Source organism: Bos taurus, chromosome 5 (genome assembly GCF_002263795.3).
Source record: "Bos taurus isolate L1 Dominette 01449 registration number 42190680 breed Hereford chromosome 5, ARS-UCD2.0, whole genome shotgun sequence".
NCBI classification, from domain to species: domain Eukaryota; kingdom Metazoa; phylum Chordata; class Mammalia; order Artiodactyla; family Bovidae; genus Bos; species Bos taurus.
The window spans coordinates 25,092,241-25,380,598 of NC_037332.1; the positions used below are offsets into that span (position 1 = coordinate 25,092,241).

The window sequence follows — 288,358 nt, forward strand, 5'->3', positions numbered from 1 at the left end:
AGTGGCTACCACGCTACTATATACATCTGATGTTTTTCACGATCTTACTTCTTAGCAGCACTCAACGCAGTTAGTCACTCCCTCCTTGAGACGCTGTCTTCCTTTAGCTTCTCTGTGAATAAACGTCTTCTTATCTCTGACTGCTTCAGTCAGGGCCTTTGTAGGTACATCTTCTTAACAACCTGGACAGCCTCGCCGTGAGCTGTAATAGTGAATAAAAACGCAGTCCTTTCGAGTTATAAAAAAGACTGGTGCGCAGTATAAAACCACGAATCTAAAAGTTTTCGGTTTCAGTCGAGGGGCCTCTCTCCCGCGGGAGGAATATCTGTCCACAAGTCAGGCGCGGGCTTTCAACCTGACACTAAGCAGGCAAGTTTGCCCGAAGCGAGGGAAGAGGGAAAAGTCTGGTTTCGCCAGGTGTTCCGCGTCTCCTTGCCGCTTGCGCCGGCTTGCGGTGAGCCCGGCCCCTCCCCGCGGGTTGCCCTTACAGTCGAGTCCTCCGTAGTCCCAGCATTCCCCGCGCCTCTACCATAGAGAGCAACTTCCGGCGTCGCTGGTGTAGGTGGGTGAAGAAGGAGCGGGCCCTCGCTCTTCTGTTTCAGTGCCTCGCGCTCTCTCGGGCAACATGGCGGGTGTGGAGGAGGCAGCGTCCTGCGGGAGCCACCTGAATGGCGACCTGGATCCAGACGAAAGAGAGGAGGGAGCTGCCTCTACGGCTGAGGAAGCGGCCAAGAAAAAAAAACGGAAGAAGAAGAAGAGTAAAGGGGCTGCCACAGGTAAGGGGAGTTTTATGTTTTCCTAGTCTCCGCCGGGATGGCCGAACCGCTCGACTCGGGCTTGGCGTTGGTGACAGGGCCCGGGGACTGAGCACCCTGGACTGGTTCCTAGGACTGAACGTGTGTCCCGGGAGAGCTACAGATTCCCAGTCCCGGGAAGAGGTGACTTCTTCCAGGCGTCTTCTGGGCGTGGGATGGCGGAGAAGAGGGTGCCACGGTTTCTGTGCGGTTGCTGGGGCAGAGCTTCTAAATTGCCGGAACTTCGCTCCCACGCAGACGATGCGACGGACTTGAAGCCATGCACGGGGCCCAGCCCTTCCACCTTGCGGGTTGGCCTCCTCCTTGAAAATCTGGTTCTGACCACACTGCCGCCTCTGTGCTGGAGAGACGTGGGACATCTTTTCGTCGAGAGTGGGGGTGAAGTGGGCAAGTCTTAGTGCCTGGACCGCACCAGCCCCTATCATCCTAGTTTACGGAGGGATTTTTGTGGCGCGCTGCACTTTGGGGTTGGGTGTGTGTATGAGTTTGGGGTGTGTGTGTGAGAGAATGCCCACGCGCTCTTGTCACTGTTTGGGTGGGTAGGTGTGGGTGTGTGTGATTTTGTGGCGCGCTGCACTTTTGGCGTGTGTGTGTCTGAGAATGTGCTCTTGTAGTAATAGCAGGATGTGTGGCTGCGGTGCGAATCCTCACCGCCTAATCCTACAGTATCATCAAGCTTTGGGGCTTTTAGGCCTGAATTATGATGCCACTTGTAGGCAGTCTGGGTAGAATATTCTTGAGTCCGAATGAAGCTACTCTAAATCTACTGGTAAGGCAAAGAAAACAGCTGAAAGTTTACAGTTAGATTATAAGTTAGAAACTTAAATATTTGAATATGAGAAGTCATTGTTTTTGATGCATCAAGGCCTTCGTTTTAGGAAAATTATTTGTACTGTTAAAGTCAGCCGCAAAAAGAATGAGAGAAAAATGGAGAGGCCAGAAGTGATGAAGTGGAATTGAGAGAGGTTGAAGAGGGTTAACCTGTATCTTTCTGAAATTTTGATTATTTGAGAGTTGAAGAAGGAGAGTTGTAGGTGCTGGGACACTTTCAAAGCAAAATTTAATTTCAGGACATACTCTGGTGGCTGTTCTGGCTTTCAGATGAAAACCAAACTCTTCAGTTTGTCTTTTAAGTTGTTTAGCAGACCGACCCTAATATGTTTTTAACAGTTGTGTATTTCAGTATGAATTCTCTACGGTAGCTAGCATGTCACCTCATTATGTACTACTTGGTAATACTACCTCTTTTTACATATTACTCCTATCAGATCAGATCAGATCAGTCGCTCAGTCGTGTCCAACTCTTTTCGACCCATGAATCGCAGCACGCTAGGCCTCCCTGTCTAGCACCAACTCCCGGAGTTCACTCAGACTCACACCCATCGAGTCCGTGATGCCATCCAGCCATCTCATCCTCTGTCGGCCCCTTCTCCTCCTGCCCCCAATCCCTCCCAGCATCAGAGTCTTTTCCAATGAGTCAACTCTTCACATGAGGTGGCCAAAGTACTGAAGTTTCAGCTTTAGCATCATTCCTTCCAAAGAAATCCCAGGGCTGATCTCCTTCAGAATGGACTGGTTGGATCTCCTTACAGTCCAAGGGACTCTCAAGAGTCTTCTCCAACACCACAGTTCAAAAGCACCAATTCTTCGGTGCTCAGCCTTCTTCACAGTCCAGCTCTCACATCCATACGTGACCACAGGAAAAACCATAGCCTTGACTAGCCGGATCTTTGTTGGCAAAGTAATGTCTCTGCTTTTCAATATGCTGTCTAGGTTGGTCATAACTTTCCTTCCAAGGAGTAAGCGTCTTTTAATTTCATGGCTGCAGTCACCATCTGTAGTGATTTTGCAGCCCAGAAAAATAAAGTCTGACACTGTTTCCACTGTTTCCCCATCTATTTCCCATGAAGTGGTGGGACCGGATTCCATGATCTTCGTTTTCTGAATGCTGAGCTTTAAGCCAACTTTTTCACTCTCCACTTTCACTTTCATCAAGAGGCTATTGAGTTCCTCTTCACTTTCTGCCATAAGGGTGGTGTCATCTGCATATCTGAGGTTATTGATATTTCTCCCGGCAATCTTGATTCCAGCTTGTGTTTCTTCCAGTCCAGCGTTTCTCATGATGTACTCTGCATAGAAGTTAAATAAACAGAGTGACAATATACCTCCTTGACAAACTCCTTTTCCTATTTGGAACCAGTCTGTTGTTCTATGTCCAGTTCTAACTGTTGCTTCCTGATCTGCATACAAATTTCTCAAGAGGCAGGTCAGGTGGTCTGGTATTGCCATCTCTTTCAGAATTTTCCACAGTTTATTGTGATCCACACAGGCAAAGGCTTTGGCATGGTCAATAAAGCAAAAATAGATGTTTTTCTGGAACTCTCTTGCTTTTTCCATGATTCAGCGGATGTTGGCAATTTGATCTCTAGTTCCTCTGCCTTTTCTAAAACCAGCTTGAACATCAGGAACACAGCTAGATTGTAATCCCTTCTAGAGCAGGGCCTGGTCTTGTGTTTAGCTGTTGGGAAATTTTGTTTTTTAGTAATGGAATAACTTTTCCTATATATTTTGATTTTACCCTGCTCGGCTTGACAGGTTCTTTCTATCTGAACCCCTGAAACTTCCAGGATTTCCAACAGACATCTTCTTACTAAGGCCTTCAGCATTTATTGCCCATCTTAAGTTCCTGCTTGGTTAATAAAGTATTTGCTGTAGATTAATTGTTAAATACTTTAGAAAGTTAAGCTACTTAAGGGTAGGGACCAACTAACCATTTAGCTCCTAGCAGAGAATGCCTAAATGAGTGTCTTTTAAATGGGCAGTACCACTTAGATATGGAAGATTTTTCTGTCATCACATAAATTCTATTCTCCTTACTGTGGTGTTGGAGAAGACTCTTGAGAGTCCCTTGGACTGCAAGGAGATCCAACCAGTCCATTCTGAAGGAGATCAGCCCTGGGATTTCTTTGGAAGGAATGATGCTAAAGCTGAAACTTCAGTACTTTGGCCACTTCATGTGAAGAGTTGACTCATTGGAAAAGACTCTGATGCTGGGAGGGATTGGGGGCAGGAGGAGAAGGGGCCGACAGAGGATGAGATGGCTGGATGGCATCACTGACTCGATGGACGTGAGTCTCAGTGAACTCCAGGAGTTGGTGATGGACAGGGAGGCCTAGCGTGCTGCAATTCATGGGGCCGCAAAGAGTGGGACAGGACTGAGTGACTGAACTGAACTGATTCTCCTTACAATGTTTCTGTTTTTGTTTCCTGAGCCTTGTCAGGAAGAGTTATGTGTTTTTTAGGATCCTTAGAACATATTGTAGTGGGAAGATACATTTGTCAGATTTGATTTAGTTGTTACATTTGATCAACAGGGCAACAGGAACCTGATAAAGAAGCAGGAGCCTCAGTTGATGAGGTGACAAGACAATTGGAAAGACAAGCATTGGAAGAGAAAGAAAAAGATGATGATGATGAAGGTAAATTGTTAATTTTAATTTTATGGTTAGGCGGGCAAGAAAATATGACATTCTTTAACCAAAGCTGCTTATTTGTCAATATAATCCAATATTCTGTGATATTTTACTTAATTCATGTTAAAGCCTCAATGTCACAGGTAAAAACAAAAAGGTATTTATTAATAACTCTTTAAAAAGTTGGATATGTTGAATGCTGAAGTAACACAGATCTCAGCTTTTTAAAACATATTTGGCAGAAAGCCGAATAGTAGATGAGTATTAATAAGATAAAATTGAATGAATGTTGATCTTACTTTTATTGAACAACTAATATGTACTAGGCACTATCTTAGGATACTTCCGTCCATTTTTATTTTACCCTCACAAGAACCTAGCAAACAGGAAATGACAGTTATGTGATTTGCCCAATCTGACACAGCTAGTATGTGTAAATAAAGTCAGTTTCAAATCTAGCACCTGTGCATGTTAAGTCACTTCAATCATGTCTGACTCTCTGTGACCATATGGACCGTAATTTGCCAGTCTCCTCTGTCCATAGGGTTCTCCAGGCAAGAATACTGGAGTGAGTTGCCATGCCCTCCTCCAGGGGATCTTCCTGATTCCAAGTCTGTTCCTTGTACTCTATCAAAGGTACTTTTATTTATTTTCAAAGGAGCACGTTGGAGTGCTTCTAAATCCTACTATGAATTCACTGGCCCCAAATCCTTATATTTTGGAGCTTTTGCCAAAGGTTTCTATAAAGACAACATTTCTTGGAATTGTAGGGGTTGATGCTATCAATAAGACAGTGGAGGGAGTGATTAGTTGGGAGAACTATTATTCTGTAGCCTCTTTAGGCAGAAGAGGAGATGGGGCTTCCCATTCTTAATTATATACTGCTGTGAGCTCTTCTTCCTCAAGCACTGCCAGCTAGGGCTTATGCCTTCCAATCTTTAGCAACAAATACCTGCTGTACTCTTCTTGTATTAGGATAATGCAAAGCAGTTGTACTTCCTTTAGGAAGATAAGTTCTGTAAGCCTTCAAGGAGATTATGGTCAAATTTAGTAAAAAAAAAAAAATGCCAAGAATTGATACTGAACATGGACACTGGGTTTTAGCAAAGAAAAGTACAGTGCTTAATTGCAAAATACCAAGCAGGGAGAATGGGCATCTCATGCTCAAAAGCCCTGAAGGCTTTTTGTTGTTCAGTCACTCAATCATGTCTGCCTCCTTGCAACCACGTGGCTTGCGGCACTCCAGGCTTCCCTTTCCTTTACTATGTCTTGGCATTTGCTCAAACTCATGTTATTGAGTCAGTGATGCCATCCAACCATCTCATCCTCCGTAACCCCCTTCCCCTCCTACCTCAGTCTTTCCCAGCATCAGGGTCTTTTCCAGTAAGTCGGCTCTTCCCATCAGGTGGCCAAAGTATTGAAGCTTCAGTTTCAGCATCAATCCTTCCAGTATAATAATCAGGAATGATTTCCTTTAGGATTGACTGGTTTGATTTCCTTTCTGTTCATGGGACCCTCAAGAGTCTTCTCCAGAACCACAATTTGAAAGCATCAATTCTTTGGCACACAGCCTTCTTTATGGCTGTGCATGACTATTGGAAAAACCATAACTTTGACTGTACAGACCTTTGTCGGCAAAATGGTGTTTTTGCTTTTCTAAGGAGCAAGCATCTTTTAATTTCATGGCTGCAGTCACCATCTGCAGTGATTTTGGAGCCCAAGAAAATAAAGTCTGTCACTGTTGCCATTTTTTCCCCCATCTATTTGCCATGAAGTGATGGGACTGGATGCCATGATGTTGATTTTTTGAATGCTGAGTTTTAAGCCAGCTTTTTCACTCTCTTCTTTCACCTTCATCAAGAAGCTTTTTAGTTCCTCTTCATTTTCTGCCATTAGAGTAGTGTCATCTGTGTAGCTGAGGATATTGATATTTCTCCCGGCAGTCTTGATTCCAGTCTGTGCTTCATCCAGCCTGGCATTTCACATGATGTACTTTGCATATAAGTTAAATAAGCAGGGTGACAGTATACAGCCTTGACGTTCTCCTTTCCCAATTTGGAACCAGTTTGTTGTTGCATGTCCGTTTCTAACTGTTGCTTCTTGACCAGCATACAGGTTTCTCAGGAGGCAGGTAAGGTGGTCAGGTATTCCCCTCTTAAAGAATTTTCCCAGTTTGTTGTGATCTACACAGTCAAAGGCTTTAGTGTAGTCAGTGAAGCAGAGGTACATGTTTTTCTGGAATTCCTATGCCTTTTCTATGATCCACCGGATGTTGGCAATTTGATCTCTGGTTCCTCTGCATTTTCTAATCCAGCTTGTACATCTAGAAGTTCTCGGTTCACATACTGCTGAAGCCTAGCTTGAAGGATTTTGAACATTACTTCACTAGCATGTGAAATGAGTGTAATTGTATTGTAGTTTGAACACTTTTTGGCATTGTCCTTCTTTGGGATTGAAATGAAAACTGACCATTTCCAGTCCTGTGGCCACTGCTGAGTTTTCCAAATTTGCTGGCATATTGAATGCAGCACTTTCACAGCATCATTTAGGATTTGAAATAGCTCAGCTGGAATTCCATCACCTCCACTAGCTTTGTTCGTAGTGATGCTTCCTAAGGCCCACTTGACTTTACACTCCAGGATGTATGGGTCTAGGTGAGTGGTGACAGCATTGTGGTTATCTGGGTCATTAAGATCTTTTTGTGCAATTCTTCTGTGTATTCTTCCCACCTGTTCTTAATATCTTCTGCTTCTGTTAGGTCCATACCATTTCTGTCCTTTATTGAGCCCATCTTTGCATGAAATGTTCCCTTGGTATCTAATTTTCTTGAAGAGATCGCTAGTCTTTCCCATTCTATTGTTTTCCTTTTCATTGTTCTCTTAAGGTTTTCTTTTTTTCCTTGCTATTCTTTGGAACTTCTAAAACAAGGCTTTTAGGAAAGGATTTTTAAAGGCAGCATTAGGGGTGAGGGTTGCCATGTGTCTGATCAGCTGGTGGACATCTTCTGATCGGGTGGTTGTGCACTATCAGGGTGACTTTTTGGGAATCTCAGTTATCAGTTTTCTGGTTTCAACTTATCTGGAGTCAGCCTACAGTCTGGTGGTCAACATACAGCTAACTTTTCTGCCTGGTAGGGGGTTTAGTATCTGCAAACCGACTCAAGAATGTGGCTCGGTATTATCTATAGCCCTTGAGGAGAAACTAAAGGTCCTTTACTCTGCATGGCTAAACTGTTATGATTTTGTGTTGTTGGACTGTTTTCCTTTGTTTCTGGATTTTTCTCATGTCTCTAATTAAATTTGTTCTTTGGAACTCAGGGAAAGCCCAAGAGTTTAAAGCTCTTTTACCACCAAGAGGCAGGATCTGTCCCACAGAGTCCTGCTTGGTTTCAGACTCAATGAAAAGGAAAATAGTTAGATTTTTGTTTTCTTTAAGTAGACCTCTTGTTCATTCTGCCTTGGTTTATACTTCAGATTATGAACATATTTTGAACTCTTAACAACAGTAATTGTAAATTCCAGGTTGCTCTTGACTCACTATGTGTAGAGTATCAGCTGCTTTGAAGATAATGCTTGTTTCATCGCACTTCTACAGAGTTATGTGAATCTCTAGACATTGAAGGAGGAAACTTTGCTTTTCAGAATGGAAATCTTTAATGTATTAAAGAAGATTTTAGGAATATTAGTATTTTTCTCCAGTTTGGTTCATCATATTCCTAATTCATTTTGATGATGAGGATCAGCCAATACTGTTTAACTGTTGTGAGAAGTCTCTGAGTGGATGGAAAGCTAATGGTTCAGTATCTTTGTTCTTAAGGAAAATTAATCATTGTGGAGGACAAAACATAGAGCTGGTAAGGTATACTGGTGCGTGCAGTAAAAGTTACTGAAATTTGGAGGTGGAATTGTGAGCTGAATGCTGAAGGAAAGCTCCTTTGAAGGAATGGAACTTAAATAAAAGCCAAGCAAACAGGACCATTTTGGGGCAGGACAATGCTGAGAAAGTATTTAAAGTATAGTAAACAGTGCATACTGGCCTCATTATGAGGTGATTCATTGAGGGAGTCTTTGAGCAGTTCCTTTATTCTTTTTTCCTCCCAGTTTATAATTGGCATACAGTTCTGTGTATGTTTAAGGTATACAGCACAATGATTTGACTTATGTACATCGTAAAATGATTACCATGTAAGCTTTGTGAATATCCCTCATATAGATACAAAATAAAAGAAAAAAATTTTTTTTCTTGTGAGAACTCTTAGGATTTACTATTTTAAGAATTTTCATATATAACATAAAGCAATATCAATTATGTTAATCATGTACCTTAACATCTCTCAAAGACAGAGATTCACTCAGTTGTGTCTGACTCTTTGCAACCCCACAGAGCCTGCCAGGCTCTCTGTCCATGGAATTCTCCAGGCAGGAATACTGGAATTGGTTGCCATTCCCTTCTCCAGGGATCTTCCTGACCCAGGGATCAAACCTGGGTCCCCCGCATTGCAGGCAAGTTCTTTACTGTCTGAGCCACCAGGGAAGCCCTTGTAGTAATTTATCTCCTAACTGGAAGTTGTACTTTTTGACCACCTTCATCTGCCCACCCCGTCTCTGGTAACCTCAAATCTGATCTCTCTTTCTATGAGTTTGAGCATTCTTAAAAGAAAAATGTTATGGAAAGATAATATAGTCTTCATGTACAAGCAGGGTTGTTAGAAACGAGGAAATAGAGGCATGGAGATCATTTTGGCGGCCAGTTGACAGTAGCCTCAGGCATGTGGTAATGAGAATGGAAAGGAAGGGTCCACTGGAACAGTGATCGAGGAAGCAAAATTCAGAGGATTTAGAGGCTTTCAGTCTGGATAGAGGGCTTTCCATGGGGTCATGAAAGAATCGACACAACTTAATGACTAAACAGCAACAAAATCTGGAGACAAGAGAGGACAAACTAGCAGACTATAGGGTCTAGGTTTCGAATTTGGGTGACAGGATGTTGGTACCGTTGATTGAAATAGTGAGGTAAAGAGGGAAATTTGGATAAAAAATTAGAAGGGGGTGCTACAGGCCAAAAAGGTTACGCTGAGTTTAATTTTAGATTTGTTTATTTGCAAATGGGGGTATTGATGTGGAAAGTTAATCCTGTGGGTGTTTGGTGATGTGCTAACCCTGGTGGCTCAGACGATAAAGAATCTGCCTGCAGTGCAGGAGACTAGGGTTTGATCCCTGGGTGAGGAAGATCCGCTCCAGTATTCTTGGCTGGGAAACTCCCTGGAGAGAGAAGCCTGGCAGGCTACAGTCTGTGGGGTCTCAAATAGTCTGACACAACTGAGCACCACACCCAACATATAGACTGTATCCATTTAACATTTCATGCCCACAAAAAATGTTCCCTTTGCCCTTTTGTACTCAGTTCTCTTGCTCTATTTGCTGACTCCTGGTAACTTTTGGTATATTTTCTTTTGGTAACGTTTGATATATTTTCTGTTCCTATAGTTTTTTCTACAATACTGTATGAATGGAATTTTTATAGTATGCAGCTGTTTTGGTGTTTGGCTTGTTTCACTTAGCATAATATTTTTGAGAGTTATCCAGTTGCATATGTATCAGTAGTTCATTACTTTTTATTGCTCAGGAATATTCCAAATTTGTTTGTCCATTTACTAGTTAATGACTATTTGGATTGTTTCCAGATTTTGTCTCTTATGGATAAAGTTACTGTGATCATTTGCATATGTGTAGGCTTATGTTTTCGTTTCTTCTGAGTAAATACCTAAGAGTATAGTTGCTGGTAATGTGGTAAGTGTATGTTGAACCTCACAAGAAACTTATCAAGCTGTTTTGCATTCCTGTCAGGAGTGTTTGAAAGTTCTGGTCCCTTTGTATCCTCATAAGCGCTGGTACTATTTAATTTGAGCCCAGTAGGTGTATAGTGGTATGTCATCTTTTCATATCTTTATTTGTCTTTCATTTATCTTTGAAGCGTATGTTCAATACCATTTGTCTATTTTTCATTTGGGGTATTTGTTGTCTTACTGAGGTGTAAGTAGTTCTTTGTGCAAGTTCTTCATCAGTTCTTCATCAAGCAAAACAGCTTGGTAAGTTTCTTATGAGGTTAAACATATTTTATAGCTCTTTTCCCACATGCTTGTATTGTTTGTAGCAGAAAAGATTTTAATTTTGATGAAGTCCAGTTTATCAGCTTTTTTCCTTTTTGGGTCATATTTTTTGTGTCCTGTCCAAAAGTTAAATAATTGATGTCTTTAAAGTCATGAAGATTTTTCTCTTGTCTTCTTTTCAGTAAGTTTTATTTGTGTCATAAATGTTAAAAGGAAGAACTGCTTTATATATATAATAAATGTTTTATATGCTTTGGTCTATGTCCATTTAGAATTAATTTTTATATGTAGTGCAAGTTGTAAGGATTGAGTTTTTGTGGGTTTTTTTTTTTGGCATATAGATGTCCAGTTGTCATATCAAGTATTGGTTTGGGCATAGTGCTAATGCAGAAAAGAACGGTCTCTGTCTATTTAGAGTATCCTGAGATGCTCTGAAAGACAGACATGTAAAAATATAAATTGTAGCATGGTATGATAGGCGAAAGCATGAGCATATGGTATTAAAATTTAGATCCATCATTCTAGCACAAGTGGCCATTTTTCTGTGCTGAATAGCAACCTTGGACGTTGGATAAAATAATTAACCTTAGAAGGATGATCAAGTATCTGAGGAGGAGCTTCATCTTACCCATTTTAAAGATGAAGATACCATGGTGGTGGAGGCTAATTAACTTGCTCAAGGTCACAGCACTGGTAGGATTTTGAATGTGTTTAAAACTCGTTACACATCATGAAGCATGTGTTTCAGGTTCTGTCTAAGGTAAATTGCAGTGTGCTATGTTGAATATTTGTCCAGAACAAAGACTGTCATATTTACTGTTCTGTCTCTGCTGCCTGTCACTGAAGAACTTAGCAAACATTTATTGGATGAATGAAGAAGGCTGCTGTTAAAACTGTGAAGTACAATATGCGAATTAGATTATATGACACACGAGGATGTTGAAAGTTGTGTTTTCCAAAATTTTTAGTGTTGTTTTTGTTAAAGCTTTGACTTGAGAAACCACTAATGAGTAAATCAGTAGTATTTGTTTTCTCTACTGTGTTTCTGTTGCTATTATAAGATTGAATATAAGAAATGTAATTTTGTTGGTCAAAAATTGTCAAACAGTTGTAGTTTCCTATCACTCAGCCCATTAAGGCCTTAGATTATGTTACCTCCCTCCTTGCTAAGCTGCTGTTTCCTATTTCTCAATTGGGTGAAAATAAATATAAGCAGGATAAACTAAATGCTCATTTTGAATAGATTGAATATTTATCACATGCTTGGCACTGTGCTTAATGGTGTCTAATCCTTAAGGAGCTCACAGACAAGTAGAGGTCAGTATAAATCAGTGATTGAGTGATAATTAGAATATGTAGTTAGTGTGGTAAGATTTCTTTTATGGCTTGTATCAGTCTAGCAGTTAAAAGGGAGCACTTTGAACAGAAAATGTAAGCACTCATTTGACATTTTTTGGTGAGCGTGGATTTTACTAAAATTATTAATGTTATTAATACAGCCAGGAGTTACTACCACTAGGTGAAACATTTAAAAAAATACTATATGCTAGGCATACTATTAAACTATCAACTTCTAATTATCGGGAACAGTGTCCCATTCATCCCTTTTTCATAGTTATGTTATTTGTGGGTAGAATAGCATACTTTAGAAATGGTTGTTAAAATGTATTGAGCAGCATTTTTAGAAATTCAAACACTTAGGTCTGTTTTTGATACCTTTATTTAAAATACTTTAACCCCCTATTTAATCTTGGTCATAATTATATTCTTTATTTTTTTCTCTGAGTTTATGGGCATTGGGTTGCATAGAAAGTTGTCATAAAAACTGACAAGCAGATTGTGTCTGTTTTGGATAGTCTTTTGCCAACTGTTTTTGGAAATAGTTCTCAGTTTTGGTCATCAGGTTCTTTTGAGAATCTGAGAACTATGAACCTAGGAAAAGTAAGATTTTTTTTTTTGTATACAATTTGATGCATAAAGAGAACTCTTTGATAACAACTAGGTAGGAAAAGGTATTTTAAAATACGAGACCCCAATTACCTCTCACTGGATTAGGAATCAAGTGATATTCTTGGTCCAATTCTACTATTTACCTATTAGGATTATCTTGGGCATGTCCCTTAAACATTTCTTGTTCAAGATTGTTTTGAGAGTCACATGAGGTTGTGAAATACAAGTGTTTAACTGCAAAGCATACATCAACTTGAGACTAGTATCCTTTCAGATGAAGTCATATAGTCATTATTATACTAGTATTTAAGTAACACTAGTTACTTTTCTTAGCTTTAAAAAAATGTTATTTAATACATTGTTTATTCTTAAAGTATCTTATTCAACAATTCTTGTATTTAGAATAAATCAAAGTAAAGTTTATTAGTGCCTTTGATTGCACAAGTCAAATTCTGATACTTGAAGCTAACAATATACAAAATTCTAAGAGTATTGGATCAACTTTGTCATACGCTATTTAAGATGCACTCTATGTACTTGTGTGCTTGTTTTGTCGCTCTGCTTATGAGATTTAAATGAATTTGACATGTCTTCTCTTAGATGGAGATGGTGACGGAGATGGAGCAACTGGAAAGAAGAAGAAAAAGAAGAAGAAGAAGAGAGGACGTTAGTGTCTTTAGTTGATTCTACTTGCCAAATTACAAGTGGTTATTAATCAGCAGGCTTGAAGAGTAGGTTAGAGGTTGCTTAGGATCCTGGTATGTTAGGGAAATAAATGATGGCCTAATAGAATTTAGTGAAACTTACTAGTATTTGGCAAGTAGTTTTTGCAGTCTTATTATTTTATTTTATTCAGTTGTTATTTAGTCAAAGGATATTAATAATAAGTTTGTTGCATTTTACTGCAAGTTAGGGATGAATTCATAAAAAACTTTATAATTTAAAATTTGAATAATTCAGATAATTTTGTCAGTGATGACTTAAATAATGCCACCATGTGGTAATAGAATAAACAGTTTGCAGTTCACCTACCAGTTTGATATTAAAGAGATTCTTGACATATTTAATGAGGAATCCCATTATTTAAAATTTGTGAATATGGTGAATTTTTATTAGTAATATTTGTATTGTGCTATTTCAGATTCACTTAAAATATAATCCTACTTGTATTTTGTTTCTATAAATAATACAGCCAAACATCTTAAGGGACCTGAAACTCTTAGGGAGAATAAAGGGTGACTGTGTGGTATTGGGGAACAAAGATTGGGTTGGGAATCAGAATGAGTTCTAATCTTGGATGCCCTTTGGCATCAGGGACCATTGATTGTCTGGCTAAATCTTCAGGATAAAATTTTATGAATGAGAATATTGAGGGTTTGACTTTCATTTTTATCTCTGTGTTGAAAATACTCAAATTATTATTTTTTTAAAGCTGTCAGCTCTGCTAGATATTTCCCTGATACATTTCAGGGGTAGATGGGATTGCTTTCTTTCTTGTCAGGAATCTATTCTGGTTAGATCCTTCTACTCAGGATATCATTTCTGCCTCTAGCATAATCTGTATTTAATGAGCATAGGTTACTTGCTTTCTAGGAATCTCTAGGAATTATAATGTCATATTCCTTCCATTCAAAAATTGTTCATAGAGTGCTTTTAAGACATAATGTTACCTGAAAATGGCTTGAGAGAGATCAATTTCTCCAGATACTCTAAAATTGCTTCCTAATGAAGGTAGATAAGCAGGGAGGAGTGTTAGAGGCTGCTTTGTATTTGCCCTTGGTAGACTCTTCCACTGAGGGCATTTTAGTATGATACCATCAGCGCTTATTGTGCCTCCTCTAAGGAGGTTGTTGAACTTGCTGTTTGTTATATTTCTTTATGAGCACTCTTGAAAGACCTCTCTTTGTCTGATCTTAGTATCAAGAATAATTGTGCTTTTCCTGAGTAGTTAATGTGTTTTGTTGCAGAAATATGAACTATGCAAATAATCTAAACCCCCCCGCCCCTTTTTGTTTTTTATTGACTGCTAGAGGATTTAGGGCCAAAGCTAGTTTTGTATTGGCCTTATTTCAGGTTCTATTTTAGGTTCTCTCTGTGTTTTGATTTGTTGCTTTCTAATTTGCTTTGAATATGTCTTGTTTGTGTCATAAATCACTTCTGAAATAATCCAAATAATATAATCAGGAGCAGTTTACTGCCTTCATGTTCCTCATCTATAAAGTGAGAGAATTTGTAAGTGATAGTTAATAATTAAGTGCAGTACAGATACTTAAAATTGTTCATAGTTTTAGATAATAACTTGGACATAGTAGATTATAATTTTCAAAGGTTATCCAAGATTTCATCTAGTCCTTCGTTTTGTAGATGAGGAATCTGAGGCTTAGCACATTTAGCCATTTGTCCAAGTCACAGCTAATAAGTGGTAAAGGTTAGGCTTCAATTTATTTTGATTACAAATTCTTTGCTTTTTCTCTGATGATCTCTTTGAGTCCTTTATCTTGTCTTAGTAATTTGTGGACAATATAAAAGGCATCTTTATTAGATTTGTAGATGAAATAAATTTCAGGATTATGAGATAATCCTTTGATTGACAAAAAAACAAGATTTCAAAAGGAAACTGAATTATTAACAATCTGAAATTTAAATAGACATATATAAAATTAGTATAAGGTGTTAGTTAGGATCCTAAGGATTTTGGATGCTTGTACAATGTGAAGGAAAATGCTAGGAATCCAGACCTTTCAGTAGCAGCAGGATTTTTAGAATCAAGTGTAGTCTTATACTGATTATACCTTATTTGAACTATTAGTAGAAGTAAAATCTAGTACCAGATTAAACACTGAGAAGGCTGGTGAGTATGAGTGCAAGTGTTAAGAACCGTATCCCTTAAAGTGCCTTCTCGTCATAGAGAGGAAGGAAGCAGTAGAAAAGAAGAGTAAAGTAGAGCTAACAGATGAAAGTAATGGGGATATTACTTTATAGCAGCTACAGTTCTCCCAGAATGAATGGATTTTAGCTGGGGAGATAATGACTGCCTTCATTGTCAGGCATGTAGTACCATCTGTCAGGGATGTTAGAGGATTCCTGGATTTGAATGTGAAGCTTAATTAGGTGACATCTAAGGTCATTTTTATTTCAAAATTCTAAATGTTCCCTCTTAGGAGGAACCTAAAATGGTGTTTCCCAAGTTTACTTGCCCATAGAACAATTCTAAACATTACTCAAAAAGAGGAAAATAGTGTTTGTGAAATACTGAGTATTCCATTAAAAGAAGGAACCAAAAAGTGGTTCTGTAGATAAATGATTTGGCTCAATTGTCATAAAATATGTGTTAAAATTTCAGATTAAAAACCTGTAACATAAGTCAGGTTATAATCAAAAGATAACCACACACTTCAACTTGGTAGTTGGTAAATGCTGCAGGTATACATTGAAAGCCATGTATTATTGTATAAATCACTTAACTTCCTGACATTCCTTGGATACAGCATTGTTCTTCATAGAGTAAGAAGTATATAACTAGGTCTTATGCAGACTTTTAGAAGACACATCTCTAAACATTTTTTAAAAAGCATTTTGAAACAGTGGTGTCTTAGAATATAGTTTGGGAAATAACGTATCCTTAAAAAATATGCTAAGTACTGAAACTTTCCAAGTATTTGGAAATTTGTATGTGGTTCCTAAAGTCTTTTAGCACTGAGAATGTATATTCTTTAACTTTTATATGTAATATACCCTTCTAAGAATTTTTTTACCTGTTTTATTAATACATAATGGCTTTATATTTTATTTTATTGCTGTAGGATTTCTTTCTTATTTTCTTGTCGCTTCTTTGATTTTTATTTGTGAAGGCTTCTTCTGTATGCTATTCCATTTCCAGTATAGTAAATGAAGACAAAAACATTAGAAGTGTTCTTTGTGCCAAAGCATATACTGTTTAAATACATAATGGAATTATGAGGAGTTGAATATTTTTATTCCCAAATAACTGTAAATAAGAGAAGGTGGCCACTGTGGTGAAATATCTTCTGTTTTTGACTGTAAAAGTGATAACAAGGAGGTTCCTTAGTCAGGACATGTAATACCAATTAGGAACTGAGAAAAACTGTAATGATAACTGCTTAATTTTGTTTTTAACTACAGAAGTTAATGCTTTATTTGTATCTCACAGCAAAAGTTCAAACAGACCCTCCCTCAGTTCCAATATGTGACCTGTATCCTAATGGTGTATTTCCCAAAGGACAAGAATGCGAATACCCACCCACACAAGATGGGTAAGGATCACAAAATAACTTCCAGTATGACCTTCAAAAATTGTAGCTTAGCAATAAAGCAGATTTAATTTTTCTTGGAACTTTGCTCTACTACCTAAATAAAAAAACTTAGGAATTTGTTTCAGAGAAAATACAGTAGAAGCCCTCTTATCCAAAATGATTGGGACCAGTAGTTGGTTAATCGTTACTGATAAGAGTTAACTTAAAACAAGCATTGGTTTTTCATCATTGTTGATCCTTAAGTGTAGATTGCATTGGACTCCACTTTTTTTTTTCCTGTGAGCTATATCCATAATGCACTGAGTCCATTTCATTTTGAGTTTCTGTGGACAGCAAAAATTAAGTAATCTGAGGACTGATGGCTGTATCTTTACATCTTTTTTCTGAAATCATTTCCATTTGACAGAAGTATTTTTTGAAAACTTCTCTGAGTAGTCAATTTAGTTTTCATAGAAACAATTCTTTTTAGTAATGTATAATTAAATTGTGTCATTGCAGTAACAAGTACAGATGATTTATACTGGTTTGGGCACAGATCACTTGATTTTTGGAAGTGTTCTGAAAGAGTAAATTTTTTCTGGTTAGCAGACTAGTTAAGAGTCTGGATGCTGGGACCAAACTATCTACATTTGAATCCCAGTTCTAACACTTATTAGCTTTGTGACTTGGGCAAGTAATTTATCATGTTGTGCTTTCATATCCTAATCCATAACATGGGCACTTCATAGCGTTGTTGAGAGGAATAATATTTAGTGTATTTATTTAGTAGAGTGATAGACATATAGTAAGCATTAAGTAAGTGTTAGCTACTGTTATTCAGAATAGAAACCCAGTCACTAATACTCAGAATATAGTGGGCATTGGTCCATATAATTTATAGGGATAATCAGGAGCATTGGTTAATCCAGTGGTTGCAATAGTTGGTTAAGAAAGCTTCTACTGTCCCATTGTTTCCTTGACCTATATAAAGACATCATTGTTTTTCTTTAAAGTTAGAAAGGAACATGATGTTATGTTTTATGGCATGGGCATTTTTTCTTTGAATTTGAATACATCAGTTACTGGCCCTATCTTAAGCATTTTAGAATGTCATAAACATGGAGTTTTGTATTAATTACCTAAATTTTCATGTTGCATACAATGTGATCACACTTATTTTTTAATATAATCTTTTTTATTTTTTATTTTTTTTGCTTGCTTGTTTCCTCTTCCTTCCCTTTCTTCCAGACCCATGTAACCACCTAGCAGGTAGCCTTCCATGTTTTTCTATGTTCATGTATGTGTATATCTCTCTCTACTTGTGTAAGGAGAGTGTTTTGGTCATTATTTGGTGTACAAAAGTAGAATTGTAGGTACACTTTTTTCTCCTCTGTGCTTTTCTCATCAGGGCTGCATCTTGGAAGTCCCTCCAAGTCAATCAAAATATTGATTATTAAGTTCTGTTATTCTTTTGAATGGCTGCATAATATTCTGTGGTGTGATCATACAGTGCTTTATTCCACCATTTTAATTGTTGAGCATTCACTTTGCCTCCAGGTTTTTTTTTTTTTTTTGCCATTATAAACCATTTGCAATAAGGCATGTGCATATACTTATGCATATATATGTATATATACATATATGTGTTTGGATAGACACATATATATCTCCATATATACTGGCAGTTTTATTACGTGATAGCTCTTCAGGAGTGGAATTGCCAAATTAATATATTAGTATTTTATGATTCCCACATTGCTAGTGATTTTGAGCCTCTTTTGATTATTGGTTTTATTCTTTTGCTCTTACGGAAATTTAAAGATTTTAAATAACAGTATATATTCATATTTTGTACTTTTGTGTTCTTAGCAGTCTCTTATTTTCTCAAAACTATTTTTTTTGTTTTATTACATCTTGAATTGGTCTGGACTTTTTTGTCTAAGGTCGGGAGTGCTAATTTTATTTTGTTTTAAACGGGTAGTCAGTTGTGTTAGAGTTGTTTGTTTAGTAGTTTCGTTCTATTTAATTGAATGAGCACTTTTGCCGTCTACTACTCTCATGTAATGGAACTCTATTCTCTTGCATAATGGAACCAATTTCTGTATTATTTATTCTGTTCCACTCATCTCTTTGTCTATTTCTATACTATTTATTTTGATAATTTGATGAGTGAATGTGCTTCTCTGCCATACAGCCCAACCAAACATAATTCTTATAGTTTTCTTAGGTACTTTTGGTCATATTTTTAGTTTTAACACACATATGCACAGAAAAATGCCCTTCTTACTGGAATCCCATCATAATTATGTATTTGTTTCAGAAAATTGACAGTTGTATTATAGTATCCAATGTCATTATATATTTTCCAACCCATTCTGATTTTTTTTTTTTTAACGTACATCCTCTTTTTTTGTTATATTTGTTTGTAAAGGTTTTATTCTGTTACTGATATGAACGGGATATTTTTAATTCCATTTCTGTTTTCTAATTGCTGAAGGACAAGAAAGCCATTGATTTCCTGTACTTGTTAATACACTGTTAATAGGAAACTGGAAGTAATGTTTAATACAAGGAAAAAATTGAAATTTTGTATATCTTAGAAACTACCCTTTCTTTTTTGCTGTCATTTTCTGATGCAAATTAAACATTGTGTAAGTAAAGTAGCTTCTGTTTTTCAAATAATACAGGAAGGTATTCTATATTATAATATCTCTTGGAGTAATACATGTACCATTTTTCTGAAGTATTTGAGAGTTGTACATTTTTGGGTGGGTTACTACATTAAGTAGATATTGTGTCCTTTTCATGGTTGTCACATATTCAGGCTCCTGATGTCAGTTTCTTTCACTTAGGTAAGATATTATTCAGTTTCTTTTGGTGTATCATTATTCTTTTCCCTCTTGTAATTGGTAATTTTAGGGAAGTTACTTTGAGAATGTAAACATCTCATTCCTTAGGAACATCTTCCTTACATGTAGAAATTCATGATTTTGGAAATCAGTTTTTACCAGGATGGTTGTTGCTCTTAAATTTTTTTTAACATTTTATGTGCATTTTCTGTGTTATTAAAATTTTTTGAAACCAACCACTAGAAAAATTACTGTGAACATCTTCGTATGTTAATGGAATCTGATTTTTCTCATTCTGGATCACTAGAAATGGAACAAAGAATTATTTGAAATTCTTGATTTATATTTCTAAATTCAGTAGGCAGTTTTTTGGGACATTTGTTAATTATCCAAGCAATACATATTCATTGTCGTACAATTAGGAAATATAGATAAGCAAAAAAGAAAATAAAAATTTTCATAAATCTGCCTGTGAATTAAAATCAGTTTACTGTCTGCTATGAGTTTTACCTTATTTGATCACTTGGTTAATGTGGTTATAGCCAGCTGTTTCTTATTTAAAATTCTTTTTGCAGTTTCTAAGTAATCTGTAGGGTACTGTTAGAATATTCTTTTTTTTTAAACAATCTTAATTATTTTAATATCTGTTGATGATCCTTGCTTTGTCAGTTATTTTATGAGGACTTCAGAATGGTGAATGTCTAATTCTGACATTCTTTCTACACTTATTTGTTGACATTATTCTGAAGAAGAATTTTCCTTTACTAACTATAGTTAGGAACCAACTGTACTCTCTTCTCATAGGCAGTGTAAACACGCTTTTTTTTTTTTTTTCCTGCCAAGCTGTATGGCTTGTGGAATCTTAGTTCCCTGACCAGGGAATGAACCCAGGCCCTTGGCAGTGGAGAGCGGAGAGTTCTAAACACTGGCCTACCAGGGAATTTCCTCTTTTTCTCATTAAATACCACTTTTCACAGGAAGGAGTTGATCTCAGCATGAGTGCTTAATTTTTTCTGGGCTAACGACATGTGTTTTTTTAAGATACGCATTTTTAAATGGTTTTGGTAAATGTGGCATGTAGTACCTTAAAATGCAAATAGTGGCTCAGATGGTAAAGAATCTGTCTGCAATGCGGGAGACCTGAGTTCAGTCCCTGGGTCAGGAAGATCCCCTGGAGAAGGGAATGGCAACCCACTCCAGTATTCTTGCGTGGAGGATCCCATGGATAGAGGAGCCTTTCAGATACCTTTGTGTCTTTTGATCTTCTATTTTTTCTGCTTTTAACAATCCACTAATAAAAATGAAAAAATAAGACTCCGAAATCAAAGAGGTGTGAAGAATTTACATATTCTATAAACATTTCCTGTAAAGATTGTCTTGCAAGCAACTGTTTTGATAGTTTTGTTTTGCAGACATAATTTTGTGAAAAAGCATATGTCATCTGTCAGTTTAATTAATTCCTTTCTAAAATATTTGTTATGACTTAGAATGATATTTTAATTTTATTTATAAGTTTTTGTTAAGTAAACTGAATGTCAAAAAATCAAATTTAAGAAAAGGGAGACTCCTTCATATTTTCTCTTTCACTTGGACCTTGAATTAAAATTATAGACCCTGACAGTAGGTTCTCTGATATCTCTAATGACTTTCATCTTGAACTCAAGACTTAGCAAAATAGTTTATTTAAATTCAGTTTTTGATCAATAGTTCTTTACTAACAATGCAGAACATTACATAATCTTGTGAAGAATCCACTGCTTCAAGAGTCAGCCATGCAGCCTTTCAGAAGTGTAAGATAGTCTCGAGATCTGTTGACTTCCATATTGGGGATCTTATTGTATCATGTTCTAATTGTAAAATGTCAAATATCTTTTGAAATTTAATTAAACTTATGTTTTAACCTGTAAGAAATCACTTTGAAGAATCTTAACAGTTGGATTGAGAAGAAATTGGGAATTCATAATGACCAATTCTGTTTTCATTGCCCTGAATACATGATATCCATCAGTTCCCTGTGGATGTAGCCTTTTGTCTTACCACTGTAGAGTAAATAGTAGCTCATACTTTTGCTTTCCTTAAAATCTTTGGCTTTTGAAGCAAAAGATGCTTCAGCCTTTGCTGCCAGGTATGGCTGTAGCTGTATGTGCCAGAATTATCTGAAAATAAAGCCAGTACTCTTGTGCCTAAGAATGATTTATTCTTAGAACATTTGGGTTCCTGGTTTTCAGGGAAGAGATTTGGACTTGTGGGAGAGAAAAGGCTAGACTGATTAAGTATGTAATGGGTTTAAAACTGACCTTAAACTGGTGGTACTGTAATATTTCAGTTTTCTGAAAATATCAGTACATAGATCCAAAATGTATTTCCAAACAGTAAACAGCTAAAGAAGCCTCGGTGATTCTTAAATACTCCAGGTTTCACATAGGACAGCTCCTTTGGGCCTGTGTAGCAAATCAGAGGTAGTAGATGTTGGCACAGGTAGCTGCTGCTGCAATAGGAAGTAATCATAGTGAACTTGATGTTGACACATAAAAAAACTCAAAGCATTTTGAGTCACTATTTTAGCGGGCGGCAGTTTAAAGCAGTTGGGTAAGCTCTTACAGAGACTCAGATTGAAAATATTTTAGGTCTTGAGTATTAATTCATTGCTGTTGAGCATGAAAGTAGCTATGGATGATATGTAAATAAATGGGCATAGCTGTGTCACAGAACGGTTTTATTTACAAAATAGGTGCCAGGCTGGATTTGCCTGCAGGCTGTAGTTTGCTGACCACTAACTTTGAGGCAAATAAAAATTATGTCTTGAAGGCATCACTCTTATACTAAGTATAATGTTTACTTCAGTGATCACTGACTTGTGAATTCTGTATTCAGTATTGGTTAAGAATCTGTGAAAACTATAAAAACAAAAGACTTTTATTTGAAAAGTTACTGTTTTTGAAATGTACTACTTAAAAAGGGAGTCAGTAGATCTCTTCATTCCCAAATACTGAATATAAAAATCAGTTACCCTAGCAGTTTTAGAATATGAGCCATCTCCTTCGAGGAAGATGTTTTATGTATGTATAAAGTTAGAAAAATCCTACAAAAGCATATAATTTATGTTTTGAGGAAGGTATATGCAGATTGCCAAGTCAAGTCTTTGGGTTTAGTGCATGCCCTGTTGGTGAAGTTAAATGCTAATATTTGGTTCACCTTTAAAATTCATAATACCTGGAGTGAAAGAATGACTTTTTTTCTAAGAGTCTTACAGAAGGTTTAACTTGATTTGGCTTGGTTGTAACTGTGTGGGTACTTGTATTTCAGAAACTTTGCTGACTTTTAATAAAAATCTGAGTATGTAATTTTTTGCCTGGAATATCTTAGTGTATTTTATCGCTCAGCTATTATGCTTATTTTGCTGTTTCTTAAATAACTAATGCTATACTATGCATACTATAAAGGCGAACAGCTGCTTGGAGAACTACAAGTGAAGAAAAGAAAGCATTAGATCAAGCTAGTGAAGAGATTTGGAATGATTTTCGAGAAGCTGCAGAAGCACATCGACAAGTTAGAAAATATGTTATGAGCTGGATCAAGCCTGGGATGACAATGATAGAAATCTGGTAAAAGGAATATGTTTTTGTAAGAATGTGATAAAAAAGTTTTTTTAGCTCTAACTCTTCAAGTTTATGTTTGTCTTTCATTACTGCCTTGCCAAAGATCTTAAAGTGAAGGTTCTAGAAATACCTTGTGTAATCCTTATAGTGCTGATGTACTGAGGAAACCGTAGAGGGTGTTTGTGTCTCATCCACCCTGTTCTGTACTCGTGTTCTCATATGTACAAGTGCACACATTCCTGGCTCTTATTTTCTGTTTGAAAACCTGTTATTTTGCTAGCCAACAAGTGATGGTAAATTAAAATCCTGGGACACAAAACCTTTATAATGCAATGAAGAAAGTGATTATTTCTCCAGTTTTCCCCTTGAGAAACAATTAGCTGTAGGGCAACTTAATTCTCTGATCTAAGAATTTTTAAAACTTGCAACATTGAGAAAAATGTAATCAGCCTTTAGTCTAAGTCAGGAGTCATATTTCCTGATAAATTAAGTTGAAAGTGGATCATGTTTTTCTAGTGGATTAAATTCTCTGTATTTTTTTAGAGATGAACTGTTTTCATAGTAGTTATTTAGTTGGAGAACTGTTACTTAGTTGTATCCAGAAGGTGCTCAGATCACTCCCAGAAAGTAAGAGTTTCAGTCAGCTTTCTGAACTTGATGAGCTGTAAGGTACATCAAGGGTAAGAATGTAAAAGTAAAGAAGTTCCTTTCTCTTTTTTTAGTGAGAAGTTGGAAGACTGTTCACGAAAGTTAATAAAAGAGAATGGATTAAACGCAGGCCTGGCATTTCCTACTGGGTGTTCTCTGAATAACTGTGCTGCCCATTATACTCCCAATGCTGGTGACACAACAGTATTACAGTATGATGACATCTGTAAGATAGACTTTGGAACACATATAAGTGGTGAGTTCTTAGAAATAATTCCTTGGGTAGGGCTGTAGATATTGAACTCTTTGAACATTTTCCCTTTTTGATGTCTCACTTTTCAGTCGAGTTATTAATACGTTGAGGCAGATTTTGAGATTTATGTCAAAGCATACTACTTAATGGAATTCAGTGAAAACTGTTGGGTAATTTAGGTTTGTTACCTATTATAGCAAGGATTGAAAAATAGAATCTTACATCTTCATTCAGGTCTTTCAAACTTTTTTATTCATATAATAACAGTAAACATTTACTCAGAACCTTTGAGTTTACCAACCTTTGTACATAATTGTTAGTTTTTCTCAATTCTTTCCTACACACCCTTGTTAGGTAAGTACCTTTTACTTTCACTTAACAGGTGAGAAAGCAAAGCTTAGATTTAAACACTTGAGGTCTTCCTAAGCTGGAGAAGCTGGATTGGTGGTTAGTGTTCTATGGACCTGTACATTTTCTCTGCCCACTTGTGCTACTTAGTTCTCCAGGCTTTCTCAGTTTGATTTGTTTTTATTTTTGTATAACTGCCTGGTGAGTACTGAATTGGTGCTTTCTTGAAGTAACCCTGGAATTAATTTTGTCATTTTGAAACATTGATTATGAATGCTGTCTAGGGACTTGAAGTTCTGCTTTCATTAGAGCCCATCATTTTGTTTTTCTGTTAATTAGCAAGGTTAATTAATAATGTAGATGCTATAAAGTAGGTAATATGACTAACTGATAATTAAACACAAATTTTCTCTTTCAGGTAGGATTATCGATTGTGCTTTTACTGTCACTTTTAATCCCAAATATGATACATTATTAAAAGCTGTCAAAGATGCCACTAACACTGGAATAAAGGTATGTGAACTGTAAGCACCATCTCATTTAATATATTTTGAGCACTTTATAGCCTGTTTAAGGACTTCGGGTTATGTAAGACTGGTGTACCACCCCTAGGGTTTTAAGTGAGTTATTGTAGTACAGTGTATGGAAGGCTTTTATAGGTGAAGTTATTTCTGATTGTCCCTTATTTTAAGATATTAGAAAGTTCCTGTAAAATTCTCTACCTTGAGTAACAGAGTATATGTGATTCTATTCTTAGTGTGCCGGAATTGATGTTCGTCTCTGTGATGTTGGTGAGGCTATCCAAGAAGTTATGGAATCCTATGAAGTTGAAATAGATGGGAAGACATATCAAGGTATGTTATCTAAAAATGCATCTTATTTTGAAATGTCTTAATTTGGCAGAAATAATTTTGCAAGATGGTGTTGAGTGCTTTCTTTGGGTCAGCTGCTGTATCTTTCTCTCTTGGAAATTGAGAATATAAAGAGGGGAAACAAGGGAAATGGCCTGTTCGTGGTAGGAGTTCTGTGGTAGCTAGTTGCTGGGAACTGTTAGTCTACTCTGGTTGCTGTTAAGACAAGGGAGGATTTATCCCAGGGTGACCAGACGTAGGCTAGATTTTCTGTGACTAGTTACAAGGCTCAGGCAGAAGTAAGAGGCCGTTTCCATTGATGACTCCTCCCCTCTATTTTTATGTTGAATTCAAAATTTAGAGACCAATTAATTCCTTGTGTTAATCCCTTCCTTTAATGTTTATTCCCTTTGCTGTCTAGTCTTTCACAGCCATTGCCAATCTACACAATCCCAGAGTCATTGTGCATTCTGGTGTTGTCAGTCTAGCCTTTCTCCACTTCCCAGGGTCTATCCAACCACTTTCCAGCCACCATTCTCCTTCCTAATCTATGCTCATTGCTCTCTGTGTCTCTTAAGAACTTCCCTGTGGAATATTTCCTACATTTCCTTTAACCAAATCGCTACTCTTCCTTGTAGTCTGAGGAAGCATGGAGACTCTCATGCTCCTTGCCCCTCAGGAAACTCATATCATTCAGTGTCCTTTGCATTCCCCTGCTGATACTTTTGGACTGGGGTGTCTCTCCCAACCGCCCAGTGTTTCTTTCCTGTAAGGCTTGATGGTGCCTGTCCTTGTTGCTCTCTTGCAGATCCTTAAACCTATGAACATCTGTACAAATAACAAATTCTTTAAAAAACTTTTTTTTTAATTTTTATTAATTTTTACTTGTTTTTTTTTGGTTGCAGTGAGTTTTCGTTGCTGCCTGCAAGCTTTATTGCGGTATACTGGCTTCTCATTGTGGTGGCTTCTCTTGTTACGCAGCACAGGCTCTAGGCGTGCAGGCTTCAGTATTTGTGACTCTCGGGCTTAACTGCTCCATGGCATGTGGAATCTTCCTGGCCCAGAGATAGAACCCATGTCCCTTGCATTGGCAGGAGGATTCTTACCCACTGCACCACCAGGGAGGTCCCACATGAAAAATTCTTAAGGCTTCTCACACATGGATGAGAGGTGTTAAGAGCTAATGAAGAAAACTTGCTTTGGAGTTAGGCAAGTCTATCTTTGAGCTTAGATAACTTCTTTTTATTTTTTGGTTAAAAAATTTTTTTAATGTATTTATTTTTAATTGAGGGATTAATTGCTTTACAGTATTGTGTTGGTTTCTACCAAACATCAACATGAATCAGCCATAGGTTTACCCATTTCCGCTCCTACTTGAACATCCCTCCTACCCCCTTCACCCTACCCTTCTAGGTTGTTATCTAGCCCTGGTTTGAGTTCCCTGACTCATACAGCAAATTCCCACTGGCTGTCTGTTTTACATATGGTAATATATGTTTCCATGTTACTCTCTTCATCCATCTCACCCTCTCCTTCCTCCCCCCTGCAGCTGTGTCCGTAAGTGTTCTCTGTGTCTGTGTCTCCATTGCTGCTCTGCAGTTAGGCTCATCAGTACCATCTTTAGATAACATCTATAACTTTGACTGTAATAGTATTCATGATACCATGTTTTTTGTTTTGTTTTTGAGAAATGTTAATCTTACGACATGCCTGGAATTTATTAGTATTTAAAAAATAGTTGTTGTTTCCCACCCCCAGTTTTGGGATTGGTCCCGCAACAAATAATACTTAAGTTTCTCTCACATTATCTTTCCCTTCCATTTTCTCCTTATTCTACAACCTTGGTTGGAATGTGGTCTGCCTTTCAAGGCACAGTAGGTGACAGTTTGACTTAAGGTTTAGTCACCACATAACAGTTTCCAGGGTGAAATGTTGAAATCTTTAATATCTACATTCTTACCTCTTCCACTAAGCCGGTGCAGCATTTTAGGTTCTATTCTTTCAGCATCTGCTTTTTTTTTTTCTTTTGTCAGTTATTGTATTGATCAGGGTTCTTAGCTGCTGCTGCTGCTAAGTTGCTTCAGTTGTCTCCGACTCTGTGCAACCCCATAGATGGCAGCCCACCAGGCTCCCCCATCACTGGGACTCTCCAGGCAAGAACACTGGAGTGGGTTGCCATTTCCTTCTCCAGTGCATGAAAGTGAAAAGTGAAAGTGAAGTCGCTCAGTCTTTTCTGACTCTTAGCGACCCCATGGACCATAGCCTACCAGGCTCCTCCATCCATGGGATTTTCCAGGCAAGAGTACTGGAGTGGGTTACCACTGCCTTCTCTGGTTCTTAGTTGAGGGTAGCAGAATTCATTTTTACTAATTTAAGCAGAAAGAGTATAGACAGATCATGACATTTAGAACATGAAGAAATGGACTACAGGCTGAACTTTAAGAAGCAATTTCCCTAAACCACGTAACAGAACCAGGCTAGGCCATCAAGGGAGTGGAAACTATAGAATTAGAAAATAACCGTGATAGCTGTTGATTCCAGAATCAGCCTGCCACTGTCCACAGCCTGTATACCTTGAGCCCTGCTTCTTCTGTGTAACTTGGTTATATGTGTTAGGTTGGGATAGCTAAGAAATGTTTTTAAATGTGTTTTTGGTTGGTCTAGGGGGTCAGTTTGTTTGGTCTTGGGGAATAGTAATGCTTGCTGAATTTTAAAGCACATTTAGCTTGTCATTTTTATAAGGAAGACTTTTTTAAAAAGCCAACTGAGAGTCTTATTTTTCTGCACCACCCCTAAATTTGTAATATGCTTATCATTGCTAAAAATTTGGGGGAAAAATAACAAACTCTTGCTACCTAGTTCTGCCCTAGAAGAAAGGTAACTCACACTGGATTCTGTAGAAAATTCTAATACTGTAGAACTAGATTTTTTTTTAAAGTTTCTATTGTGGAATATAACAAAAACTGAAAATACACACAATTTAAAAACTTGAATTAAACAATTGTAAAAGTTATGTTACCTCACCCCTTGAGAAATAGAATATTGCCGTTACAGAAGCCCCCCAGCTTTATATACCCCTTCTTGGTTACATAAGACTTCTTCAAATAAGCCATTGTCTAAAGATTTGCATTTCCTTTTATCTTTACCTAATTATGCATCCCTAAACATTTAGTATATTATGCTTAATTTTGAATTGTTATGTGTACGTGTATATCTATAGGATTGCACCATATCTATATAATTGTGCCTTTTGTTCATTTGGTTGTATCTCAGGTCAGTATATCCCTAGCTTTTCATTTTTATTGTTGAATAAGTGTTCCACTGTGTAAAGATACTCACAGTTTGTTTATTCTGTCATTGATTCTAGGACTTTGGGTTGTGTCGATTTTCTTTTTTACCACTTGAAATGTTGATGTAATAATAAAATTTAGGGTTTCTTAATACTGTCGTTTTGACACAATCCTCATTTTCAAATTACCTTTTGGTTCATAACCATAATAATACATATTTTTCTTGTTTGTAATGCTTATATACATGATATCATATGCCTAGATGGATTGTAGATGGTCCATAGATAGACCCCCATTATGTCCTCATCACATAATTTATTCTTTTTCCATTATTTTCCCTACTCCTGGTTTTTAATCTGTAACATTGCAATAAATAACTTGATAACCCTCTAGTTTTCCAGTTTGTATTTAACTATCTTAATGTGGGGTTGGGCTTTCTGGTAGCTCAGCTGGTAAAGAATCCACCTGCAACGCAGGAGACCCAGGTTTGATCCCTGGGTTGGGAAGATGCCCTGGAGAAGGATATGGCAACCCACTCCCAGTATTCTTGCTTGGGAAATCCCATGGACAGAGGAGCCTGGTAGGCTACAGTTCATGGGGTCACAAGAGTTGGACACAACTTAGCGACTAAACCACCAGACCACTAACGTGGGGTTATTTAGTAGCACCAAACCTGATTTTTAAGTAAATGCTTGAACTCTATACCAAAGGCCAAGAGATCTGTTTGTGCCTTGAAACCCTGAATACATTTTTTTTCTATTATGCCAGTGAAACCAATCCGTAATCTAAATGGACATTCAATTGGGCCATATAGAATACATGCTGGGAAAACAGTGCCCATTGTGAAAGGAGGAGAGGCAACAAGAATGGAGGTACGTATGCCATTAGCACTATTCTTCTGTCAAGCATTTTGACTTTTCTTTTTCTTCTGAACTATGAAGCTAGTAGTAGTTGAGTATATAGTAGTTGAGCAAAATTAACTTGCCACTGATACTAACCCCAACAGGAATTGGGCTGTGTGAGTGTGCAGGTTGTGTCTGGTCACACTGGGGCTCAATTTGCTGTGCAAGTGAGGCATGTCAGAGGTTTAGTCGATACTTGATTATTTATTGAGCATCTTGTTGGTACCAGTCTCTTTAGTAGGCACTGAGATGTATAATAGTAGTGAGCAAAATTTCCTGCTCATGTAAAGTCTACGTTCTAATAGACAACACAGAGATCAAAAGTGCTAAGGAGGTAAATCAGGAAAAGGCAGATAAGGACTGCCAGGTGTGTGATTTCTTACACTAACTGGGGAATACCTCAGCCTGAAGTTAAGATGGGAATTTTAATTCATTCTCAATTTTTCTTTGTTTCCCTTTACTCATATATTTTTAGGAAGGAGAAGTATATGCCATTGAAACCTTTGGTAGCACAGGAAAAGGTGTGGTTCATGATGATATGGAATGTTCACATTACATGAAAAATTTTGATGTTGGACATGTGCCAATAAGGTGAGAGGCTATTCGTTTTATAAGATTGATGAGTTTCTCTTCCCAGTTAACAGCATTTTAAAATGTGTGATGGACATCCACAGTGGTACATTCATAAATGCACAGTTCTGTAGCCTAACAATAGTCTGTAAACAATTTCTATAATTCAGCAAAAAAAAAAAAGAAGCCCTATTAGAAATGTTAACTGAGATGAAATGATCTAAGTATTCTCTTCATATCTTGTTTCCAATAATTGTAATAATTACAGATTATTATTTTGCTGGCATTCCTAGGTTTTTGTTACTGTTTTTGCCGTTGGTAAACTTTGTATTTTTATTTACTTTTTAAAAACTTTTGGATATGATTGAAGCATCTTCTTTATGATCAGATCTTTTTCAGTTTGATGCTGAAATTCCCCCCAAAAGGGGAATTCCCACCTTAATATTATTGATAAGTTTGTACTTGAAATTTAACACTGCATACATAGACATATAAATATAAGATAACCTTCATCTGGTCTCCTCTCCATCTGCCATCTGTAATTGAGTATTCTACAGTCTGGTTTTTGGAAGTTGAAAGAGGCAGCAGAGAGAGTTTTTTGAACTTTAATTACTAAGTAAAGTCATAGTTCTGAGTTTTCCTTAATGGGGGAAATGAGTTGGTAACTTATTAGCCAACTATTAATCTTTCACTTTTCTCTTAGGCTTCCAAGAACAAAACACTTGTTAAATGTCATCAATGAAAACTTTGGCACTCTTGCCTTCTGCCGCAGATGGCTGGATCGTTTGGGAGAAAGTAAATACTTGATGGCTCTGAAGAATCTGTGTGACTTGGGCATTGTAGACCCATATCCACCATTATGTGACATTAAAGGATCATATACAGCACAGTTTGAACACACCATACTTTTGCGTCCAACATGTAAAGAAGTTGTCAGCCGAGGAGATGACTATTAAACTTAGTCCAAAGCCACCGCAACACCTTTTATTTTCTAAGCTTTGTTGGAATACATTATACCAGATTTAATTTGCAACATGTTGTCTTAACAGTGGACTTATGTAATACTTTTATCCATGTTTAAAAAGGAAGGAATTTGATCAAAGGCAAACCATTTAATGCCATTAACCAAGGAAAAAGCTTCCAGGACTTTGAAATGTTAACCATTTTCTGTCTGTAAAGCTCCAAATAGTTAGGAATGACTTCTACATTTTGTTTCAAACACCTAAGAGATGCTTTTCAGATATTTATATTGCCATATTCTTAATTGAATGCTTTGAATTACTACATCCAGTTCTGCGCCTATATACCCTCTGGTATTGCTTTTTAACCTTCCTGGAATCCATTTTCTAAAAAATAAAGACATTTTCAGATCTGAGAGCTATATTTCAATGTCTGTGGTTGTAATTCTGTATAGGAAATAGTTTAGCATAGTATAATGTAGGAAAACGTAGAGCCTTTTGACCCTCACACTGAAAGTTTTATTCTGACTGAGTGGCTAAAACAAGAACTATACATACATAAAGTGGGAGGACAATTTTCATAAGTTAATATACAGCTCTAGGAATATTTTGCCTTTACTTTTTTTAGGACAGTATTAATGCTTGTCTTTCATTTAACCCCTTGATATTAGAAAGATATAATTAAAACATAACTTAGTAGGAACATTGTGCCAACTTAAAACCTTGATTTACTAGCATCTCAACATTTAGATCCTTTGTCCAGTGGTAGTAGTTATTGAAAAATATTTCGCTTACTCAGTAAGCCAAAGGGGCACTTAAAACCACACAAAGAAAAACAGTACTTTCCATGTTTAGATCTCATTCTAGTTATTTCGGTTACTATGCTTTTTCATTATGAACCAGATTTTCTAGCACCCTGCCCCTGGACTGGCTTGAATTCATAACATCATGGGTGGTATTTCACTTGCAGGAAGTGAAGTTACAGTGACACTCATAGCTAAGTACATAAGTTGAATGTAAGATGCCAAATATTTGAACTGAACCCCACAGTTCTTAAACAGATTGCTTGAATTCTGTGTGAATGATTTGTTGGGAATGTTCCCACATAATTTCAAAATTGTTGTGTACCAGGGTAAAGCCTTAATTTGTATATGCTGTAGCACAGATTGCCTTGGGGATGCTGTTTAGTTTGTGTTGTGTTTAACGTTTTTCTCATAGGAGAAACCTGACTTCTGTACTAAATCATTTACTATACATTTAAAAAGCTGCTCTTTCATATTTGAGCTACAAATGAATGTTACCTTGTGGGATACACAGCCTAGGTTTTAGCTATATGAGCCATGTTTGTTATGGTGCTAATGTTCAATAGCTACCTTTGAATAATTTTTTTCCATTTCCTGTGATGATGGGCAAGTGGCAGAGCTCACCAGTTCACGCCTGGACATGTTACAGGGCTTGGACCCTCCAGCTAGCTCTTTTGGGGCTTTGGTGGGAAGTATAAAGTATTTTTATTTCTAAACCCAAGAACTTTAGAACTGAGTCAAACAAGATCTCTAGCAGTAGTGGCCCTCTAATTGTAAGCTCCAAGCTCCCTTCCCAAGTTGGGAGCAATGGCTTTACTGCATGCCCCTGAAATGGCTGGAAGGGATATGATCTTGTAAATAGGAAAGCTGTTACTTAAAAAAAAAAAAATTGTATTGTTTACCTGGTAGCGATGTATCTCTTGAAAATCATTTTGTCATGTTTACAATGATGTACCTTATTGGTAACAAAGTATTAGTTTGATGTTTAACAATAGTGCCTTTAGTAAATTATTTTACAACCAAAATACGTTGTTTTTTTGTTAGATAAATTTAACAGAATGTAGAAATCCACATTGAGATATACTGTAAGAAATCTTGACTTGGTTTTAGTTTTGTTAAATAGCCTTAATTTTTTTTTTTAGAGCAGTTTTAGGTTCTTAGCAAAACTGAGCATAAAGTACAGAGTTCCCATAGTCCCCTTTCCTTGACTTCACACAAACAGCCTCCCCCATCGGTTTTAGTTTTAAGGGTTTAAAAAGTAAAGGGCTAGTGACTCTACCACTATAAACAACATAGCTTCCAGAGTTGTTTTTAAACTGTTGCACTAAAATTAGGTACACTATAAGGTATAGTTTAAAGTAATCCTTGATGTTAAAAAAGGCTAGACTCAAGTATCTTGACCACAAAAAATCTTTAATGAGGTATAATTACATTAACAGTTGAGGTAACAACTTGCATAGGTATTTAATAGATGAATAATTTTAAACCTTAGCCATTTAAACTCAAGCTGTAGTTTTGGCATGAATGATTTGTCTGTGAAGTGGTAAATTCTCATTGCACTTCATGATCAGCTGCCCCTGATGATTTCAAACTGTAAGCAAACCTACTTGAGAAAAAAGATAAATGATTTTCTAGTAGTTAACATCGAGCTAAGATCTTAACAAATCTATAGAGGTTAGTGGATTCTCTTCTTTCCGAATAAAGTTAGCAGCAGTAGGACTTTAAAGATTTCTAATAAGGTTGTTAGGGAAGAGCAATGAGTATTTCATACTATATTTTTAATAAAATGCAAGTGTAATTTTAATTTCAAAAAGGGCCCAATGTTTAAATATCTAACAGGCTTTTAGTAGTCACATAATACTAGCAAGAGCATTTTAATCCGGCTTTAGTTACTTATTCTAAGTGAGATGCTGAACATTTTGCTCAGATGCCAATTTTGAACAGTTCTATGTCCTATGCAGTTTTTTCTCTTTAAGACTGATTTCTATCCCTTTAAACCAAAAATCTCAAGATACAATAGTACAAAACTAGATCTAATGTTAAATATATAAAATGAACTCATATCCAAGCTGAACTGTACTTGTATTACACCATAATATACTGTTTGCTACATTCTTTTTTTTTTTTTTTTTTTAATGACTGCTTTATTAGAATCTGGACAAACGTTTGCTGCCAGACAAATCACTATTATTAATAGAAGTCTCAGCCATCATTATTTTCATGTCCATAGTACTGAAGCCATTTAAACATGCTGTTTATAAAGCTGTCATCTTCATTTGTATAATACAGTTTGACTATGCCAAGTAAAGAATAATTTTTACAACAAACTTGAAAAAGAGGAAGTTCTGTTTACCAAAGTAAAGTCTATTCTGAGTCCTGTCACACAAAGCCTCAGGGGTATTGAATGATAATGAGTAAGTAATATTTCACTTTGTAGTAGTTGAACTTCCTTTGGGGGCATTTGATACACAAATCTGAAAAAAATGTCCCTTTTCTGGTGAGACTTAGTGAAGCAAGTTTAATCTGATAAGAATTTGTATAGAAAATAACTATAAAAAATAAGTTATAAAATGATGCCACCTGAACTTCTTCAGTAGAAGATTGCACAAATTCATGATCTGAGCCAATTAAGACATCAAAACACAAGAGGTAACACCAGTCTGAGGTAAACACTAAAAGTTTAAAACTCCCAAGTATTTAACAAAAATTACCTGCTGACATTGATACACATATACTTAAGCTAACTTCATCTCTGTAAAAAGATCTGTTGCAGTCAGATACAAAATGTGTAAACACTGTGCACTGATTAGTAAGTAAAAATAAAAACAGTGAAGCCCCAAATTGTCAAGTCAGCCCTTTTAAAAAGTATATATACAAATCACAAGAAGAAGGCCCCCACTGTCTTTGGATCAGCTAAGGATTTCATTAGAAGAGGTCTCAGCTTCTTCACTGGGATGCTGGCTACCAGACAGGAATTCTGGAGGCAGGAGTTTAGAATGTCCATTCTCAGTAACTCGCTGGGTATAAAACAAGATATAAGCTTGGGCCTTGCATACTTCATCCATAGTGCACATGCTCAGCTTGGAATCATTGCAGTGTACCCAGAACCCTAGAGTGAAGCACAAAAATATATCTTAATGTTTACAAAGGAACTTTAGAAATTTCTAGTATAAGTGAAAACATGGATTTAAAGAGTTTCAGTGAGAGTTGAGGGTTTTTCTTTTTTTGAAGGAAAAATAATTGTCTAGCCAATTTAGTTCTTTAAATTAGAAATACAGCTTGGGCAGTATGTTACTCGAATCACCTACCTTTGTCCTAGAAGTAATTTGAAGTTACAGAATCTGATTTGTTCACTCGACACTACCTTTAATTCCTGGTATAATCTTACCAGTTAAATTATAAAGCAAATTGTGTACAACTCATGGTAATGTTAATTGCCTTCCTGGGTTATATGGACTTTTTGTCCATACCTCTTTTTTTAAGGTTCATGGAAGCAGTAAGCAAAAGTTTCAAGTTAGAACTTGAAATCAAAGTTGTTCCAAATATCTGTGATTCCCCAGTTCATCAGGTGCTCTGTTCTTTAACAAAACTAACTGAATTCAACCAGAAAACAGAGGACCTACTCTTGGAAGTGTGCCTTTCGCACTTTCTGACTTGTAACTAATGAGACCATCCTTACTATTTTATCCCTTCAGCCCTTACAAGACAAAACTACCACAGTCCTGCATCATAGAATACCCTATTTTCTGCACAAAACCCCCATTTTTTTTCCTTCTTGAAAGAAAACAAATCAAGTGGCTTTTCTTAAGATTAACTTAGTGTCTAGTTTAGAAATCTGTGAAGACTGAACCCTGGCTTCCAAAAGCCTACCCCAAGGTAAAATACTTTTTTTTATCTATACCTCCTTCAGAATTGTAACAGTAGGCAGTGTAGTGTCCTGAGCCAAATCCTTTCCCGTGGTGCATTACCACAGCAGATAAGTCATACAGAAAACATTCTGGTCTGAGGGACTTCAGGGATTCCCTGCAGCAATAGGGCTCCATGTTTAAGATTTCTTCAAAGCCAACATGAACACCAATCTTCTCTCGGTTATTACGTCCTGACCATCTGCAAACAAATCGGTAAAATTATCAACCAAGTCAAGGGACCATAACCACGTACCCGGTCCAAACTCATAGAAAACCTCAGACAGCATAGAGTACAATCCTATATAAAAAGTAAATAGTAAATCCTTTCAATACTGAAGTGGGCTATAATAGAGGAATTTAGGCTTATTTACCAAACAAGTACAGTGAGGTTCTAAAATAAATTATTTGGCTTCTGTAGTTACAGGATAGTATAGGAAGAAAATTAACTTTCAGAAAAAATACAGCCTTATGGCATATTCCCCCTTTGAAGTGAGAAATTCAAGGCACCAAAGGGTTTTTAATTCTTTACTGTCTTGTCAATACTTTGAGGAGGATATCCCAGGACCTAGAATTTGTTCCTGGGAGACATAATCTGGATTTTTCTTGGCCAGGTATGGGGAAAAAAACAAACCCAAACAAAACAGGGATCTCTAATTGCTCAAAACACTTTAAGAGCTCTTCATACTTAAAAAAAAAACAAACTGACCCTTCCTGTGTGTAAGTCAGTATAATACCCAATAGTGACAAAACTCAGATATCGTCCCTATACTGTCAATTTCTCAGTCTGTTGGTCATGCTTCCCAGTACTGGATCTATGCATGTAAAGCAATGCTTTTATCATCAAATAGCATGAATTGGTGCTACAGGGGAAAAATAATGTAATCAATGGTAGTTCTTACAAGAGATTATAGTCCAGCTTCGAGTGCTATGGTACAATGACAAAAAACAGCTGAAAATGTAGTATCAATGTATTAAAACATGCAGTTAAGACAGTAGCAGGTTAAGTAAGGAGAAAGGCAAATAGGTTTTAGGAAGAAAAAAAAATGAAATGCTTAATTAGTAGGATGTAAAATTGTATGGAACTAAAGGTGAGACTTGCAAATTCTGTCACCTGCCACGCTCAAAGTCATGTCCCAGTCTTTCCCTACTAAGTGTATAGAGTCCTGCATCCAGTGCCCCTTTAATCTTAGTACGAAGCATGTAAAATAATGGAACTTGCTTAGCCTAAGTTCCTATCATTCTCACTTTATCTCTTTTATCATACCATAAAATTCAAATCTTAATTTACTGAATGATGCTAAATACTTGTCAGTTGTCTAATTAGAAAATAATTTATTTCCATTGACAAGCAGGATCTTTTTGTGTGCTGATAAAAATACAGTAAAATGATAAAAGAACAAGATAACACTACACCAAAAGTCATGCTTTATTTCTGAGAGAGGGAATAGGACTAGGAGGCATACATGGGGAGCTTGTAAGGTATTAGAAATGTTCTGTTTCTTATGTTTCTTCTAAAGCTCTTGTGTGCCCCTCCCCAATCCCACTCTCCCTTTTATATGCCCTATATATTTTATATACTGGCAAATATAACAGTACATTTTTAATAGATGAAGAGAAAGGAAAAAGATAAATGTGATGGTAAAGCAGCATAAAAATGGTCCCTGAATCAGAATATGGCATGGAAGCATCACAAATATTTTCAGCAGAAGATGGAAGGGAGGCAAATAGGTTTAAATTAAGGTGAGCTTCAAATGGCAGATTAAAGAGGCAATTATGAAAAACAGAAAGTTCTTCAATGATTTATAGTAGCCAATTAAATACCAGAAATTTAAACCCTTTTAATTCTATCTATAGAATCTCATATATGGTCTGACCTCTCCATGCTCCCTGGCCTTGCTACCTGGCCCTGGACAATGCTGTGCGTGCTAAGTCGCTTCAGTTGTGTTCAACTCCTTGCGACCCTATGAACTGTATGTAGCCCACCAGGCTCCTCTGTCCATGGGATTCTCCAGGCAAGAATACTGGAGTGGGTTGCCATGCCCTCCTCCAAGGGGATCTTCCCGACCCAGGGATCGAACCTGTGTCTCTTATGTCTCCTGCACTTGCAGGCAGGTTCTTTACCACTAGCACCACCTGGGAAGCCCCTGGACATAACAATTTTCTTGTTTTCATTCCACTTGATTTCACACACCCTGGCAGGTCTCACCCAGACTCCACTGAACCTTTTGTTGTGTACCCTTTCCTGTTCCTTCATACCTTTGTTCATGTTGCTCTCAGGCTAAAGTGTTCCTCCTCCTGCATACACCCAATTCATTCACTTAGTATTTTGTACTATGTACTGAGCTCAGTTCTGGATTTTGGAATACAGGAATGAAATGACCACTGTCATTACTGAACTTCTGTTTAGGGGGAGAGAAACAGGTATTAATAAATCAACTGTTGCAGATAGTTTTGCCAAGAAGCAAAAATAGGGTAGGTAATGTGACACTTAAGAGTTGGTGGTGCTACTTTTAAACAGGATGGTCAGGAAAGTCCTGAGATGACATATGAACTGAGATTTAAATTACATGAAGTCCCCTGTGCCATTAGGGAAGCTTTGGGAATGTTTAGATATCAGCTAATGCCTTCCTCTAGGGCTCTGATAAATTCATTTTTATGTAGTTCGTGGTACTTAGTATTTCTACTTCATCATTATTTCTGTGACTGCTTGACTATAATCTTGAGGAAAAAATTCTACCTTATATTCCCCCCAAATATGGAACAACATCAGGCATTTTCCAAGCATGAAGCAATTGGGTCAAATACTCTCAAGCTATAGATTTTAATTTTAAAATTTTGTACCTAAAACATGCTGAATATTAAACACTATAAGCAGAGACTAGGAGAATAATCTACTGTGCAAACCAAAATGCAAGGAGTCTGCTATCAGCAATGTATTCTACAAGGGAAGATAACAGTATCAGAAGGATAGTTACTGAACATGTTGTCTATGATTAGGGCTAGAGATAATGACAGAATTTTTTCTCCTTAAAAAAAAAAAAAAAGCAGACGTAGATAAGTCTCCCAGTCAAGTATTAAACTTTATTCTACTACTAACCTGAATCGTTTGAGATGGAGTCTGAGAACCTGAGGTAGGTGGCAAATCATAAGCTGTTTTTGTGCTTCTGTGAGTAGAACTGGTTTTGAGGAAAACCTTCTACGTTTTGCTATGATATCAAAGACAGAATGAGATGCAAATTTAAGGATACAATGAAATGCTTGAGTAAACTCAAAATAATCCAAGCTTGTATTATCCATTAAACATCTACTGAGTTATAGGCATTATATAGGGCTAAATATAAAGGCATGGCCTTGCTCAAGACACTCACAATCATGTAAAAGAAAGCAAAAATGAAGTCGCTCAGTCATATCCAACTCTTTGTGACCCCATGGACTGTAGCCCCCATGGACAGGTCCTCTGTCCATGGGATTCTCCAGGCAAGAATACTGGAGTGGGTTGCCATTTCCTTCTCCAGGGGGTCATCCCGACCCAGGAATCAAACTCAGGTCTCCCACACTGCAGGCAGACTCTTTACCATCTGAAACACCGGGGAATCCCACAATCATGTAAACCACACACACAAAACTTATGAGCTAGTCAAGGCAGACAGGTAAACAAGTACAGTTGACCCTTGAACAACAAAGGCTTGGACTACATGGGTCCACTAACATGCAGATTTTTAGTTTTTTAAATCACAGTTGACACAGTTGACTGTATGTTTCGCACACACAGATTCAACAAACCATGGATTGGGTTGGTTCAATCTGTAGATGTGAAATCTTCAGGGATGGTTTGGCAGATTGGCAGATTTTAGGATAACCGGGTGTGCCTCGAACCAATCCCCCACATACACTGTACACGATTTAATGTGGTCCTAAAATAAGGCAACAGAAAGATATAGTGCTATAATATTTTTAAATGGATTTGGTTATGCCAACTAAAAGGAAAATTACTCCCTAAACACATACTTTAATATACTCTTACCAAAGTCTAATCAATCATGGTCAGTTTACTTCTTGAGGCTAATCAGGATCCCATGGACATGGAACCTTCCTGCCCAGAGCACCCCTCCCCGCTTCCTGGAGATCCAACCCAGCACCGCCTGAGAAAGCAAGCCTTGATTAGCTGAGATCTCCCTCAGTGTCTTGCTATTCTAGTACCAGATCTCAAACAAGGGGAACTGAAGATTCTTTTTACCCTCTACTATCTCTAGAGGTCGTCCTATGGACCTTGTGCTGCAGCTTCTCTCTAGGCCATTGCCTACCAAAGTTTGCTCCTGATGTCCAGGAGTTATCCTTCAACTTGTACATCAACCACAACTCCAGCCACAGGAGAAGCTGCTTCTTATAGGAAGTGGAATCAGTCCACCATGAGGCTGTCCTCTAACCCAACTCCTCTTTCCACCAGAAGTCTTTCCTCCAGGTCTATGCTCTGGAGATCCAGGTATCAGACTGTTGCAGGATCTTAGGGACTTAACTTTGGGTTGTCTCCCAGAATATATGGTACAAGTATAGCTAGACAAAGCATGTTAACTCCTTGAATTATAGTTTTAAACATTTGCCATTATAGATTAAATTCAAGCAGCTCTTTTAGGCCTTTATTTGGTGGACCCAGCAGATATAAACATGTTATAATTTTCTGCATTTATTTTCATATCTTTCTACTCCCAGATTTGGTGAAGAAAACATCTAGGACCGTTCACATTTATGTTCAAGAAAATAAACACTATACACACTTTATCAATAAAGGTTTATTTTCTTCTAATCTTATAAATATTAGGCTCTTCTTTACAACAGATTTCATAATAGGCAGCACTCAGAAGACAATGTTGGTATAAGTTGTTTTGGAACATCATCAACTTATATGCCATTCTTTCAATGCTGGAACAGCCACTGTTTCTTTTATGTTACCTTAGGAGTTTATTATCTAACCCCCTGCTGCTGCTAAGTTGCTTCAGTCATGTCCGACTCTGTGCAACCCCATAGACGGCAGCCCACCAGGCCCCGCCATCCCTGGGGTTCTCCAGGCAAGAACACTGGAGTGGGTTGCCATTTCTTCCTCCAATGCATGAAAGTGAAAAGTGAAAGTAAAGTCGCTCAGTCGCGTCCGACTCTTAGCGACCCCATAGACTGCAGCCCACCAGGCTCCTCTGTCCATGGGATATTCCAGGCAAGAGTACTGGAGTGGGGTGCCATTGCCTTCTCCCTCTAACCCCCTAGAGTCTAGAGTCATTTTTTTTCAGACATGGAGATTAAGGAGAATATCTGCAAATATATAGTATAAACATTTAAAATGCCATGTACTACACATTGATAAAGAAACCGGAAGAAGATGTAGCAGATCTGATGTGGTTTTATCTACCATTTCTCTGGAGGAGGATGCTTCTGTTTAATTGAAATGGCTGTTTCATCCCCCAGTGCTGGGTTCCTATGCTCACTTTCATTAGAGAGCTTATCACAGTAGACCTTGTCTATCTGTTTTCTCCATTAGGTATGTGAGCATCTTGAAAGTGTCTTTCCTCTTTCCACAATGACTAGAACAATGACTAATTATAGAAGAGGCAGTCAATGGATGGTTTTTTAATAAATCTTTGTTTTTATGAAACCAATGTCCATCACAGCAGTCCAGCAATGTATATTATTTCCTATTTTATAAGTATGTATACACACACATATACATATGTTATCTATGTATCAATGTTTTGATGTGCACCAAAAAGACTCATAAAGCAATCATTTCATTCAGTACTAAATACCTTTTACTATTCCCCTTCACTACTTTATTCTGCTGCTGCTGCTGCTAAGTTGCTTCAGTCGTGTCCAACTCTTCACGACCCCATGGACTGCAGCCTACCAGGCTCCTCCGTCCGTGGGATTTTCCAGGCAAGAGTACTGGAGTGGGGTGCCATCGCCTTCTCTGGCTTTATTCTACTCACATATTAAATTTTATCTTATGAATCCTTTCTACAACTTACTATAGGATCAAAAATATTTTAATGTCATCAATAAGGCAAAACAAACATGTAGTTCACAAACATCAATTAAAAAGAAATATGTAGCCCAAGTTTCTTTTGATAAACAGTTTATTTCTATACCTGCTACTTACGGAATTTCTTCCAGTTTCCCCTCATTGGTGTTTCTCTTTGCTAACCTTAGAAAAACAAAGAGAATATACAGCCTCTACTTACAATTACACTGGTCACACACGTAGATTTTTCCTTCTAAAGCTTCGGTTTCTGTGAACTTAGCCAACATTTCAGTAACCAGACACGGCTGGGAAGCACTATCTTTTCCACTGCATTGGTATCTTTCTGGGAATTCCAGTGACAAGTCCCAGAAAGGTTCTATGGTATTTGACTTGCTGTCACATGCAAGACATGTAACCTGCAAATAAAAATATTAGTTTCTCAGATTACAATCCTTCTGTCAAAATATTTACTCCTTTCACTAGAAGTCATTACCTGTAAATAAGCTTTTCTTCTGAAAATGTACTATCAGAATTCTGAATGATCTGCTTTATATTATTTTCAGGGAATAATATTTTTCTTCCATAAATACACTATGCATTGATGGGCTTTAACTATGAGGCATTCAAAAAGCTCTAAGGGCTTTTTTTAACTAAGTTCAGTCAAGTCTGAATTTAGTAAAAAAAAAAAAAAAACAAACAAACAAACTATGGGCTCACTTAATTAGATACACACTGTGTGTATATATATGTGTGTGTGTGTGTCTATACATATAATATATATTTGTATACATTTAATGTGCTTAGATTATTAGACTTGAGTTTCTTTGCCCTTTTCCTTTCTCATCTTTCACTGATGGGTTTTCTCTTCCCAAATCCCCATAACTTCTTAACCATAATGCAAGTAAAATGCTATTAGTATATTTTTATATGCAAATTTAAAAATATAGCATACTTTTATATTAGTACATTAGCATATACAGATTTTGAAGCCCTACCAACTAATAATTTCAAAAGATAGTATATATAAAATACATATAAATATTTCTACTTAAAGCAAACAGCACTACATTAAAATCCTAATCAAAATATAGGAACCTCAAAGAACAGGAGGCCTTTCTGACATAGGAAATATAGTAACTGGAAAAGGAAAGAATAACTTTGGTAAAGCATTCAGCAGGATTTAATGCCAACACTGCCCATAACTGAAGATAGACTTTAAAGATCTAATAATCCACATGATATGAAATACTACTAAACTCTTTCACAAAAGCTATATTCCTGGAACACACAACAAAATAAAAAAGCCAATTGTAATTTACATTTTAAATTAAATACACTGACACAAAGAAAAGAAGAATACCCCTAGTGTTAATAGTTTGGGGACTCACTAGGACCAAGGTTTGACCTTTTGAGAACAGTTTCTTGAATATGGCAGGTTAAAAAAGCCATTCCAGCAACCAACCTCTGAATCTTCTGAAATGACCAATTTTCTAAGTATTTATTACACATTAGAAAGGAAGAGAGCAAAGTGCTGGTATAACAACTTTTATTAAATTTAAAATTCATCCATAAAGGAAAAAAACAAGTACATACACTCTCACATTGTTCAAAACATGAAATGGTAACTTTCTGGAAAGGAATCTGCAACCACATATCAAAAGTACTACCCTTTGACAAAGTAATTCCTCTGTCTTAAGGAAATCATTAGAAAAACTGTAGTAATTGATCGTGACATTATAATAATGGAAAAATTGGAAATAGTTTAGAAGTCAACAATAGGGGAATGGTTAAAAAAATTATGGTATATACATTTGCTGGACACTGAAATGTGAAAAAAATGACCAAATATTTTAATGACTATGAAAAATCCTTAATTATTAAATAAAGTGGAAAAAGAAGCAGGTAAATTCAACATGACCATATAATTAGGGCAAAAATATATATAAATATTCAGAAAAAAACCAGAAGGAAATATACCAAAATAGTCATAGTTTTATGTGTGGGTTGTGTGAAGTTCTGGGACTAATGTATGATTTTCTTCTTTTCTTCTACACAGATTTACTGTACTATATAGGTTTTCCATATGGTATATATCACTATATTTATAATTGTGTATTTTAAACTTTTGCATAAAAAGTTAAAAATGACAGAGAAAGATGATAGGAAAATAATATTGCATGCAACCCCCAAAACCACAACTCATATTTGCTAAGTCACACAATGTAGAATCTAGACAATTCTGAAACATGAAGTGAAATAAACTTCATAGAAATATATAAACTATTCAACTGAATATGTGTATAGTGACTCAACTGCCTCAGTTAAAAAATAACAACACACACATTTTTTAAAGTTCTATGCTCTAGAAAAGTAGAGAGCTGATGTCTAGTAATGTCCCAAGAGTCTACTCATTCTAGAGAATCATTAGATGGAAGATTCTGGTTCTGTGACTGTCACAAAGGGAAATTTTTACAGCTGTAATTAAAATAAAGGAAAACCATTTAGGATCTTTCTAAATAAAACAACATCTATTTACCTTAAAACTTCCCTATCTACCCGTTCAAGTTTTCAGTCCTTGCTCCCTTTGGTTTTATAGGAAATCTTCTAGGGCTACTTTCTTGGTTCCTGAAACTACTCAAGTGTGCACTGAAACCATTCCTGGTACAAAAGTATCTCCAAATCTGTTCCTTGTGTAATTAAACTCCTCATCTCAACCCTCAGAGAATGAAAGCAATATTATTAACGTAAGAAGCTCTGTTTCCTAATTCCCGCCCCACCCCCATCATAAAGCTTTAATACTACTTCCAATGACTCATGAAGGTGAAACAACTGTTGGAGTGAACTGACGTCTTCATACATACTTGTAAAAGTGATCTAATGTGACCTGAGAACAGTACTAACGCTAACATATTAGCTATACAGAGCATATGCATTTTTTAGGCTTCACTTTATGAATTCCCCAAGATGACAATAAGACTTTTTAAAAATCCATACCTGACTAAGAAGCTGTCCATGAAAAATGTTATTCACAACATTCAGAACCTGCTTGATAAGTTTCCTTTGAGAAGTAGGGATAAGAGCTGGTGACCTGGTCCCAGTTGTCTCTAGTTCATGTTGTATTTTATCCAAAAGCTCACAAAGAAATTCCTGAGCATCTTGTTGGCCATAACCACGAAAAGCAGGAATTAATCTCCATACTGAGTGTAGCATAGCAAACGGTGAGACCAAGGCCCACTTTCCAGACCACATGACTTGGAACAAAGTATGCAATTCATGACAAAGAGAAATGTATTGTGAACTTGGCTCCCTTGGCTGAATAAGTTCCATCTTGCTACTCGTTGGTGCTCCGCCACTTAGTCCTGATGATAAACTTGGATGTCTGAAGCACACAGAGTAGGGCTCTTTTTCTTGACATTCATTCATTTGATACACTGTATCTGTAACTGGAGGATGCTTATAAGATGATCTTGTTTTATCACTAGCTGTCACAGCCAGCCATTGGTTCAGATCAAGTTTTAAAAAACATTGGCGAAAAATAAGTAAATGACTCAATACTTGGAGAACAGAATTCATATAGCAAGTATTTCCCAAATTTCTCAGTCCTGTTACACCAGGAGTTACTGTTGGCCTTTGTTTAACAGAGGAGTCACTAGCTTTTTTCAATCTTACATCTTCTGAGGTAGATACTACTTTATCTTTTGCTGGCAGTGCTGAGGTTTGCAGCTGTACAGGAACTATTTCTACTGTGGTGGACTGAGCTAGAGCTTGTAAACGTAAACTCTTTCTGGGAGGCATACTTTCCAATTCTGCTTTAGCTTGATGTTCTAATAGTTCTTGTCGTCTTTTCTTCTCCTCTCTTTTTGCTAATTTCTCCTGAAATTGTTCTTGCCTTTTTCTTCCAATGGGTGACTGCTCAAACCAAGTTCGAAAGATTTTACCCATGAGTATCCTTCTCCTGTGCCAAAGAGCAGTATACATTTGATCTTCATGTTGAAGCAGAGATTGGGTGCCATCATGTAAGAAATAGGAATCATCACTTGTACCCATAGACCGTAAAACCCTTCCACTACGAGTGGTACAGTGATAATTTTGATTTTTGATTGCACTTAATGTACTTCGGAGTAACTTTAGGTCTCCAGTTGCATTGTCATTAAGAACATAATCATCACAAAGGTAACAAAAAACATACATCTCATTCACCTCCAATGCAACAGGATGACTGCTTTCTTGAAAGTGCCCGAGTGCATGTTCTTCGATATATCTTCCACAGGCAACATGAGAACAGCTAAGGCAAGCCCAAATCGACTCAGTTGTATTGCAGTCCACACAATGCCATTTCTGCGGGTTGAGGATGGGATGGTCCTGAGCAAGCCGCAACTGCCCAATGTGTTGGCACTTATCCATTGTTAGCATTTATTTAGTCTAGCTGAGGAATACATAATCCAAACAACTCTCTGTTGACAACACTTGAAGCATCTGAAAACTAAGAACAATGTCAATTTTTAATAAAAGAAAAACAAAAAGCCAATATTTTTCTTTTTACAAGGTATTTTTCCAGGAATTATTTTATTTTTCCAGGAATAATTTTGTTAATTTGCTCTCACTGGTCCTAATATCTGGGCTGCCTGTCATAATACCAAAGGCAATTCTCACTTTTAATTTACACTGCTGCTGCTGCTGCTAAGTCGCTTCAGTCATGTCTGACTCTGTGCGACCCCATAGACGGCAGCCCACCAGGCTCCCCTGTCCCTGGGATTCTCCAGGCAAGAACACTGGAGTGGGTTGCCATTTCCTTCTCCAATGCATGAAAGTGAAAACTGAAAGTGAAGTCGCTCAGTCGTGTCCGACTCTTAGTGACCCCATGGACTGCAGCCTACCAGGCTCTTCTGCCCATGGGATTTTCCAGGCAAGAGTACTGGACTTCACTAATCTCTCATCCGCCTTGCTCTGAAAGAACACATACATTACTTGCTCTGACGGTTCCTTTTCAAAAACATTGTTTTCAATTTTATGCTACCATCTACTGGTAAAGAATGGGTAGTGACCACTTTCCACATTCCATTTACCAACTGTCATTCCTTTTTCTTAAAAATTGGGACTGGCAAGACCTAAATACATCTTACTAATATCTACATTTCAAGAGCCCTAAGTGGAGTTACTAAAATATAATCATAGTTATAAGCATGGGGTCTGAAGTAGAAAAACTTACGTTTGAATGTTACCTCTGTCACATACTGCTTTATATCTGACTTGAGCAAACAGTTTAACTTCTCTAAACTTCATCTGTGAAACAGGGAAAATCATACCACCTTCACTGAATTGTTAAAGGACTGAGATAACCAAATATCTGGCACATAGCAAATGTTCAGTAAACAATTAATATTTATTTGACACACATCTATAGTGAATAAATCAATATTACACTGTTTAAATAATATTAAATATTCTAATTTTAAATACTATTTAAAATTTGGCTTTCCAGTAGTATACCCATAATGACCTTTATTTAATTCATGGCTCTGTAACATACTCTGATTTGATAGACTTAAGAAAAGAGAAAAAAGACTTAAGAAAAGAGAAAAGTATTCTCCCCTTCTGTCTTTTGTGTTTGACTAGACTCTGAGGAATGTGCAAGGATGTATAAGGAAATAACAAGAAAAAAAGGAAAAATAAGAAATCAGTGGCAATATAACGATCTTTTACATTCTTGCATGCCTAAACATTATATGAAATTAGAGGCTTACTCCAAAAAACAAACCCACAATCCCAAAACCCCAATATAATAAAACAAATCTGATCTTGATCAAACTTGTTCCTTTATCAATTAAAGGAACATATCTGCCACCTGTACCTAAAAACAATAAAACAAAATCTAGTTAAAAAGTAGGACATCATGAAATGTTTTCTTCACTGATTTAAACATAAATTGAACACGAACTTTGGGCTGCAGTTGGGGATCTAGATATAGAACACTCCGAACATTGTGTGCAGCATGATCAATGTTTTGGATTTTTTAGGACAGCAGCATGAATTTCAACGGTACTTGCAGATGCCACCTCCAGGTCCTAAGAAAATTGCAAAGGAAAAGCTGACTTTTGGTTTCTTTCCACCTCTTTGCTTGTAAAATGTCTTAGCAATCAGATACTCCTACCTACCACAATTTCTTCACTTTTAGATACAGGGTATGTCAAGCATAGATTTAAAATGACCAACCCCAGACCTCACATGTGTGCTCCAGATTTCCTGAGGTCCAAAATCCGTTCAAATATAGTATTTTATTTGAGTAAGCAAACAACAATAGTTGCTAATGGCAAAAGTAAGACATCGGTGATTAATACGCTCCATCATCCTAAATCCTTCTAGGTCCTGAGGTTAATAATCCTGAGATCATACTTGTCTCCAATCTCTCTCTCTCCCCACACACCAATCCTTAAGTAAAAATATTTGGTTCTACTGTCAAAATATATCTAGAATCTGAGTACTTATTATCTCTACTGTTTCACCCTGAATCCTTACACAGTCAGCAAAAAGAAGATCTGGAGCTGACCATAGTTCAGATCATCAGCTCCTTACTGCAAAATTCAGGCTTAAATTGAAGAAAGGGAAAACCACTAGGCCGTTCAGGTATGACCTAAATCAAACCCCTTACGATTATACAGTGGAGGTGACAAATAGATTCAAGGGATTAGATCTGGTAGACAGATCTGAAGAATCTGCCTGAAGAATTATGGATGGAGGTTTATAACCTTGTACAGGTAGTGGTGATCAAAACCATTCCCAAGAAAAATATGCAAGAAGGCAAAGTAGTTGCTTGAGGAGACTATACAAATGGCTGAGGAAAGAAGAAAAGTGAAAGGCAAGGGAAAAAGGGAAAGATATACTCAAATGAATGCAGAGTTCCAGAGAATAGCAAGGAGAGATAAGAAACCCTTCTTAAATGAAAAATGTGAAGAAATAGAAGAAAACAACAGAATGGGAAAGACTAGAGATTTCTTTACAAAAACTGGAGATACCAAGGGAACATTTCATGCAAGGATGGGCATGATAAATGACAGAAATCATCAAGGACCTAACAGAAGCAGAAGAGATTAAGAAGAGGTGGCAAGAATACACAGAAGAACTATACGAAACAGGTCTTAATGACCTGGAAAACCACAATGGTGTGGTCACTCACCTAGAGCCAGACATCCTGGAATGTGAGCAAGTGGGCCTTAGAGAGTATTACTATGAACAAAGCTAGTGGAAGTGATGTAATTCTATCTGAGTTATTTAAAATCCTAAAAGATAATGCTATTAAAGTGCTGCACTCAGTATGTCAGGAAATTTGGAAAATTCAGCAGTGGCCACAGGACTGAAAAAGGTCAGTTTTCATTTCAATCCCAAAGAAGGGCAAGGCCAAACAATGTTCAAATTACCATATGATTGCTTTCATGTCACATGCTGGCAAGGTATGCTCAAAATCCTTCAAGCTAAGCTTCAGCAGTACATGAACTGAGAAATTCCAGATGTATAAGCTGGGTTTTGAAGAGATAGAGGAACCAGAGATCAAACTGCCAACATTCATGGGATCATGGAGAAAGCAAGAGTTCCAGAAAAACATCTACTTCTGCTTCATTGACTATGCTAAAGCTTCTGACTGTGGATCATAACAAACTGTGGAAAATTCTTAAAGAGATGGGAATACCAGACCACCTTACCTGTCTTCAGAGAAACTTGTATGTGGGTCAAAAAGCATCAGTTAGAACCAGACACGGAACAAGTGACTGGTTCAAAATTGAGAAAGGAGTATGACAAGGCTGTATATTGTTACCCTATTAAACTTACATGCAGAGTACAATATGTAAAATGCCAGTCTGGATGAATCACAAGCCGGAATCAAGATGGCTGGGAGAAATATCAACAACTTCCGATATGCAGATGATATGCAGACTCTAACAACAGAAAGTGAAAAGGAACTAAAGAGCTTCTTGATGAAGAGGAGAGTGAAAAAGCTGGCTTAAAACTCAACATTCAAAAAACTAGGATCATGGCATCCAGTCCTAATACTTCAAGGCAAATCAAAGGGGAAATCAAAGTGGGAGCAGTGACAGATTTTAGTTTTTTGGGCTCTGAAATCACTATGGACAGCGACTGCAGCCATGAAATTAAAAGATGCTTGCTCCTTCGAAGGAAAGCTATGACAAACCTAGACCGTATATTAAAAAGCAGAGACATCACTTTGCCAACAAAAGTCCATATAGTCAAAGCTATGGTTTTTCCAGTAGTCACGTATGCATATGAGAGTTGGACCATAAAGAAGGCTGAGTGCTGAAGAAGTGATACTTCTGAACTGCTGTGCTGGAAAAGACTCTTGAGAGTCCTCTGGACTGCAAGGACATCAAACAGTCAATCAGAAAGGAAATGAATCCTGAATATTCATTGGAAGAACTGATGCTGAAGCTCCAATACTTTGGCCATCTGGTACAAAGAGCCAACTCACCTTTTCCACCTGGAGAAAACTCTGATGCTGGGAAAGATGAGAGGCAAAGGAGAATGGGGCAGCAGAGGACAAGATGGTTAGATAGCATCACTGACTCAACAGACAGGAATCTGAGCAAACTCCAGGAGACAATGGAGGACAGAAGAGTCTGGCATGCTGTAGTCCATGGGGTCTCAAAGAATTAGTCACAACTTAGTGACTGAACACCACCACCGCCACTACCACTCTGGACAAAGCCAAAGTCAAGTGGATTACTGCAGTTAGGTTCCTAGTGGTCTCCCATTTTTGAAACTTGCTGCCACTGAAAGTATACTCTGCACAGAGCAGCAGCACACTTTATCTTTAGACCCAAACAATGGGGGCCCATGACACTTTAGGGGGCTCTCCTGACTGTTCCTCATTATGTGCAGTCAGCAGAGTAAAGAGGATGTGGCCATCTGGAACAAGAATACATTCCAAACTTCCCTTTTAACTGCTACTTGGGACCTGGAGAATTCTCTGCCTGAATCATTCCCAAAGCCTGCTTCCACGGTCTACAAGGGGCAGTGAGAAGCCACTCTAGAATTCTATAAAGAACAATGACACCATCAGATACGTAGGTACAGAGGGATCTGAATGGCAGATCTAGAGGAAGGATGAGTACGATTAAAGGAGACTTCTATTCCAGATATTACAAGGATATTAAAGATGTAGCACTGTTGAAGCCAAGATGGAAGCAGAGGTAGATCAGTGCAGATCAAACATTGGTTGAAAGAACTGACTCAATATGGAGGTCAAGAGAAGAACCTAGGGTTATTTTTTATTTGAAAGGGATCACAAAAAGAACACAGAGAAAATTTTGTTAAACACATTTCTGGCAAGTCACAGACAATAATTATCAGTTCAACTTCTTGCAGAGATGAAGTGGGAAATGCTGTTTACACTCAAAGAAAATTTCTTCATTCTTAAACTATTACTTTATATATTTATTTTTTATTTTGCCACACATGCGGCATATAGGATCTTAACTCCCTGACCAAGGACTGAACCCACATCCCCTGAATTGGAAGTGCGGAGTCTTAACCACTGGACCACCAGGGAAGTCCCTCATTCTGAAATTTTAAAGAGGTGGTATGAGTTGATATCTTGCAGAACATTCAGAAAATAAGGCTCAAAAAAAAAAAAAAAGCCTAGAGAAGAAAATATATGTATATATACACACATATATTCATTCATTCACTTTTGGGTTGTCTCGGACCCTGAGATAAATTACTGTAAATTATTTTATTAATCCATATTTTACATTCCTCAAAATAATGAATGTTACTTGTATACGTTTTAAGTAGGAAAGATAGTGCTAAATTATAAACTAATCTCTTTACTTCCTTCTCCTCTATATCTTGCAAATACATTCTCTTAGTTAACAAGGAATTTGTCAATTTCATTACAGTTGTTACTAAAAAATCTATTTAGATGATGGCAAAGCCCCTGACCTTCAACAGGAAGTTGCCAATAATCAAACAGCATGATTGCATTTGATGCAAAATTGTCAAAATGGTGAAATGTTGATCAGATGCCACCTCTCTGAGAGGCTATATAGCAGGGAAGGTCTCACAGCAAAGCAGAGAGCTCTAAGAAATCCAAATGCCTCGGGGTTGGGTCGCGGGCTCTGAGCGGCCCCTGCCCTATGGCAACAGTAGTTCTAGGGGGTGACACCATGGGTCCTGAACGTATCTTCCCCAATCAGACTGAGGAACTGGGGCCACATCAGGGCCCCACGGAAGGCACTGGGGATTGGAGCAGTGAGGAACCAGAGGAAGAACAAGAGGAAACAGGGGCAGGACCAGCTGGCTACTCCTACCAGCCTCTGAACCAAGATCCTGAACAAGAGGAGGTGGAACTGGCACCAGTGGGGGATGGAGAAGATGTAGTTGCTGATATCAAGGATCGGATCCAGGCCCTGGGGCTTCATTTGCCGGACCCACCACTAGAAAGTGAGGACGAAGATGAGCAGGGAGCTACAGCATTGAACCACCACAGCTCTATTCCCATGGACCCAGAACATGTAGAGCTGGTGAAAAGGACAATGGCTGGTATAAGCCTGCCTGCACCAGGGGTTCCTGCCTGGGCTCGAGAGATATCAGATGCCCAGTGGGAAGATGTGGTACAGAAGGCCCTCCAAGCCTGGCAGGCCGCCCCTGCCTGGAAGTGACCATCCTGAGAGCTGCCCTAACTCCCTGCATTCCAGGCCAGAACCAGCACAGGACTGAACATATCCTGGTGTCACATTCATCTCCATCCTCCCCAGCTCCCCTCCACATCAAGACTTCTTCTCAGAGACCCACTTTATTCAGTTCTGTAGATATGGGGACATCGGCCCAAGCCCAACCCACCGTAGCATGTATCACTTTGTGGAGAATAAAGCACCCTATGTACACAGCCAAAAAAAAAAAGAAATCCAAATGCCTGAGTTTAACACAAGCGTTTACGTTCCACATACCTGTTTTCTTATCTGTAAAATAACGGTGGTAATAATAGCAACAGGTTGATGAGGGAAATAGGGAAATTTATATTTGTAAAGCACTTACAACAATTCTTGGCTGCTAACAATTTGGCTCTTAGGTACATCTTACCTCCCAATAATAATAATAATATTACTACTACTACTATTATTATAAATGCTAGCTTCCCACTAGTTTTATCACTTTTAGCCAGGGTTCTTCTCAGGCAAATGTGTACTAAGGTGAATTTAGGTGCTAACTGACAATTGAGATGTTTGTTAGCTGAGGACTAAGGTCTGACCTCTCCCAGGGGTATTTGCATTTTAAAAGGGGATCTTTCAGAAAAAAATCTTTTTAAAAATCCAAAGAAGTGAAATCAGAATAGTGGAATGACAGACCACGAGATTAATATTTTAGAGTAGGGGCCCCATTCACCCAGTCTATTTATGAAAGAAACCAGTAGGGGGTGGACAACCAAGGCAAGGGCAGGGAAGAAAGCAGCAACTAGAGAGCCAGGCTGCAGCCTCCAGGGATCTCCAGTTTGCTCTGCTGCCGGGAGCCACAGCTCAGAGACAGTTACTAGGGTATCCCCAGAGGAGCCTCATCACACAAAGATCTAAAAGCTTGGAAGAGAAGAAAGGGGGGTGGGAGTATTTCTTGACGCTTATCTTCTCCTGGGTTCAGAGCACTTCTTTTCATTTGCTAATCCACTGCTGAGAGGCTGTGTATTAACTGGCTCCAGCAGATAGCACAAGTAATTTTTGGCAGTATATTCATCTCACAAAGAATTGACAAAACATTTTTGCATTCCCCATATAGATTCTGGTAAAATATTACCTGTACCTATATATAATAGCAACATACAAATAGTCAAGATGTTCTGAATGAAATCTGTATGTAAAGATTAAAACTATCTATATCATTTCTCATACATTTTTTTAAAAAGTTTCACACTTGAAATTCCAAATAACAGCTGTGAAAAGGCTTTTTTTAAACCAAATATGCTATCTTTATTTTAACTACAGATGGGTTTATAAATATTCTGAAAGCTTCTCTGTCACTCTTCACTGCTTAAAGACAACAAAAATTTTAATTTGTTCAAAGAAAACCAAGCTATTCAAACTTTTCATACCATATCAATGAACAAGCACCTTTATTTTTAAAATCTCCTTTAGCAAATCTTTGAAGTTTACAAAATAATTTGACTTGTTGAAAGCTAATTATTTTAGAATTAGCCTGGAGAATCCCAGGGACGGGGGAGCCTGGTGGGCTGCCATCTATGGGGTCGCACAGAGTCGGACACGACTCTAGTGACTTAGCAGCAGCAGCAGCAGCAGCATACCATTAAAGCAATTATAAAATAGAAAGCTAAAATGACTAGAAGAGAAATAAAACAAAATTTTGTTAGATATGGTATTGTTAGTCAAGGGTTTAACTCACGTCCACATCAGATTATAGGTAAAATATTCAACTTGTTATAGTTCACCAGCACAAAATTGCTTATACCTACCACCCAGAACTACGGACAGAGGTTTTGTGACATTCTACAGGAGGCAGTGATCAAGACCATCCCCAAGAAAAAGAAATGCAAAAAAGGCAAAATGGTTGTCTGAAGAGGCCTTACAAATAGCTGGGAAAAGAAGAGAAACAAAAGGAAAAAGAGAAAATCAAAGATATACCCATATGATAAATCTAAGCTCCTTTAACATGACCTGTAAGAGTTTTCAAATTGTGCCACAATATGTACCTTTCTACTCTGATCCATGATTAACTATTTCACACACATCTTTTGTTAAAATATATTTATATACAAATGACCACATGTGAATAAGCTTAATTTTTTAAACTTTCATAACTGGGATACAAACTATTGTTTTGTAGGAAATGGGTATATACATTTTATATAAATTCTATTCTTACTAAAGAAAAAAAATGTATCACTGGGAGTAAAGTAGAATATTTAAATAAAATTGTCACAGTAATCATCTTTATCTCATTAAAAAAATTCTCCTGAGACTTCCCAAGAGAGATGGATATTAAAGAGCCAATACTTTTTGTAACAAGACTGATTTTTCTTTTAAAAGTACCAAATACGCTAAACAGATCCTCTAAAAGCTCTTAAAAGTAGGAAGATTTGTTATTTTCCATAATAAAAGATATGAGGAAATGCGAATTTCAATAAGTCAGTCTTAGGAGTTACTACCTACCACAATCTTTACATGCATTTGGATAAGAATGAAAATAATGATCCACAATATTGCTTCCCTGGTGGCTTAAATTCCCGCCTGCAATGTGGGAGACCTGGGTTTGATCCCTGGGTTTGAAAGATCCCCTGGAGGAGGGCATGGCAACCCATTCCAGTATTCTCGATTGGAGAATCCCCATGCACAGAGGAGCCCGGCAGGCTACAGTCCATGGGGTTGCAGAGTCAGACACGACTGAGCGACTAATCACAGCAAGGCACATCCACCATGTTAGAGTAAAGCCTATCCACTTCTTATAGGCAGTTTTCAACTTTCCATTTATTTCACTGCCATAGTACCCTCTCAAGAGATGTTTATAAAATGGTACATAGAAAGGGATTCAATATTTCTGAATGAACTAATTATTGAACAAATAAATACAATGGGCTCTCAAACTCTCCCTGCTTGTCTTAGGTAAGCTATTATGCCTGTTTTGTATTTTGGCATGTCTCCTTGTCAATCATGACATTATTTCCTTTCCTTTTTCTTTAGAAAGACTCTGGTTATTCTTTCTTCCCTTAGAGATCTAGAATCTGTAATTACCCTGATCTCGCTTGAAACTCCTTATTAAACAATAAAGGAGACTCTTTCCCTGGGCCTTCTAGTCTCTAGCACGCCTCTCCTGAGGCACAGAGACTGAAACTAGTTGATGACATATGAAAAAACTCCTGAAAAGCAAGTTCTGCTGCCAGATTATTTGATTTCCTCACCCACCACAACTTACAAGTATTTCCTTCATAGGCAATTTTGTTCCAAAATATTTATCATTATACCAACCTACTGCAGCTAACTTAGTAACAATAGGGGAAACATTCATAAAAAAGACTTGAGCATTCTACTATGGGTCATAAATTGAGTTCAAATACTTTGTGTAAAATGCCAGACTACTATTCTAGCACATCTATGATCTAGTCTAACAACGTATATTCTTGAACTATAAGTTAATTTTCTATGGCACATACAACTCCATGTAAAATGAATTCTTTATAACAAAAATTTTATGATGTCTGAAAGTGCTATGAAAAATCAATTATACTTCTTACAGTAATCTTTGCCAGAAGTCAGTATTGGTAGAATCCTTTTATATTTTAACCTAGTCATAGTTCAGTAGGTAAAGAATCTGCCTGCAGTGTAGGAGACCTGGGTTGAATTCCTGGGTTGGAAGATCCCCTGGAGAAGGAAATGGCAACCCACTCCAGTATTCTTGCCTGGAGAATCTCATGGATAGAGGAGCCTGGGTTGGGCCTAATGGCAAAACTGTCCCCATTACTGAATCCAGAAAATGACTGAACATACATTTCCTATCTTGATTAGACTCCTAAGCCCGTGCTCCAGCCTCTCTTCTCCCTCAACCAGAAAACTCTGTTAGGACAGGGCAATGTGTCTTCCCACAAACATTGTAGAAAGGAGAAAAACTTCAAAGCACATTTTTTTCCCTGCTTTCTTGGTAATGCCAACATGTTGCCTTTCACTGTACTTCTATCAATCAAAAACCCAATTCAGCAACATTTACAAAGGTTTTTTCTTCATGTTAAAGCAGTTAAGTCAGGTGCTATGGATACAAATAAAATATAATCAGAGACTGCCCTCAAGTAATCCAACAAGCAGGAAATCCTCTTGTGAACCACAAATGCTATCAATAATACTCAGTAAGATTCAAGGGTGTAAAGTTTGGCAGAGGGTATACATAATACCTTATTCCTTTTTATAACTAAAAAAAAAAAAAATCTGTGAAAAAGAGGAGTAAAGACAATTTGGTAAGAATAATATACTTCAAACCTTTAACCCATGGAGAAGGCAATGGCACCCTACTCCAGTACTCTTGCCTGGAAAATCCCCTGGATGGAGGAGCCTGGTGGGCTACAGTCCATGGGGTCGCTAAGAGTCAGACACGACTGAACGACTTCACTTTCACTTTTCACTTTCATGCATTGGAGAAGGAAATGGCAACCCACTCCAGTGTTCTTGCCTGGAGAATCCCAGGGACACGGGAGCCTGGTGGGCTGCCATCTATGGGGCTGCACAGAGTCGGACACGACTGAAGCGACTTTGCAGCAGCAGCAGCAGCAGGATGGCTAGATCAAATACAGGATCACCAGTGTAATTTAAATTTCAAATAAACAAACACATTTCTACCAAACCTTTAACCCAAATCATCAACGGATTTTCCATTTTAAATATTCCAAATGTTTTATTATTGTGTTCTTATACTGTTGTAGCCATGCCTTTCGGGAAACAAACTCACTCAGAAGGACAATGCAGATAGTGGAGTGCAGTTTATTACACAGGCAGACCCAAGGCAGACTCTCCTCTTAGCCAAGGACCCCGACCAACTTTTGTGAAAATCTTAAATACCTTAAGTGTACTGCTCAAGCCCACATCCCCAAATTCCTTAAACCTAGCCTGGAAAGTGTAAAAGGGAGATACAATCAGGTTACAGCCATGATTCATAATGAGAAGGGTCAGCTGGTTATACATTGTAGCCTACACCAATGGGTGCCATAAAGATTACAAAGGTGATTGACTACATAGGGGATTATCACATTCTTTTTGGCCAGGGGAAATCTTGGTATGGAATCTGGTGTTTATCAGTCCAGGAGGCCAGTTCAGTATAGGTATGTTATCCCCATGGCTACCAGGCACATGGTCCAAAGCTCACTGAAAGTGCAAGACGGAGTTTCCTTCTTTTTCAAGATGGAGTCAGCTCGGCCTGTTCCTTTCCTCCCTCGATGCTAAATGCAAATTCACCAATCATTAAAAAGTTTTTAAGCTAAAAAACTTGGGACAATCAATATTTTGAATGAAAAATAAGGCATGCACAACCAAATCAGCCCCCAGACATTTTAACTTTCTGCAATATATGTATTGAACTACTTGTTCAATATCAGACTGTCTTTACATTTCAACATGAATAGTCTACAATGATAAATGCTGGATTGAAAAATCTGCTACCCATTGCAAAAATAATAAGCTAGTATAACAAAAAAGCTAGAAAGACTGCAGTGTGGGGGAGAGAGGCTAAATGAACCAAAATGTATTAAGTCTTTTTCAAAGGTCCCGAGACACTAAACTCAGGATAAAAAGATTAGGGTTCCAAGAATACAAACTGTTCATTTCTTTCAAGACAATTGAGTATTGAATCTCACAGTGATTATGAAATATTCTATAAATAGGTGCTTAACTTATGGTTGGCTTTCAGAATTTGAACACAGGGAACAGTCAATTCTTTTTCCTTGTTTACACCTAAAGCTGGTTTTAAAGACAACTCCAAGTGGAATTCTAGGCCCAACGTTACCACCCCTCTACTTTTACCCCACAGGCAGCTACTTAAGAGATAATAAGGAATTCAAGTGCACGGCCTGAAAGTCGTATTTCTATGCTAATTTTACAAGCCCCTAATTCGCAGGGCTTGACAATTAAGGCTTAAAAATGGGGAACAGGGATAGAGGATGAAGAGGCTCTTTCAAGACGTGTTTATTTTTTTAACTTCCAAAATTAAAACTGCAAAAAATTATCCAGTTACCAGCATTTACAACAGCTCAAATTTGCAGTTTAAACAATTACAATGTTTCACTTTCTTTTTTTATTGCGGAGGTGGAGGGAGAGGGCGAGTCCCATCTCTTAAACTTGAGTCGTTTTTTTCTGCTTATGTATGCTGACCTGTTTTCTTACGCGCCCCAAGGAAGGTTAGCCTATTAGCAGCCAGCGGGAATGGTTTAGGAAGCTGGTATTCAAAAGTCTGTCTAAGTGGCAGCAGGTGCTGGCAGTGCCCGGACCCGATCAATGAAGGGAAGGCAAGACATTTCTTATAAAAGGAAGACTAGAACCGCCCTTCCAAAGCATCCCAGAGGCGCTTCGGGCATCACTTGGCGGCAGAGCCAGGAGCAAGATGTGGCTTTATCTCGACAGCGCCAGCTCCGCAGAGCGCCCCGGCCCACATCAGAGACGCGATCATTTGCGATTACATCTTCTCCACGCTCCGCAACGCAGATCAGGGCACAACTCCCCGTCTGCGTCTCCCAGTTTCGCCCTTTCTCCCAACTCGCTCTCCGCCCCCAGCAAAGCACAGAGTGGCTACGCGGCATCCCTGGTCACAGGGGACGCCGCTGCTAGCAGCGTCTCGGAGCACTCCTGAGGTGGTCGGCACCGGCCTGGGCATCGCTCGACCCACCTTAACTTTCCAGAGGCGCCAATTCTAAATTCGCCGGACCTGCCGCCGCTGCTGCAGCCACCTCCTCCTCCACGCGCCCCTCGGCCAGCCCCCCTGAGTCTGTCCGCAACCCTGTCTCCCTCCCTCAGGAACTCCACTGCGCCCGGCGCGGCGGGAAAACACCGCCAGGTGCCTCCCGGCCCTGGGGGCTCCCGTCGGACCTCCGCTCCCGCAGGGAGCCTCAGCCCGCCAACCGCCGCAGCCGCGCGCCCCTCACGCACACTCACCAGCCCCAGCCCGAGCGGCCATCTTAGCGCTCGTCTCCCGCGCCCCGCTCCCAGCTCCCCGCTCCCCGGTGCAGCGGCGGCGGCGGCGGCGGCCCGGTGGGGCGGCTACGTCAGTGGTGACGCCGCGGCCGACCCCGCCCCCAGCCGCCTCCCGGCCTCGGCGCGGCGACTGCGGGCCCGCGGGTTGGCGGACTGAGGTGTGCGGGAACCCGGCGCCTAGGCGCCAACTAGGCATCCCGGAATAGACGTTCCCCTGCGCGACCTGTGGCTCAGCTCGGAAGACAGAAGCTCCTCCCGGGCGGGCTTCGCACCTGTCGTAGCCGTCGGGGCCTGGGAGAAGGCATCAACTCCAAGATGCAACCCCAAGCTACTGAGATGCAAAATATTCCCGGGACATTTACTCCTTCATAGAATTTCTGTCACTCAGCGTCGAATTGGTTGACAGAAACGCGCGGCCATCTCGTTTCGGAATCTGCCCACGTTGACTGGCTTAGAAAGTTTTCAAGAAAACGTTTCCTTCCCGAGGAGGCAGCCGGGTGTGAGCTCAGCTGGCAGTGACTGCTTTGAATTTGGCTTCCTCAGACGGCAGTTGGGCAAATAAGTTTCCAGAATGGGAAGTAAAATGTTGCCTCTGTCCAAAATGACTTTACCTGAAATTGCCGATTGAAGGTAATGAATTAGTTTCCGAAAAAATCGAAGCGGAGAGACTGAGGGAGAAAAATCTGGAGAAAAATCAAGCCGACAGGTACGGAAAGATTAATCCAGTAGTATTTATTGAGCTTTTATTATACTTTGCGCTGGGCTCACAGCCATTTGTGCTTCGCTACCTCGTGGAGAGGATGGAAAATGGAAAGACGCGATAACCAGCGATACAAACGTGCAAATTTAATAATATGTTAGTGGGGTACAGTATCTTGCAGTATATAAGCAAGCAATACTGTTGTTCATATCTTTTAATCAACAGTTCCATTTTGGGAAATATCTTTCAATGGTATGACTTTTTTAAAATGAGCACACAAAGGTATTCATAGGGTATTATCCAAAACTGTCCCAACAACAAAGATTTGAAGGGAAAAAAATTCTAACCAAAGGGAAAAGTCTAACATCTAGGATACTGGCCTCGGGAATTATTCTGCAGATCACAAAATGGTAGTAGCTTTATCAATTAATAGTTGAAAGATACCAAATATGTACATAAAGGTTCAACTGCATAAAATGTAATATTCACTAAAGGCTAAAGATAAGGAATGGATTTGTATAGCTTAATATGCCTTTCATTCCTTTTTCTATATACTTAAATGCATTATCTTTCCAATTCAAGTCTGTCCCCCTAGTGTATTCCTCCCACTCAAAATACACACTGCTGTCTTGTAATGTTCCCTATTATCTTCATTTGTAAAATGCACTGAATTCATTATGTGAGAGCATCTCTTAAAAGCATATATTTCCTATAAGTATTTCTAGCATATGGTATAGATTTCCCTGTGGTTCCTAGTAAGCTAACTATAACAAGTTAAAATCCTTGCTCCTATTTTAAAGTCATAAAACCCTTTCTGAAAGTTCATTTGGCAGACTCTATCAAGATTGCCACCTTTGTAGTAATTCAACTTTCAGAAATCCAAAAAGTTTTTACCTGAGATTCAGGCAACTTAGAAGGCTTCTCACCTCACTGTTATTTAGAATAGTGAAGATCAAAGACATGTTAACTGTTGATCATTGTTGGAACAGTTAGGTACATCTGGAATATTCACAGGACAGAATATTATATAGTCACCAAAAATCTTATTTTCAGAAAGTAAGAAATGAAGGAATATAGATCAAGACAGCTGTGTCTGTCATTCCCATTCCTCTAAGAGGTTCCTTCATAAATTCTCTTCTGGTGCGACATGATCTCTTCTCCCTCTTTGCAGCAGTTTGTGGATTGGGATGGACACTAGACCCAAGGGCAGTAGTTCTGTAGGAAGCTTGTGAAGCTCTCCACAAACACCGTGCAAGGAGAAGGAGGGACTGAGGTGGATTGAATGATGGTTTAAAGGTGCATTGAGTAGGCAAGTGATAGATGCCAGGCAGCAAGAACCACAAAGGAGCTAAAGTTATGAATAATCAGAGGATATAGGGAGTAGAGACTGAATTATAGGGAGGTAGCAGTAGCAGGGGTCTTAGCAAAATTCTGAGTAGAACTGCTTGAATTCTAGGAGCCTCCAAAATAACCATATGAAAGTAAAAACTAAAAGCGAGATGCAAAGATGTACTGAGAGGGAATGGGACATATGTATACCTATGGCTGATTCATGTTGTGTATGATAGAAACCAACACAACAGTTTAAAGCAATTATCCTCCCATTAAAAATAAATTAAAAGATATATACTGCATTTTAAAATATGTGAAAATTATTCACATTTAACATTTGGAAGGAATAAATCAGCATTTCAATAGTGGTGGCGAGATTACAAGTAATTTTTGTTTTTACAACGATCATTTTTAAACACTTAGAATGAGTACCATCAGTAATCAAAAATTCTAATTTTGAAAATAAGTCCTATGTTGTTGTTATGTGGTTAAAGTCCCTAGCAGCCAGAATTTCAGAATTTTCTGAGATCATAAATGCCTTTAAGGTCTTGTAAGGACTAAAATAATTTGATGATTTGATTAAATGAACAGCAGGAGGTAAAATGGGAAGAAGATGAAGCAAAGGCAAGCTGAGTAAGGCATAGGTGGAGAGTACTGAAAAGGATGTCCTGAATAAAATCTCTTTGATACAAAGGTGTAAACTAGGGAGAGGGGGACTGGAGATAAATTATCTGGAAATCATTGTTAATTGGGTTAATAATTAAAGAATAGTAATGGGATAGTTTATAACATAGCCTTTTCCTTATTATTACTATCTATTCAACTTTGAAATTTCTTCAGCTACCATTTTCTTTCAGGTCTTACTAACCTAGTCCTAAAATATGGTATATCTAGCTTGTTTCCTGAGCATCAGGACCTCTCTATTGCAATCTCATTGTTACATCATAAAAATCATTCTTCTCATGTAATTTCTCTATTTATTGTTTACCTACCACATCAAATCTAAACTTTTAATAACAACCACAACAAAAATCTCTGTCCCTTCCCATCTTTATCAACTGACTTCCCCAAACTTATCAGTTGTATTCTCAAATCCTTTCCCAAATCTGCCTTTTGACTGCCAGGAAGTCAATCTCCTTAAGTCTCCCACACTTCAGGCTCTTCCCATATTTAAATCATGGCAGATGTTTATCTCCCAAATAGAAAGCCCTTTAACTTTCACTCCTGCAAATCATTAAAATCAACCTCTTTGGGAGCCTGCCTAAAAGCTCTCACCTCTTGGAAACCACTTTCCTAGTAACAACGGGACTTCCAGATTCCCCATCCCCCAACCCACACTAGTATATTATTATGCAGTCACAGCTTTTGTTCCACGCCTGGTTCTGTCTCTCTGCATTGTAACTTCTTCAGGGGCAAGGACTGTGCACTTGACTCCATTCATATACCTCACTCAGTACAGTGCTAACCAAAAATACTCTTAAAAAGTTTAATGGATTAACAAAATCAGAAATTCTCTAGCATAATATGAAATTGTGGGAAAAATGTGGAGGGGTTTCCCTTGTCTCCACAGTCTCCATATGGGGGAAAAATGGCAACTTGCCTTTTTCCCAAGATAAGCAGACAGTTTCCTAAACAAGATTAAAATTTAATGACTCTAATACTCAATTCTGAGGCCATATACATCTTCTGAAATGGGTGCAACACAAACGTTTCTATATCCTGAGAAGAGGATATGAACGAATTGAATACAAAATAGACTGCAAATTTTGCAAACATTAGAGTTTCTTTTTATGCTTTGATTTGTAGAATTTTCTAGTCCAGTCTTTCATGAATGAATTTATGAGCTTGTTAACTTTGAGGAAACTACTTCCAAGGATTTCCAGAGTTTTACATACTGAATCTTCATATCTAAAGTTATATAAAGTTATTAATTAAAGTTATGACAAATATTTTTTGAGTACCTATGAGCCTGGTACCATGGATTAAATGGAGGAAGTGGGCAAGAATACTGAAGAACTCAAACCTAGTTTGAGTAACTTGCAGCAAGAAGTTCTTCTTTTAACATCCTCACTGCCTCTACCCTATTCAGTTTCTTACAAATCCTCAGGCTGCTTGTGCCCAGGGCTTTACCTCCGCCTATCAAGACCTTTTTGTCTTTCCTCCCATCAAACTTTTCCCATTTTGTTCTAGGACAAAAAGTATTCCCAACCTTCCATTTTTCTAAGGAACCCAATTACCATGTACTAAACTGACCCACTTGTAATAGCATCCAGTAATCTTTTTTGCATTTCTCTCTATTTAGGCCTATGCTCTAATGGAACTTCTTGTAGATACTCGTAGAGTATGGACTTGCTAGGGCTTCCCAGGTGGCGCAGAGGTAAAGAATCTGCCTGCCAATGCAAGAGATGCAAGAGACACAGGTTCGACCCCTGGGTTGGAAAGACTTCCTGGAGGAGGAAATGGCGGGGGGGTGGGAAGATTTCCCAGAGGAGGAAATGGTAACCTACTCCAGTATTCTTGCCTGGGAAATTCCATAGACAGAGAAGCCTAGTGGGCTTCTGTCCATGGGATCACAAAGAGTTGGACGCGACTGAGCACACACGCAGACACATGGACTTTCTAAAATGAAATTTTAAGCATTATAGCAGATTAGTGTGATAGATATTTTCTTAAGCCAAGACACATTTCCAGGGTGATAAGCTCTGTGTGTGTGTGTGTGTATACAGTTGACCCTTGAAAAAACATGGGGTTTAGGAGTGGCAACCTCTCCTCCAAGTCAGAAATCCAAGTATATGTTTACAGTCAGTGTTCCATATCCTGTAGTTCCTCTGCATCATCAGATTTAACCAACTGCAGTTCCTATGGTACAATATTATTTATTTATTGATAAAAATCCGTGTGTAAGTGGACCTGTGTGGTTCACACTTGTGTTGTTCAAAGGTCAACACATAGATAACTATAACATGTTTATTTAGTTATAATCACAACATAAGTTTATCTAGTTATTTTTATGGCTTTAAATATGTTGCATGTTTTATCTCTATCTCCTCTGTAATGTTGGGAAAATAGTGTTTGTCCCATCTTCCTTACAAGGATATTTTAAAGTATCAGATGAAGTTTTGCATGTGTAACCCTTCCTTAAGTGTAAAGAGAAAAGTAAATGTATTTATCATTTTATTAATATTTCTTTTAGGATTATTACTACCCTAGAAAGTTCCTTGAGATCAAGAACTGAGTTTTGTTCGTATTTATAATCCTCTAAATTGAGTTTTGCTTCTGTACTAAAGTGACAGTCGGAGGATAAATACTATGAGGTTTCAAAATCATTACAGTATTCTGAGAAACATGCAGACAATGTTTTAGTCCCCCTTTCTTACAGAAAGTGAAGAGGGTCTAGAAAAGGAGAGTGAGAGAGAAATGAAAGGGAAAATGTTAGGGGTGGACATTTTACCTTTTAAAGTTTTAGTAAACTGTGCCAAAAGATACTAGTAATCGTTCTTGAAGGAAGATTATTGAGGTACCTCAGTTTTACTTTATATCCTATACATACCTTTAGGTTCACATCTTTAAAAAAAAAAATAGAATAAGGAAAGCATAGGTGGTTAACCATAGCTGTTTGTGTTGTTACTTATATCTTCCCAAACCATTTGGAAATTGAAATCCTTCATTGTTGCTCCTGGGTTGTTAAAAACAAGAAAGCTGAATAGAAAACAGCAGTCAAGGCAGTGGGTAACTTCATCATATAAAGGAAACCATGAACTGTAGATTCAGGATGTATGTATGCAGTTAAAAAAACAAACAGTTCTTCACCTGCAAGAGCTAGGATGATCACCCTGCTTTTCTCTGCCATCTTAAGATTGCTTCCTTTCAGGTCAGAGTTCCTCTTGGTAATAACCGCTGGTTCAGCCATCTGTAAGCAGTGTCTATAAGCTTCCCTTCCCTCAGCTAACCAGAGCTTTCCAATTCCTACTCCATGATCTTCCCAACCCAGGGATCAAACCGGCATCTCCTATGTTTCCTGCATTGGCAGACAGATTCTTTACCACAGAGCCATCTGGGAAGCCCCTTATTTCATGTAGGTTATATTAAACCAGAGCTTAATGAAGTCTTAGAAAACCACATTTCCATAGTATATTTAAGGCACAAGGAGATTGTATGTGAAGTGGATAGCCCATCTACTTCATTTTATCTTTGATCCTGGAACTAGTACTTACAGAACTAAGCAGAATGACACTTGAAACAGATTTCTTAATTTTCAAAACTAAATATGTGGCTCCTGATCTTTAGAAAAAATAATGACAGATGAGTCAATCAGGAAAAAAAAAGTGACATGAATGGTTTTGGGTTTTTTTTTTTAATATATATAAAGTTTTCTTTTTTTGTCTATTTGTATGAAAACTCTAAAATACCTCAGGAGTGATCATAGGAAATTTGTATAAATTCACCATTATGAAATTATCTCTTCTCTTCTTAAAAATCAGAAGTGAAGTGAAGTGGAAGTCGCTCAGTTGTGCCTGACTCTTTGCAACCCCATGGACTATACAGTCCATGGAATTCTTCAGGCCATAATACTGGATCGGGTAGCTGTTCCCTTCTCCAGGGAATCTTCCCAACCCAGGGATTGAACCCAGGTCTCCTGCATTGTGGGCAGATTCTTTACCAGCTAAGCCACCATGGAAGCCCAAGAATACTGGAGTGGATAGCTTATGCCTTTTCCAAGGGATCTTCCCACCCCAGGAATGGAACCGGGGTCTCCTGCATTGCAGGCAGATTCTTTACCAGCTGGGCTACCAGGGAAGCCTTTTAAAAATCAGTGATAGTCATAGTATTAAAGGATGACCTACACATATAACTTACTTGCTTACGCCCATAACATTTTATTGAATTAAGATGAAATCTGGTTTTAATATTATCACTTATGGGGCTTCCCTGGTGGCTCAGATGGTAAAGAATCTGCCTGCAATACAGGAGACCTAGGTTCAACCCCTGGGTCATTTATTAGCCAATCACAAAGTTAAATTGTACAAAATAATTATAATTTTAACTAGTCTTACTGTGAATATTTTCCCCATATTATTTTGTTTAATATAACCTACATGAAATAAAGGGCTTCCCGGATGGCTCTGTGGTAAAGAATCTGCCTGCTAATGCAGGAAACATAGGAGATGCCGGTTTGATCCCTGGGTTGGGAAGATCATGGAGTAGGAAACTGCAACCCACTCCAGTATTTTTGCCTAGAAAATTCCATGGACAGAGGAGCCTGGCGGGCTGCAGTCTGTGGGGTCGCAAGAGTCAGACATGACTGAGTGACTAAGCACGCATGCACGCACATGAAATAAAGGTTAGGATTATTCCTACAAAAAGGCCTATAAAGGATGCTTTTGCTGTGTTGGTGTGATGGGATGCCAGAAAAGACCAAGCTTCTTTGACTTGGTTCTCAGAGTCAGAAATGCCCACATTATTAAACAGTTTAAGAGGCCCCAGGTTAAAATGCAAATCTGGGAGGAAGTAATTTGTTAAACTGTTACTAGTTCTGATAAATTAGTGTAACTTAATGAATTAGAGAAGTTAAGATTGCTCTGAAAATAATGAGAAATAAGTTGTTAAATTTGGGGAATAAGGAGGGAAAATGAGAACTGTGCATGGATATTATGTTGACTCTGGGAGGGCCTCTGGGAGGCCTGATCAAAAGTGGAGCAGCATCAAGACCCAGGTCTTGGGGAAACAGAAAGAGGGAATCTGAACGCATGCAAAACTTTTTGTGGAAGACTAAGTGCTAGTCATGAAGTCCAACCCCTTAAAAACCTACCCAAACCCCAAAAATTCTCTAGGAAAAATAACTCTTCATAATCAACTTTATACTTAAGAAAAATTTTTAAAAAAACCTCCTTTGCAAGTCATTTAACCTTCATGCCTTCAATCTCTCTACCTGAAAATAAGAATTACAAAACTGATGGCACATTCACTTTGTTTTGGGAGGATTATGTGAAAGCTTTTGTAAGCTATGAATCTACATGAATTCAAGGTAGATTATAAGTCTGAAAGGAGGATAAATAATGTTTCTACTTAATTTATAATTTATATTGACGTCAATAAAAATCAGATGTAAATTGTTTTATAACAATTTTTAAATGGTAATAGATATCATTTTTAAATAATAGATATCATTTTAAATGATAATTTAAAAATGACAATTTTTAAATGATAAATATAACAGTTTTTAAATGATAATAGTTCCCAACAGATGTTAGGTGCTAATATTATTGAATCTTATCCTAATATGTGAGGGGGATGTTTGTGTGTGTTCAGTCATGTCTAGCTCTTTGCGGTTACATGGACTGAAGCCTGCCAGGCTCCTCTGTCAGTGGAAACTTCAGGCAAGAATACTGGAGTGGGTTGCAGGTTTCCATTTGCTATTCCAGGGGATCTTCTCGACCCATGGATCGAACCCTGACTCTCCTGCAATGGCAGGTGGATTTTTTTTTTCACCACTGAGCCACCTGGGAAGCCCCAATATGTGAGGTACTTTGTTGCTAAGCTTTTCTTGTTCTGTATCTTGCGTTCTCTTCCCTTTCCCTTGGTCTTTACCATCTGCCTTAAAACGTGCAGTTTTTTACAGCTTGAAAGAAATTGCCTGTCCTATTGCTTCTTGTCTCAGCCACTTTGTTTCTCTTCTCCTTTACATCATCAATGAGAAGCTTTTATCAGTAGATCTCAATGGCATAGAAATAATCTAGTTCACATGAGACTACATTTAATTACAATCACTAAAAATTCATTCTCCATATCTACTTAGAGATATGGCTCACCTTCCCATGCCCACTTTACTTACCAATTTTTAATTCATCACCAAAGAGCTCTGTAGAAATCGTAATAGCTTTATATATTGTCAAGCACTAATGGAACATTTTTCGTGTTTGTGAGTTAGAACCCATGGAGCAAGACAGTCTCAGTCATATTTTTCTCAATCCTGCCATCTCCATTTTTATTTGTTTTTGTTAGCCACTTATGATCAGGCTTCCCACCTTTCTGCTTTGAAAATGTTCCCTTAAAACAGGGTATTTTTTGTCAAATTCAAAAGCCAATGATATTCCTTCACCACTGGCTAAAGTTGATCACCCTTTGCTTGGTAATGCACTCTTAGTTTTTATTCTGAAGACCTATGCAGGCATCAGGACAGAGTGAGAACAGTTTGCTGCTGCTATTCCTGCTACTGCTGCTTTTACTTAGTAGTTAGCTTATATTCACTATTTTTCTCTCCTTTAAAATTTTAGATTTATTTTTTACTGAGGGAATTTTGCTTATAACATTATGTGCGTTTGATGTGTACCACATATTTCTGCTTCTAGTCTCTAAGCCCTACACAGTGTGCTCACTCCCAAAAATGTAGTTTATAGTCCCTGTTTACTGTAATTCTCATAACTTTCCTATGGAGATCAGTTATTATCCTCATTTTACAGCTGAGGAAATAAGCTCAGAATTTAATCAACTTGCTCAAATTCACACAACAGAACAAGATCTGCTCTGGGAAGTATTAGGTTTAGCAATAGAGAAGAAAGCCTTTTCCTAACTGGATCACTGCATGCCCTATGTTTCTATATTTAGATTAAGTAACTTATTCATTTCTTTTCCTATTTATCTATAGTTTGGAGCATTACTGTACTTCATTTGCGAAGATGGCTTTTCAAGTAGTTTTTTTGCCCAAGTTGTCCATACGCAATTTATCTTAGTCCATTTTTTTCTTCTTTTTCGAGTTAACTGACTCCTGTAGAAATAGAAATGGAACCTCAGATTCATTTAGGCTAGACAGTGCTCTAACTACATACACTAAATCGAAAAGTATAGTTATCAGAAGTCAGTGAATGACAACATAGATTTTAAATTAACCTTTATAGTATAATTTACTCAACTTTTGACTGGGTCTGTTTATCGAAACCACTGTAGACATACGGTAGGATTTAGTTACATACATATTTTGTTTTCTCAAGTGAGTGCATAACAACAGTGTGATCTAGCTACAAAAGATTTCCTTAAGGTTTTTGTTGGCATGTCAGTGCTAACAATTGGAGCTTGAGTGTTTTAGATTTCATCTGAAATTAGTGGTTCAAATACAACAATAAATAGTTTTCATGGTTGTCAGCTCTGATTAATGTAACATTAAACCTCTTGAGTATATTACACCACTACTTTTGTTTTTAACTGACAAATTTGAAAAATAAAACAAAGACACAGTATCTGTCTTATGAACACATTAAATGTAGATCTTTGCTTTTTTCATTTAATGTACCCTTACATTTTTCAGAGGCATTTGGCTTTATTTCTTTAGCAGGTTTTTTCACTAAATCTTTTACCTATCTTACCAAAATGCCTTCCATCATTTAATTAACAAATCTGGTGGAGGGAAGAAAGAATTATGAGTTATCCGAAAGATATATTAAGGACATTTCAACATTAATAGAATGAGGAAAAGAATTATGCATTAATAATCTTCACTGCAGAACAATTTATACCTCTCAAAGGATTTTCATTTACCTTCTCCTTCATACTAAGAAGTATATAGCTGAAGAAATTAAGGTAATAAGGGACTTATCTGAAGCCACACAGCAACTTGCCCTAAGATTAGAAAACAAGTCTTCTTATGACCAGCCATTTCTCTTTATTGTGTACCTTATACATACCATAGAGATGATTTGAGTAATAGTTACTAAAACTTTTTCCCCTCTCAACTTGTGAAAAAAAGATGAATTTAAATCTGATTGCCTAAACCAAACAGAATAGTGTTTTGGAACCTCTGAACAGATTTTTTTTAATTGAAAAATGTTAAATTATGATTTATTTTCCTCTGATTTAGCACAGTGGTTCTTTCAGTTTCAAAGTTATACCCCCATCCCTTAGCTCAGTTCTTCAAAGTTACATCAAAGGGACAACAATTTTTCTTCAGAACACATTCTCAAATGTTATACAGACCACAAGACATCTTATTTTCTTGTATTTTACTGTATTTATCAAACTCATTTTTAATCTATTCACATTTTCTGAATAGAATTTTAGCAGTGTGCCCTACTCTCTTAAGAAAAATATTATCTAAACTGTGGGAAACTTATGTTTAAGATTTAGTGTCTTTTCTTAGATTTGTTATTTCATAGTGAATTGATACTTACAGTTTCCATGTCCAGACAGAATTTGTATAGATACAATCAGAAAACACAGTTTAGAGAATTTAACCTGCAGCTTATCTTCTGTTAGATGGCTGCCTTGCCAAGCTAATTTCACATACATTTCAAGGTGTCCAAATCAATTTAAAAGTCATTATATTATAATTTATAAAAGCTCTTCTACCATAATGTATTCACCCAGAGGTAAACTTATGACCTTTGAAAGAGTAAACAGAAAAACGGATACAAGAGGTCTCAAAGCAGAAACAGAAATGCATGTGTTCTCTATGTTACTCATTAAAATGGTGAGTATGAGGATCAGATGATTCATACACAAAGTTTACCTCCTCTTCCTGATGTGAGTTATATCCTCATTTACTTATCTACATTTGGTTGGGAAATGCATTGATGGGCACAAATCAGTTTCTTCTGATACATTCAGGGATGTAGGAAGTGTCTTAATAAGCACCAGCATCCAAACAGAAAGGATAAAACCTTTGGTCTGAATTTTGCAGATGAGACAGCTAAGTTGGGGGTAAAATGACTGGTCTAAAGTCATACAGTGGGATACTTAAGCTTCCGGGATTCCAAAGCAAAGCTATTGCCTCTCAGACTTAGTGACTCCATAACCAGGTCCTCTTGCTATTATAAAATTCTTTCTTGGGGCAAATCAAAATTTACTTATAACATTTATTCTGTGATCCTGTTTCTGCCCTTTAGGGCCTCACTGAATGAACTGTTTTCTCCATATCCTCTACTCCCACCCCAGTCTCTTTTATGTCTTGTACAGTTTAGGGTCAGAAGTGGCTTTGAAATATATCCAACCAAGAATTTTTAATATCTTAGATTTTTCCCCCTGTCTTTTTAACGCCCACTTGTGGTTACTTGCAAAGGCTTTAACGTCTTAAATATCTTTTGTCCTTCCCTTCCTCCCAGTCCCCAATCTCCTCTTTTTTTCTTTTACTTCCTATTTTTTAGAATCATAATCTAATCAACCATTTATTTTCAATAACTTAGAATTATCTTTGAATCCCCCCATACAAACCCACCTGTTTCTGATCTGGGTTGCAGATGAAGCACCTTAGTTCAGAAATTTTAAATAATACCCCTAATGCATGTGTGCATGCTAAGTTGCATCTGATTCTTTGTGACCCCATGGACAGTAGCCCACCAGACTCCTTTGTCCATGGAATTTTCCAGGCAAGAATACTAGAGTGTGTTGCCATTTTCTCCTCCAGGGGATCTTCCTGACCCAGGGATCAAACCCACGACTCTTGCATCTTCTGCACTGGCAGGCAGGTTCTTTACCACTGCATCACCTGGTCTAGGATTTAAACTTAGGTGTGTTTGATTCTGAAGTTCAGGGTTGTTACACTATTTCACTAAAGCAGAGGAACCAGAGATCGAATTGCCAACATCTGTTGGATCATCGAAAAGCAAGAGAGTTCCAGAAACACATCTAATTCTGCTTTATTGACCATGCCAAAGCCTTTGACTATGTGGATCACAACAAACTGTGGAAAATTCTGAAAGAGATGGCAATACCAGACCACCTGACCTGCCTTTTGAGAAATCTGTATGCAGGTCAGAAAGCAACAGTTAGAACTGGACATGGAACAACAGACTGGTTACAAGTAGGAAAAAGAGTACGTCAAGGCTGTATATTGTCACCCTGCTTATTTAACTTATATGTTAAATAAGCAGTATATCATGAGAAATGCTGGGCTGGAGGAAGCACAAGCTGGAATCAAAATTACTGGGGGAAATATCAATAACCTCAAACATGCAGATGACACTGCCCGAAAGCGAAGAAGAACTAAAGAGCCTCTTGATGAAAGTGAAAGAGGAGAGTGAAAAAGTTGGTTTAAAGCCCAGCGTTCAGAAAACTAAGATCATGGCATCCAGTCCCATCACTTCATGGCAAATAGATGGGGAAACAGTGGCTGACTTTATTTTGTGGGGCTCCAAAATCTCTGCACATGGTGACTGCAGCCATGAAATTAAAAGACGCTTACTCCTTGGAAAGTTATCAATCTAGATCAATCTAGACAGCATATTAAAAAGCAGAGACATTACTTTGCCAACAAAGGTCCATCTAGTCAAGGCTATGGTTTTTCCAGTGGTCATCTATGGATGTGAGAGTTAGACTATAAAGAAAGCTGAGCACCAAAGAATTGATGCTTTTGAATTGTGGTGTTGGAGAAGACTCCTGAGAGTCCCTTGGACTGCAAGGAGATCCAACCAGTCCATCCTAAAGGAGATCACTCCTGAATATTCATTGGAAGGACTGTTGTTGAAGCTGAAACTCCAATACTTTGGCCACCTGATGTGAATACCTGACTCATTTGAAAAGACCCTGATTCTGGGAAAGATTGAAAGCAGGAGGAGAAGGGGATAAGAAGGTTGGATGGCATCACTGCCTCAATGAAGATGGGTTTGAGTAATCTCTGGGAGTTGCTGATGGACAGGGAGGCCTGGTGTGCTGCAGTCCATGGGGTCACAAAGAGTCGGACATGACTGAATGACTGAACTGAACTGAACTGCATTTGATTCTGAAGCTCAGAATCAATAGCTATTTCACTAAAGCACACTCAGATGTCTTTGAATGTCTGGAAATTAGACAAGTCATCTTAAAGGGGATTGCAAGTCCACATGTCTAATTTTGAGGTTATTTCTATGGCACCATGAGCAATATTAGCTTCGTCATTATAATCAAAGGATAGATTAGAGATAGATAAAACATCATTACTGTCTTCAAGGAACTAGATGTGATAGGGAAGACTGACAATACAATGTGGTCAGTGTTATAATAATGAAAAAAGGTCAGGGGCTTTGTTGAGGTTCAAACTCCTGTTGCTCCGTAGCCTTGCTATAGACAGTGACTAGTGTAGACAAGTCATTTAACTAATACAAGTTTAAGTTTCCCGGTCTGTAAAATGAAGGGGGTATGACTAAATTAGTGAACCTCTTAGTTATCAAAACTCATTGTTCATTTTCCCCTAACCTTTAGTTCTGTTTTTGCTTTTCCATTTGTTTCATTCATTCACTGACTCATTCATCATCGCTTCACTCCATCAGCATTTATTGAATACCTTCCAGGTTCCAGACACTGTGTGGTACACTGGGAACACAAAGAAAAGATACAGTAACCCTCTTCCCTCAAGAAGCTCACAGACTTGGAATACACATAAATTAAAGGAAGTAAATTGGAGACAGTAAATTCAATGTAGTTTCACAATAGAGTTGTTTACAAAAATTCTGTGAGAGTACAGCAAAGAGAGTACAAAATGGGGATAAGGATGAGGAGGGGAAGATTTTACAAGTTGACATTTGTAGAGGCTCTTAAAAGACTGAATAGGTGTTTGCTAGGAGGAGTGCATATGGGAATTCCAGGCCAAGGGAATAGATCTTGGTTTCTTATATCTGCCTGCTCCTAATGTTTTTCTTCATCAAAATATTAACTCTTCTCTAGTTATCATCACAGTTGTTGCATATGCAGTACACTGATGATTTGGTTTCTTATAAAAGAACACCCTAAGTAAGGAATTCCTTGGAGGTCCAGTGGTTAGGACTCCATTGTTTCACTGCTGAAGGCACAGGTTCAACCCCTAGTCAGTCAACTATGATCCCACAAGCCTTGTGGCTAAAAAAAAGAATACCCTAGATAGAAGATGATGCCTTTTTTCATGCAAATGTTCTTAGTTATTAGATAGAAAGAAAAAGATACTTAAAGACCACAGAATTTTGTTCTCTGTAAGCCCATAGGACTTCTAAATGAGGAGTTTATACCTGTTTTAATAAAAAGAATCGACAAGGTTATTATAATAACCTGAAGAAATCACACACATACACATATAAGGTATTTTGCTAAGGGATTGAACTCATGTTTTCATACTCAGAAAGCGTTATTCTTCTGAAATATTTAATGTGTATGCTGAGAGAATTGAAGAAGTTTGAGTATTTTCTGTAATATAAGCTATCTCCATATGGTGAAGCCCTGTAATAGTTCCACTGTTGAGCTTAATACCTTAAGTGTGAATTGTCTTTCATTCTACAAAAGATGGGGTTGAAATAAAGATATAAAATAGGTTCACGTTGGTGGTTTCATTACTTTTACCTTAAAGTATATGCTTTTAGGCTTATGAGCTATTGTTTATCCCCAGATCCAGTTGGAATAATTTTCTACCAGTGAGACAGAACTTGTGATTCATCTACATACCCTAAAGAATAGATATTGTCATTGCTGGAGAGGGCAGACTTAGAAGCAAATTGGGAGACATTGCCTAGAGGTAGAATGTGCCTCAGTGTAAGGGAATACTGTCATCATTAGAACTGTCCATCAATACACTAATTTATTTTGTCTTGTCTTGGTTATTGTTTAAGGTTCACCAGATTGTAAATTTCCTTAGAGAAAGTGTGTCATTCACCTTTATATTCTTTCCTCATTCCCCATCAACCTAGTGACTGACACACGTTAAACATGCAATATGTTGAAATTAACTACTTATGAAATCATATGCTCTGAAATAATGTTATTAGGCAAAGGTTGATGACCATTTGCCAAGCATACTATAGTAGGTGACATAGGCCTCCTCCATCATGGTGTGTTAGAGAATGTTGACTATGGGGCTTGGGTTCATATCCAGGCTCTTATCATTTATTGGTTATATAATCATGAATACATCACTCTTCTGTGTCTTGGTTTGTGAATGAGATTGCATATCCACTCTATTCAAGTACACTGTAATCCTTTCCCTTTCTTCTACATGATCAATTTTCTTCTTTGATGGATTATTGCTAATACCATAGAAACATGCCATTATTTCTCCCATTTTAAAAATACCATCTCTTCACTAACCATTCCTCTGTTCTCTTAGTAGCAAAGGTCCTTTCTTCCCATTATCTTTTAAACTCATCCCAATCAGGCTCTCATCTCCGTCATTCCATAGAAGCAACTCTTTGTTGAGCTTCTGATAACAGCAGCTTCCACACTGTTAAATACAGTGGTCAGTTAATTTTCATCATTAGGGCCATCAGTACAATTGATCACTTCTTCTTCCTAGAAATACTATCTTCTTTTTGCCTCCCAAGAATTCCACACACTCCTAGTTTTTCTCCTCCCTCACTGGTTGTTCCTTTTTAGGCTCCTGTGCAGAATCCTTCTCCTTTCCCCACCTTTTACATTGGAGAGCACCATTCGTTGGTCTTTACCTCTTTCTCACTTGGTGATTCCATCTGTGCTTGTGTTAAATGTCACCTATGAAAGTGAAAGTTGCTCAGTCGTGTCTGACTCTTTGTGACCCATGGAATTCTGTACAGTCCATGGAATTCTCCAGGCCATAATACTGGAGTTAGTAGCCTTTCCCTTCTCCAGGGAAATGTCAACTAACTGAAGACAATTCCCATATTTTCCAACCCAGACTTCTCCTGTTAACTTCTAACCCTATATATCTATCTGAATTCAACATCCTAGTGGAAAGATTGAATAGATAACAAAACTTGACATTTGCAAAACTGAATTCAAAGTCTTCAAATCTGCTCTGCTATTGTTCAGTCACTAAGTCGTATCTGAGTCTTTGCAACCCAATGGACTGCAGCACACCAGACCTCTCTGTCCTCCACTATCTCCCAGAGTTTGCTCAAATTCATGTCCATTGAGTCAGTGATACCATCCAACCATCTTATCCTCTGTTCCCTCTTCTCCTCCTGCCCTCAGTCTTTCCTAGCATCAGGGTCTTTCCCACATCAGGTGGCCAAAGTATTAGAGCTTCGACTGCAGTGAATATTCAGGGTTAACTGGTTGATCTCCTTGCAGTCCAAGGGACTCTCAAGAGTCTTCTCTGGCAGCACAATTTGAGTGCATCAATTAATTCTTAAGTGCTCAGCCTTCTTTATGGTCCGACTCTCACATCCAGACAGGACTACTGGAGAAACCATAGCTTTGACTAGACAGACCTTTGTCAGCAAAGTCATGTCTTTGCTTTTTAATATGCTGTCTAGGTTTGTCATAGCTTTTCTTCCAAGGAGCAAGCATCTTTTAATTTCATGGCTACAGTCACCACCCATAGTGATTTTAGAGCACAGGAAAATAAAAATCTGCCACTGTTTCCACTTTTTCTCCATCTATTTTTCATGAAGTGATGGGACCAGATGCCATGATCTTAGTTTTTTAAATGTTGAGTTTCAAGCCAGCCTTTTCACTCTCCTTTTCACCCTCATCAAGAGGCTCTTTAGTTCTTCTTCACTTTCTGCCATTAGAGTGGTATTATCTGCATATCTGAGGTTGTTAATATTTCTCCTGGCAGTCTTGATTCCAATTTGTGATTCGTCCAGCCTGGTATTTCATATGATGTACTCTATATAGAAGTTAAATAACCAAGGTAACAATATACAGCCTTGTTATACTCTTTTCCCAATTTTGAACCCTCAGTTGTTCCATGTCTGCTTCTAACTGTTGCTTCTTGACCTGCATACAGGTTTCTCAGAAGACAGGTAAGGTGGTCTGGTATCTCCATCTCTTTAAGAATTTTCCACAGTTTATTGTTATCCACACAGTCAAAGGCTTTAGCCTAGTCAATGAAGCGGAAATGGATGTTTTTCTGGAATTCGCTTGCTTTCTCTGTGATCCAACAAATGTTGGTAATTTGGTCTCTGGTTCCTCTGGCTTTTTTCTAAACCCAGCTTGTACATCTGGAAGTTCTTGGTTCATGTACTGCTGAAGCCTAGCTTGAAGGATTTTGAGCATAACCTTGCTAGCATGTGAAATGAGCTCAGTTGTATGGTAGCTTAAACATTCTTTGTCAGTGCCCTTCTTTAGGATTGAAATGAAAACTTAACTCAGTCCTGTGGCCACTGGCAAGTTTTCCAAATTTGCTGATTTATTGAGTGATGCACTTTAACAGCATCATCAAATCTGCCCCATTTTTCCTCATTTCAATAAGCAGCATTTCTGTCCTTTCAGTGGCATAGACCAAAAATGTTAGCAGCTTCCTTGGCACCATGTATCTTTGCTACCCACATTCTTCATCAAGAGATTTCTTCTACTTTCAAATTGTATACAGAATCCATTTCTCACTAGCTCCACTGCTATAACCATGGACCAAGCTACAGTCATCTCTTGCTTGGGTTATTGTAATAGCATTCTAGATAGTCTCCCTGCTTCTACTCTTGTTACCCTATAGTCTTTTCTCATCAAAACAACCAAATGGCTTCACGCTCTTAGAGTAAAAGCTAAAGATCTTTAAGGTCCTAAAGGATCTGGTTCCGCCCCTTCTCCATTGTGTTTTCATCTCTTATCATTTTCCTTATCACAGTGGTCTTTTTGTTGCACTTTAGAACAGATCCTCTGGAGAAGGAAATGGCAGCCCACTCCAGTATTCTTGCCTGGAAAATTCCATGGACTGAGGAGCCTGGTAGGCTACAGTCCATGGGGTCGCAAAGAGTCGGACACGACTGAGTGACTTCATTTTCAGGCAAGCTCCTGCCCCTGGACTTTTACACAGACTGATTAGACCCTCTGATTAGACCATTCTCCTCCCAGATATACTCTTTCATATAACACCTGTCTTGACACTGCTGTTTAAAATTGAAGTCCTCCCCCTAGCACTTCCCAATATCCGTATTTATTTTTCCATAGTATTTTATACTTTTTAAATTACTTCATCAGTCTAATATTATATTCTAAATGATTTGTTTATTATATATGTATATAAGCAAATTGTACATTGTCTCTCTCCTACTAGAACATAAATTATAATGAGAACAGCAACTCTTTTATCTGTCTTGTTCACTGCTGAATTTTCAGTACCTCAGAAACAATTTGGCACATGTTAGGCATTCTATGTTTTATGGAAGAAAGGAAGGAAGGAATTGAATATAAACAAAAACAATGTCTTGGTTTTACCTTCCTAAACTATGGTCAGGATCTAATGAAAGAATGGCTGACAGCCCTTGGTAAATCATGGAGCAACAATCAAGATATTAACATCAATAGTATGCCTTGAAGCCTTTTTGAACTTTTTCTATATGTGTCATTGAATAAGCACTGGTCTTATACCTCCATTCAGTTAAACTCTCAAGATTAAATTTTCCTACATAAGTTCATTTGATTATGGATGTTCATTTATGTTTCCTTTCAACTCTTAATGCAGCTCTTTGCTTATGCTCTAGCATAGTGCTACTTAAATTGTGTGGTACAGCTGTTTCTGCATATCCTTTGTGTATGTGTGATGCTGGCCGTCTTTTGTGTACATGTGTGTACACATGCATGAAGTACATATGTATGCTACATGTGCTCTTCAACCTGGCTCTCTGTGAGCCATCATTAGTCAGATCAGTAACGATGAAGTTCCTTTTATGAGGAATCAGCCAGAGGGTTTCCCAAGTTGCTCAGTAGTAAAGAATCCGCCTGCAGTGCAGCAGATACAGGTTTGATCCCTGGGTTGAGAAGATCCCCTGGAAAAGGAGATAGTAACCCACTCCAGTATTGTTGCCTGAAGAATTCTATGGACAGGGGAGCCTGGTGGGCTACAGTTCATGGGGTCGCAGAAAGTCAGACATAACTTAACAACTATAGCAAAGGCCAGCGGGAAGCTCCAGACAAGCCAGTTAATGAGGGTGAATGTAGGGCAGGGCCAGCAATGGATATTGTAGGCAGGATGACAGGTATTACATTTTTGAGCTTGTTTTCTGTTCATTTTGAGAGGCTTGAAAATTGAAGCACAGTGGCAGCCTGTTCTACCTGGGTCCTTTGCTACTCTCACTGCCATTGGCCAGGTAAAGGACCTGTCACAGAGAGGCAGGGAAATGGATTAAAAGGCATCTTCTTCAAGAGCATTTTGGAAAATTGAACTTTTATTTTTAGTCCTCAGAAGAAAATACACAGATTACGCTGTTTCTACAGGTTATGGGGTTTCGACTGAAAAATAATTCACCAAGTGATAGAATAATTGTCATATGGGTCACAATGAACTGTGGAAAATTCTGAAAAAGATGGGAATACCAGACCACCTGACCTGCCTCTTGAGAAATCTGTATGCAGGTCAGGAAGCAACAGTTAGAACTGGACATGGAACAACAGACTGGTTCCAAATAGGAAAAGGAGTATGTCAAGGTTGGATATTGTCACCCTGCTTATTTAACTTATATGCAGAGTACATCATGAGAAACGCTGGACTGGAATAAACACAAACTGGAATCAAGATTGCCGGGAGAAATATCAATAACCTCAGATATGCAGATGACACCACCCTTATGGCAGAAAGTGACGAGGAACTAAAAAGCCTCTTGATGAAAGTGAAAGTGGAGAGTGAAAAAGTTGGCTTAAAGCTCAACATTCAGAAAACGAAGATCATGGCATCCAGTCCCATCACTTCATGGGAAATAGATGGGGAAACAGTGGAAACAGTGTCAGACTTTATTTTTCTGGGCTCCAAAATCACTACAGATGGTGACTGCAGCCATGAAATTAAAAGACGCTTCCTCCTTGGAAGGAAAGTTATGACCAACCTAGATAGCATATTGAAAAGCAGAGACATTACTTTGCCAACAAAGGTCCATCTAGTCAAGGCTATGGTTTTTCCAGTGGTCATGTATGGATGTGAGAGTTGGACTGTGAAGAAAGCTGAGTGCCGAAGAATTGATGCTTTTGAACTGTGGTGTTGGTGAAGACTCTTGAGACTCCCTTGGACTGCAAGGAGACCCAACCAGTCCATCCTAAAGGAGATCAGCCCTGGGATTTCTTTGGAAGGACTGATGCTAAAGCTGAAACTCCAGTACTTTGGCCACCTCATGCAAAGAGTTGACTCATTGGAAAAGACTCTGATGCTGGGAGGGATTGGGGTCAGGAGGAGAAGGGGATGACAGAGGATGAGATGGCTGGATGGCATGACTGACTCAATGGACCTGAGTCTGAGTGAACTCTGGGAGTTGGTGATGAACAGGGAGGCCTGGCGTGCTGTGATTCATGGGGTCGCAAAGAGTCTGACACGGCTGAGCGACTGAACTGAACTGAACTGAAGAAAGATATAACCTTAAAACCTCTATTCTGTCAGCCAAAGAGCAGAAGTACTTGATGACATGACACTGAACTGTCTTGCCCTCTCTCCAGGGGATTTGGTTACCTGCATATGTTATTACCAGCCTACTTTTGTGAGGCCATGGTTGTGCTGGAGGTGATAGCTGACTCCGAGATTGATTTAGTCAATTTGGCTGGTTGGACAGGCATCTTCTCTGGGTCTCCCTACTTCATGTGTTTTCCTCCAGAAACCATGCTCTTTCAAAGAGGACTGCCTTCCCAGACACAGGTAGGGGTGTGTGTGTGTGTGTGTGTGTGTTTTAATGTCTTTCTCTCTCAGCTCTCATATTCCTGCATAAATCTAAAAGATTTTTTTAGAGTATCATGAAACACCATTGAGCTCAAGTTCCAGAATTATGAGTGGTTCAGAGAAGGTTTTCAAGGTATTAATTAGAATAAAATTTCAGTGGATTTGGATTTAAAACAGACCTTGATTCGAATTTTTCTTCACCTACAAAATGTGATCTCATAGATTGTTTTGAGTATTGAGTGAGATAATATATGTAAAAAGTAATAGATATACTATTCAGGCCTATGATGAATGGAAGGCTGTTGCTGATGGTAGGGATAGTACCTTGTGATTATGGTGACATATTTTATTGCTGAAAATTGCAGTAGCTACAATCAGAGGGAACTATAGTTTAAAGTGCTAAATTAGGGGCTTCCCTGGTGGATCAGTGGTAAAGAATATGCCTGTTAATGCATTAGGCATGGGTTTGATCTCTGATCCAGGAAGACCCACAAGCCACAGAGCAACTAAGCCTGGTGCGCCACAACTGCTGAGCCTGTGCTCAAGAGCCCAGGAGCCACAACTACTGAAGCCCACGTACTCTAGAGCCTGTGCTCGGCAACAAGATAAATCCATTGAAATGAGAAGCCTGTGCACTGCAACTGGAGAGTAGTCCCTGGTCTCTGCAACTAGAGAAAATTCTGTGCAGCAACAGCCAGAAATAAATAAATGAATAAAACTTTTTTTGTTTGAAATGCTGGATTAGATGGTAGCAGCTGATGATCCCTGACTCTGCCAACCACTGTGCCTTATTACAGAGTGGGGAACAATCAATTATCTTGACTATCCAGATTAAAGCTATGTTTGTCATACATCTAATACAAAGATAAAGGGGTAATTATATCTATGAAGTTTTATGTAATTTGTATATTTAAGCATGTTGAAGGAAATTGTTGTGGGAAGATGCTTTATCTCTATCATCCTCCACAGCAATGGGGGTGGGGAGCGGGGAGAAATTCTGCAGGGCCAGGCTTTGAGCTTCGCTGAGTCTGGAGTTTGGGTGTTGAAGAGAAAGGGGAAAGAGAAGTTGTAAATTATATAAGGAGAGGGTCTCTAGAGAGTCTTCAGGAAAGAGATACACATTTGAAAGTGAGAAATTTTTCATTAAGAAGCCAAGGATCACAGGGCTATGTCCTTACTAGTGAAGTCAAAGTTGCTCAGTCGTGTCCGACTCTTTGTGATCCCATGGATTATACAGTCCATGGAATTCTCCAGGTCAGAATACTGGAGTGAGTAGCCTTTCCCTTCTCCAGGGGATCTTCCCAACCCAGGGATTGAACCCAGGTCTCCCGCATTGCGGGCAGATTCTTTACCAGCTGAGCCACAAGGGAAGCCCATATTCTTTCTAGGTAAGGTAGATAGCATATTCCTGGGGAAAAAGAATAGGAAAATAAAAATAGGGTTTTCAAGGTGATGTCTCTGGGAGTAGCTTACCTCTGACACTGAAGAAGGAAGTGTAATAAAGTTTCCTTTTTCTTTTTTTAGTGTTAAAAAAACTAAACATTTATTGGGCTTCCTGATAGCTCAGTTGGTAAAGAATCTGCCTGCAATGTGGGAGACCCTGGTTTGATTCCTGGGTTAGGAAGATCCCCTGGAGAAGGAATAGGCTACCCACTCCAGTATTCTTGGGCTTGCCTTGTGGCTCAGCTGGTAAAGAATCTGCTGGCAATGCAGGAGACCTGGGTTCGATCCCTGGGTTGGGAAGATCCCCTGGAGAAGGTCAAGGCTACCCACTTCAGTAGTCTGGCCTGGAGAATTCCATTCACTGTTTAGTCCATGGGGTTGCAAAGAGTTGGACACGGCTGAGTGACTTTCAGTTCACTTCACTTCAAACATGTATTGGCTTTATACAATGGCAGTTTTATAGGCAGTGAATTGGGTTTTTTAAATTTATTTTAATTGGAGGATAATTACAATTCTGTGATGGTTTTTGCCATACATCAACCTGAATCATCCATGTGTATACATGTGTCCCCCCATTTTGAACCCTCCTCCCACCTCCCTCCTCACCCTATCCCTCTGGGTTGTTCCAGGGCAGGGGCTTTAGGTGCCCTGCTGCATGCATCAAATTTGGAAGTGCAACGTAATTTCACAGTCCAGGTTCCAAACCCTAGTCTTCATTCTGTCAAACTGTGTACATATGATCACCAACTAGGAAAAAGTTGCAAGGAAAAACAGAAGACATACACCAACTGTTAAATGACCTTTTCTCTAATTGGTAGAATCAGGGGGATTTTATTGTTCTTTTAAAATTCTTTGTAGTCGTTTCTACATTTTACACTAAACATGTTATTTCTATAATAAAATTTTCATTTCTAAAGTATTTCAGAAGGTCTGTTTTCACTCATCCGTCCAGATGGAGCCACTGTGTTAATAGTTGCTATTATTTTATAAGCACTCACTTACATGTCTGTGGATTATGCAAGCAGTTTTATCAATGTTTTGTCATTTAATTCTCTCAATAAGTCCATGAAGTAGAGTGTTATTCCAATTTAAAAGATGATATCACTGGGATAAGAGAGATCAAATAACTTATTTTAGGTCATGTAGCTAGCAGATGGCAATACCAGAAAGTGAATCTAGGAAGTTTGACAGCAGAGATTCCTATGCGTATTTATACTGTGTTACAGTGTCCTGATCTCTACACACACTCAGACAAAGGAGATGCTCTGCCTTGGGTCTACTTTTATGTATATCACACAGAAGTTCTGTTTGGTGGCTTCTAGACTATTTAAAAAAACAATGTAAATAGGCTTTCAGATGCTCTTATAAGAAATTTTTGTTGTTGTTGTTTTTCTTAAAATTCTTATGAAAAGGCAACTATTTTATTAAGAAGATAAACTGGAGAATTGAATTCAGATATACACATAAAGATTTGTTTTTGACAAATGTGAGTAATATTGCAAAATCCTGTGTTATGTCACTAATGTAGCTTTTGCTTTTTAAACCCTGTCTCATGGAGCTAGGTTTTTAGTCCCTATGCTTGAGTGTTTTTAGAATACTTGGAAAGCAGTAAGAAATGACAATTTTTTTCTTTAGTGCAAAAGTGTGTAGGAAAGATACTGATTGGGAATCAAGCAAGTGGTTGGTTTAGTCGCTAAGTCATGTCCGACTCTTATGACCCCATGGACTGTAGCCCACCAGGCTCCTCTGTAGGATTTTCCAGTTGAGAGTACTAGAATGGGTTGCCATTTCCTTTTCCAGGGGATCTTCCTGACCCAGAGATACAACCCTGGTCTGCACTGTAGGCAGATTGTTTACCAACTGAGCTACCAGGGAAGCCTATGTCAAGAGCATAGCTTTCATGTAGAAATTCCTTCTGTAATTTCTCCAGCGAAGAGTTTTTAGGTTTGAAAAATACCTCATACAGTACAGCCCAGTAGATGATGGGGATGTCCTTGAGTCCCTTGCTTATTTCCCTCTGATCTTATTCCCCTTCCTAAGGTCCTGCTACTAGTAACAAAGAACTCACAGTCTCCAGAAGCAGGCTGTTTTAGGACCACTGTTGTTAACTTTCCCTGATGTTGAATGAGAATTAGTCTTCTGGTGGCTTCTTGTTTATCCTACAAGTGATTGAAAGAGCCACTTGAATAGATAGAAACAAGTCTTAATCTACTTCTGTTGTGTGTGATGGCAGAAGTATGCCCTCAGTAATCCTTACATTATTGAGAGTACTACTTTATGTAGTACTTTCATTTTTTGAAAGTGCTTTCTGTGTAACACATTGTATTTTGTCTTTCCCTCTTATCTGAGAGGGAGATAGTTTACATACTCACACACACACACACACAAAACCTTTATTATTCCCATTTTACAGACGAGAAAAGTTAGGTTAAATAACTTCAAAATCATCCAACTAAAATGTGACTGCATGGGCATTTAGGACTCAGTTTCCAAAGGATAAATGTCTGGGCTTTAGATCTTTGCTCTTTTTCACTGTAGTATGCTGAATATCAGGTCAAATGGATTACCTGTGGTAAAGAGTAGATAAAGTTACAGAACTTGTTTTGGAGTTGGAATCAGTCTTGCAGTCTTTGGTTTTGTTTCTGGTGCTTTTTGTAGTCTACCAGATGTCACTAGCTTGAAAGTATAAATTTGACTCATTTTCCTCAAAAGGCTTGCAGACAGTCATGCCCATTTGATCCTTTAATTTTAAAAGAACTGGTTGGTATCTTTATGAGTATATGGATGAAATACTGCTCCATACTACTATGCCTCTTAGTTGGAGATGATTCCACTCTAGGGATTCTAGTTTACCTGCTTTTAAGACATAGTATAAAACCCAGTTCTTTCCTTTGCCTGGCCAGTTCTAATGGAGCTTGGTGCTAAAACAACAGAATATGGTCTTTTCCCCAAAGGATTAGGGAGAGTAGCTAGCTAGGTTCAAGGATACATAATCGTGTCTTCAAATAGACAGGGTTTTTGCTCAGTTCAGTTCAGTCACTCAGTCCTGGCCAACTCTTTTTGAACCCATGGACTGCTGCACGCCAGGCTTCCCTGTCCATCACCAACTCCTAGAGCTTACTCAAACTCATGTCCATAGAGTCGGTAATGCCATCCAATTATCTCATCCTCTGTTGTCCCCTTCTCCTCCTGCTCTCAATCTTTCCCAGCATCAGGGTCTTTTCCAATGAGTCAGTTCTTTGCATCAGGTGGCCAAAGTATTGGAGTTTAAGCTTCAGCATCAGTCCTTCCAATGAATATTCAGGACTGATTTCCTTTAGGATTGACTGGTTGGATCTCCTTGCAGTCCAAGAGACTCTCAAGAGTCTTCTCCAACACCTTAGTTCAAAAGCATCAATTCTTCAGTGCTCAGCTTTCTTTATAGTCCAACTCTCACATCCATACATGACTACTGGAAAAACCATAGCCTTGACTAGATGGACCTTTGTTGGCAAAGTAATGTCTCTGCTTTTTAATATACTGTCTAGGTTGGTCATAGCTTTTCTTCCAAGGAGCAAGCGTCTTTTAATTTCATGGCTCCAGTCACCATCTGCAGTGGTCTTGGAGGCCAAGAAAATAAAGTCTGCCACTGTCTCCATCGTTTCCCCACAATTTGCCATGAAGTGGTGGGACTGGATGCCATGATCTTAGTTTTCTGAATGTTGAGTTTTAAGCCAACTTTTTCACTCTCTTCTTTCACTTTCATCAAGAGGCTTTTGAGTTCCTCTTCACTTTCTGCCATAAGGGTGGTGCCATCTGTGTATCTGAGGTTATTGATATTTCTCCTGGCAATCTTGATTCCAGCTTATGCTTCATCCAGCCTGGCATTTCACAAGGAGTACATCAAGGCTGTATATTGTCACCCTGCTTATTGAACTTATATGCAGAGTACATCATGAGAAACGCTGGGCTGGAAGAAGCACAAGCTGGAATCAGGATTGCCGGGAGAAATAACAATAACCTCAGATATGCAGATGACACCACCCTTATGGCAGAAAGTAAAGAGGAACTGAAGAGCCTCTTGATGAAAGTGAAAGAGAAGAGTGAAAAAGTTGGCATAAAGTTCAACATTCAGAAAACTAAGGTAATGGCATGCAATCCCATCACTTCATGGCAAATAGATAAGGAAACAGTGGCCGACTTTATTTTGGGGCTCCAAAATCACTGCAGATGGTGACTGCAGCCATGAAATTAAAAGACACTCCTTGGAAGGAAAGTTATGACTGCATATTAAAAAGACAGAGACATTACTTTGTCAACAAAGGTCCATCTAGTCAAGGCTATGGTTTTTCCAGTAGTTGTGTATGAATGTGAGAGTTGTACTATAAAGAAAGTTGAGCACCAAAGAATTGATGCTTTTGAACTGTAGTGTTGGAGAAGACTCTTAGAGTCCCTTGGACTGCAAGGAGATCCAACCAGTCCATCCTAAAGGAGATCACTCCTGAGTGTTCATTGGAAGGACTGATGTAGAAGCTGAAACTCCAATACTTTTGCCACCTGATGTGAAGAACTGACTCATTTGGAAAGACCCTGATGCTGGGAAAGATTGAGGGCAGGAGGAGAAGGGGACGACAGAGGATGAGATGGTTGGATGGCATCACTGACTCAATGGACATAAGTTAGGGTAAACTCTGGGAGTTGGTGATGGACAGGGAGGCCTGGGGTGCTGCAGTTCATAGGGTCACAAAGAGTCAGACATGACTGAGCGACTGAATTGAACTGAACTGAACTCTGCATTTAAGTTAAATAAGGAGGGTGACAATATACAGCCTTGATGTACTCCTTTCCCGATTTGGAACCAGTCTGTTGTTCCATGTCCAGTTCTAACTGTTGCTTCTTGACCTGCATACAGATTTTTCAGGAGGCAGTTCAGGTGGTCTGGTATTCCCATCTCTTTAAGAATTTTCCACAGTTTGTTGCAATATAGACATTAAATGGCTTTGGTGTATTTAATAAAGCAACAGTAGATGTTTTTCTGGAACTCTCTTGCTTTTTTGATGATCCACTGGATGTTGGCAATTTGAACTCTGGTTCCTCTGCCTTTTCTGAATCCAGCTTGAACATCTGGAAATTCACAGTTCACATACTGTTGAAGCCTGGCTTGGAGAATTTTGAGCATTACTTTGCTAGCATGTGAGATGAGTGCAATTGTGCGGTACTTTGAACATTCTTTGGCATTGCCCTTCTTTGGGATTGGAATGAAAACTGACCTTTTCCAGTCCTCTGGCCATCACTGAGTTTTCCAAATTTGCAAGTATATTGAGTGCAGCACTTTCACAGCATCATCTTTCAGGATTTGAAATAGCTCAACTGGCATTCCATCACCTCCTCTATCTTTGTTCGTAGTGATGCTTCCTAAGGCCCACTTGACTTCACATTCCAGGGTGTCTGGCGCTCAGCAAGTGATCACACCATCATGGTTATCTGGGTCATGAAGATATTTTTTGTATAGTTCTTTTGTGTATGCTGGCCACCTTTTGCTAGATATTGTTAATAAGTCAAATTTAGTTGATAGATAGAAAAGGTCAAGAAAAACCGAAGGCCTTTATTTTCTAATACATCCTAAACTCCAAATGCCACAAATACAGTTTAAGTAAACATCAAGGCCCAAAACTTCAATCCCTAAAGGAACAGAAATAAATCAGAGTTCCCTGAATTCTCTTTCCCATCAGCCTCACCTGTCCACACTTCAGAGCCTTCTGAATTCTGACTTCACACTAATAGCTGACTCCGGTTCCACTCATCCAAAGCTTTCCATTTTGATCAGTTTAAATCCCTAAGGCAACTGCCATCAGAAGGCTAGGTATTGTGAGCTCACAAGGTCTGTGGGGGAGGGATGAGCTGGCCTGTGAGGACTCCCATCTCTAGGAGCTGGGCACTCAGCTTCAAACAAATCTGCATCACACTGGGGATTTCCACCCCTTTTTCTATGTCAGTGATCACCATTTGTCCCCAGGGTCTGGGGTTACAGGTCCTGGTGAGCCATTTTCATTTATCTTCTTTTTGTTTTTGACCCGCATTCTGCCTTAACCACCGACAATTATCAATTATTCGGTACCTTTTAGTTTGGTGGTGAATGCTGAGGCTTTGCTAGCCTTTCAGTTCTGACATTCAGGCTTTTTCTAAAGAAGAGGATCTCAAACATCAATTCCGTGATCTATCTCTGGCTAAAGTAGTTAGAGCTGGAGGGGGTTTCTGAGTCCAGATGTCTCCTTGAATTTTTTTGGTGTCAGGAAAGAGTGGGAAAAGCATAATTTTTCAGTGGTTTTGAATCTCTCTCTCTCATCTCTTAAACCTCTTTGAGAATCTTTCCGTCCTCAGAAAAATGCAGTTATAGAAATTTACAGACTTCCTGATACCCATGAATGTACCACCTCCAAGTTAGGAACCCTGTCTGCACTGGTGTCCTTCTAGAGTCTTACATGTTCTGATCTAACATGAAGGAATAAGTAGTGAATGTGGCTTTTGAGAAGCAGTAAGCTGATTTCCTCTCACTTTCCCATAATTTCCATGAGCATTTTTAACTTCATTTTTGAAATTCTGGGAGCACTGTGTACTCTGGCATTTTTTAGTGTAGTGTTTAGTCGCTCAGCCCTGTTTGACTCTTTGTGACCCCCTGTACTATAGCCTGCCAGGCTCCTCTGTCCATGGAATTTTCCAGGCAAGCATACTGGAGAGGGTAGCCATTCTCTTCTCCAGGAAGTCTTCCGGACCCAGGGAACGAACCCAGGTCTCCTGCATTGCAGGCAGGTTTTTTACTCTATCTGAACCACCATGGGAGAGATAATTTATTTCCAATTTGTTATTATATATTTTTAGCAACTTCAGTACCAACACTGTTTCATAACCTTTTTGGGGGAAATGAAGCTCTGAAATTTCTCCATCCTTTGCATGTGGCAGTAAGGTGACCTCTAGTAGACTTCTATGGTGGTTTCTGGGACATCCTGGAATAAGGAGCCATCACTGTTCCTGGAGGGACAGACCACTGAAATTAGAGCAGCTATTGAGCTATGTAGTGCTTGAAGTTCACTTGGATATACAGACATCTTCAAGGCCGAGGCTGGGGCAGGTGAAGGAGGTACATTTGAATGAACCAAGTTTCATCACTGGTTAAAAGGAACTTCAAGAGACCTTGAGTCCCTTGGAAGAAACATTTCTCTAAAGGACCAAAGATTAGGTTATGACCAACCCACTGGATTGATTTTAGAAGAAAAAAAAAAGCTTTCTCTTTGAAATAATAAACAGGGAGAGGGATTTAAAGTCATAATGGGCTTTGTAGACAAACAGGAAGTAAGTATTCCACATGTTATGTTCTATTTTGAGTGGTGGGACATGTTGGTAGGAGGAAGAGAAGGAAACAAACATTTTAAAAGTTCCAGCTCAGGGCTAAATAGTTTCTCAATTTCCCAGTCTCTGTCTCTCTCACCCTCAGTCTGTACCTTTTATCCATCCTTACTCAACCACCAGAACAAGGCACACTCTGTTCACAGTCAGTGCCCAGGATCCACTCTGGCCACTTTAGGGTCATGCTTTAGATCATGTTTCCTGCCCACTGGACCTGCTTGACCTTGGTTATCTGCTTTGCTTTTTGAAACTCCTTAAGAGTGTTTACTGGATTGACTTCTCAGGATATGCTCACTTCTGCTTGCTCTGGGGAGGTTATGCTGCCTCAACTCTGTTCACAAGGACCCAAACCCTGGCAGCAGCTGAGCCACTCATGGTGGGAACAGCTGGTTTGGACATTTGGTTTGGGCCTTTTGTCTATTAATAATCCCCTGCCTTTGCCGCTTCTAACCTGGTATTTAGTCTTGAACCTGTGAGCCTGTTTCTCAAGTCACAGACTCCTGGCTTTGGTCCCGTGTTTAACACCTAGATCTCATCTAACTCTGCAGGGCTCAGGCTTCTTTAGTTAGGTCTGACCTTTTGGGAACCCTGTATAATGGGATATATGTTGTGTCTCCAGTATGACATGATTGTAGGTGTGCATGTGCGCTCAGTTGCTCAGTCATGTCTGACTCTGCGACCCCGTGGATTGGAGCCTCTCAGGCTCCTCTGTCCATGGGATTTTTCAGGCAAGAATACCGGAGTGGGTTGCCAGTTCCTCCTCATGGAATCTTCCTGACCCAGGGATCGAACCTGCATCTCCTGCATTGCAGGTGGATTTTTTTTTTACCACTGAGCCACCTGGAATACAAAAACTTAATATCTACTATTCTCTTGATTAGCATTCAAAAATACTATTAAACCAAACTCTTATCATATGTTTAAATCCGAATGCCTTTTTCTAATGTTTAACATAAAAACCATAGAGATTTATTCCTAACATACAGAACATTTGAAAAGTCTAAATAATGGGTTAAAAAATAACAGGAGACAGAAGTTACATGTGAATTTCCTGTCGTGCTAAATTATTACAAACATTTGCCTGCTTGGTTCAGAATTTATTAATTCATCTCTTGTCTTTCCAGCTGCAGCAAGAACCTTCCAGAGAACCATGTTTATAGCTGTAGTCATTCATGATCTTAACAATAAGGATCAGTGATCCTCTTCAGTAAATGACAGGTCAGAGAGTATTAATAACATAAATGGGCTCTGAAGTTGGCATCCACGAGGAGTTCAGAGATTAGTGGGTATGAATGGTTTAATGAAAGTTGACATATCACAGAATACTTCAAGTCTAGCTGGTGGTATAAGACTCCATCTAGGAATTAAGCTCATCAGGAGTAGGAAAATGGTTCATTTAGCTTTGCCACGATTGAATGAATCTATAAAGTATAGGCTTCTGTGTTCTTCTAGCATGAAAAAAATTAATTTTGAAACTATATATGAATCTACTTATAAAGTAAACTGAGACTTTTCTTTTGAGTGTCAACACGATTTCTAATTTCCCATTGAAAAAGGGGAAAAAGTCATGAGTGGAAAAGCAGTATCTACCTCTTTATACTGAAGATTTGAAGCACTTGACTTTTCCCGTGGAAGTCCTTTCCTTAGTGCAGTTAGCCATAAGGGGGTGCTCTGGGATAATACTGTTCAGCAAAGCCTCATCTTTTCTACTTGGTTACCTGAAGAAAAATAAATGTGTAGGTTTGTGAGAAAGCATCAGTGAGATCTAGACTCACTAACCTTTGAAAGGTGTCAGTTTAAATTAGAACAATGAAAAGATAGTAAAAACTCTGTAAGATAACCAGTGTCATTTTGTGTGTACCCTTGTTTCTTTTTTAAAGAAATAACAATCACAGTAAGCCAAAATTGCACTCAAATTCTACTGGCTTGGGAACTAAAGCCTTATCTTGAGAACTGTTTCCTCTTTTCTTTTGGTTCTTTTTTGTGGTGTTATTTTCACTATGTCTCTGGCCAGTGCTGTGGGGACACAGTATAGTCGAAACTACTTTCTTCTGAAGTTCTGTCAGTGTTTCTGTAACCTCTTCTGTTAACTTCTGCGACATTTATTGACCAGTCCTGAGGGTCTGTTCTTGCCTTCCTGAGTGTGGGAGGTGACACAGTGAGGAGGAAACTTGATTCTGTTCTTATAGCCTGGAAGGGAAAATGAGAGGCAATCATAGTAGCTATTCTAAGCACAGAATGCTGTGAAGGACAGCTTACTAGTCAGGGTCACTAGCAGGACTTTCAGGGAGATGGCTACAACATCTGATGGCCAGAACAGAGAATCTTCATTGTTTTTGTCAAAAGAACTCACTAGGTTTTACCACAGGATGTCTGAAGGTGCTGGCTCCTTATGGCCTGAGTGGCAAAGAGCTCTGGATATAGCAGAGGGATAGAGAGAAATGTTATACCTTTTTCTTATAAAAGAGTAATTCTCTCTATATATTCCCTAAACCCATCTCCTCAGGTGTAACTTGGTAAGGCTTCTTTAGTCATCTCTGTATAGAATAGGGAAATGTATATAGAGGCTGAGGGTTTATCTAGTATACCTTGGGAGGTTTTTTTTAAATTGGAGAATAGTTACTTTACAATGTATAGTTTCTGCTGTACAGCCAAATGAATCAGCCACATGTATACATATATTCCCTCTTCCTTGGATTTCTTTTCCATTTAGTTCACCACGGAACATTGAGTAGAGTTCCTTATGCTGTGCAGTCAGTTCTCATTAGTTATCTATTTTATACATAGTAATGTATATATGCCAATCCAACTTGGGGAATTTTTAGAATAATGTCTATTCATCAGTCTTTAGTGTCCTCTTTGAGCATGGAATTAATTTTTAAAAAAAAGATATATCCATATCAGCATCCATATTTTAAAAATACATTTTTCTTAAATATATGTTGGGTTCCACTTCTGAGATTTGGTTACCTTTATGCTTTTTTTTTTCCCCTAGAGGTGATATAGAGAAATGAGGGAAAGAAAGAGTTCTAGGTAAAGGAAAATGTATATAAACTTTTTTCTTCCTTAAAATTTAAAATAGTATTTTCCTTGTTCTTTCCACTTGTGGGGAAAACTCCTAACTTTTTTTAGATTCTTGATTGTAATAGAATATCCTAAGGAAAAGGCTTTCTTTAAGAGTCTAGTATGAGAAACCCTAAGAGGTTATCAAATGTCAAAGAACTAAAACAAAGAGAGAAATGTTCTCTACGTGTTTTTTTCTTGCTGCTTTGCCATCTGTTTAAGATGTGAAATTTTAAAGTTTTAAGATTTTAAAATAAGCCATAGACCCCACATGGCTGATAGTTTCCTCACACATTTTGTGGACTGGTAAAGCATCAAAAGGGGATGTGCAGTCACTAAACTGACTCCTGACCTGCACACACATTTTTTTCCCCATCAATCATTTTGCACAGGACAGATGCTCTGGGGGCAGCTTTAGACCAAAAGAATGTCCAAGACGTGTGGGTGTGGATTTGGCCAAAGGTTTAGTTACCTGAATGTGGAGCTCAGATACCAGCTTGGTAACAGGCCACATTTTAATGAAAAATGCACATTCAGCATGGCATTGTGTTTTTCAAAGAGGTAATTCCCAGCCATGGAGAACACAAGGGAGAAACAGGGGAATCATGTGGAGCTGCTTTAAAACAGAGTTCTTGTGTATTCTGGATGGTGAGGCAGGGCTCACTAGTAGCCCTTGGAAAATTAGATGATGGAATTTTGCTAAGCATGATTGAGTTTTTTTGATCATCAGTCATAATTCTCCAAAAAGAAAAAAACCTGTATGATTGAATAAAGGAAAGACTTCAAAATTATAGTTGACTGTACTAGAAAAAAACTTTCTAAGAGGGGTATTCACATGCTAAGAACTATGAATAAGCAGAAAAACAAAATTGTCCTTGTTCTATTTTTTAAAAAAAGAAAAGAATAGTGAAGAAAATAAAGTGACCAAAAAATCTTTACTTTTACATAAAAAGTGAAATATAAAAGTCTCTTAGAAAGAGTTCTGTTTCCTCTCAAGAAGTGTGTATGTGTTTTAAACCATTTGTGATCATCTAAGTACATAAGTGGCTTCCCAGATGGGGCTCTGGTGATAAAGAACCCACCTGCCAATGCAGGAGACGTAAGAGATGCAGGTTCAATCCCTGGGTTGGGCAGATACCCTGGAGGAGGAAATGGCAGTTCACTCTAGTATTCTTGTCTGGAGAATCCCATGGACAGAGGAACCTGGAGGACTATAGTCCATGGGGTCTCAAAGAGTCAGACATGACTGAAGCGACTTAGCGCACACACACACATAAGTGTATAAGCAACATAATTGAGGTTATTTTTTAAGAATGAGAGAAATGTAGAAATAGTAGACTCAGTCACTTTAAAAATTTTTATCTATTTATTTATTTGTTTTAGCCCCACCATGTGGCATATGGGATCTTACTTCTCTGTCCAGGGATTGAATCTGTGTCCTCTGCAGTGGAAGCACAGAGTCTTAACCACTGGACCTCCAGGGATGTCCCAGTCACTTATTAAATAGGAACAAAATGCTATTTTATAGTGTTAAGAAATAAGCATTTAATTTTATTATTATGGCTAGTTATACATGGCATTACAAACAGCAGTGGAAAATGGCTTGAAAAAAGGAAACGTATTAAGGAAGGTATTATATGTGAAGTAAAGAAGGTGAGAGTTTTAGGCTGCTAGTCAGTTTTATGATCAGCCCCTTCCTTCAGAAGAGCTAGGGTGCTCAGGGAATATGACATTAAGACATCAAGGAAGAATGAAGGAATCTTAGTGTTGTTTCATCTGAAGAAGGCAAGACTAGAAGAGTCAAGAGGGTGAAGAAGGATCAGGCTTCTTCTGGAAGGACCCTCCAAGTTGAATTTTGTTTAGTGAATGAAAAAAAAACATCATATTTTGGTTTAGTAGTGAGCTCTTCAAATAGTTGGCTATTGGGCAGTACGTTGTAGAGAAGATTTTAATATAAAGATGCCATACTGATAGGATAAAGCTTATGAGATAGAGATTTAGCCTCAATTATGCCAGAATCTTGACAGAAAAAACCCTCAAAACTCAATTATTTGCAAAGATTGTGAAAATAAGTAAGCAAGAATTTTTTTTTCTGTTTGTACTCCCTTGTCTTTCTTTTTTTTTTTAATTTTATTTTATTTTTAAACTTTACATAATTATATTAGTTTTGCCAAATATCAAAATGAATCCATCACAGGTATACATATGCTCCCCATCCTGAACCCTCCTCCCTCCTCCCTCCCCATACCATCCCTCTGGGTTGTCCCAGTGCACTAGCCCCAAGCATCCAGTATCGTGCATCGAACCTGGACTGGCATCTCGTTTCATACATGATATTTTACATGTTTCAATGCCATTCTCCCAAATCTTCGCACCCTCTCCCTCTCCCACAGAGTCCATAAGACTGTTCCATACATCAGTGTCTCTTTTGCTGTCTCATACACAGGGTTATTGTTATCATCTTTCTAAATTCCATATATATGCGTTAGTATACTGTATTGGTGTTTTTCCTTCTGGCTTACTTCACTCTGTATAATAGGCTCCAGTTTCATCCACCTCATTAGAACTGATTCAAATGAATTCTTTTTAATGGCTGAGTAATACTCCATTGTGTATATGTACCACAGCTTTCTTATCCATTCATCTGCTGACGGACATCTAGGTTGCTTCCATGTCCTGGCTATTATAAACAGTGCTGAGATGAACATTGGGGTACACGTGTCTCTTTCCCTTCTGGTTTCCTCAGTGTGTATGCCCAGCAGTGGGATTGCTGGATCATAAGGCAGTTCTATTTCCAGTTTTTTAAGGAATCTCCACACTGTTCTCCATAGTGGCTGTACTAGTTTGCATTCCCACCAACAGTGTAAGAGGGTTCCCTTTTCTCCACACCCTCTCCAACATTTATTATTTGTAGACTTTTGGATCGCAGCCATTCTGACTGGAGTAAGCAAGAATTAAACATGCATAATCTTTAGGTATAAAACAAATGTGTTTTTTTAAGCTCAATGCAATTTTTCAAAAAATATTCATTTTATGTATTTATTTGGCTGCAGCGAGTCCCACTTGTGGCATGCAGGATCTTCTACTCTTCATTGTGGCATGTGGGATCTTTTAGTTGCAGCATTTGGGATCTAGCTCCCTGACCAGGATCAAACCCGGGCCCCCTGCATTGGGAGCACAGAGTTTTAGTCCACTGGACTACCAGGAAAGTCCCAAAACAAATGTTATAAAATATTTTATTTACTTCTCAAGTGTTTGTTGAGTTGAATTAGGTTAAATGTTATAAGCCCATAAATATTTTATCCATTTTTTCATTCTAAATATAGTTGAGCCTATTTTCTATACTATAAAATAGGCATGCTAGATCTCAGTTTTAGGTAGGAAATCTTATTTCCACATTTAGCCTCTCTTAAATGATTACAAGTAACAATATAAAGAAAACTCTTTTGAGTTTTAACAACTATTGTAATAAGTTGAACCCCTTCTTGTTACCTACTCTGTAAGATGGAAACAGATGTCAAGGTCTAGAGCTTTCCTACACTTGGATTAAAAGAAAAACAACTCAGAAGAAAAACAACTTACTTCTTGTTCTAGAACGTCAGTGTTGGAACAATTGAGTATCTCTATGGGAAAAAAATTGACTTCTACCTCACACCTAGACAAAAATCAATACCAAGTAGATTTATGACTGAAATATGAAAGTCAAAACTATAAAGGTATTAGGAGAAATATAGGAGAATACCTTAAGCTTTAAATGAAGTGAAAGTCGCTCAGTCACGTCCAGCTGTTAGTGACCCCATGGACTGCAGGATGCCAGGCTTCCCTGTCCATCACCGATGGAGCTCCTGGAGCTTGCTCAAACTCAGGTCCATTGAGTCAGTGATGCCATCCAACTATCTCATCCTCGGTCGTCCCTTTCTCCTCTTGCCTTCAATTTTCCCAGCATCAGGGTCTTTTCCAGTGAGTCAGTTCTTCGCATCAGGTGGCCAAAGTATTAGAACTTCAGCTTCAGCATGAGTCCTGAATTCTCCAGGCCAGAATACTGGAGTGGGTAGCCGTTCCCTTTCCCAGGGGATCTTCCCAACCAGGGATCGAACCCAGGCCTCCTGCTTTGCAGGTGGATTCTTTACCAGCTGAGCTACCAGGGAAGCCCCCAAATGACATTAAACAAGCAGCAAAAGTCACTAAACATAATGGAAAAATGGACTACATTAAACTTTGTCAAAAGAAAACTTAAAAAGACAGAAAAGACACCACACAGAATGGAAGATTTTTGCAACCTGTAGGACCAGTCAAGTATTTATTAGTACCCAGAATAAAGAACTCCTTTAAAAAAAAAAAAAGACAAGCCTATAGAAAAAGACCAAAACATGTAACGGACATTTCATCATTTCACAATAAAGGATATCCAGATGGCTGGTGAAATTTATGAAAAAGGTTAGCAACCTTCTTTCTAACCAGGGCTGTGTAGATTAGTGGGATACCTTTACACACCCAGCAGAGTTGCAAAAATTAGTACATCTGACAATATCAGGGGTTGGCCAGGATAAGAAGTAGCTGGAGCTCTCATAGATTTCTAGTGGCAGTGTAAATGGGCACAACTGTTTTGGAAATTAATAGTGTGCATCATCAGGTAAGGATACTCATGTCCTATGACATAAGAATTCCAGTCTGAGAAATATACTGTGTGCTTACGTTCATCACAGTTCATGTTTAACAATTTTCATAGCAGCTTTGTCCCCAGTAGTCCCCAAATTGAAACGTCATAAATGTCTATTAGCTGTACAATGGAGAAATAAAAGGATATTTTAAAATGGAAAATTAGGCAGAAATGAAAATGAACAAATAGAGCTATAAGCAACAACGTGGAGCAAAAGAGAATATATGTAGTATGATTCAACTTCTATAAAATTCAAAAATAGCAAAGTAAATTGTATTGTTAAAGGATACATATATGGGTGGTGAAACGAAGAAAGGACATGACTATGATAAAAAATAAAGATAATGGTTAACTCTAGGGGGATGGGAGGGTAACAGAAGATCCATTCTCTAGAGTTAGCAAGTATAGATAATTTCTAGAAGGAACAAGGTATAGAAAGTTTATGAATTGAAAAGAAATTTTGTCTAAGAGAAGAGCTATCTATAATAAGGTATCATCTAGAGTTATCAGATCAAAATTCTGAAATATCTTAGAAAATAAATTCACATCCAAACCTATCTTAAGTTACTATGGGCTTATTTTACCTGAAATCTTATGAGAGTAGATTATTGGTAAAATTGTAGAATAGGCCAAAAATTTTCTTTGGCTCTTTGGCCAGCTCCTTTCATCTCATTTCTAAGTTATTTAATGAAGATGATAACTGCTCTCTTGACTTAAGGGATTAACTCTCCCAGGAATTTGTATTTTAAGAGATTTTTTTTCTAGAAGACTGAAAGGTTTTAAAGACTTCTAATAAAATCTCAGATAGTGGAATTTAAGCAACTTTAAAAAAAAATATGGAGCAATTTTTCACAACTGGACTCACTTTTAAGGTTTTATGAGTAACAGTCAGCCTCTGCTTGCAGAAGACCCACCAAAGAAGAGAGCCCTGTGCAGTTGGTTTCTTTTGAAATTGGCAAAGATTTAAAGCACTTTACCTGAAGTTTTTGCTCTGTAAGAGGTGAAATCTCTACTAACTCAATGATTTGTAAATAGAGATAATGCATTTTGGTTGTTCATGTATGAGATGGCTTTAGTTTTAGTTCAGTGAAATGAAATATAACCAGCCACCAAAGTATGAAACTTATATATCCTTCATAAAAGAAACTGAAAAATTATACTCCTGGCTACAGTGGAATGAATCTTTTTGATTTATAAAGTATAAATGATTAAGATCACTAATTTGGCAAAGTTATAAAAGATACATTGTTATGCATTAGTATAAGACTTCTATTGAATATAAAACCCATTCTTTAAATAATTATCCCCAAGACTTGATCATCTCATGAGATAGAAGCAATCATCGGAGAGTGCTAAATACCTAACTGATTGAGTAGGTAATTTGTGGAGCTGTACTTGCAATGAACAGAAGAATTTAAATAAGTTGGACTATATTCTAACTGTTGAATACCCCAAATTTGTTGAGTGGCAATAATTGCTAATCCACCTCAAAATTGTAGGTAAAAATACTCCTGTATTGGTTTAAATGTTAACTCAATAATATAAACAGTAAAGTACAGTTGACCCACGAACAGCAATGGGTTTGAACTGCACGGGTCCACTTATCTGTGGATTTTTTTCAATAGTGTTAATAATATAATATTACATGACTGAAGATTAGTTGACGCCAGGGTTGCTGAACCAGGGATACAGAGAAACTCAGAATATTGAGGGCTTATTATAATTTATATGTGGCTTTTCTAGTGCTCGGAGAGTGTGATGTTGAAGCATCTACACACACTAACGCACACACAGTCTCTTGATAATTTCATTAGTTTCCATTCTGAGTGGTCAGGGATACCTGTAATAGATTTCAAAGTGGTTAAGTATCCTAATGCATCCTTGTGTGTTTCAGAGTAGCCAATCTAGTTGTCATGGTTGATAATTTATTTTATACTTCTTTTATTTTCTATGAAAATCTCACAGGTGCACAAGGATATATATATTCTCCCCCAGAACATTTTTTTTAATTTAATTTTTATCTTAGAGTGTAGTTGATTTACAATGTTGTGTTAGTTTCAGGTGTACAATGAAGTGATTCAGTTATACATAAATTTATTCTTTTTCAGATTCTTTTCCCATATAGCTTATTGCAGAATATTGAGTAGAGTTCCCCGTGCTATACAGTAAGTCCTTATTGATTATTTTATACATAGAATATCTGTTAACCCCAAGCTCGTAATTTATCCTTCCCCCACCCTTTCCCCTTTGGTAACCATAAGTTTGTTTTCTATGTCAGTGAATCTCTTTCTGTTTTGTAAATAAGTTCATTAGTATCATTTTTTTAGATTCCACAGAAAAATAATATCATATGGTATTTGCATGTCTTTACACTAACAATGAAAGATCAGAAAGAAATTCCATTTACCATTGCATAAAAAAGAGTAAAATACCTGACTTCCTTGGTAGTCCAGTGGTTAAGGATCCACCTGCCACTGCAGGGGCATGGGTTTGATTCTGGTCTGGGAAGATTCCACACGCCACATGGCAACAAACCCCAGTGCTACAACTACTGAAGCTCACACACTCTAGACCCATGCGCTGCAACAGGAGAAGCCACTGCGATGAGAAACCTGTGCCCCGTAACTAGTGAGCAGCCCCTGCTCACCAAACTAGAGAAAGCCTGCGCATAGCAACAAAGGCCTAGTGCAGCCAAAAAAAAAAAGAATAAACTGCCTAGGAATACGGAGAAGGCAATGGCACCCCACTCCAGTACTCTTGCCTGGAAAATCCCATGGCTGGAGGGCCTGGTGGGCTGTAGTCCATGGGGTCGCTAAGAGTCGGACACGACTGAGCGACTTCACTTTCACTTTCACTTTCACCTAGGAATAAACCTACCTAAGGAGGCCAAAAACCTGTACTTTGAAAACTATAAGATGCTGATAAAAGAAATTGAAGATGACACAAACAGATGGAAGGATACACCATGTTCTTGGATTGGAAGAATCAATATTGTAAAAATGACAGTACTACTTAAGGTAATCTATAGATTCAATGCAGTTCCTATTAAATTCCCTGGAACATTTTAAAGGGAAAAAAATTGAAGACAAACTAAAAGCTCATTATGGTGGGATGGCTGTATTATGGTACAGTGATAAAATGGGATACAATGATAAAATGAAAGAGCTAGATTTATAGTGTAAATGTAAAAGGATTCCTGCTCCTGCGACATTACCTTCTTCCAGCCTGGCCTCATCAGGAGTTGCCTACAATCAGTTGAAGGGGAAGAGAAATCTAAGGCCTGGTTTATAGATGATTCTGTGGAACATGCAGGCACTGCTTGAAAATGGACAGCTATAGTACTACAAACCCTTTCTGGGACATCCCCTGAAGGATGGTGGTAAAAGGAAATCCTCCCAGTGGGCAGAATATCAAGCAGCACACCTGCTTGCTCAGTTTTTTTTTTTTTAATTGAAGGATAATTGCTTTACAGAATTTTGTTGTTTTCTATCAAACCTCAGCATGAATCAGCCATAGGTATACATATATCCTCTCCCTTTTGAACCTCCTTCCCATCTCCCTCCTCATCCCACCTGTCTAGGTTGATACAGAGCCCGTTTGAGTTTCCTGAGCCATACAGAAAATTCCCATTGGCTATCTATTTTACCTATGGTAATGTAAGTTTCCATATTACTCTTTCCATACAACTCACCCTCTCCTCCCCTCTCCGCATGTCCATAAGTCTATTCTCTATGTCTGTTTCTCCATTGCTCCCTGTAAATAAATTCTTCAGTACCATTTTCCTGGATTCCATATATATGGGTTAGAATATGGTATTTATCTTTCTCTTTCTGACTCACTTCACTCTGTATAATAGATTCTACGTTCATCCACCTCATTAGAACTGACTCAAATGCATTCCTTTTTATGGCTGAGTAATATTCCATTGTGTATATGTACCACAACTTCTTTATCCATTCATCTGTCAATGGACATCTAGGTTGCTTTCATGTTCTAGCTATTTAAATAGTGCTGCAATGAATAATGGGATACATGTGTCTCTTTCAATTTTGGTTTCCTCAGGGTATATGCCTAGAAGTGGGATTGCTGGGTCATATGGTGGTTCTATTCCTAGTTTTTTAAGGAATCTCCATACTGTCTTCCATAGTGGCTGTATCAATTTACATTCCCACCAACAGTGCAAGAGGATTCACTCATTTTTCTTGGAAGGAAAAATGACCAGATATGTGATTATAAACTAATTCATGGCCTGTGGCCAATTGTTTGGCTGGATGGTCAGAGATTTGGAAGGAGTATGACTGGAAAACTGGTAACAAATTTGGGAAAGAAATATATGGATAGATCTCTCTGAATGAGTGAAAAATGTGAACTTATTTGTATCTTAGTTTTAAATGGAAGAATGCTTTTACCAGGAGACACAAAATGGACTGTAAGTTAAGACTGTTACCTGGCTACCTTGGGCTCCTCATACCTCTAAATGGACAAAGAAGAGAGTTACTATGTTGGCTGGGGTGATTGATCTTAATAACCAAGGGGAAACTGGGCTACTGCTTCACAGTGCGGTTAAGAAAGGGTATGTCTGGAATGCGGAAGATCTCTTAAGGTGTCTCTTATTACCACACCCTGTGTTCAAAGTCGATGGAAAGTTACTGTTGGGGTTTTTCTCCCTGGGACTTGGAAACGACGAACCTGAAAGAATGACACTCAGACAGTCTCTTGCAAGGACTGACAAGTTTATTTCTGCAGTCAAGCTTTTTTATAGAAGCAGGAACAAAGAGCTTAAAGTATATGGCCAGCAGAGCGCATGCGGAGTTAACACATAATCAGTAAAAACATTTCAAGGACAGTGCGCTCTAAATGACTCATGGGCTTATCCCACAACCCGCTCTCACAAGTAACATCCCTATTTATTATTAACTCTTGGCGCCAAGCATAACTAAAGGCAGGAGATGTTTTTCTGTCCACAGTGCAAAGCCGAGTACTTCTGGCCCTTCACCATTTTCCCAAGGACTTTCTCCTTTTACAGCTGTTTTGCACTATGCTTCCCAATGGTTACAACAACCCAGTTCAGACAGGACTAGTAATGACCCAGACCTTTTATGAATGAGTTTGAGTTGTCTACATGGTAAAGAACCACAACCAGTTGAGGTGGTTACGGAGGAAAAGGGGAAATACAGAATAGGGAGTGAAAGAATGTATTCTAAATACCAGCTGTGACACATGGACAGTAGTAATAACAACTGTAATTGTCATGAGTATTTCTTCCTTATTTTGTTATGAATATCTCTTTGTGTGTATTCTTAGCAAGTATCTTTGTTTTCTTCTCTCTTTTATCCTCTTATATAACGTAAGATGTATTGTTTTTTACATTATAATATTTAAGTTGCATGGTATCAAGAAGAGTGAACACCACCCAAGAACTTTGCATCTTCTTTTGGAGAAAGATTTAGTACTTTTTCAGTTGAACAAAGGATACTTGTACCATATTGTGTGGAAGTATAACCTTAGTGTTATGGACAGAATGTTTGTGTCCCTCCAAAATTAATAAATTGAAACCTCACCCATCATTGTGATAATATTAAGAGGTAGGGTTCTTGGGATTAGGATTAGATGGGGTCAGGATGATAAAGCTCTCAGGAATGGGATTATGGTTCTTTTGATTTGCAAGAGAACTTCTATCCATTTCTGCTTTCTGCCATGTGAGGATACAAGAAATCAGTGGTCAGTAACTGGAAGAATAGCTAAAAGAGCAGTCTCACCAGAACTTGACCATGCTGGTGCCCAGACCTCAGACTTCCAAACTTTAGAACTGTGGGAAATACATTTCTGTTGTTTATGAGCCTCCCAGTCTATGGTACTTTGCTATAATAGCCTGAACTAAGACACTTGTTATTATCTTTATTTAGGTATAAAGTATGGTTTAAAGAGTGCCAAATTGACAAGGGGTATACTTGTGATGATACATTTTATGTATCAACTTAGCTAGTCTGTGGTGCCCAGATGTTTAATTTAAGTGTCAGTTTAGATGTTGTTGTGAAGGCACCCCACTCCAGTACTCTTGCCTGGAAAATCCCATGGATGGAGGAGCCTGGAAGGCTGCAATCCATGGGGTCACTGAGGGTCGGACACGACTGAGCGACTTCACTTTCACTTTTCACTTTCATGCATTGGAGAAGGAAATGGCAACCCACTCCAGTGTTCTTGCCTGGAGAATCCCAGGGACGGGGGAGCCTGGTGGGCTGCCGTCTATGGGGTCGCACAGAGTCGGACACAACTGAAGTGACTTAGCAGCAGCAGCATTTAAATCAGTATTTTGAATAGAGCAGATTATCTTCTATAATGTGAGTTGCTGAGCAGCACATAGAGTAAATTCCATTTTTATTAAAAATTCATATTCAAACACTTATAAATTAGTGGTCATGGAAAAAAGTTCTGGAAATAACGCATATCAAACCAACAGCAATTACCTCTGGGGAATGGGACAGGTGTTCAGGTAAGGAAAGAGGTGGATCATTCCTTTTCAGTCTTATAAAATTTCTGTAATTGAAATTTACCCAATCAGAATATATTTCTTACATTTTTATTTTATTCCAGAAGAAGATTCTACTTTCTTTCTGTAGATTTTATTTTGGTTAAGAGGACCAGTTATCGGACTGACAGATCTTGTTCCTCAGCATCACCTACGACTATGTGCTGGGACTCGTGCTAAGTGTGTCACAGCACAGCTGCACCATGACCATCTCCCTCCAGCCTGCTGGCTGTACAAGTGTGTGGAATAAGACTAAGAATAATGCAACTTGTTTGAGATTCCTTTTTTTCCCCCAGTAACTACATTTAGTAAGATAGATTATTAAAGATGTGAGATATTTTGTGTGAGTAAAAATGGTATTTTTTGGTAGTGTACTTGCAGTGTTGCAAGTTGGGCTTCCCAGGCAGCAGACTCTGAGACACAGCTCAGCATGCAGGATGTTTATTAAGCAGTGCCCTTGGGATTAAAACTTGTCAAAACATGGGGAAGGAAGCAGAGGGATAAATCCAGCTGTGTACACCAACCACAGTCTTAGCTGACCCCACAAAGAGCTCAGTAGCTAGTCATGGCCATTTGGGGTTGTCCTAAGTTGGCCCTTGATAGCTAAGTCTTTATACTCCTATATCAGCCAGCCATTGTATAGGCGCCACGCTGGAAGGGGAATGGTTTTAGGCAAAGCTCTTTGCTTCTGAGGCAATCCTGGAATGGGCTGACAGCAGAAGCCTGACTGAGGTAATTCCTGAAAGGTATTAACATGGGCAAGACTGTCTGCCAACAGTACTTCTAGCTGGGGCAACAAGTTCATCAAGAAGAAGAATCTGGGTAGCACAGCACAATGCCCTCTTCTTATTCTTGGGATCAACTTCTCAAAACCATTTATGTGTCTTTTTTGTATGTAATTGTATTACATAATCATATCAGTATGGTAATTCAATAAGATAAGTCATGTGAAATACTTATGATGCTTCTTAAGTGCTTTCATTATCATAATTATTAATACCATTGTTATTATTCTCATCTAGGTGGCAGATGTCTTGGAAAAAAAGTGTTGTTTCCCAGGCTGTGCTTTTAAGCATGGAGAAGAGCTGATACAAGTGGAAAGGAAAATTATAACATTTCTGTTGAGCATACCTTATATTAAGTTTATCCTGAAAAAGTTTCAAATTTTAAGTTGTTTTCCTGTGGTATGAATGCTAATCCCTTTCATGTGACAAAGGGAGTGCTATTCTTCCCTTTTGATTTTATAAGATGTAATTCAGTGTCATTCAATGATTCCTAAGAAATTTTCTTTCCTGGTTTATTAAGAAAAAAGTTAGGCCCAGATTGTAAAGTCATTTCTTACACATATGTAATCCCATCATAAATCACAGCAATAAATGAAAAGTTGGCTTATGCTCTAGGAAAAAAGAGTCATGTGAGACTATTGGTTAATGCCACTGACTTTTGGTTTTGTACATTTGACTACTGTGCTGATGAAAAGTATCTGTTAACCAGGGGGAAAAAAAGAAGCTAACACTTACTGAGTACACTTCTAGATATTTTACCTGCATTATTTCCTATAATATATCAGTCTTCTGTGGTAGATACTGTTATTATCTCTTTTACAGATAATGAAACTGAGGTTTGATTAAGGTCAAACATCTAGTCAGGGGGCAGCAAAGGAATTAGGACCCAGGATATTTGGACACCTTTTTTTGGTGTTAGTTCTAGAAGGTTTTATAGGCCTTTATAGAGCCATTCAGCTTCTTTGGCATTAGTGGTTGGGGCATAGACTTGGATTACTGTGATATTGAATGGTTTGCCTTGGAAACAAACTGAGATCATTCTGTCGTTTTTGAGATTGCACCCCAGTACTGTATTTTGGACTCTTTTGTTGACTATGATGGCTACTCTATTTCTTCTGAGGGATTCTTGCCCACAGTAGTAACTATAATGGTTATCTGAATTAAATTCGTCCATTTCCCCTCCTTTTAACTTAGTGATTCCTAAAATGTCAATGTTTACTCTTGCCATATCCTGTTTGACCACTTCCAATTTACCTTGATTCATCGGCCTAACATTCCAGTTTCCTATGTAATACTGTTCTTTACAGTGTTGGACTTTACTTTCACCACCAGACACATTCACAACTGGGCGTTGTTTCTGCTTTGACTCAGCCTTTTCATTCCTTCTGGGGCTATTTCTCTGCTCTTCTCCGGTAGCATATTGGGGACCTACTGGCCTGGGGAATTCATCTTTCAGTGTTCTACCTTTTTGCCTTTTCATACTGTTCATGGGATTCTCAAGGCAAGATTGCTGAAGTGGTTTGCCATTCCCTTCTCCAGTGGACCACATTTTGTCAGAACTCTCCACCATGGCCTGTCCGTCTTTGGTGGCCCCACACAGCATAGCTCATGCTTTCATTGAGTTAGACAAGGCTGTGATCCATATGATCATTTTGGTTACTTTTCTATGATTGTGATTTTCATTCTGTCTGCCCTCAGATGAATAAGGGTAAGTAAGAGGCTTGTATCTTCCTTGGTGGCTTAGAGGTTAAAGTGTCTGCCTCCAATGCTGGAGACCCGGGTTCGATCCCTGGATCAGGAAGATTGCCTGGAGAAGGAAATGGTAACCCACTCCAGTATTCTTGCTTGGAGAATCCCAAGGACAGAGAAGCTACAGTCCTACAGCCTACAGAGGCTACAGTCCACGGGGTCGCAGAGAGTCGGACATGAATGAGCAACTTGTGGAAGATTCCTGATGGGAGAGGCTGTTTGTGGGGAAAGCTGAAGTTGAACAGTTCTGTGAAGACCCACCCAGAAGACCTTCTAGAGCCAACATCAAAAGAAGATGTCATAGGGGACTGGAATGCAAAAGTAGGAAGTCAGGAGATACCTGGAATAACAAGTAAATTTGGCCTTGGAGTACAAAATGAAGCAGGACAAAAGCTAACAGAGTTTTGCCAAGAAAACACACTGATCATAAAAAACACCCTCTTCCAACAACACAAGAGATGACTCTACACATGGACATCACCAGATGGTCAATCAGATCAGATCAGTCGCTCAGTCGTGTCCGACTCTTTGCAACCCCATGAATTGCAGTACGCCAGGCCTCCCTGTCCATCACCAACTCCCAGAGTTCACTGAGACTCATGTCCATCAAGTCAGTGAGGCCATCCAGCCATCTCATCCTCTGTCGTCCCCTTCTCCTCCTGCCCCCAATCCCTCCCAGCATCAGAGTCTTTTCCAATGAGTCAACTCTTCGCATGAGGTGGCCAAAGTACTGGAGTTTCAGCTTTAACATCAGTCCTTCCAAAGAAATCCCAGGGCTGATCTCCTTTAGAATGGACTGGTTGGATCTCCTTGCAGTCCAAGGGACTCTCAAGAGTCTTCTCCAACACCACAGTTCAAAAGCATCAATTCTTCGGTGCTCAGCCTTCTTCACAGTCCAACTCTCACATCCATACATGACCACTGGAAAAACCATAGCCTTGACTAGATGGACCTTTGTTGGCAAAGTAATGTCTCTGCTTTTGAATATGCTATCTAGGTTGGTCATAACCTTCCTTCCAAGGAGTAAGTGTCTTTTAATTTCACGGCTGCAGTCACCATCTGTAGTGATTTTGGAGCCCAGAAAAATAAAGTCTGACACTGTTTCCCCATCTATTTCCCATGAAGTGATGGGACCAGATGCCATGATCTTCGTTTTCTGAATGTTGAGCTTTAAGCCAACTTTTTCACTCTCCACTTTCATTTCATCAAGAGGCTTTTGAGTTCCTCTTCACTTTCTGCCATAAGGGTGGTGTCATCTGCATATCTGAGGTTATTGATATTTCTCCCAGCAATCTTGATTCCAGCTTGTGTTTCTTCCAGTCCAGCATTTCTCATGATGTACTCTGCATATAAGTTAAATAAACAGGGTGACAATATATAGCCTTGACGTACTCCTTTTCCTATTTGGAACCAGTCTGTTGTTCCATGTTCAGTTCTAAGTGTTGCTTCCTGACCTGCATACACATTTCTCAAGAGGCAGGTCAGGTGGTCTGGTATTCCCATCTCTTTCAGAATTTTCCACAGTTTATTGTGATCCACACAGTCAAAGGCTTTGGCATAGTCAATAAAGCAGACATAGATGTTTTTCTGGAACTCTCTTGCTTTTTCTGTGATCCAGCAGATGTTGGCAATTTGATCTCTGGTTCCTCTGCCTTTTCTAACACCAGCTTGAACATCAGGAAGTTCACGGTTCACGTATTGCTGAAGCCTGGCTTGGAGAATTTTGAGCATTACTTTACTAGCGTGTGAGATGAGTGCAATTGTGCAGTAGTTTGAGCATTCTTTGGCATTGCCTTTCTTTGGGATTGGAATAAAAACGGACCTTTTCCAATCCTATGGCCACTGCTGAGTTTTCCAAATTTGCTGGCATATTGAGTGCAGCACTTTCACAGCATCATCTTTCAGGATTTGGAATAGCTCAACTGGAATTCCATAACCTCCACTAGCTTTGTTCGTAGTGATGCTTTCTAAGGCCCACTTGACTTCACATTCCAGGATGTCTGGCTCTAGTTCAGTGATCACACCATTGTGATTATCTGGATCGTGAAGATCTTTTTTGTACAGTTCTTCTGTGTATTCTTGCCATCTCTTCTTAATATCTTCTGCTTCTCTTAGGTCCATACCATTTCTGTCCTTTATCGAGCTCATCTTTGCATGAAATGTTCCTTTGGTATCTCTGATTTTCTTGAAGAGATCCCTAGTCTTTCCCATTCTGTTGTTTTCCTCTATTTCTTTGCACTGATCTCTGAAGAAGGCTTTCTTATCTCTTCTTGCTATTCTTTGGAACTCTGCATTCAGATGTTTATATCTTTCCTTTTCTCCTTTGCTTTTCACTTCTCTTCTTTTCACAGCTATTTGTAAGTCCTCCCCAGACAGCCATTATGCTTTTTTCCATTTCTTTTCTATGGGAATGGTCTTGATCCCTGTCTCCTGTACAATGTCACGAACCTCATTCCATAGTTCATCAGGCACTCTATCTATCAGATCTAGGCCCTTAAATCTATTTCTCACTTCTACTGTATAATCATAAGGGATTTGATTTAGGTCATACCTGAATGGTCTAGTGGTTTTCCCTACTTTCTTCAATTTCAGTCTGAATTTGGCAATAAGGAGTTCATGGTCTGAGCCACAGTCAGCTCCTGGTCTTGTTTTTGCTGACTGTATAGAGCTTCTCCATCTTTGGCTGCAAAGAATATAATACAGAAATCAAATTGGTTATATTCTTTGCAGCCAAAGATGGAGAAGCTCTGTCAGCAAAAACAAGACTGGGATCTGACTGTGTCTCAGATCATGAACTCCTTATTGCCAAATTCAGACTTAAATTGAAGAAAGTGGGGAAAACCACAAGACCATTCAGGTATGACCTAAATCAAATCCCCTATACAGTAGAAGTGAGAAATAGATTCAAGGGATTAGATCTGATTAGAGTGCCTGAACAACTATGGATGGAGGTTTGTGATATTGTATAAGAGGCAGTGATCAAAACCATCCCCAAGAAAAAGAAATGCAAAAGACAAAATGGTTGTCTAAGGAGGCCTTACAAGTAGCCAAGAAAAGAATATAAGTGAAAGGAAAAGGAGAAAAAGATATGCCCATCAGAATGCAGAGCTCCAAAGAATTGCAAGGATAGATAAGAAAGCATTCCTAAGTGAAAAATACAAAGAAATAGAGGAAAATAGTAGAATGGAAAAGACTAGAGATCTATTCAAGAAAATTAGAGATACCAAGGAAACATATCATGCAAAGATGGACACAATAAAGGACAGAAATGGTATGGACCTAACAGAAGCAGAAGATATTAAGAAGAGGTGGCAAGAACACACAGAAGAACTATACAAAAAAGATCTTAATGACCCAGATAGCCATGATGATGTGATTACTCACCTAGAGCCAGATATCCTGGAATGGGAAGTCAAGTGGACCTTAGGAAGCATCACTATGAACAAAGCTAGTGGAAGTGATAGAATTCAATCTGAGCTACTTCAAATCCTAAAATATGATGCTGTTAAAGTGTTGTACTCAATATGCCAGCGAATTTGGAAAACTCAACAGTGGGCATGGGATTGGAAAATGTCAGTTTTCATTCCAGTTCCAAAGAAGGGCAATGCCAAAGAAATGTTCAAACTACCGCACAATTGGACCTATTTCGCATACTGGCAAGGTCATGCTCAAAATCCTCCAAGCCAGGCTTCAACAATATGTGAACTGAGAACTTCCAGATGTTCAAGCTTGATTTAGAAAAGGCAGAGGAACCAGAGATCAAATTGCCAGCATCCGTTAGATCATAGGAAAAGCAAGAGAGTTCCAGAAAATCATCTACTTCTGTTCATTGACTACACTAAAGCCTTTGACTGTGTGGATCACAAAAAATTGTGGAAAATTCTCAAAGAGATGGGAATACCAGATCACCTTACATGCCTTCTGAGAAACCTGTATGCAGGTCAAGAAACAACAGTTGGAACTGGACATGGAACAGTGGACTGGTTCAAAATTGGGAAAGGAGTGTGACTGTATATTGTCACCCTGCTTGTTTAACTTAAATGCAGAGGACATCATGCAAAAGCTGGAATCAAGATTGCAGGGAGAGATATCAATAACCTCAGATATGCAGATAACATCACCTATATGGAAGAAAGCAAAGAGGAACTAAAGAGCCTCCTGATGAAGGTGAAAGAGCAGAGTGAAAAATTTGGCTTAAAACTCAACATTAAAAAGGGGAAGATCATGGTATCTGGTCCCGTCCAGTCCCATCACTTCATGGCAAATAGATGGGGAAACAGTGGAAATAGTGACAGACTTTATTTTCTTGGGCTCCAAAATCACTGCAGAAGGTGACTGCAGCCATGAAGTTAAAAGACGCTTAGTCCTTGGAAGAAAAGCTATGACAAATCTAGATAGCATATTAAAAAGCAGAGACATTACTCTGCCTACAAAGGTCCTTCTAGTCAAAGCTATGGTTTTTCCAATAGTCATGTGTGGATGTGTGAGTTGGACCATAAAGAAGGCTTAGCACTGAAGAATTGATGCTTTTGAACTGTGGTGTTGGAGAAGACTGTCAAGAGTCCCTTGGACTGCAAGGAGATCAAGCCAGTCAATCCTAAAGGAAATGAATCCTAAATATTCATTGGAAAGACTGATACTGAAGCTGAAACTCCAATACTTTGGCCATCTGATGAGAAGAGCCAACTCATTGGAAAAGACCCTGATGCTGGGAAAGATTGAAGGCAGGTGGAGAAGGAGACGGCAGAGGATGAGCTGGCTGGATGGCATCACCGACTCCATGGACATGAGTTTGAGTAAGCTCCAGGAGTTGGTGATGGAGAGAGGCTTGGCATGCTACAGTCCATGGGTTGAAAAAGAGCTGGACATGACTGAGCGACTGTGGCTTCCCTGGTGGCTCAGACGGTAAAGTGTCTGCCTACAATGTGGGAGACCCGGGTTCGATCCCTGGGTTGGGAAGATCCCCTGAAGAAGGAAATGGCAATCTACTCCAGGACTATTGCCTGGAGAATCCCATGGACAGAGGAGCCTGGAAGGCTACAGTCCATGGGGTCGCAAAGAGTCAGACATGACTGAGTGAGAACTGAATTGTTTAATTCTTCATTAATTCTTTCTTAATTATTTTTCTGGGGTCTAGATTTCTAATATTTCAGGTTAAGGAGATGCTGTAACTATTTTCCTTGGACTAAAACCTCCCAGTAGGTAGCAATACATTTTTTGAAGGAAGATTAGGAAAACTGAGCACCGAAGAATTGATGCTTTTGAACTGTGGTGTTGGAGAAGACTTGAGAGTCCCTTGGACTGCAAGGATATCCACCCAGTCCATCCTAAAGGAGATCAGTCCTGAATATTCATTGGAAGGACTGATGCTGAAGCTGAAATTCCAATACTTTGACCACCTGATGCAAAGAACTGACTAATTGGAAAAGACCCTGATGCTAGGAAAGATTGAGGGCAGGAGGAGAAGGGGACAACAGAGGATATAGTGGATAGATGGCATCACCAACTCTACAGATATGAGTTTGGATAAACTCCCAGAGTTGGTGATGGACAGGGAGGTCTGGGGGGCTGCGGTTCTTGGGGTCGCAAAGAGTTGGACACGACTGAGCAACTGAACTGAACTGAACTGAAGTAGTGCTCATACTGTCAATTCCTTCATCACTTCCTTCTTTTCCAGTGTGTTGGTGTTTGCATCAGGTGATCAAAGTATTGGAGCTTCAGCTTCAGCATCAGACCTTCCAATTAATATTCAGGATTTATTTCCTATTGGATTGACTGTTTGCTCACCTTGCAGTCCAAGGGACTCTCAAGAGTTCTCTAGCACCACAGTTCAAAAGCATCAATTCTTTGGTGTTCAGCCTTCTTTATGGTCCAACTCTCATATCCGCACATGACTACTGGAAAAACCATAGATTTGCCTATATGGACCTTTTTTGGCAGAGTGATATCTCTGCTTTTTCATATGCTGTCTAGGTTTGTCATAGCTTTTCTTCCAAGGAGCAAGCATCTTTTAATTATGTGGCTGATTTGTGATGGTGTATGGTGGTAACCAGCACAACATTGTAAAAATTTTTAAATTAAAAAAATAGAAAAATCCTGATCAAGTTACTTTGACATTCTGGTCATTCTTATCTGGAACTACTGTTGAATTATTTAGCACTGCCATCAAAAAAGGAGGGTTGGTTATAGAAAGTGATGAGAGAAATGGATTCTGGGCTGAGAGTAATTCATAATGAAATTTCAAGGGCACTTTTTTTCTGTTTAAAATTGTTTTTTGAGGTATATTTGATTTACACTATTATGTTACTTTCAGATGTACAACATAGAGATTCAAAATTTTATGAATTAAACTCCATTTACAGTTATAAAATATTGGCTATATTCCCCATGCGGTACAATATACCCTGGTAGCTTATTTATTTTATACTGTGTTGTGTTTACCACTTAATCCCAAATTGTTACTATCTTCCTCCCATCACCTAACTGGTAGCCAATAGTCGTTCTCTATATCCGTGAATCTGGTTTTTTTTTTTTTCCTTGTATAATCACTACTTATTTTTACTTTATTAAATTCCACATATAAGTAATAACATACACTATTTGTCTTTGTCTGACTTATCTCACTAAGCATAATGCCTTCCAGAACCATCCATGTTGCTGTAAATAGCAAAATTTCATTCTTTTATATGTCTGAGTCACATTCCATTGTATATATAGACCACATCCTCTTTATACATCATCTCTTATGTTCCTTCTATATCTTAGTTTTCTAAATAATGCTTCTGTGAACTTTGGGGTGCCTGTATATGTGTAAATTAGTGTTTTGTATTCTTTGGATATATGCCCAGGAGTGAAATTGCTGGATCATTGGGTATTGCAATTTTTTGAGAAAAATCCCATCATGTTTTCCACACTGGCTGCACCAGTGTACAGTTCCACCAACAGTGCAGGCTTCCTACTTCTTCATATCTTAGTCAACATTCAGTATTTGCTGTCATTTAACAGTTGCCAGGTTTACAGAATTGTGATGATATCTCATTGTGTTTTTGATTTGTGTTTTTCTGATTATTGAGGATCTGATTATTTTCTGATTATTGAGAACTCAGGATCTTTGCATGTGCCTATTGGCCATCTGTATGTCATCACTGGAAAAATGTCTATTTAAATGTCTATTTTTAATGGAGTCATTTGTTTGATATTGATTTGTGTGAGCTGTTTATATGTTTTGGAAATTATACCTTATCAGTCATTTCATTTGTAAATATTTTCTCCCATTCATTGTTGTCTTTTTGATCTGTCAGTGATTTAAATTTGCTGTGTAGAAGTTTTAAGTCCAATTTTTAATTTTGTTTTTGTTTCCTTTGCTTTAAAAGACAGATCCAAAAAAGTGTTATAATTTGACATCTTAGCAATATTAATTCTTCTAATCCATGAACATAATATAATCTTTAAATCTGTTTTTGTTATCTTCAGTTTGCCCATCAGTGTCTTACAGTTTACAACTTCAGGTCATTTACCTCCTTAGGTAGGTTTATTCCTGGGTATGTTATTCTTTTTGATGTGATATAAATGGGATTGTTTCCTTAACTTCTCTTTATGATTGTTCATGGTTAGTATATAGAAAAATGACAGATTTCTGATATTAATTTATATCCTACAACTTCATAGAATTCATTGAAGAGCTGTAGTAATTTTTTCTGGCATCTTTAGGATTTCTTGTGTATAATACCATGTCATCTGCAAATAGTGGTAATTTTACTTCTTCTTTTCCAGTTTGGATTTCATTTCTTTTTCTTGTCTGATTGATGTGGTCAAGACTTAAAATACTATATTGAATAACAGTTTTGAGTGTGGCCATCCTTGTCCTGCTTCTTTTTTGGGGGAAATGTTTTCAGCTTTCCCCCTTTGAGTACGATGTTAGATGTTAGTTAGTTAGTTCAGTCACTCAGTCGTGTCCGACTCTTTGCGACTCCATGAATTGCAGCACGCCAGGCCTCCCTGTCCATCACCAGCTCCCGGAGTTCACCCAGACTCACGTCCATCGAGTCAGTGATGCCATCCAGCCATCTCATCCTCTGTCGTCCCCTTCTCCTCCTGCCCCCAATCCCTCCCAGCATCAGAGTCTTTTCCAGTGAGTCAACTCTTTGCATGAGGTGCCCAAAGTAGGATTGTCATATATGGCCCTTATTATTTTAAGGCCCTTATTATGTTCTCTCTGTACCCAGTTTCTGGAGAGTTTTTATCATAAATGTATATTATTAAATATTATCCAAAGTTTTTCCTGCATGTAAAGCATGATCATTTGTTTTTTATTCTTCAGTTTGGTAATATGTCACATTAATTGATTTATGAACATTGAACCATCCTTACACCCCTGGGATAAATCCCACTTGATCATGGTATATGATCCTTTTAATGTATTGTTGTTTTCAGTTTGTTAGTATTTAGTTGAGAATTTTTTTCATCTATGTTCATCAGTGATATTACCCTGTAATTTTCTTTCTTTGTAATGTTTTTGTCTGGTTTGGGTATCGGGGTGATGCTGGCCTCATAGAATGGGTTAACAAGCGTTCCTTCCTCTGCAATGTTTTTTAATAGTTTGAGAAGACTTGGTGTTAACTCTTCTCTGCATGTTTGGTAGAATTTACCTGTGAAGTCATCTGGTCCTGGATTTTATTTATTAGGAATTTATTACTCATTGAATTTCACTCCAGGTAATTGGTCTGTTCGTATGTTCTATTTCTTCTTGTTTCAGTCTTGGGAGATTGTATATTTCTAGGATTTGATCCATTTCTTCTAGGTTGTCCAATTTATTGGTATATAGTTGTTCATAGTAGTCTTCTAAGATCTTTTATATTTCTGTGGTGTTAAATCTAACTTCTTTTTTATTTCTACTTTTATTGATTAAGACCCTTTGTTTTTCTTAATGTGTCTGGCCAAAGGCTTGTTAAACTTTTTCATCTTTTTAAAGGATGAACTTTCCGTTTCATTGATCTTTTCTGTTCTGTTAGCCTCAATTTCATTTATATCTGCTCTAATTTTTATGATTTCTTTCCTTCTATTAAATTTTGGTTTTGTTTGTTCTTCTTTCTCTAATTCCTTTTGGTGTAAGTTTACATTAGTTATTAGAGATTTTTCTTGTTTTCTGAGGTAAGCTTGTATCACTGTAAACTTCTCTCTTAGAACTGCTTTTGATGTATCTCATAGATTTTAGGTTGTTGTGTTTTCATTTTCATCCATATGCATTTATTAAAGTATAAAATGTATTTATTAAAGTTTCTTCTTTGATTTCGTTAGTGTTCTTTTGTTGCTAGTGGAATATTGCTTGCACTCTTAAGTGTTTATGTTTTCAGTAGTTTTTTTTTCTTCTTGTATTTGATTTCTAGTCTCACAGCATGGGGTGGGGAAAGATGCTTGGTATGATTTCAGCTTTCTAAAATTTACTGAGGTGTTTTGAGATTTTGCATATGATCTATCTTGGAGACTCTTCCATATGCATTTTAAAAGAATGTGTATTCTGCTGCTTTTTGATGGCATGTTCAATTTAACTATTATGTCCAACTTATAAACTGTGTCATTTTGTGTTTCCTTATTGGTCTTCTGTTTGGATGACCTGAGGAATGTGAAGCTCCTCTGTTATTGTGTTACTGTCAGTTTCTCCCTTTTTATCTGTTAATATTTACCTCATCTGTTAAATGGCCTTATTTTGCTTGCATATATATATATATATATATTCACAATTCTTGATTTGTTCTTTTGATCACTATGTAATGTCTTCTTTGTCTCTTATAACAGTATTTGTTTTACATTCTGTTTGATGAAAGTATTGCCATTCCAGCTTTGATTTCCACTTTTGTGGAATACCTTGACTCAGTGGTAAAGAATCCACCTGCCAATGCCAGAATCACAGAAGCTGCAGGTTTGATCCCTGAGTCAGGAAGATCTCCTGGAGGAGGAAATGGCAGCCCACTTCAGTATTCTTGATAAGGTAATCTCATGGACAGAGGAGCCTGGCAGGCTACAGTCCATGGGGTCGCAAAGAGTCAGACACAACTGAGCACGCACTACTTAACAACCTTTTTCCACATGCTTTCAATTTGTATATGCCTTTAGAGCTGAAGTGAGTCTCCCCTAGGCAGTACATATATACACATACACACACATATATATGGGTCTTGCATTTATATCAATTCAGTCATGCTATGTTTTTTAATAGGAGCATTTAGTCTATTTACATTTAAAGTCATAATTCACATCTGTACTTACTGCCATTTTTTTCATTGTTTGAGAACTATTTTATAGTTATTTTTCCTTCTTTTTTTTTCTTGTGATTTAATGACAATGTTATGTCTTTAGTGTTATGTTAGTTTTATGTTTGGATTCATTTCTGTTTTCTGTATGTGTATCTCTTACAGATTTTTGATTTGTGATTACCACGAGTTTGATACACAGTAGTCTATATGTGTGTGATTAATTTATGTTGCTGATCTCTTGATTTCAAATGCATCTTAACAATCCTACATTTTTATGGTCTTTCCATAGTAATTACAGTTTTTGACATCCTATTTTACATCTATTGGATTTATGTATGCCATATCTGCTTCTTATGGATGTGGATTATTTTACTATTTTTGTCTTTTAACCTGTACTAGCTTTATATGTTGGAGAAGGCAATGGCACCCTACTCCAGTACTCTTGTCTGGAAAATCCCATGGATGGGGGAGCCTGGTGGGCTGCCGTCTATGGGGTCCCACACAGTCGGAGATGACTGAGCACCTTCACTTTCACTTTTCACTTTCATGCATTGGAGAAGGAAATGGCAACCCACTCCAGTGTTCTTGCCTGGAGAATCCCAGGGACAGGGGAGCCTGTTGGGCTGCTGTCTATGGGGTCGCACAGAGTCAGACACGACTGCAGCGACTTAGCAGCAGCAGCAGCAGCTTTATATGTGGTTGATTTACTACCTGTTGATACATTTACCTGATGGCTCAGATGGTAAAGAATCTGCCTGCAATACAGGAGACCTGGGTTCGATCCCTGGGTTCAATCTTCCTGAGGATCAGGAAGATCCTCTGGAGAAGGGAATGACAACCCAGTATTTTTGGAGTTGGCAACCCAACTCCAGTATTCTTGCCTGGAGAAGTCCATGGACAGAGGAGCCTGATGGGCTATAGTCCATGGAGTTGCAAAGAGTAGGACGTGACTGAGTGACTAATACTTTTTCCTTTTGCAGTGTACATGTTTCTAGTTTTAGCCTTTTAATTTTGCTTAAAGAAGTCCCTTTAATACTTTTTGAACAGATTGCTTGGGCTTATGAAATCTTTTAGTTTTTTGTTTTTCTGTAAACTTTTGATCTCTCCATCACATGTGAATGAGAGCCTTGCTAGGTAGCGTATTCTTGGTTGTAGTTTTTACTTTTTCACCATTTTAAACTAGGGTTAAATTAAGATTTCTTCATTCTGACAAAATGTATCAACCAAACACTTTAATCATATAAATCTATATAGTGGAGAAGAACTGAAATCTTTCTGCTAAAATTGGAAATTAATATTTATTAAGTATTTCTGTTCTTATCACTTCTATTTAATATCTTTCTGGAGGTCCTAAGCATTTCTATATGCAGGGAAAAAAGAAATATAACAAGCTCAGATATAATGAAGTAAACTAATTTTACATGAAGATGACAAGGTTGTGCACATGTATAACTACACATACACATTTGTTAGAAACAATAAGTAAATTGAAGTCATGGTATAGACAGCCAATATATTAAATTCAAATATATTTCCACATATTACCAGTGATCAATTGAATTTTGAAAATTCCAAAAAAATTATTTAAAAAGCATCAAAACATATACTTATTGATGGATTGATTGATCACAAAATGCGACTTCTACAGTGAATCTTAAAAATTTTCAATGACAGAAATCAAATAAACCTAAATAAATATAGATATATTCTTTTTATGTCATTGAATAAATAATGTTAAGTATCCATTTGTCTGTATCTTCAGTTCAATCCAAGTCAATATGTCAAGACTTGCTGTTAAAATTGACCAATAGATTCCAAAATATATATGACAAATTAAAAAGTACCAGTGAACAAAAATAATCTTTTTTAATATAAATTTATTTATTTTAATTGGAGGCTAATTACTTTACAATATTGTATTGGTTTTGCCATACATCAACATGAATCCACCACGGGTGTACATGTGTTCCCCATCCTGAACCCCTCTCCCACCTCCCTCAAAAATAATCTTGAAAAAGAAAAAAGTTGTAGGAATCACACACCTGATATACAAGCTTATACATCTACATTAATAAAGTCATTGAGATACTGACATGGATAGAAAAATAAATCAGAAGGGTAGAAAAAGACTTATAAAATAGTTCCACACATTTATGGTTAGTTGGTTTTTGACAATAATGCTAAGAATACTTAATAGAAAAAAGTAAAGTCTTTCAACAAACTAAACTGAAAAAACACAGAACTACCTATATGATAACAAAAACATGATTCACACCTCATATGATACACAAAAATCAGACTCAATTATAAACACTAAAATTATGAAACATCTAGAATTAAACCAAAAAGTGCACCTACCTAAACTTAGGGAACTAACATTTCTTAGACAAAGAAAAAGGTAAAAAACTGAATTTCAATAAAAATAAATCATGTTTCCCTAATCACTTCTGTATATTAATTAGTAGTTTATAATAGTAGTACAGTTCATAACCTGAGAGGAAGTGGACTAAGCAAATGGTGAATTGATTGTTCCACTTTAATTGTATCTCTAAGGTTACTCCTTTACAGGATAAGCAAATCCTAGCGGAGTCTGAGTGCCCAGTTAATACCCAGTACATAAACACTTACAGAGCCATGGGGCTAACTATAGCAGTCCAATGGGATCCACTTGTCAGTGTCAGATCATTTCACTTACAGCCATTATTGATCCAATATTTTCCTGTTCACAGTGGATGCATTTTCTTCATTGCATCATTTCTTTTTATTGTCTATCATATTTAAATGCCTCGCAGATGCCAGGAGCCTAAAACTTTGTCCACTCCTATCTACAGAACTTAGAGCAATACACAATGAAAAGATTTATTCTTGCTTTCTTTAATCAGTGTTTGGTACCTGCAGAGCCTCTTGAGACTTACTTCCAAGCAGCAACATTGTCTTCAGCTCAAGAACTTCCACTGGTAATCCATTCATTTTATGTGCCATGCCACTTGTGGTGATGTCAGGGAAGTTCTTTGAGAGCCCCATTTTCCACCCAACAAGTAGCAATAGAACATGTTTCTGTATGTGTGAGTCACCCCCTGAAATTTCATTCTTAGAACACCCTTAAAAATAAACTTCCACACTAAGAGGGAGCATTTCTTAGTGGCCCTCATGTATTTGACTGTTTGTCTCTCTCATCATCCAGGGCATGACCAGAATCCATAGATATTTAATGGCCTCAAAATACTCGGGTGCTCTTCAATAGTGAGGCTACATTTATCGAATACCATTGAAAAGATAGCATCTATTTTTCAAATGGTCTAAAAGAATAATCTGCATTAGGTAGTTTTCAGATCCAAAACCCAAGAGAATTTTGCAAAGAAATCCTATTTGATTTCTGCCAAAGGGTTAGTCCACACATATATGACAGAAATGTCTACTATTGATATATGAACAGTCAGATCTTGTGGGCTAATAGAGAAGGCCTGGGGCTGATTTTCAGTAAATTTATTAAGGATTTCTGCTTAGGGTCCTGCTAAAATTCCAATTTCTACCTGGTGACTTTGTGACAAGAGACAGATTCCTAGGTTTAGGAGCATGCTTTTGGCAAAACCAGGAAAGTCCTATGGTCTCTCCCTTCTTTGTTATTAGCATGATCTGAAAAACATGACAACGTGTTGCGTATTTCAAGCAATATCTCTTGTTGTTCTAACACATAATTCCTAGATTTTCCACAGATGGAACTAAGCCTTGAATATTGCTTTAAAACCACTACCCTCTAGTTATCATATGACTATTAGAGGTCTTAATTCTTTTCAGTTTATTCCTCTGAGGAAGCAATTAACATGATAACTACTAATTTGCCCTTAATGGTTATTAATTCCAAATCTTGTCTGAGTTAGATTATGGCAATATGCTAAAAGACTCAAATATCCCTGGGGCAATATAGTGAATGTATACAAACTCCAATCTATGAAAATTCACCTTGTGCCTTTGTGGACTTAGGGACTATTATGAAAGTTGTTATAAAAGTGGATACGTGTTCACCAGTCCCACTTGACCTGTTGTTCTTCCTAAATTGTCTTTATAATATTATTGCCAGCACAGGCCCTTGGATCTTTAATCAACAGAAATATATAAGTGGCCAGAATAGAGTTCCATGCTGCACTTTATTGGGTCTCATTCTGTAGCACAAGGAAGCAAAGGCAAGTAACAGATATACTTGCCCACTCCCCCAGAGGAACAGCTTGGGTCACTAAAGGAGTAATGAGGCAGGTCCATGTGTTGGTCAGGAGACAGAGCTGAGATGGTCTAGCCACCCCTTGGTGATGCTGTGTACAGGGATCATGCACAGTACCCTGCTTTTGCTCTGTGTACCTCAGAAGTGGCATTTGGTTTGTGGTTTTATTATAGTTATTGTTCACAATTTCCCCAACTACACATTCATCCCTTACAGTTTCTGTGGATCCTATTGCCCCAGGAGACATTTGTCCAGGTGCAACTACTCCAGCAAGAGTCCCAGGTCCCAGCCTATTTCAATGTCAGGTAGCTGAAATAATCAGCAGACTTACCTTGTCTGACATTTAATAGTCTCCACTACCTGTTATTATAGGCTTCCAGGGTGACTCACATGGTGAACAATCTGCCTGCAATGCAGGAGACCCAGTTCAATACCTGAGTTGGGAGGATTCCCTGGAGAAGGAATCCACCTTCCTTCAAGGTGGGTGGATGGGAATAGCACCCACTCTGGTATTCATGCCTGAAGAATTCCATGGACAGAGGAGCCTGGTGAGCTACAGTCTATGGATCTCAAAGAGTCAGACACGATTCAGTGTCTAACACTTTCATTTGTTATTAAGTGGAATCAGATAGTTATTTTTTAGAAAATTTAGTCAGCATCGAATTTCATCTTCAATAATTTCCTTAATCAGACCATTAATGTTGTTCTTGAATTTGCACTGCTTAGTTTACTGATGGTGATGGTTCAGGCAGTTGTAAAGGCTCCAGTTAACCAAACCTCCCAGAATTGGGCAAATTTTAACCCAGCAAATATCCAAAGGGAGAAAGACAAAGATACCACCCCTTGTTCTCATACCACGTCCATCCCAATTATACATTCAGGTATCAAAGTCTTCCAGCCCCAAACCACCAGGAACACAGCTATAGTTGAGTTGGTTTGGGTTTAGTACTCATGGCAGTGGGGAGAACATAAACCATGGGGAATTACAGACAGGTGCCTTAATCCAAGGGTGTAAGAAAGGACTTGTTACAGGATTTGAGTATATGTGAGGTGACTTGGGGGAGGGTTTAAGGAGCAGGCCTCTGCTCTGATTAGTGACTCTAAGGGAGCACGAATAATGCTATACCTGAGTGTCTTAACAAACCTAACAGAGAGGAGAAGAGGCTAGAGTGGGGCTAAAGTTGTACTATGTAATGAATTCATTACCTGGGAGAGGATGATATTTACTGATAGTATTTTATGGTTTGTACACTGATCTTGTTTTTGTTTGTACTGAAACAGAATTATGAGTTGGTCAAAATTATGGAAGTCACCATGTGTCTTTCTCTGATGTTGGTGTTTTGTGATATTGTTTGTGTGCAATAAGAGAGCACCATTTCTAAGCTCTGAGATCAGGTCAGACCCTAACAATTCCAAAGCACAAGTGTGTCAGGCTAGTTCCCAGACCTCAGGAGTGCTTCCCTCTTTCTCACCTGCCAAGCCACTGAGGATATGAGAATAATTAGGGGTCAGTTAATAGCCGAGTTTGATGGAATCAGAGTGAACGTTTGTACCCAGGAAATGTTGATTAGTGCACTCACATACAGAAAACTGTAGTCTTTAGTGATATACCAAAGGATCATCTCCTGTTTTTAAAAAATTGGATAAACATGTAGAAAGTCTATTTATTAACATTAACCCAAGAAAGAACTAGGTAGGATTCAAACTCTGTCACTTGGATAGACTAAACTTTTGGACAATCACCACGCCAGCACCTACAGAAAATCATTTTTTTCATGTTGCTCATGATTTTTTTATTTTAAAGAAGATACACTGATTAGAGATAGGATAGACATAGTAGGGATGGAAAGTCATTGCATTAAAACAAATCAAGGGACGTATTGGCCCAGCCCAGCAGGATCAAATGCAGAAGGCTGAGTCTGATTCCATCTCGCTGATAACTCAGCAAAATATGTTAAACCGTGGAAAGAAACCTGAAACAGAAAAAAGAGGTTTTCAAAAAAGGTTGAAAATGTGGCTTTATACCTTGGAATCTGCAAGAAGACTAACAAATGTCAAATGGCACTGAATTCATGGTCAAAAAGAGATTTACATTCCTGGAAGATAAACACCTAACTCCTGTCCAGAGGCAGTTGGACGTGAAGCCTGGGATGGAAGCCTAGATCAGTGGGAAGTTTAGAAAAAAAACAGAGATGACAAATATGATTAGTTTTCCATGTGCTACAGCATACAGCAGTCCAGGCTTCTCTTGTTAAAAGAAATATTCATTTTCTCACCCATTGACTACCCAATACAGAACTTTGAGCCAAGAGCCAAGCACTGAAAGAGTATAAATGTTTCTAACTTTCATTGCTTATGTACCAATCCATCTCATCTCTTATGGCACAATATTCAAGGGGAAGTTTCTGTTGCAATTTTTTATTTCATCATCTTTAAAATATTTATTGCATAGAGTTACTATGAGATTTAAACTATTTGGTTAACCATATCTTATGGAAAAACCTGAACGAACTTTTAGGCCAACCCTACATTATATATGTGAATTTGATACCACATTGCCTGTCATATATTCAGAATCAATCATAGTAGTCACTGATTTTACCAGGCTGTTTAAGGTCAGGGGGAAATGAACCAGGAATAGGAAGACTGTACCATGAACCACAATGGAATTCCAAATTCCCAGAAATACCCAGAATAACACTCAAAGCATTCTGCCTCAAGGAAGCATCTTTGTAAAGATATTTTCTATTTTTAGAAAGATCTTTAAAGGAGATAGGAATTTTCTAGCAAAACAAAACAGACTTAGCCAGGTACTTGGCCACATGGAGGGACATACTTTGGTCTCTCTGTTGTCAATTTTACTAATGATGAATTTTACCTATTAATTTCCAAAATTTCAAGAGCCATGCAGATAAAATTGGTAAACGAGAGACTCAAAATTTTTGATTCCTCTGATGTTGTCTCTTGGCTTGATTTGTAAAACCACAAGGATTTAGAAAATACTGAAAAGAGAACACAACTTTTCCCATGACTTTTTCTGCCCCCCAAATATAGTCTATGCTGAGAATAGTGGACACAGGAAATCCAGGAGATCCATGAAGAAAGTACTTATGGGGTGATCTTACAATATCGAGTGGTGGTAGATGCAGTACTGGTCGAGCGGGCAGCAGTGGAAGTGGAAGCAGCAGAGCTTGTGGTGGGGGTATCTGCACTTTCACTAGGAGCATCTGTGCTTTCACTGGGAGCATCTGTGCTTTCACTGGGAGCATCTGTGCTTTCACTGGAAGCATCTGTACTTTCGCTGGGGTCAGCAGGGCTCGTGGCAGCAGCTTCAGAAGCTGTGCTTTCACTGGGAGCATCTGTACTTGCGCTGGGGTCAGCAGAGTTCGTGGCAGCAGCTTCAGAAGCTGAAATTAAGAGGAAACATTCAAATCAAGACATATGATTCTTCAGGCAACATGCTTGAATGTGCATTTCTCATTCTGAATTCATCTCAGCAAATGTCATCAATTCTTTCATACCTTTACCCTAGCTGCCAGCTCTCCTCTTACTCATTCTTCCTAGCCCCGTCCTTTGTGGGAAAGAAAGAATTTAGTATTTCCTTGCTAGGGCAGTGAGGCTGAGGGAAGACACAGGCAAATACTTTCTGCTAGCATGAACACGAAAGACCAAATCCACATATGTCCTTATTCACAGGAGCCACTGATGAGAGACAAAAGGAACTTCCTGTGGACTGACATTCTGGGGACTTCCTCCAGAATGACTTAGAACTGAGTAGGTTCTAAGTATGAGGAGCATTGCAGTATGAGGAGAAGAGAAGAATCAGTTGATTCATCTCAGATTAGAGGGAGTATCTCCTTTCTTTTAATGCAGCAAAATCTCTTTTTGCAAGTTCTGGCCTGAGGAGATATATATATATATATTTGTCATACCTTTTGTGGGAACTTGTACTACAGCAATAATTGTGAGAGTCCCTTCTACATAATGGGAAATATTGGTACTATTCTGGAAATAATAAGAATGAGCAAATGCCCTTTCACCCACCCCATGTTCAAAAGGACCTTGCCAAGATTTATGAGATTTATCTCTCCCCACAGAGCTGCTAACAAATAGCAAGAGTCAGACCCCAAAACTGTGAGCGAAAACCATCTCATCACCATCTCCATACCCGTACTCTAGCTGTGCTGACTCAGGCCTCATACAGGAAAGGGAAATTTTTTAACTGGACTCCACATGGCACATGTGGCATGATATGCTAGGTCAGACTAGAGTCAGTGCCCTGTGATCAGAGAACCCAAGTCCCCAAGCTGTTGAGGCTGAAAAGAGGAATCTTCAGAATGCCTGTGTGAGCATGACACACAGCATAGAATGGGCAGAGTGCTGTGGGGACAGTCCAAGAATGACCAGGAGCTTTGGTCCACAACCTTGGGATTCAGGTTAAAGAATGAAAACAAACCTCAGCCTGGGACTCAGGCATCGATGCCATTACAAAGAGCAGAGCTTAGAGCTCTACTTGCACTTGACCCCTACATTCCACATCCTGTTATCCCACTCTCCCATGTGGTCCTTATGCCCTCATTTCTGCATCACTCTCAGGCAGAAAGTGAAGAGGAACTAAAAAGCCTCTTGATGAAAGTGAAGGAGGAGAGTGAAAAAGTTGGCTTAAAGCTCAACACTCAGAAAACGAAGATCATGGCATCTGGTCCCATCACTTCATGGGACATAGATGGGGAAACAGTGGAAACAGTGTCAGACTTTATTTTTGGGGGCTCCAAAATCACTGCAGATGGTGACTGCAGCCATGAAATTAAAAGACGCTTACTCCTTGGAAGGAAAGTTATAACCAACCTAGATAGCATATTCAAAAGCAGAGACATTACTTTGCCAACAAAGGTCCGTCTAGTCAAGACTATGGTTTTTCCAGTGGTCATGTATGGATGTGAGAGTTGGACTGTGAAGAAAGCTGAGCACCGAAGAATTGATGCTTTTGAACTGTGGTGTTGGAGAAGACTCTTGAGAGTCCCTTGGACTGCAAAGAGATCCAACCAGTCCATTCTGAAGGAGATCAGTCCTGGGTGTTCTTTGGAAGGACTGATGCTAAAGCTGAAACTCCAGTACTTTGGCCACCTCATGCAAAGAGTTGACTCATTGGAAAAGACTCTGATGCTGGGAGGGATTGAGGGCAGGAGGAGAAGGGGACGACAGAGGATGAGATGGCTGGATGGCATCACTGACTCGATGGGTGTGAGTCTGAGTGAACTCTGGGAATTGGTGATGGACAGGGAGGCCTGGCGTGCTGCGATTCATGGGGTCGCAAACAGTGGGACAGTACTGAGTGACTGAACTGAACTGAACTCAGGAACTACATTCTCCTCATTATGGTGAAACCACACTCCTCACAATCTTTTAATTCACACCTGGTGCCTGGTCTGCAGGTTCTTTTGTCTTAGTGCAAAACAATTCAGGCACAGAAAGAATGCAGCCAGAGGCAAAGTAACAGGCAAACAGGGAGTTAATTAGAGTAGGATACTTGTGAGAGATATAGGCAGGCAAGGGACTACAGCCCTGAGAACAAAGAGGGCTGCCTGCTTTTTTTTTCCTGGCCATATCCCGAAGCTTCCTGGACCAGTGATCAAAAACAGACTCAAGCAGTGAATGTGTCACATCCTAACCCATGGACCACCAGGGAATTCCTAAGGGCTGCATTTTTATAATCAAATAAAAAATGGGAAGGGTAGAAGACCACAGATTTTCTCTTTTGGGGTCAGACATCAAGGCTTACATCATTAGTCCTCCTTGACATTATATGGTCTAACCAGAGCTGTCACGGTGTTATCATCATATGTATATTAACAAAGAAGTGGTGACATATCCTAAAATACTGTAATTCACCTCAGGTTGTGGTATAATGTCCTCTTTCACCTAGTTTCTTTTCTCTTTCACCTGTACTCCTGTCTTGGCTATGTGCAGGAATGCAGTTTTTCAGGATCTGTTATCATAAACCTCCCAAGGCCAAATTCAGGCCTCATCCCATTTTTCAGTGGCAGTGGCCACTGAATAAACAGTAAGTCTGTTTACTTTCAAAATGTTCTGATTGTTGCTGATCATCTTCTGGTTGGTGTCTAGCTCATGGTGATCTTCTGAAGTCCCTCTCTGTTTTCCCCAAGTGGGATTTCCAGGTGTAGAACTATCTTATTCTATCCCTATCACAGGGACTAAATGGCCTCTCATTTACACACTGGCCATATATTCAACCCTTTGGTTTAGGGTAATCAGAAAGACTTTACATGCACCTCCCCCAAATTCTCAGGCCACAACATCAGACCACGGCCTCCTCTCTGCTGAAGAAAATTCTATGATTCACCCACAATTTATATATATATCCATGCCAGAGTGTTCATGTTCTCTAATAATGTGTAAGAAATAAGCAGACTTTCTATGTTCACCATAAACATTTGAATCAGGCAGAAGACTTTGCCAGGTTTGGGCTTAGGAATCCTTATATCCTATCTCCTGTGGAAACTTTGACATGAGGCTGGGATAGAAAATGGTCGTTGCTGAAAGGAGATGAGGTGCAAGGGCAGACTTACCTGGTGTGTCCTGTGGAGCAGTTGTTGTATCCTCTGAAAGAAAAATAAAAACAGGACGTGAGTTGAACACCAGATTTGGGTGTGGAGAGAAGAATATGGACAATGGTGCAGGCTTTCAGAGTCAAATAACTTTAGTCTTTGGTGCACACGTTGAGGGGGAAAAGATGCACAGATAATATAAAATCCCACAATATGTGGTCACTTTTGATTTCCTGAAATAAACCTCTGATTTGTGTTCTTAAACAGATTTTACTGACTCTGACCATGAAACTGGGTTCCAAGGTCAGAAATGAGCTATGATCTGATTGAATTAGGAAGAGCCTAAGGGTAGAGTCAAATCTATCGTGAATGGTCAGTGAAAATGGTGATGGAACAGGGGACTGGAGTAGAGGACAGGAGAGACCAGCATTCTCGGCTCCCCCAAACCCACATCCACAGAGTTCTTATCTTGATGTAACTATTCCTCCAAACCTTATTTTCAGGTAAGAATCTTTACTTACGGGCAGAAACCAGGATGGTGGAAACTGCCACCAGTGTCAGGAAGGCTAAGAGCTTCATGATGGTCAATTGCAAAGCAGGTATCACAGGAAATTTTCGGAGCCCAGAGGAATCTTGGCTCCAGGATTCCGCATCAACATTATATAGGAAGAGACAGAACACCAATCAGAAGATGCCAGACCAGAATCCGGGTTAGTTAATGCCAAGAGTTACCTCAGAGAAAACACTGAAGAGAAAACAGCACATCCTGAGGCTCTTGGAAAGATCCTAATATCAATCATTTCATTCTGACACACTCATACCTTGCAGATAGAGTGTTATCATGATTATAGTCTTTTCTGACAAGATGAAAAAACCCCGCATCCAGTCTTCCTGATTTAGTCATATCTGCAGTTCTCCCTTCAGAGACTTTGGAAGCTTACTCAGGCTTGTCTCTCATCAAAGGAGATTAATCAGGGTAGAGCAGCCTGATGGAAGAACCACCATCTGAGAGTCAGGCTGTGCATTCTTTCAGCTATGGCCTCTCTCCTGCACATGTGAATAAAGAGAAAAACAATAGAAAATGAAACAGATGTCTGTTAATTAATGCATGCCTTGACTCCATACATACATTCTACAAATATTCATTGAGCGCTAGACATTAAGGAAGCAGTAGTGAACAAAGCACACAAAAATTATACACCATACATCCTGTTGTTGAAACCCATACCCATATGTTAGTAAGTAAATAGGAAGGAAGGGAGGGAGGGAGGCAGGGAGGAAGGAGAGAAAAATGGAAAAGAATAATTTGTATATATAAGGTGGTCAGTTCACTTCAGTCACTCAGTCGTGTCTGACTGTTTGCGACCCCATGAATTGCAGCACTCTAGGCCTCCCTGTCCATCACCAACTCCCGGAGTTCACCCAAACTCGCATCCATCGAGTCGGTGATGCCATCCAGCCATCTCATCCTCTGTCGTCCCCTTCTCCTCCTGCCCCCAGTCCCTCCCAGCATCAGAGTCTTTTCCAATGAGTCAACTCTTCGCATGAGGTGGCCAAAGTACTGGAGTTTCAGCTTTAGCACCAGTCCTTCCAAAGAACACCCAGGACTGATCTCCTTTAGAATGGACTGGTTGGATCTCCTTGCAGTCCAAGGGACTCTCAAGAGTCTTCTCCAACACCACAGTTCAAAAGCATCAATTCTTCGGCACTCAGCTTTCTTCACAGTCCAACTTTCACATCCATACATGACAACTGGAAAAACCATAGCCTGACTAGATGGACCTTTGTTGGCAAAGTAATATCTCTGCTTTTGAATATGCTATCTAGGTTAGTCATAACTTTCCTTCCAAGGAGTAAGCGTCTTTCAATTTCATGGCTGGAATCACCATCTGCAGTGATTTTGGAGCCCCCAAAAATAAAGTCTGACACTGTTTCCACTGTTTCCCCATCTATGTCCCATTAAGTGTTGGGACCAGATGCCATGATCTTACTCTTCTGAGTGTTGAGCTTTAAGCCAACTTTTTCACTCTCCTCCACTTTCATCAAGAGGCTTTTTAGCTCCTCTTCACTTTCTAGGTGATAAAGCCTAATAAATAATAACACAGTTAAGAAGGAAGGAAAGAATTATAGGAGATAGAAAGTGAGGTTATGTTTACAATATGTAGCACAAAAATGGGCTTCCCTGTGGCTCAGATGGTAAGGAATCTGCCTGAAATGCAGGAGACCCAGGTTCATTCACTGAGTCAGAAAGATCTGGAGAAGGAAATAGCAACTCACTCCAGTATTCTGACCGGGAGAATCCGATGGACAGAGGAGCCTGGCGGCGGGCTACAATCAACAGGGTCACAAAGAGTCACACACAACTTAGAGACTAAGCAACAACAAAAGCCCAAAAATGCTAAATTCATATTCTCAAATTAAAATTAAGTCCAATTAACAACTGAAATTAAATCCAGAATGTTCTCCAAAATGTTTTACTACTGCCCTTTCCTGTCACTTAGTTTTTTTATAATTATCATTATGAAAGTTAAAATAGAAGTGTATATAAGAAAGTAAAATTTACCAGACACAATGAGAAACTGTAATTATTACTTTTTTAATATACATTTCCTAAACACTTTTATGCACATACGAATACATGCTCCTCCATGCTTAGCATTCCAAACTATTGTTTACCACTACCAAAAACCTGGAGAAAGAAATGGCAACCCACTCCAGTATTCTTGGCTGGAGAATCCCATGGACAGAGGAGCCTAGCAGACTACAGTCCGTGGGGTGGCTAGAGTCGGACACACCTTAGCGACTAAACCAAACCACCACCAAAAACAAATTTTTAAAATGAAATTTAAATTAATTTAAATTAAATGAAATTTAAATCAATCAATTAACAGATAATTAATTGATTTTATAATTATAATTTATATGTATATAGATAATTGTTAATATATATTCAATGTTATATTTTATATGATATAATTAATACATGAATAATATATTTATATACATGTATAATGTATAATTAATTCATTTAAATTAATTAAATGAAATTTTAATTTAAAACAAATTTAAATGAATTTCTCCATGTTCCTCTTATCATATGTAAATCTGTACATATACAAATCTATATATATGTTGATATGTTTCTTACAATATGGTATGCAAAACAGCATTATATTCTGGATCATTCTTCTTTGTGCACTCAACATGACATCTAACAAATCTAGGTCAGCCACTATAGATCTATATCATTCCTTTAAATGGTTTTGTTATATCATACTTGACTCTAACCTTACATGTTGATAGAAATTGAGGTCACTGCTAGTTTTTTGCTGCTACCAATCATAAAGCCATTGATATGCCTTTTTAATGTACTCTTAACAAATATTTTATATCAATGCTCTAGATTGCCAGACTTATTAATAAACTCATGAATATTTTTAAGAGGTAGTATCAAATTGTTTTTCCAAAGAACTCAAAAAGTATTATTAAAATAAAGAAAATATGAGAGTGCTTCTTTCCAACCATCTTGCCAGAAGTAAATGTATCACAATATTATTTTGCTGACCTGATCGGTCAAAGCAGTATTTGTTATGCTCATTTGCATTTCCTGGATTATAGTAAATTTGAACATACTGCATGCATTAATTGACATTTGAACTTCCTCATTCACGATTTTCTATTCAAATAGTTTATTCTGTCTTCTGATCTTATCATTTTAAAGACTTAGCATATAAAAGAGATTTTAATATTTTTAAACTCTTACAAAAATCACAAGGCTTTACAGTCTAACACAATTTTAATTTTATTCACAATATATTTTTAAAGTTTCAAATTAAGTAACCTATCATTTTTATTATACTTCCTATATTAAGCAGTTTGCAAAACACATAACATGACATCTTAAATTTGTGACCCTTCAGTATTCCTCCATACAAACTTCACATCTCTTTGTACCCTCTGAACTTACCCAATGATCAGAAACCTGGCCCCACCACCAGTGCACACTCTCATTTGAATCATTTAGTAAAGGACCTAGGCCCTGAAAGAAAACCAAAAAATAAGCCTCAGCCTGAAGGGAGGTCTTGAGAGGAACGTCAAGGACTTGGTCCAAAATCAGTTCCCTTGCCCCTTGTCAGATACCTCACAAAGATTGGAAGATTCTGCAGTAGTTCTGGACTGGGATGGGCAAGGATACATGAGTGAATTTCATAAAGACAAGAATTAACTAGACACAGATAAACAAGAGGATATGGTACTAAGTTTATATAGGAGAGAAAAGATGTAATTAGAAGTCTCAGGGTGATGTGAGGCCCAGGAAGATTTGGTGTTGGGATCCTGTTCTTCCATCAAGGGAGCTGAGAAACAAACAGGGCTACGCAATAAGTGTTCAGCAATATAAATCTGACTGTGTGCACAAGCACAGTGTGCAGACCTAGCCTGTTTCTTCTAGTTATCAATAGCTTCCATTGTCGCTGTTCAGTCTCAAATAGCACCTCTTCATGGAAATCAAGTTAGATTCTATTTTCACATAAGGTTTATCACTCCCTGATATTTTCTTGTCTCACTGTTTCTTTGTCCTTGGCTTCTCTGGTGTTGTCTTCCTTCAAATAAATAGACTCTAAAAGAAAAAAAAAACCTAGAAGAATACGAAGCACTGAGTATGCTCTTGAGAATTGAGCCTAAATAAATGAATGAATTAGCCTTTGCCCTGCTTCATTCCATACTCCAAGGCCAAATTTGCCTCTTACTCCGGGTGTTTCTTGACGTCCTACTTTTGCATTCCAGCCCCCTATAATGAAAAGGACATCTTTTTTGGGTGTTAGTTCTGAAAGGTTTTGTAGGTGTTCATAGAACCATTCAACTTCAGCGTCTTCAGCGTTACTGGTTGGGGCATTGGCTTGGATTACCGTGATATTGAATGATTTGCCGTGAAAACAAACAGATCATTCTGTCATTTTTGAGATTGCATCCAAGTACTGCATTTCGGACTCTTGTTTACCATGATGGCTACTTCATTTCTTCTAAGGTATGGACATCACCAGATGGTCAACACCAAAATCAGATTGATTATATTCTTTGCAGCCAAAGATGGAGAAGCTCTATACGGTCAGCAAAAACAAATCCAGGAGCTGACTGTGTCTCAGATCATGAACTCCTTATTGCCAAATTCAGACTTAAATTGAAGAAAATAGGGAAAACCACTAGACCATTCAGGTATGACCCAAATCAAATCCCTTATGATTATACAGTGGAAGTGAGAAATAGATTTAAGGGACTAGATCTGATAGAGTGCCTGATGAACTATGGACAGAGGTTTCTGACATTGTACAGGAAACAGGGATCAAGACCATCCCCATGAAAAAGAAATGCAAAAAAGCAAAATGGCTGGCTGAGGAGGGCTTACATATAGCTGTGAAAAGAAGAGAAGCAAAAAGCAAAGGAGAAAAGGAAAGCTATAAGCATCTGAATGCAGAGTTCCAAAGAATAGCAAAGGAGAAATAAGAAAGCCTTTCTCAGCCATCAATGCAAAGAAATAAAGGAAAACAACAGAATGGGAAAGACTAGAGATCTCTTCAAGAAAATGGGAGATACCAAGGGAACATTTCATGCAAAGATGGGCTCAATAAAGGACAGAAATGGTATGGACCTAACAGAAGCAGAAGATATTAAGAACAGGTGGCAAGAATACACAGAAGAACTGCACGAAAAAGATCTTCATGACCCAGATAATCACGATGGTGTGATCACTCACCTAGAGCCAGACATCCTGGAATGTGAAGTCAAGTGGGCCTTAGGAAGCATCACTACGAACAAAGCTAGTGGAGGTGATGGAATTCCAGTTGAGCTATTCCAAATCCTGAAAGATGATGCTGTGAAAGTGCTGCACTCAATATGCCAGCAAATTTGGAAAACTCAGCAGTGGCTACAGGACTGGAAAAGGTCAGTTTTCATTCCAATCCCAAAGAACGGCAATGCCAAAGAATGCTCAAACTACGGCACAATTGCACTCATCTCACACGCTAGTAAAGCAATGCTCAAAATTCTCCAAGCCGGGCTTCAGCAATACATGAACCATGAACTTCCAGATGTTCAAGCTGGTGTTAGAAAAGACAGAGGAACCAGAGATCAAATTGCCAACATCCGCTGGATCATGGAAAAAGCAAGAGAGTTCCAGAAAAACATCTATGTCTGCTTTATTGACTATGCCAAAGCCTTTGACTGTGTGGATCACAATAAACTGTGGAAAATTCTTAAAAAGATGAAATACCAGACCACCTGACCTGCCTCTTTAGAAATTTGCATGAAGGTCAGGAAGCAACAGAACTGGACATGGAACAACAGACTGGTTCCAAATAGGAAAAGGAGTATGTCAAGGCTGGATATTGTCACCCTGCTTATTTAACTTCTATGCAGAGTACATCATGAGAAACGCTGGGCTCGAAGAAGCACAATCTGGAATCAAGATTGCCGGGGGAAATATCAATAACCTCAGATATGCAGATGACACCACCCTTATGGTAGAAAGTGAAGAGGAACTAAAAAGCCTCTTGATGAAGGTGAAAGAGGAGAGTGAAAAAGTTGGCTTAAAACTCAACATTCAGAAAACTAAGATCATGGCATCTGGTCCCATCACTTCATGGGAAATAGATGGGGAAACAGTGGAAACAGTGTCAGACTTTATTTTTTGGGCCTCCAAAATCAGTGCAGATGGTGACTGCAGCCATGAAATTAAAAGACGCTTACTCCTTGGAAGGAAAGTTATGACCAACCTACATAGCATATTGAAAAGCAGAGACATTCCTTTGCCAACAAAGGTCCGTCTAGTCAAGGCTATGGTTTTTCCAGTGGTCATGTATGGATGTGAAAGTTGGACTGTGAAGAAAGCTGAGTGCCGAAGAATTGATGCTTTTGAACTGTGGTGTTGGAGAAGACTCTTGAGAGTCCCTGGGACTGCAAGGAGGTCTAACCAGTCCATCTTAAAGGAGATCAGTCCTGGGTGTTTATTGGAAGGACCGATGCTAAAGCTGAAACTCCAGTACTTGGGCTACCTTATGCGAAGAGTTGACTCATTGGAAAAAACCCTGATGCTGGGAGGAATTGAGGGCAGGAGGAGAAGGGGACGACAAAGGATGAAATGGCTGGATGGCATCCCTGACTCAATGGACATGAGTTTTAGTAAACTCCGGGAGTTGGTGATGGACAGGGAGGCCTGGCGTGCTGCGATATATGGGGTCACAAAGAGTTGGACATGGCTGAGCAACTGAACTGAACTGAAACGAATGAATGTAGGAACATAATACAAATTCAAATAGTAAACAAAAGACAAAGGAGGAGGACTTTGAGGATCAGGGTGGGAGTGTATTGTGAAAGGGCAGGATTAAGCAGGACATGGATGAGGTCTTGTAAGGTTGAACCTCAGCCTATGACTGTGAGTTACAACATAAAATAAGTACAGAAAGGGTAGGAAGGCAGTAATCTCATGAACAGAATTAACTATGGAAGAATGCCAGTGGTGTTTAGAAACAGAGTCTTTATTCTCTCAAATCTTGGAGTCACAGAAATTCGGATCTAAAGGGTCACACACACACATAAAGAAAACAGCGTGCACTTACACATGAAGATAGGAACTCCCTGTACCAGTGAACCAGGGCTTCCCAGGTGGCCCAGTCGTAAACTATCTGCCTGCCAATGCAGGAGACCAAGTGATCTGGGTTCGATCCCTGGGTGGGGGAAGATCCCTTGGAGTAGGATATGGCAACCCACTCCAGTATTGTTTCCTGGAGAATCCCTTGGACAGATGAGCCTGGTGGGCTGCAGTCCATGGGGTCACAAAGACTTGGACAGGACAGAGCAACTGAGCATGGGCACACACACCAGTGAGCCACAGGAAAGATTCAACTGTACCTGATAAACCTCACAATACTTCCTTTTTTAAAAATATAAATTTATTTTAATTGGAGGCTAATTACTTTACAATATTGTATTGGTTTTGCCATACATTGACGTGACTCTGCTGCGGGTGTACATGTGTTCCCCATCCAATTCAGGGAAGTTTTCCTAAGCCTGTGTCCTGGTTCATTATTTTACTATCAGAAAATTACTCTCCTAAGTACAAATTCCTTCCACCCTTGGCTTTTCCTAGTTAAGGAAAAGAACATCTAATCTTTGCCCTAATTCTCATTCTTTTTCCAACTGGGGCTCATACTATTCAGTGTGTGTGTGTGTTTTCAGTTGCTAAGTTGTGCCTGACCCTTTGCAGCTCCATGGACTGTAGCCCACCAGGCTTCTCTGTCCATGGGATTCTCCAAGCAAGAATACTGGAGTGGGTTGCCGTTTCCTACTCCAAGGGGATCTTACTGACCCAGGGATTCAACCTGTGTCTCCTGTGTCTCCTGCACTGGCAGGAAGATTCTTTACCAGTGAACTGTCTGGGAAGCTCCTATCCCACTCATTCCTTCATATCAATTCTCTATAAATGCAACTCTTTTTTTTAAATTTATTTATTTTTATTGATGGATAATGGTTTTACAAAATTTTGCAGTTTTCTGTCAAACCTCAGCATGAATCAGCCATCAGGTGAGATCAGATCAGTCGCTCAGTCGTGTCCGACTCTTTGCAACCCAATGAATCACAGCACACCAAGCCTCCTTGTCCATCACCAACTCCCAGAGTTCACACAGACTCATGTCCATCGAGTCAGTGATGCCATCCAGTCATCTCATCCTCTGTCGTCCCCTTCTCCTCCTGCCCCCAATCTCTCCCAGCATCAGAGTCTTTTCCAATGAGTCAACTCTTCACATGAGGTGGCCAAAGTACTGGAGTTTCAGTGTTAGCATCATTCCTTCCAAAGAAATCCCAGGACTGATCTCCTTCAGAATGGACTGGTTGGATCTCCTTGCAGTCCAAGGGACTCTCAAGAGTCTTCTCCAATACCACAGTTCAAAAGCATCAATTCTTCGGCACTCAGCCTTCTTCACAGTCCAACTCTCACAGCCATACATGACCACAGGAAAAACCATAGCCTTGACTAGACGAACCTTTGTTGGCAAAGTAATGTCTCTGCTTTTGAATATGCTATCTAGGTTGGTCATAGGTTTACATATATCCTCTCCCTTTTGAACCTCCCTCCCATCTCCCTCCCCATCCCACCCCTCTAGGTTTACACAGAGCCTCTGTTTGAGTTTCCTGAGCCATACAGCAAATTCCCATTGGCTATCTATTTTACATATGATAATGTAAGTTTCCATGTTACTCTTTCCATACATCTCACCCTCTCCTCCCCTCTCCCCATTTCTGTATGTCTGTTTCTCCATTGTTGCCCTGTAAATAAATTCTTCAGTACCATTTTTCTAGAATCCATATATATGCATTAGAATACAGTATTTATCTTCCTCTTTCTGACTACCTTCACTCTGTGTAATAGGTTCATCCACCTCATTAGAATGACTCAAATGCATTCCTTATAAATAGCCTTACAAATAGCTGTGAAAAGAAGGGAAGTGAAAAGCAAAGGAGAAAAGGAAAGCTATAAGCATCTGAATGCAGAGTTCCAAAGAATAGCAAAGGAGAGATAAGAAAGCCTTCCTCAGTGATCAATGCAAAGATATAGAGGGAAACAACAGAATGGGAAAGACTAGAGACCTCTTCAAGAAAAAGAGAGATACCAAGGGAGCATTTCATGCAAAGATGGGCTTGATAAAGGACAGAAATGGTATGAACCTAACAGAAGCAGAAGATATTAAGAACAGGTGGCAAGAATACACAAAAGAACTGCACAAAAAATATCTTCATGACCCAGATAATCACGATGGTGTGATCACTCACCTACAGCCAGATATCCTGGAATGTGAAGTCAAGTGGCCCTTAAAAAACATTACTACGAACAAAGCTAGTAGAGGTGATGGAATTCCAGTTGAGCTATTTCAAATCCTGAAAGATAATGCTGTGAAAATGTTGCACTCAATATGCCAGCAAATTTGGAAAACTCAGCAGTGGCCACAGGACTGGAAAAGGTCCGTTTTCATTCCAATCCCAAAGAAAGGCAATGCCAAAGAATGCTCAAACTACCGCACAATTGCACTCATCTCACACGCTAGTAAAGTAATGCTCAAAATTCTCCAAGCCAGGCTTCAAGCAATATGTGAACCATGAACTTCCAGATGTTCAAGTTGGTTCTAGAAAAGGCAGAGGAACCAAAGACCAAATTGCCAACACCCACTGGATCGTAGAAAAAGCAAGAAAGTTCCAGAAAAACATATTTCTGCTTTATTGACTATGCCAAAGCCCTGACTGTGTGGATCACAATAAACTGTGGAAAATTCTGAAAGAGATGGGAATACCAGACCATCTGACATGCCTCTTGAGAAATTTGTATGCAGGTCAGGAAGCAACAGTTAGAACTGGACATGGAACAACAGACTGGTTCCAAATGGGAAAAGGAGTACGTCAAGGCTGTATATTGTCACCCTGCTTATTTAACTTCTATGCAGAGTACATCATGAGAAATGCTGGGCTGGAAGAAGCACAAGCTGGAATCAAGATTGCCGGGGGAAATATCAATAACCTCAGATATGCAGATGACACCACCCTTATGGCAGAAAGTGAAGAGGAACTAAAAAAGCCTCTTGATGATGGTGAAAGAGGAGAGTGAAAAAGTTGGCTTAAAACTCAACATTCAGAAAACTAAGATCATGGCATCTGGTCCCATCACTTCATGGGAAATAGATGGGGAAACAGGGGAAACAGTGTCAGACTTTATTTTTTTGGGCTCCAAAATCACTGCAGATGGTGACTGCAGCCATGAAATTAAAAGACGCTTACTCCTTGGAAGGAAAGTTATGACCAACCTACATAGCATATTCAAAAGCAGAGACATTACTTTGCCAACAAAGGTTCGTCTAGTCAAGACTATGGTTTTTCCAGTGGTCATGTATGGATGTGAGAGTTGGACTGTGAAGAAAGCTGAGCGCCGAAGAATTGATGCTTTTGAACTGTGGTGTTGGAGAAGACTCTTGAGAGTCCCTTGGACTGCAAGGAGATCCAACCAGTCCATTCTGAAGGAGATCAGTCCTGGGATTTCTTTGGAAGGAATGATGCTAAAGCTGAAACTCCAGTACTTTGGCCACCTCATGCAAAGAGTTGACTCATTGGAAAAGACTCTGATGCTGGGAGGAATTGGGGGCAGGAGGAGAAGGGGACGACAGAGGATGAGATGGCTGGATGGCATCACTGACTCGATGGGTGTGAGTCTGAGTGAACTCTGGGAGTTGGTGATGGACAAGGAGGCCTAGCGTGCTGTGATTCATGGGGTCGCAAAGAGTCGGACACGACTGAGCGACTGAACTGAACTGAACTGAATATTCCATTTTGTATTTGTACCACAACTTCTTTATCCATCCATCTGTCAATGGACACCTAGGTTGCTTCCATGTTCTAGCTATTGTAAATAGTGCTGCAGTGAACAATGGGATACATGTGTCTCTTTCAATTTTGGTTTCCTCAGGGTATATGCCTAGGAGTGGGATTGGTGGGTCATATGGTGGTTTTAGGGAGAAGGCAATGGCACCCCACTCCAGTACTCTTGCCTGGAAAATCCCATGGATGGAAGAGCCTCGTAGGCTGCAGTCCATGGGGTCGCTGAGGGTCGGACATGACTGAGCGACTTCACTTTCACTTTTCACTTTCATGCATTGGAGAAGGAAATGGCAACCTACTCCAGTGTTCTTGCCTGGAGAATCCCAGGGACGGGCAAGCCTGGGGGGCTGCCGTCTATGGGGTCGCACAGAATCGGACACGACTGAAGCAACTTAGCAGCATGGTGGTTTTATTCCTAGTTTTTCAAGGAATCTCCATACTGTCTTCCATAGTGGCTCTCTCAGTTTACATTCCCACCAACAGTGCAAGAGCATTCCCTTTTCTCCACACCCTCTCCAACATTTACTGTTTGTAGACTTTTTGATGATGGCCATTCTGACCAGTGTGAGATGATATCTCATTGTAGTTTTGATTTGCATTTCAGTAATAATGAGCAATGTTGAGCATCTTTTCATGTGTTTGTTAACCATCTGTATGTCTTCTTTAGAGAAATGTCTGTTTAGATCTTTCCCCCACATTTTGATTGGGTTGTTTGTTTTTCTGGTATTGAGTTGTATGAGCTGCTTATAAATTCTGGAAATCAATCCTTTGTCAGTTGTTTCATTTGCTCTTCTCCCATCCTGAAGGTTGTCTTTTCACCTTGCTTATAGTTTCCTTTGCTGTGCTAAAGCCTTTAAGTTTAATCAGATCCCACTTGTTTACGTTCCATTTCCATTACTCTAAGAAGTGGGTCACAGAGGATCTGTCTTGATTTGATTTATGTCATCGAGTTGTCTGCCTATGTTTTCCTCTCAGAATTTTATAGTTTCTGGTCTTACATTTAGGTCTTTAATCCATTTTGAGTTTATCTTTGTGTATGGTGTTAGGAAGTGGTCTAATTTTATTCTTTTACGTGTCCAGTTTTTCCAGCACCATTTATTGAAGAGGCTACCTTTGCCCCATTGTATATACTTGCCTCCTTTTTCAAAAATAAGGTACCCATAGATGCATGGGTTTATTTCTGGGCTTTCTATCTTGTTCCATTGGTCTATATTTCTGTTTTTGTGCCATTTCCATACTCTCTTGATGATTGTAACTTTGAGGTATAATCTGAGGTCAGGAAGATTGATTCCTCCAGCTCCATTCATCTTTCTCAAGACTGCCTTGCCTATTCGGGGTCTTCTGTGTTTCCATATGAATTGTGAAATTTTTTGTTCTAGTTCCATGAAAAATGCCATTGGTAATTTGATAGGGATCGCATTGAATCTGTAGATTGCATTGGGTAGTATAGTCATTTTCACAATGTTGATTCTTCCTATCCAGGAACATGGAATATCTCTCCATCTGTTTATGTCATCTTTGATTTCTTTCACTAGTGTCTTATAATTTTCTGTGTAAGTTCTTTTGTCTCCTTAGGTAAGTTTATTCCTAGGTATTTAATTCTTTCTGTTGCAATGGTGAATGGGATTGATTCCTTAACTCTTTTTCTGGTTTGTCATTGTTATTATATAGAAATGCAAGTGATTTCTATGTATTGATTTTGTATCCTGAAACTTTGCTAAATTCACTGATTAGCGCTACTAATTTTCTGATACTATCTTTAGGGTTTTCTATGTATAGTATCATGTCATCTGCAAACAGTGAGAGCTTTACTTCTTCTTTTCTGATCTGTATTCCTTTTATTTCTTTTTCTTCTCTGATTGCTGTAGCTAGGAGTTCCAGAACTATATTGAATAATAGTGGTGAAAGTGGGCACCCTTGTCTTGTTCCTGATCTTAGGGGGAAAGCTATCAGTTTTTCACCATTGAGAATAACGTTTGCCATAGGCTTATCATATATGGCCTTTACTATGTTAAGGTAAGTTCCTTCTGTGCCCATTTTTTGAAGAGTTTTAATCATAAATGGGTGCTGAATTTTGTCAAAGGGTTTTTCTGCATCTATTGAGATTATCATATGGTTTTTATCTTTCAATTTGTTAATATGGTGTATCACATTGATTTGAGTATGTTGAAGAATTCTTACATCCCTGGAATACACCCAACTTGATCATGGTGTATGAGGGTTTTTTTTTGGTTTTTGTTTTTTAAATTTTATTTTATTTTTAAACTTTACAATATTGTATTAGTTTTGCCAAATATCGAAATGAATCCGCCACAGGTATACCTGTGTTCCCCATCCTGAACCCTCCTCCCTCCTCCCTCCCCATACCCTCCCTCTGGGTCGTCCCAGTGCACCAGCCCCAAGCATCCAGTATCGTGCATCGAACCTGGACTGGCGACTCGTTTCATACATGATATTATACATGTTTCAATGCCATTCTCCCAAATCTTCCCACCCTCTCCCTCTCCCACAGAGTCCATAAGACTGTTCTATACATCAGTGTCTCTTTTGCTGTCTCGTACACAGGGTTATTGTTACCATCTTTCTAAATTCCATATATATGCGTTAGTATACTGTATTGGTGTTTTTCCTTCTGGCTTACTTCACTCTGTATAATAGGTTCCAGTTTCATCCATCTCATTAGAACTGATTCAAATGTATTCTTTTTAATGGCTGAGTAATACTCCATTGTGTATATGTACCACAGCTTTCTTATCCATTCATCTGCTGATGGACATCTAGGTTGCTTCCATGTCCTGGCTATTATAAACAGTGCTGCGATGAACATTGGGGTACACGTGTCTCTTTCCCTTCTGGTTTCCTCTGTGTGTGCCCAGCAGTGGGATTGCTGGGTCATAAGGCAGTTCTATTTCCAGTTTTTTAAGGAATCTCCACACTGTTCTCCATAGTGGCTATACTAGTTGGCATTCCCACCAACAGTGTAAGAGAGTTCCCTATTCTCCACACCCTCTCCAGCATTTACTGCTTGTAGACTTTTGGATCGCAGCCATTCTGACTGGCATGAAATGGTACCTCATAGTGGTTTTGATTTGCATTTCTCTGATAATGAGTGATGTTGAGCATCTTTTCATGTGTTTGTTAGCCCTCTGTATGTCTTTTTTGGAGAAATGTCTATTTAGTTCTTTGGCCCATTTTTTGATTGGGTCATTTATTTTTCTGGAGTTGAGCTGTAGGAGTTGCTTGTATATTTTTGAGATTAGTTGTTTGTCAGTTGCTTCATTTGCTATTATTTTCTCCCATTCTGAAGGCTGCCTTTTCACCTTGCTAATAGTTTCCTTTGTTGTACAGAAGCTTTTAAGTTTAATTAGGTTCCATTTGTTTATTTTTGCTTTTATTTCCAATATTCTGGGAGGTGGGTCATAGAGGATCTTGCTGTGATGTATGGTGTATGAGTTTTTTGATGCCCTGCTGAATTCTGTTTGCTAAAATTTTGTTGAGGATTTTTGCATGTATGTTCATCAGTGATATTGGCCTATAGTTTTCTCTTTTTGTGCTGTCTTTGTCTGGTTTTGGTATCAGGGTGATGGTGGCCTCATAGAATGAGTTTGGAAGTGTTCCTTCCTCTGCAATTTTTTGAAAGAGTTTTAGAAGGATAGGCATTAGCTGTTCTCTAATGTTTGATAGAATTCTCCTGTGAAGCCATCTGGTCCTGGGCTTTTGTTTTTGTGGAGATTTTTGATCACAGATTCAATTTCAGTGCTTGTAATTGGGTTGTTCATAATTCCTATTTCTTCCTGGTTCAGTCTTGGAAGATTGAACTTTTTAAAAAATCTGTCAATTTCTTCCAAGTTATCTATTTTATTGCCATATAGTTGTTCATAATAGTCTCTTAAAATCCTTTGTACTTCTGCGTTGTCTGTTGTAACCTCTCCTTTTTCATTTCTAACTTTGTTGATTTGATTCTTCTCTCATTTTTTCATGATGAGTCTGGCTAAAGGTTTATCAATTTTGTTTATCTTCTCAAAGAACCATCTTTTAGTTTTATTAATCTTTACTATTGTTTCTTTCATTTCTTTTTCATTTGTTTCTGCTTGGATCTTTATAATTTATTTCCTTCTACTAATTTGGGGGTTTTTTTGTTCTTCTTTTTCCAGTTGTTTTAGGTGTGAAGTTAGGTTGTCTATTTGATGTTTTTCTTGTTTCTTGAGGTAGGATTGTATTGCTATAAGCTTCCTTCTTAGAACTGCTTTTGCTGTATCCCGTAGGTTTTGAGTTGTGTTTTCATTGTCATTTTTTTCTAGAAATTTTTTGATTTCCCTTTTGATTTCTTCAGTAATCTGTTGGTTGTTTAGAAATGTGTTGTTTAATCTCCATGTGTTTGTGTTTCTTATAGTTTTTTTCTTGTAGTTGATATCTAGGCTCCTAGCCTTGTGGTTAGAGAAGAAGCTTAATATGATTTCAATTTTCTTAAATTTACTGAGGTTTGACTTGTGACCCAAGATTTGGTCTATCCTGGAGAATGTTCCATGTAAACTTGAGAAGATGGTGTATTCTTCTGCATTTGGATGGAATGCCCTGAAGATGTCAATGAGATCCATCTCCTCTAATCTATCATATAAGACTTGTGTTTTGTTATTAATTTTCTGTTTTGATGATCTGTCCATTGGTGTGAGTGGGGTGTTAAAGTCCCCTACTATTATTGTGTTATGACCAGTGCATTTTCTTGGCAAAACTCTATTAGTCTTTGCCCTGCTTCATTCCGTACTCCAAGGCCAAATTTGCCTGTTACTCCAGGTGTTTCTTGACTTCCTACTTCTGCATTCCAGTCCCCTATAATGAAAAGGACATCTTTTTTGGGTGTTAGTTCTAAAAGGTCTTGTACGTCTTCATAGAACCATTCAACTTCAGCTTCTTCAGCGTTACTGGTTGGGGCATAGACTTGGATTACTGTGATATTGAATGGTTTGCCTTGGAAACGAACAGAGATCATTCTGTCATTTTTGAGATTGCATCCAAGTACTGCATTTCGTACTCTTTTGTTGACCATGATGACCACTCCATTTCTTCTGAGGGATTCCTGCCCGCAGTAGTAGATATAATGGTCATCTGAGTTAAATTCACCCATTCCAGTCCATTTCAGTTCGCTGATTCCTAGAATATCGACATTCACTCTTGCCATCTCTTGTTTGACCACTTCCAATTTGCCTTGATTCATGGACCTGACATTGCAGGTTCCTATGCAATATTGCTCTTTACAGCATCGGACCTTGCTTCTATCACCAGTCACATGCACAGCCGGGTATTCTTTTAGCTTTGGCTCCATCCCTTCATTCTTTTTGGAGTTATTTTTCCACTGATCTCCAGTAGCATATTGGGCACCTACTGAACTGGGCACTTTCTCTTTCAGTATCCTATCATTTTGCCTTTTCATACTATTCATGGGATTAAAAGGCAGAGGAACCAGAGATCAAATTGCCAACATCCGCTGGATCATGGAAAAAGCAAGAGAGTTCCAGAAAAGCAACTATTTCTGCTTTATTGACTATGCCAAAGCCTTTGACTGTGTGGATCACAATAAACTGTGGAAAATTCTGAAAGAGATGGGAATACCAGACCACCTGACCTGCCTCTTGAGAAACCTGTATGCAGGTCAGGAAGCAACAGTTAGAACTGGACATGGAACAACAGACTGGTTCCAAATAGGAAAAGGAGTTTGTCAAGGCTGTATATTGTCACCCTGTTTATTTAACTTATATGCAGAGTACATCATGAGAAATGCTGGACTGGAAGAAACACAAGCTGGAATAAGATTGCTGGGAGAAATATCAATAACCTCAACTATGCAGATGACACCACCCTTATGGCAGAAAGTGAAGAGGAACTCAAAAGCCTCTTGATGATGGTGAAAGAGGAGAGTGAAAAAGTTGGCATAAAGCTCAACATTCAGAAAACGAAGATCATGGCATCTGGTCCCATCACTTCATGGGAAATAGATGGGGAAACAGTGGAAACAGTGTCAGACTTTATTTTTTTGGGCTCCAAAATCACTGCAGATGGTGACTGCAGCCATGAAATTAAAAGACGCTTACTCCTTGGAAGGAAAGTTATAACCAACCTAGATAGCATATTGAAAAGCAGAGACATTACTTTGCCAACAAAGTTCGTCTAGTCAAGGCTATGGTTTTTCCAGTTGTCATGTATGGATGTGAGAGTTGGACTGTGAAGAAAGCTGAGCGCCGAAGAATTGATGCTTTTGAACTGTGGTGTTGGAGAAGACTCTTGAGAGTCCCTTGGACTGCAAGGAGATCCAACCAGTCCATTCTGAAGGAGATCAGCCCTGGGATTTCTTTGGAAGGAATGATGCTAAAGCTGAAACTCCAGTACTTTGGCCACCTCATGCAAAGAGTTGACTCATTGGAAAAGACTCTGATGCTGGGAGGAATTGGGGGCAGGAGGAGAAGGGGACGACAGAGGATGAGATGGCTGGATGGCATCACTGACTCGATGGGTGTGAGTCTGAGTGAACTCCGGGAGTTGGTGATGGACAGGGAGGCCTGGCGTGCTGCAACTCATGGGGTCGCAAAGAGTCGGACACGACTGAGTGACTGATCTGATCTGATTATTGTGTTATAGTCAATTTCTCTTTTTATGTCTCTTAGTGTTTGTCTTATGTATTGAGGTGCTCCCATGTTGGGTGCATAAATATTTACAATTGTTATGTCTTCCTCTTGGATTGATCCCTTGATCATTATGTAGTGTCCTTCCTTATCTCTTGTAATCTTTATTTTAAGGTCTATTTTGTCTGATATGAGGCTTGCTACTTTAGCTTTCTCTTTCTTCCCATTTGCATGGAATATATTTTTCCATCCTCTCACTTTTAGTCTACATGTGTCTTTAGGTCTGAAGTGGGTTTCTTGTACACAGCATATGTATGGGTCTTGTTGTTGTATCCATTCAACCAGTCTGTGTCTCTTGGTTGGAGCATTTAGTCCATTTACATTTAAAGTAATTATTGATATATATGTCGCCATTGCCATTTTCTTTGGAGAAGGCAATGGCACCCCACTCCAGTACTCTTGCCTGGAAAATCCCATGGATGGAGGAGCCTAGTAGGCTGAAGTCCATGGGGTCACTAAGAGTCGGACACGACTGAGCAACTTCACTTTCACTTTTCACTTTCATGCATTGGAGAAGGAAATGGCAACCCACTCCGGTGTTCTTGCCTGGAGAATCCCAGGGACGGGGGAGCCTGGTGAGCTGTCGTCTATGGGGTCACACAGAGTCAGACACGACTGAAGTGACTTAGCAGCATTGCCATTTTCTTAATTGTTTGGGGTTGATTTTGTAGATCTTTTTTCTTCTCTTGTATTTCTTGACTATATAAGTCCCGTTAACATTTGTTGTAAAGCTGGTTTGGTGGTACTGAGTTCTCTTAACTTGCTTGTCTAAAAAGCTTTTTACTTCTCCATCAATTTTGAATGAGATCCATGCCGGGTACAGTAATCTTGGTTGTAGATTTTTCCCTTTCAGTACTTCCCTTCTGGCCTGCAGGGTTTCTGCTGAAAGATCAGCTGTTAAGCTATGGGGTTTCCCTTGTATGTTACTTGTTGCTTCTCCCTTGCTGCTTTTAATATTCTTTCTTTGTGTTTAGTCTTTGTTAGTTTGATTAGTATGTGTCTTGGTGTGTTTCTCCTTGGGTTTATCCTGTATAGGACTCTTTGTGCCTCTTGGGCTTGATTGACTATTTCCTTTTCCTTGTTGGGGAAATTTCCAACTAATCTGTTCAAAAGTTTTCTCATACCCTTATTTTTTCTCTTCTTCTTCTGGGAACCCTATAATTCTAATGTTGGTGCCTTTGATATTGTCCCAGAGGTCTCTGAGACTGTCCTCAGTTCTTTTCATTCTTTTTACTTTATTCTGCTCTTCAGAAGTTATTTCCACTATTTTATCTTCCAGCTCACTGACTCATTCTTCTGCTTCAGATATTCTGCTATTGATTCCTTCTAGCTGCTGCTGCTGCTGCTAAGTCACTTCAGTCATGTCTGACTCTGTGCGGCCCCATAGACGGCAGCCCACCAGGCTTCTCCGTCCATGGGATTTTCCAGGCAAGAGTACTGGAGTGGGGTGCCATTGCCTTCTCCGATTCCTTCTAGAGTATTTTTAATTTCAGTAATTGTGTTTTTTGTCTCTGTATGTTTATTATTTAATTCTTCTAGGTCTTTGTTAACTGATTCTTGCATTTTCTCCATTTTGTTTTCAAGGTTTTTGATCATCTTTACTGTCATTATTCTGAATTCTTTTTCAGGTAGTTTTCCTATTTCCTCTTCATTTATTTGGACTTCTATGTTTCTAGTTTGTTCTTTCATTTGTATAGTATTTCTCTGCCTTTTCATTTTTTTTTTTTAAACTTATTGTGTTTGAGGTCTCCTTTTCCCAGGCTTCAAGGAAGATGAATTCTTTCCTTGAAGAAGGCTGAATTCTTTCTTCCTTTTGGTTTCTGCCCTCATAAGGTTGGTCCAGTGGTTTGTGTGAGCTTTGTATAGGGTGAGATTTGTGCCGAACTCTTTTTTTTTTTTCCCCTCTAATGGACAAGGCTGAGTGAGGTGGTAATCCTGTCTGCTGATGATTGGGTTTGTATTTTTGTTTTGTCGTTTAGATGAGGCGTCCTGCACAGGGTGCTACTGGTGGTTGGGTGATGCCGGGTCTTGTATTCAAGTGGTTTCCTTTGTGTGAGTTCTCACTATTGGTGAGATACTCCCTAGGGTTAGTTCTGTGGTAGTCTAGGGTCTTTGAGTCAGTGCTCCCACTCCAAAGGCTCAGGGCTTGATCTCGAGTTTTGTGTGGTTCTCCTTGGAAGGAAAGTTATGACCAACCTAGACAGCATATTCAAAAGCAGAGACATTACTTTGCCAACAAAGGTCCGGCTAGTCAAGACTATAGTTTTTCCTGTGGTCATGTATGAATGTGACAGTTGGACTGTGAAGAAGGCCGAGCACTGAAGAATTGATGCTTTTGATTTGTGGTGTTGGAGAAGACTCTTGAGAGTCCCTTGGACTGCAAGGAGATCCAACCAGTCCATTCTGAAGGAGATCAGTCCTGGGATTTCTTTGGAAGGAATGATGCTAAAGCTGAAACTCCAGTAGTTTGGCCACCTCATGTGAAGAGTTGACTCATTGGAAAAGACTCTGATGCTGGGAGGGATTGGGGGCAAGAGGAGAAGGGGATGACAGAGGATGAGATGTCTGGATGGCATCACTGACTCGATGGACGTGAGTCTGGGTGAACTCCGGGAGTTGGTGATGGACAGGGAGGCCTGGCGTGCTGCAACTCATGGGGTCGCAAAGAGTCGGACACGACTGAGTGACTGATCTGATCTGATCTGATCTATTCTTTTCCACTGGTCAGGTACTCCTGTCTGCTCTCAGCTGATGTTCTGCATGCACTTCTGTGTCTGAAGGTGTATTCCTGATGTATCTGTGGAGAGAGATGTAATCCATTTACACCTGCTTCTCTGCCATCTTGTTCTCCCTAAGTGCAACTCTTGCTCCCATGAATTTTGAATGGCTGCTCCACTCTAGAAACCCAGAACAAACCACAAAATACTCTTTCCTGAAGTAAAGCAATCAGACAAGTGTTATCCCCATTGTTCACACTTTACTTTTTTTTCTGTCTCTCTGGGAATATGCCACTGTTTCTTCTTCATTATGTTTTGTTTTCTTTTTCTTAGTATCTTCTTATTTCTTTTTACAAGTCTTATTATCTCACTCAGTATCATCCTTTACCCTCATCTAAACTATTTTTACACATTGCCTTTATTATAGTTGCATAAATTTTACAGGCTGTACAACATTCTCAGGCTTCCCAAACTCCCTTCCTGAAAATCTGAAAATAATTACACACTAGGACTGACACCTCGGGAAAATATCCTTCACAATACTGTGTGGTTTACTCTAGAATACTTAGATAAGCATTCTTTTTCCTCATCAGCCCCCTCATCCCTCACATTTACTCTCTGTCTTTGAGAATCAGATTACCCTCCTGCATATCTGACAAAAATTCTACTACAAGAGTGTCCTTCCTGAAGCCTGAGGACAGTTTCATTCTGTATACAGTTTGTTCCTGCTCGCCTGTCTCTATCCTAACATTTACCTTAATCTTCCATCATCACACTTGCTGGATATTTACTTTGCACACAGTCAAGTACTTATTCAAAAACCTGAGCCAGGTACTTGGATATTCTGTTAATTTTTATCTGAAATTATTATTGAATTATTCAGCACTATTATTAAGAAAAGGGGGTTGGAGATTTGATAAGAGGAATAGATTCTGGGTTGAGAGTAATTCATAGTAAAACTTCAAGGACACGTTTATTTTTTTTAATTTTTTTATTGAGGTATATTTGATTTATAATATTACATTACTTTAAGATGTATAACAAAGTGACTCCAAATTTTTATATGTTATACTCAGTTTACAGTTATAAAATATTGAACTTATTCCCAAGGTAAACAATATACCTTGTAGCTTATTTATTTTATATTTAGTAGTTTAAACCTCTTAATCCCCTTTCCCTCTGTTGCCCCTACCACCTTCTGTCACTTAAATGGTAACCAATAGTGTGTTCTCTATAACTGTGAGTCTGTTTATCCTTTGTATAATCACTGCTGCTGCTACTGCTGCTATGTTGCTTCAGTCGTGTCCAATTCTGTGCGACCCCATAGATGGCAGCCCACCAGGCTCCCCCATCTCTGGGATTCTCCAGGCAAGAACACTAGTTAATTTTATTTTTTAGATTCCACAATTAAGTGATAGCATACAGTATTTGGCTTTCTCTGTCTGACTTATTTCACTAAGCATATTACCCTCCAGAACCATCCATGTTGCTACAAATGGCAAACTTTCATTCTTTCTTAAAACTGAGTCATATTTCATTGTAGATACACACCACATTCTCTTTATCAGTCGTTTCTTGATGGAACCTTAGGTTCCTCCTATATATTAGCTATTGTGAGTAATGCTGCTGTGGACATTGGGTTGCCTGTATCTGTTTAAGTTAGTGTTTTTATATTCTTTTGATATATACCCAGGAGTGGAATTTCTGGATCGTTGAAGTTCATTATTAGGTTTTTTGAGCCCTTGATACTGTTTTCTGCACTGGCTGAACCAATTTACATCCCCACCAACAGTGTACTAGGGTTGCCTCTTCTCCACATCTGCATCAACATTTATTATTTGCCATCTTTTGACAATAGCTATTCTGACAGAAGTGAAATGATATTTCATTGTGGTTTTGATTTGCATTTTTCTGACTGTTTACAAAGTTGAGGATCTTTTCATTAGACTGTTGGCCATCAGTATGTCTTCACTGGAAAAATGTCTAATTAGGTCTTCCACCCATTTTTTAATTTGTTGTTGTTGGTTTTTTTTTTTTTTTTTTTTTTTGAGATTGACTTGTATTTGCTGTTTATATATTTTGGATGTTAACACTGTATCAGTCATTTCATTTATAAATATTTTCTTTCATTCATCAGCTTCTCTTTTCACTCTGCAATGGTTTCATTTGCTATGCAAAAGCTTTTAGGTCCAACTTTAATTGAACCTAAATTAGGTCCAACTTATTTATTTTAATTAGATCCAAGTTATTTATTTTGTTTTTGTTTCTTTTGGGAAACAGATCCAGAAAAGTGTTGTTACAATTTATGTCAGAATTTTGTTTTGCTAATGTTTTATTCTAGAAGTTTTATGGTTCACAATCTTACATTTATGTCTTTAATCCATTTTCAGTTTGTATCTATATAGGGTGTGATAAAATGTTCATGTTTCATTCTTTTCCATGCAGCTGTCCAGTTTTCCTAGCACCACTTATGGCAGAAAGTGAAGAAGAACTAAAGAGCCTCTTGATGAAAGTGAAAAAGGAGAGTGAAAAAGTTGGCTTAAAGCTTAACATTCAGAAAACTAAGATCATGGCATCTGGTCCCATCACTTCATGGCAAATAGATGGGGAAACAGTGGAAACAGTGGCTGACTTTATTTTTCTGGGCTCCAAAATCACTGCAGATGGTGATTGCAGCCATGAAATTAAAAGACACTCCTTGGAAGGAAAGTTATGACCAACCTAGACAGCATATTCAAAAGCAGAGACATTACTTTGTCAACAAAGGTCCATCTAGTCAAGGCTATGGTTTTTCCAGTGGTCATGTATGGATGTGAGAGTTGGACTGTGAAGAAAGCTGAGCACCAAAGAACTGATGCTTTTGAACTGTGGTGTTGGAGAAGACTCTTGAGAGTCCCTTGGACTGCAAGGAGATCCAACCAGTCCATTCTAAAGGAGATCAGTCCTGGGTGTTCATTGGAAGGACTGCTGTTGAAGCTGAAACTCCAAAACTTTGGCCACCTGATGCAAAGAACTGACTCATTGGAAAAGACCCTGATTCTGGGAAAGATTGAGGGCAGGAGGAGAAGGGGACGACAGAGGATGAGATGGTTGGATGGCATCACCGACTCAATGGACATGGGTTTGGGTGGACTCCACGAGTTAGTGGTGGACAGGGAGGCCTGACATGCTTCAGTTCATGGTGTCGCAAAGTGTCGGACATGACTGAGCGACTGGACTGAACTTATTGAAGAGACTGTCTTTTCTCCATTGTTTATTCTTGTCACCTTTGTTGAATGTTAATTGACCATAAGTATGTGAGTTGATTTTGGGGCAATCTGCTCTGTTCCATTGGTTTATGTATCAGTTTTGGTGTCAGTACTGTACTGATTTGGTAACTATAGGTATGAAGTACCACCTAAAGTTGGAGAGCATGGTTATTTTAACAGTATTAATTCTTTCAACCCATTAGTATGATGTATCTTTCAATCTGTTTTTGTCATCTTCAGTTCTTTTCAGGTCATTTACCTCTTATTCATAGGTATTTTATTCCTTTTAATGTGATTGTAAATGGGATGGTTTCTTTACTTTCTCTTATGTAGTTGATGGTTAGTACATAGATATACAAGACATTTCTGATATTAATTTTTTTTCCATATATTTACTTTTTATTGAATTTTTTAATGACACATAGTTTTTGCACTGCTAAACCATGCCTGAGAATTCAAAGAAAGAAATGGTACAATGGACAGCCTCATCCACCCATCATACAGCATATTTAAACTTGATTCATGTGCACTTTGATAATTCCACATATCTTTTAAAAAGTTGTAACAAGGGTTGGGATTTTTAAGTCTCCTTGCAGGTCTTTAGATTTCTATGCCATTAAATAACTTTTCCCATATATTCATCTCAGTTCCTCAATAACATAACCCCCAACAAAATTTTGCTGGAAAAAAATGCACTTTTCAGGGGATTTATGTGGCTCAAGGTCCAAGAGATTATTTGTTAAAAGATTTTTGTTTCCCATATGATGTCTTCAGATTAACCAAGAATCCTTTGTTTTTCAATCATCCAACCTCTCCTTGGCTGGCTCAGCTACTCACCCAAGCACATCAGAACACAGGCATCCTGCCTGCCACCTCAAGTAACTCCAACATTATTGCCCAGATACACTTTGCAGGTCCCATCAGGTGATTCTGTTCGCTTCCCGGGAGTGGGATTCCTGCATTGACACTTTTATCAAGACTCAACTCCTAGAGGAAAATGCCCCCACAACAGGATAGTTTTACTCACCCATTTGCTTCACTCTTGCCAGTAGCAAGTCTGCAACTCCTACATTTGGCAAAGGGATTTTATTATAGAGAAACCCAGACTCTGCATCAAGTGGTCACATGCCACTTTGAAATATTTCTACCGAAGATACAAAACTAGGAAATTACCAGACTATCTCATTAGATGTAAAGACTTTTCAGTAATCCTGGGTAGCATCCTGGTGTCCCTTTTCAGGACTAAAAATTACTGGATAGTTTAAGCTGTAATTATTAAAAACAGAAGTGCTACATCACCTGTCTTTGGCCCCTGACTCTCCAAATGATCAACTTAAAGACATACCAGAAGGTTGATACCAAAGCTAGGCTGGGACAATCACTGCATCTACAGAATACCTAACACCTTAAATGTTTGGGCACAAGTGCATCTGGAATTATTGTCAAAGATCGTGCAAGATCTGTGAAACTTAAGTGTGTTTCAGGTTGAGGTTCTGCTCTTACTGCTTTGAATTTGTAAGGACAGGACAGTGACTCCCTGGGCCTGAGCAGAAACTAAACAAAGTCTTTCCACCAGTTTACTATACAATTTAGACCTGATTAGAGGAGGCTTTAGCAGCACCTGAAGTAGAGCCCCCTGCATTTACTGCCCTTTACATTAAAGGCCATTTGGTTCCACTCTAGGGATTGGCAAATTCATGAGACATTTCACAATTCCAATGCATACTTCAGGTTACTGAGCTAAGCAATACGCTCTGTAAAACAACTATTCCAAGTGATAGCAAAAAAAAAAAAAAAAAAGCCTTAATATGGAACACAGAAAAAGCATTACCCAAATAAAAAATTACTAAAAGAAATAAGATTCTTCCTCCTACCCCTTTCCCCACTTGGTGACCAAAGTTTGGTTGAATTTAATTTGTGGTTACCTCAGAATACAACTCAAAGTTTTAAATTATAAATCAGAGCCCTACAGATTTTCCAAGCACATCAGTTCTTTTGAGAGTGGCATGTTCTAGGAAGTCTAATCCAGCCACAGTCCACCTCAGAGTATTCCTTATAGATGGGGCACAGGACAGGTTAATTAAGGTCACTTAAATCTTCATCTTTTACAGCAGATCAGAACCCAGATGGCTGACTTTCTGCAGGATTTCTGATAGGAATCCAGTAGAACTGGTTTCAAGTTTCACATCGATACTTAATAGCTGTAACCTTCTTATCCAGAAGTTGTGATCCACATGAAGTCCACAATGAGTGCAGCAAATCTGAGGTAGTCAACCCTTACGAAGGCTCAGTATTTCCGGCTTTCTACATGCTCGGCAGGGATGGGAACTGCGTATCACTATAGATTTCTGGTGGTCCTTGTGGTGCTTTCCTTGTTGTGGTCAACCTAGCTCCAGGAGGCCTATACACGCCACTAGTCATTGTCGGTTCTGGGGTTTCTGTAACAACTCCTGGAGCAGGAGGTGCTTGTACCGGAGCAGTTTTATTCCAAGGGCCTGAAGACTTTTCTACACCACCACCACCACCTCCACCTTCTTCCCAATTATCACTTGGATCTTCTCTCTTTTCAACTTTATCTTCTTCCTTTTCACTTATTTGCATTGCTTGAACTCTTAGGCCACTGTAATCAACCTCTTTTTGCTCAAATTCTTTCCACTCATCTTCCTCCTTTGTCACAACCTTAGTGGCGGCCCCAGGGCCAGTGGCCCCTACGCCCGCGGTCCTGCTATCGCCCGGCCGGGTCCCCGCGCCCGCCCCACCGCCCGCCACGCCCGTGGCTCCGCTGCTCCCGCCAGCGCCTCCCGCCAGCGCCTCCCGCCAGCGCCTCCCGCCAGCGCCTCCCGCCAGCGCCTCCCGCCAGCGCCTCCCGCCAGCGCCTCCCGCCAGCGCCTCCCGCCAGCGCCTCCCGCCAGCGCCTCCCGCCAGCGCCTCTCGCTGCGCTTGCCGCCCGGTTGCTCCGCTCCTCCTTCTTCTTTTTATCTCTCTTGGCGAAAAAGTTGTCTAGGCTCCGCTCCTCCATCTCAGCCATGGCCGCGGCCTCCTTGGCCCAGATGGGTGGGGCCGGCGGCGGGCCAGGCCCACCGAGGCTCCGAGCTTGGGGTCGAGGCCAGCTCGGCGCTCAAGCTCCAGGGCGCGGCGACGCCTCAGTCCCGCGGGGTCGCTGAGGCGTGTGCAGCGGGGCGACCGGCCCCCCACCCCCACCCCCCCGCCCCGCGCCTGCTGGCGGACGGTGGTACGGTCCTCCTAGGGGCTCGCGTGCCGCTGCCGCCGCCGGAGGCCGCCCGGGCTGCAGCTGCTGCCGCGATCACAGTGCAGGATCCCGCCCGCTCCACAGCTGGAGGGAAAAAGGAACGCGCGGGCCAGAGGCTCCGGCGAGAGTGCTGGGTTAGCGGCGGCGCGTGCAGAAGTTGATATTAATTTTTATTCTGTACCTTTATGGAATTCATTGAAGAGCTCTAGTAGTTTCTAGTTTTTTTTTGTTTTTTTTTTTTTGCTGGTGTCTTTAAGATTTTCTATGTATAGTATCATGTCATCCGCAAATAGTGATAATTTTACTTCTTCCTCCCCAATTTGGATTTCTTTCATTTCCTTTTGTTGCCTGATTGATGTGGCCAGAACTTTCAATACTATGTTGAATAATAGTGATGAGTGTGGGCAATCTTGTCATGTTCCTTATCTTAGAAGAACTGTTTTCACCTTTTCATCACTGAGTATGCTATCAGATGTAGGCTGGCTTATCATATATAGCCCACTTATTTTGAGAGCTGTTCCCTCTCTACCTACTTGCATGAGGGTTTTTACCATATATGTATATTTAATATTGTTCAAGCTTTTTCTGCAACTTTTGACATGATCATATGGTTTTTCTTTTTTTTTTCTTCTCTAGTCCAGCTTTACTTAAAATATAGTAAATTTACAATGTTGTATTTCAAGTGCTCAGCAAAGTGATATTCTTTTTCAGATTTTTTCCCATTATAGGTTATTATAAAATATTGAGTATAGTTCCCTGTGCTATATATAGGTCTTATGGTTTAGGTATTTCATACATTTTATTGTGTTTATGTTAATCTCCATCTCCTCATTTATCTCCCTTTGTCCCCACTATCCCTTTTGGTAACCATAAGTTTTTCTATGTCTTGAGTCTATTTCTGTTTTGAAAATAACTTTATTTGTATCATATCCACACATAAATGATAACATACGATGTTTGTCTTTCTCTGTGTGACTTACTTCACTTAATATGGTAATCTCTTAAGTCCATCCATGTTGCTGCAACTAGCATTATTTAATTCTTTTTAGGACTGAGTGATATTCATGTGTGTGTGTATATATATATATATATATATATATATATATATATATATATACCACTTCTCCTTTATCCATTCATTTGTCAGTGAACACTTCAGTTGCTGTCATGATGTGGCTATTGTAAGTAGTGCTACTATGAACATTGGTGTACAGGTATCTTTTCAAATTAGAGTTTTCTCAGATATATACCCAGGAGTGGGATTGCTGGATCATATGATAACTCTATTTTTAGCTTTCTAAAGAACTTCCATATGGTTTTTCATGTGGCTGCACCAATTTACATTCCCACCAACAGTGTAAAAGGGTTCTTTTTTCTCCACACCCTCTCCAGCATTTATTACTTGCAGACTTTTTAATGATGACCATTTTGACTGGTCAAAATGTGTGAGGTGTGCGGTGATACCTCATTGTAGTTTTAATTTGCATTTCCCTATTAATTAGTGATATTGAGCATCACTTCATGTGCCTATTGGCCATCTGTATATCTTCTTTGGAGAAATGCCTATTTAGACATTGCCCCTTTTTTGATTGGGTTGGTATTTTTTTATATTAAGCTATATGAACTATTTGTATATTTTGGAAATTAATCCCTTATTGGTAGCATTGTTTGCAAATATTTGATCATGATGTATGGTCCTTTTAATGTACTTTTGCCTTTTTACCTACCTACTAGCTTTCATAAGAGGTTAATTTACTACATGTATATTTACCTTTACTAATGAACTTTTCCTTTCAAAATTTTCTTGTTTCTAATTGTGGCCTTTTCTTTTTTGCTTAGAGAAATCCCTTTAATGCTTCTTTTACAAATGATTTGGGGTTTTTGAACTCTTTAGGCTTTTGCCTGTATGTAAAACTTTTGGTCCTCATCAAATCTGAATGAGAACTTTGCCAGGTATAGTATTCTTGAATCTGCCACAGGTATACCTGTGTTCCCCATCCTGAACCCTCCTCCCTCCTCCCTCCCCATACCTTCCCTCTGGGTCGTCCCAGTGCACTAGCCCCAAGCATCCAGTATCAGGCATCGAACCTGGACTGGCCACTCATTTCATACATGATATTATACATGTTTCAATGCCATTCTCCCAAATCTTCCCACCCTCTCCCTCTGCAACAGAGTCCATAAGACTGATCTATACATCAGTGTCTCTTTTGCTGTCTCGTACACAGGGTTATTGTTACCATCTTTCTAAATTCCATATATATGCGTTAGTATACTGTATTGGTGTTTTTCTTTCTGGCTTACTTCACTCTGTATAATAGGCTCCAGTTTCATCCACCTCATTAAAACTAATTCAAATGTATTCTTTTTAATGGCTGAGTAATACTCCATTGTGTATATGTACCACAGCTTTCTTATCCATTCATCTGCTGATGGACATCTAGGTTGCTTCCATGTCCTGGCTATTATAAACAGTGCTGCGATGAACATTGGGGTACATGTGTCTCTTTCCCTTCTGGTTTCCTCAGTGTGTATGCCCAGCAGTGGGATTGCTGGGTCATAAGGCAGTTCTATTTCCAGTTTTTTAAGGAATCTCCACACTGTTCTCCATAGTGGCTGTACTAGTTTGCATTCCCACCAACAGTGTAAGAGGGTTCCCTTTTCTCCACACCCTCTCCAGCATTTATTACTTGTAGATTTTTGGATCGCAGCCATTCGGACTGGTGTGTAATGGTACCTCATAGTGGTTTTGATTTGCATTTCTCTGATAATGAGTGATGTTGAGCATCTTTTCATGTGTTTGTTAGCCATCTGCATGTCTTCTTTGGAGAAATGTCTATTTAGTTCTTTGGCCCATTTTTTGATTGGGTCATTTATTTTTCTGGAGTTGAGCTGTAGGAGTTGCTTGTATATTTTTGAGATTAGTTGTTTGTCAGTTGCTTCATTTGCTATTATTTTCTCCCATTCTGAAGGCTACCTTTTCACCTTGCTAATAGTTTCCTTTGATGTGCAGAAGCTTTTAAGGTTAATTAGGTCCCATTTATTTTTGCTTTTATTTCCACTACTCTGGGAGGTAGGTCATAGAGGATCCTGCTGTGATGTATGTCAGAGAGTGTTTTGCCTATGTTCTCCTCTAGGAGTTTTATAGTTTCTGGTCTTACATTGAGATCTTTAATCCATTTTGAGTTTATTTTTGTGTATGGTGTTAGAAAGTGTTCTAGTTTTATTCTTTTACAAGTGGTTGACCAGATTTCCCAGCACCACTTGTTAAAGAGATTGTCTTTAATCCATTGTATATTCTTGCCTCCTTTGTCAAAGATAAGGTGTCCATATGTGCGTGGATTTATCTCTGGACTTTCTATTTTGTTCCATTGATCTATATTTCTGTCTTTGTGCCAGTACCATACTGTCTTGATAGCTGTGGCTTTGTAGTAGAGCCTGAAGTCAGGTAGGTTGATTCCTCCAGTTCCATTCTTCTTTCTCAAGATCACTTTGGCTATTCGAGGTTTTTTGTATTTCCATACAAATTGTGAAATTATTTGTTCTAGCTCTGTGAAGAATACCGCTGGTAGCTTGATAGGGATTGCATTGAATCTATAAATTGCTTTGGGTAGTATACTCATTTTCACTATATTGATTCTTCCAATCCATGAACATGGTATATTTCTCCATCTGTTAGTGTCCTCTTTGATTTCTTTCACCAGTGTTTATAGTTTTCTATGTATAGGTCTTTAGTTTCTCTAGGTAGATATATTCCTAAGTATTTTATTCTTTCCATTGCAATGGTGAATGGAATTGTTTCCTTAATTTCTCTTTCTGTTTTCTCATTATTAGTGTATAGGGATGCAAGGGATTTCTGTGTGTTGATTTTATATCCTGCAACTTTACTATAATCATTGATTAGTTCTAGTAATTTTCTGGTGGAGTCTTTAGGGTTTTCTATGTAGAAGATCATGTCATCTGCAAATAGTGAGAGTTTTACTTCTTCTTTTCCAATTTGGATTTCTTTTATTTCTTTTTCTGCTCTGATTGCTGTGGCCAAAACTTCCAAAACTATGTTGAATAGTAATGGTGAAAGTGGGCACCCTTGTCTTGTTCCTGTCTTTAGAGGAAATGCTTTCAATTTTTCACCATTGAGGATAATGTTTGCTGTGGGTTTGTCATATATAGCTTTTATTACGTTGAGGTATGTTCCTTCTATTCCTGCTTTCTGGAGAGTTTTTATCATAAATGGATGTTGAATTTTGTCAAAGGCTTTCTCTTCATCTATTGAGATAATCATATGGTTTTTATTTTTCAATTTGTTAATGTGGTGTATTACATTGATTGATTTGCGGATATTGAAGAATCTTTGCATCCCTGAGATAAAGCCCACTTGGTCATGGTGTATGATCTTTTTAATGTGTTGTTGGATTCTGATTGCTAGAATTTTGTTAAGGATTTTTGCATCTATGTTCATCAGTGATATTGGCCTATAGTTTTCTTTTTTTGTGGGATCTTTGTCAGGTTTTGGTATTAGGGTGATGGTGGCCTCATAGAATGAGTTTGGAAGTTTACCTTCCTCTGCAATTTTCTGGAAGAGTTTGAGCAGGATAGGTGTTAGCTCTTCTCTAAATTTTTGGTAGAATTCAGCTGTGAAGCCGTCTGGACCTGGGCTTTTGTTTGCTGGAAGATTTTTGATTGCAGTTTCCATTTCCGTGCTTGTGATGGGTCTGTTAAGATTTTCTATTTCTTCCTGGTCGAGTTTTGGAAAGTTGTACTCTTCTAAGAATTTGTCCATTTCTTCCACGTTGTCCATTTTATTGGCATATAATTGTTGACAGTAGTCTCTTATGATCCTTTGTATTTCTGTGTTGTCTGTTGTGATCTCTCCAGTTTCATTTCTAATTTTATTGATTTGATTTTTCTCCCTTTGTTTCTTGATGAGTCTGGCTAATGGTTTGTCAATTTTATTTATCCTTTCAAAGAACCAGCTTTTGGCTTTGTTGATTTTTGCTATGGTCTCTTTTGTTTCTTTTGCATTTATTTCTGCCCTAATTTTTAAGATTTCTTTCCTTCTACTAACCCTGGGGTTCTTCATTTCTTCCTTTTCTAGTTGCTTTAGGTATAGAGTTAGGTTATTTAATTTGACTTTTTTCTTGTTTCTTGAGGTATGCCTGTATTGCTATGAACTTTCCCCTTAGGACTGCTTTTACAGTGTCCCACAGGTTTTAGGTTGTTGTGTTTTCATTTTCATTTGTTTCTATGCAAATTTTGATTTCTTTTTTGATTTCTTCTGTGATTTGTTGGTTATTCAGCAGCGTGTTGTTCAGGCTCCATATGTTGGAATTTTTAATAGTTTTTTCTCCTGTAATTGAGATCTAATCTTACTGCATTGTGGTCAGAAAAGATGCTTGGAATGATTTCTATTTTTTTGAATTTACCAAGGCTAGATTTATGGCCCAGGATGTGATCTATCCTGGAGAAGGTTCCATGTGCGCCTGAGAAAAAGGTGAAATTCATTGTTTTGGGATGAAATGTCCTATAGATATCAATTAGGTCTAACTGGTCTATTGTATCATTTAAAGTTTGTGTTTCCTTGTTGATTTTCTGTTTAGTTGATCTATCCATAGGTGTGAGTGGGATATTAAAGTCTGCCACTATTATTGTGTTATTGTTCATTTCTCCATTCATACTTGTTAGTATTTGTCTTACATACTGTGGTGCTCCTGTGTTGGGTGCATATATAATTGTTATATCTTCTTCTTGGATTGATCCTTTGATCATTATGTAGTGACCATCTTTGTCTCTTTTCACAGCCTTTGTTTTAAAGTCTATGTTATCTGATATGAGTATTGCTACTCCTGCTTTCTTTTGGTCCCTATTTGCATGGAAAATCTTTTTCCATCCCTTCACTTTCAGTCTGTATGTGTCCCCTGTTTTTAGGTGGGTCTCTTATAGACAACATATGTAGGGGTCTTGTTTTTGTATCCATTCAGCCAGTCTTTGTCTTTTGGTTGGGGCATTCAACCCATTTACGTTTAAGGTGATTACTGATAAGTATGATCCCGTTGCCATTTACTTTATTGTTTTGGGTTCGAATTTATACACCGTTTTTGTGTTTTCTGTCTAGAGAATATCCTTTAGTATTTGTTGGACAGCTGGTTTGGTGGTGCAGAATTCTCTCAGCTTTTGCTTGTCTGAAAAGCTTTTGATTTCTCCTTCATACTTGAATGAGATCCTTGCTGGGTACAATAATCTGGGCTGTAGGTTATTTTCTTTCATCAATTTAAGTATGTCTTGCCATTCCCTCCTGGCTTGAAGAGTTTCTATTGAAAGATCAGCTGTTATCCTTATGGGAATTCCCTTGTGTGTTATTTGTTGTTTTTCCCTTGCTGCTTTTAATATTTGTTCTTTGTGTTTGATCTTTGTTAATTTGATTAATATGTGTCTTGGGGTGTTTCACCTTGGGTTTATCCTGTTTGGGACTCTCTGCGTTTCTTGGACTTGGGTGATTATTTCCTTCCCCATTTTAAGGAAGTTTTCAACTATTATCTCCTCAAGAATTTTCTCATGGTCTTTCTTTTTGTCTTCTTCTTCTGGGACCCCTATGATTCGAATGTTGTAGCATTTAATATTGTCCTGGAGGTCTCTGAGATTGTCCTCATTTCTTTTAATTCGTTTTTCTTTTATCCTCTCTGATTCATTTATTTCTGCCATTCTATCTTCTAATTCACTAATCCTATCTTCTGCCTCTGTTATTCTACTATTTGTTGCCTCCAGAGTGTTTTTAATTTCATTTATTGCATTATTCATTATATATTGACTCTTTTTTATTTCTTCTAGGTCCTTGTTAAACCTTTCTTGCATCTTCTCAATCCTTGTCTCCAGGCTATTTATCTGTGATTCCATTTCAAGGTTTTGGATCAATTTCACTATCATTATTCAGAATTCTTTATCAGGTAGGTTCCCTCCCTCTTCCTCTTTTGTTTGGTTTGGTGGGCATTTATCCTGTTCCTTTACCTGCTGGGTATTCCTCTGTCTCTTCATCTTGTTTAAATTGCTGATTTTGGGGTGTCCTTTCTGTATTCTGGAAGTTTGTGGAGTTCTCTCTATTGTGGCGTTTCCTCGCTGTGTGTGGGTTTGTACAGTTTGCTTGTCAAGGTTTCCTGGTTAGGGAAGCTTGTGTTGGTGTTCTGGTGGGTGGAGCTGTATTTCTTCTCTCAGGAGTGCAATGAAGTGTCCAGTAATGAGTTATGAGATGTCTATGGTTTTGGGGTGACTTTGGGCAGCCTGTATCTTGAAGCTCAGGGCTGTGTTCCTTTGTTGCTGGAGAATTTGCTTGGTATGTCTTGCCCTGGAACTTGTTGGCCCTTGTGTGGTGCTTGGTTTCAGTGTCGGTATGGAGGCGTTTGATGAGCTCCTGTCAATTAATGTTCCTTGGAGTCAGGAGTTCCCTGGAGTCAGGGTTTGGATTTAAGCCTCCTGCTTCCAGTTATTGGTCTTATTTTTACAGTAGTTTCAAAACTTCTCCTTCTGTACAGCACCATTGATAAAACATCTACATTAAAGATGAAAAGTTTCTCTACCATGAGGGTCACCCAGAGAGGTTCACAGCGTTACGTGGAGAAGAGAAGAGGGAGGAGGGAGTTAGAGGTGACCCAAATGAGATGAGGTGGAATCAATAGTGGGTTAGGGAGGAGACACAGGCGACCTGGTGGAGAAAAAGGAGAGTCCAAAGGGAGAGAGAGCAGTCAAGCCAGTAATCTCGTTCCCTAGTGAAAAATGGGTACTGAAGATTGGGTTCTTAAAGGTACAAAATTGGTAACAAATACATAAAAGCAAAAATTAAAAATCTAGAGTAGAGTTTGGAAGTTTAAAAATATGATGTTAAAGAAAAGAAGAAGGAAAAGAAAGAGAGAAAAAATGAACAAACAAAACCAAACAAGGTTGTGAAAATTATAAAGAAAATATAGGTACAAAATTGATAACTAATACCAAAAAGCAAAAGTTAAAAATCTAGAGTAGAGTTTGGAATTTCAAAAATACAATGTTAAAAAGAAGAAGAAGAAAAAGAAAGAGAGAAAAAAAAAATGTCGCAAAAATTATAAAGAAAATACAGGTACAAAATTGATATCAAATACCAAAAAGCATAAATTAAAAATCTAGAGTAGAGTTTGGAATTTCAAATATACAATGTTATATGAAAGAAGAAGAGAAAGAAACAGAGAAAAAAAAAAGTCACAGAAATTATAAAAAAACTATAGGTACAAAATTGATAACAAATACCAAAAAGCTAAAATTAAAAATCTAAAGTAGAGTTTGGAATTTCAAAAATACAATGTTAAAGAAAAGAAGGGAAAAAAAAAAACAGGTCAAAAAATTATAAAAATATATATATATGGAATTTGCTGAAGAAAAAAAAAATAGGGTCTTTTTTTTTTTTTTTTGCAAAGTAATAGGTTATAAAAGTGAAAAGTAAAGGAATAATAGAGGACTTAAATTTTTTTTTTAAGTTAAAAAAAAGAAAGAATGATCGTAAAAATAGTAAAAATATATCGAGGATTTTCTCTGGTTTTGTTGTGAGTATTGTGGGTTCAGCTCATTTTTGGCTAGTTCCTTGGTCTGACTTATATTTCTCAAGATCTATAGGCCCCTTCCTATGTAGTTTTGTACTACCTATGTGGTAGTAACCACAGGGTTTTAATCTGTTGCCTGTAGCTTCCAAGGCGGTTCCCTCTGTTATAGCTTCTTCTGTTTGCTGGACTCTTCAGTGTCTGGTTTCCGCCCTGACACAAAGGGGATGGTGGAGGACACTTTTTTTTTTTTCTTTTTAGGCTCACTTGTTCAGTCACGCTGTGGGGAGGGAGGGAGGGAGTGATGCTGCAAACAAGTAACACTGGCATGTGCTCACAGTGCCTCAGCCACACTGGGTCTGCCCCGCTCACGGCGCGTGTAGCCTCCCTGCCCACACTGCTCAGGCTGTAGGTTGTTCCACCAGGAACCATCCGTGGCCGGCCCTGGGCTGCCTGCACCTCCCAGGTCCAAGCCGCTCAGGTTCAGGCACTCGGGTAGTCCTCAGAGGCGCAGACTCGGTTGGGCCTGCGTTTTGTGCCCTTCCCAGGTCCGAGCAGCTCAGGTGATGAGGTGTTTAGGGAGCGCGATTGCTGCGACTTCTCGCCTCCCCGCCGCTCGGTTATCTAGGTGTACAACCGGCGCACCTTCTCAGGGAGATGTTGACCGTCCAGTCCCCCAAGAAGTTTTAATTAGCAAAGAAGCCTGCTTACAATTTTATAGATAATGTCTCTCTGGGGCTGCGATTGCCCCCTTCCGGCTCTGGCTGCGTGTCAGCGGAGGGGGAAGGTCTGCAGCCGGCTATCTCTGTTCAGTCCTTTGTTCTGTGCGCGGGCCTGGCGGTGTCTTAGGTTAGGGCTAGCTTTTCGAGTGGTAGATATCCTACAGTCTGGTTTGCTAGCCCAGATTATTTCGCTCAGATAGCGCTCAGGGTATTCAGGCCAGGTTCTTACTCTAAGCGATGCAGCCCACGCCGTGCCTCCCTGCCCAGCCCCCACTTGCTAATGGCGTGTGCAGGAGTCTGCGCTGCTTCTCCACTGGGGGAGTTACCGTAGGGTTCGGAATCTGTGAGTTTTAATTGTTTATTTATTTTTTCTCCCTGTTATGTTGCCCTCTGTGCTTCCAAAGCTTGGCACAGATTCGGCAGTGAGAAGGTTTCCTGATGTTTGGAAACTTCTCTCTTTTTAAGACTCCCTTCCCGGGATGGAATTCCGTCCCTCCCTCTTTTGTCTCTTTTTTTGTCTTTTATATTTTTTCCTACCTCCTTTCGAAGACTTGGGTTGCTTTTCTGGGTGCCTGATGTCCTCTGCCGGCATTCAGAAGTTGTTTTGTGGAATTTACTCGGCTTTTAAATGCTCTTTTGATGAATTTATGGGGGAGAAAGTGTTCTCCCCATCCTACTCCTCTGCCATCTTGGCTCCTCTCCCCCAAAAAATTTTTTAAAAAGAACAAAGTTACAGGAATAGCATACCTGATTTCTCAACTTACACTGCTATATTAATCAAGTCATTTAGATATTGACACTAAGATAGAAAAGTAGGACAATGGAACAGAATAGGGAATTCTAAAATAGATCCACACATTTTCAGTTAATTGGTTTTTTCACAAAAATGTTAAAAAGGCTATTCAATAGAAGGAAAGAAAGTCTTTCAACAAATTATGCTGGGAAAACACAGCATTACCTAATATGATAACAAAAACATGATTCATGTCTCATACAGTACACAAAAATTAAACACTTAACCATAAACACTAAAATTATAGAATACCTAGAATTAAACCAAAAAGTGTGTCTATCTAAACTTAAGGAATACAAACATTTCTTGGGGTGGGGGGGAGTTGAAAACCTAGATTTCATCAAAAATCGTCATTCCCCTAATCACTCTGTACATTAAATAGTACTTCTTGGTAACAGTATAGTTCATAACTTGAAAAGAAATATAACCAAGTAGACCAAACAAATGATGAATTGGCTGTTCCACAATTTGCATCTCCAGGGTGCTTCTTTACAGGATAAGCAAATTCTAGAGTCACATGAGTGCCCAGTACCTGTACCCAGTTTTAGAACCACAGGGCTATCAATAGAGGTGCAGTATGTCCATGGGGTCACCAAGAGTCGGACACAACTTCACTTTCACTTTCACTTTTTACTTTCATGCATCGGAGAAGGAAATGGCAACCCATTCCAGTATTCTTGCCTGGAGAATCCCAGGGACGGGAGAGCCTGGTGGGCTGCTGTCTATGGGGTCCCACAGAGTCAGACACGACTGAAGCGACTTAGCAGCAGCAGCAGCAGCATGATCCACTTGCTAGCGTAAGGTCTTTTCACCCACAGCCATTATTAATCCAATACTTTCCTGTTAATATTGGATGCATTTTCTTTATTACCTCATTTCTTTTTGTTGTTGTCTATCATATCTAAATGCTTCCCAAAGGGCAGGAACCTAAAAATCTTTTTCACTGATAAACAAGGAACATTCAACCCTACACAATGGAAACATTTACCCTTGCTTTCTTTCATCAGTGTTTTTCTATCTGCAAGGATCTGTTTGAAACCAAATTCCAAACAGCAACATTGTCCTCAGTTCAAGAACTTCCATTGGTAATCCAGTCATTTTATGCCCTAGACCACTTGGAATGAGGTCAGGGAATTTCTTTGAGATCCCTGTTTTTCAAGCAACAAGTAACAACTTGTCTGTATGTGGGGGTTGGTCCCTGAGATTTCATTCTTAGCACACACTTAAAAATAAATTTCCACTTTCTGATGAAGCTTTTCTATGTCAGCCTCAAGTATTTGGCTGTTTTGTCACCCTTCTTTTGGGCTTCCCTGGTAGCTCAGATGGTAGAGAATCTGCCTGTACTACAAGAGACCCAGGTTCGATCCTTGAATCAGGAAGATCCCTTGGAGAAGGAAATGGCTACCCACTTCAGTATTCTTGCTTGGAGAATTCCTTGGACAGAGGAGCCTATCAGGCTACTGTCCATGCGTCTCAAAGAGTCAGACACGACCGAGCGACTAAGCACAGCACTCCCATCATTTAGAATATGTCAGGAAACCATAGGTATTAAGGGCCTCAGAATAGTCTGATGCTCTTCAATGGTGAAGTTACTTTTATCAAATACCACTGAGAAGCTAGCAACTATTTGTCAAATGGTCTGTGAGAAGAATCTGACTCATGTAGTTTTTGTTGCCTAAATTTAACCTCTGTTCACCAGTACCAAACAGGTCTTAATTCTTTAGAGTGTATTCCTCTGAGAAAGCCAACCATTAACTAAATAAACTAAACCATTAACTAAAACCAACCATCATGATATATACTAATTTCACTTTAAAGATTATAACTCCAAATCTTATCTAACTAGATTATGGTAATATACTATTAGACTCAACTATCCCTGTGGCAATACAAGGCAAAGTACACAGATTTCAGTCTGTGAAAATGCAAATTGTACCTGGGTGGACTGAGAAACTATTATGAAAGGGAAGGTGTTATTGAACTACATAAGGGTTCACCAACCCCTCGTGGATTGTCACTTTTCCTAAATAGTCTTTTTCATATTTTTACCAACACCTGCCCTTGGTTCAATAGAAATTAATAAGAGGCCAGAGCAGAGTTGCAGCCAAGACTTTACTGGGGCTTATGCTGCAGCAGGCAGGATTGAAAACAAACAATAGGTACCCTTGTTTACTCCAAAGAGAACTTGCTTGGTTCCTCAAAGGGGTAGCAACAGAGGCAGGTCTGTGGGTTGGGCAGGAGGCATAGCTTAGGTGGTCTGCCTACCCCGTTGGTGGTGCTGTGAGCAATGATTCTCAGCAGGGACAAGTAGAAGAGAATTACTTTTAAAAAAGAAAAGAGATTTAGTAAACATCAAATTTCGGTCTTATTTCCTTAATCAGAGCATTAATGTTGCACTTCTTGAATTCTGCACTGCTTAATTTACTGATAGAGTACAGCCTGTTCTAAAGGTTCTCATTGAACAAAATTCCCCAAATTGGGCATAATTAAATCCAACAAACTTCCAAAGTGAAAAGGACAAAGGTACCACACATTGTTCTTATATAATGTCCATCCCACTTATGCATTCAGATATCTAGGCCCTCCAGCCAAAAACTACCAGAAATACAGCTGTAGTGGAAAAGTATGAGTTTAGTACTCATTGCAATGAGGAGAACATAAACCATAGGGGATCACAGAGAGGTGCCTTAGTTGAAGTGTGTTAGAAAGGATTTATTTCAAGATTGGGGCCTGTGTGAAGTGATTTGGGGAAGGGTCTAGGGAACCAGGCCTCTTGGCTTGGTGACTCTAAGGGAATAATGCTGTGACTGAGTGTCTTAATAAACCTTATCTAGAGGAGAAGAGATTAGAGTGAGGCCTAATCTTTAAGAGCTAATAGAACTGCAGTCACTCACTACATAGTAGAAGGTGATAGTTACTGTTTTATGATTTACACACTGACCTTGTTTTTGTCTGTACTGAAACTTAGAAGTTGGTCAAAATTATGAAGGTCATTGTGTGCCCTTTCATGCTGTTGATATTTTGTGAGATTGTTTGTGTCCAACTATAGAGCACCATTTCCAAGCTGTGAGACCAGGTCAACCACTAAAAATTCCAAAGTCACGTGCATTGGGCCAGTTTCTAGACCTCAGCAACCGCTTCCCTCTTCCTCACCTGCAAAGTCACTACAGATACAAGAGTAATTATAGGTCAGTTAATAGTAGAGTTTGATGGAATCAAAATGAACACTTGTACCTAGGAAATATTCATGAGTGCATTCTCTTAAGACAAAGCGCAAGTCACTAGTGATATATGCAAGGACTGTGTCTTGTTTCAACAAATTAGATAAACATTTATTAACAGTAACATAAGAAAGAACTATGTAAGAATCAAAGTACCTGTCATTTGGATTGACTAAACCATGGGACAACCACCACCCAACACCTAGAAATATAGTACTTTTGATGTTGCTCATTATTATTTTTTATTTGACTAAAGATAAACTGATTAGCAATAGGAGAGATATGATAGGGCTGAAAAGCAGTTGCATCAAAACAAATCAAGGGACATTCTGGCCCAACCCAGTAGATCAAATGCAGAAAGCTGAGGTTGATTCCATCTCACTAATAACTCTCAGCAGAAAATTATCTGAAGCCATGGGTACCAATCTGAAACAGAAAAACATTATCAAGAGAATTCCAAAAAAGAGAAAGAGTGTGGCTTCCTTCCCTGGAATATGCAGGGAGACTAACAAATGTCAAATGACACTGAATTCAGTGGAGTGAAAAAGACATGAGATTTGTATCCTCAGAAGACGAACACCTAAACGTTCCAGAGACAGTTGGACATGCAGTCTTGAATGGAAGCCTAGCTTGGCTGGAAGTTTAGAGAAAACAGAAAGACCAATATTTGTTAGTTTTCTGTGGTCTGTGACACAAAGCAAGCCAGCCTTCTTCTGATCAAAAAATTATTCATTTTCTCATCTCTGGTTCTCTGAGTACAGAACTTTGTGTGCCAAGCGTTGGCTCAGGCACTAAAAGAGTATAAAGCAATATTTCAAAGGTTTTCTCAGGACTTTCATTGCTTATGTACAAACCCATCCCTTTTCTTACTGTACAGTGTTTGGGGGAAATTTTCTATTATAATTTTTTATTTCATCATCTTTAAAATATTTATTTCACAGACTTACTGTGAGATTTAACTTACATAATGACTGTGAATTTCATACCATATTTCCTGTCAAATATTCAAAATCAACCATATTTGCCATTGATCTTACCAGGATGTTAAAGGACAGGCAGAAATGAACAGGAGTAGAAGGACTATACTGTGATCCTTAATAGATTTCCACATTCCCAGAAATAGCCTGAATAACACTCAAAACTTTCTGCCATAAGGAAGCCTCATTGTAAAGTTGTTTTCTCTTTCTGGAAAATTCTTTAAAGAAGCAAAGAATTTCCTGGTAAACAGCAAACATAAAGAGGTACCTAGCCACATGGAGGCACATATTTTGGTCTTTAATGGTTCTACTGAAGATGATTTTTTTCCTATTAAATGCCAATATTTCAAGAGCCATGTAGGTAAAATTGGTAAACAAAAGACTGCAAATTCCTGGCTCCTCGAACATGGCTTTTCTCATGACTTCCTTGGCCCCCAAAATGTAGCCTATTGTGAGAATAGGTAACACAGGGAATCCAGGAGACCAATAAACAAAATACTTCTGGGTGAGGTGGGGGGGGAGGTCTTAAAAAAATAAAAGGGACAATTTCGAGAGTTCTTGGTGCCAGCAGCTGTAGTCATGGTGGGAGCAGTTGTGGCGGGAGCAGCAGCAGTCAAGGCAGCAGCATCAGAAGCTGAAACTAGGAGAAACATTCTAGTCAAGACATTTGACTCTTCCTCAGGCAACAAAATTGTGTTGCCAAAGCTTGGACGTGCAATTCTTATTTTGAATTCATCTCTGCAAATGTCACCAATTCTGTCATACCTTTACCCTGGCTACCCTCTCTCCTCTTTCCTCATTCTTCCTGGCCCTGTTCTTGGTGGGGCACAAAGAGTTTAAAGTTTCCATCCAAGGGGAATGAGGCTGAGAAAAGAGACAGTCAAATACTGGCTCCAGGGACTGCGCACAAAAGACCAAATCCACATGTGTCTCTGTTCACAGGGACCACTGCTGAGAAGCAAGAAGGAAAATAACTTTTAGACTGATGTTGTGATGACTTCCTATGGAATAATTTAGAAGTGAATAAAAGTGAAGAAAGAATGAGACAAGGCATCTCAGATTAGAGTAATAGTAGCTCTTTTCTTTGAATGCAGTAAAATCTCTTCCCATAGACTGCAACATGAAAAGAGGGCATATTTTTCTCATTTTCTGGGGGGACTCCATTTGCTATAGCAGTAATTGTGAGAGCCACTTAGATATAGCAGGAAATATTGGTATACTCTGGTAATAATAAAAATAAGCAAAGACTCTCTCATCCAACCCCATGTTCAAAAGGAACTTGCCTTTATTTATCTCTCCCTACAGGGAGAAATTTGTATGCAGGTCAGGAAGCAACAGAACTGGACGTGGAACAACAGACTGGTTCCAAATAGGAAAAGGAGTACGTCAAGGCTGTATATTGTCACCCTGCTTATTTAACTTCTATGCAGAGTACATCATGAGAAACGCTGGGCTGGAAGAAGCACAAGCTGGAATCAAGACTGCCGGGAGAAATATCAATAACCTCAGATATGCAGATGACACCACCCTTATGGCAGAAAGTGAAGAGGAACTAAGAAGCCCCTTGATGAAAGTGAAAGTGGAGAGTGAAAAAGTTGGCTTAAAGCTCAACATACAGAAAACGAAGATCATGGCATCCAGTCCCATCACTTCATGGGAAATAGATGGGGAAAAAGACTTTATTTTGGGGGCTCCAAAATCACTGCAGATGGTGACTGCAGCCATGAAATTAAAAGACGCTTCCTCCTTGGAAGGAAAGTTATGACCAACCTAGATAGCATATTCAAAAGCAGAGACATTACTTTGCCAACAAACGTTCATCTCGTCAAGGCTATGGTTTTTCCTGTGGTCATGTGTGGATGTGAGAGTTGGACTATGAAGAAGGCTGAGCGCCGAAGAATTGATGCTAACTGTGGTGTTGGAGAAGACTCTTGAGAGTCCCTTGGACTGCAAGGAGATCCAACCAGTCCATTCTGAAGGAGATCAGCCCTGGGATTTCTTTGGAAGGAATGATGCTAACGCTGAAACTCCAGTACTTTGGCCACCTCATGTGAAGAGTTGACTCATTGGAAAAGACTCTGATGCTGGGAGGGATTGAGGGCAGGAGGAGAAGGGGAAGACAGAGGATGAGATGGCTGGATGGCGTCACTGACTCGATGGACGTGAGTCTGGGTGAACTCCGGAAGTTGGTGATGGACAGGGAGGCCTGGCGTGCTGCGATTCATGGGGTCCCAAAGAGTTGGACATGACTGAGCAACTCAACTGAACTGAACTGACAGGGCTTCCCTGATAGTTCAGTTGGTAAAGAGTCTGCCTGCAATGCAGAAGACCCTGGTTCGATTCCCGGGTTGGGAAGATCTGCTGGAGAAGGGGAAAAGCTACCCACTCCAGTATTCTGGCCTGGAGAACTCCATGATAGTCCATGGAGTTGCAAAGACTCGGACAGGACTGCACGACTTTCACTTTCATTAGGGATTCTCAGGTAGCACAGTGCTAAAGAATCTGCTTCCAATGCATGAGACCCAGGAGATGTGGGTTCAATTCCTGGGTTGGGAAGATCCCCTGGAGAAGGAAGTGGCAACCCACTCCAGTGTTCTTGCCTGGGAAATCCCTTGGACAGAGGAGACTGGTGGCTACAGTCCATGGGGTCACAAAAGAGTTGGACACAACTGAGCACACAGATATACAGAGCTTCTAACAAACAGCTCTGTATATGTATATGAGTCAGACCTCGTAACTGTGAGCTAAAACCACCTCAACACCATCTCCATACCCATACTCTAGCCATGCTGACTCAGGCCTCGTGCAGGAGAGAGAAATTTTTCAAATTGAACCCCACATGGCACATGTCTTGACCCCCTCCATGTGGTCCTAATGCCATCATTTCTGTTCTACTTTTGTGAAGTACATTCTCCTGCTTCATTCTGGGACAAACTGGCCTCTGTTTGACTCACTGGCCAAATAATCAGCCCTTCAATTTAGTGTCATCAGAAAGACTTTTACATGAACTTGCCCAAAATTCTCAGGCCACAAGCTCAGATCACACTCTCTTGGCCTTTCTGATAGAAAAAATAAATGACTGATCAAAATTAATATAAATTCATGCCAGAGACTTCATATTATTGAATAACATGTAAGAAATATGCAGATTTTCTATATTCATCATGAATTTTTGAATCAGGAAGAAGGTTTTCCCAGGCTTGTGCTTAGGATTCCTTATAACCTCTCCCCCATGGAAGCTCTGACATGAGGTTGAGATGGATAAATGGTCATTGCAGGAAGGAGATGAAATGCAAGTACAGACTCATCAGGAGAAGTATCAGTAGGAACTTCTGTTGTATCCTCTGAAAGAGAAAAATGAAAAATAGTATGTTAGTTGAACACCAGTTTTGGGTGTGGAAAGAAGAACATAGGCAGTGGTGCAGGCTTCCACAGATGAATAACTAGTCTTTGGTGCACACGCTGAAGGCGGAAACATCCACAGATAACATAAAATCTTACAAAAGCATTGTATGTGGTCACTTTTGCTTTCCTGAAATAAACCTCTGATTTATGTTCTTAAACAGATTTTGCAGCCTCTGACCATGAAACGGGGCTCAAAGGTCAGAACTGACTAAACATCTGACTGAATTTGGAAAACCCAAAGTGTAAAGTCAACTCTATTGTGATGGAACAGGGGAGTGGAGTAGAGGACAGGAGGGACCAGCATTCTAGGCCCTCCCAAAACCATGTCTACACAGAGTTCATATCTTGATGTACTGTTCCTCCAGACCTCACTTCCAGATAATAATCTTTATTTATGGCCAGAAACCAGGATGGTGGAAACTGCCATCAGTGGAAATTGTGCCAACATCTTCATGATGGTCAATTGGAGAGCAAGGTGTACATAAAGGAAATTTTCAGGGCCCAGAGGAAGGCAAGACTCTGACTCCACAATTCCACATCCTGACATTATACAGGCAGAGGGCACCAATCTTAAGCTGCCAGACCAGAATCCGGGTTAGTAAATGCCAACTAACCTGGCATTAATGGCAACATTAATGCCAGCAATGTGAGTACTCAGAGAAACCACTGGAGAATCAACAGCACAGCCAGAGGCTCTTGTAAACCATAATGTCAGTCCCTTCATTCTGACACAGGCTTTAATTCAAGAGTTTGCCATATTAAAGATTTTACAGCCATCAATTTCTCCTCTAGGCTTCCTCTTACCTTGTACATCCACCAACACCATGATTACCAGCCCCACAGCCAGCCTTCCTGATTTATTCACATCAGCAGTGCTCCTCTCAGAGACTCTGAAAGCTTACTCAGCCCTAAGTCACCTCAAAGTGAATTAAGCAGAGTAGAGCAGCCTGATTGAAGAAGCATCCTCTGTTGTTGAGCATTCTTCAAGCTATGGCCTCCATCCTGCACATACAGATAAGATCAGATGACAGTCACACAGAGAGCACCAAACACTGATATGGTCTCTCTGGATTTAAATGTGTCTTGTGAAAATTTTCCAGGTCAAAGAGAATGAAAATAGATAGTTAAACTAACATTTGTTAATGAGTCCATTTATCAATTCATTCATTCTAAAAACGTACATTGAGGATTAGACATTAGAGAAATAGCAATGACAAAAGCACACAAAAATTCCATGCCATACAACCTATTGTGGAAATTCATACATAAAAAGTAAATAGGAAAGAAGGAAGGAAAGAAGGAAAGCAGAGAAGAAATGAATATGTTGTATGTAAGATATAATGAATAATGTAATGAGTAAACTATATGTAGGTCAGAAAGCAGCAGTTAGAACTGGGCATGGAACAACAGACTGGTTCCAAATAGGAAAAGGAGTACATCAAGGCTGTATATTGTCACCCTGCTTATTGAACTTCTATGCAGAGTACATCATGAGAAACGCTGGGCTGGAAGAACAACAAGCTGGAATCAAGATTGCCGGGAGAAATCTCAATAACCTCAAATATGCAGATGACACCACCCTTATGGCAGAAAGTGAAGAGGAACTCAACAGCCTCTTGATGAAAGTGAAAGTGGAGAGTGAAAAAGTTGGCTTAAAGCTCAACACTCAGAAAACTAAGATCATGGCATCTGGTCCCATCACTTCATGGGAAATAGATGGGGAAACAGTGGAAACAGTGTCAGACTTTATTTTGGGGGGCTCCAAAATCACTGCAGATGGTGACTGCAGCCATGAAATTAAAAGACGCTTACTCTTTGGGAGAAAAGTTATGACCAACCTAGATAGCATATTGAAAAGCAGAGACATTACTTTGCCAACAAAGGTCCATCTAGTCAAGGCTGTGGTTTTTCCAGTTGTCATGTATGGATGTGAGAGTTGGACTGTGAAGAAGGCTGAGTGCCGAAGAATTGATGCTTTTGAACTGTGGTGTTGGAGAAGACTCTTGAGAGTCCCTTGGACTGCAAGGAGATCCAACCAGTCCATTCTGAAGGAGATCAGCCCTGGGATTTCTTTGGAAGGACTGATGCTAAAGCTGAAACTCCAGTACTTTGGCCACCTCATGCGAAGAGTTGACTCATTGGAAAAGACTCTGATGCTGGGAGGGACTGGGGGTGGGAGGAGAAGGGGACGACAGAGGATGAGATGGCTGGATGGCATCACTGACTCGATGGACGTGAGTCTGGGTGAACTCCGGGAATTGGTAATGGACAGGGAGGCCTGGCGTGCTATGATTCATGGGGTGGCAAAGATTCCGACATGACTGAGTGACTGAACTGAACTGAATGAATAATAATACAGGAAAGAAGAAAGAAAAGAGTTGGAAATGGAAAGTAAGTTTACAGTTTTAGATAAAGTAGTCCAAAAAAGCCAATTAAATCCATAATCTCAAATTAAAATTAAATCCAGTTAACAATTCAAATCTATAATTATCTCCAGAACTTTTTACTACTGCTCTTTTGCATTATTTGATTATTTTAAAATTTTTTATTATAAACCACAACTGAAAGTGTATCCAACCAGACCATCTAACATAATAACTGGAATTACTATTACATACTATCTTTGCTAAACACTTTCCCACACATATGAACTCTTTCTCCTCCATGCCACATTATCACTATTAACACTACCAAAAAGCAACTGTTAAGTGAATTGTTCCATATTCCCTTTATCATAGACAAATGTGTATATATGCAAATGTAGTTAATATATATGTTTCTTACAAAATGGTATACCAGATAGCATTACATTTTGGACTATCTGTCCTCATTGTGCACATGGCAATACATCTTTGAAATCAAAGTCAACCACTATAGATCTGAATCATTCCTTCCAGTGGCTTCTCTAAGTCCTAATTGACTCTGTCATTCTTTGTTGATGGAAATTGAGATCATTTCTGGTTTTTTACAGCTACCAGTCATGAAGCCACTGATAAGATTTTCCTGTACCCTTATTAAGTATTTTATATCCATGCTCTAGGTTTCCAGAGGTTTTTTAAATAAATCGTATGTATTTTTATTAGATGATACCCAAAAGAATCTAAAAATTAGAGTTAACAGAAACAGAAAATAGGAGCACATTTTTCCAGCCATCTTGCCAGCAGTGAATTTACCTACTTTAATTTTCCGAATCTGATCATGTCAAAAGCAGTATTTGATATGATCATTTGCATATCCTGGATTACAGTAAATATGAGCATATTGTATATATTTGTTATCAGTTGAATTTCCTCTTCTGTGATTTACCTATTCAAATATTTAAATTCAAGTAGTCCTATCATTTTTGTATACTTTATATATTAAGCAAGTTTTCAAATATGTAGTTGGGTCATCTTAAATTTGTGATCCTTTAATATTAATTCATGTAAGGGTCACATCTCTCTCTAATCTCTGGATTTAACCAGTGATCACAAGCCTGGCCCCGGTCACAGTGCACTCTCTTTTGGAACATTTATCATGGGAGCCAGACCCTGAGAGGAAACCAGGAAAGAAGCCTCAGCTTGACAGGAGGCCTCAGAATGGAATGTCACAGACATGATCTCAATTCAGATATCTACCATTTGCCATACACCACACAGAAATTGGAAGATTCGGCAGCACTCAAGGACAGGGATAGGCATGGACACATGGCTGAATTTCCGATAAGCCAGCATTAACCAGACACATAAACAAGGGGATCATATACAGAGTTTGTAACAGAGAAGAGGTGAAAAGAAGTCCAGAGTAATGTAAAGCCCGGTTAGTTTTGGTGTTAGGATCACAGGTCAGCTCTCATCCTATTATTCCATGAGAGGAACTGAGGAACACACAGGGCTGCACAGTGACTGTCCAGCATTAGAAATCTGAATGCATGCATCAGACACAGCACTTTTCTACTAGTTACCAATAACTTAAGTATCACCTCTTTGTGGACGTCTCCAATGGATTCCAAATTAAAGTAACCCTCAACTTGTGAGCAGATAACTTGATTCAATTTTCATCACCATATCACTCCCTGATATTTTTTGTCTCTTCGTTTCTTTGCCCTTTGTTTCTCTGGTTTTCTGGGTCCCTTCAAATAAATAAGCTCTAAGAGGAAAAAAAGCTTACTTAGTTGCACTCTATTTCACAAGACCTAGAAGAAGGCCAAGCATTTGGGAGACTTGATAAACGTGAGTTGATTAGGAGGAGGAATGAATGATTGAATAAATATAATACAAATATTAAGCATTCCACAGAGGAGGAGGAGTTTGAATATTAGAGAGGGAAATACTGTGAAAAATAAGGATGCAGCAGCATGTGGATGAAATCTTGAAAAGCTGAACCACAGGCTATGATTGTGAGCTATGATGTAAAATAGATACAGAAGAACTAGGAAGGCAGGAATCCCATGAACAGAATTAACTATGAAAGAATTCCAGTGGTGTTTAGGAAAAAAAGTTTCTTTATTATCCCAAAATTCCAAAATCATGTAAACCTGAATAAAAAGAGTGATGCAAAAAAAACCAGCATGCACCTACAGATGAAGATAGGCATACCCCACACCAGTGAACCATAGTCATCACTCAGCTGTACCTGATAAAACTCTCAATACTTCCTGTACTGAAAATTAGGGAAGTTCCTTCCAAACTTGCCCTGTGTGCTGGTTCATCATGCTGCTATCAGAAAACATCTCCCCAAAGTACAAATTTTCTCCACCATTGAAATTTCCTATTTATGGGGAAAAGCTTCTAATTCTTTCCCTAATTCTCTTTCTTTTCTCATGGCTGCTCCATGCTGGAAACCCCAGAAATGCCCTTTCATGAAGCTAAGCAATCAGAAGTGTGTTGTTGCCATTGTAATCACTTTTACCTTTTTCCTCTTTCTCTCTGGGCATACTCCACTGTTTCTTCTTCCTTTATTGTCTTTTGTATTTTTATTCTTTTTCTGACCATCTTTTCCAAAATTTCTCCCTATTTCTTTTTGCAAGTCTCTCTGTCTCCCTGCATGTCTTTGTCATACTAAGTTTATCTATAGCTCTCATCATCCTTCTCCCTCATCCACACTTTGCTAACAAATTGCGTTTATTATATTTACATAAGTCTTACAGGCTGTGCAACATTCTCTGCTGTCCCAAACTCCCTTCCTATAAATCTAAAAATAATTACACACCAAGACAGTCCTCGTTGACACCTTGGGAAATATCCTTGGGAAACTATGTCAGGTTTACCCTGGAATATTTAGATGGCTTTTTAAGACTTTCTCCTTGTCCTCAGCCCCCTCAACCCTCACACTTACTCCTTCAATCACTAAGTGTTACATTACCCTCCAGGACATCTGACAACACTTCTATTAGAAGAGTGTCCCTCTTGACACCTGAGGGCAGTATTGTTCTGAATATGGTGCTAGGTTCTTGAGCTCAGTCCTGTCCGACTCTTTGCAACCCCATGGACTTTAGTCGCCAGGCTCCTCCCTCCATGGGATTTCCCTGGAGAGAACACTGGAGTGGGTTGCCATTTCTTTCTCCAGAATATGGTGCTAAGCAGAAGCTTACAATATCTGCATTTCTCATTCTTCCTACTCACCACCCTCTCCACGAAAACTTACCTTAGTCTTTTAACATGATACCTGAAGATGTTTACTTTGCATACTGTCAAGAATTTATAAAAAAGATGAACAAGTTACTTGGATATTGTGGTAAATTTTATTTGGAATTACTCTGGAATTATTCAGCACTATTCTTAAAAAAGGGGGGGGGGTTACAGAGTTTGATGAGAGAAACGAATTCTGGATTGAGAGTAATTCATACTGAAACTTCAAGGATAGATCTTTATTTTAGATATTTAACTTTTTATTGAAGTGTGTTTTATTTACAATTTTATGTTACTCTCAGTACTTGAGTGCAATCTCAAAATGACAGAATGATCTCTGTTCGTTTCTGTGTGACATGACAAAATATGATCCACTGGAGAAGGGAATGGCAAACCACTTCATTATTCTTGCCTTGAGAACCCCATGAACAGTATGAAAAGGCAAAAAGATAGGACACTGAAAGATGAACTCCCCAGGTCGGCAAATGCCCAGTATGCTACTGGAGATCAGTGGAGAAATAACTCCAGAAAGAATGAAGAGATTTAGCCAAAGCGAAAGCAACACCCAGTTGTGGATGTGACTGGTGATGGAAGCAAGATCTGATGCTGTAAAGAGCAATATTGCATAGGAACCTGGAATGAAAGGTCCAAGAATCAAAGCAAATTGGAAGTGGTCAAACAGGAGATGGCAAGAGTGAACATCGACATTTTGGAAATCTGTGAACTAAAATGGACTGGAATGAGTGAATTTAACTCAGATGACCATTATATCTACAACTGTGGGCAAGAATCCCTTAGAAGAAATGGAGTAGCCATCATAGTCAACAAGAGTCCAAAATGCAGTACTTGGATGCAACCTCAAAAATGACAGAAAGATTTCTATTCGTCTCCAAGGCAAACCATTCAATATCATGGTAATCCAAGTCTATGCCCTGACCAGTAATGCTGAAGAAGCTGAAGTTGAACGGTTCTATGAAGACCTACAAGACCTTCTAGAACTAACACCCAAAATAGATGTCCTTTTCATCATAGGGGACTTGAATGCAAAAGTAGGAACTCAAGAGATACCTGGAGTAACAGGCAAATTTGGCCTCAGAATACAGAATGAAGCAAGGCAAAGGCTAATGAAGTTTTACCAAGAGAACACACTGGTCATAGCAAACACCCTCTTCCAACAACACAAGAGAAGACTCTACACACGGACATCACCAGATGGTCAACACCGAAATCAGATTGATTATATTCTTTGCAGCCAAAAATGGAGAAGCTCTATACAGTCAGCAAAAACAAGACCAGGAGCTGACTGTGGCTCAGATCACAAACTCCTTATTGCCAAATTCAGACTTAAATTGAAGAAAGTAGGGAAAACCACTAGACCATTCACGTATGACCTAAATCAAATCCCTTATCATTATACAGTGGAAGTGAGAAACAGATTCAAGGGATTAGATCTGATAGAGTGCCTGAAGAACTATGGATGGAGGTTTGTGACATTGTACAGGAGGCAGTGATCAAGACCATCCCCAAGAAAAAGAACTGCAAAGAGACAAAATGGTTGTCTGAGGAGGCCTTACAAATAGCTGTGAAAAGAAGAGAATCTAAAGGCAAAGAAGAAAAGGAAAGATATACGCATTTGAATGCAGAGTTACCAAGAATAGCAAGGAGAGATAAAAGAGCCTTCCTCGGTGATCAATGTAAAGAAACAGAGGAAAACAACAGAATAGGAAAGACTAGCAACCTTTTCAAGAATATTAGACATACCAAGGGAACATTTCATGCAAAGATGGGCACAATAAAGGACAGAAATGGTATGGACCTAACAGAAGCAGAAGATGTTAAGAAGAGGTGGCAAGAATACACAGAAGAACTATACAAAAAAGATCCTCATGACCCAGATAATCACGATGGTGTGATCACTCACCTAGAGCCAGACATCCTGGAATGCGAAGCCAAGTGGGCCTTAGGAAGCATCACTACGAACAAAGCTAGTGGAGGTGATGGAATTCCAGCTGAGCTATTTCAAATCCTAAAAGATGATGCTGTGAAAGTACTGCACTCAATAAACAAGCAAATCTGGAAAACAAAGTAGTGACCACAGGACTGGAAAAGGTCAGTTTTCATTCCAATCCCAAAGAAAGGCAATGCCAAAGAATGTTCAAACTACCACACAATTGCACTCATCTCACACACTAGGAGCGTAATGCTTAAAATTCTCTAAGCCAGGCTTCAGCAGTACGTGAACCGTGAACTTTCAGATGTTCAAGCTGGATTAGAAAAGACAGAGGATGACATACATCACAGCAGGATCCTCTATGACCCACCTCCCAGAATATTGGAAATAAAAGCAAAAATAAACAAATGGGACCTAATTAAACTTAAAAGCTTCTGCACATCAAAGGAAACTATTAGCAAGGTGAAAAGGCAGCCTTCAGAATGGGAGAAAATAATAGCAAATGAAGCAACTGACAAACAACTAATCTCAAAAATATACAAGCAACTCCTACAGCTCAACTCCAGAAAAATAAATGATCCAATCAAAAAATGGGCCAAAGAACTAAATAGACATTTCTTCAAAGAAGACATACAGATGGCTAACAAACACATGAAAATATGCTCAACATCACTCATTATCAGAGAAATGCAAATCAAAACCACTATGAGGTACTATTTCACGCCAGTCAGAATGGCTGCGATCCAAAAGTCTACAAGTAATAAATGCTGGAGAGGGTGTGGAGAAAAGGGAACCCTCTTACACTGTTGGTGGGAATGCAAACTAGTACAGCCACTATGGAGAACAGTGTGGAGATCCCTTAAAAAACTGGAAATAGAACTGCCTAATGACCCAGCAATCCCGCTGCTGGGCATACACACTGAGGAAACCAGAAGGGAAAGAGACACGTGTACCCCACTGTTCATCACAGCACTGTTTATAATGGCCAGGACATGGAAGCAACCTAGATGTCCATCAGCAGATGAATGGATAAGAAAGCTGTGGTACATATACACAATGGAGTATTACTCAACCACTAAAAAGAATACATTTGAATCAGTTCTAATGAGGTGGATGAAACTGGAGCCTATTATACAGAGTGAAGTAAGCCAGAAAGAAAATCACCAATACAGTATACTAATGCATATATATGGAATTTAGAAATATGGTAACAATAACCCTGTGTACGAGACAGCAAAAGAGACACTGATGTATAGAACAGTCTTATGGACTCTGTGGGAGAGGGAGAAGGTGGGAAGATTTGGGAGAATGGCATCGAAACATGTATAATATCATGTATGAAACGAGTGGCCAATCCAGGTTCGATGCCTGATACTGGATGCTTGGGGCTGGTGCACTTGGAAAACCCAGAGGGATGGTATGGGGAGGGAGGAGGGAGGAGGGTTCAGGATGGGGAACAAATGTATACCTGTCGTGGATTCATTTCGATATTTGGCAAAACTAATACAATATTGTAAAGTTTAAAAATAAAATAAAATTAAAAAAAATAATAAAAATGTGTGAACCATGAAAAAAAAAAGAAAAGACAGAGGAACCAGAGATCAAATTGCCAACATTTTTGAATTATCAAAAAAGTGAGAGACTTCCAGAATAACATCTATTTCTGCTTTATTGACTATGCCAAAGCCTTTGAATCTGTGGATCACAACAAACTATGGAAAATTCTTAAAGAGATGGAAATACCAGACCACCTGACCTGCCTCTTGAGAAATCTGTATGCAGGTCAGGAAGCAACAGTTAGAACTGGACATGGAACAACAGACCGGTTCCTAATGGGGAAAGGCTGTATATTGTCACCCTGTTTATTTAACTTATATGCTGAGTACATCATGAGAAATGCTGGGCTGGATGAAGCACACGCTGGAATCAAGATTGCCGGGAGAAATATCAAATACCTCACATGTGCAGATGACACCACCCTTATGGCAGAAAGCGAAGAAGAACTAAAGAGCCTCTTATGAAAGTGAAAGAGGAGAGTGAAAAAGTTGGCTTAAAACTTAACTTTCATAAAACTAAGGTCATGGCATCTGGTCCCATCACTTCATGGAAAATAAATGGGGAAACAATGGAAACAGTGACGGACTTTATTTTTTTGGGCTCCAAAATCACTGCAGATGGTGACTGGAGCCATGAAAATAAAAGATGCTTGCTCCCTGGAAGAAAAATTACGACCAACCTACACATCATATGAAAAGCAGAGACATTACTTAGCCAACAAAGCTCTGTCTAGTCAAAGCTATGGTTTTTCCAGTAGTCATATATGGATGTGAGAGTTGGACCATAAAGAAAGTTGAGTGTCCAAGACTGATGCTTTTGAACTGTGGTGTTGGAGAAGACTCTTGAGAGTCCCTTGGACTGCAGGGAGATCCAACCAGTCCATCCTAAAGGAAATCAACCCTGAGTATTCATTGGAAGGACTGATGCTGAAGCTGAAACTCCAATACTTTGGCCACCTGATGTGAAGAACTGACTTGCTAGAAAAGACCCTGATGGCGGGAAAAATTGAAGGCGGGAGGAGAAGGGAAGACAGAGGATGAGATGATTGGATGGCATCACCGACTCAATGGACATGAGTCCAGGAGTCAGTGATGAACAGAGAAGCCTGGCATGTTGTAGTCCATGGGATTGCAAAGAGTTGGACATGGCTGAGTGACTGAACTCAGAGAAGGCAATGGTAACCCACTCTGGTACTCTTGCCTGGAAAATCCCATGGATGGAGGAGCCTGGTGCGCTGCAGTCCTTGGGGTTGCTAGGAGTCGGACACGACTGAGCAACTTCACTTTCACTTTTCAGTTACATGCATTGGAGAAGGAAATGGCAACCCACTCCAGTGTTCTTGCCTGGAGAATCCCAGGGATGGGGGAGCCTGGTGGACTGCCATCTCTGGGGTCACAGAGAGTCGAACACGACGGAAGTGACTTAGCAGCAGTAGCAGCAGCAGAGTGAACTAAATGAACTGATTCTGCATATAAGTTAAACAAGCAGGGTGACAATATACACCCTTGACATACTCCTTTCCCAATTTGGAAGCAGTCCATTGTTTCATGTCCAGTTCTAACTGTTGCTTCTTGACCTACATACAGATTTCTCAGGTGGCAGGTAAAGTACTTTAGTTTTCCCATCTCTTCAAGAATTTCCCACAGTTTGTTGTGATCCACACATTCAAAGGCTTTGGCATAGTCAATAAAACAGAAATAGATGTCTTTTTCTGAAATTCTCTTGCTTCTTTTATGATCTGACAGATGTTGGCAATTTCATCTCTGGTGCCTCTGCCTTTTCTAATCCAGCTTGAACATCTGAAAGTTCACGGTTCACGTACTGCTAAAGTCTGGCTTGGAGAATTTTAGCCATTACTTGGCTAGCGTGTGAGATGAGTGCAATTGTGCAGTAGTTTGAGCATTCTTTGGCATTGCACTTCTTGGGGATTGGAATGAAAACTGACCTTTTCCAGTCCTGTGGTCACTACTGAGTTTTCCAGATTTGCTTGTATATTGAGTGCAGCACTTTCACAGCATCATCTTTTAGGATTTGAAATAGCTCAATTGGTATTCTATCACCTCCACTAGCTTTGTTCATAGTGATGCTTCCTAAGGCCCACTTGGCTTCGCATTCCAGGATGTCTGGCTCTAGGTGAGTGATCACACCATCGTGATTATCTGGGTCATGAGGATCTTTTTTGTATAGTTCTTCTGTGTATTCTTGCCACCTTTTCTTAATATCTTCTGCTTCTGTCCTTTATTGTGCCCATCTTTGCATGAACTGTTCCTTTGGTGTCTTAAATTTTCTTGAAGAGATCTCTAGTCTTTCCCATTCTACTGTTTTCTTCTATTTCTTTGCACTGATCACTGAGGAAGGCTTTCTTATCTCTTCTTGCTATTCTTGGGAACTCTGCATTCAAATGCGTATATCTTTCCTTTTCTTCTTTGCCTTTAGCTTCTCTTCTTTTCACAGCTATTTGTAAGGCCTCCTCAGACAACCATTTTGTCTTCTGCAGTTTTTTTCTCGGGGTTGGTCTTGATCATTGCCTCCTGTACAATGTCCAAACCTCCATCCATACGTCTTCAGGCACTATGTATGTCAGATCTAATCCCTTGAATCTATTTCTCGCTTTCACTGTATAATCGTAAGGGATTTGATTTAGGTCATATGTGAATGGTCTAGTGGTTTTCCCTACTTTCTTCAATTTAAGTCTGAATTTGGCAATAAAGAGTTCATGACCTGAGCTACAGTCAGCTCCCGGTCTTGTTTTTGCTGACTGAATAGAGTTTCTCCATCTTTCGCTGCAAAGAATATATCAGTCTGATTTTAATATTGACCATCTGGTGATATCCACGTGTAGAGTCTTCTCTTGTGTTGTTGGAAGGGGGTGTTTGCTATGACCAGTGCATTCTCTTGGCAGAATTTTATTAGCTTTTGCCCTGCTTCATTCTGTACTCCGAGGCCAAATTTGCCTGTTACTCCAGGTATCTCTTGACTTCTGACTTTTGCATTCAAGTCCCCTGTGATGAAAAGGACATCTATTTTCAGTGTTAGTTCTAGAAGGTCTTTTAGGTCTTCATAGAACCATTCAACTTCAGCTTCTTCAGCATTACTTGGTTAGGGCATAGGCTTGGATTACTGTGATATTGAGTGCTTTGTCTTGGAAACGAATAGAGATCTTTCTGTCATTTTTGAGGTTGCATCCAAGTACTGCATTTTGGAATCTTGTTGACTATGATGGCTACTCCATTTCCTCTAAGGGACTCTTGCCCACAGTTGTAGATATAATGGTCATCTGAGTTAAATTCACTCATTCCAGTCCATTTTAGTTCGCTGATTGCTAAAATGTCGATGTTCACTCTTGCCATCTCCTGTTTGACCACTTCCCATTTGCCTTGATTCTTGGACCTTTTATTCCAGGTTCCTATCCAATATTGCTCTTTACAGCATCAGACTCCACTTTCATCACCAGTCACATCCACAACTGTGTGTTGTTTTCCCTTTGGCTACGTCTCTTCATTCTTTCTGGAGTTATTTCTCCACTGATCTCCAGTAGTATATTGGGCACCTACCAACCTGGGGAGTTCATCTTTCAGTGTCTTATCTTTTTGCCTTTTCATACTGTTCCTGGGGTTCTCTAGGCAGAAATACTGAAGTGGTTTTCCATTCCCTTCTCCAGTGAACCATGTTTTGTCAGAACTCTCCATCATGACCATCCATCTTGGGTGGCCCTACACGGCAGGGTCATAGTTTCTTTGACTTAGACAAGACTGTGGTCCATGTGATGAGAGTGGTTAGTTTTCTATGAGTGTGGTTTTCAGTCTGTCTGCCCTCTGATGGAGAAGGATAAGAAGCTGAAGGAAGCTTCCTGATGGGAGAGACTGACTGAGGGGGAAGCCGGGTCTTGTTCTGATGGGCAGGGCATGCTTAGTAAATCTTTAGTCCAATTTTCTGTTGATGGATGGGGCTGTGTTCCCTCCCTGTTATTAACCTGGGGCCAAACTATGGTGGAGATAATGAAGATAATGGTGACCTCCTTTAAAAGGTCCCATGCATGCACTGCTACACTCTGCCCCTAACCCTGCAGGTCGCCACTGACGCACACCTCTGCTAGAGACTCCTGGACACTCACAGGCAAATCTGGGTCAGTCTCTTGTGGGGTCACTGCTTCTTTCTTCTGGGTGCTGGTATGCACAGGATTCTGTATGTGCCGTCCAAGAATCTGTTTCCCCAGTTCTGTGTAGGTTCTGGTGGGGTTAATGGTGACCTCCTTCAAGAGGGCTTATGCCATATCCAAGTATGTTGCACCCAGAGCCCCTGCCCCTGTGGCAGTCCACTGCTGACCCGTACCTCCACAGGAGACACTCAAACACAGTTCTGTCTCAGTCTCTGTGGTACAGAGTACATCTTGTGAAATGCCAGACAGGAATGAAGCACGAGCTGAAATCAAGATTGTCGGGAGAAATAGCAATAACCTCAGATACGCAGATGACACCACCATTATGGCAGAAAGTGAAGAAGAACTGAAGAGTCTCTTGATGAAAGTGAAAGAGGAGAGTGAAAAAGCTGGCTTAAAACTAAACATTCAAAAAACGAATATCATGGCATCTGGTCCCATCACTTCATGGCAAATAGATGGGGAAACATGGAAACAGGGACAGACTTAATTTTCTTGAGCTCCAATATCACTGCAGATGGTGATTGCAGCCATGAAATTAAAAGACACTTGCTCCTTGGAAGAAAAGTTATGACCAACCTAGACAGCATATTAAAAAGCAGAGATATTACTTAGTCAACAAAGATCCATCTATTCAAAGCTATGGTTTTTCCAGTAGTCATTTATGGATGTGACAGTTGGACCATAATGAAAGCTGAATGCTGAAGAACTGATGCTTTTGAACTGTGGTGTTGGAAAGGACTCTTGAGAGTCCCATGGACTGCAAGAAGATCCAACCAGTCCATCCTAAAAGAAATCAACCCTGAATATTCATTGGAAGGACTGATGCTGAAGCTGAAACTCCAATACTTTGGCTACCTGATGCGAAGAACTGACTCACTAGAAAAGACCCTGATGCTGGGAAAGATTGAAGGTGGAAGGAGAAGGGGACAACAGAGGATGAGATGGTTGGATGGCATCACTGACTTAATGGACATGAGTTTGAGCAAGCTTCAGGAGTTGGTGATGGACAGGGAGGCCTGATATGCTGCAGTCCATGCTTTGCAAAGAGTTGGAGATGACTGTGTGACAACTGAACTTAACTGATGTTACTTTCAGATGTAGCACATAGTGAATTCAAATTTTTATAAATTATACTGCATTTATAGTTATAAAATATTGGCTTTATTCCCCGTGCTGTACACAATATATCTTTTAGTTTAACTATTTTTTAATTAGGATTTTAAACCTCCTAATTCCCTCCTACAGTATTGCCCACCTCACTTCAATCTCTGAACTCTTAACCTCTGATTTATGTGGGAGTCTGATTCTCTTTATGTGTAATGACTACTTTTTTCATTTTTAGGTTGTACATGAAAGTGATAACACAGTATTTGGCTTTCTCTGTCTTACTTATTTCACTAAACATAATACCCTCCAGATCCATTTATATTGTTCCAAATAGCAAAATTTCTTTCTTTTTATGGCTGAGTCATATTCCACTGCATATATACACCATATCATCTTTATCCATTCATCTGTTAATGAACACTTAGGGACATGTAGGTTGCTTCTTTGTATAGATTTGATATCAGGGTGATACTGGCCTCATACAATGGTTCAGATATGTTCCTTCCTATGACATTTTTTGGAATACTTAAATAAGACTAGGTGTTAACTCTTCTCTAGTTTCAGTAGAATTCTCCTGTGAAACCATTTGGTCCTGACCTTTTTTTTTTTTTTTTTTGGCGGGGGGGTGGGGGAGAGGGGGGAGTTGTTTTCTGATGTATTGAACTTCATTACAGGTAATTGGTCTGTTCATATGTTCTACTTCTCATTTCAGTGTTGGAAGTTGATGTATTTCAAGAATTTGGTCCATTTCTTCTAGGTTGTCTTACTGGTGTATAGTTGTTCATGATAACCTCTTAGGATCCTTTATATTTCTTGAGGTAACCTGTAACTTCTCCCTTTTAATTTATACTTTTATTGATTAGGGCCAACTCTCTGGAGTTTTTTGTTTGTCATCTTTTGTTTTTGATGAGTCTAACAGAAGATTTTCTATTTTGTTTATGTCTTCAAAGAAAAGGCTCTTGTTTTCATTGATCCCTTCTATTGTTTTACTAGATCCCATTTTGTTTATGTTCTGATTTGTATGATTTCTTTCCTTTTACTAAATTTAGGTTTTGTTTATTCTTATTTCTCTAACTCCTTTAGCTGTAAGTTTAGATTATGTGAAAGCAAAAAGGTATCAGGGCTTCCCTGATAGCTCAGTTGGTAAAGAATCCACCTGCAATGCAGGAGACCCCAGTTCGATTCCTGGGAAGATCCTCTGGAGAAGGGACAGGCTACCCACTCCAATATTCTTGGGCTTTCCTTGTGGCTCAGCTGGTAAAGAATCCACCTGCACTGTGGGAGACCTGGGTTCGATCCCTGGATTGAGAAGATATTCTGGAGGTGGGCATGGCAACCCACTCCAGTATTTTTGCCAAGAGAAACCCCACAGACCGAGGAGCCTGGCAGACTCCATGAGGTTGCAAAGATTTGGACATGACTGACCAACTAAGCATATTAGGTTATGTATTTGAGACTTTCCTCTTAGAGCTGCTTTTGTTGTGTCCCACAGATTTTGGAGTGTTGTGTTTTCATTTTCTTTGTCTCCAGGTACTTTTTCATTTCTTTTTCAGTTTCTTCAATGGATCACTGATTATTAGTAACATATCATTTCACCTCCACATATGTGTGTTGTTTGCATTTTTTTCTTCTTCTTGATTTATAGTTTCACACCTTGGGGTGGCAAAAGATTCTTGGTATCATTTCAATTTTACAAGATTTACTAAGGCTAGCGTATGATCAGTCCTGGAGACTATTCCATGTACACTTGAAAATAATGTGTACTCTACTGTTCTTGGATGAAAATTTCTACATTTATCTATTATATCTCCCTTGTCTAATGAGTTATTCATTGTCTCTTTTATGAAACATCTCCAATCATATAAGTGACACATTAGAGGACCCTACTATTAATGAGTTACTGTCATTTTCTCTATGTTAATATTTGCTGTATCTATTTAAGTGGTCTTATTTCGGGTGCATTTATCTTTTCAGTTTTTTTACCTTCTTGGATTGACCCCTTGGTCATCATGTGATGTCCTTCCTTATCCCTGTTAATAGTGTCTATTTTGGAGTCCATTTTTCTGATGTAAGTATTGATACCCAATCTTTATTTTGATTTCTTTGTGCATGGAGTATCTTTCTTCATCCCCTCCCTTTCAGCCTGTGCTTGTCTTTGGGTCTGAAGTGAGTCTCCCATTGCAGCATATATATGGGTCTTGTTTCTGTATCAGTTCATTTACTATGTCTTTAAATGTTGTTTTTGTTGTTCAGTCCCTAAGTCGTGTCTGCCATTTTGTGATCCCATCGACTGCAGTATGGAAGGCTTTCCTTTTCTTCACTATCACCCAGAGTTTGTTCAAACTCATGTCCACTGAGTCGATGATGGCATCCAACCATCTCATCCTCAGTTATCCCTGTCTCCTCCTGCCCTCAGTGTTTCCCAGCATCATGGTCTTTTCCAGTGAGTTGGCTCTTCGCATCAAGTGGCCAAAGTATTGGAGCTTCAACTTCAATGTATAATGAATATTATCTAAGTATCACTGAATATTCAGGGTTGATTTCCTTTAGGATTGACTGGTTTGATCTCCTTGCAGTCCAAGGGACTCTCAAGAGTCTTTCCAATACCATAGTTCGAAAGCGTCAGTTCTTCAGCACTCAGCCTTCTTTATGATCCAAATTCCTCATCTGTACATGACTACTAGAAAACCATAGCTTTGACTATGCATACCTTTGTTGGCAAATTGATGTCTCTGCTTTTTAATGCACTGTCTAGATTTATCATAGCTTTCCTTCCAAGGTGGAAGCATCTTTTAATTTCATGACTGAAGGCACCATACACAGTGATTTTGCAGCCCATGAAAGTAAAGTCTGTCACTGCTTCCACTTTTCCCCCCATCTATTTGCCATGAAGTGATGGGAATGATGCCATGATCTTTGTTTTTTGAATATTGACTTTTAAGCCAGAGTTTTCACTTTCTTCTTTCAGCTTCATCAAGAGGCTTTTTAGTTCCTCTTTTCTTTCTGCGATTAGAGTGGTATCATCTGCTTATCTGAGGCTGTTGATATTTATCTTGGCAATCTTTATTCCAACTTGTGATTCTTCCAGCCTGGCATTTCACATGATGTACTATAGAAGTTAAATAAGCAGGGTAACAATATACAGCCTTGAAGTAATCCTTTCCCAATTTTGAACCACTCCTTTGTTCCATGTCCAGTTCTAACTGTTGCTTTTGACCCTATTTTCTTAGGGAACAGGTAAGGTGATCTGGTATTCCCATCTCTTTAAGAATTTTCCACAGTTTGCTTTGATCCACACAGTCAAAGGCTTTAGCATAGTCAATGAAGCAGAGGTAGGTATTTTTCTGGAATTCCAATGAATGTTGGCAGTTTGATCTCTGGTTCCTCTGCCTTTTCTAAATCCGGCTTGTTCATCGGGAAGCTCTCAGTTCACGTACTGCTGAGCATTACCTTGCTAGCATGAAATGAGTGCAATTGTACAATAGTTTGAGCATTCTTTAGCATTTCCCTTCTTTGGGATTGAAATGAAAACTGACCTTTTCCATATCTTTTAATAGGAGCATTTAATCCAGCGATTTACAGTAATGATTGATATGTATGTGTTTATTGCCATTTTATAGTTGTTTGAGGGTTATTTTTGTAGTTCTTTTTTTCTTTTTATTTTGTTCCCTTCTTTTGTGACTTGATCGTCAGTGTTGTGTTTGGATTCTTTTTCGTTCTCTCTGTGTGTATGTAGATTTTCAGATCTTGGTCCCCTTGTGTTTTACAGGTAGTAGCGCATCTATATGTAATTAATTTAAGTTGCTGATCTCTTCATTTGAAACACATCTTAAATTCCTGCACTGTGACTCTCCTCTCATCATTATGGTTTTTAACATGATATTTTACATCTGCTTTGTATGTACCTCAACTGCTTGATGTGCATACAGATGATTCTACTACCTTTGTCTTTTAATCTTCCTACTAACTTTATATGTGGTTGATTTGCTATCTATATTATATACTTACCATTACCAATGTACTTTTCCTCTCTTAATTTTCATGTTTCTATTTGTGGCCTTTTCTTTTTCTCTTAGAGAAGCCTCATTAACACTTCTTATACAGCTAGTTTGGAGATTCTCAACTCTTTTATCTTTTGTCTGTAAAATTTTTCAGCCGCCCATAAAATCTTAATGGGAGCTTTGCTATGTAAAGTATTCATATTTGTAAGTTTTTCCTTTCATCACTTTTAGCTAGGAGTCAGCAAAAATTACTACAAAAACAAAACCAAAAACAAAACGGTATTTATAATAGAGAAGAAGTGAAATCCTTCCCCTAAAATAAAAAACTAGAATTTAGGGTGGGTCTTGGTTCTTTTCACTTCTACTTAATATCTTTTCAGATGTCTTAGCCAGTGCAGTTGGCAGGAAAAAAAGAAATTTAAAAACCTTAGAAATAATGAAGGAAACTAAATTTACATACAGATAACATGGTTGTGTATATGTATAATCACATACACACACACATACAAATATGTGCTAGAAACAATAAGTAAAATAAGATTATGAGATAGAAAGCAGCTATATAAAATTCAAAGATATTTCCACATGCTTCCTATGATCAAAATTGAAAAATTTGAAAACATTACTTAAAACAGCATCATTAATATATACTTAATGATAGGTCAGTTTATCAAAAAATAAGTGAGACTTCAACAGTGAATGCTAATTTACCTGGTGACTTTTGAGAAGAGGCCAATAGGATTTCTAGGTTAGGAGTATGATTTTGCCAAAACCTCAAGAGTTCTGTGGTCTCAGCCTCTCTTGTTTATTAGCATGATCTGAAAAACATGACACATGTTGCATAATTTGAGCAGTGTCTCTGGTTTCTTCAACACACGTAATTCCCAGGAATTTCACAGATAGAATTAGGCCTTGAATATTACATGAAACCCACTACCTTTAGTTATCATACAAATAGGAAAAGACATTTCTTTTGAGCATATTCCTCTGAGAAAGTAATTATCATGCTACATAGTAATTTGACTGTAATGATTATGAACTCTAAATCTTGTCTAACTACATTATGGCAATATGCTAATAGACTCAACTATCTCTGTGGCAATAATGTACACAGATCTCAATCTTTGAAAATTCAAATTGTGCCTGAATGGACTGAGAAACTATTATAAATGGGAAAGTGCTATTGAAATACATCAGCTCAGTTCAGTCCCTCAGTCATGTCCGACTCTTTGCGACCCCTTGAATTGCAGCACGCCAGGCCTCCCTGTCCATCACCAACTCCCAGAGTTCACCCAAACTCACACCCATCGAGTCGGTGATGCCATCCAGCCATCTCATCCTCTGTTGTCCCCTTTTCCTCCTGCCCCCAATCCCTCCCAGCATTAGAGTCTTTTCCAATGAGTCAACTCTTCGCATGAGGTGGCCAAAGGACTGGAGTTTCAGCATTAGCATCATTCCGTCCAAAGAACACCCAGGGCTGATCTCCTTTAGAATGGACTGGTTGGATCTCCTTGCAGTCCAAGGGACTCTCAAGAGTCTTCTCCAACACCACAGTTCAAAAGCATCAATTCTTCAGTGCTCAGCTTTCTTCACAGTCCAACTCTTGCATCCATACATGACCACTGGAAAAACCATAGCCTTAACTAGACAGACCTCAGGGTTCACCAATTCCTCATGGACTGTTGCTATTCTTAAATATTCTTTTTCGTATTTTTACCAACTCCCACACTTGCTACAATAGAAATTGAAAGAGGCCAAAGCATACTCGCAAGCAAGGCTTGTACTGCAACATGCAGACAACTATCAAGTACATGTGCATATTCCCTAAGAAGACTTTCTTGGGTCCTTAAAAGTGATAACACAGACAGGTCTGAGAGGTTGAGCAGGGGGCTATAGCTGAGGTGGTCTGCCTGCCTTCTTGTTGGTGCTGTATGCAGGGTTCATGCACAGCTACCCTGCTTTTGCTCCAGGCCCCTCAGGAGTGGCAGTTGGTCTAGGACGTTTTTGTATCTTATTGCTTCTATCCTTTTTGTCTTACTGTGTGTCCCTTATACTTCCTTTGTATTCTGCTGCTGAAGAAGACCCCTTGTCCAGGTGTGAGCACTCTGGCAAAGGGTCCCATGTCCCCAGGCCCCAGCTTATCTCAATATTAAGTACAGCCGAAGCAATCAGAAGACACACCTTGTTTGACCTTTAATAGTCTCCTCTGCCTATTATCAAGTAGCCAAAGAGAATTGTTTTCATATTTTTCCACATATAACATGAGAATATAGTAATATGTGTGGTTTTCGTATGTATATGAACAGGGTGATTAAGTGAGACAGAGGAGCAGAAAGGAAGAGAGAGAAAAGAGAAGGGGGAAGATATTTAATGTGAGGATCATCCAAATCTAAAGTAAAATGATACCAGATATTATGCAAGAATTGGTGGTTGTACACAGATACACCAATAATTGTTTCTAAATGACCAGGTATACTCTTGTTGATTTGTAAATGAAGGTTTTAAAAAACCAGGTTGCTCCAATTAAGTCAAATCTAAATACTGAAAAACTTAGGTAAGAATTCTTACAAGATATATTAGTGTACTACTAATAAATTTCTTTATTTCTAATAAATAAAGAAATAGAGGAAAACAACAGAATGGGAAAGACTAGATATCTCTTCAAGAAAATTAGAGATATCAAGGGAACATTTCATGCAAAGATGAGCTCGATAAAGGACAGAAATGGTATGGACCTAACAGAAGCAGAAGATATTAAGAAGAGGTGGCAAGAATACACAGAAGAACTGTACAAAAAAATCTTCACTACCCAGATAATCACAATGGTGTGATCACTGACCTAGAGCCAGACATCCTGGAATGTGAAGTCAAGTGGGCCTTAGAAAGCATCACTACGAACAAAGCTAGTGGAGGTGATGGAATTCCAGTTGAGCTCTTTCAAATCCTGAAAGAGGATGCTGTGAAAGTGCTGCACTCAATATGCCAGCAAATTTGGAAAACTCAGCAGTGGCCACAGGACTGGAAAAGGTCAGTTTTTATTCCAATCCCAATGAAAGGCAATGCCAAAGAATGCTCAAACTACCGCAAATTGCACTCATCTCACACGCTAGTAAAGCAATGCTCAAAATTCTCCAAGCCAGGCTTCAGCAATATGTGAACCGTGAACTTCCAGATGTTCAAGCTGGTTTTAGAAAAGGCAGAGGAACCAGAGATCAAATTGCCAACATCCGCTGGATCATCAAAAAAGCAAGAGAGTTCCAGAAAAACATCTATTTCTGCTTTATTGATTATGCCAAAGCCTTTGACTGTGTGGATCACAATAAACTGTGGAAAATCCTGAAAGAGATGGGAATACCAGACCACCTGACCTGCCTCTTGAGAAATTTGTATGCAGGTCAAGAAGCAACAGACTGGTTCCAAATAGGAAAAGGAGTATGTCAAGGCTGTATATTGTCACCCTGCTTATTTAACTTTTATGCAGAGTACATCATGAGAAATGCTGGGTTGGAAGAAGCACAAGCTGGAATCAAGATTGCCGGGAGAAATATCAATAACCTCAGATATGCAGATGACACCACCCTTATGGCAGAAAGTGAAGAGGAACTAAAAAGCCTCTTGATGATGGTGAAAGAGGAGAGTGAAAAAGTTGGCGTAAAGCTCAACATTCAGAAAACGAAGATCATGGCATCTGGTCCCATCACTTCATGGGAAATAGATGGGGAAACAGTGGAAACAGTGTCAGACTTTATTTTTCTGGGCTCCAAAATCACTACAGATGGTGACTGCAGCCATGAAATTAAAAGACGCTTACTCCTTGGAAGGAAAGTTATGACCAACCTAGATAGCACATTCTAAAGCAGAGACATTACTTTGCCAACAAAGGTCCATCTAGTCAAGGCTATGGTTTTTCCAGTGGTCATGTATGGATGTGAGAGTTGGACTGTGAAGAAAGCTGAGCGCCAAAGGATTGATGCCTTTGAACGGTGGCATTGGAGAAGACTCTTGAGAGTCCCTTGGACTGCAAGGAGATCCAACCAGTCCATTCTGAAGGAGATCAGCCCTGGGATTTCTTTGGGAGGCATGATGCTAAAGGGGAAACTCCAGTACTTTGTCCACCTCATGCAAAGAGTTGACTCATTGGAAAATACTCTAATGCTGGGAGGGATTGGGGGCAGGAGGAGAAGGGGACGACAGAGGATGAGATGGCTGGATGGCATCACTGACTCGATGGACGGGAGTCTGAGTGAACTCTGGGAGTTGGTGATGGACAGGGAGGCCTGGTGTGCTGCGATTCAAGGGGTTGCAAAGAGTCGGACAGGACTGAGCAACTGAACTGAACTGAACTGAGTAAATTTCTGACTTGAGAGCTTTTAACTACAATCTCTTAACTTAATTTCCTTTTCTCGATAAATCATTCAGTGCAATGATTCTCAGCAGGGGTAGGTGGAAGAGAATTGTTTTTCAAAAAGAAAAGAGATTTAGTAAGCACCAAATTCCAACCTTATCATTTCCTTAATCAGAGCATTAATGTTGCACTTCTTGGATTTTGCACTGCTTAATTTACTGATAGAGATAGTTCAGGCAATTTTTTTTTAATAGAAAATTATTTAATTAGTATACATGTGTTCCCCATCCTGAACCCTCCTCCCTCCTCCCTCCCCACACCATCCCTCTGGGTCGTCCCCGTGCACCAGCCCCAAGCATCCAGCATCGTGTATTGAACCTGGACTGGCATCTCGTTTCATACATGACGTTTCACATGTTTCAATGCCATTCTCCCAAATCTTCCCACCCTCTCCCTCTCCCACAGAGTCCATAAGACTGTTCTATACATCAGTGTCTCTTTTGCTGTCTCGTATACAGGGTTATCGTTACCATCTTTCTAAATTCCATATATATGCGTTAGTATACTGTATTGGTGTTTTTCCTTCTGGCTTGCTTCACTCTGTATAATAGGCTCCAGTTTCATCCACCTCATTAGAACTGATTCAAATGTATTCTTTTTAATGGCTGAGTAATACTCCATTGTGTATACGTACCACATCTTTCTTAGACTCCCCAAATGAGGCTTTATTAAACCCAGCAAATTTCCAAAGTGAGGACAAAGGTGCCACACCTTGTTCTTATATAATGTCCATCCCAATTATACATTCAGATATCAAAGCCCACTAGCCAAAAAACCACTGTAGTTGAGTTCAGTTGGGTTAGTACTCATTTCAGTGAGGAGAAAGTAACCATGGGAAATCAGAGAGGTGCCTTAGACTTTGGGAGTTAGAAAGGACTTCTTACAGAATTGGGGCCTGTGTGAGGTGACTTGGGGGAAGGTTTAGGGAAGCACCCTTCTGCTCTGGATTGGTGATTCAAGGGAACATAACTTATGCTGTGACTGAGTGTCTTAACAAACCTTATCTGGAGCAGAAGAGAATAGAGGGAAGCCAAAGCTCTAATAGTAAATGAAGTTGCAGTCATGCTTTAGCTAGGAGAGGGAGATATTTAGTGTTTCATGGTTTCAGACTGACCTTGTTTTTGTCTGTACTGAAGACTGCCAATATGATGAACTGGTCAAATTTATAGAAGTGACTGTGTGCCCTTCTCTGATGTTGGTGTTTTGTGAGAGTGTTTGTGTCCAACAAGAGCGAGTCATTTCCAAGCTGTGAGCCTAGGCCAGGTCCTAACAGTTCCGAACCCCAGGAGTATCAGGCCAGTTCCCAGACCTCAGGACCGCTTCCCTCTTTCTCACTTGCTAAGTCACTTCAACTAGAGTACTTAATGGTCAGTCAATAGCAGAGCTTGGTGGAATCAAAGTAGACCTTTATATCTAGGAAATATTGATTCACATAGAGAAAGCTCTAGTTACCAGTGATATACACAAGGATTGTGACTTGTTTTTAAAAATTAGATAATATGTAGGAGGTCCACTTATTTACAGTAATATAGGGAAGAACTGGGTAAGTTTCAAAGTATCTATCACTTGACATAACTATTGGATGACCACTGGGCCGATAGCTAAAAAATACATGCTATTTTTGATGTCACTCATCATTTTATTTGAATGAATAGAAACTGATTAGAGATAAGAGAGATATGATAGGGCTGGAAAGTAGTCGCAGTGAAACAAATCAAGGGACATTCTGGCCGAATCCAGTAGGATCAAATATAGAAGGCTGAGGCTGATTCCATCTCAGTGATAACTTTTAGCAGTAAAATAGCTGAAGCCATGGGGTAAAACCTGAAACAGAAAAAAAATATTGGGAAGAGGTTTTCCAAAAAGAATGAAGAGTATGTTTCCCTTCCTGGGACCCTGCAAGACTAACAAATGTCAAATGACACTGAATTCAGTGGAATCAAAAAGAGATGAAATTTGTATCCCTGGAAGATAAACACCTAATTCCCATCCAGAGGCAATAGGACATGCAGGCTGGGATGGAAACCTAGGTCAGCAGGAAGTTTAGAGGAAACAGAGAGACAACCAATATGGATTAGTTCTTTGTGTATATGGCACAAACCAATCCAGCCTTCTTCTGATAAGAGACAATTATTCATAATCTCACCCATAGGCTATGCAATATAGAACTTAGAGATGGGTGCCAAGCATTGTCTCTGACACAGAAAGAGTATAATGCAGTATTTCAAAGGTTCCTCATGTCTTTCCTTGTTTATGAACAAGTCCATACCTTCTTCTGACCATGTAATGTTCTGGGAAAAGTTTGTATTGTAATTTTTAATTTTGCTATCTTTAAAATATTTATTTCATAGCATTACTGTGATTTAAATTACATTATATATATGAAGTTATAACACATTCTCTGTCATATATTCAGAATCAATCACATTTGTTATTGATTTTACTAGGCTGTTGAAAGAGAGAATTGAACCAGAAATAGGAAGACTGTACCCTAGACCCTCTGGATTTCCACATTCTGAGAAATACCTTGAATGATACTCAAAACTTTCTACATCAAGGAAGCCTCGTTAAAATGCTATTTCCTATTTTTGGAATATTCTGTAAAAGAAACAAAGACCTTTCTGGTAGAAAAAAAGCAAACATAAAGAAGTTCCTGGCTTCAGGGAGACCCGTATTTTGGTCTTTCCAGTGTCAATTCTGCTAAAGATGAATTTTGCCTGTTAGGGCAGTATTTCAAGAGCCACACAGGTAAAACTGGTAAACAAGAAACTGCAGACTTCTGGCAGCCCCGATGTCTCTCTGTGACTCAGTTTGTAAATCCACAAGGAATTAGAGAATAAAGAGAAGATAACAGGGCTTTTCTCATGACTTCTTTTGCCCCCTAAATATAGTCTAATCTGAGAATAGGGAACACAGCGAATCCAGCAAACCCATAAAAAAGTACTCATAGTGTAAACTTACGAAAATAAAAGAGGCAGTCATCATAGGACGTGGTGGTCTTGGCAGCAGTGGTCGTTTTGGCAGCCGCAGTAGATGTGGTGGGAGCAGCCGCGGATGTGGTGGCAGCCGTGGCGCTGGTGGGAGCAGCAGTGGATGTGGCGGCAGCTGTGGTTGTGGAGGGAGCAGCCGTGGTTGCGGTGGGAGCAGCCGTGGATGTGGCAGCCACAGTTGACTCTGTGGCGGCAGCAGAGATGGTGGTGGGATCAATAGTGGTTGTATCAGAGGCTGAAATTAGGACACATTGCAGTCAAGACATTTGATTCTTCCTCAGGCAATAAAATTTGTGCTGCCCAAGTCTGGACATGCATTTCTCCTTCTGAATTCATCTCTGCAAATGATATCAATACTGTCACACCATTGCTCTGCCTACCAGCTCTGCTTGAGAAGTGGTATCTCCTTTCTATGCATGCAGTAAAATCACTTGCCACAGATTCCTGCGTGAAAGGGGGGCATATTTGTCTCACATTTGGAGGGCACAAAGATTCCATGTACTACAGCACTACTTGTGAGAGCCCCTTAGAAATAATGGGAAATATTTATATTATTCTGATAATAATAAAGCTAAGCAAAGGCTCTGTCACCTACCCTGTATTCAAAGGGAACCTGCCAAGATTGATGAGATTTATTTCCCCCTACAGAGCAAACAGCAAGTCAGACCTGAGAGGGTAACAGGTAGGAAGGCCAGGGGTCTCCAAACGGAGGAAATAGCCTGCAAGTGTCAGACGTTTTTTTATCTCTCTTAAGTGGCAGGAGGAAACAAACTAGCAATATTTTTTCCTTATCTATAGAAATTTAAAAGGAGGTTTCTCTTAAAATACTGTGTTGCCATAATGACACCTGGTCTCACCTGAAGTTAACTATTCTCAAACCTAGAGATAACCAATGCCTTTTTCTTATGGAAATGTTTGTCTTAAGCTATGCTAATGTACTATGCATTTACCCCAAACTCTGTCTTCAAGTCAGTTCCGCCTCTTGGCTCAGAACCTACTTGACAAACCAGTATATTATACTCAGATCTTGTTTCCCTATTCTATGTAAATGAAACTATTTGTATGGTGGTCTGCCCTTCTTCAAGATTCAAGTTAATCATTTTATGGCCCAGGATAAACCATTTGGTGCCAAGATTATCCCAAAATGCATCTTATGGGTGAGGGGCCTGGTGCCATTCTGAATTTTAAGACATTTCTTTCTTTCATTCGGAGAAGGCAATGGCACCCCACTCCAGTACTCTTGCTTGGAAAGTCCCATGGATGGAGGAGCCTGGTGCGCTGCAGTCCATGGGGTCACTGGGAGTCCGACACGACTGAGCAATTTCACTTTCACTTTTCACTTTCATGCATTGGAGAAGGAAATGGCAACCCACTCCAGTGTTCTTGCCTGGAGAGTCCCAGGGACTGGGAAGCCTGGTGGGCTGCCATCTATGGGGTCGCACAGAGTCGGACACGACTGAAGCGACTTAGCAGCAGCAGCAGCAGCAGTGACTATATGACATCCAGCTGAAGACTAGCAGGGGGGTACTCTTCTGCCCCCTTCTGATGCCTACGTCAGAAGCTTTCTCTATCTCCTTTATACTTTAATAAAACTGTATTACACAAAAGCTCTGAGCGATCAAGCCTCATCTCTGGCCCCAGATTGAATTCTTCTTCTCTGAGGGCCAAGAATCCCGGTATCTCTGCGTGATTCAACAACAACCTTTCAAGACCCCCAAACTGTGAGCTAAAACCACGTCAATACGATTTCCATACCCACACTCTAGCCAGGCTGTCTCAGGCCTCATGTAGGAGAGAGAATATTTTTTAAGGTGAACCCCACATGACACATGTGGCACAGTGTATGAAGTCAAACAAGAGTCAGTGCCCTCATGAACAGAGAACCCAAGTCCCCAGGCTGTGGAGGCTGAAAAGAGGGAGCTTCGGAATGCCTGACACACACAGACAGAATGGGCAGGGTGCTGTGGAGAAAGCTCAATAATGACTGGGAGTTTGGTCCACAACCTTGGGATTCACTTTAATGAAGATACACAAACCTCAGCCTGGGAATTAGGCATTGATGCGTTGCAAACCTCAAAGCTTAGAGCCCTTCTTCTACTTGACGCCTACATTACACATCCTGCATCCTGCCCTCCCATGTAACCCTAATGCCTTCATTTCTGAATCACTTTCAGGGTGTACATTCTCTTCCTTCCTTCAGGCCTCTCCTTGAAACAATGGTCATGTATTCAATCCTTCAAATCAGCATAACCAGAAAGATTTTCATGCACCTTCCCAAAATTCTCAGGTCACAACATCAGACCACATCCTCCTGCTCTTTTGCTGGAGAAAAATTGATTGACCCAAATTTTTTGTAAATCCATGCAAGAGACTTAATATTATCAAATGCTGTATAAAAAATAAGCTGATTTTTATATGTTTCCATGAATTCCCTCATAGCTCAGTTAATAAAGAATCTGCCTACGATGCAGGAATCCATCTGCAATGCAGGAAACCCTGGTTTGATTCCTGGGTCCAGAGGATCTTCTGGAAAAAGAAATGGCAACCTACTCCAGTATTTTTGCCTGGAAAATGGCATGGACAGAGGAGTCTGGCAGGCTACAGCTCGTGGAGTTGCAAAGAGTCGGACATGACTTAGAGACTAAACCATGAATTTTTATATGAGGAACAATACTTTTCCAGGCTTTTCATAGAAGTCTTATAACCTGTCTCTCATAGAAGCTCTGACATGAGACTGGGATGGAAAATGGTCACTGCAAGAAGGAGATGAAGTGCAAGTGCAAACTCACCAGGAGAAGAAGCAGGAACTTCTGTTGTAACCTCTGAAAGAGAAAAGGGAAAAACAGGACGTGCATTGAACACCAGTTTTGGGTATGGAGAGAATAAGAATATGGACAATGGTGCAGGCTTCCACAGATGAATCACTTTAGCCTTTGGTACACACATTGAGGGGGAAAAGATGCACAGGTAATATGAAACCCCACAAACCATAACAGGCAGTCACTTTTGCTTTCCCGAAATAAACCTCTGATTTTACATACTTTAAATAGATTTTACTGACTAACCATGAAGCTGGGGTCCAAGGTTAGAATTGAACAAAGATCTGACTGAATTAGGAAAAGCCAAAGGGTAGAGTCAACTCAATCACGAATGGTCTATGAAAATGGCAATGGAACAGGGGAATGGAGTAGAGGACAGGAGGGGCCATAATTCTAGACTCCTGCAAACCCACTTTCACACAGTTTGATGTACTGCTCATCAAAACCTTGTTTTCAGGTAAGAATCTTTACGTACGGCCAGAAACCAGGAAGGTGGAAACTGCCACCAGTGCCAGGAACACCAAAAACTTCATGATGGTCAGTGGTAGAGCAGGCAGCACAGAGAGGAAAACTTCAGAATCCAGAGGAAGATAAGACTCCGACTCTAGGATTCCACATCCTGACATTATATAGGCAGAGGGTGCCAATCAGAAGCTGCAAGACCAGAATCCAGGTTCATTCGTGCCACGAATGTCGTTACTCAGAGAAACCACTGGAAAATCAGCAGCATAGCCAGAGGCTCTTGGAAATCATAGCGTCAATCCCTTCATTCTGACGCAGCCTTTAATTCCTGAGTTTGCCATATTAAAGATTTTATAGGCATCAACTTCCCCTCCAGGCTTCCTCTTGGCTTGTGATATAGACTGACACCACAATTACCAACCACACACCCAGCCTTCTTGATTTACTCAAATCTGCAGTGCTCTTTTCAGAGACTTTCAGACACTTTTGAAGCTTACTCAGCCATTGTCTCCTCAAAAAAGATTAATCAGGATACAATAGGCTGATTGAAGAACCATCCTCTTTAGAGGGGCTGTGTATTCCTTATGCTATCGCCTTCCTCCTGCACATAGAGATCAGGTCAGGTGACACACAGGGACAGCTCAGCACTGGTAAGATTTTTCTGAATCTAAACGTGTCTTGTGAAAAGTTTCAAAGCCAAAGAGAAAGAAAAGAGAAAGTTTAACACTTATCAATGAATCTATTGCAGCAATTCATTCTTTCTACAAATATTCATTGAGTGATTTGTTGCTGTTCAGTCGCTCAGGCATGTCTGACTCTTTGCAACCCCATGGACTGCAGCACGCCAGGCTTCCCTGTCCTTCACGATCTCCTGGAGTTTGTTCAAACTCATGTCCATTGAGTTGGTGATACCAACCAACCATCTCCTCTTCTGTCATTCCCTTCTCCTCCTGCCTTCAATCTTTCCCAGCATCAGGGTCTTTTCCAATGAGTCAGCCTTCTGCCTCAGGTGGCCAAAGTATTGGAGTTTCAGTTTCAGCATCAGTCTTTTCAATGAATATTCAGGGTTGATTTCCTTTAGGACTGACTGGTTGGTTGGATCTCCTCACAGTCCAAGGGACTCTCAAGAGTCTTCTCCAACACACGGTTTGAAAGCATCAATTCTTCAGCACTCAGCCTTCTTTATGGTCCACCACCTCCATACATGACTACTGAAAAAAACATAGCTTTGACTATATAGACCTTTGTAGGCAAAGTAATGTCTGTACTTTTTAATACAGGTTTGTCATTGCTTTTCTTCCAAGGAACAAGTGTCTTTTGATTTCATGGCTGCAGTCACCGTCCACAGTGATTTTGAAACCCAAGAAAATAAAATCTGTCACTATTTCCATTGTTTCCCCACCTATTTGCCATAAAGTGATGGGACTGGATGCCATGATCTTAATTTTTTGAATGTTGAGTTTTAAGCCAGCTTTTTCACCCTCCTCTTTCACCTTCATCAAGAAGCTCTTTAATTCCTCTTCTCTTGCTACCATAAGGGTGGTGTCATCTTAGAGAAACAATGAACAAATTGCACAAAAATTCCATGCTATACATCTTATTGTGCAAATTCATACATAAGAAAGTAAACAGGAAGGGTGGGAGGGAGAGGGGATGGAAGGAAGGAAAGGAGAAGAAAAGATGGAAAAGGAAAGAAACATGAAGGAAAGAAATATTTTGTATGTAGTGTGACTGGCCTAATAAGTAATAATACAGAGAAGAAGAAAGGAAAGAGTTTTTGGAGATGAAAAGGGAGGTTATAATTTTAGATAAAGTAACCCAGAAAGGCTTATTAAATCCACAATGTTAAACTAAAATGAAGTGCAATTAACAACTCAAATTAAATCCATAATGCATCTCCAAAATTTTTACTACTACCTTTTCCATCACTTAATTATTTTTATAATTTCTATTATGAAACAAAAAGTGGAAGTATATATAAGAATGTAAAATTTACCACATTGTCTAATGCAATGAGATAACTGGCATTACTACTTGGGTAATTATATATTTGCTAAACACATTTCTGCTCCTGTGAAGTCATGCTCCTCCATTCCTGACATTGCACACTCACTATTAGCACCAGCAGAAAGCACCTGTTAAGTAAATTGATTCAGGTTCCCCTTGTAATAGACAAATGTGTATGTATACAAATGTATGTATGTATGTTTCTTAAAAAATGATATACCAAATGGCATTATATTCTGGACCATTCTTCCTCATTGTGCAGACAGCCTTACACCTTTGAAATCAAAGTCAGCCATTATAGATCTAGTATATAATTTCTTCCAGTGGCTTCATTATGTCATAATTGACTCTAGCATTCCCTGTGGATGGAAATTGAGGTCACTTCTAGTTTTTTGCTACCATTAATCATGAAGCCAAAGATATGCTTTTTAAATGATATTTACCAAATTTTTTGTATCAGTGCTCTAGATTGCCAGAGGTTTTGGAATAAATCATATGTATATTTTTGTTAAACTGTACAAAATTGCTTTTCTAAAAGACTCTAAAAATTAATATTAACAGAAACAAAAATAGCACATTTTTCCAACCTGCTTGCCAGCAGTAAATTTACCTCAGTTTAATCTTGCCAACTTGATACATCAAAAACAGTATTTATTATACTCATTTGCATTTCCTGGATGACTTTACATATTCCATATATTCATTGACCATTTAAATTTCCTCTTCTGAGATTTACCTATTCAAATCTTTAATCTATCTGTTTTGTTTTCCTATGATTTTAAGGACTTATGATACATAACAAATTTTAACATTCTTTACCTTTTATACAAATCACAAAGTTTTCCAATCTAACCCATGTGTTTTAATTTTATTCACAATAAATATTAGAGGTTTTAAATTCAAGTAGTTCTTTCATCTTAATCCAATTTCTATATTAAGCAATTTTAAAAATATATGACTGGGACATCTTAAATTTGTGACATTTTAATATTCCTTCATGCAAATGTTGCATCTCTTTCTAATCTCTGGATTTCACCACTGATTACAAACCTGGCCCCAGTTCCTATGTGTGCACTCTGAATTGGATCATTTAATAAGGGAGCAAAACACTGACAGGAAACCAAAAAAAAAAAAAGCCTCAGTATGGCCGGAGTTCTTATAGAGGAGCATCAGGGACTTGGTCCAATTCAGACTGCTCACCAATTGCCGTACACCACACAGAAGCTGGGATGGGCAATGACACAGCTGTTTCCAATAAACCAGCATTAACCAGACACAGACTAGCAAGGGGATAGGATACAAGTTCATAACAGAGAAGAGAGGTGAAGAGACGCCTTGGGGTGATGTGAAGCCCAGGAGGATTTGATGTTAATATCAAAGGTCGAATCACCTTCTATTCTTCCATCAGAGGAGCTGAGAAACACACAGGGCTACACAATGACTCTCCAACATTAGAAATCTGCATGCCCGCACTAAGCATTGTGTGCAGACACAGCACATTTCCACTACTCATCAATACCTTTGTCTGTTGTCATCCATTATCACTGTTCATCTCGACTTAAATAACACCTCTTCATGGAAGTCTCCAATGGCTTTCAAACTAAAGGAATCCTCAACTTGTGTGCAGATAATTTGATTCTATATTCATCACAATATTTATCTCTCTGATATTTTTTTGTCTTACTGTTTCTTTTCTTTTTTTAAATATAGATTTGTTTATTTTAATTGGAAGTTAATTACTTTACAGTATTGTATTGGTTTTGCCATACATCAACATGAATCTGCCACAGGTATACACACGTTCCCCATCCTGAATCCCCCTCCTTCCTCCCTCCCCTTACCATCCCTCTGGGTCATCTCAGTGTACCAGCCCCAAGCATCCAGTATCATGCATCGAACCTGGACTGGCAATTCGTTTCATATATGATACTTTACATGTTTCAATGCCATTCTCCCACATCATTCCACCTTCTCCCTCTCCCACAGAGTCCAAAAGACTGTTCTATACATCTGTGTCTCTTTTGCTGTCTCGCATACAGGGTTATCGTTACCATCTTTATAAATTCCATATATATGCATTAGTATACTGTGTTGGTGTTTTTCTTTCTGGCTTACTTCACCCTGTATAATAGGCTCCAGTTTCATCCACCTCATTAGAACTGATTCAAATGTATCCTTTTTAATGTCTGTGTAATACTCCATTGTGTATGTGTACCACAGCTTTCTTATCCATTCATCTGCTGATGGGCATCTAGGTTGCTTCCATGTCCTGGCTATTATAAACAGTGCTGCAATGAAAATTGGGGTACATGTGTCTCTTTCAATTCTGGTTTCCTCGGTGTGTATGCCCAGCAGTGGGATTGCTGGGTCATTAGGCAGTTCTATTTCCAGTTTTTTAAGGAATCGCCACACTGTTCTCCAAAGTGGCTGTACTAGTTTGCATTCTCACCAACAGTGTAAGAGGGTTCCCTTTTCTCCACACCCTCTCCAGCATTTATTGCTTGTAGACTTTTGGATCGCAGCCATTCTGACTGGTGTGAAATGATACCTCATAGTGGTTTTGATTTGCATTTCTCTGATAATGAGTGATGTTGAGCATCTTTTCATATGTTTGTTAGCCAACTGTATGTCTTCTTTGGAGAAATGTCTATTTAGTTTTTTGGCCCACTTTTTTATTGGGTCGTTTATTTTTCTGGAGTTGAGCTGTAGGAGTTGCTTGTATATTTTTGAGATTAGTTGTTTGTCAGTTGCTTCCTTTGCTATTATTTTCTCCCATTCTGAAGGCTGTCTTTTCACCTTGCTTATAGTTTCCTTTGTGGTACAGAAGCTTTTAAGTTTAATTAGGTCCCATTTGTTTATTTTTGCTTTTATTTCCAATATTCTGGGAGGTGGGTCATAGAAGATCCTGCTGTGATATATGTCAGAGAGTGTTTTGCCTATATTCTCCTCTAGGAGTTTTATGGTTTCTGGTCTTACATTTAGATCTTTAATCCATTTTGAGTTTATTTTTGTGTATGGTGTTAGAATGGGTTCTGCTGCTGCTGCTGGTAAGTCGCTTCAGTCGTGTCTGACTCTGTGCGACCCCATAGACGGCAGCCCACCAGGCTTCCCCATCCCTGGGATTCTCCAGGCAAGAACACTGGAGTGGGTTGCCATTTCCTTCTCCAATGCATGAAAGTGAAAAGTGAAAGTGAAGTCACTCAGTCATGTCCACCTCTTAGCGACCCCATAGAATGCAGCCTACCGGCTCCTCCATCCATGGGATTTTCCAGGCAAGAGTACTGAAGTGGGGTGCCATGTTCTAGTTTCATTCTTTTACAAGTGGTTGACCAGTTTTCCCAGCACCACTTGTTAAAGAGATTGTCTTTTCTCCATTGTATATTCTTGCCTCCTTGGTCAAAGATAAGGTGTCCATAGGTGTGTGGATTTATCTCTGGGCTTTCTATTTTGTTCCATTGATCTATGTTTCTGTCTTTGTGCCAGTACCATACTGTCTTGATGACTGTTGCTCTGTAGTATAGCCTGAAGTCAGGCAGGTTGATTCCTCCAGTTTCATTCTTCTTTCTCAAGACTGCTTTGGCTATTCGAGGTTTTTTGTAATTCCACACAAATTGTGAAATTATTTGTTCTAATTTTCTGAAAAATACCGATGGTAGCTTGATAGGGATTGCATTGAATCTATAGATTGCTTTGGATAGTATACTCATTTTCACTATATTGATTCTTCCGATCCATGAACATGATATATTTCTCCATCTATTTGTGTCATCTTTGATTTCTTTCATCAGTGTTTTATAGTTTTCTAGGTCTTTTGTTTTTTTAGGTAAATTTATTCCTAAGTATTTTATTCTTTTCGTTGCAATGGTGAATGGGATTGTTTCCTTAATTTCTCTTTATGTTTTCTCATTGTTAGTGTATAGGAATGCAAGGGATTTCTGTGTGTTAATTTTATATCTTGTAACTTTACTGTATTCATTAATTAGCTCTAGTAATTTTCTGGTGGAGTCTTCAGGGTTTTCTATGTAGAGGATCATGTGATCTGCAAACAGTGAGAGTTTTACTTCGTCTTTTCCAATCTGGATTCCTTTTTATTTCTTTTTCTGCTCTGATTGCTGTAGCCAAAACTTCCAAAACTATGTTGAATAGTAATGGTGAAAGTGGGCACCCTTGTCTTGTTCCTGACTTTAGGGGAAATCTCTTCAATTTTTCACCACTGAGGATAATGTTTGCTGTGGGTTTGTCATATATAGCTTTTATTACGTTGAGGTATGTTCCTTCTATTCCTGCTTTCTGGAGAGTCAAAGGCTTTCTCTGCATCTATTGAGATAATCATATGGTTTTTATTTTTCAATTTGTTAATGTGGTGTATTACATTGTTTGATCTGAGGATATTGAAGAATCCTTGCATCCCTGGGATAAAGCCCACTTGGTCATGGTGTATGATCTTTTTAATGTGTTGTTGGATTCTGGTTGCTAGAATTTTGTTAAGGATTTTTGCATCTATGTTCATCAGTGATATTGACCTGTAGTTTTCTTTTTTGTGTGTGTGGCATCTTTGTCAGGTTTTGGTATTAGGGTGATGGTGGCCTCATAGAATGAGTTTGGAAGTTTACCTTCCTCTGCAATTTTCTGGAAGAGTTTGAGTAGGATAGGTGTTAGCTCTTCTCTAAATCTTTGGTAGAATTCAGCTATGAAGCCATCTGGACCTGGGCTTTTGTTTGCTGGAACATTTCTGATTACAGTTTCAATTTTCGTGCTTGTGATGGGTCTGTTAAGATTTTCTATTTCTTCCTGGTTCAGTTTTGGAAAGTTTTACTTTTCTAAGAATTTGTCCATTTCTTCCACGTTGTCCATTTTATTGGCATATAATTGCTGATAGTAGTCTCTTATGATACTTTGTATTTCTGTGTTGTCGTGATCTCTCCATTTGCATTTCTAATTTTATTGATTTGATTTTTCTCCCTTTGTTTCTTGATGAGTCTGGCTAATGGTTTGTCAGTTTTATTTATCCTTTCAAAGAACTAGCTTTTGGCTTTGTTGATTTTTGCTATGGTCTCTTTTGTTTCTTTTGCATTTATTTCTGCCCTAATTTTTAAGATTTCTTTCCTTCTACTAACTCTGGGGTGCTTCATTTCTTCCTTTTCTAGTTGCTTTAGGTGTAGAGTGAGGTTATTTATTTGACTTTTTTCTTGTTTCTTGAGGTATGCCTGTATTGCTATGAACTTACCCCTTAGCACTGCTTTTACAGTGTCCCATAGGTTTTGGGTTGTTGTGTTTTCATTGTCATTCATTTCTATGCATATTTTGATTTCTTCTGTGATTTGTTGGTTATTCAGCAGCGTGGTGTTCAGCCTCCATATGTTGGAATTTTTAATAGTTTTTCTCCTGTAATTGAGATCTAATCTTACTGCATTGTGGTCAGAAAAGATGCTTGGAATGATTTCAATCTTTTTGAATTTACCAAGGCTAGATTTATGGCCCAGGATGTGATCTATCCTGGAGAAGGTTCCGTGTGCGCTTGAGAAAAAGGTGAAATTCATTGTTTTGGGGCAAAATGTCCTATAGATATCAATTAGGTCTAACTGGTCTATTGTATCGTTTAAAGTTTGTGTTTCCTTGTTAGTTTTCTGTTTAGTTGATCTATCCATAGGTGGGAGTGGGATATTAAAGTCTCCCACTGTTATTGTGTTATTGTTAATTTCCCCTTTCATACTTGTTAGCATTTGTCTTACATATTGCGGTGCTGCTATGTTGGATGCATATATATTTATAATTGTTATGTCTTCTTCTTGGATTGATCCTATGATCATTATGTAGTGACCTCCTTTGTCTCTTTTCACAGCCTTTGTTTTAAAGTCTATTTTATCTGATATGAGTATTGCTACTCCTGCTTTCTTTTGGTCTCTATTTGCATGGAAAATCTTTTTCCACCCCTTCACTTTCAGTCTGTATGTGTTCCCTGTTTTGAGGTGGGTCTCTTGTAGACAACATATATAGGGGTCTTGTTTTTTTATCCATTCAGCCAGTCTTTGTCTTTTGGTTGGGGCATTCAACCCATTTATGTTTAAGGTATTTAGTGATAAGTATGATCCCATTGCCATTTGCTTTATTGTTTTGGGTTCAAGTTTATATACCCTTTTTGTGTTTCCTGTCTAGAGAATATCCTTTAGCATTTGTTGGAGAGCTGGCTTGGTGGTGCTGAATTCTCTCAGCGTTTGCTTGTCTGTAAAGCTTTTGATTTCTCCTTCATATTTGAATGAGATCCTTTCTGGGTACAGTAAATCTGGGCTGTAGGTTATTTTCTTTCATCATTTTAAGTATGTCTTGCCATTCCCTCCTGGCTTGAAGAGTTTCTATTGAAAGGTCAGCTGTTATCCTTATGGGAATCCCCTTGTGTGTTATTTGTTTTTGTTTTTTTTTTCCCTTGCTGCTTTTAATATTTGTTCTTTGTGTTTGATCTTTGTTAATTTGATTAATATGTGTCTTGGGGTGTTTTGCCTTGGGTTTATCCTGTTTGGGACTCTCTGGGTTTCTTGGACTTGGGTGATTATTTCCTTCCCCATTTTAGGGAGGTTTTCAACTATTATCTCCTCAAGAATTTTCTCATGATCTTTCTTTTTGTCTTCTTCTTCTGGGACTCCTATGATTCGAATGTTGGGGCATTTAACACTGTCCTGGAGGTCTCTGAGATTGTCCTCATTTCTTTTAATTCGTTTTTCTTTTTTCCTCTCCAATTCATTTATTTCTACCATTCTATCTTCTAATTCACTAATCCTATCTTCTGCCTCTGTTATTCTACTATTTGTTGCCTCCAGAGTGTTTTTTATCTCATGTATTGCATTATTCATTATATATGGACTCTTTTTTATTTCTTCTAAGTCCTTGTTAAAACTTTCTTGCATCTTTTCAATCCTTGTCTCCAGGCTATTTATCTGTGATTCCATTTTGATTTCAAGATTTTGGATTATTTTCACTATCATTATTTGGAATTCTTTATCAGGTAGATTCCCTACCTCTTCCTCTTTTGTTTGGTTTGATGGGCATTTATCCTGTTCCTTTACCTGCTGGGTATTCCTCTGTCTCTTCATCTTGTTTATATTGCTGAGTTTGGCGTGGCCTTTCTGTATTCTGGCAGTTTGTGGAGTTCTCTTTATTGTGGAGTTTCCTCACTGTGGTTGGGGTTGTATAGGTGGCTTGTCAAGGTTTCTTGGTTAGGGAAGCTTGTGTCGGTGTTCTGGTGGGTAGAGCTGGATTTCTTCTCTCTGGAGTGCAATGAAATGTCCAGTAATGAGTTATGAGATGTCAGTGGTTTTGGAGTAACTTTGGGCAGCCTGTATATTGGAGCTCAGGGCTGTGTTCCTGTGTTGCTGGAGAATTTGCATAGTATGTCTTGCTCTGGAACTTGTTAGCCCTTGGGTGGTGCTTGGTTTCAGTGTAGGTATGGAGGCATTTGATGAGCTCCTGTCAATTAATGTTCCTTGGAGTCAGGAGTTCTCTGGTGTTCTCAGGGTTTGGACTTAAGCCTCCTGCTTCTGGTTTTCAGTCTTATTTTTACAGTAGTCTCAAGACTTCTCCTTCTATACAGCACCATTGATAAAACATCTAGGTTAAAGATGAAAAGTTTCTCCACAGTAAGAGGCACCCAGAGAGGTTCATAAAGTTACATGGGGAAGAGAAGAGGGAGGAGGGAGTTAGAGGTGACCCAAATGAGATGAGGTGGAATCAATAGAGGAGAGAGCAAGCTAGCCAGTAATCACTTCCTTATGTGCACTGCACAACTGGACCACTCAGAGATGTTCACAGAGTTATACAGAAAAGAGAAGAGGGAGGAAGGAGACAGAGGTGGCCAGGAGGATAAAGGGGGGAATCAAAAGGAGGGAAACAGATCCAGCCAGTAATCAGTTCCCTAAGTGTTCTCCACTGTCTGGAACACACAGAAATTCACAGAGTTGGGTAAAGAAGAGAGGGTAGGGAGGAGACACAGGCGACCTGGTGGATAAAAAGGAGAGTCCAAAGGGGGAGAGAGCAGTCAAGCCAGTAATCTCGCTCCCAAGTAAAAATGGGTACTGAAGATTGGGTTCTTAAAGGTACAAAATTGATAACAAATACCAAAAAGCAAAGTTTAAAAATCTAGAGTAGAGTTTGGAATTTCAAAAATACAATATTAAAGAAAAGAAGAAAAAAATAGAAAAAAAAAGTCACAAAAATTATAAATATATATATATATATATGAAGTTTGCTATTAAAAACTAGGGTCTTTTTTTTTGCAAAGTAATAGTAAGTTATAAAAGTGAAAATTAAAGGAGTAATAGAGGACTTTAAAATTTTTTAAAAATTAAAAAAAAGAATGATTGTAAAAGTAGTAAAAATATATCTAGGACTTTCTCTGGTGGTGTTGTGGGTATTGTGGGGTCAGTTCATTTTTGGATAGTTCCTTGGTCCAGCTTATATTTCTCAAGATCTATAGGCCCCTTCCTATGTAGTTGGTACTAACGACAGGGTTTTAATCTATTGCACCTGTCACTTCCAAAGCGGTTCCCTCTGTTTTAGCTTCTTCTGTTTGCTGGTCTTGTCAGTGTCTGATTTCCTCCCTGACACAAAGGGGGTGGTGGTGGACACTTTTTTTTAGGCTCACTTGTTCAGTCGTGCTGTGGGGAGGGAGGGACGCGGCAAACAAATAACACTGGCGTGTGCTTGCAGTGTCTCAGCCACACTGGGCCTGTTCCCGCTCATGGCGCATGTACCCTCCCTGTCCACACTGTTCTGGCTCTAGGTTGCTCCACCGGAACCGTCCGAGGCCGGCCCTGGGCTTCTTGCACCTCCCAGGTCTAAGCCGCTCAGGTTCAGGCACTCGGATAGTCCTCAGAGGCACAGACTCAGTTGGGCCTGCATTTTGTGCCCTTCCCAAGTGCAAGCAGCTCACGTGATGGGGTGTTTGGCGAGCGCGGTTGTTGAGACTTATCACCTCCCCCGTCCCTGCTGCTCGGTTTTCTGGGTGTACAACCAGTGCACCTTCTCAGGTGGATGTTGGCCATCCAGAACCCCAAAAAGTCTTAGTTAGCAAAGAAGCCTGCTTACAGTTTTGTAGATAATGTCTCTCTGGGGCTGCAATTGCCCCCTTCCGGCTCTGGCTGCCTGTCACCGGAGGGGGATGGTCTGCAGCCGGCTAGTTCTGTTCAGTCCTTTGTTCTGTGCACGGGCCTGGCGGTGTCTTAGGTTAGGGCTGGCTTTTCGCATAGTAGTTATCCCACAGTCTGGTTTGCTAGCCCAAGTTAGTTCACTCAGATTGCGCTCAGGGCATTCAGGCCAGATCCTTACTCTAAGCAATGCAGCCCGCGCCTCCCTGCCCAGCCCCCACTTGCTAGTGGCGGGTGCAGGCGTCTGCGCTGCTTCTCTGCTGGGGGAGTTACCGTTGGGCTTGTAATCTGTGGGTTTTAATTATTTACTTATTTTTCCTCCCTGTTATGTTGCCCTCTGTGCTTCCAAGGCTCGCCACAAACTCAGCAGTGAGAGTGTTTCCTGGTGTTTGGAAACTTCTCTCTTTTTAAGACTCCCTGCCCGGGATGGAGCTCAATCCCTACCTCTTTTGTCTCCTTTTTTTGTCTTTTATATTTTTTCCTACCTCCTTTCGAAGACAATGGGCTGCTTTTCTGGGTGCCTGATGTCCTTTGCCGGCATTCAGAAGTTGTTTTGTGGAATTTACTCAGCGTTTAAATATTCTTTTGATGATTTTGTGGGGGAGAAAGTGGTCTCCCCGTCCTATTCCTCTACCATCTTAGGACCACCCCCTTACTGTTTCTTTGATCATGGCTTCTCTGGTTTTTTGTCCCCGTCAAGTAAACAAGCTTGCAGAGAAAAAAAAAAAGTTGTCAACTCTATCAAGATCTAGAAGAATGCCACTGGATAAGCTCTTGATAAATGTGAGTAAACTAGAATGAATGATGGAATGAGTGAATAAATGAATGAAATAATGAATGAAAAACAAATCATATAATACACATAACACAAAAGGGAGGTCTTTAAGGAAGGTATTAGGAAGTATAATGTGAAAACCAAAGGTTAAGTAGCACGTGGGGGAGACCTTGGAAGAGACCCTCAGGCTATGAATTTGAGTTAAGATACGAAATAACAAAAAAAGATTAATTAGAGAGGAATCCCATAAACAGAATTAACTATGGAGAATTCCAATGGTGTTTATGTACAAAGATTCTTTATTAACTCAAAATTATATAGTCACAAAAATATGGATATACAGGGTTACACACAAAAAAACAGCATCAGTTACACATGAAGATAGGAATTCTACACAGAAGTGAAGCATAGTCACTACTCAGCTGGACCTGGAAAACCTCAAAATAGTTCCTGTACTGAAAATTCAGGAGAGATTTTTCCAAACCTTCCCTGGGTTCGTTATTCAACTGTCAGGAAAGATTTTTCCTAAGCAAATTCTCTCCACTGTTTACTTTCTGTAATTAAGGAAAAAAAATTCCAAACTGTTTACCTGTTTTCATTCTTTCCCCAATCTAGGCTCATCGCACTCACTGCTGCTGCTGCAGCTGCTAAGTCGCTTCAGTCGTGTCCGACTCTGTGCGACCCCATAGACGGCAGCCCACCAGGCTCCACCGTCCCCAGGATTCTCCAGGCAAGAACACTGGAGTGGGTTGCCATTTCTTTCTCCAATGCATGAAAGTGAAAAGTGAAAGTGAAATTGCTCAGTCGTGTCGGACTCCCAGTGACCCCATGGACTGCAGCGCACCAGGCTCCTCCGTCCATGAGATTTTCCAGGCAGAAGTACTGGAGTGGGGTGCCATTGCCTTCTCCACATCGCACTCACTGGTTTATATCAATTCCCTATAAGTGCCACTCTTGTTCCCATAAATTTTAAATGGATGCTCCATGGTGAAAAACACAGAAAACCAAAAAATGCTCTTCCATGAACCAAAACAATCAGAAGAAATATTAGACTAGTTTTATCACTTTACTTTTTTCTCTCCATTTCTCTGAAGATACTCCACTGTTTCTTCTTCATTTATTATCTTTTGTATTCTTTTTCTGAGTGTCTTTTCCAGAATCTCCGGTTATCACTTTAGTTTTTTTTCTCTGTTTCTCTGGGAATAATCTACTGTTTCATCTTCATTTATTATCTTTTATATTCTTTTTCTTTTTCTGAGTATCTTTTCCAGAATCTTGTGTTATCACTTTGTTTTTCTCCATTTCTCTGGGTATATGCGACTGTTTCTTCTTAATTATTATCTTGGAATTCTTTTTCTGAGTATCTTTTCCAGAAGCTCTTTCTCCAAGTCTCTCTATCTCTCTGGAAGTCTTTGTCACACACCGTTTGTCTATAGCTCCCATCATCCTTTACCTTCATCCAAACTTTACTAACAGAGTGCCTTTATTTTATTTAGGTCAATTTTACAGGCTGTGCAACCTTCTCCAGCTTCCCAAACACCCATCCTGATCATATGAAAATAAATACACACTGAGACTGTCCTCCCTGACACCTTGGGGAAACATCCTTCTGAATACTGTGTTTGGCTTATCCTGGAATACTTACATAAGCACCTATTTTCTTCATCCTCAGCCCCCTCAATCCTCACACTTACACTTTCAGTCTTTGACCATCACATTACCCTCCTGGACATCTGAAAACGCTTCTACTACAAGATGTGTCCTTCCTGACACCTGAGGGCAGTATGGTTCTGAATGTGGTACCAAGCAGGCCCTGGAATACATTCAGTCCTCCTCCTTCTGGCTCAGCTCTGTTTGAAATTGAAAAGTGAGAGTGAAAGTCATTCAGTCGTGTCCTGCTCTTTGCAACCCCATGGACTATACGTCCATGGAGTTCTCAGCCCCCTTTACCCCAAAACATATCTTAGTCTTCCATCATCATACTTGCTGGAATTTACTTTGCACACAATCAAGTATTAATTAAAAAACCTGATCAAGTTATTGGACATTCTGGTAATTTTTATCTGGAATTACTGTTAAATTACTCAGCACTGCTGACAGAAAAAGCGGTTACAGATTTGAAGAGAGGAACAGATAGATTCTGGGTTGAGAGTAATGCATAATGAAACTTTAAGAATCTGTCAGTTTTTTTAAAAAATATTATTGCACTATATATGATTTGCAACGTTATATTACTTTCAGGTATGTAACATAGTAATTCAAAAATTCTATACATTATTTTGCTCAATTTACAGTTATAAAATATTGGCTATGTTCCCCATGCAATACAATATATGGTTATCCTTATTTTATGCTCATTAGATTATAACTATCAATGCCTCACTTCTATATTGCCCCTCCCCAGCTGGTAATCAATAGTTGGTTCTCTATATTTGTGAGTCTGATTCTTTTTTGTATCAATTCATTTCAGTTTAGTCGCTCAGTCGTGTCCGACTCTGCGACCCCATGAATTGCAGCAGGCCAGGCCTCCCTGTCCATCACCAACTCCTGGAGTTCACTCAAACTCACGTCCATCGAGTCAGTGAAGCCATCCAGCCATCTCAACCTCTGTCGTCCCCTTCTCCTCCTAACCCCAATCCCTCCCAGCATCAGAGTCTTTTCCAATGAGTCAACTCTTCGCATGAGGTGGCCAAAGTACTGGAGTTTCAGCTTTAACATCATTCCTTCCAAAGAAATCCCAGGACGGATCTCCTTTAGAATGGACTGGTTGGATCTCCTTGCAGTCCAAGGGACTCTCAAGAGTCTTCTCCAACACCACAGTTCAAAAGCATCAATTCTTCGGTGCTCAGCCTTCTTCACAGTCCAACTCTCACATTCATACATGACCACTGGAAAAACCATAGCCTTGTATAATCACTACTTTTTTCATTTTTTTGTTTCCATGTATCAATGATAACATTCATTATTTGTCTTTCTTTGTCTAACTTACTTCACTAGGCATAATACCCTCCAGAAGCATCTATGTTGTTGCACATTACAAAATTTCATTCTTTTTCTAAGGCTTTGTCATATTCCATTATATATAATATATGTAATATCTTCTTCATATATTTATCTGTTGATGAACACTTAAGTTGCTTCCATATGTTGGCTGTTGTAAATAATGCTACTATAAACAGCAGGGTGCTTACAGCTCTCTGAGTTAGTGTTTTAGTTTTCTTCAGATAAATATCATGAGAGGAATTGCTGGACCATATGGCAGTTCTATGTCTAATTTTTTTGAGGAAACTTCATACTATTCCCCAGATAACTAAACTAATTTATATTCCCACCAACTGTGCACAAGGGTTCCCTTTTCCCCACATCTCTCTCCAACACTTGTTAAGTATTGTCATTGTGATAATAGCCATTCTAAAAGATATGAGATGATAGCTCCTTGTGGTTTTGATTCACATTTCTGGGATGGTTATAGACTTAAGAATCCTTTCATGTGCCTATCTGCCATCTGTATTGCTTCTTTGGAAAATGTCTATTTATGTCTTTGATTCATTTTTCAATTTGGTTGTTTCTTTGATATACAGGTGTGTGAGCTTCTTACACACTTGGGATATTAAACTCATATTGGGCATTTCATTTGCAAATATTTTCTATCATTTTTTGTTATTTTGCATTCCTTCAATGGTTTAATTCACTCTGCAAAAGCTTTTAAGTTTATATAGGCCCAATTTGTTTGTTTTTATTTCCTTTGCCTTAGGAGAGGGATCCAAAAAAGGTATTGCTACAGTTTATGTCAATGAGTGTTCTGCTTGTTTTCTTCTAGGAGTTTTGTGTTTTCTGGCCTTACCTCTAGGTCTTTAATTCATTTTGAGTTTACCTTTTATTTACTTATTTACTGGCCATGCCAAGTGACATGTAGTATCTTAATTTTCCTATCATTGATTGAACCATGGAGTGCAAAGTCTTTAACCAATGGACCATTAGGGGACTCCCTTGAATTTACTGTTTTATAGGTTGTAGGGAAATGTTCTAATTTCATTCTTCTCCATCTAACTGGAAAGACATGATGAACCTTTGAAATACTGCATTATACTCTTTCCGTGTCAGAGACAATGCTTGGCACCCATCTCTAAGTTCTATATTGCATAGCCTATGGGTGAGATTATGAATAATTGTCTCTTATCAGAAGAAGGCTGGATTGGTTTGTGCCATATACACAAAGAACTAATCCATATTGGTTGTCTCTCTGTTTCCTCTAAACTTCCTGCTGACCTAGGTTTCCATCCAGCCTGCATGTCCTATTGCCTCTGGATGGGAATTAGGTGTTCATCTTCCAGGGATACAAATTTCATCTCTTTTTGATTCCACTGAATTCAGTGTCATTTGACATTTGTTAGTCTTGCAGGGTCCCAGGAAGGGAAACATACTCTTCATTCTTTTTGGAAAACCTCTTCCCAATATTTTTTTTCTGTTTCAGGTTTTACCCCATGGCTTCAGCTATTTTACTGCTAAAAGTTATCACTGAGATGGAATCAGCCTCAGCCTTCTATATTTGATCCTACTGGATTCGGCCAGAATGTCCCTTGATTTGTTTCACTGCGACTACTTTCCAGCCCTATCATATCTCTCTTATCTCTAATCAGTTTCTATTCATTCAAATAAAATGATGAGTGACATCAAAAATAGCATGTATTTTTTAGCTATCGGCCCAGTGGTCATCCAATAGTTATGTCAAGTGATAGATACTTTGAAACTTACCCAGTTCTTCCCTATATTACTGTAAATAAGTGGACCTCCTACATATTATCTAATTTTTAAAAACAAGTCACAATCCTTGTGTATATCACTGGTAACTAGAGCTTTCTCTATGTGAATCAATATTTCCTAGATATAAAGGTCTACTTTGATTCCACCAAGCTCTGCTATTGACTGACCATTAAGTACTCTAGTTGAAGTGACTTAGCAAGTGAGAAAGAGGGAAGCGGTCCTGAGGTCTGGGAACTGGCCTGATACTCCTGGGGTTCGGAACTGTTAGGACCTGGCCTAGGCTCACAGCTTGGAAATGACTCGCTCTTGTTGGACACAAACACTCTCACAAAACACCAACATCAGAGAAGGGCACACAGTCACTTCTATAAATTTGACCAGTTCATCATATTGGCAGTCTTCAGTACAGACAAAAACAAGGTCAGTCTGAAACCATGAAACACTAAATATCTCCCTCTCCTAGCTAAAGCATGACTGCAACTTCATTTACTATTAGAGCTTTGGCTTCCCTCTATTCTCTTCTGCTCCAGATAAGGTTTGTTAAGACACTCAGTCACAGCATAAGTTATGTTCCCTTGAATCACCAATCCAGAGCAGAAGGGTGCTTCCCTAAACCTTCCCCCAAGTCACCTCACACAGGCCCCAATTCTGTAAGAAGTCCTTTCTAACTCCCAAAGTCTAAGGCACCTCTCTGATTTCCCATGGTTACTTTCTCCTCACTGAAATGAGTACTAACCCAACTGAACTCAACTACAGTGGTTTTTTGACTAGCGGGCTTTGATATCTGAATATATAATTGGGATGGACATTATATAAGAACAAGGTGTGGCACCTTTGTCCTCACTTTGGAAATTTGCTGGGTTTAATAAAGCCTCATTTGGGGAGTCTTGCTAAAGAGAATCTTTAAAATTGCCTGAACTATCTCTATCAGTAAATTAAGCAGTGCAAAATCCAAGAAGTGCAACATTAATGCTCTGATCAAGGAAATGATAAGGTTGGAATTTGGTGCTTACTAAATCTCTTTTCTTTTTGAAAAACAATTCTCTTCCACCTACCCCTGCTGAGAATCATTGCACTGAATGATTTATCGAGAAAAGGAAATTAAGTTAAGAGATTGTAGTTAAAAGCTCTCAAGTCAGAAATTTATTAAAGGTACATTAATGTATCTTGTAAGAATTCTTACCTAAGTTTTTCAGTGTTTAGATTTGACTTAATTGGAGCAACCTGGTTTTTTTAAAACTTCATTTACAAATCAACAAGAGTATACATGGCCATTCAGAAACAATTATTGGTGTATCTGTGTACAACCACCAATTCTTGCATAATATCTGGTATCATTTTACTTTGGATTTGGATGATCCTCACATTAAATTTCTTCTCCCTTCTCTTTCTCTCTCTTCCTTTCTGCTCCTCTGTCTCACTTAATCACCCTGTTCATATACATACAAAAACCACACATATTACTATATTCTCATGTTATATGTGGAAAAATATGAAAACAATTCTCTTTGGCTACTTGATAATAGGCAGAGGAGACTATTAAAGGTCAAACAAGGTGTGTCTTCTGATTGCTTCGGCTGTACTTAATATTGAGATAAGCTGGGGCCTGGGGACATGGGACCCTTTGCCAGAGTGCTCACACCTGGACAAGGGGTCTTCTTCAGCAGCAGAATACAAAGGAAGTATAAGGGACACACAGTAAGACAAAAAGGATAGAAGCAATAAGATACAAAAACGTCCTAGACCAACTGCCACTCCTGAGGGGCCTGGAGCAAAAGCAGGGTAGCTGTGCATGAACCCTGCATACAGCACCAGCAAGAAGGCGGGCAGACCACCTCAGCTATAGCCCCCTGCTCAACCTCTCAGACCTGTCTCTGTTATCACTTTTAAGGACCCAAGAAAGTCTTCTTAGGGAATAAGCACATGTACTTGATAGTTGTCTGCATGTTGCAGTACAAGCCTTGCTTACAAGTCTGCTTTGGCCTCTTTCAATTTCTATTGTAGCAAGTGTGGGAGTTGGTAAAAATACGAAAAAGAATATTTAAGAACAGCAACAGTCCATGAGGAATTGGTGAACCCTGATATATTTCAATAGCACCTTCCCTTTTATAATAGTTTCTCGGTCCATTCAGGCACAATTTGAATTTTCAGAGATTGAGATCTGTGTACATTAACTCTATTGCCACAGAGATAGTTGAGTCTATTAGCATATTGCCATAATCTAGTTAGACAAGATTTAGAGTTCATAATCATTAAAGTCAAATTACTACCTAGTATGATAATTACTTTCTCAGAGGAATATGCTCAAAAGAAATGTCCTTTCCTATTTGTATGATAACTAAAGGTAGTGGGTTTCATGTAATATTCAAGGCCTAATTCCATCTGTGAAATTCCTGGGAATTACATGTGTTGAAGAAACCAGAGACATTGCTCAAATTATGCAACATGTGGTCATGTTTTTCAGATCATGCTAATAAACAAGAGAGGCTGAGACCACAGAATTCTTGTGGTTTTGGCAAAATCATACTCCTAACCTAGAAATCCTATTGGCCTCTTCTCAAAAGTCACCAGGTAAATTAGCATTCATTGTTGAAATCTCACTTATTTTTTGATAAATTGGCCTATCATTAAGTATACATTAATGATGTCACTGACTCGATGGACATGAGTCTGAGTGAACTCCGGGAGTTGGTGATGGACAGGGAGGCCTGGCGTGCTGCGATTCATGGGGTCGCAAAGAGTCGGACACGACTGAGCAACTGATCTGATCTGATCTGAATGATGCTGTCTTAAGTAATGTTTTCAAATTTTTCAATTTTGATCATAGGAAGCATGTGGAATTATCTTTGAATTTTGTATAGCTGCTTTCTATCTTATGATCTTATTTTACTTATTGTTTCTAACACATATTTGTACATGTGTGTGTATGTGATTATATATATATACAACCATGTTAACATGCAACCATGTTGCATGTGTATGCAAATTTAGTTTCCTTCATTATTTCTAAGGTTTTTAAATTTCTTTTTTTTCCTGCCTATTGCACTGGCTAAGACATCTGAAAAGCTGTTAAGTACAAGTGAAAAGAACCAAGACCTACCCTAAATTCTAGTTTTTTATTTTAGGGGAAGGATTTTACTTCTTCTCTATTATAGATACCATTTTTGAGATTGTAGTAATTTTCGCTGACTCCTAGCTCAAAGTGATGAAAAGAAAAACTTATGGATCTCATTCAAATATGAAGGAGAAACCAAAGTCTTTAGAGACAAGCAAAAGCTCAGAGAATTCAGCACCACCAAGCCAGCTCTCCAACAAATGCTAAAGGATCTTCTCTAGACAGGAACCACAGAAAAGGATTATAAACGTGAACCCAAAGCAACAAAGTAAATGGCAATGGGATCATACTTATCAATAATTACCTTAAATGTAATGGGTTGAATGCCCCAACCAAAAGACAAAGACTGGCTGAATGGATAAAAACACAAGACGCCTATATATGCTGTCTACAAGAGACCCACCTCAAACCTAGGGACACATACAGATTGAAAGTGAAGGGATGGAAAAATATTTCACACAAATGGAGACCAAAAGAAATCAGGAGTAGCAATATTCATATCAGATAAAATAGACTTTGAGATAAAGGCCATGAGACAAAGAAGGACACTACATAATGATCAAAGGATCAATCCAAGAAGAAGATATAACAATTATAAATATATATGTACCCAACATAGGAGCACTGGAATATGTAAGGTAAATGCTAACAAATATGAAAGGGGAAATTAGCCATAACAAATAATAGTGGGAGACTTTAATACCCCACTCACACCTATGGATAGATCAACTAAACAGAAAATTAGCAAGGAAACACAAACTTTAAATGATGCAATGGACCAGTTAGACCTAATTGATATAGGACATTTCACCCTAAAACAATGAATTTCACCTCTTTCTCAAGTGCACACGGAACCTTCAAGATAGATCACATCCTGGGCCATAAATCTAGCTTTGGTAAATTAAAAGAAAAATTGAAATCATCTCAAGCATCTTTTCTGATCACAATGCAGTAAGATTAGATGTCAACTACAGGGAAAAAACTATGAAAAATACAAACATACAGACGCTAAACAACACACTTCTGAATAACCAACAAATCACAGAAGAAATCAAAAAAGAAATCAAAATACGCATAGGAACTAATAAAAATGAAAACACAACAACCCCAAACCTGTGAGATTCAGTAAAAGCAGTGCTAAGGGGAAGGTTCATAGCAATAGACGCCTACCTCAAGAAACAGGAGAGAAATCAAATAAATAACCTAACTCTACACCTAAAGCATCTAGAAAAGGAAGAAATGAAGAACCCCAGGGTTAGTAGAAGGAAAGAAATCACAAAAATTAGGGCAGAGATAAATGCAAAAGAAACAAAAGGGACCATAGCAAAAATCAACAAAGCTAAAAGCTGGTTCTTCGAGAAGATAAATAAAATAGACAAACCATTAACCAGACTCATCAAGAAACAAAGGGAGAGGAATCAAATCAACAAAATTAGAAATGAAAATGGGGAAATCACAATAGACAACACAGAAATACAAAGGATCATAAGAGACTACTATCAGCAACTATATGCCAATAAAATGGACAACTTGGAAGAAATGGACAAATTCCTAGAAAAATATAACTTTCCAAAACTGAATCAGGAAGAAATAGAAAATCTTAGCAGACCCATCACAAGCACAGAAATCGAAACCATAATCAGAAATCTTCCAACAAACAAAAGCCCAGGACCAGATGGCTTCACAGCTGAATTCTACCAAAAATTTAGGGAAGGGCTAACACCTATCCTAGTCAAACTCTTCCAGAAAATTGCAGAGGAAGGTAAACTTCCAAACTCACTCTATGAGGCCACCATCACCTTAATACAAAAACCAGACAAAGATGCCACAAAAAAAGAAAACTACAGGCCAATATCACTGATGAACATAGATGCAAAAATCCTTAACAAAATTCTAGCAAACAGAATCCAACAACATATTAAAAAAATCATACATCATGCCCAAGTGGGCTTTATCCTAGGGATGCAAGGATTCTTCAATATCTGCAGATCAATCAACGTAATACACCACATTAACAAATTGAAAGATAAAAACCATATGATTATCTCAATAGATGCAGAGAAAGCCTTTGACAAAATTCAACATCCATTTATGATAAAAACCCTTCAGAAAGTAGGCATAGAAGGAACATACCTCAACATAATAAAAGCCATATATGATAAACCCACAGCAAACATTATCCTCAATGGTGAAAAATGGAAAGCATTTCCTCTAAAGACAGGAACAAGACAAGGATGACCACTCTCACCACTACTATTCAACATAGTTTTGGAAGTTTTGGCCACAGCAATCAGAGCAGAAAAAGAAATAAAAGGAATCCAGATTGGAAAAGACAAAGTAAAACTCTCACTGTGTGCAGATCACATGATCCTCTACATAGAAAACCCTGAAGACTCCACCAGAAAATTACTAGAGCTAATTAATGAATACAGTAAATTTGCAAGATATAAAATTAACACACAGAAATCCCTTGCATTCCTATACACTAACAATGAGAAAACATAAAGAGAAATTAAGGAAACAATCCCATTCACCATTGCAACGAAAAGAATAAAATACTTAGGAATAAATTTACCTAAAGAAGCAAAAGACCTAGAAAACTATAAAACACTGATGAAAGAAATCAAAGATGACACAAATAGATGGAGAAATATATCATGTTCATGGATCGGAAGAATCAATATAGTGAAAATGAGTATACTATCCAAAGCAATCTATAGATTCAATGCAATCCCTATCAAGCTACCATCGGCATTTTTCAGAGACTTAGAACAAATAATTTCACAATTTGTGTGGAATTACAAAAAACCTCGAATAGCCAAAGCAGTCTTGAGAAAGAAGAATGGAACTGGAGGAATCAACCTGCCTGACTTCAGACTATACTACAGAGCAACAGTCATCAAGACAGTATGGTACTGGCACAAAGACAGAAACATAGATCAGTGGAACAAAATAAAAAGCCCAGAGATAAATCCACGCACCTATGGACACCTTATCTTTGACAAAAGAGGCAAGAATATACAATGGAGAAAAGACAATCTCTTTAACAAGTGGTGCTGGGAAAACTGGTCAACCACTTGTAAAAGAATGAAACTAGAACACATTCTAACACCATACACAAAAATAAACTCAAAATGGATTAAAGATCTAAATGTAAGACCAGAAACCATAAAACTCCTAGAGGAGAACATAGGCAAAACACTCTCTGACATAAATCACAGCAGGATCCTCTATGACCCACCTCCCAGAGTAGTGGAAATAAAATCAAAAATAAACAAATGGGACCTAATTAAACTTAAAAGCTTTTGCACAACGAAGGAAACTATAGGCAAGGTGAAAAGACAGCCTTCAGAATGGGAGAAAATAATAGCAAATGAAGCAACTGACAAAGGATTAATCTCAAAAATATACAAGCAGCTCCTGCAGCTCAATTCCAGAAAAATAAGAGACCCAATAAAAAAATGGGCCAAAGAACTAAACAGACATTTCTCCAAAGAAGATATACAGATGGCTAACAAACACATGAAAAAATGCTCAACATCACTCATTATCAGAGACATGCAAATTAAAATCACAATGTGGTACCATCTCACGCCAGTTAGAATGGCTGCTATCAAAAAGTCTACAAACAATAAATGCTGGAGAGAGAGTGGAGGAAAAGGAGCCCTCTTACAACGTTGATGGGAATGCAAACTAGTACAGCTACTATGGAGAACAGTGTGGTGATTCCTTAAAAAGCTGGAAATAGAACTGCCGTAGGACCCAGCAATGCCACTGCTGGGCATACACACCAAGGAAACCAGAATTGAAAGAGACATATGTACCCCGTGTTCATCACAGCACTATTTATAATAGCCAGGACATGGAAGCAACCTAGATGTCCATCAGCAGATGAATGGATAAGAAAGCTGTGGTACATATACACAATGGAATATTACTAAGCCATTAAAAAGAATGCATTTGAATCAGTTCTAACGAGGTGGATGAAACTGGAGCCTATTATACAGAGCGAAGTAAGTCAGAAAGAAAAACATCAATATAGTATATTAACGCATATATATGGAATGTACAAAGATGGTAATGATGACCCTATATGCGAGACAGCAAAAGAGACACAGATGTAAAGAACAGACTGTTGGACACGGTGGGAGAAGGCGGGGGCAGGGGGGATGATTTGAAAGAATAGCATTGAAACATGTATATTATCATATGTGAAATAGATCACCAGTCCAGGTTTGATGAATGAGGCAGGGTGCTCAGGGTTGGTGCACTGGGATGACCCTAAGAGATGGGATGGGGAAGGAGGTGGGAGAGAGGGTCTGGATGGGGAACACATATACACCCATGGCTGATTCATGTGAATGTATGGCAAAAACCACCACAATATTGTAAAGTAATTAGCCTCCAATTAAAATTTTAAAAATAAATATATATAAATTAAAAAATACAAACTGAAAAAAAAGGAAAAACTTATAACTATGAATACTTTACATAGCAAAGCTCCCATTAAGATTTTATGGATGGCTGAAAAATTTTACAGACAAAAGATGAGTTCAGAATCTCCAAACCAGCTGTATAAGAAGTGTTAAAGAGGCTTCTCTAAGAGAAAAAGAAAAGGCCACAAATAGAAACATGAAAATTAAGAGAGGAAAGTACATTGGTAATGGTAAGTATATAATATAGATAGCAAATCAACCACATATAAAGTTAGTAGGAAGATTAAAAGACAAAGGTAGTAGAATCATCTGTATGCACATCAAGCAGTTGAGGTACATACAAAGCAGATGTAAAATATCATGTTAAAAACCATAATGATGAGAGGAGAGTCACAGTGCAGGAATTTAAGACGTGTTTCAAATGAAGAGATCAGCGACTTAAATTAATTATATATAGATGGGCTACTGCCTGTAAAACACAAGGGGACCAAGATCTGAAAATCTACATACACACAGAGAGAATGAAAAAGAATCCAAACACAACACTGATGATCAAGTCACAAAAGAAGGGAACAAAAAAAAAGAAAAAAAGAACTACAAAAATAACCCCCAAACAACTATAAAATGGCAATAAACACATACATATCAATCATTACTGTAAATCGGTAGATTAAATGCTCCTGTTAAAAGATATGGAAAAGGTCAGTTTTCATTTCAATCCCAAAGAAGGGAAATGCTAAAGAATGCTCAAACTATTGTACAATTGCACTCATTTCATGCTAGCAAGGTAATGCTCAGCAGTACGTGAACTGAGAGCTTCCCGATGAACAAGCCAGATTTAGAAAAGGCAGAGGAACCAGAGATCAAACTGCCAACATTCATTGGAATTCCAGAAAAACACCTACTTCTGCTTCATTGACTATGCTAAAGGCTTTGACTGTGCGGATCAAAGCAAACTGTGGAAAATTCTTAAAGAGATGGGAATACCAGATCACCTTACCTGTTCCCTGAGAAAATGAGGATCAAAAGCAACAGTTAGAACTGGACATGAAACAAAGGACTGGTTCAAAATTGGAAACTGGACATGAAACAAAGGACTGGTTCAAAATTGGGAAGGGATTACTTCAAGGCTACATATTGTTACCCTGCTTATTTAACTTCTATGTAGAGTACATCACGCGAAATGCCAGGCTGGAAGAGTCACAACTTGGAATAAAGATTGCCAAGATAAATATCAACAACCTCAGATAAACAGATGATACCACTCTAATGGCAGAAGGAAAAGAGGAACTAAAAAGCCTCTTAATGAAGCTGAAAGAAGAAAGTGAAAAATCTGGCTTAAAAGTCAATATTCAAAAAACAAAGATCATGGCATCTGGTACCATCACTTCATGGCAAATAGTTGGGGGGGAAAGTGGAAGCAGTGACAGACTGTACCTTCATGGGCTCCAAAATCACTGTGTATGGTGACTGCAGCCATGAAATTAAAAGATGCTTCCCCCTTGGAAGGAAAGCTATGATAAACCTAGACAGTGCATTAAAAAGCAGAGACATCAATTTGCCGACAAAGGTTTACATAGTCAAAGCTATGGTTTTCTGGTATTCATGTACGGATGAGGGATTTGGACCATAAAGAAGGCTGAGTGCTGAAGAATTGATGCTTTCAAATGTGGTATTGGAAAGACTCTTGAGAGTCCCTTGGACTGCAAGGAGATCAAACCAGTCAATCCTAAAGGCAATCAACCCTGAATATTCATTGATAATGAAGTTGAAGCTCCAATACTTTGGCCACTTGATGCAAAGAACCAACTCACTGGAACAGACCGTGATGCTGGGAAACACTGAGGGCATGCAGGATAACTGAGGATGAGATGGTTGGATGTCATCATTGACTCAGTGGACGTGAGTTTGAACAAACTCTGGGTGATAGTGAAGAAAAGGGAAGCCTTGCATACTGCAGTCGACGGGATCCCAAAGAAACAGACAAGACTTCAGGACTGAATAACAATAACAACATTTAAAGACATAGTAAATGAACTGACACAGAAACAAGACCCATATATATGCTGCAATGGGAGACTCACTTCAGACCCAAAGACAAGCACAGGCTGAAAGGGAGGGGATGAAGAAAGATACTCCATGCACAAAGAAATCAAAATAAAGATTGGGTATCAATACTTACATCAGAAAAATGGACTCCAAAATAGACACTATTAACAGGGATAAGGAAGGACATCACATGATGATCAAGGGGTCAATCCAAGAAGATAAAAAAAAGAAAAGAAAAGATAAATGCATCCAAAATAAGACCACTTAAATAGATACAGGAAATATTAACAACATATAGGAAGTGAGAGTAACTCATTAATAGTAGGGTCCTCTAATGTGTCACTTATATGATTGGAAATGTTTCATAAAAGAGACAATGAATGACTCATTAGACAAGGGGGATATAATAGATAAATGTAGAAATGTCCATCCAAGAGCAGTAGAGTACACATTCTTTTCAAGGGTACATGGAATAGTCTCCAGGACTGATCATATGCTAGCCTTAGTAAATCTTGTAAAATTGAAATGATACCAAGAATCTTTTATCACCCTGAGGTGTGAAACTATAAATCAAGAAGAAGAAAAAAATGCAAACAACACACATATGTGGAGGTGAAATGATATGTTACTAATAATCAGTGATCCATTGAAGAAACTGAAAAAGAAATTAAAAAATACCTGGAGACAAAGAAAATGAAAACACAGCAACCCAAAATCTGTGGAAAACAACAGAAGCAGCTCTAAGAGGAAAGTCCCAAATACACAATCTAATATGCTTAGTTGGTCAGTCGTGTCCAAATCTTTGCAACCCCATGGAGCTCGTCAGGCTCCTCTGTCTGTGGGGATTCTCTAGGCAAGAATACTGGAGTAGGTTGCCGTGTCCTCCTCCAGGGGACCTTCCCAACCCATGGATTGAACCCAGGTCTCCCACCCTGCAGGTGGAATCTTTACTACCTGAGCCACAAGGGAAGCCCAAGAATATTGAAGTGGGTAGCCTATCCCTTCTCCAGAGGGTCTTCCCTACCCAGGAATTGTACTGGGGTCTCCTGCACTGTAGGCAGATTCTTTACCAACTGAGCTATCAGGGAAGCCCTGATAGCTTTTCACTTTCACATAACCTAAACTTACAGTTAAAGGAGTTAGAGAAATAAGAATAAACAAAACCCATATTTAGTAGAAGGAAAGAAATCATATAAATCAGAGCATAAATAAACGAAATGGGGTCCAGTAAAACAATAGAAGGGATCAATGAAAACAAGAGCCTTCTCTTTGAAGATATAAACAAAATAGAAAATCTTCTGTTAGACTCATCAAAAACAAAAAACGACAAACAAAAACCTCCAGAAAGTTGGCCCTAATCAATAAAAGTATAAATCAAAAGGGAGAAGTTACAGGCAACATCATAGAAATATAAAGAATCCTAGAAGGTTACCATGAACAACTATACACCAGTAAGACAACCTAGAAGAAATGGACCAAATTCTTGAAATGCACAATCTTCCAACACTGAAATAAGAAGTAGAACATATGAACAGACCAATTACCTGTAATGAAGTTCAATACATCAGAAAACAATTCCTCCCCGCCCCCCCCCAATAAAAAAGGTCAGGACAAAATGATTTCACAGGAGAATTCTACCAAAAATAAAGAGAAGAGTTAATACCTAGTCTTATTAAAGTATTCCAAAGAATTTCATAAGAAGGAACATTTCTGAACCATTGTGAGGCCAGTTTCACCCCGATACCAAATCCACACAAAGAAGCAACCTAAGTGTTCATTAACAGATGAATGGATAAAGATGATATGGTGTATATATGCAGTGGAATATGACTCAGCCATAAAAAGAAAGAAATTTTGCTATTTGGAACAATATAAATGGATCTGGAGGGTATTATGTTTAGTGAAATAAGTAAGACAGAGAAAGCCAAATACTGTGTTATCACTTTCATGTGCAACCTAAAAATGAAAAAAGTAGTCATTACACAAAAAAGAATCAGATTCCCACATAAAGAGAACAAATCAGAGGTTAAGAGTTCAGAGATGGAATGAGGTGAGGTGGGGCAATACTGGAGCCAGGAATTAGGAGGTTTAAACTACTAATTAAAGAACAGTTAAACTAAAAGATACATTGTGTACAGCATGGGGAATAAGGCCGATATTTTATAACTATAAATGCAGTATAATTTATAAAAATTTGAATTCACTATGTGCTATATCTGAAAGTAACAGTTAAGTTCAATTGTCTGAGTCATCTCCAACTCTTTGCAACCCATTGACTGCAGCACGCCAGGCCTCCCTGTCCATCACCAACTCCTGAAGCTTGCTCAAACTCATGTCCATTGAGTCAGTGATGCCATCCAATCGTCTCATCCTCTGTTGTCCCCTTCTCCTCCCGCCTTCAATCTTTCCCAGCATCAGGGTCTTTTCTAGTGAGTCAGTTCTTCGCATCAGGTGGCCAAAATATTGGAGTTTCAGCTTCAGCATCAGTCCTTCCAATGAATAGTCAGGGTTGATTTCCATTAGGTTGACTGGTTTGATCTCCTTGCAGTCCACGGGACTCTCAAGAGTCTTCTCCAACACCACAGTTCAAAAGCATCAATTCTTCAGCATTCAGCTTTCTTTATGGTCCAACTGTCACATCCATATATGACTACTGGAAAAACCATAGCTTTGAATAGATGGACCTTTGTTGGCTAAGTAATGTCTCTGCTTTTGAATATGCTGTGTAGATTGGTCATTACTTTTCTTCCAAGGAGCAAGCATCTTTTAATTTCATGGCTGCAATCACCATCTGCAGTGATACTGGAGCCCAAGAAAATAAAGTCTGTCCCTGTTTCCATTGTTTCACCATCTATTTGCCATGAAGTGATGGGACCAGATGCCATGATCTTTGTTTTTTGAATGTTGAGTGTTAAGCCAGCTTTTTCACTCTCATCTTTCACTTTCATCAAGAGGCTCTTCAGTTCTTCTTCACTTTCTGCCATAAGGGTGGTGTCATCTGTGTATCTGAGGTTATTGATATTTCTCCCGGCAATCTTGATTTCAGCTTGTGCTTCCTTCCAGCTTGGCATTTCACAAGATGTACTCTGTACCACAGAGACTGAGACAGAACTGTGTTTGAGTGTCTCCTGTGGAGGTACGGGTCAGCAGTGGACTGCCACAGGGGCAGGGGCTCTGGGTGTAGCATACCTAGGTATGGCATAAGCCCCCTTGAAGGAGGTCACCATTAACCCCACCATAGAGCCACCAGAACCTACACAGAACTGTGGAAACAGACTCTTGGATGGCACAAACAGAACCCTGTGCATACCAGGACCCAGAAGAAAGAAGCAGTGACCCCAAAAGAGACTGACCCTGACTTGCCCATGAGTGTCCAGGAGTCTCCAGCAGAGGTGTGGGTCAGTGGTCACCTGCTGCAGGGTTGGGGGAAGAGTGTAGCAGTGCATGCATGGGACCTTTTAAAGGAAGTCGCCATTTTCTTCATTATCTCCACCATAGTTTGGCCTCAGGTAAATAACAGGGAGGGAACACAGCCCCACCCATCAACAGAAAATTGAACTAAAGATTTATTAAGCATGGCCCCGCCAATCAGAACAAGACCCAGTTTTTCCCTTCGTCAGTCTCTCCCATCAGGAAGCATCCATCAGCTTCTTATCCTTCTCCATCAGAGGGCAGACAGACTGAAAACCATAATCACAGAAAACTAACCACATTCATCACATGAACCACAGCCTTGTCAACTCAATGAAACTATGAGCCATGCCGTGTAGGGCCACCCAAGATGGACGGGTCAAGGTGGAGACTTCTGACAAAACATGGTCCACTGGAGAAGGGAATAGAAAACCACTAAAGTATTCTTGCCTTGAGAACCCCATGAACAGCATGAAAAGGCAAAAAGATAAGACACTGAAAGATGAACTCCCCGGGTTGGTAGGTGCCCGATATGCTACTGGAGATCAGTGGATAAATAACTCCAGAAAGAATGAAGAGACATAGCCAAAGCAAAAACAACACCCAGTTGTGGATGTGACTGGTGATGGAAGTAGAGTCTGATGCTGTAAAGAGCAATATTGCTTAGGAACCTGGAATGAAAGGTCCATGAATCAAGGCAAATTGGAAGTGATCAAACAGAAATGGAAAGAGTAAACGTTGACATTTTAGGAATCAGCAAACTAAAATGGACTGAAATGGGGACCATTATTTCTACTACTCTGGGTAGGAATCCCTTAGAAGAAATGGAGTAGCCATCATAGTCAACAAGAGAGTCCAAAATGCAGTACTTGGGTTGCAGTCTCAAAAATGACAGAAAGATCTCTGTTCATTTCCAAGGCAAACTATTCAGTATCATGGTAATCCAAGTCTATGCCCCAACCAGTAATGCTGAAGAAGCTGAAGTTGAATGGTTCTGTGAAGACCTACAAGACCTTTTAAAACTAACATCCAAAAAAGATATCCTTTTTGTTATAGGGGACTGGAATGCCAAAGCAGGAAGTCAAGAAACACCTAGAGTAACAGGCAAATTTGGCCTTGGAGTACAGAACGAAGCAGGGCAAAGACTAATAGAGTTTTGCCAAGAGAACACACTGGTCATAGCAAACACCTCTTCCAACAATACAAGAGAAGACTCTACACATGGACATCACCAGATGGTCAACACTGAAATCAGATTGATTATTTCTTTGCAGCCAAAAATGGAGAAGCTCTATACAGTCAGCAAAAACAAGACCATGTGCTGACTGTGACTCAGATCATGAATTCTGTATTGCCAAATTCAGACTTAAATTGAAGAAAGTAGGGAAAACCACTAGACCATTCACGTATGACCTAAATCAAATCCCCTATGATTATACAGTAGAATCGTATATAGTGGGAAATAGATTTAAGGGACTAGATCTGATAGAGTGCCTGATGAACTATGGACGGAGGTTCGTGACATTGTACAGGAGACCAGGATCAAGACCATCCCCAAGAAAAAGAAATGCAAAAAAGGAAAATGGCTGTCTGATGGGGCCTTACAAATAGCTGTGAAAAGAAAAGAAGCAAAAAACAAAGGAGAAAAGGAAATATATACCCATTTGAATGCAGAGTTCCAAAGAATAACAAGGAGAGATAAGAAAACCTACCTCAATGATCAGTGCAAAGAAATAGAGGAAACACTAGAATGGGGAAGATTAGAGATCTCTTCAAGAAAATTAGAGATATCAAGGGAACATTTCATGCAAAGCCTTCATATGTATGATGGCAAAAACTTCTATTATATGAACAAGAAGATTGTATGGGCTTATAGGGACTGCCTGGGGCATGTTCTCAGTATATCTATTTAGGGTTTCTTCTTAGGGTCTGGCTGAACCTCAGATGTCTGTCTAGTGACTTTGTGAAAAAAGGCTAACAGGATTACTAGGTTAGAAATATGATTTTGTGAAAACCAAAAGGGTCCTACTTGTCTCTGCTCTTCTTGTTTATTAGCATGATCTGAAAAACATGATCATATGTTGCAGAACTTGAACAATGTCCCTGATTGATCCAACCCACCGGAATTAGGCCTTGAATATTACCTGATCCACTACCCTCTAGTTATCTTATGAATAATAAAAGCCTTAATTATTTTGAATGTATTCCTTAAAGAAAGCCATTATCATTCTATGAACTAATTTTCCCTTAATAGATATATTCTAAATCATGTCTACCTTGATCATGGCAATATGCTAACAATCTTCTTTGGCAATACACTCTATGTGCACAGATTTCAATCTTCGAAAATTCAAAATGTGTCCAATTGGACTGAGAAAACATTATGGATGAGAATGTGTTTTAAAAGTGCATAAAGGATCACCAATACCTCATGACTATTGCTCTTCCTAATTTTTGTTGTTGTTGTTGTTCAGTCACTCAATCATGTCCAACTCTTTGTGACCTATGGACTGCAACACGCCAGGCTTCCCTGTCCTTCACTATCTCCCGGAGTTTGCTCGAACTCATGTCCATTGAGTAGATGATGCCATCCAACCACCTCATTCTCTGTTGTCCACTTCTCCTGCCCTTAATCATTGCCAGCATCATGGTCTTTTCTAATGAGTTGGCTCTTCATTAAGTGACCAAAGTATTGGAACTTCAGCTTCAGCCTCAGTCCTTCCAATGAATATGAAGGATTGATTTCCTTTAGGATTGACTGGATTGATCTCCTTGCAGTCCAAGGGACTCTCAAGAGTTCTCTCCAGCACCATGATATGAAAGCATCAGCCTTCTTTTTAGTCCAACTCTCATATCCATGCACGACTACTGGAAATACTGTAGTTTTGACCATACGGACATTTGTTGGCAAAGTGATGTCTCCACTTTTTAATATGCTGTCTAGGTTTGTCATAGCTTTCCTTCCAAAAAGCAAGGGTCTTTAATTTCATGACTACGGTCACCATCCACAGTGGTTTTAGAGCCCCAAAAGAGAAAATCTTCCACTTTTTCCCCTTCCATTTGCTGTGAAGTGATGGAACTGGATGCCATGATCTTAATTTTTTGAATGTTGAGTTTTAAGCCAACTTTTTCACTCTCCTCTTTCACCCTCATCAAGACGCTCTTTAGTTCCTCTTTGCTTTCTGCCATTAGAGTGGTTTCATCTACATATCTGAGGTTGTTGATATTTCTCCCAGCAATCTTGATTCCAGCTTGTAACCCATCCAGCCTGGTATTTCACATGATGTACTCTGCAAATAAGTTAAATAAACAGGGTGACTATATACAGCCTTGTCATACTCCTTTCCCAATTTTGAACCAGTCAGTTCTTCCATGTAATGTTTGAGCTGTTGCTTCTTGAACTGCACTCAGGTTTCTCAAGAGGCAGGTAAGGTGGTCTGGTATTTCCATCTTTTTCAGAATTTCCACAGTTTGTTGTGATCCACAGTCAAAGGTTTTTACAAAGTTAATGAAGCAGAAGTAGATGTTTTTCTGGAATTCCCTTGCTTTCTTATGATCCAACTAATGTTGGCAATTTGATCTCTGGTTCCTCTGCCTTTTCTAAATCTAGCGTGAACACCTGGAAGTTCTCAGTTCACGTACTATTGAAGCCTAGCTTGAAGGATTTTGAGCATTACCTTGCTAGCATGTGAAATGAGCAAAACTGTATAGTAGTTTGAACATTCTTTGGCATTTCCCTTTCTTGAGATTGGAATGAAAACTGACCTTTTCCAGTCCTGTGGCCACTTCTGAGTTTTCCAAATTTGCTGACATGTTGAGTGCAGCACTTTACAGCATCATCTTTTAGGATTTGAAATAGCTCAACTGGAATTCCATCACCTCCACTAGCTTTGTTTCTGGTAATGCTTCCTAAGTCCCAGTGACTTCACCTCCAGGATTTACTTTAAGTAACCTTAAATCTGGATATGCAGCTAAGGCCATTCTACAAATAAGGTCTCTGCCTTTAAGCAATGTTCATCTACCTACCCAACATCCAACTGATAGTATGATTTCACTGAGTCACCTGCATTCCTTTCCCTCCTTAATGATTTGCCTTCAAGAAAAGAAGTAATTGGCCAGCATGGTTATATTGATTAAATTAAGTATAACTTAATGATACTTTAGCAGGCAAGGAAAAAAACCCTATCTTTTCTGTCAGAAAGAACCTATCCATAACCTGGGTTCTTAGGGTCTTTTGCACCTTTAGCACACATTTTATATCCTAGATTATATTATTTAATGCAGATGCTCTGGATTGATTACTCTAAGTTTCCAAAGTGCAGCCCTAACTCTCATTGTTCCCTGAGATTTCTCCATTCATATCTGGATAGTTTTATAGTAACAAATTTTACTTTTGATGTGGCTTTATTTGAATGCCAATAACTTTGTACTCATCTCACACGCTAGTAAAGTAATGCTCAAAATTCTCCAAGCCAGGCTTCAGCAATATGTGAACCATGAACTTCCAGATGTTCAAGCTGGTTTTAGAAAAGACTTAGGAACCAGAGATCAAATTGCCAACATCCTCTGGATCATGAAAAAAGCAAGAGAGTTCCAGAAAAACATCTATTTCTGCTTTATTGACTATGCCAAAGCGTTTGACTGTGTGGATCACAATAAACTGTGGAAAATCCTTCAAGAGATGGGAATACCAGACCACCTGACCTGCCTCTTGAGAAACCTATATGCAGGTCAGGAAGCAACAGTTAGAACTAGACATGGAACAACAGACTGGTTCCAAATAGGAAAAGGAGTGTGCCAAGGCTGTATATTGTCACCCTGCTTATTTAACTTATATGCAGAGTACTTATCATGAGAAACGCTGGGCTGGATGAAGCACAAGCTGGAATCAAGATTGCCGGGAGAGATATCAATAACCTCAGATATGCAGATGACACCACCCTTATGGCAGAAAGTGAAGAATGAAAGAGCCTCTTGATGAAAGTGAAAAAGGAGAGTGAAAAAGTTGGCGTAAAGCTCAACATTCAGAAAACTAAGATCATGGCATCTGGTCCCATCACTTCATGGGAAATAGATGGGGAAACAGTGGAAACAGTGTAAGACTTTATTTTGGGGGGCTCCAAAATCACTGTAGATGGTGACTGCAGCCATGAAATTAAAAGACGCTTAGTCCTTGGAAGGAAAGTTATGACCAACCTAGATAGCATATTGAAAAGCAGAGACATTACTTTGCCAACAAAGGTCTGCCTAGTCAAGGCTATGGTTTTTCCAGTGGTCATGTATGGATGTGAGAGTTGGACTGTGAAGAAGGCTGAGTGCCGAAGAATTGATGCTTTTGAACTGTGGTGTTGAAGAAGATTCTTGAGAGTGCCTTGGACTGCAAGGAGATCCAACCAATCCATCCTAAAGATCAGTCCTGGGTGTTCATTGGTAAAACTGATGCTGAAGCTGAACCTCATGCAAAGAGTTGAGTCATTGGAAAGAACCCTGATGCTGGGAGGGACTGGGGGCAGGAGGAGAAGGGGACGACAGAGGATGAGATGGCTGGATGGCATCACCGACTTGATTGGACGTGAGTTTGAGTGAACTCTGGGAGTTAGTGATGGACAGGGAGGCCTGGCATGCTGCAATTCATGGGGTCACAAAGAGTTGGACACGACTGAGCGACTGAACTGAACTGAACTTTGTTGAGACAAGTCGATGTGAAGAGAAGGTAGGCAATCAGGTGAGATGAAATGCAGACACATTCTAGCCTGAGACCAAAGGCAGAAAGGACAATGTATGCACAAGACTTACTAGCACAGTGGCTTCGCCAAATATCCCCCAGTTCAGTTCTGTTGCTCAGTCATGTCCGACTCTTTGCGACCCTGTGAATCCCAGCACGCCAGGCCTCCCTGTCCATCACCAACTCCCAGAGTTCACCCAGACTCACGTCCATCGACTCAGTGATGCCATCCAGCCATCTCATCCTCTGTCGTCCCCTTCTCCTCCTGCCCCCAATCCCTCCCAGCATCAGAGTCTTTTCCAATGAGTCAACTCTTCGCATGAGATGGCCAAAGTACTGGAGTTTCAGCTTTAGCATCATTCCTTCCAAAGAAATCCCAGGGCTGATCTCCTTCAGAATGGACTGGGTGGATCTCCTTGCAGTCCAAGGGACTCTCAAGAGTCTTCTCCAATACCACAGTTCAAAAGCATCAATTCTTTGGCGCTCAGCCTTCTTCACAGTCCAACTCTCACATCCATATATGACCACAGGAAAAACAATAGCAATTCATGCAAATATACCTGTAACACACATTAAGAAGAGAGACAGAGATTGTTAACAGTTCCATAGAAGTTCACAGAATACAATCTCCTTATTTACTCTGCTAGGGGAACAACAGTGCCTAATGCCACTGAGTTCATAGGAGGCAAACAGATCTGAGTTCAGAGTTTCTAGAGCCCAGTGCATGTGAGAAAATCTACTTGTTTCCAAGAGAATGTGGTCTACACAACCCAGCATGGGAGCCTACCACAAGGTGAAAGTTTTACAATGAGAACAATCCCAAGACTTCTTAAACCATTTTCCAGAAATATGCAACAGAGTAAGACAGCCTTCCTGTGAAGTCACCAGCAGTTTAATACATGTGGCAACATATGCCCAGACAGTAGAATACTATAAAGCAGTGTTAGTAAAGTCTCCTCAGAACTGAGACTCCTTGAATTCAAAACACTTCTTGGCCATATATACCATGTGTCCAAAACAGCTACACACTATCTCTGTATATCCATTTACTTTTCTTCAACACTTGCTACTTAAAAAAGTTGGTGTGATATGAAACTTTTATTTAATATGTGCAATATTTAACATGGTGCCCAGAAGCCTTAGATTAGCAAAATTTTGTAATAATACATTGTTGGAAAGGGAAAAATAGGTAGCAAGGCAGGCCTAAATCTTGACCTGCAATAAGACTAAAATATTTCCAGTATATCCTGAAAGAACCTCAAAATGATCTGATCCATACTTCTTCCCTGAGAAACACCCACTGTAAAGTCCTTTTCTATTTCTAGGGAAATTCTCCAAAGGAACAGTGAATGCTCTGGTCCTAGCTGCCACAAACATGTACATGGCCAAAGGTTGGACATGTCTGGTCTTTACTGTATAATTTCTCTTAAAGTTGAAGTTGTGCAGACTGCATGCTAAAGGAAAATGTAAGTCAAGGTAGTAGGCAATAAGTACAGCCTTGTGGTCCCCATACTTTCTGTCTACCTGCTTTGGAAAATGAACTGAAACTAGAGACCAAAGAAAACACAGGGCATTTCTCATACCTTCTGCTTCAACACACATCGTCTACTGTGAAATAGGGAACCTACACAACCTAAAAGCCTCATAAAGACACCCACTCAGAAGGTGGATATTAACAGAAACAGCAGGTATAGAAGGGAAAGACAACCTACTGAATGGGAGGAAATATTTGCTAATGACATGTCTAATAAAGGGTTAATACCCAAACAAATGAAAATACTAATTCAAAAGTATACATGCACCACAATGTTCATTGCAGAATTATTTACAATAACCAAGATATGGCGCAATCTAAGTATTGATCAACAGTTAAATGGATAAAGAAGGTGTGGTGTGTGTGTGTGTGTGTGTGTGTGTGTGTATCAGAGAAGTCAATGGCACCCCACTCCAGTACTCTTACCTGGAAAATCCCATGGACGGAGGAGCCTGGTGGGCTGCAGTCCATGGGGTCACTGAGTCGGACACGACTGAGTGACTTCACTTTCACTTTTCACTTTCATGCATTGGAGAAGGAAATGGCAACCCACTCCAGTATTCTTGCCTGGAAAATCCCATGGATGGAGGAGCCTGGTAGGCCGCAGTCCACGGGGTTGCTAAGAGTTGGACACGACTGAGCGACTTCACTTTCCTTTTTCCCTTTCATGCATTGAAGAAGGAAATGGCAACCCACTCCAGTGTTCTCGCCTAGAGAATCCCAGGGACGGGGGAGCCTGGTGGGCTGCCGTCTATGGGGTCGCACAGAGTCTGACACGACTGAAGCGACTTAGCAGCAGCAGCATATGTATATATTACTCAGCCATAAAAAAAGAATAAAAAGTTGTCATTTGCAGCAACATGGATGGGCATGGAAGGCATTGTGCTAAGTGAAATAAGTCAATCGGAGAAAAATAATTACTCTATGTTACCACTTATGTGTATAATTTTAAAAATGCAATAAACTAGTGAATATAGCAACAACAAAAAAAAGCTTATTCATAGTTACAGAGAACAAACTAGTGGTTACCAGTGCAAGGGGGAGTGGCAATATAGGGGTTGGGAGTGTAGGAGGTGCACACTTCTAGGCCTAGGATTGGCTACAAGGATGTATTATTGGACAACATGAGAAATATAGCCAATATTTCAAAATAACTATAAATAAAACATAACCTTTAAAATTGTATAAAAATATTTTTTAAAAGAAAAGCTTCCAGAAGCATGTGCTTCATAAACATTTCCCTTTTTGAAGTTTATTTTCATAATCCTATCAGGAATTTCTGTTAAATAATTTTTGTTCATAACCCTATGACTCTTGTCTGGGTTTCAGTTTATAAATCTTCATCCATACCCAATGAGTTCATATTCCTCCTTGCTCTGAGAAGGCTCCTTTTCAAATTGGAACTTACAGTTTTAACTGTTCCAACCACTGTAATCCATACTAGAATGCACTCTGGGGGCTGTTCTACATGCTAATCCTTCTGTGAGCTTCTGACCTGAAACCTTTCCAACTCCTTTTCTGCCTGGAATCTCATTATTCTAGATTCACTCATGCCTCCGCCTTTTTGGAAGACTTTCTTGACCACCACCCACATTGGCTTGGAGAGCTGCCCTTCTTAACCTATTTCATCTGCTTCCTCTATCACATTCACTTCTGTTATAATCATTCTCTCCACATCTAGACTCTACATCTTCACAACAGTCATGTTGCACTATTTTCTTAAAATATAGCACAAAATACAAGTTAAATATATTGATAAATATAGGGTGGAAAGGAGTCAAAAAGGAGCCCCTTGGACAGCAAGGAGGTAAAACCAGTCAATCTTAAAGGATATCAACCCTGAATATTCATTGGAAGGACTGATGCTAAAGCTGAAGCTCTAATACTTTGGCCACCTGATGCAAAGAGCCGGCTCATTGGAAGAGACCCTGATGCTGGGAAAGACTGAGGGCAGGAGGAGAAGGAGGTGACAGAGGATGAGATGATTGGATGGCACCACTGACTCAATAGACATGAATCTGAACAAATTCCAGGAGACAGTGAAGGACAGGGAAGCCCGGTGTACTGTAGTCCATGGGGTCGCTTAACAACTGAGTAACAGCATAAAAGAGAGGGAGAAACAATGGAAGGGAGAAGGCCAAAAAATGCATTCAAATGTTACAGTTTCAGGTGAGTAATGGACACCAAAAGGAAGTTTCATATGGTTAATTTTCTTTGCTTCATCCTGTCTGTCTCTCCCTTTGGAAGGCAAATTCCATGAGAGTAAGAACTTTTGTCAGTTCACAGTAGTACCTCACAAGGTGTGAGGTAACATCTCATGTGGCTTAGAAAAGTGTCGAGAATAGGGTAGGTACTTAATGGAAAGCAAAGGCACTGGTAATAGAGTATTAGTATATGGAGTTCTGATATCAGCTCTGCTACTACATGGTAACGTCTGGACGTACCATAGAAAAACCTGAAGTTTTTTTTGAAGTTTATTTTTATAATCTTATCAGGAATTTCTGTTAAATAATTTTTGTTCATTTTGTTCAGTTGATAAAAAAATTTATCAACTGGCCTGTCAAACTTAGGGAATTTGTTCCAATATACTAAGCAATGGGTAAAAAATGTCTCTGAAAATATTCTGCATTCCAGGGTTTCAGAAGTTATGTTGAGAAATGTGGGACAATGTTTTGAAAAGTAACATAGAGGTAGGTACAAAAGCCACACGTGAAATGATCTGAAGAAAAAAAATTAAATGCATTAAAGTGATTACTGCAACTTTGCTTAAGAGAACCCAAACCTGGAAATAACCCAAATTTCTCACACTAATGTGGATTTGGGACTTCCCTGGTGGTCCAGTGGTTAAGACTCCGTCTTCTAAGGCAGGGGATGAGGGTTCAATCCCTGGTCAGGGAACTAAGAGCCCACATGCCATGGAGCAACTAGACCTGTGTGCTGAGACAACGTGCTGAGACAACTAGAGACAATGAAGACCCAGTGCAGCCAAAAATAAATAAAGACAATGGATTTAACAAAACGTTGGAGTATTTTGTAATCATTAAAACAAGAACTAAATAACAAATGAAAAGCATAATAAAACTAAGTAGAAATAATGGCACCCCACTCCAGTACTCTTGCCTGGAAAATCCCCTGGGCGGAGGAGCCTGGTAGGCTGCAGTCCATGGGGTCTCGAAGAGTTGGACACGACTCAGTGACTTCACTTTCACTTTTCACTTTCATGCATTGGAAAAGGAAATGGCAACCCACTCCAGTGTTCTTGCCTGGAGAATCCCAGGGATGGGGGAGCCTGGTTGGCTGCCGTCTATGGGGTTGCACAGAGTCGGACACGACTGAAGTGACTTAGCAGCAGCAGCAGCAGCAATCTTATTTAGACACAGTGAACTCAACTCTATAAAATGAACATGCATGTTAAGGATAAGAAAAAAAGTAAAATAACTGTGTATCAGAAGCATACTTATTGCAAACTTGGTGAAAGTGGCTTACTGCCTAGTGAAAATGGCTAACTGTGTCTGACTCTTTTGTGACCCATGGACTGTAGCCCACCAGGTTATTCTGTCCATGGAATTCTCCAGGCAAAAATGCTGGAATGGGTAGCTATTGCCTTCTCCAGAGGATCTTCCCAACCCAGGGATCAAACCCAGGTCTCCCGCATTGCAGGCAGATTCTTTACCATCTGAGCCAAAGGGGAGCCCAAGAAGACTGGAGTGGGTAGCCTATCCCTTCTCCAGGGGATCTTCTCAATCCAGGAATTGAACCAGGGTCTCCTGTGCTGCAGGTGGATTCTTTACCAACTGAGCTACCAAGAAACTAGCCTGGACTAAGGCTAATTTCAGCAGAAAAGTAGTTTATCATCTGGTTCCTAAAATCCCTCAAAGTACTGGAGAAACGAATGAAATGGAAGCTTGTAGGAACACTAGCAGTATCTCTGCCACAGGACTTGGTGTAGTGAGAAAACCCCCACAAAACCACAGCTGCTGCTGAGTGCTGTGTGTGTGTACTCAGCCACGTCTGACTCTTTGTGACCCTGTGGACTGTCTCCCGCCAGGCTCCTCTGTCCATGGGATTTTCCAGGCAAGAATACTGGAGTGGGTTGCCATTTCCTACTCCAGGGGATCTTTCCGACCCAGGGATTGAGCCCCAGTCTCTTGCATCCCCTGCATCAGCAGGCAGATTCTTTACAACTGCTCCACCTGGGAAGTTGCCCAGCGCTAAATAAATGCTAAGAATTTGATTAACACTAATAGTGAATACTACCCATAAAGAGTGCTTCAGTGTCAGAATTCCATCCTATTAATACAACCATTGCTCTTTTTGTAACCTGTATGCTTCTGCCACATATGCCAGCAAAATGAAGACAGTTTTCACACATGCTTATCTCCAGACTAAGGTCTTATGAAAATTGCTAAGATTACCAGAGCAAATTCACAAACCTGCCTCCTGGTTGCAGAGGAAGCTAGAAACTATAGTCCTGTTTCAATGTTGGGAAACTATACACAGCATCCTATTTACTTCTAAAAATTAAAAATAAAATAGCTGACATTATAATCTAGATTTGCAAAGAGAGATTGAGATATGACTATTCTGTAAATTATAGACTGTTTCAGGTTTCCTATAGAGATAATCAAGTCATTGACAAGCAATGACATTTTTCTTTCTCCAACTACTTAATCATGTATTTCCTTTTCTTTTCTTAATGTTCACATGAGAAATCTAGTATAAGGTTGAAAACAAGTAGTGATAGCAGCATTCTCTAAATTATTCCTGATTTTAAGATAAATGCATTCAGTAATTCAAAAGTATGATATTTGTGGTAGGTCATTTGAAAAATGACCTTAATTTTTTCATGTAAAGAAAAGTTCGCATTTACTTGTCAGGATACCTTCTGGTGAAGGAAATTAGGAGGTACAAACTCTCAGTTATAAAATAGATAAGCCATAGGGATGTAATATACTGCATAAGGAATATGGTCAATAGTATTTGTACAGGGACACATGTTTACATGGGCTTCCCCGGAGGTAAAGAATCTGCTTGCAATGCAGGAGACCCAGGTTCGATCCCTGGGTCAGGAAGAGCTCCTGGAGGAGGGCTTGGCAACCCACTCCAGTAAGCCTGGCAAGCTATATAGTCCATGGGGTCTCAAAGAGTCAGACATGACTGAAGCTGCTGAGCATGCATGCATGTGATTACATGATGGTCATTTCATAATGTATATAAATGTCAAATCACTATGTGATATACTTGAACCAACATAATATTGCATGCCAATTATATTTCCATTTTTTTAAGTTCCCTTTTACTCTTCATTTGCCAAGACTTTTAGTAACAAATGGATGTTGAATGCTACCAAATGCTATTTCTTCATTTAATTAGGTAAGTATATGTATTTTCTCTTTTAATTTCTCAATATGGTAAGCTACAATCATAGACTTCTTATCTTAAAATAGTTTTGCTTTCCAGGAAAAATTCCAGTTTTCCTAATGCGGTGTCTTGCCTTTAAAGAGAGTTGGATTCAGATTGCTGCTAATTTGATTATGATTTTTATATCATTTCATAAACAACATCTACATGATTCTTCTGTTGTCCTTAAAAACTTTTAATATCAAAGTTATAGTATGTTCATAGAATAAGTAGAATAATATTACCTCTTTTATATCTTCAGAAGGAGTTATCTAAGTTTGGAACTATTTATTCTTTACTGGTATGACATATAAGGGCTGGAACTTTCTTTTCCACCATCTTGCTGATGCCACTCCCCTAAATTATATATTTATACATTTGACATTTTATCTGTTTTCATATACATTATCATAATCATATTTATGACATCCTCCTTATATCTATGGGCTTCCCTGGTGGCTCAGAGGTTAAAGCTTATATCTATAGTTATAGCTTATACCTATAGTTACGGTCCCCCCCTTTTTTTTTTCTACCAATACAGTTCATTTTTGCATAAGCAATATACATCCTTAGAAGGAGGTTCACTTCTGATTCCTTCTGGTTTTCCTAAATAATCTCACAGCACAGCAGAGACAGCCCAGAGCCATGGGGCATGCTATAATCTTTGATTTTATAGATACCCAGCAGCCTTTAAATATTCATTTATTACTTTTTAACTAAAATATAATGTCTATAGGTCCCTTGGGCTATCATCCAATTTTAAAACATTCAGTCCAAAATATCAGAAAAGTCAATGTACTAAACATCAAACATCAAGGTAAATGAACTTCTTCTAAAAATAAGTGGGACAAATCCTGGATACACTCCCACATCCTTAGGCAGAGGAAACACAAAATTCATAGAAGATAATAATGAAGTAGTTGTTGATGATTATTACAGTTCAGTGGCAATTATTCAAATTGTGAACATGGGTTAAACATGCCATGACTCGGTACTTTAAGCAGATTGCAATGAAATAGTCTTAGTTTCATTTATTTTATTCCTTCAGTTCAGTTCAGTTGCTCAGTCGTGTCCAACTCTTTGCGACCCCATGAATCGCAGCATGCCAGGCCTCCCTGTCCATCACCAACTCCTGGAGTTCACCCAAACTCACGTGCATCAAGTCGGTGATGCCATCCAGCCATCTCATCCTCTGTCGTCCCCTTCTTCTTGCCCCCAATCCCTCCCAGCATCAGGGTCTTTTCCAATGAGTCAACTCTTCGCATGAGGTGGCCAAAGTATTGGAGTTTCAGCCTCAGCATCAGTCCTTCCATTTTATTCCTTAGTTTCACATTAACACTTAGGAGCTAGACAAAGCCCCTCTCCATTTCTTGACAGCTGATATCTCACTTCTTGGGGAGAAAGAGTGCTGCTCCAGTTGGTCAGATTCCAGAGCAAATGTGAAGACATGTTTTTCTGTGAATAAAAGCAGTTGGAAATCTTCACTTTGGCTCTTTCTCTTCTAATAATTGTAAGTATAAACTCTTCATCCCCTTTGAGTAGTAACCTCCAAGATTCAGTTTGGGGCAAGGGAAGGAGGGAACCATTTGGGCTTGGAGTTAAAAACGATACCCATGGGATCTAGCCCAGAGATTCTTAAACATCCCACTCACAGGCACCTTTAAAATTTGGGGGAAACCTACATACCTTCTCACACATTTTTAAATCGACATTTAGGATTTTTAAATAAATTATTTAAGTTTAAATAGTTCCAAGTGATCTGACTTCCACCACATCAAAATACTGATATTTTAAATAAAACTGTTATTTCACTCTTTTAAAAGGTATCTGATGGAATTGAAATGCCATAGCAATTTTACACCATCAAACATTTTTAAGACGAGATGTTTTTAAAGTTAAAAATTTTATAAAATTCCTTTTCCTCTTTAACCTGTATTTATACCCCACTCCCCCACAAAATTTTATCCTAATATATTCTTATGCTTGAAAGTATTTTATGGATTCCTCTATCATATTCTTCTGCCACACATATATGTATAATATTTAAATCTTTTCGGTAGCCATAAAATTCCATGGATTGAAAATTTCCTTCTGAATTTAGTTATAATTTTTATTTATTCACTATTGATCAAAATAGTACAGTGTAAATTCTAAATCTTGACAAATATGGAACATAAAAAGATATCATTGGAAATATATTCCGTAGATGAACTTTTTCCCAATGAGTTCATGTATCTAAGAATGAATATTGCTTAATGCTACAGCATTCAGCACAACTACTATTTCTACTTTCAGTTTTATTTGTGAGCACTGATAAATTTTTTCAAATAAGTCAGTTGAAAGAAAAGGATAAACTTTTAGCAGTGTCGCTCATTTCTTTAAATTCCTTCTATGTTATGTGTTTTAAAAAATCACATAACCACCTATTATCAAAGAATAATCATCGTCATGTGACAAATATTTAGTAACCACTTGATTTGCAAAATGATTGGCTATTATTAGAGTCATTCATTTTCTCAGCGCTGGTACCATATTTCAAATATTTAATATTAAATATATATTACTTAACTGTTTAATGCCCTAGAATTCTACACATCAGATTGATGCATATGTTTTGCATGGATGAGAAATATGCTTTTCTTTTTAAAGTAGGAGAAGGAAAATTGTGGAAGAAGAGGCGGGAAAGGGAAGCCACGGTGAGTCCTTGATGACATGTCAGTTGTCTGGCAAATATATTTTAGGGAAGAATGTGTGAAAATTAAGAATCTGGACATTTATTCTCTTGAAGCTATCCGTAACTGTATACCTCTAAGGTATGGTCATCTAGTTTTGAGATTGTTGTTGTTCTTGTTGTTCAGTCACCCAGTTGTGTCTGATTCTTTGCAAACCCATGGACTTCAGCACACCAGTTCTCCCTGTCCCTCACCATCTCCCAGAGTTTGCCCAAGTTCATGTCCATTGCATCAGTTATGCCATCCAGCCATCTCATCCTCTGATGCCCTCTTCTCCTTCTGCCCTCCATCTTTCCCAGCATCAGGGACTTTTCCAGTGAGTCAGCAGGTGACCAGAATGCTGGAGCTTCAGCTTCAGCCTCAGCATCAGTCCCTTCCAATGAGTATTCAGGGTTGATTTCCCTTAAGATTAACTAGTTTGATCTCCTTGCTGTCCAAAGGACTTTCAGGAGTCTTTTCCAGCCTCACAGTTCAAAGGCATCAATTCTTTGGCGCTCTGCCTTCTTTACAATCCAGCTTTCACAACTGCATGTGACAACTGGGAAGACGATAGCCTTGACTATATGGATGTTTGTCGGCAGAGTAAGGTCTCTGCTTTTCAACACACTGGCTAGGTTTGTCATAGCTTTCCTGCTGAGAAGGAATCATCTTCTGACTTCATGGCTGCAGTCACCATCCACAGTGATTTTAGAGCCCAAGAAGTGGAAATCTGTCACTACTTCCACCTTTTCTCTTTCCATTTGCCATGAAGTACTGGGGCCGGATGCCATGATCTTAGTTTTTTTAATACTTAGTTTTAAGCCAGCTCTTTCACTGTCCTCCTTCACCCTCATCAAGAGGATCTTCAGTTCCTCTTCACTTTCTACCATTAGAATGGTATCATCCATGTATCTGAGGTTGTAGATGTTTCTCCCGCCTATCTTGACTCCAGCTTGTAACTCATCCAGCCTGGCATTTCTCATGATATGCTCAGTGTACAGATTAAATAAACAGGGTGACAGCAGACACCTATCTTACTCCCTTCTCAATCTTGAACCAGGCAGTTGTTCCATTCAGGATTCTGACTGTTGCTTCCTGACCCTCATACAGGTTTCTCAGGAGACAGGTAAGATGGTCTGGTATTCCCTCTCTTTAAGAGCTTTCCACAGTTTGTTATGACCCACATAGTCAAAGGCTTTAGCATAGTTGATGAAACAGAGGTAGATGTTTTTCTGGAATTCCCTTGCTTTCTCTATGATCCAGCAAAAGTTGGCAATTTGATCTCTGGTTCTTCTGCCTTTCTAAACCCAGCTTGAACACCTGGAAGTTCTTGGTTCTCATAATGCTGAAGCCTAGCATGCAAGATTTTAAGCATGCTCTTCCTAGCATGGGAGATGAGTGCAACTGTCAGATGGTTAGGACATTGTTTAGTACTACCCTTCTTTATATTATTAGCCTAACCCAATTTAAGGGCTTCCCCAGTAGCTCATGGGTAAAAGAATCTGCCTGCAATGCAGGAGCCACAAGAGTCATGGGTCCGATTCTCGGGTAGGGAAGATCCCCTGAAAGAGGGCATGGCAACCCACTCCAGTATTCTTGCCTGGAGAATCCCATAGACAGAGGAGCCTGGCGGGCTATAGTCCATAGGGTTGCAAAGACTCAGACATGACTGAATCGATTTAGTGCACACAAAATCCAATTTACTAGATGCCTCTAATTTAGGAAACAAGTACAAGATAGTGATTGGTCAGTCTAATTCAATAACTGCTTAATAACTGGCTACTAAGAAGCAGGTTTTAAAAATGTACAACAAAGAGTAAGAAAGATATATGTTTCAGGCCCTTCCAGAGTGAGGTAGTTAAAAGGACAAACATTGGGTGTTGCTGTCAGGGATTAAAATATAAAGGATGACTGAGCAAGTACTGACGTCCTCAGCGTGTGGCAGGAAGGTCTGGAAACGAGGATGGTGCCAGCTGGTGCAGGTAAATGAAGTTGCTGGCTCTGAACATGAAGTACAAGATCACGAACAGTCTCCACCTGTGGAAGCCAGGAGCCGAAGCATCACCAGGGGAGAGCCAAGTCTCATGGAAGCCAAGAAAGCTGGGGAAAGAGATGTGAAACAGAAAGTGAAGATGCTAGTCCCTCTGCCATGTCTGACTCTTTGCGGACCCATGGACTATAGCCCACCAGGCTCCTCTGTCCATGGAATTCTCCAGGCAACAATACTGGAGTGGGTTGCCATTCCCTTCTCCAGGAGATCTTCCCAACTCAGGGATCGAACTCAAGTCTCCTGCATTGCAGGCACATTCTTTACCTCTGAGCCACCAGGGATGCCTTAACCACATACCAAACCTTATTGCTTTTGCTTTTCTTGATTCCTTTGTAGATTCTCTCCCTAAGGACCTCTGCTCAGAAGAAAGGTGGCTTGATCCAGGCAGAATGTTCTTGAGTTTCTCTACAATTAAAAAAAAAAGAACTTGGAAGTTATGGCATCTGCCAGTAAAGGATAGGACAAGCTTAAATATCATCCAGCTCCTTCAGGAAATGGAGAAACAGAATGAGCAGGACAGGCTGCTGGTACTGTGAGTGTCCACAGGCCAATCTCAGCAGCCAGATGCCTGGAGTCCTGGAGCCCAGGGAAAGGAGAAAAGCCAGAATGTTAGGTTTCATCACCAGGGGCTTCCCTGGTGGCTCAGATGGTAAACCGTCTGCCTGCAGTGCGGGAGACCCAGGTTCGATCCCTGGGTTGGGAAGATCCCCTGGAGAAGGAAATGGCAACCCACTCCAGTACTCTTGCCTGGAAAATTCCATGGATGGAGGAGCCTGGTAGGCTACAGTCCATGGGGTCACAAAGAGTTGAACATGACTGAGCGACTTCACTTCACTTAGGTTTCATCTAAGAGTAAAGAAAGAGGTCTCAGAAAATTCCTGCGGAAGCAAGATACCAGTATCAGTGCCTCAGATCCAATTCTTTGAAAAGTGTAACACTTTATTCTCCCAGTAGTTGGCTCTTTTCCACTAATAAGCTTTTGACATAGATGCTGAAAATGAAAACACAATCAGTAGAAGCCCAGGCCCTGCATAGCTCCAGGGGAAGCTACCAGGCTCCACCCAGGCCCCCAGGGAAAGATTCAAGTGACTGTAACTGAGAAAGAGAAGGAAATATTCTTGACAGTGAAGTTCTCTGTGGGATCAAAGAGCAGAATATTCGATTCAAAGACGTTATTTCTGTACGGAGAAATGAAAATGGAAGGAAACCAGCATTGTTCAATACAGGATAATTTCTTTTTTTGTTGTTTTTTAATTACAGGCTTTGTTTTAAATTTGGGTTTACTGCCCTCTGGTGCTCATTTAAAAAACTACATGGTGACCAAATTTATACACCGTGAAGCGAAGAAGTTTTAGTTGCTCAGTCGTGTCCGACTCTTTGTCACCCCATGGACTGTAGTCTGCCAGGCTCCTCTGTCCATGGGATTCTCCAGGCAGGAATTCTGGATTGGGTTGCCATTCCCTTCAGGGGATCTTCCCCACCCAGGGATTGAACCCAGGCCTCCCTCTTCACAGGCAGATTCTTTACCATCTGTATCCAAGGGTTAAAAACAGGAAGAGGGAAAAAGCAGAGGCAAATGCTTATTGAAAACTAACTGAATTAAGTTCTACATAGTTCATGAGCTCCTCTGGTAATGTCAAAGAAGCTATATGCTCAATTGTTTTGGTCTTAGTTGGGTATGTAAGTGATATATCATTGATTTTCCATAGCATTAAATGCAGAGATGTAAGACACACAAGTTCGATCCCTGGGTTGGAAAGATCCCCTGGAAGAGGGCATGGAAACCCACTCCAGTTTCTTGCCTGGAGAATCCCATGGACAGAGGAACCTGGTGGGCTGAAGTTCATGGGGTGGCAAAGAGTCGGACACGACTGAAGCAACATAGCACACGCACACAGCTGTAGCAGAGCCTTCAGGCTCTAAAGCCAGGCTGCCAGCATTTGAATCCCAACTTGGGCACTGGAAGATACTGGGGAAGTTATTTGATTTCTCTTGATTCCCATTTCCACATCTAAAGAATGAGATTAATAATAGCACCTGAGAAAAGCTAATTTATAAATGTAAATTGTCTCGAACAGTGCCTGGCACATGGTATCTGATCAATAAAATGTTAACTATTACTTTTCCAAGGAGCTTACCCTAGGTTCTGTGCTATGCTAAGTCACTTCAGTTGTATCCAACTCTGTGTGACCCCATAGACAGCAGCCCACCAGGCTCCCCGGTCCCTGGGATTCTCCAGGCAAGAACACTGGAGTGGGTTGCCATTTCCTTCTCCAACCCTAGGTTCATTAAACTCAAAAGAAAAGATATAGATGTGAACAGTCTCCACCTGCCTGTTCACTCTTACCCAGAAAAGAGGAGTATGGTTATGATTGGTCAGATTTCTAACTGGATCCAGTATCTAAGAGTCAGAAAATTCAGATATAAATAGGCCTCTCCTGTTAAGTGGGTTTCCCTGGTGGTTCAGCAGTATAGAATCTCCTTGCAATGCAGGAGCCTCGGGGATGTGTGTTCAATCCCTGGGTTGGGAAGATCCCATAGAGAAGGGCATGGCAGCCCACTCCAGTATTCTTGCCTGGAGAATCCCATGGACAGAGGAACCTGGAGGGCCACAGTCCCTAGAGTCACAAAGAGTCGGACACGACTGAAGCAACTGAGCGTTACGCACCACTCCTGTTAAGAGCCACTTGTTCCATTTCTATTGGTTATCTCGGGTGTGGTTTTGCATCATCAGAATCCTTCATGCATGACTTCGGGCTTATGGAAAACCCAGTTTAAAAGCCTGCTTCTCATTTCTCACATGCTGCACGTGATGGAGCCTCCAGCCCTCCTCTGCCTTTTTATCATTTTTATTAATTTTATTTATTTTTGGCTGCACTGGGTCTTTGCTGCATGCATGGGCTTTCTCTAGGTGCGGTGCACAGGCTCCTCATTGCAGCGGCTTCTTTGTTGCAGAGCACAGGCTCTAGGCTCACAGGCTTAGTAGTTGTGGTGCACGGGCTTAGTTGTCCTGAAGCATGTGGGATCTTCCTGGACCAGGGATCGAACTCTTGTCCCCTGCATGGCAGGTGGATTCTTAACCACTGGACCACCAGGGAAGTCCCCCTCTTCTGATCTTATCCAGTCTCTGGCCCTTTCTCATCTATGCCTAGCCGCAGTGGCCTCCTTGCTGTCGCTCACAAGAGAGACGTGCTTGCCCAGGACTGGATCGCTCCTCCCCAGATATCCACCAGGCTCTTCCTTCATTTCCTTCAGATCATCTCCCCAGAGGATTCCTCCCTAGTGACACCATCATAATGAAAAATGTCACATTCCATCTGATGCTGCCTTTCTTCAAAGCACTAAACCACCTGACCTATGATATATTTACTTGTTTGATTGTCCATCTTCTTCCACTAGAGGTAACCTCTGTGAGGGCAGGGACTTTTTTTTGTTCATTCCAACAAAGCCAAACACAGATCTTTCCCCTTTTGCCCAAACCTGCTGACAAACCCAGTCTCAAAACTACCAACTTCTCATCCCTTCCTCCTAATTGATTAGATAAGATTAGAAGCATGTGTCCCTTAAAACTATCTAACCAGTGAGGAAAACATTTCCTGTTCAGATGACCAACAGGGCTCCCCTTCCCTCTACAACTACTTCAACTCTGAATAACCCCACCTGCAACTTGCTCTCCCCTCCTGATAACAGCTAAGGCAAAACCACCCTGCTGAGACATTCTTTTTCATCTGGCCGTGCTCTTTGCAATAGCCTGAATAGAATCAATCTCCTTACTTATCTGGCTGTTGTGTATGATGATGCCTCCTATATCTCCATCATATAGAACAGGTTTCACTTTTTAAAATTTTTCTATGCAAGTGTAGTTGATTTACAATGTTATATTAGTTTCAGGTATACCACAAACTAATTCTGTTTTACATATATATTCTTTCACATATAATGTATATATTCTTTTTCAGATTCTTTTCCATTATAGGTTATTGCAAAATACCAAGTGTAGTTACCTGTGATGTACAGTAGATCTTTTTTGGTTATCTATTTTATATAGGTTGTTGTTGTTCAGTCACTAAGTCGTGTCCAACTCTTTACAATCCTATGGAATGCAGCATGCCAGGCTTTCCTGTTCTTCACTGTCTCCTGGAGTTTGCTCAAACTCATGTCCATTGAGTTGGTGATGCCATCCAACCATCTTATCCTCTGTCGCCCCCTTCTCCTGTTTTCAATCTTTCCCAGCCTCAGGGTCTTCTCCAATGAGTTGGCTCTTTGCATCAGGCGACCACAGTATTGGAGCTTCAGCTTCAGCATTTTATTTATAGTAGTGTGTAGATGTTAATCCCAAACTCCTAATTTATCCCTCCCACCCACCCCTGCCCCTGCCTTTCCCCTTTGGTAACAGTAAGTTTGTTTTCTATGTTTGTAGATCTGTTTCTGTGTTATAAACAGGCTCATTTGTATCATTTCTTTAGATTCCACATATATGTGATATCATATGTTATTTGTCTATGATTGGCTTACTTTGGTATGATAATTTCTACATCCATCCATGTTGCTGAAAATGGTACTATTTCATTCTTTTTTACAGCTGAGTAATGTTAAAAGTTTTTGATACATAGTCAGCACTCAATAAAAGTTTGTCGAATGAATGAACTATGGAGAAAGAGTTCTCCAAGAGATCCTCCCCAGCTTATTGGAGTTCTGCACTACAGCTGGATGCCAGTAGCCCTGGTTAATCATAAAGAATTGCTTTGATTTGGGTTTTGATTTTGACTTTACTCTTTTGGCTTTTATTTTTGGTTTTCTTCTCTTGTGTATATAACCTCTTAGGATCTCTAAGAACTGGAGATGTGACTGGAGTAATAGAATTCGGGTTTTTCTGGTCCTCCTAGCATAATAGCATCTTAATAATACCTCATTATTTTACTATTCCAAGAAGGCTAACCCATCTATGACACAGAGACGTGGACTTTGAATATTCCAGGAGAGGTATGCACATGATGTACACAACAGGTGCTCAGAAGAGAGATGTCTAGTTTATGTGCAAAGGTGTCGGTCAGTTCATTTCAGTTGCTCAGTCATGTCTGAGTCTTTGTGACCCCATGGGCTGCAGCACACCAGGCTTCCCTGTCCATCACCAACTCATGGAGCTTGCTCAAACTCACGTCCATCGAGTTGGTGATACCATCCAACCGTCTCATCCTCTGTCATCCCCTTCTCCTCCTGCCTTCAGTCTTTCCTGGCATCAGGGTCTTTTCCAATGAGTCGCTTCTTCACATCAGGTGACCAAAGGATTGGAGTTCAGCTTCAGTGTCAGTCCTTCCAATGAATATTCACAACTGATTTCCTTAAGGATTGACTGTTGGATCTCCTTGCAGGTCAAGGGACTCTCAAGAATGTTCTTCAACACCACAGTTTAAAAGCATCAATTCTTCGGTGCTCAGCCTTCTTTACGGTCCACCTCACACATCCGCACATGACCACTGGAAAAACCATAGCTTTGACTACATGGACCTTTGTCGACAAAGTAATGTCTCTGCTTTTTAATATGCTGTTTAGGTTAGTGCAAAGGTGTATGTGTTTGTTAAATATTTGACACAGGCCTTTAGGACTTAACCAAGCAACTCCTGAGGGCTTGACACTGGGAATGAAGAGCAGGAGGAAGAGGCAAACTATGAAATCTATAAAAACTAAGGACTCTTCCTTTGTCTTTGAATCTACTTTTTAACTTTGACTTCAGCCTCAGTTTTTAGCTAAATACTTACCTCAGTTTCTGACATTACTGGGCCCCTGATGACCAATGACTATCTTAGCTCATAGGTACCTTCATAGCTAATACAAACAAGCTGTGTCATTCAGATGCACTGCTAACTTTCACATAAGCATTATGTTAGAAGACAAATTCTGCAAGTGTGCAATAAAAGGTAAACTCAGCAGCCTGGGTGTTCAAACCCTTTACATCTCAAAGAAAGGACTGGTCCTTCCTGCCTTTGGGGTGACAACCTCTAAGCCAGTGGAATAGCCTGACTGCTAAGAGTGTCTTTGACTACCTGGAACATGGGCCATGCCAAATAGCCTGTACCGACAGTCTGATCTGTGGGAAGTACCTGTCTCTGTTCGCCTGGGGCCCTGGGCCACAGTGTATCTGTCTGACCTCTGCAGAAGCTAGAGACTAAGTAGCTAAGATCAGCCACACAGGTGCTCCATGCCTACATGACTGACCTCCAGTAAAAAGCCCAGACATCGAGGCTCGGTGAGCTTCCCTGCTTGGCAGTAGCTCATTCATGTTGTCACATGGGAGAAGTAAGCACTGTCCATGTGACTGCACGGGCAGAAGATAACTCGAAGCTCATGCCTGATCTCTCCTGGACTCTGTCTTGTGCACCGTTTTCCTTCCTGTATACCATTGCTACAATAAACTGTAACCATAAGTACAACCCCTTTTTTGAGTTCTATGAGTCCTTCTAAATGAGTCATTGAACCAGAGGGTGGACTTAGAGACCTCTGACACAGCAAGGATTAGCAACAATTGTAAAAATCCATTCATTTTATGTATAAAAATAATCCCTAAGGATTTTAAGTAGTTAAATAATTAATTATTACTTAATATAGATATGAAGAGTATATATTCATTTGGCTTTGACTAGTTGATCTTAGAATATAATATCAGTTTGTGCCAAACTACATACAAGATGATATAAGAGAAAGACTCATCAATATTTCCACTCATCAATAATTCCAGTAGAATTGCTTGATATATCAATATAAATGGCATTTAAAAAATAGCCTTGAGGAATCATACTTTTAATTGAAGCTAACCATGAATCTTTTATGAAAAAGTCTTATTTGAAAATTCTTCACATCATAGAAGGATGAACTTAAATGTCAACTTCTCCACCTCAAAACATCGTGCGAGAGAAAAATACCAAAATCATGTAAGCCCAGCTTTAAGAATCTATCAGACATATCTGCATTCACACATGAACCAGGTTTTTCTAGCACCAATCAAGCCATAATGAAGAATACAAAGGGTATGACTAAAACAGGAAAATGATATAGGAATACTTTGAGGTATTAGAAAAACACATGGTTTTCTCACTCACCAAACTTCAAGCTTAATTATCAAGCTTAATTATTCCAAGAATAATTTTAAGATACTGCCTTATGGTTTTGAGCCTGTCAAAGTTAAAAATTTTTAACAAAAACTTGTTGAAATTATTACTATGGACTGATGACCATCTGCAGTTATTAAAAGATTTTTGAGATTTTTCTCAATCCGAGGTATGAAGTTCTTTCTAGAAAGTTTGCCACTGAATTACATTTTACTGGTGCAACTCAGCATTCTGCTCCAGTGTCTCATGTATCAGACACCTTCACAGCAAGGTGGATCCATGGTAACTTCATCTTATTCTCCTTCACTTGCCTCCAGAGAGAGATCTGGGTCTCACATGACTGTTGGTGAAGAAGTTGGTTGAAGAAATATTTATAAACTGTAAAACTACAAGGAAACTCGTGCAACTGGAACCATCGGGCTTGGTTCATGCCCTTCTGTTGTTTATTCTGAAAGTAATAAAGCACACTGTAGTTAACATAATTATTGGCTGAAAACAGAAATAATGAGCCACTTTCACTGTTTTTCTGTCTGTCATAGGAGATACTTTAGAATTTCTTTGGCATGTAATTATGTTCAAACAAAATGGAATAACAGCTATTATTTGCTCTTAAAAGAGCCAGGACTGACTCTAAGGAGGTGGGAATGCTAAAGGACAGAAGAGTGAATGATGAACATCATACTGGGTATCTGGATTTTGAAATGCCTCACAAATGTGGGGGTGGTGGTGAATAACATGGTAAATAGCTGGATACATTGACATGAAACCCGTGAACCCCACTTGCTTGTTGTGGGTCGGTTTCGTGAGCAGCAGATAACATGCCTGCTCCCTCTTCACAGAACCGTCCATCAGGTGACAGCCCACCCTAGGCTTACCAAGAGCTGTCAGGGTGTCTGTATCAGATGAAAGGTGAAGACTACACTGAGAATCAGGCAGACTATATAGACTGTCCTCACTTCTGACAGCAGATCAGGTGGGATGTAGAGCTGTCATCATCCCAGTGAAGAGAGCACCCGGAGAAAGAAATGTTAGAACTCTGCAGATGTCTTTTTCATCATTGGACCCCAGAGCACAGAACAGAGTTCCTAATGGTTTTATAAAGGACCACAGGTAAAGAAGAAATTAAAGATGTTTGGAAATTAGAAAGGAAGAATTAAGAAAAAATATAAAAAATTTGAAAAGACCAAAAAAAAGAAAAAAATCACTGTGTACCCTTTCAAGTTCACCCAAGACACTGTCTAACAAGCCCACTTAAGGATCATCCAATTATCTGGGAAATACGGTTGTATGACTTACTGTTTATTATTGAGTAAGGCCCAGACTCTGTGTTTGGAGAAGATGGTGAATTGTAAATGATTTTCTGTCCTGTAGAAAAGATAATCCCAAAGATCTAATCCTGGACATTAACTAGTTTTGTATCTAATTTTGCAATCTTATTCTTCCATTTCATTTCTTTAACTTAACAAATACACTAGTCCCTCCTATCTTGCTGTTTCCCTCATGGATGAATTAAGTAAATCCTTTACATATTCTCATACTGTTTTGTGTAATAATCATGTTTCTTGTTTGTTTAACTTTGTCTATTTATTTGGCTGGACTGGATCTTCAGCTATGCCCGGGCTTTCTCTAGTTACAGTAAGCAGGAGCTACTCTTCATGGTGGTGTGTGGGCTTCTCACTGGGGTGGCTTCTCTTGTTGCAGAGCACAAGTTCTAGGTGTGTGGGCTCAGTAGTTATGACACACAGGCTTAGTTGCTCCGTGGCATTCAGAATCTTCTCGGACAAGGGATCGAACCTGTGTCCCTTGCATTGGCAGGCAGAGTTCTATCTACTGAGCCACCAGGGAAGTCCTGTATAACATTTTGCAAGATACAGTTTGATGGAAGGAAGGAAAGAAGGAAGAAAGGAATTGTCTTATCAGATTACTCTCAGTAAAGGGTAACCCTAGCATCTTCTCTCCCCTCATTACCTCTCCTCTCCTTTTCCATCTCTTCCATCCACAGGCTCTCTCTAGTAAATCCACCAAACTCAATGAAGAGTAATACAAAGGGCACATTCCGCCATAACACTAATCCTGAGACTTGCCAGTCACAGTAAGGATTCTCACGCCTAGTGGAGGAAGAAGAAAGCACAGAGTATAATCCAAAAAGCATAACTTCCCCTTCAGTCTGCAGTCACCTCTTGTGTTAAATGAGAGCATAGAACCAGAGAGCTTCCTCCTAGCTGCATCCCACAAGCTCTGGGCCTTCCTCTGAGTCCCCTATGCGTGAGAGGGCTCTGGGTTCTCCCCCATCAGGGCTTGTATCTGAGGCGCTCAACTTTCAACCTCTTTAAATACCACACATGTGGTGTGGTGTTTAGTCTCAGTCATGCCCAACTCTTTGCGACCCCATGGACTGTAGCCCGCCAGGCTCCTCTGTCCATGGGATTTCCCAGTCAAGAACACTGGAGTGGGTTGCCATATCCTACTCCAAGGGCTCTTCCCGATCCAGGGATCAAACCGGAGTCTCCTGCATCTCCTGCATTGGCAGGCAGATTCTTAACTGCCAAGCCACCAGGGAAGTCCAAATACCCACCCATAGGAGGCAGATTTAATTTAAAGCAAAAGGGTTTTATTTTCATATATATGTGAAATGCTTATGATATTTCCCATACTTCAAATAGTACTTTTTAGTATTAGACTTTTCAATGTGATGTAATAATTCCATTTGAATAATGCATTGTATATAGAGGAGTTTAATATATGTAGAATTTAGACACATCTATAATCAAAATTGTTATTATTATATCTGTTGTTACATAGTGTCATAACTGAGCTAATAACTGCAACTTGTTCAACATACTTGACCTTTCTGTGGCATTTATGTAGCATTTACATTATTTATGTACTGCCAGAAAACAGTTAACCTCTTTTGCCTGCTTATAAATGCAATGGATGCCTGATGTTGAAGAAAAAAAAAAGGCTTGCTTATGACAGGTATCATATGCTAGAGAAAATGTACATCATTGGAGACAAATCAAGATAGTATCGGTCACACCGGCCTGCTGTGTAATTGCCAGTCAAGTTGCAAAACAGCTCCACCCCCAAATCCCAAGCAATATATCAAGTGCTTTTACTCAAATAAGATGATTTCTGAGGGGGAAAAACGCAGATTTGTTTGTTTGTTAGGTCTCTTGATAGTCAAACTGAAGACAAACCATTATTCAGAAATCTGACTTTCACCTCTCTATACCACCTTCTCTTCAGCTGGATTCTTTTGAAAGTTATTGTTGTTTGTTACTCAATATTCTGTAATGACCTAAGTGGGAAAAGAATTTGAAAAAAGATCAGTTCAGTTCAGTCTCTCAGTCGTGTCCGACTCTTTGTGACCCCATGAATCACAGCATGCCAGGCCTCCCTGATCATCACCAACTCCCGGAGTTCACCCAAACTCATGTGCACCCAGTTGGTGATGCCATCCAGTCATCTCGTCCTCTGTCATCCCCTTCTCCTGCCCCCAATCCCTCCAGCATCAGGGTCTTTTCCAATGAGTCAACTCTACACATGAGGTGGCCAAAGTATTGGAGTTTCAGCTTTAGCATCATTCCTTCCAAAGAACACCCAGGACTGATCTCCTTTAGGATGGACTGGTTGGATTTCCTTGCAGTCCAAGGGACTCTCAAGAGTCTTCTCCAACACCACAGTTCAAAAGCATCAATTCTTCAGTGAAAAAAGATAGATGTATGTATATGTGTAACTGAATCCCTTTGCTGTACATCTGAAACTAACACAACATTGTAAATAAGTTATACTCCAATAAAATTCAAAATAAATTAAAATTTTAAAATAAAAGTAAATGCTGCAGTAGATTTTTATGATTGTATAAATTTGGGGGAATGTCAAGATTAGATCCAAAAATATTTTTTTTTCTTCCACATAAGCATAGGCGAAACATGACTGTACTTGGCTCCACAGTTACCAGTAACCCAGTTGCCTTCTACCGTGTTACTCTACCATCCCAAGAATTGGATTCTATGTTGCCTTCTGGTTGAAGATACCTCTTCCACTTCCAGCTCTCCTGCTTTCATCCTGGCCAATAAGAAGGAAAAACAAAGAAGGGCGTACGCATTCTTCCCTCTAAGGACGATGCTCAAGCAGGTGCACCAGCCTCCTTCACTGTACATGCTCTCCTGGCCAGAACATAGCCCTGTGGCCATAACAGCATCAGTGGCAGTTGGAAAGTCATTTATAAGTCCAGCAGCCAAGTCTCCAGATGAAGTTTCTGTGACTGAGGAAGAAAGGAAGAATGGATGTTAGGGACTAACTTGCAGTCTTTACCCCATCTATCTTTTTGGCCACCCACCATCTATCTATGTACATCCTCCCTGTCCCTAAAGGACACACACACACACACTCCTCAAAAAAGGACAAAGTCTCTGGACACAGCCAGGCACAGCCTCCAGATCAGAGTCAGGGATCAGAGTTTCTAGGTGATGAACTCTTTCTCAGTCAGGTCTAGATATTGTTCTTTATGAGCTGGTGCCCTATAAGCTACAAGATCTCATCTACTTGGAATACACCCAAGATGCGATGAAGGAGTAAGACGCAGATTAAATCTACAATTTGGTGAAGAGGAGCAGGGAAACTACACAGCAGTCATTAGCCCATAACAATGAATCCCGTTGTTCTTTGATAGTAGACCAAGTCCTTATTCTGACCAGCTTCCCCTGGTTCTAGTCTAGGAGAGTAAACACCTTTTCCTTGCCCTCTCCAGTCTGTCCTTCCTCACTCATCATCTTCTGTAGCCAAAACCAACTCTAGAAACTTTAGAAAGGATGGCCTTCTTAGGAGCCACGTTTCAACTTTCCACTGTTTGTAGGTTTCACAGGTGGAAAAATCGTGGTCTTTTACAGTCAGGCTCATGGTTTCTTTATCACTGCTGCTGCTGCTAAGTCACTTCAGTCATGTCCGACTCTGTGCGACCCCATAGATGGCAGCCCACCAGGCTCCTCCGTCCCTGGGATTCTCCAGGAAAGAACACTGGAGTGGGTTGCCATTTCCTTCTCCAGTGCATGAAAGTGAAAAACAAAAGTGAAGTCGCTCAGTCGTGTCCGACTCCTAGCGACTCCATGGACTGCAACCTACCAGGCTCCACCATCCATATAATTCCTTAAAAACTTAGTAGAAACCTGATCTATTTGTATCCAGTAAATTCCACATATCCCACATGCAAATAACCCACAATTGAAGGGTTTTTAAATCTGAAGACTCTGGTTTGTACCAGCTGGCCTCTGTCCTCTCCATCAAGTTAATGGCAGCTATCTAGAACTGCTCAGAACAAAAAAAAATAATTATCACACAAAGGCAGCATCCTTTGCTATTGCAGACAGATCCCACTGTCTGACAGAAAACTCTTCCTAGAGGATGCTATAAAAGGCTTGGAGCCACAGTTTATCTACTGTTTCGGCTGTTCCTTCACAGCCACTGATATAACTGCTTCATTTTTGGATATTATAGTGATTATCTTTTCCAAATGTCAAGACTCCAAATTCCAGACTTTTCAGTCAATTTAAATTAGAGGCCTTGGGCAGAGAGCATCTCCCAGAGTGCTGTACTTCCCCCTATCTGTGCTTGCAGACGGACAAGCTCTAGTCTGAATTCCTCTCTCTCCCAGAACTTAGATGAAAGCAGCAGGAAGCAGCCAACCCGCACTAATACGGCAATTTCCCGTCATTTCCACTAATAGCACACACCCTCAGCTGGCAGGCAGTTAGCTTTCCAAATCTGGTAGTTTCCTGCTTTCAAATGTGTTACCGCTGAATGAAAGAAGTCATCTCACTTTCACCCTGCAAATGCTGGATCCTTGCTGTCCACTAGTCAGTTCCCAAGCCAATGTCATGTGTTTACTTTCTGTCTGATGCATCTTCCCATTTCCTAGTTCCATAGTATAAATTAGTGAGGATTGGGTCTAGCAGGAAATAAACAGATAAAGACATAAACAAAGAAGCAGTGGCTTAAACATGCTCAACTTGTCTCTCTCCTCTCTTTTCCTCGATTCCTCTCTCTCTCTCTCTCAGAAAGACTGCAGTTGCCATGACCAGTCCGTGATTATAAGGAACCCAGGGTTCTTTGATCTTGTTGCTCTATAATTGTCACCATGCGTTTTTCACCTCATGGTCCAAGATCGCTATAACACCCTCAGTTATCAGGCCCACATAACAAGCAACAGGAAGGAAAGAAAAGAGAGAAGAAAGGCATGCCCTCTCTTTTAAGGAAACTTTTTGTAAGTTGCATGATATGTTTTCGGCTTACCTTGCATGGACCCTGTTAACCACATGGTCATACGTGTCTGCATGAGAGGTTGAGAAATGTCATTTTTCTTCTGGGTGGTCATGGACTCAGCTAAATTTAGGAGTTCTGATACTGATAAAGAAGAAAGGAATGGATATTGGAAACTCCTAGCACATGGAGGATTGCTTCTTTTCTGATTTTGTTCTTTCCGCTTGGTCGGATAAGATTCTGCTTGTTTGGTACTCTTGGCCTCTCACAGCACTCTCCCTCACTCCCCTGGGCTTGGTGACTTTGACAAGTATAACATGGATGCTGAAACTAAATCCTTTCTCTCAATACACAATAAATTCTGCCCCTGCGTGTCCCAAATTTTGTGGAGATATTTCCCAAACAGGAGAACCATGAGTGTTCAGTGCTGCCTGGGACTGGGTATAAATCTGTCTAATCCTGGTGATGAAAATGTGCCTATATAATGTCACTTATCCAGTATCAGTTTTATCAATAGCAAAGGTAATAATTTTCTCTCCATACATCTAACCTTGTTCTGTCTCTCTTAATTAGTTAGAACCTGGACCTATAAAACAACCGTATAATTTATTTGACCCATTTTCAAGGCAACATAAATAATAGATGTTCATTTGAAAGTTCCAAGCAGTGTAAGCAAGAGTAGGGAAGAAATCCAATTCCACCACTTCAAGATTGCCATTATGTTTATTTATATAACCATATTTCATATTTGTCTTTATGCACATGCTCACTTACAAGTATGCTAAGCTGCACGCAAATGGACTATTGTACAATTTTTATATACCTGTCATTTTTCTTTTAAAAAGTAAGCAATTGAAAAAAATCACACTGGGCAAAGTTAAATAGGCAAGAAGGACTTCATTCTAGGCTATTGCAATAGAGGAGAGAGGCCAGAACTCAGTCTGAGCTCAAATCTACTAAGACAAAGGGCTGGAGAGTTTTTAAGAGCTGGAGTGAGAGAGGTCACAGGTCATCTGTGTTTGCTAATTGATTGTGCCCAAAGGAAAAGTAAGCATCCTCATACCTTCATGACAGGAGGTAGTTTTATGACTTGGAGAAGATTCTCACCAAGGTGAGACTCTCACCCTCCTAGAGACAGGAGAGATGGAGCTATCTTCCTTGTTTTTTAAAAAAAGGTTTTTTTGGCTGTACCACGCAGCATGTGGGATGGAACCCACACCACCACCACTACCACATCCCCACGTTGGCGGGGGTCTTAACCATTGGACCGCCAGAGAAGTCCCAGTGCTATCTTAATGACTGCACTTCAGAGGGGTGGCTCCCAGGTCTTTGAGAAAGACAGATACAGATTGTAAACCTGGCAAGAAGTTTCACATCTCAAAGGGACAGAAAGAAATTATAATTTTTACACAAGTTACTAAACACATAATCTTATTTAACCTGCTGGTCTCACTTTCTTCACCAATAATGTGAAGATAATAAGAGTACTTACCTCATAAGGTTAGTGTGAGGATTAAATGATTTAGAAAAATATTTGCCCAACACATACAAACCAATCAATAATGATAGCTGATTTTTATGGTATCAATAAAACCAGAAAAATAACAAAAAAATGGGCAAAGAATATAAAACAGAAGGGGAAATGCAAATAGCTAAACTGTACTATATGAAGATATTCTAAATGTATCAACAATCAGAAATATGCAAATTAAGCAACTAACTGCTACTTTACCACCATTAATGTGGCAAAAAAATAAAAAAACAGATAAAAACAAATATTGGTATATCCTGTGTTGATAAAGGGAATTTTCATCAAGTATCCGTGGGGAGCGTAAACTGGTTCTCCCATGCCAGGAGGAATCAGACACTCCTAGGTGATATTAAATATGTATGTATCCAATGGCCCAACAGTCCAACCACACACACATTCAGGCAGACACGCCTGAGGCTATTTACAGCAATAATGTTTGTGAGAGCAAAAAGCTGGAACCAAACTGGGTGTTCATCCCTAGAGAAATGTATAAGTTGTAGGGTGTACCCTTTATGGAATATTCCACAACAAAGAGAAGCAATAAATTGTATCTTGCTTGTCTATTTACTCAGGAAAAAATCCTAAATGTGAAATTGCTGGGATAAAAAATACACATCTTTTAAAAAAAATTTTCAGACACACTGGCAAAATTACAATTGTTTGGCATGGAGTAAATGTTCCCAATTTCTGCAAACCCCCTCCATACCTGATTCTCATTTTTGCTTTCCACCTTTGCCAATCAGATAAGCAAAAGGTAATGTTTCTTTGTTTTAATTTGCATTCTCTTACTCACAAGCAAAGTTAAACATTTCTCAAGGTTACTTGGTCATTTGAATTCTTTTGTGTATTTTTTATTATATGGTTAACACAATTTTCTATTAGATTCTTCAACCTTCCACTGATATATGTGGTGGACACTTAGTTCCTGACTCAGCTGATAACCCATGTCTTCACCTGCCACTTCCCATATTCCTTGCTGCCAGCCCATTGGGCCCTATCCAGGATGCAAAGGCAGATGATAACTTCCTTACTTCAGTTAGGAGTGGGTGGCCAACAGCAGTTGAAAAATAAAACCTTAGGGTTTTTGGAGAAGATCTCCTATGCCCCCTGATAAAAAGAAATGCTTGTGATGAGGCTTGTGGTTTTCATTATTGTCACGTCTCCATCTTCAGCCATGACGAAGAAGGAAATCTTGCCATTTAAAACAACACGGATGAATCTGGAGGACATTATGCTACGTGAAATAAGCCAGACACAGAAAGACAGATACTGTATGGTATCAATCGTATGTAGAACCTTAAAAAAGTGAACTCATAAAAGCAGAGAGGACAGTGATGGTTGTCAGGGGCTGGGGGTGGGGAAAATGGAGAGATGATGGTCAAAGCACACAGATTTTCCATCATAAGATGAACAAATCCTGGCGGGCCTAATGTACAGCATGATGGCTAAGTAAGTAGTGCTGTATTGTAAACTTGAACTCTGCTAAGAGAGCAGATCTTAAGTGTTCTCACCACACACACAAATAAAGAGTAAGTGAGGGTAACTACATAAGGTGATAGATGTGCTTGACTTAACTCGACTGTGGTGATCATTACACATGCGCGTGCTCAGTCGTGTCCGACTGTGAGATCCTATGGACTATCGCCTGTCAGATTTCTCCGTCCATGGAATTTGTCAGACAAGAATACTGGAGTGGGTTGCCATTTCCTACTCCAGGGGATCTTCCCAACCCAGGAATGGAACCTGTGCCTCCGTCGCTGGCAGGCAGATTCTTTAGCACTGTGACACCTGGGAAGCCCCTTCACAATGTACATGTGTATCAAAACACTGCTTTACAAGTTCAATGTATACAACTTTCATTTGTCAATTATACTTCAATAAAGCCGACATAATTTTTAAAAATTTTAAACTTAAAAATTTTTAATTCAATTTAAAAAAGAAAAGAAATGAAAACAGGGTAATAGATGAAGATTGATGGAAGTCGGGGTGGTAACTTTAGCTGCGGGAGTCTGGGAAAGTGAACTTGTTTTTTTTTTTCTTTGCTTCTTTTTATTTATTTTATTTCTAATTAGTGGATAAATGCTTTACACTATTGTGTGAACTCTGAACAGAGGCCTAAAAAGTGTAAATAAGGAGTAGATATGTGAACTGTTGCTCGCCCGCGGGGCTCCTCTGTCCATGGGATTCTCCAGGCAAGAATACTGAAGTGGAAAAAAAAAAGAATACTGAAGTGGGTTGACATGCTCTTCACCAGGGGATCTTCCATCCCAGCGATCAAACCTGCAACTCAACATCTCCTTCATTGGCAGGTGGGTTCTTTATTACCACTAGCGCCATCTGGGAAGCCCTAAAAAGAGTAGACATAAGATGATGAATTCTAGAATTTACTCTATGACATTATGCCTTTGGTCAACAATACTTTTTGGACACTTTCAAACTTGTTAAGAAGGTAGATCTTGTGTTAAGTGTTTTTACAACAGTAAAAAAAAAATAATAATTTTTTTAAAAAAGAAATTCACAAAAGCAACACTAAAACCAATAGACATACGAAAAAACTTCATCTTCCCTGATAGAGAAACACAGACTTAAATAACACAGTCTTCCCTGGTGGTCCAGTGGTTAAGACTCTGTGCTTCCAAAGCAGGGGGTGCAGATTCGATCCCTGATCAGGAAACTGGTCCCACCTGCCACTTGGTGTAGCTGGAAAAAGAAAAAAGAAAAGAAATAATGAGAAACTACTTTTTAAAATGTATATTCATTTATTTGTAATATACATGTACATGGGTATACAAATACTATAAAACATTTATTGGAATAGAAACTGGAAACTGATCTACATACATATGTTTATATATATATATATTTTTTTTTTTTACAAATTCTAGTCTCTTTTTGACTTTTGTATTTGTAGAAACTAATTTCATATCCATTATATTTGTAAAATGTTTAGAGTCTGCTAACACTGAGTGTTGGAACAATGGGAACAAATGTTTCATGTGTATCCCCAGTGTAGAGCATTTGGTTGAACCATTGTTGAGGACAGTTTGACAAACTGTATTAAAGATGAAGGCTTCCCTGGTGATTCAGCAATAAGGAATTTGCCTGCAATGCAGGAGATGTGGGCCAATCCCTGGGTCAAAAAGATCCCCTCGAGAAGGAAAAGTAACCCTCTCCAGTATTTCTCGCCTGGGAAATCCCATGGACCTCTGTAGCCTGGCAGGCTACAGTCCATGGTGTTGCAGAAGAGTTGGGCATGACTTAACAGCTAAACAACATCAGTAAAAGTTGAAGATGCTCATATCACACAACTGACAACTCTAACCCATGGACAGAAAAAGACACGAAACAAGGGAACAAAAATATCCTTGTAGTAAGGCTAATACGAGAAAGAAATGGAAAACCAAACATCCATCAACAGGGGAATAAGAATAAATTGGTTATGTTCATACAATAAGATCCAGGACAGAGGTTTAAATAAATGAACTAGAAGTATACTTGTCACCAGAATTAAGTCTCAAAGATATAACATAGACTGAAAAGAAAGCAAGTTTCAGAAGGAGACAAAAGTGTGAGACCACTTATATAAAATTTAAAATCTGTAAAGCCAGACTTTAGAATACTAATGGAAACATTTTATGTAACAAAAAAGTTAAAATCCTAAAAGAGAGGGATAAGCAATTAATGAAACTGGCTAGTTCCTGATGGAAAGGAAGAAGAGTCAAAGTTCAATTGATACTTTACCATTTTTAGCATTTTATTATTATTGAATTCATGTACTGTTACTCTTTGTTGGGTCTTCCCTGATAGCTCAGTTGGTAAAGAATCCACCTGCAATGCAGGAGACACCAGTTCGATTCCTGAGTGGGGAAGATCCTCTGGAGAAGGGATAGGCTACCCACCCTAGTATTCTTGGGCTTCCCTTGTGGCTCAGCTGGTAAAGAATCTGCCTGCAATGTGGGAAAAGGGAAAGGCTACACATTCCATTATTCTGGCCTGGACTCCATGGGGTCACAAAGAGTTGGACACGACTGAACGACTTTCACTAACACGTGTTCACTATATTATTCTATTTTTTGTACATTTATTTGAAATGTTTCACACACTAGATTAATTGCAATCAGTTTAAAGACCTATAACAAAATTATTAAAATGAAATCCTCAGCATCCCTGAATTTCACACATGAAAATCTAGCTAACAGCGCCCTCTGCTGCTGTATGTGCGCTATGGCCAACAATTTACAGGAAAAATCAGCCATGAAACCAGTAAAGGTCTCCCTCACACTTCCTTTCACTCCAGCAAGAAGCAACTTGTGCACTAGAAGTATCAGGTTTGGGGACCAGAGAATACGGAAAAAAACACAGAGTTTTTGGAGATTATTATCTAAGAGGGATTTTTCCCAGGCAAATGAGGAGCCAGTAACTTGAGGAAAGCTATCTGCAGGGCATACACCTATTTAGGGACCTCTGTAAAGCAGTGTGTCTACGGCAAGAGAATGCAGAGCAGGGGGTGGACCAGAAGGGGATACTGAATGAGGGTCAAGGCCAGGCTCTGAGCAGCCAGTGGTCTGAGAGAAATCTGATTCAATCTCTCTATTTGCAATGAGGAGGAAGACTGTTTCTTCCTGGGTCACCCTGTGGCTTTGAGCTACATGAAGAAGGGCACCCAGGGAAAGTGGAACCAGGCATATGGTGGTACTCTGTCCTCATGCATGAGCCCTAATCAACCTCCCTGATCCTATCCATGGAGGCTATACTCAAGCCCAGTTCACGTGCACCCCTTCCCCACCATCTTCACCACCACCCACCTCAGCGGTAGGAGGAGTTGTAACAGAAGTGTCCTCCCCGATCAGCTCAAAACTCAGAACCACCTAGAGTTTTGCACTAGAAGGACATTCTCCCCAGAGAGAGGCAGCTGGACACAGTGGCCTGCCAAAGACATTTGCCATCGTGTGGTGTACATTCCTATTGCTGCTAGAACAAATCACTGCAAATTTAGTGGCTCACCACCACACAAATCTTATAGTACTGGAGATCTGCTGTCTGAAATAGGGCTCAGTTCAAGGCATCAGCAGGGCTGTATTCCTTCTGGAGGCTATGAGAGAATCCGTTTCCTAGTCTTTTCTGACTTCAAGAGGCTGTCCACATTCCTTGGCTCATGGCCCACCTTCTTTCAGCAAAGCAAGCAATCACATTAGTCCAACCTTTGCTTCACATCTCTCCTCTGACTCTTCTGCCTCCTTGTTTCATTTATAAGGACCCTAATGATTGGACCCACCCAGGTAATCCGGGATGATCTCCCGTCTCAATGTCAGTTGATTAGCAAACTGAATTCCAGCTGCAACCTTAATTCTTACTCTTTACCATGTAATGTAATATACTCACAGTTTCCAGATCAAGATGTGGATATCTGGGAAGAAAGGGAGCATTATTCTGGCTGCCACACCCAGTCTCAGCCAGTGCTGACTTGAAGAAAACCTGCACCCTTCAACTCATGTCTCCATTGCCCCTTAACCTTCCCTAATACTCGATCATCTCTCTCTCTCCCTCTGTCTCTTATACATACACACACACATGCGCGTGCGCATGGTCTAACTACAGAGCTGACTGAAGAGAGACAAGAGCACCAAGAGAGAATAATTAGCTCTGAGCCGGGGAAACTTGGGGAAGCCACAGAGGAGATGGCCTTTATGCAGAACCTTGAGAATGGGTAATGTTTTGGTAACAGAAGAAAGAGGAAAGAGCATTTCAGGGAGATCGGGTAGAATAAGAAAGGACCAGGAGCTAGGAACATCCTTGGAATGTCCAGAAATAACTGAACATGTCCACTTCATGTTCCCAAAGGTGGAAATTGAATCAGGTTATGAAAAGCCTGGAGTGCTGACCTGAGTGGGTGCCCTGACTTCTAGTGTCTCTCTATTTCCTCACTGCCACCTCTTAACCTGAAGCTGGCACAGGGAGGGTCTCAAGACAGGAGAGGACTGAATGGAGTTTCAGGAAGGGCTTCCTCCTCTGTCCCTTGCAGACAGGCCCAGGACCCCCTGAGAACCCAAGGGCAGGAGTGATAGCCATGGTCTCTTTCCACCTCAGCAGGGTGTGGATGGGCTAACTCTCCTGAGACCCTTTCCCTCTAACTGTGCCTCTCTCTGTTATGGAGTTGATCCCTTTCTTTGTTAATTTACTTTTTCAGAACTGGAGGTGGGATGCTGCTTGGAGAAGGGCAGAAAGCAGGAAGGATCCAGGGTACATAGCCAGATTGGAGGATTTCTGGCCTCGGTTGCCACCTAGAGTTCCAGGAATCACAAAAGGTATCAAAGAAGTTGCTTCATCCGGGCTTTTCCCCCAACACTTAGGTCTTCTACCATCCTACAGGGACCACGATGGTATCCTGGCCCCTTGACAAGTTTGCTCCACTCTTTCTCCTCTCAGGGCTCCCTGGGACATTGCCACCTCACTCCGCCTCTCCTTCTCTGCTGACAAGCTCCAGACCAACCATTCCTCAGGCCTCTTCCTCCATGAAGCTTTCCCAGATTATTCCCACACTCTCCAAAGTTTGAAGACTCCTCCGGGATCCTGTTGACTCTTTAGGACTTAAAATTTTAGTTTGCAGCACATCAGCCAGCAACATTGTTGTGGTCAAGTCCAAGAGAATGTTGGTTAAGTGAAGAAAGTCAGTTAATCACTTTTCACAAATAAATCAGAATAATATTTCATGAGTGTGATGGAGGAGCCTGGCAGGTTACAGTCCATAGGGTCGCAAAGAGTTGGACACAACTGAAACGACTTAGCACGCATGCATGCATGTGGCCAAAGCAGTTGAGATGAAACATTAGAAATGAGGGGGTCAAAGAATTGGGCAACTCCAGAAAAATGCAAATTGTCTGGGATGTTAGTAGGATATGGGATAGGAAGTTACACTGATTCAGGAAACAAAATCTTAAAAAGAAGATGCATTGCGGGGAGGTGAATGGATGAAGCATTGACGAGGGGTAGCCAGAGGGTCTGGAGAAGGCAATGGCACCCCACTCCAGTACTCTTGCCTGGGAAATCCCATGGTCGGAGGAGCCTGGTAGGCTGCAGTCCATGGGGTTGCTAAGAGTCGGACATGACTGAGCAACTTCACTTTCACTTTTCACTTTCATGCAGTGTAGAAGGAAATGGCAACCGACTCCAGTGTTCTTGCCTGGAGAATCCCAGGGACGGGGGAGCCTGGTGGGCTGCTGTCTGTGGGGTCACACAGAGTCGGACACGACTGACGTGACTTAGCAGCAGCAGCAGCAGCAGCAGCAGCAGCCAGAAGGTCTGGAAACTGCAGTGCCGACTCGGAACCAGCACGTCTGTGGGCTCCAGCTCCCAAGCCTGGGGGGCAGACTGCCAGTACAGCAGAGTGGGCTGCATCTCTGGTACCTCCCAGGGAAGAAGGGGTCCTGAGAGCCTCGTGTTCTGTTTGTGGTTTTCTATTTGGATGACTTTCACTTTCCTATCTATTAATTCCCTCCTACTCTCTTTTGGTTTGTTTGGCTTTTACAGTTTAGTCTCTAAAGTCAGATGTTTTGTTCCTTTACTTTCCATATATCTCATTTTGCAATAAAAGTTGCCAGAAGTGAAGAATTCTCTGAGAACCACATGGACTGCAACTCATGCATTAGATGGGAATTGTTCCTGTTGTCAGTTTTCAAAGAGTCTGTAGTTGAATGCCTAGCTTTCCTTTTGACCAAGAGATACTGATATTTAGAAAACTGCTTTAAAAAAAAAATATTTCCATGCAAATCAAAACCACAATGAGGTACCATCTCATGCTAGTCAGAATGGCTGCTATCAAAAAGTCTACAACAATAAATGCTGGAGAGGATGCGGAGAAAAGGGAACCCTCTTACACTGTTGGTGGGAATGCAAATGAGTACAGCCACTATGGAGAACCGTGTGGAGATTCCTTAAAAAACTGGAAACAGAACTGCCATATAACCCAGCGATCCCACTGCTGGGCATACACACTGAGGAAACCAGAATTGAAAGAGACACGTGTACCCCAATGTTCATCGCAGCACTGTTTACAATAGCAGGACATGGAAGCAACCTAGATGTCCATCAGCAGATGAATGGATAAGAAAGCTGTGGTACATATACACAATGGAATATTACTCAGCTATTAAAAAGAATGCATTTGAATCAGTTCTAATGAAGTGGATGAAACTGGAGCCGATTTTACAGAGTGAAGTAAGCCAGAAAGAAAAACACCAATACAGTATACTAATGCATATATATGGAATTTAGAAAGATGGTAACGATGACCCTATATGCGAGACAGCAAGAGACACAGATGTAAAGAACAGTCTTTTGGACTCTGTGGAAGAAGGCGAGGGTGGGATGATTTGAGAGAATAGCACTGAAATATGTATATGATCATCTGTGAAACAGATTGCCAGTCTAGGTTCGATGCATGAGACAGGGTGCTCGGGGCTGGTGCACTGGGATGACCCTGAGGGATGGGATGGGGAGGGAGGTAGGAGTGGGGTTCAGGATGGGGAACACATGTACACTCGTGGCAAATTCATGTCAATGTATGGCAAAACCACTACCATATTGTAAAGTAATTAGCCTTCAATTAAAATAAATAAATTAATTTTTTAATTTCCAAATAGTTAAAAAAAATGATTGCAATTTAATTCTACTTAATATGTATTATTTTAGAAAATGGGTCTTGTGCATTTTCAACCTTAGGGATTTATTGAGATTTTCTTGAGAGCTTAATATTGATCAATGTCCTATATTTAAGGCCCCACGGGAACTGAAAATAATAGTCATTCTTTGATCATTGTGAGCAAAGCCATAATAAAGCTGCTTTGTCCTAGTTCTCAAATCTTCTGTGTTGTTGAGATTTATTTGAGAGAGGCATTTTAAATGTCTCCTACTATTATGGTTGTGTTTTTTCCTCATATTTTTGACAGATTTTGTTTCACTTGTCTTGGTGCAAAGTAGTATTGATATATGAAGGTTCACGACTATTCTAGCTTCTTGGTGAATGGTACCTTTATTTTCTGCATAAAAGGCATTCTTTTTTCCACTTAATGATCTTGGCCTCGATTCCACTTTTTCTGATACTTGCATGACTAATCTTTTTCCTTTGGGTTAACATTTTCCTCACATGTATTTAGCCTCCATTTATAGTTTACTCTTGTGTCCATCTATTTACGGTGCCTCTCTCATAGAAAACATATAACTTTATTTTACTTTTTGACTCTGCCGTCTATTCTTATAGCATTTTCCCCTTGTTTTTTGTGTTTTTTTATTTTCCCCCCAGGCTGACATTGACAAGTTCAGTTGAGTTTTAGGTTGCTCTATTTTTCTTCTAGTGGTTTCAAGGATCCTATATAATTAGTATTTGATTCTACTGAATAAAGCAGAAACTCTAAAATAAGCTTAAGAACACACATTCTTACATGTAAAAGAAGTCTGGAGGGAGGCAGTCCTTAACTGCGATGGAGACTCCACCATCTCAGGAACATAGGTTCCCACTCGCTTTCTGCTCCACTATTCACCGAGTGCAATTTCCAGTCTCAACATCATAAAGTGGCTGCTGGAGCTCCTACCATTATGCCCACGTCCCCTGAAACAGGAAGGAAAAAGGGGGAAGGACAAAAAAACGATGTCTCTCAGACTTCCCTGGTTGTCCAGTAGATAAGACTCCACACTTAACAATAATTATTATTAAATTTAACCAAAAGTTATAATAGCTTCCGTGCTTAACAACTATGAATACAAAACTACATTATCTTGTTTCTAGGATTTTTTCACCTGTTGAGAGTAAATTTTTCAGAAATGGTATATGAGTGGCCCTGTTATTTTTACCTAATTTCTGTATGATATTTTTTAACTATAGAAATTCAATTTCCCAGTTCTTTCTCCTCGAAATCAAGTAGCCTCTGCTTTCTTGTCCATGGGCAATTAATCTTGTAGACAATAAATCTTATGCCATTCCAGTTGGCTTTCCTTTACATGGAATTTTTTCTGAAAGCTTATAAATTATTATCATTAGCCCTAAAATTCAGAATTCAGAAATAAATCTCTATTATTCCTACCTTCAGTAGGAGGTTTCAATTAAAAGTATTAAGTAGCCACCAAGGACATACTATATAGCACAGGGAACTATACTCAATACCTGGTAATAATCTATAATGGAAGAGAATGTAAAATAAAAAGAGTATTTATATATATATATAGGGCTTCCCTGGTGGCTCAGACGGTAAAGAATCTGCCTGCAGTGCAAGAGACCCAGGTGCAGTCCCCAGATCAGGAAGATCCCTTGGAGAAGAGCATGGCTACCCACTCCAGTATTCTTGCCTGGAGAACTCCATGGACAGAGGAGCAATGGGTCACAAAGAGTCGGACACTACTGAGTAACTAACACTCTCACTTTCTTTCACATATATTTATGTATGTCTGGAGAAGGAAATGGCAACCCACTCCAGAATTCTTGCCTGGAGAATCCGATGGACAGAGGAGCCTGGTGGGCTACAGTCCCTGGGGTCGCAAAGAGTCGGACATGACTGAGCAACTAAGCACATATGTATGTATAACTGAATCACTTTGCTGTATCCAGAAACTACTAAAACATTGAAAATCAGCTATATTTCAATTAAAAAAAATTTTAGAGTATTAAATGTATCTTCTCAGGAGGGAGGTGGGAGGGGGTTCAGGATGGGGAACACATGTAAACCCATGGCTGATTCATGTAAATGTATGGCAAAAACCACTACAATATTGTAAAGTAATTAGCCTCCAATTAAAATAAATAAATTTAAAAAGATTAAAATAAGATAAACTAAAACAAAATAAATGTATCTTCTCTTCTGAAGTTTTTCTACTCCTCCTTCATTACCGCCTCGTCCTCTTCATATTCTGACTTATTCTTCTCACCACCTCTTAAATACGTACGTGGTCTCTTGGACCTATCCTTCATATCTCTTATCTTCATCTCATAATTTCTATCTCCTTGTCATTTTGGTCTATGCTATGGGATCATACCTTGATTTCCCAGTCAGTGGTTTGTTTACAGCCATGTCTAACAGTATTTGGAACTTTCTTTTGGTAAGTGACTTCTTAATTTATAAGAACTTCTTTGTCTATGATTGATTTATGAATATGATATCATCTCAACCTTTTCTGAGAGTAATTAATAATTTTTTTCACTTTTCTCTATTTCCATCCTATCTAGTTATCTCATCAATTCTTCTTAGCCTTTCTGTTTATGATGTTACTTGTCCTCAGTTCAGTTTGTTCAGTCACTCAGTCAAATGTGACTCTTTGCAACCCCATGGACTGCAGCACACCAGGCTTCCCTGTCCATCACCAACTCCCGGAGCTTGCTCAAACTCATGTCCATTGAGTCCGTGATGCCATCCAACCAGCTCATCCTCTGTCATCCCCTTCTCCTCCCACCTTCAATCTTTCCCAGCACCAGGGTCTTTTCCAGTGAGTCAGTTCTTCACATGAGGTGGCCAAAGTACTGGAGTTCAGCTTCAGCATCAGTCCTTCCAATGAATATTCAGGACTGATCTCCTTTAGGATGGACTGGTTGGATCTCCTTGCAGTCCAAGGGACTCTCAAGGGTCTTCTCCAACACCACAGTTCAAAAGCATCAATTCTTCAGTGCTCAGCTTTCTTTATGGTCCAACTCTCACATCCATACATGACTGCTGGAAAAACCATAGCTTTGACCAGACAGACCTTTGTTGGCAAAGTAATGTCTCTGCTTTTTAATATGCTGTCTAGGTTTGTCACAGCTTTTCTTGCAAGGAGCAAGTGTCTTTTAATTCATGGCTGCAGTCACCATTTGCAGTGATTTTGGAGCCCCAAAAAATAAAGTCTGTCACTGTTTCCGTTGTTTCACCATCTATTTGCCATGAAGTGATGGGACCAGATGCCATGATCTTAGTTTTCTGAATGTTGAGTTTTAAGCCAGCTTTTTCACTCTCCTCTTTCACTTTCCTCAAGAGGCTCTTTAGTTCCTCTTCATTTTCTGCCATAAGGGTGGTGTCATCTGCATATCTGAGGTTATTGATATTTCTCCCCGCAATCTTGATTCCAGCTTGTGCTTCATCTAGTCCGGCATTTCGCATGATGTACTCTGCATATGAGTTAAACAAGCAGGGTGACAATATTGACATACTCCTTTTCCAATTTGGAACCAGTCTGTTGTTCCATGTCCAGTTCTAACTGTTGCTTCTTGACTCCCACACCAATTTCTCAGGAGGCAGGTCAGGTGGTCCAGTATTCCCATGTCTTTCAAATTTTCCACAGTTTGTTGTGATTGATGCAGTCAAAGGCTTTCATGTAATCAATGAAGCAGAAGTAGATGTTTTCTGGAATTCTCTTGCCTTTTCTATGATCCAACAGATGTTGGCAATTTGATCTCTGGTTCCTCTGCCTTTTCTAAGTCCAGCTTGAACATCTGGAAGTTCTCAGTTCACGTACTGTTGAAACCTTGCTTGGAGAATTTTAAGTATTACTTTGCTAGTTTGAGTGCTAGAGATGAGTGCAATTGTGCAGTAGTTTGAATATTCTTTGGCATTGCCTTCCTTTGGGATTGGAATGAAAATTGACCTTTTCCAGTCTTGTGGCCACTGCTGAGTTTTCCAAATTTGCTGCCATATTGCATGCAGCACTTTCACAGCATCATCTTCTAGGATTTGAAGTAGATCAGCTGGAATTCCCTCACCTCCACTAACTTTGTTTGTAGTGATGCTTCCTCACGCCCACTTGACTTTGGACTCCAGGATGTCTGGCTCTAGGTGAGTGATCACACCATTGTGGTTATCTGGGTCATGAAGATCTTTTTTGTATAGTTCTTCTGTGTATTCTTGCCACCTGTTCTTAATATCTTCTGCTTCTGTTAGGTCCATTCTGTCCTTAATTGTGCCCATTTTTGCAAGAAGTGTTCCCTTGGTATCTCTAATTTTCTTGAAGAGATCTCTAGTCTTTTCCATTCTATTATTTCCCTCTATTTCTTTGCATTGATCACTGAGGTAGACTTTCTTATCTCTCCTTGCTATTCTTTGGAACTCTGCATTCAGATGCATATATCTTTCCTTTTCTTCTTTGCCTTTTGCATCTCTTCTTTTCTCAGCTATTTGTAGGGCCTCCTCGGACAATCATTTTCCCTTTTTTGCATTTCTTTTTCTCGGGGATGGTCTTGATCACTGCCTCCTGTACAGTGTTATGAACCTCCATCCATAGTTCTTCAGGCACCCTGTCTGTCAGATCTAATCCCTTGAATCTATTTATCACTTTCAAGGGATTTGATTTAGGTCATACGTGAATGGTCTAGTGATTTTTCCATACTTTCTTCAATTTAAGTCTGAATTTGGCGATAAGGGGTTCATGATCTGAGCCACAGTCAGCTCCCGGTCTTGTTTTTGCTGACTGTATAGAGCTTCTCCATCTTTGGCTGCAAAGAATATAATCAATCTGAGTTCAGTATTGACCATCTGGCAATGTTCATGTGTAGAGTCTTCTCTTGTGTTGTTGGAAGAGGGTGTTTGCTATGACCAGTGTGTTCTCTTGCCAAAACTCTGTTAGCCTTTGCCCTGCATCATTTTGTATTCCAAGGCCAAACTTGCCTATTACTCCAGGTATCTCTTGACTTCCTACTTTTGCATTCAAGTCCCCTACGATGAAAAGGACACTTTTTTTGGTGTTGATTCTAGAAGGTCTTGTAGATCATCATAGAACCATTCAACTTCAGCTTCTTTGCATTAATGGTTGGGGCATAGACTTAGATTGCTGTGGTATTGAATGATTTGCCTTGGAAACAAACAGAGATCATTCTGTCATTTTTGAGACTGCACCCAAGTACTGCATTTAGGACTCTTGTTGACTATAAGAGGTACTCCATTTCTTCTAAGGGATTCTTGTCTAAAGTAGTAGATGTAATGGTCATCTGAATTACATTCACCCATTCCGGTCCATTTTAGTTCACTGATTCCTAAAATGTTGATGTTCACTCTTGCCATCTCCTGCTGACATCTGTAGTATCTTTTAAATTTGTATATAATCATCAATGCTTGTTTTCTTTTTTAGTTTATCTTGTTTTGATTCCTATGTGAGAAGGTTTTTTTCTACCCCCAAGATATGTTCCTAATCTCCCAAATGTTCATTTAACCTTTTTGTTTCTTTTTGGTTTTAGATTTTCAGGCTATGTGGAATATATTTTATACATAAACAAGGTTAGAAACAACTTTCTTCTAGATGAAAAGTTAATTTTACTTATATAAATGATATTTTATATCCTTTATTTCATGATTATTTCACCCACTGAATTCCAACTGCCATCTGTCTATGTTTTACTCTTATGCATCCGGCCTGGTAAAGTCACTCAGGACCGGTGGTTTTCTCCACGGAAGGCAGGGTGGCTTTCTTTGCTGTGAGGAACTGAGACATTAGTAATCCCTGTCTTTCGCTCACTGCTTCGCATTACTCAGATTATCATGAGAGGTAACATGGGACAAAGGGCAGGTGGGGAACAAGAAGGCATCGGGGAATCCTGTGGCTTTGGCACTTAGTCGTCATAACAACGGTGGTGTTTTATAGATATCACAGTCGCCTGGTTTCTTCTTGCACTGTTAGGACTGATACTTAAGGGAGTGTAGGAGGGGCTTCCCTGGTGGCTCAGCAGTAAAGATGCCTCCTGCAGTGCAGGCAGATGCAGGAAACAGGGGTTCGAACCCTGGGGCAAGAGTTGGGAGACAGAGACAGACAGGTGGAGTGGTGCAGGTCTTCACAGCAACTTAATTTTTAATGAGCTCCATTTGCTGCATTTTTCTCATATAAAACCATGTGATAGCTATAGCTGGAGCCTGGGTCCTCTGCAGGGAAACCCTGGGGGTTCTTGGTAAGATGGTCAGTGAGTTCCTGATATGCAGACTCGATGAACACCATATCTTTCAAGAGATCAGGGGTGAGATAACTGTCCGTCTTAGAAATGGCATCAAAAGTGGCCTTGGAGAAGTTGCCCAGGGTAACAGGGCATTCCCTGGCAGAGGTGCAGCAGTGGTCAGTTCTGGCCATCACCAAGGATCTTCTTGGGCACAGGGGGCTGAGATGATGCCAGTGCCCCTGAGGGCACCAGCACAGAGCCATAGTGGCCAGTCACCTGGCCAATGTGGGACTTGCAGATCTTATTCCCCCAGTAGCCTCACAGCACAGGGATGATGGAGAGCTTGCAAGAATGATGGCCCCACGAATGGCAGTGGCTACCGTCTTGGAGCACTTGACACCCAAACCAACGTGACCACTGCAATCCCCAATGGAAACAAATGCCTTGAACCTGGTCTCCCGGACAGCAAAAGAATCTGCTTTTGCACAGGCATAATCTTCAAATCTCATCCTTGAGGGATGTTCCCAGGAAAAAGTCAATGATCTCAGATTTCTTGATGGGCAGAAAGAAGAGATATATCTCCTCCAGGGACTTGATCTTCACATCCCTGACCAGGCAGCCCAGTTTGGCGATGGGGAACCACTCATCCTCGGTCTTGCCTAGGCAAGACCACAGCCTCAGGCTCCACAGCCTCGACCCCGGCCCAATCCCTGTCTCAGATACCGCAGCCAAAGGCTCCACCGAAGCCACTGAGGCCTCCCATTCTAGGGCCCTAGGGGCCTCTGGGCCCTGCCTCAGCACCAGCATCAGCCACCATTTGGTGTTTTTACAGAGAAGAAACCTTCATGCCAACTTTGAGGGAGTCTCCCATTCCCTGAGGGCTTCCAAGTTGGCTCAGTGATAGAGAATCCCCCTGCCAAGCAGGAGACGCAGGTTCGATCCCTGGGACAGAAAGATCCCCTAGAGAAGGAAATGGCTACCTATTCCAGTATTCTTGCCTGGAGAATCCCATGGACAGAGAAGCCTGGTGGGCTATAGTCCATGGGGTTGCAGAGTTGAGCATGACTTAGTGACTGAGCACGGACACCCATTCCCTGGAGTCACAGAGAAAATTGATCTGAGGACCGCAGGAAGGGTCTGATTGGAAAGCTTTCAAAGTTGCAACACTAACTGAGAGTTCCACCCTCTAGTCTCTTACACAGAAGTCAGAAGTAGGATCTTGCTGTGAGGGTATTGAGTAGACATAGTTAAGACCAAGAATTTTGAGCCTTCAGATTCTCCTGAATCTTCTTGCCAAGTAAGAGCAGCTTACTGTTCATCAGTCTGGTCTTAACTCATGGTTTTTTGAGGATTTTTTTCCTCTTGAAGAGCTCTTTGACTTCTTGCAAACTCAGTAATGAAGTTAAAAAAAAAAAAGCTGATTTATGTAGGTTCTCAGAGAAGGCAATGGCAACCTACTCCAGTACTCTTGCCTGGAAAATCCTATGGACGGAGGAGCCTGGTTCATGAGGTCGCTAAGAGTCAGACACGACTGAGCAACTTCACTTTCACTTTTCACTTTCACGCATTGGAGAAGGAAATGGCAACCCACTCCAATGTTCTTGCCTGGAGAATCCCAGGGACAGGGGAGCCTGGTGGGCTGCCGTCTATGGGGTCGCACAGAGTCGGACACGACTGAAGTGACTTAGCAGCAGCAGTAGCAGCATGCAGGTTCTGTGTTTTTTGTAGTGGAAGGAACTTTCAGAATGTCTGCTCCATAGTCCTGTCCCTCATTCGCCTCTAAGCTCACACTGCTACTGCTAAGTCACTTCAGTCGTGTCCGACTCTGTGTGATCCCATAGACGGCAGCCCACCAGGCTCCCCCGTCCCTGGGATTCTCCAGGCAAGAACACTGGAGTGGGTTGCCATTTCCTTCTCCAAAGCTCACACTAGGCCCCTACAAATACTCTGGAAAGGCTCTTGTCAAGATTGTAAGTTGCCTTTTGATTGATTAAACCTCATTTTGTCTTCCTTGACCCATCAAAGCATATGACACAGCTCATCATCACAGCCTCCTTGAGACACTGTTTCTCCAAGGCTTCCAGGCCACCTCACTCTTGGTTCTCCTGCCTCCTCACTGGACAAGTTTGCCCTGTCTCCTTTGTCGATTCCTCCCATCTTTCTGATCTCATCCTCTTCTCTCTCTCTCTCTCTCTACGCATGTTTAAGATGATCTCATTCAATCTCTTAGCCTTAAATATTAGCCAGCCCAGAAATAGTCTCTGAACTCCAGCCTTATGTATCAAGCTGCCTGCCTGAAAGCTCCACCAGAATGTCTAATGAGCCTCTCAAACTTAAAGTGGCCAGGACAGCACTCATGATTTCCAAAGCCTTCCTCACCAACTGGGTTCCGTCAGAGGTCTTCCTGAATTCAGTCCATAGAAATTCCCATTCTTATAGCTGCTCAAAACTGGCATCATCCTGGACTGCTCTCTTGTGTGAGTGACAGCTAATAATTTTCTGGCAAATTCTGTCAGATTTACCAAGAAAACACTATAGAATCTGACCAGCACCAACCATTTCCTCCAGTACCACCAGTACAAGCCAACATCCTCTCTCCCCTGGATTATTGCAACATCTTTTAATTGTGTGGTGGAGGAGACTAATGACCACCCAATGTCATCTTCCCCTTCTTCCTTGGTGACAAAAACCTGGACAATACATGCAACAGGGAAACCGTTTCCCAGCTGCCCTAGAAGCTAGGTGTGGCCACGTGGCTCAGTTCTGCCCTCATAATCAGAGGTGCTGCACAGACTGCTGGGAAGACTTACGGAAGGAGAACGAGCTAGCCCTTCCTCGTCCTCACTCCTCCTGCTGCCTTTAGAGTGCTCCACGGCTGCAGCTTCAGCGTTCATCATAAAACATGAAGTGTCCATGGAGGGTGGAAGCCAGGCACTCAAGACAGTGAAGCAAAAATATAGAAGAAGCTTGAGTCCTTAATCACTTTGTGCTACCCTACTAGCCATAAACTGTGTGCCTCTGGATTTTTTTAATATAAAAAATTGGGTTTTCTGTAACACAAAGCAATCATTGTTGATGAATGGAGCTCTCTGCTTCTACAGCCTATTCTCCACTCAGCAGCCAAAATGATCCTTTTCAGGTATAAGTCAGATCATGTAGAAAATAAACTTATGGTTACCAAATTGAAGAGTGGAGAGGTGGGGGAGCAGGAGGAGCTGTGAATTAGGAGTATGTGATTAACATATTCACGCTACTCTGTACAAAATAGGTAAACCACAAGGACCTCCTGTATACCACAGGAAACTATACTCAGTATCTAATAATAACCTATAATGAAAAAGAATCTGAAAAAGAATCTAATATGTATGTATTAATAGGTATAACTGAATCACTTTGGTGTACATGTGAAACTAACACAACATTGTAAATTAACTATACATCAATATTTTTTAAAAAATAAGTCAGATCATATCACTTCTGCACTCAAAATCCTCCTATGGCTTTCATTGTCACTCAGAGTAAAAGCAGAAGTCCTCACAGTGGTCAGTAAGGCCCTAAATGACATGCCTCCCCACTACTTCTCTGTATGCATCTCCCACTTCTACCCCTCCCGCTCACTCGACTTCTGCCACCTGATTTCTTGCTGTTCCCCAACGTGCCAGGATGCTCTAGCCTCAGGGCCTCTGCCCACCCTCTTCGGCCACCTTCACTCCCTCACTTGCTCAGCTCAGATGCCTCTTATCCAAGAGGTCTTCCGTGACTGCCCTGCCCACAGCGTGGCGGTCTCGCTGGCAGCCTGCATCGCATTATTACTGCCTCTCGGTATACTGCGTGTACGTGTTTGTATTCTGTGCCTCCCTCCCCCTCCACAAGGATACAAATGCCACAACCACAAGCACTGTGTCTGTTTGACTGCTTCTCTATCCCTTTCAGGGCTCAACCTGGAAAATAAAAACATATCTGATGATTTTAAAGAGGGGATTTAAAGCAGAGAACTTACACAGATGAGTAAGAGCCTGAGAAACTACCCATAGAACAATGAAAGGGAGAGAAGAGAGTGAAGATTCAGGGGAGGGAGGGTGAGTGTCAGTGAGTTTCGCCCCTGCGACTGCACGGACTGCAGCCGTGGCTCCCCGGGAGGAGGGAGGCAGGGTGGGGAACTGCATAGAAAGCCCTCGGGGGAGCCAGCCAGCCTCAGGCATCCGAGCACAGGGTCAATGGAGTTGCTTAGGTCCTGAACCTGGAGGAGGCCTGCTGCATATGCCACATTCAGAGGCTCATTTCATATCACACAGAGGGCGCCGGTGTGCCCAGACCCCATTCTCTCTCACAGGTTCAGGGCTTCATTTCTTATTGTTCAGCCATCCCTTACTAACCCTCCTGGGGCTCCATTCCAACCTCCAACCTAAGCCAGCAAAAATGGGTTCATGGCCTCACTCTCTCAGCCTGTCCAGCTCCTGGCATCAGAGCAGGCAGGAAACCTCAAACCATTTGCTCCTGGGAATAGAGGCTGGGTCACGCCCCTCCGAAAAATAAGCCACCCCATCCAAACTTCAACTTCTCTTCCAGCCAGGTAAAGCTGATTGCCTTTGGAAGGTTACCTGCTAACACGCAGCTCTATTCTAATGCCCAGGGGCCTTGGGAAGCCTTTCCAAGCTGCAGCCACCAGGGTCAACCATGGTCTTCACTCCATGAACCCAAAGGTGAAGAGGACGGAGTTTCTCAGGACAGACGTGTTTGTGTGTGGTAATGAATTTATTTCACAATGTCTTAAATGATGAAATTTATATTCTCAGAGGGGGAAAATATGTGTATTATCTGGTTCAAGTTCAAATTAATGAACCACTTCAATCATCAGTATCATAAACAATAAATCATAGTCAGAGACATGCAAGGAGACTCCCTTTAAACTGGAATATTAGTGCTACTAAAAATTCGGTATGCAGAGAACAGCCTCCGATAAGTCTGTCTGGGAAAGTATGGGACTTTTGATACCGGCATTCACCAAGCGATGGCAATCCTAATGAAACACTACCCTGATTAGGGGATATTGTATCATGTGACTCAGAGAAAGTTCCTTTGCACACTTGTTCCTCACCTGTTCTAAGGGCAGACCTTTTATTCTTTCTCTCTGAGTCTCTCACTCTGGAACTCTAAACTGTCTCCCTCTCCAACCTCTCCCTCTCCCTACTGGTCTCTCCCTTCCTATCTTGCTTTGCAGGTGTCTCTGTCTCTTTGTATCTCTGCCCATCCACCTACCAAGCCCTGCTCTTCCCTCTGCCCTGACTCATTCAAATGTCCCTTGCCATGAGCAGATACTACCAGTTCCAAAATCCTCACCCCCAAACCTGAGAGTCTGACGCCAGGGCCTCAGCCGTGAAACAGGAAAACCATCCTCAGTAACCTTGACAGGGTCAGACCATGTGGCCAAAGGCCCCTCCTTCAGTTTTCCTTCTCCTTCTTCTTTCCCCTGACCCTAAATCCATTGATCCAGCTCCTGCTGCTTCAGGGCATTGACTCTGCGCTTTGTCAAGTGTTCCCCAGGGTTCCTGCCAGCACCAGTTTGGCATTTACTTTGGCGTTGATGTTGCCCCACTGCACTCTCCCAAAGTCACAGTGAAGGAAGGCTGGGGAGGTGGGGCGGGGCGGGGGCAGCAGAGAGACAGAACCTTGGGCAAGAGGCTTTTCCCGCGTCACCTGGGGGCCCCATCTCCCCTTAATAGACAACCCAGAGGACTCCAAGCCCTAAGCTTAGAACGCCTCTCAGGAGAATGGGGGAGAGGGCATCAGAGAGCTGGGAATCCACGCAAGTGGACCTCCTGGCCCTCTCTGCAGGCTTCCCTGAGCTGCTTACACTCTTCCTTCAGGTCTCATCCTCTGTCCTGCTCCTTGAGGCACTCCTTTCCCAAGACTAGCCCTGGGACGTTACAATTCAATTAAATTGAATCAAATGTACAATGTGTGCACAAGTTCACAAACAAAACAGATACACAATACACACGTGCCACACACAAAGATACCATACCACACACTCACAGTGCACACACAGACACAATACACACAAACGTGTAAGATGCACACACGTTCTCAGACACAATGCACACATGTGCACACCAGCCTCCTTGCACTAACCCCACAGGCTGCAGCACCTCTCTTGCTCTGTCCTCCCTCTTCCTGTCCGGTTGACACTGCAGTGTTTATCTAACGCACGCACTCTGCCCCACACCCACTGTCCTTGGACCATCACAGACCTCATCGCTCCCTTCTGGCCTTCCCTCTTACATTACAGGCTAGAGTGTTCATTCCATTGAACTTTAATCAAGATGAGAGGGTGAGAACGCGGTCATACCTTTCTTGTAGACTCAAGAGCTCAGCATCTCCTCAAGGCCACTCAGCAAATAAGGGCAGAATGGGAATTCAAGCCCAGCCAGTCTACCCTAGAACCTGTGCTTTGCTACCTCATACACAGGGTCCTGATCATCCGGTGGTAAACTCCAAGCCACAGCTCATAGGCCATCCCGTCTACCTTCCTGCCTCCCTAATGTCTGAGCTCCAGCTGCCCTGAAAGGACAGGCAGAAATCCGCCCCACCTGGAGAACTCTCTTACACCCCTCCATCCAGGAGCTCTCCAACGTCACAGTCTCTTCCCCTTTGACTGCCAGGAGAACCCCCTCCTCTCCAGATAGGGTCAGCTCGGCAGCACTGGTGCCTGGGAAGCACCGGCCAGAAAACAGGGGACTCACGGGGAGCCTGGGAGAGAGGGTGGCAGGGAGGCTCTGAGGCTCAACGTCAGAACCTTGCTGTGAACACGCATTGTCTACACTGCCTAGGGGTCTCCTCACCCTGCAATGGGACCCTCCCAATTCTCCCCAGCCCTTCACTCGAGCACACACGTGCACACACACACATATGTATACTGGCACACTACCCCTAATACCCCAGAGAGTAAGAAAACTTCACAACAAAAACAACTACAGCCTCGATTCCTGGATCGGGGTGATCCCCTGGAGTAGGAAGTGGCAACCTGCTCCAGCATTCTCACCTGGAAAATTCCAGGGACAGAGGAGCCAGGAGGGCTACAGTTACGGGGTTGCCAAGAGTCAGACACCGCTGAGAGACTGAGCACCCATTTTCTAGAAGAGTAACAGCTTTCTTCTAGGAGTAGACGGATTGTTGTTTGTGCTGTTTTGTTTTGTTGCTTAAAAATACATTCTGAGAATCTCTGACAGGCCTTCTATCAGAAAGTGGAGTTTCCCCTGGGCAATAAGACAGAAAGAACTAAACTTGCCCCTGTGCAGAATGGTGCCTGATGTGTGGTAGCTCTCAACAAACACTTGTTTCCTGAATGATTGAGGAGAAAATGTGAAAATAATTACGGAGCAGGGGGCTGAAAGCCGAGAGCCCAGGGTAGTGGGGGGCCAGGAAGAGAAGTGTTGTGGGGGGAAGAGAGGCTAGAGGAGGAGGTTGGTGGGAAATTGTGTCCCCCATAGCCCAAGAGCTACACTGTGGGTGATTCATCCTCATAAAATTGTTCGTCATCCTGTGGTGTCAACACAAACCCTCAGCAAGAGCCTGTCTCACACAATAGCTTCATGCTGGGGATGCTGGAGTCGGGGGTGGAACTCAGAGAAAGGGGTCTAATACTTGCGTTTGGGGAGACTGAAAGCCAGCGGAATAGCTACGGAGAACAAGATGCCAATGAGACCAGCATCTGCAGGAAAAGGAAATCATAGGGAGACTGATTGTGAGACCTGGGGCTCCAGTGGTATTTAGGGGTGGGAGCTCGACTTCCATATGTTATTTTTCATGTCATAGAAGGAGATTAAATTAAAGAAGTTTGGAGAACGAGGGACTCCCAGCCTTGACATGTGCATGCGTGCTAAATTGCTTCAGTCGTGTCTGACTCTTTGTGACCTCATGGACTGTAGCCCACCAGGCTCCTCTGTCCATGGGGATTCTCCAGGCAAGAATACTGGAGCGAGTTGCCATGCCCTCCTCCAGGGGATCTTCCCAACCCAGAGACTGAACCTGGGTCTCCCACATTGCAGGCAGATTCTTTACCGTCTAAGACACCAGGGAAGCCCTAGCCTTAAGATAGATGTATCTATAAATACCAAACCATAGCATGTATCCAGAAAACAGAGTCACAAACTTATAGCAAAAGGTAAAGCCAGAATCAAGACATAGTCTCCCCCCCTAGCTCCTCCCCTCTCACTGCCAGTCTGACATATATGGGTGGAATGACACCCACCTAAGCCCCTTTGCTTCTAAGTATCTCTGAGTTGTTAAGGAAGCAAAATCCCTCCATGTATCCAGCTGGTTCCTTCCTTGTTGCCAACTCAAGAGAGGGAGAGAGTGAAATTCTACCCAATACAGAATTAGAGGGAACCAGGGATCGTGGCCATTTGGGAGCATTTTAGGACACAACGGCCTCCCAGGGTTCCTGGAGCCTCAGCAGGGAACAGGAACCCTTGTGTCCTTCATACTCCACTGGGCAGCTTTTTTCCCCCACCCCATGAACTAACAGGAAAATTAAAATTCTGTTTGTCCAAGTCATTTCCATGAGTAAATTGGCAATTCATGTGTCTGGACTTGCCTCTCTGATGCCTCCAGGGATTAAAGGGATGGGTCAGGAGGGCTGGGAGTTGGCAAGGACCTAGATCCGGTTCAGGTACCGTCAGTACTTTAGAACTGGCCCTAAGGGCCAAAAGTAGATGGAGGCAGAGAGGTAAGCTGGCAGCCCCCTTCCCTCCTGCTTAGGACTCCATCTTATCACGGCCTCCCATAAGAACCATCCCAGGCTCCAAATAACTCCCTCCACTTCACATTTATGTCACCCTTCACTTATAGAGGTCCCCAAAATCAATTCCACCAAGCTGATTGTCCTGGTTTTGTCTCTCCCCTTCTATATCCAAGATCCACAGTAAACAGCCTCTAGGTTGGCAGCCCTAAGTTCACGCACCTCTTTCTAACTGCTTTACAGTTTCTTCCTTCAGCACGTCCCCAGAAGGAAGAAACCTATGAAGTTCCCTCCCCCATAACTTCCCACGATCTAAGGATGCGTCAGCCCTCCATCCCTTTAGGGTGAAGGAACTTAGCTTCCACTAAATATGGCCCTGACTTTGCTAGGTAAAACCAAGTCCAAGATATGCAATGACAAGATGAGAACAGCTTTGTCACCAATAGATTGGAATTTCTACATCGAAGTGGCCATTATCCTCTCCAAATAAGTCACTGAGTGACGAAGCACTTATTCCAAAAGAGCATGCAATGGCCAATTTCACGTGGAATCTAAAAGAGTCGAACTCAGAGAAAAAGACTGCAGAGTGGTATTTGCCATGTGCTGGGGGAAATGGGGTGATATTGGTCAAAGTATACAATTTCCTAGTTATAAAAGTAACAAGTTTGGAAATCTAATGTCCAACATGGTGATTATGGCCAATAATACCATATCATATACTTGACTGTTGCTAACAGAATGGATCTTGAATTTTCTCAGCACAAAAAAGAAATGAAAAGCTATATGATAAGAGGGAGGTGGTGGTTAGTACTATGGCAGTAATTATTTTGCAATATATATGTATCAAATCAACACACCGTACACCTCAAACCACCTTAAACTCACGTAATGTTATTATATTTCAATAAATTCTGGGGGTGGAAGACTCGAACGTTTATTGCTCTAAAAATGCTTGTAGAAGCTTCCCTTTTAAAATGACCATTTGAAGCTCTTTTGCAAACCGCTTACTCCTTGGAAGGAAAGTTATGACCAACCTAGATAGCATATTAAAAAGTAGAGACATTACTTTGCCAACTAAGGTCCGTCTAGTCAAGGCTATGGTTTTTCCAGTGGTCATGTATGGATGTGAGAGTTGGACTGTGAAGAAAGCTGAGCGCCGAAGAATTGATGCTTTTGAACTGTGATGTTGGAGAAGACTCTTGAGAGTCCCTTGGACTGCAAGGAGATCCAACCAGTCCATTCTAAATGAGATCAGTCCTGGGAT

At 39.7% G+C, this 288,358-nt stretch overlaps 4 protein-coding genes, 1 long non-coding RNA gene and 1 pseudogene across 5 annotated transcripts; 3 read left to right on the forward strand and 3 right to left on the reverse strand.

Annotated features, from left to right (window-relative positions):
• The first annotated feature begins 560 nt into the window (after positions 1-560).
• Positions 561-31,283, forward strand: METAP2 (methionyl aminopeptidase 2). Its single transcript, NM_001040493.1, is given in 11 exon segments — positions 561-776; positions 4,190-4,294; positions 12,948-13,013; positions 16,519-16,621; positions 22,893-23,054; positions 23,771-23,952; positions 24,716-24,810; positions 25,055-25,151; positions 29,207-29,310; positions 29,816-29,931; positions 30,614-31,283. Coding segments are annotated over 11 exon segments (1,434 nt in total). The 5' UTR covers positions 561-625; the 3' UTR covers positions 30,867-31,283.
• Positions 31,284-34,322: 3,039 nt separating this feature from the next.
• USP44 (ubiquitin specific peptidase 44) lies at positions 34,323-59,266 on the reverse strand. The gene is made up of 6 exons (NM_001205837.1): positions 59,227-59,266; positions 44,582-46,070; positions 41,808-42,003; positions 38,678-38,786; positions 35,574-35,779; positions 34,323-34,781 (listed from the first exon to the last, which is right to left on the reverse strand). Exons 2-6 carry the CDS (start codon positions 45,998-46,000, stop codon positions 34,582-34,584), a joined length of 2,130 nt encoding a protein of 709 aa, NP_001192766.1. The 5' UTR covers positions 46,001-46,070; positions 59,227-59,266; the 3' UTR covers positions 34,323-34,581.
• On the forward strand, positions 51,697-52,502 carry LOC101906280 (male-enhanced antigen 1-like). The gene has a single exon (XM_059886840.1). It carries the CDS (start codon positions 51,733-51,735, stop codon positions 52,255-52,257), a length of 525 nt encoding a protein of 174 aa, XP_059742823.1. The 5' UTR covers positions 51,697-51,732; the 3' UTR covers positions 52,258-52,502.
• On the forward strand, positions 58,453-105,264 carry LOC112446661 (uncharacterized). Its single transcript, XR_003034689.2, has 4 exons — positions 58,453-59,971; positions 99,435-99,491; positions 100,192-100,343; positions 104,878-105,264. It is a non-coding gene; the product is annotated as an uncharacterized lncRNA (long non-coding RNA).
• Positions 105,265-122,802: 17,538 nt separating this feature from the next.
• Positions 122,803-128,009, reverse strand: MUCL1 (mucin like 1). The gene is made up of 4 exons (NM_001308657.1): positions 127,952-128,009; positions 127,452-127,484; positions 123,987-124,268; positions 122,803-122,834 (listed from the first exon to the last, which is right to left on the reverse strand). The coding sequence occupies exons 1-4, from the start codon at positions 128,007-128,009 to the stop codon at positions 122,803-122,805; spliced, it is 405 nt and encodes a 134-aa protein (NP_001295586.1).
• A 150,256-nt stretch (positions 128,010-278,265) lies between these two features.
• LOC789659 (small ribosomal subunit protein uS5-like) lies at positions 278,266-281,248 on the reverse strand (annotated as a pseudogene).
• Positions 281,249-288,358: the final 7,110 nt, after the last annotated feature.

Excerpts from the sequence above, each read along its gene's own strand:
- USP44 (NM_001205837.1), bottom strand. The coding sequence starts at position 46,000 with ATGCTAACAATGGATAAGTGCCAACACATTGGGCAGTTGCGGCTTGCT. Across the intron at positions 38,787-41,807 it reads CGTGTGTGACCAGTGTAATT|CAAAACGTAGAAGGTTTTCC; the intron begins GTAAGTAGAGGC and ends TTGATATCATAG. Across the intron at positions 34,782-35,573 it reads CTGTTACAATTCTGAAGGAG|GGTTCTGGGTACACTGCAAT; the intron begins GTATAGATAAAA and ends GCTTCACTCTAG.
- LOC101906280 (XM_059886840.1), top strand. The coding sequence starts at position 51,733 with ATGGCAACAGTAGTTCTAGGGGGTGACACCATGGGTCCTGAACGTATC.
- MUCL1 (NM_001308657.1), bottom strand. The coding sequence starts at position 128,009 with ATGAAGCTCTTAGCCTTCCTGACACTGGTGGCAGTTTCCACCATCCTG. Across the intron at positions 124,269-127,451 it reads TGCTCCACAGGACACACCAG|CTTCTGAAGCTGCTGCCACG; the intron begins GTAAGTCTGCCC and ends TCTTAATTTCAG. Across the intron at positions 122,835-123,986 it reads ATCTACCACCACTCGATATT|GTTTCTTTCCACGGTTTAAC; the intron begins GTAAGATCACCC and ends TTTCTGTTTCAG.